The sequence below is a fragment of the Amblyomma maculatum genome, chromosome 3 (genome assembly GCF_055883805.1).
Source record: "Amblyomma maculatum isolate TAMU_Amacu chromosome 3, ASM5588380v1, whole genome shotgun sequence".
Classification (NCBI taxonomy): Eukaryota; Metazoa; Arthropoda; class Arachnida; order Ixodida; family Ixodidae; genus Amblyomma; species Amblyomma maculatum.
Genome location: NC_139346.1, coordinates 110058676 through 110347033, shown reverse-complemented (window position 1 = coordinate 110347033; position 288358 = coordinate 110058676). Strand labels below are relative to the sequence as shown.

The following is a 288358-nucleotide window of genomic DNA, read 5'->3' as shown; positions in this document are numbered from 1 at the left end:
GTGTCTTTAGACAATTGATTTTCCAATGATTTAACTCTGGCTTTCCTTCGACCCTTCTGTAACTCATGGTGCATGTGCTTGGGTATCGGGTTCACATAGATGTTGTTTCTTGTGGATGTCGGAATTTGTGATTTGATCTCAGAAGTTCGTAGTGCCTGCCATAGCCATAGTTTTGACAGGATTTCCCTACCCGCCTGCGTTGTTGTTAGGCGTTGTTTCTGACTCTCTAGAACCGCCTCCTTGAGCTCCTCGAAGTTGTTGTGCACTCCGAGTGCCCAAAGACGTTCCGTTGATGTTGTTGGCGGGAGGTTTAGGGCCGTTTTATAGGCTCCTCTTATGATAGTGTCAATGGCCCTTTTATCAGTGATTGTAAATTCGTGATATGGGAGCCCGTAGGTAATCCTGCTAACGACTAGGGCTTGTACAAGGCGGAGGGTGTCCTCCTCCCTTATCCCTTTCCGGTGCCAGGTTACCCTTCTAATCATTCTGGAAATTTGGTTGACTGTGGTTTTGAGTGTTTTGATTGTATAATCCACTCTCAAATTGCTTTGCAACCACAGCCCCAAAACTCTGATCTTGTCCTTCCCTTGAATTGTCTGGTCTCCTAGAGAGAGCTGAATTTCTCCTGGGGACTTGTAATTTCTTCTGTGTAGCCTGATAAGTTCGGATTTTTCTGGGGAGCATTGAAGACCGCTCTCCCCGCAAATTCCTCGACTAGGTCTATAGCGGCTTGCAGCGCTTCTTCTTTTTGCGCCAAGGATCCCTGAGTAGCCCAGATTGTGATGTCGTCCGCGTATAAAGTCAACAGTTTTTTTGCTAAATTTATCATTGCTATGTTAAATAGCATTGGAGAGATTATAGAACCCTGCGGTGTACCTGTGTTCGGCATGGGTACTTTTGGTGATCAAATCTCTCCAATTCCTATGGTGGCTGTGCGATCTGAGAGGAAAGCTTTCACGCATTTGAAGATTTTCTCCCCGCAGTTGATATTGTTTAATTCGTGCAATATGGTTCGGTGGCCAATGTTGTCGAATGCTCCTTTGAGATCTATTGCCAGAATGAAATTTTCGCCTTTTTCGGGGTATGGTGTTGATGACTTCCTCCCTAATCCGGAGGAAAGCATCTTGCGTGCAGAGTCCCTTGCGGAAGCCCAGCATGCAGGAAGGAAAGATGGTGTTTCAGTCGCTGTAATTTTGGAGCCTGAGGTTTACTACTTTTTCATAGAGTTTTCCCAGGCAAGAAGTGAGGGAGATAGGACGGAGACTCTCCACAGCCGGTGGCTTTCCAGCCTTTGGTATGGTGATGATATCCGCGTGTCTCCAAGCTTATGGGACCTGTCCCTTCTCCCACAGTTCTTCGTTGATGTACTTCGTTAGGTCTTGCAGATGTTCGGTGCTTAAGTTCCTGATCATGGCGTAGGTGACTGTCTCCTCCAGGGGCAGTGTTTCTTGTAAATGTAAGGACGGCTGAGTAGACCTCCGCCAGTGTTATGGGGGAGTCAAGGGAGGGGTTTGGTTGACCCGCTTATGAAGTTTGGCAAACCGGAGTAGGGTCTCCTATGTATTTCTTGTGCATGGCGGTGATCAACTCTGCATCTGTGCCCGGGTATTTATGGGCTATGGTGTGGAGGGTTCTTCTTGTGGCCGTTTTGGTTTTTGAGGGGTCTATCATGCTTCTTAATATTGACCATGCTTTAGCCGTGCTTAGGGTACCTTTCAGAGAATTGCAGAAATCTGCCCAGTTTTGCTTGGCGAGCTTTATAGCATACTCTTGTGCTTCAGCCGTAATCTGTGCTATCTTCATTTTAAGTTTTCTATTTAATTTTTGCATTTTCCACCGTTTCAGTAGACATTTTCGGGCTTCCCATAAATGTAGGAGATGTCTGTCTACTTCTGGGGTTATTGTCGTTGTGTTGATGGTCTGGGCCGTTTTTGCATGAGCATCCTTTAGGCTTTGAACCCAATCTTCAATTGTTGTGATGCCGTCATGTGGCGGTCTAATTTGTCTGAACTTATCCCAGTCCGTTATTTTAGTAGAGCCAATGTTCCTTTTCATACGGGTCGTCATTAGGGATAAGCTAAGGATTTTGTGATCGCTGCCGAGTGTTTCTTGTAGATTGGTCCAGGTGCAATGTCTTATGTTTTTGGTGAAAGCTAGGTCTGGGCAGGTGTCTCTACTTGCACTGTTTCCTATTCTAGTGGGGGACATGGTGTCCGTCATAAGACAGAGATCCAGCTGCTCAGCCGCTTCCGACAACTTGGTTCCCTTCGGGGTGTCCTTGTGGCAGCCCCATGCCGTATTTACAGCGTTTAGGTCCCCCATAATAAAAGGGGGTTCGTTCCCGCTACGCGTGTGCATTCCACAAAAGTGGCTTGAAATCTTCCTGCGTGTTGCTTGGAGGACTGTAAAGGTTTAGGACAAACACACTCTGTTTTCTTCTTTTTTGAGAGATGACCTCGCTGAGAACCTGATTAATTTCACTGAAGGGAAGGTCGTGCGGTATGACTGTTAGTGTGGGGGCCACTAGTGTAGCTATTTTAGGTGCCGTGTCATGGGTGTATGCGAGGTATCCTTTGAGGTATGTTGTGCATCCTGTTTCTTGGAGACCGATGACGTCCGGAGGTATCGGTTGATTTTGAATAAGCATCTGCAGGGAGCTGCGTTTTCTCTTGAAGGAGCGACAGTTCCACTGCCAGAGCTCTAGGTGGTTTGGTTGCCGGTTAGGGGAGGCAGCCATCAGCGTTGCTCGCCACTGACTCGCAGTCGCTGAGATCTGTCATGCCAGCGGACCTTCGGTGGGCTTTTAGTCGAGGGTCATCGGGGATTCCCGTGCGTTTTCGCACCCCCTGAGTTATTAGTTGGATTTTCGAATTGAATTCTTCTTGAACTGCCGCAAATTGAGTTTGCGTGGCAATTTGTTGATCTTGGAGTTGTTTGGTTAGTTGTGTCATGGTCTGCTGCATTTGATTAATCATTTGTTGCATTTGAGTAAGAATGCTTGGTGCGTTTTCTTGAGTGTGAAGTCCGAGAGTTTGTGTAAGCGGTTTCTGCCGTTGCGTTTGGAGTACACTCCCCTGTTGAGTTTGAGATGCGGAGGTGTTTACAGCATTTTGTACCGGTTGTGGCTGTACCGATACTATTGATGAGGGTTGGGGGCAGTTTGCTTCTGACCCATTTGTAGGAGTTGTTGTAGTTGTTCTACCTTATTAAGGCGTTTCTGTAGGTCTGATAGTTTTGATTTTCAGTTGTCTATTTTGCTCTTCGAGCCTAGTGCAATCCTGGCATAGACCATACCCGTTTAGAACAGTGGGAGAGGCAACCTGAGCCCAGCTTACCCCTTTTGGTGTCGGGCTCTAGCTTGTCTGGCGTCGCCCCTATCGCTTCTGGTGGTCCCTGCTGGTTGGGCCTAATCTGTTGTGTCTTCTGTTGGGAATAGTAGGCTGTCAAGTCCCGTCTCTTGGATCTCGATCGGGACTGGGGTCTCTGTCTCTCTGCCAGCTGCTGTTTCTCCTCCTTCGATGAAAACCAGCGGCGCTCCATCGGCTTGATCTGCTGATCTCTCCGGCTGACGTACTGCTTGGGGGGCTTCTGTTGCTGATTGGTATTGCTTTGTTTAGCTTTGTTGTTGTAACGTCCGATATGTGCCCTGAGGCGCTGCTTGCAGGCCTTGTCTCCCGTTAGGTGGTTTCCCTGGCAGGCCACGCACTTGGCTTCACAGGTGTGGTTTTCCTCTGGTTCATGAAGGCCGCAGTTCCGACATACTTTGGCGTTGGGTGCTGGGCAGACATCCGCTCTGTGGCCTGCCTTGAGACAGTCTTGGCAGATCTGTTGGGTTGGTCGATATGGGTAACATGCCGTCTCTCCCCCGTAATAGATGACGTAGCGGGGGAGAATGGGGCCTATGAATGTTAGCACTGCCGTGCGAGACTTTCCCAACATTCGTGCTTGAACGATCTCGATCCCTTGTGTGCGTAGTCGGATGTTTGATAGAAGCTCCTCTGATGGTGTGTTTGGATCCACTCTATGAATAACTCCTCTGATGACGTCCTCAGGCGCCGCCAGGTAGACGTTGACTTCGTAAGCCTTGTTTTCCAAGGTCAGACTCTTGATGTGCCGTATGGCGTCCGCAGTCTCGTCGTAAGGAGTGCTGACTATGATGATGTTCGATCCTGTGCGGGGTCTCACAATAAATTTGGAGAAGTCGCACAATGCTGGGTTGTTGCAGGCAGCCACGATGGCTCTTGAGAACTGGGTAGGAACGAATTTTCTGACTTCCATGCCTTTTTTGGGTCTTATTATCACCTTATATTTTTATTACCTTATATTATATTATCACCTTAGAGTATTTAGGGAAATTTATGACACAAAGCAAATGCCCCTGTCATATGATTTTAGTACCTAAATGTGAGGACGAGGCTAAATTGCGGTCGGTTGGGGCTTATCGTCCGATAAGTTTCATAAATGTTGGTTATAAAGTATTTATAAAAATTCTTGAAAAGAACAGTACAAAATGCTATAAAAGACCTTGTGGGCCACTTCAAACGAGCGGTATTAAAGGCCGCACCATTGGAATAAATGTGCACATTGGAAGTATTGTTCTTGAATGCTATTACGCCTTCTCAGAACTAGTTATTCTGATACAGCTTGATCTTGTGAAGTCTTTCGAAATTGTCGCACGAAATTCTTTTCGCAATACAAGAACATGTAAATGTTGGCTCGGCGATATAGCAAAGTGTGCAAATAGCGTATGAAAACTGTATTGCACATAATATTGTGAATAAGCAATTATCATAATTTGTGCCTGTCTGTCCTTTAGTCCGGAAAGATTCTCCGCACTCACCTTTGCTTTTTGCTATTCATCTTGCAAAAAAAAAGAAGACGATATCCCCGGTCTTCTTTTTTTTCGCAGATCAGGAAAGTGTTAAAAAAAGTCGTTCGAGTTTCGGGCTACTACTGTAAAAATACAGGGTGTGAAGTTAGTTGGGAGAAGAACATTGGTTGTTTGCACGGTGAATGGGATAATACAACGGCAATGTTTGCTAACATGCGGTGGACGACTGTTCCGGCGTAGTACTTGCCTGTACCATTAGAAAATTATAAAAGCAGCAGAGAGTTGTGGAACGACACAACGCAAAATACTAAACAAAAAGAGGATGGGCATAAAGGGAGCGACCTCTCAGTGTTCGCACGCGCAAGTGTGTCAATTTGTTTTAGATTTGTAAAATTTGGTATGTGCTGCAATTTTTATGCATCTTTCGCTCGAATGTGCAGAAACTGCACAGAGTATTTGCAGTTTTTATTTGGTGCTTAAATTGGGTGCGAACTAGAGGCACTAATTGGTTTCTTCCAATGAAAAGGGGTGGCCTTGGTCTTTCGAACTTGTTTCTGAGACAAGTTCTGGCACGATTTCTTTTTGCTTTTTTTTTGCGCTCAAACAGACCTTTTGTTGGGCACAATGCTGAAGATGCACTTAGGTAATGTAATACCGGACTTTGTTGTATTTCACTGTATCTTTAAGAGAAGTTGTTTCTGCCTTAGAAATTTTGCGTGCCCATTTTTTCGTGTAATATCTTAGTACTGTGCCCAGGAAAAAAATTGTATAAAGAGTGGCTCAACCTGTTTGTACCCGTACCCGTATACATATCCATATATTGTGGAGGCCCACGACAGGATGTCCTAAACAGAGTTAGGAAGATGCCGGTTTAGCCGACCGTCTAATCGTTTTTCTTCAAGGTTCACTCTGATACCCTTCCCATAAAAACGTGGCCTATTGATAAAGGTATATTTTTACCTTAGAATCTAAATTGCACGACCTGTAAAAAAAAAAAAAAAAGACCGTCGATCACTTTTCTATAGACTGCTGTGATCCTGTTATTTTATTGGGATATATTACAAATAACCTTAAAGAAAGAACTACCCATTAACCCTTACGGCATCCGGTTTCTACCCACACAAAATGACGAGATCCTGAGCGACATGATTATGGGGCTGGGCCTCCAAAACACTTGAAAAATGCGTATGGCATTTAGACACGCTGAAGAAAATGTATGATCGATCAGGGATAGCTTTATTGAAAGTATAACATTTCTCAGAAATGTTCTCCGTAGTCAGCCTGAGCAGCCTCAGTGGATGAATGTGGTCGACGGATCGATCAAAATTAAAAAGTTTTAATAGATTGCTTTAGCCAAAGGTAGGCTCCTGAATTTATGCCTATACGTACTTGGTTGACTGGCAATGAAGAAAAAAAGTTTCTGTGGCGCAATGAATTAACGCTTCTTGTCTCAGGACTGATGCCGCTGAAACATCTGTTCGAAACCTGTAGGGCGCGTGTTTTATAAATTTTGTTTGTAAATTCATAACGTTAAATTATGTTCCCATAACCTTTCCTGGAGTGTATTCCCCTTTAGATTCGATTATGTGATGTTTTTTAGTCTTAATAGCCGTAGAACAATCCGTGAAAAGAGCCAGGCGGTGACGCCATGGCAGCGGTTACACTATGCAGTTACCTTCAACGTAAACATTTTCTGCCTTCCGTGAGTGTAGTTACCTTTTGGTTGCGTTCAGAGACACCTATCAGCAACATTCGCCGTTTAAGTCGCTGAGAGACTACCAGTGAGGAGAAAAAAGTTGCAGGACCCTACCGTTGAGAGAACGGAATTACGCGTTATATATATGACAGAATTATGCCCCAATGTAGAATAACAAGTAAATGAATCAAATTGGCCTAAATATAACGACATCCTAAATTTTGCAACCACTAGTACGTATTAAACCATAAGCACGTATCCTTCACGACTAATACTCAATCTTTGGTGCTGCTCAATTGACCAGGAGCACAGGTTTAAATCACGAAACAACACGAATAACGAAACCAAGCCTAACGTGCGTTCTTGGTTTGAGAAAACGTCCGACATTGGCGACCACGTTAACTGGTGCTATTTGTGTGGTATGATATCTATGGAAGCATGGTGCCGGAAATCTCGACGGAGCATCAATGCAGCTTACCTAGGTCGCGCATTCATGTGTGGCGACGAAAACGACGTGTTGTCATTTGTGCTGCAGGCTGTTATCTGCTAAGAGCCCAACTTGGTCAGCTCGGGCTATATTTGGGCCCTGGTGTTTTAACAGAATCCAACTCTGGAACTTCTGCCGGCATTGTACAGTTTTATGATACCGACGCCCATCTTTCAAGTATAAGCGTAGATGCGTTTTGTGAAGCTCTACACTTCTTGACGGCTTTGCATCACTAGCAAACACTGTGTTTAGTTGAACACCGAGCGGCTTTAGCTGCGCCATGCCACTACACAGCATTACTCGTGAAAATACAGCTGTAGCAGACTCGGTTATGCGCAGCTGCTTATCGCTTTGGAGTGCATGCTTGAAGCGGACGGGCAGAGCGTAAGCTAGCTGCTGTCATGCTTTTTTCTCGGCTATAATGTGCAACATTTCAGAGTCGCACACAGGGAGTGCTGTAAATGTTATGGGGTGGTATCTAGCGTGGTCTACTTTGGACGTGATCGCAATACGCTGCTTTCAAAGCTGGCCAGAAGGTGCAGATAAGGTCGAACTCGGGGTGCGACCTGATGCTGGTGAACACCTCCGGCAACGCACTCCCTCACCAGAACAGCAGTTGGCCATCCTGGTGCAGTAATTGGCAATGACCTCTCATGATAAGCTCCATAAAACCCCGGCCCTCAGTCACCAGCAGCTGCGGAACAACTGACCACGGCGGCGGTCCGACCTGTGACGCAGCAGGGGGTGCTAAGAACTTCTGGCTCCGCTGGACAGGCCGCCATTGGAATCTAACCCTGGCAACGTTTAACGTTAGAACCATAGCTAGTGAAGCTAGCTTAGCAGTACTATTAGAGGAACTAGAAGGTATGAAATGGGATGTCATAGGGCTTAGTGAGGTTAGGCGGCCGAATGAGGCATATACTGTACTGAAGGATGGGCATGTACTGTGTTATCGAGGCTTACCAGAAAGGCGACAACTAGGAGTAGGTTTCCTTGTCAATAAGTATTTAGCGGTTAATATAGATGAATTCTATAGTATTAATAAGAGGGTGGCATTCATCGTAATTAGGCTTAATAAGCGGTATAAACTGAAGGTTGTACAGGCCTATGCACCTACATTTAGTTATGATGACCAGGCAGTTGAAAGCTTCTACGGAGATGTAGAATCGGCAATGAGAAAAGTAAAGACGCAGTATACTGCGTCTTTACTTTCGACTTCGGGCAACTTCAATGCCAAGGTAGGGAAAAAGCAGGCAGGAGACCAGGCAGTAGGTGACTATGGCATTGGTTCTAGGAATAGCAGGGGGCGTTACTAGTTGTGTTTGCAGAGCGTAATAACTTACATATCATGAATACCTTCTTCAGCAAACGCAAGAACCGGAAATGGAGATGGAAAAGTCCTAACGGGGAGACTAAAAATAAAATTGACTTCATAATGTGTTCAACCCCCGCTATTGTGCAAGATGTAGAGGTAATTGGGAAAGTGCGATACAGTGACCACAGGATGGTGAGGTCCCGAATCAGCCTAGATCTGAAGAAGGAACGCAGCAGATTAGTAAGAAAGGAACCCATCAACGAATTAGCGGTGAGGGGGAGGGCAGAATAATTCAGGATATCGCTACAGAATAGATATTCGGCTGTAACCGAGGATGGCGACATTACCCTAGAAGCAATGAACAATAATTTCAGAGATATCATTACGGAGTGTGCGGTAGAAGTAGGCGGTAGGATAGTTAGAGAGGATACCGGTAAGCTGTCTAAGGAGACGATCGATTTGATTAAGAAACGCCAGAATATAAAAACTTCCGATCCAACAGACCAGGTCGAATTGGCCGAGATATCAAAGCTAATCAATAAGCGCAAGGTGGCTGATATAAGGAAGTATAATTCGGAGAAAATCGAGCATGCTGTAAAGAACAGGTGGAGCCTTAAAGTGGTAAAGAAGAAATTGGGCATAGGCAAAAACCAGATGCGGTAAGGGACAAGGCGGGCAACGTCATCACCGATATAGACAAGATAGTCAAAGTAGCCGAGGAGTTCTATACTGATCTCTACAGTAGCCAAAGTAGTCAGGATCGTAACGAGATTGGTGGCAGGGAAAAACAGTCAGACGTTCCACCAGTGACGAAGCACGAGGTCAAGAAAGCATTAGAATCGATGAAAAGGCGGAAATCAGCAGGAAAGAATCAGATAACTACAGATTTGCTAAAGAACGGGGGAGGATATCGTGCTAGAAAAACTGGCCACCATGTATACGCAGTGCCTGGTGTCATCGACGGTACCAGAACCATGGAAGAATGCAAACATTATCCTCATTCATAAGAAAGGGGACTCTAAGGACCTTAAAAATTACAGACCAATCAGCTTACGGTCTGTGACGTATAAGGTACTTACTAAGGTAATCACTAATAGAATCAGGACAATCTTAGACTGCCACCAAGCAAAGGATCAAGCAGGTTTTCGGAAACAGTACTCTACTATCGATCATATCCATACCATCAATCAGGTGATAGAAAAATGCTCGGAATACAACCAGCCCTTATACATAGCATTCATTGATTACGAAAAAGCATTTGACTCAGTTCAAACATCGGGGGTGATGCAGGCATTGCGAAATCAATGGGTAGACGAGCCGTGCGTGAAAGTGCTGGAATATATATATAGTGGCTGCACAGCAACCATAGTTCTGCGTAAGAAAATCAACAAGATTTAAATAAAGAAAGATGTTAGGCAAGGAGACACGATCTCCCCAGTACTATTCACAGCTTGCTTAGAGGAAGTATTCAGAGACTTGGAATGGGAGCCGTTAGGGATAAGGGTAGATGGAGAATACCTCAGTAATCTGGGATTTGCTGATGACATTGCCTTGCTAAGCAACTCGGGGGATGAACTGCAAATAATGATTGATGGCCTAGACAGGAAAAGTAGAAAGGTAGGCTTGAAAATCAATATGCAGAAGACTAAGGTAATGTTCAACAGCCTCGGGAAGGAACAGCAGTTTACATTAGGTAGCGAAGTACTGGAAGTAGTAGGCGGTTATGTCTACTTAGAACAGGTAGTAACCGCAGATCCGGACCATGAAAAGGAAATAACAAGAAGAATAAGATTGGTATGGAGCGCATTTGGCAAGCACTCGCTGATTATGACTAGCAGCTTACCGTTATGCCTCAACAGGAAAGTATACTACAGTTACATCTTACCTGTACTCACCTATGGGGCTGAAACGTGGAGGCTAACCAAGAAAGTTCTACTTAAGTTGAGGACAACCCAGAGGGCTATGGAACGCAAAATGGTAGGGGTAACATTAAGAGATAGGAAGCGTGCAGAGTGGGTCAGAGAAATAACTCAAGTTACCGACATTCTAGTGGAAATTAAGAAGACGAAATGGGCATGGGCGGGACATGTAGTGCGAAGAGAGGATAACCGATGGTCGCTTAGGGTAACAAACTGGATTTCAAGGGAAGAAAAGCGTTGCAGGGGGCGGCAGAAAGTTAGGTGGGCGGATGAGGTTAAGAAGTTCGCAGGGGTCAAGTGGATGCAGCTAGCACAGAACCGGATTGAGTGGAGAAATATGGGAGAGGCCTTCGCCCTGCAGTGGGTATAGTCAGGCTGATGATGATGATGATGACCGCAGTGGAAGCATATTGGCCGTTTGTTCACAGTCCTCCAGGTGTCGCACTTCCTGCGGCTTAGGGGTCGTTGGTAGGCTTGGCGGGCGGGGGTCAAGGGGTGGCTTTCAGAAACAGGACGGTAGAGGCGACGGCTTGAAAAGTCGGGTTTGGGCGCAGGTCGATTTAATGCTGCAGCGTAATTCATCGCGGTCGTTTCTTGTGCAGGAGCTGTCGGAGCTGTCGCTTCAGGAACACCCAGCGCCTGCTGGACTTCTTCACGGACGACGTCCGTGAGCGTCGCCACCTGGGGTTGTTGGGATGATGGCAGCAATCGACGAAGTTCATCTCGGACGATCTCACGGATGAGGTCTCGAAGGCTTTCTCCGCTAGTATATGCGCTGCTGTAAGGGCTTGCGCTGGCAGGTTGTAATGGTCGATCATAGTGGCGCATCCGCGTGATGTCCATCGTCTTCTCGATGGCCGAAGCTTCACTTTCAAATTCGTCCACAGTTTTCGGCAGATTCCGGACAAGTCCTGCAAAAGCGACTCTTTATTGCCTCGCATTAAAAATTTCAGTCTCTCACCTTCAGTCATGTTAGGGTCGACGCGGCAAAGCAGGCGCTTCATCTCCTCGACGCAAACCAGGACTGGCTCATTGGGGAGTTGAAACCTTTATTGAAAAATGGCCTTGGATCTTTCCTTTCGAAAGACACTTGCAAAGCAGTCAAAACCTCTTTCTTGAAAATATCCCATTCCTTCAAAGCTACCTCATGATTTTGAACTATGTACGGGCAGATCCTTGAGGAGCAAAAAAGACTTGCCTTACCTTCGCTTCATCGTTCGAGCCGTTGAATTCTGCGACACGGTCGAAAAGGTCCATCCAGTCTTTCTCGTCTTCAGTCGGCAGTCCTTGGAAGATGGAGGCTCCCGGGGCTGCACAAAGAAAACTGGTACTGTTCACAGGACCAGTTCCAAAGTTAATGTCTTTCGGTGCCGAACGGAGTCAGGCAGCAGACTGTGTTCAGGTTAGAGCCCTTGAAGTCGGCGGCTGACTCGGTGACCTGTAGGCTGGTTCCCCAGGGAGACAGGATCAAGGCTGGGGTCTTCGCTTGAAGGATCAAAGGCAGCACCTCCACAAGATGTCATGTAGTGGTGACAAGGCCGTGCACACGAAAAGAAGACACAGGCCTGATGGTTCTGAAATTAACTCTTTATTGGGCTAAATTGCGCCTGCAAAAGAACTAAGCAACTCGGCAGCGGCGATAGCAACAAACGTGCTCGTCGATGGCCAATCTAAGAATGCCCGTCGCACTCGTCAACGCTCAATTTAAAGGCTGCTTAGAACAATCTAGATAACGTCGCAAACTCCTACTAGAACAACCTGGAACATTGTAGAAACATGCGCGAGTGATCGGAATCTTCGAAACAGATCTCGGCGCGTATTGCGCGACAACGAAACTGATAAAAGTGCGTCTTGCGACATCGAGCATTAACAAACAGAGAATACAGAACTGATACGCTATCCAGAATCAGAGTGATAAGACAGCATGCCGGCGGCTGTCAAAAAACAACTACAGTTTTGTAGGTTTCACGGTAATGTAATCAACACGTCAAGCTCTTTTACCGAAAACAAGCATGATATCACTTGAAGCACAGAGAGAAATAATGGCTGGATATCACTTGATGAAACTGGCTACTTAGATGAAGCACTGGTATAATTCAGTTGGAAGCCAAGCTGTTCTCGCTCCCTGGGTCTGGGGTTCAAACTGACTGGCTGCGAAATCTCTTTCACGTGGTTGCTCGAAAGAGTCTTCAGAGTTGCGGCACCAGTGAAATTCATAAACACGGGTATCAATTCTTGTGTGGTAAATCGCGCACTACACAAGAAAATTAAACTCTAAATGCGCACCATACAAGAAATATATTACCAACTAGGACAACGACTGGCATGTTAAGCATAGCGTCCCCCGTCGCGTCGCGGCGGCTCCACGCACGCTCGTTCAGCTACGAAGGATGGAGTACCCCTTCGTAGGTAACGACATTTTACTGGAACAGCTCTCAGAAGAGACCTGGGAACGAGTTCTGGAACACCATGAGAAATACAGCCACATTGGACGCCGGACGCCGGACGCAGAGACGCCGAGATGGACCCGTCGGAAGTCTACGCAGCCAAAAGCGAGTCCAAAATTTCCTCCGCTGGCAGCTAGCCACCTCATCGCCCTGGCAGGGCGGCTCTTCCGCGCCTTCCGGATGACTACCATAAAGCAGTCTTGAGGCCAAGAGGCTTCGAGCTTGAGGCTTACAGCCCCCGGGCAGTCCACCAGGCAATCACCGCATCAGTGAATCTCAACCCTATATTGGTGCTTAAGGAAGATTGTGTTCGAATGGACCCGTACAACAACACGATCACTGTCGGCATCAAGTATCCCAACCGCATGACAAGCTATCGTCGCTTGCAGTCCGTCAAACTGGAAGGCAAGGAATTCCCAACTATTACATATGTTCAGTCCCCCGACGGGTCGTCCACGAGCCTTATCTACGGAGCCTATCACCCGGGAGAGGCGCCCGATGAAGTACTGAACGCTGTAGTAAGTCACAACTCGGATATGCCAATAATTTCTGCACGAAGAATTGGCAAAGCTCGTTAGGTTTTAATCACATTCGCCGGCAAGCATGTTCCTTATGAACTTTACTACGGTTCAGCCTTGTTCCACGGCTATAAATTCCGAGAACAAGTCGAAACATGCCTGAACTACCCCACAATGGGGCACAGCGCTGACGTCTGCAGCAAGCAGCTGTGCCATAGCTGTGGTGACCAACACCCGCTCCCGAGCTCCGGCCAATCCCTTCAGTGCACTCGTATGTGCATTGTCTGTGGGGGCGCTCATGCAACCGCGAGCAAGAACTGCAAGTACCGCTACGTGGATCAAGTCAAGCCCTCAGCGCCGAAGAACCCCAATTCGAAGGCCGAACAACAACGAGAGTCAAGACCAAGGAAGTGTCACAACAAGAACAGCGGACAAGGACAGCTGTACAGCGCCCATGATCATTCCAGCTCATTTCCACCTCTCCACGCAAGGTTGCAGTCTACACCCCGAGGAAGAAGTAACAGCAAGAAACGCGAAGACACCACCAAGCCGGATAAACAGGTGGGCTGGCGTGCCGAGGTCTCCCGGGATAAATGCGGAAGCAGGAGAAAGGTAAAATTGACTCCCATTTGGATGAAATTCTTCAGGCTATTCGAAACATAAATAAGCGCCTAGATGCTATGGATCAGCGGATAACAGCCAATCAGGCCACGATTGCCTATTTATTCCCCAATCCGCCTATATTCTCAACCGGTAACCCGCGCCCTACGTCCATGGACGAACCAATCATGGACACTACGGGCAGCAGCAATGCGCTCAAACGCCCTGCTACCTCTGATAGGGAACCCCAAGCAAAAAAGATGAGGGATCCCCTTCAGACAAGGACCTCTCATATAATTCTTTAACATTGCAAAAAGTCGATGCCAATTCTAAACGCTACGTCAAAGAGCTTGAGGATAAAGTTGAAATCATGTTTCTAAACTTCCATTCGCAAGTCATGAAACGATTAGAATTCATTCTACTCCTCCACCCCACCCCCAGCACAGGTCATTCAACCCCCCCCCCCCACCCCGCCTAATAATTCCAACCATTAACCAAAATGGCTCCGCGAAGCCTAGAAATTTAGGTATGGCAGTGGAACTGCAGTAGGTATCGAAACAAAAAGGCCAACATGCAGTTCCATATTCAAACCCTTCAAAATTCTCCTGACGTTATTGCCCCACAAAAAAAAACTCAATCGTAAAATTACCAGGCTATAAGGTTTTTCAATCTCCGATTGATGAACGCTGAGGGCGGCTCCCAGTCACTGCAACTCTCATTCAGAGAAATATGGCGGCGATACAACACAACACAGACGGAACAACGGTACCGCACACACTCATCGCAATCATTCCGCCGGGTAATGAAAACATAAGCTGCTTTGTCCTCAATGTATACAGCTCGCCCAAAGACAAAGGCACCGAGATCCCAGGTCTCCTTCAGAAAGTCGTTAGAGCAGCAGGGAGATCTCAACTTTTAATCGTCGGTGACTTTAACGCCAAACATACCGCATGGGCCTACAAAAAATACTGTACCAGAGCAACCAAAATTTGGATTGCAGCACAAAATCTTGGCCTCTCTTTTCTCAATGACGCGCAAATTGCCACAAGACTAAGTAATGGCGTCAGTATCAATATATCTCCAGATCTCACGCTGTCTAAAAACATTGGGGATATTCGGTGGTGCAACATGTGTGTCCCACTTGGCAGTGATCATTATATTATCTCAACCGCTTTCCAAATCCAAGCCAACGAGCCCCCAAAAACGAAGGCCAAAATTACGAATTGGGACAAATTTTGCAAAATTCGGGAGCAAACCGCTCCAGCCGATATCTCTAACCTGGATGAATGGATCTCTGATCTTACATCAGATGTAGAACATGCCACTTCAATGGCACCTGCGTCTGCACAGCAACATACCACGCACAATAAATTACTCCGCATGTGGGAAGCGCATGCCGGCCTTCTTAGACGCTGGAAAACACAGCGCAACAACAAGACACTATGTGTAAAAATTACTCACTTAGAAAGCAAGATTGAGCAGTACTCTTTTGAATTGGAAAAGCAACAGTGGGGCCAAATTCGTGATAGCGTGAATGGACAGCTAGGCACCAAAAAGACGTGGCTCCTACTTAGGCATCTTCTAGACCGCAGTATCACTAAATCGGCTCGAAAATGTCAATTTATTCGCCTTGTACACCAGTATCTGGGTACACAGGACGCACTCATTAATGAACTCCAACAACGATATGTAAGCACTACAGGCAATGGACCACTGTCAGACTACATTGGGTTAGATAATGCGTACCTCGACAGGGACATCGAGTACGCAGAAGTCTGGCACACGCTGGGCCAACTGCGCACAGACACAGCGCCTGGAACGGATGGAATAACCAATAATGTTCTCCGAAATCTGGACCCTAAATCGATCATGGCCCTAACGGAATTCCTCAAGCAACATTGGCAATCAGGCACCCTCCAACAAAGCTGGAAACATGCAAAAATTACTTTCATACCTAAACATGGCAAAAAGCTAGCGCTAGAAAATTTGAGGCCCATCTCCTTGACCTCTTGCTGGGAAAACTATTTGAGCACATTATCCTTACTATGCTCCAGAGCTACGTTGAGGACAAGGGTCCTCTCCCGGACATAATGATTGGTTTCAGGGCAAACTTATCTACCCAGGATGTTATGATTCGTCTTAAAAGGGATATCATTGACAGGGACAGAAACAAACATACCAGAGCCATCCTGGGCCTTGACTTAAACAAGGCCTTTGACAACGTCTCACGCAGAATCATTCTTGAAAATCTAAGTAGTATTAATCCAGGCATCAGAACATACAAATATATCAGATCATTTTGTCTAAACGCGCAGCCGTCATAACACTACGAAACATAACATCTGCCCCAATAACGTTAGGAACACAAGGTACAACGCAAGGCTCGGCCCTCTCACCATTTCTCTTCAATTTGGCACTCATCCGCCTCCCGGGCATACTAGCCGAAATTCCAAATTTGCACCACACTTTCTATACTGATTATATCGCCCTCTGGAATAATAAAGGTAACGAGGGCGAAATTGAAGAAACTCTGCAATTGGCAGTTGACCAGGTAGACAATTACGCCGCACAGGCAGGACACACTTGCTCGCAGCCAAAATCTGAACTTCTCGTCATTCGAGGTAAGGGGAGAGGTAGGCGGGCACATCAAGATTCCATTTACATTACTGTTAAGGTTAACGGACAACCCATACCAGAAGTCCAGACACTGAGGGTGTTGGACCGCTTCATCCAGTGTAATGGCAAGAATGCGGAGACGATTAACAGGCTTTCTGCCACTACCCATTAGACAATCTGTCTGATTAAACGAATTGCCAACAGGAGAAGGAGCATGAGAGAGAAAGAAATGTGCAGATCAGTGCAGGCATTTGTTCTTAATCGCTTCACCTGCTCCGTGCCCTGCCTAACTGGATGCCGCAGAAAAGACCAAGCTGGAGTGCCTCATCAGACAAGCATTCAAAGCGGCACTAGGGCTTCCTCACTACACATCTACGGAAAAATTTCTTTAACTCGGCATTCACAACACACTCAAGGAACTTTGCGCGGCCCACATCACCACACAGATGGCGCGGCTGACAAAAACTAAAGCAGGCAGTAGCGTCCTCGGCGCACTGGACGCAAATTCAGATCAAGAAATAAATGAACTGAGAGAGCTACCCACACCAATCAGGAAGCGACTCACCATTAAGCCTCTTCCCAAAAACATGCATCCTATACACCACAAGGCTAGGGGGATGGCCAGGGCCCTGGTTCTTCATATGACTCATAGCACCAACCGGGTTTTATCTACATTGATGCGGTTAAGTATGCAGTTCCAAAAAGAGCATTTGCAGTGGCAGGGGTTACGGGAACACAGGCAAAAGCCTTCTCGGCCTCCCTCCATGTACGCACATCCGCAGTGGCTGAGGAGGCAGCCATCGCTTTAACCATTACAAATTCAGAGGCAGATATTATCACCACCGACTCCAAGACTGCCATACACAATTTCGCCCGAGGTAGAATTGCACAATCTACTCTAAATATTCTTATTAGGAATCCCTTCCCAGATAGGCACATTGAATAGATTTGGGTACCGGCACATTCTGTCAACCCTGGAAACCAGGCGGCTCACCAGACAGCCCGAGGTTTAGTCGGCCGGGCGGTGACCACCTCCGCTCTGGGGAGAGCCAAGGATAATTATATATCATTTCACAATTTAACCCAACACCTCCGCCTTCAACGAAGGATGTTTCCGCCACCGCGCAAGCGTCTTAGCAAAGAACATGAAATTACCTGGAGGAGACTCCAAACAAACTCCTTTCCAAACCCGGTAGTTCCCTGTCATATTTTCGCCAGCCAATTTTCTCCTGACTGCTCACTGTGCAATGAGAGAGCTACCCTCAACCATATACTCTGGGGATGCAAAGAGGACCCCCACCCCCCTCCAGAATTAGGAGAAATCCTGCATCCAGATGACTAGGAGACCCTACTGCGCAGCTCGAACCCGTGCATACAAGGCCGGATCATCAAGCGCGCCTACGAAATCGCTAACAGGCTTGACCTGCTGGCCATCTAGCAGGGCAATGTAACTCGGCCATATATAACTACCCGGCTTAATAATGGTTTCTTCTCTCTCTCTCTTTGGTACTTTGAAACTGCGCGCCAATCCCTTAATAATAATAATAATTGCTTCACAGGAAGGGTAAGGCGCAGTATCTGTCACACTTGTTCTGTGGGCACCTGAACCGCGCCCTAAGGGAAGGCAAGAAGGAGGCAGTGAAAGTAGCGCTCCAATCCCTTCTTATGCCTTTTTTTGGCTTACTTCCAATTGCGTGACGTCCCATCCTTGACATCATATCTACCACGGCACCAGTTTCTCTCTGTCTGCTTTCACTCCCACCTTCCCCCTTCCCTTACGGTGTGGTTCAGGTGTCCACAGAACAAGTGTGGCAGAAACGGCGCCTTTCCTTTCCTGTGAACCAGTTATGCTAATCAATTACCAAATTAACGTATTGGCCTAATTATTTTTTTCTGCAGCAGCATTACGTCAGCCTCTATCGATTGACACCACTCCTTAACCTCTATCACTTCTCAATTACCCGCAACTGCTGCGGACACGATTTTGCGGACGCGGTCTGCGGACAGACATCTGTGAGCATAGCGAAGGAATGCTTTCGCGTTACTAAAGTTTATCCTATCCTATCCTATCCTTGCCAATGGTTTAGTGTCCCCCAGCACCCATCGCCTTTTGCATGTTTGGCAACCCCGACAATCTATCACCCTTATTTGAACACTTGCACATGCGGGCCTGCCTTCCCGGTAATGAGGATGTCAGAGCACGTTAAAAATCCCCAGGTGGTCGAAATTACTCCGTAGCCTTCCACTACGGCTCATCTTTTTCTCGTTCCACTTTCACTCCCACCTTCCTCCCTTCCCTTACGGCGCGGTTGAGATGTCCACAGAAAACAAGTGAGGCAGTCAACGCGCCTTTTCCTTCCTATAAATCAATCAGTTTTTTTCCCTCTAATGAGGAGGCTCACCTCCCTTGCCCGAGGTGTCACTTTCCAGGCTGAGGAGGAACTGCCTTCCTTAGATGCTGGGGAGTGCCTGCTGTCCTTTCGAGACATCCTTACCTACTACCGAGAATATAGAACTTACGCACCCCATGCCCCTACTTTCACACTAACATATGAAATACCCCTCGTAGGGGTATTTAAGGGTCAATAAATGATAATGATAACACAAGCTGCCCATTGGCGCAAGCTGCACACGCGCCCAACCCCATACCTCATCTTCTCCACGCCAGCTTTCCTGACCAGTTTCCTTCTTCCTGCAAGCTCAGACTTCCTCAGAGGTGGTCTTTGATTACTCAGAGCGCCTATACTCACCAGTACCTCCGATCAAGAGCAGCGCAAGATTATTACTAGTGTTTTTGCTAGGATAGCCTCCAAGAGCTTTCCTTTGCTTTGTAAGAGGGCCCTCCGTAATGGAGGTGGCTCTCAAAAGCTATGTAGAGGACTGCACCCCCTTTCTGTATTATTGGCAATAAATCTTACCACCACCACTGCATTGATTCCGACTTCTTCAAGAGAGGAGGTGGTGAAGGGTGGCTGTTCCTGGCCCTACAAGGCCGGGACTTGTAGGTGAACGCTGCTTGCGGCGGCGGCTAGCCTGACAGCGAATTTTTTTGTTGTAGGGGCCGTCATTACACCCGCCACCGCTTAGGTGGTAGACGATGGCTGTTGCGGCGCGCGTCTTTTTCCCCCTCTTCTTCTTTTTCTTTTTTGCTTTCTCTATCAGGCCCGTGCATTTTCTTTTTCTTCTTCCTACAGTCACAACAACAAGTTCCTCGACAATCTCTACGCGGAAGACCAAAGAAGTTCAGTTTTCTGAGGACCACTAACCGCCGTATTCACGAACATGCCTTCACTCGAACTTCTACTCTTAGCGGTGCTCGAGGCTTGTTTGTATCTTCAGAAAGCAACCTATGCTTGAATAGCTTATAAAGCAGAGGACAAAACGAGTTTTCTCGAGAATCTCAAGTCGCCAACGACGCTACCTTGGCAGCTCCTCGATCGCCAGACAACTTGTAAACATTGCGGGCATCGCATCGTTCGCTCGCTGTGTAGGTTTCATTCTACCGGTATACCAAAATTTTCCCGAGAGGGGATAGATATGACGAGGATGCACCAAACATTTCTCTAAAGCATCAGCTGAGAATGACAGCGACCCGGCACTTTTGGCACGTTATCGTTTTACGGATGCGGCTTTGGATAGCCTCCTGCCATCCCTGCCGCTCACCCCGAGCTTGGATAAGCGTGATCAGTCGCCGACATCAATGCTGTAGTTGATCATAGCAGTAATCTTCTGGGCCCGGGCACAAATCCAATCATTACCAGGTATAAGTGAACAACTTTTAGGAGCCTACCGACTGCAGAGTTGAGGCGTGAATGTGACTAAATTTTGAGCTCGCCCGCGGCCGGACTCAGATTGTGGCGGCGGCGGCGGCGCACTCCTTAAGTGACTCCCCCTGCGCGGTGGCTTCCGCAGATGGCGGCGAAGATGTGAAGGAAGAGCATGTTGCATGTAGTAATCTGGGGGCACAGGAGAGTGAGGCTGTACGGACAACTGTGTTGTACCCCACGCGTGAGTGGCTTACCTGTCGCCAGAGAGTACGCAGTACGTTTTCATTCACGCGGCGCTGTTGACGGAGCGCATTGCTGTGCTCGTCATACGGAGGGATATTCGCAGTTGGCACAAGGCTTTTCAAGCACGTTTTCAATTAGGGTTCTCAACTTGTTTGATACTCGCAGGAGACATTTGCTTCTGCAGAGACGAATTCAATGTACATGCGCTGCAACTTGCTGCGAAGCAGCACGCATGTTTTCATCGCTGGCTCCTTACGTACATATACACTACGTACACGGTCACTGCTTTCAAAGCAGAACTGTGCCTTACGTAGGCATATATCGATACAAAGCGACACAAGAATTGAGGGATCTGGAGACGTTACTTCGCATGGCCTGCCATTTAGCTTTATTTCAAGGCCGGGTCGGACGCAATGGTACCTTTAAATCAATGACAGTGTTATAGTTAGAAGGGGATGACCCTTACTTTGCCCAGAATCTTACGTACATTAGAGCGCCAATAGACAGGGACCACAATAACAAACAAAACTACATGCCAGCCTTTTCCGGTGGCACAGCACCTTTAGATTACATATGCATAGCGTACTTTGTCTCATACGCTTGCTTTCCATCAGGTTCCCCATTTTTACACAAAAAAGCAATAATCGCACAAGATGGCCTGGTATCTCCACTACTTCTTTGTTTGCGTCTATATTCTTCCAGTGAAGAAATGGAGCTTGCTAGCCCATGTTCTGTTAGCACAATACACGGATTAGAGGAAAGTTCGTCCTAATCACGCGTGTGCTCCAATGCTGTCGCACAACATACCAAGTAGCGACATATGATAACGAATTAACAAACGTAGTTCATTCTGGCTACATCGACGTGTAGTGTGAAGATGTAATCAATACAAGGTACGTTTTAGTATTGGCTTGAAGTGGGGTATTTACAAAAGCCGTAGTTCAACACGTCTTAGCAGCATAGGTGCCAATTGATGCGTGGGATATTCCAAAGGAAAGAAGTTGCCCTTCAGGCACGAGACCCAATTATCTGAGTATACGACTACCTTTAGGACAAGCGAGGCCATCTGGTGTCATTAACGCAATTCGAACAAAACTGCGGAGCACATTAGCTGCGCCAGATAGCGTCATTGAAGCAATAAGAGGCCGAAAATGGTTAATATCGGCAATCCTTGTCGTCGGACTAGAAAATAAATTTGTGTACCTTTACAATGTCGTTATTGGAGGTAGGGTACGGTTTGGTGCCCTTCACTTGCCTCTTTTCATTTTAATTTACAGGGTCGGTGTCGTTTGTCCGGATGGCACTCATTGTTTGGCTAAAAGCTGATTTTCGTGTTCTTTTTTTTTTTTAACAAAAGTGAACAAGTTGACTCCCTTATCAGTTGACGGTCGCGTTTCCACCCGGTCATGCATTGTGGGAAGAAAGCATCCTCTGTGGCCGAGTGCGGATCGCCCACATGTCCGATGCGGTGAGAAGGGAAAGCCACATTCGCACTTCGCGGCTTTCTTTAAAGAATTAAGCTTGTGGAGCGCACTTGCAGGTAGCGAAGGCGTCCCTTCCTCGACACGGCCGGTGCCCCGCGGCGTGGCTCGGTGCAGACAATGCCCGATGTCTACACGCCCATTCGCCAGCCGCATCTGGGAACGTGTAGCGGCATGTTGCCTGCCTCGAGGGGGTGTCACGGTGCCTGTTGCGGGTGGGCTTTCGTCGCAGCGTTTACAAGCTGTGTATGGCGCCAAGGCCGAGGCGTTTAGAGAGAGCAAGACGACATGCTGCAAACCTGCCTTGTTTGACGAAACTCCTCCTCCTCGTGGCATGAGAATAATTCAACATTTTGGTTCTTTTTTCGCGTGGTGAGAAAGCGCGGGACGCGCGATGTTCTATCGCCATCGCGAGGAACTGACATTTTGGTCTCGACCGGAGCCAGGAACGCGGATCGTGCTCTCGAGTAGCCGTGGAGTGGGTTAACGGGGCCGCCGGTCAGACACCATGCTGTCATGTATATACGCATAGTAAATAGTCTTCTGGTAATATAAAACCTATATACCATGGCTCGACAAGAGTCCCATATCTTTCCTGGAACATTTCCTATTGATGCAGTACTTCGCTAAAAGAAGGAACGGAGGAACAACCATTCCATAATTACGAGGAAAAGAACCACTCCTTACTGGCGCAGTCGAAAGCCCGAAGAACTGCTTAGGAACAGACTCGGAAGATAACAAGGGGAAAATGACAGCACACTCCTTCACGTGTAGGACACCAAAAGCGTTGTACCTGCTGCGGGTAACTGCGAGAGTGAAGTCATCGGGATCGGCGAAGAGCATCAAACCACACACATGATCAGAAGGAGACAACGGGCAACCAGGGAGAATCCAACTGGAAGGTAGCCAACACCATCGGTACGGAAAAGCGACGACCTTGGCGGCGAGCGACTTCCGACCTACTGACACATTCACATCTGTGCTTCCAGGTGAGTCTTCATGTTTAGGTTTTGGATGAATTCAGGGTTACTCGAGTCGATGGTTTTATATGGAGACGAGATTTGCTCACTTGTACCAGTACAAAATGTCTTTAAACGCTGAAGACAGAATAGACCTCGACCAACATGGCACCGCGGAGGTCGATAGTGAAGGCAGTGAGGGCAACACTCATGAGTCCCACGCACGTCTCTGGAAATGAAATATAATCTGAAAATGAACAAGGTGCGGCGCAAACCTTGGAACTTAAATTAGAGCTCGCTCGTCTTCATGGTCCCAACCGCAAGACGCACACGGGGCGATGCGAGCGAGGGAGAACCACAAGGCTGCCTAATGGCACTGAGGAATTACGCGAAATTGTTACCAGGTGCCACTCCGAAATTCCCTATAGATGCGAAAGTACCTATTTGGTTAGAATCCATAGAGAGCTCGCTGGAGGCGTACGGAGTACCGAAAGGATTTCAGGGATAGATTGGTTTCCCGTTTGTTATGGAGAGGGTGTACCTATCAACGCAACTAGAGCCCGCTCAGGTCCGTGATTACGAGGTTCTGAAGAAAGGTGCACGGGAAGGGCTAAGGCTGTCTGCAGCCGATAGCAAAGTCGGTTCAAGTCAGCTACCTAACGCACAGGCTAGGCTTGGAAAGCGCTCACGACGCGTCTGCGCAGCTACGCGAACGTTTACGTAGACGCACGCGGCGTGGACTTTTGAGAACCTTATGGAGCTTCTCGTTGCTAACAAACTCAAGACGGGCTTAAATGAAGAAGCCAATAAGTACGTAAAGCTTTCGAAGGCGAAAAATGGTTTAATGCTGACGAGCTAACTCGCCTTCTGCAGACCTTCGAAGAGGCTGCGGGTGAGGGTACCGTACAAAGGAAGGTTTGGTTTGGTTTGGTTTGTGGGGTTTAACGTCCCAAAGCGACTCAGGCTATGAGAAACGCTGTAGTGAAGGACTCCGGAAATTTCGACAACCTGGGGTTCTTTAACGTGCACTGACATCGTACAGCACACGGGCGCCTTGCTTTTCGCCTCCATCGCAAAGCAGCCGCCGAGGCCGGGATTCTATCCCGCGTCCTTGGGAACAGTAGTCGAGCGCCGTAACCACTGCGCCACCCCGGCGTGGGTACGAAGGAAGGGTAGCGGTCTTAAACCAGTTGAACCAAAGGGCGCGGCTAAAGGTGAGTTGAAGGAACCGCTCAATGCACAAAGGAGAGCTAAGCCTTGAGAAGAAGAGCGGGGGCAAATGCTTTCAGGGCTGCGACTTAACCCATTACGCTGCGCACTGTTCACTTTTTCGCGAGGAGGCTAAAAACAGATCAGTAGGGCCCGCGAATGAAGAAAGGCTAACAGCGAGAGTAGCCATGGATGGCGCCTGCTCTCTGCGTACTAACTTAAGGAATGTAACATTATATTGAAGCGGTAAGGTAATTAACGCCATTGTCGTCACCGGCTCCGATATCACTGTGATTCGTGAAAGCAGTGTGACGGAGGTACTAGTAACACCACACGGCAGCATAAAGCTGGTGTCAACATTTGGCGAGAATGTGAGTTCTAAGCTAGCACTGCTGCCTCTAGGTTCAATTAGCGAACAATCACCAATAGAGGAGGTGGTGGAAGAGACACAAATTATGTGCTCCCTTATTGACGAGTTCAAGTGCACCGATTGATTATTATTCGGTGACACATGGGAGCAACTGCTTGACGAGTGCCAGGCCAACACCGAGGTCCGGGTGCTAGCTGTGAAGGAACAAAACAGGCTGAAGGAGTGTGAAAGTGGTAATGCGGTAGCACCCGAATGAGCAGAGCAGCAAAGCACTACTGGTAACGTAGCGACTCCGTCAGAAGAGGTGAAAGTACGGAGCGAGGCGCGTGAAGTTCAGCCGGTGTAAAGAAGCAAAGCGCAGGAGTTTCGTGATGAAGAGCGGAACGACGATTCCTTGCGTCAGGCCTGGCAATATGCAACAAGGGGCAAGGCGGGAATGTCTAGGGTTGGTGGCTTCTCTATCACAAAGACAACGTGCTTGGAGAGCAATTGCATCAATTAGTACTACCAGAATCGCGCCGCAAAGCTAATGCTTAGTCTGGCCCACGAATTACACTGGGGAGTCCACCTTGGTAGCCGCAAAGCTAAAGCACGAATTAAGTATTATTTCCACTGCCCAGGCATGGAGAAACACATTCGAGATCACAGCAGCAGTTATTACAGCAGTCCGGTCCGCTCCAACAGGAGCCAAACAGATCGAATGCCGATACAACCACTCACGGAGCCGAAAGTGCCATTTCAGAAGGTGAATGTTGACATGATTGAACCACTCGATCCACCTTTTTCAAGGGGCATCGCTATGCACTCTGCCTAATCGGCCTGTGCACACGCTGACCGGAAGTAGTTTGCCTGAGGTCTTAGTCCGCTAAAGGTGTCTGCGACGATTTATTGACAAATTTCAGCCGCACTGAAGTTTCTTAGGTGGTACGTTCCGACTGTGGGACCACGTTTACCGCCGAATTGACGAGAGTTTCTAGCGTGATTGGGTTGTTCTCCATGATTCTCTACTCCTGACTACCCAGAAAGTAACGGATAGGTGGAAAGGTAGAACAGTGTTCAAAAATATGCTAGTGAATGCTCGGTTTTTGCCTCGCTGTGAATAGCGTTCTTCGGTACCAACACCTTGCCGTCAGTGCCACACCGTAGTACACGGCACTGCTTTAGCTGATTCCTTTACCGACCATTTTACAAATCTTCCAGTGCCTTCTCTGAGACACAGCAGTGACTATTCAATTAGCACGATGTCATCTAGTAGTCTATTTCTCCCTCCTTCTAATGCTAAAGAAGTGTACGCGATATTTATGCACCTAAAAAATTCAAGTGCGTGTGATGCACAGGGAATTCAAATAAAACCGGTTAGTTTTGTTCTGGACATTATCTCTCCAGTTTTGGCTTACATATTTAACCCATGCATCAGCTCTGATACCTTTCCTAAAGATATGCAATTAGCAAAAAACCAATGTACAAAATGGTGATTTATCGCCCAGTTTCGATATAGCCGGCATTTTCTAAGGGACTTGAAAAGCTAATTGTTGTTGTTGTTGTGGTGTTTGTAGGAAGAAGGAAAATAAAATGCACGGGCCTGCTACTGGCTCTGTAGCGGAGCCACCTCCGCTGCCTCGTGCAGGCAGAAGAGACTGATTTATTTATAGGAAGGGAAAGGCGCGGTAACTGTCTCACTTGATTTCTGTGGACACCGCAACCGCCGTAAGGGAAGGGAGGAAGATGGGAGTGAAAGTGGAAAGGGAGAAAGAGGAGCCGTAGTGGAGGGCTATCGGAGTAATTTCGACCACCTGGGGATCTTTAACGTGCGGTGACATCGCACAGCACACGACGCCTCTTCGTTTCGCCGAGGTCGGGTTCGAACCCGGGTGCTCCGGCACAGTAGCCGGGCGTCTTACCACTGCACCACCCCGGCGGGGCCAGGCAGAAGAGATTTTACTGATTTATTTATAGGAAGGGAAAGGCGCGGTACCTGCCTCACGATTTCTGTGGACACCGCAACCGCGCCGTAAGGGAAGGGAGGAAGATGGGAGTGAAAGTGGAAAGGGAGAAAGAGGAGCCGTAGTGGAGGGCTACGGAGTAATTTCGACCACCTGGGGATCTTTAACGTGCGCTGACATCGCACAGCACACGACACCTCTTCGTTTCGCCTCCATCGAAACGCAGCCGCCGAGGTCGGGTTAGAACCCGGGTACCCCGGCACAGCAATCGGGCGTCTTACTACTGCACCACCCCGGCGGGGCCAGACACTCTCCATCTTTCTTTTCTTTCTACTCTATTTTCTCTTCCAGGCAGAAGAGAAAATAGAGTAGAAAGAAAAGAAAGATGGAGAGAAAGACGCGCGCTGCAACAACAGCGGTCGTCCACCACAGAAACGATGGCGGGTGCAATGACGGCCTACAACAGATGAAATTCGGGGGCAGGCTAGCCCCCGCCGCAAGCGGCGGTGACCTACCTGTCCCAGCCCCATCAGGGGAGTACCCCCGGTTCGAACGGCCTCGGGAAGGAACAAAAAAAAAAGCTACTTCTGGTACCTTTTTAATCCTACTTTGAAAAACACGCCTTCATTACTGATGCTCAGTATGGATTCCGAAATTTCGCTCTACACAACTCGCCCTCTTCGACCAGAAGGAATACCATACTAAGAAATATGAAAATCAAGAAATTTGTACTAGGTCTCTTTATAGATTTCACCAAGGCCTTTGACTGTTTGAACCGAAATATACTTTTTGGAAAATTAGCATTTTATGGTGTTCGTGGTAAATCACTTGATCTTATTAAATCATATCTTTCAGAAAGTTTTCAGTATGTTGATGTCAACGTTTTTTTTTTTTGTATAGAGCACAAGTACACCTTGGGGTTCCCCAAGGTAGCATTATGGGATCTTTCTTATTCAACATATAATTGAATGACATTGTTACCATCGATGATAGGGCTAAGTTTGTACGCCGACAATACAAGTATTTTTTGCACTGCTGATGCCTGCGAAGAACTGTTTTTTTAGGTAATTCTTCGTTATCGAAACTGGGTGAACGGGCTGATCACAACAATTTATTAATCACTCTAAAACAAAAGCTATTATTTTTCGTTCTAAAGGAAAGCATGTTAGACCAGATCTGGCACTTACCCTAAACTATACAACAACATAGAAATCGTCCCCGAATTTAAAACTGTGGGAGTTGTAGTTACAGAAAATATGTCTTGGGACAAAGACGTAGATTGTGTATCGTCAAAACTTGCGTCAGTGATAGGCGTTCTTTACAAACACAGAGATTTTCTCCCAAAACACATATTGCTCCTTCTGTACAATTCCCTTTTGTTATCCCACCTAAGCTATTGCGTTATGGTCTGGGGAACGACTACAAATAACAATATACAAAAGCTTGCCAGGCTACAACGTAAGAGTATTAGAGTCATATAAAATACTCGCCGTATGATTCCAACACAGGTGAAGTTTTTCTAAAGATGGCATTAATGCGAATAGAAGATATTGTCACAGACAACAGGGCTAGACTTGACTAAAACGACGGGACGAAGCTGCACCAGCAGGCAAAGTTCGGCGCACAGCACGCGAGAGTCAACTTCAGTGTCCTCTTCTTCCAGGCGCAGCAAGAACATGGGGACACCAGGTGGCATTACTCCCCCTCTTAAAAAAAGAAATAAGGGACGGAGCGCGAGCGATGGCCAATATAAGCGAAAAGAAAGATCAGCACATGGACAGCATAGATAACGGAGGCGGGGCAAGGTGTCCTACGCGACAACGAAACAAGCGCATAGCGCACTACCGCGTCAAATAGGGCTTCATGCGGACAACGTGCACGACCTCGGAGCGTGGTTGCCGACGCGAGGACTGCACAGTACCCACTGGAAGAACTTCGTAAGTCACTTCCGTGACTCGGCGCAGAACTTCGTAAGGTCCGAAGTAACGGGAAATCAGTTTATCACACAAGCCAGGCCGATGCACAGGGGTCCACACCCAAACTTTCTCTCCAGGATGGTATGCGACGTGTCGGTGACGGAGGTTGTAGCGTTGTGCATCCGTGCCCTACTGTTGTTGAATGTGAATGCGGGCAAGTTGACGTGCTTCCTCAGCGCGCTGAGCAAACTGCTCGGCGTCTGGCGTGAGTGGATGATCATCTGTGCAGCTCGGAAGCATGGCATCCAACATCGTCTGAACGTCACGTCCGTAGACTAGGCGAAATTGTGTAAAACGCGTCGTCTCTTGGGTGGCCGTGTTGTAGGCATATGTGATGTAGGGGAAAATTTCATCCCAGTTTTTGTGCTGCGAGTCATTGTACATTGCGATCATGTCGGCGATGGTTTTGTTGAGTCTCTCCGTGAGGCCATTCGTCTGCGGGTGATATGCAGTAGTTTTTCGGTGGCTGGTATGACTAAGCTCGAGCACGTCGTGCATGAGCTGTGCCGTAAATGGGGTGCCTCGATCGGTTACGACTAGGGACGGTGCACCATGACGCAAGACGATTTTCTGCATAAAGAATTGGGCGATCTCAATTGATGTGCCCGCTGCACTGCCTTGGTTTCCGCATAATGTGTGAGATAGTCGGTCGCGACTATAATGCATTTGTTACCCATCGATGACAGCGGAAATGGGCCCAGTAGGTCGATGCCGACTTGGTCAAACGGCGTGCGAGGTGGAATAATAGGTTGGAGCAAACCCGCGGGCTTGAGAGGAGGCACCTTTCGACGTTGACACTCGCGGCAGCCTCTGACGTAGCGATGGACGGCGTCAGAAAGTTTAGGCCAATAATAGGCTTGACGAACTCGAGCGAGTGTGCGTCCAAAGCCCAAGTGGCCGGAGGTGGGCTCATCGTGGCAAGCAAAAAGGATATCGTCGCGAAGGTCGGCCGGCACGACAAGAAGGTGCGCTCGATCAGCAGTGCTGGAGTTTTTCTTGAATAAAACGCCATTCCGAAGACAGAATGCAGATCGTGCTGCTGTGTTTCTGAGAGATCTGTACTAATATCTAGACGATCAAGGGATGGGCGCACATTTTCAACTTCTCCGAACGTAAAACATTCAGAAACGTCCGCTAAGGCGTCGGCGAATGCGATTGCGGTAGCGCGGAAAAGATGGCGGGGTTCGTTCGTGAAGTTAGTCACCAGGAGCTTAGATCGGCCGTTACGCAGATGGATGAGACTCCGCGCCGAGGTGATGCCGTGGGTGAGCAAAAGGGACTGGTTGCCATCAGCGACCGCCGTTCCGTCACGTAGTTCATCGCAGTTAACAGTCACAAAAACACTAGAACGTGGCGGAATAGAAACGCTCTCGGCAGAAATTCGAAGAGGGGCACGGCTTTGGCGGTCTGCGGTGTAAGTATCATCAGCTTTCTCGGTCGAAAAAGTCACGGTACGCTTCCGGAGATCGATAATGTTCCCATACTCCCGGAGAAAATCGACACCAAGGATACAGTCGCGGGAGCAGTCAGGTATCACAAGGCAGCTGACAACAAACGTGGAGTTGCGAATTTGGACTCTCGCCGTGCACTGACCGCTCGGAGTAACGACATGTCCGCCAGCGGTTCGAATCTGTGTGCCAGACCATGGCGTCATCACTTTTTTTAGAAGCGCCGCTAGCTTCCCACTTAAAATCGGAAAATCAGCTCCAGTGTCTACCAATGCGCTAACCTTATAGCCGTCGAGGAGCACGGGTATATCCAGCGAGAGTCTATCTTCACGTGTACGAACTGTCGTCGGGGCCGTAAAGTCGCGGTCGCTCACAGGTCGCGTTGTCGGGGGGTCTTCGTCGCGTCGATTTGAAGCGGCCTCGCCCCCTGAGGTCGCTGTCTTTAGTTTTCCCGGCTCGGACTAGGCGACCGTCGCTGCGCCATCCCGGAGGAGCTGGCTGCGAGGATACTCTGCGTGGAGACGGAGATCGTGACTGTCGTCTAAAAGTTGGCGCCATGTGCTGCTGGGCTACGTAGTCCTCAATATCTCGGGGTCGTTGGCCTAAAGGAGGGCTACGCATGTCGATGGGGAAACCCTTTAGTTCCAGTTGTCGATATGGGCACTGTCGATACAGGTGACCAGCTTATCCACAGTGGAAGCACAGGCGCTGCCGATTTGGGGCACGCCACAGGTCTGCCTTTCGCTGGGGTGGTCGGCGGTTGTCGATGTACGGCTCGGGGTGGGCTGAATACAGTGAGCCTTGGTCGGGTGGTAGTAATTGTGTGGAATCAGTTGGGGGACGTCGCAAGATGTCCGCATACGTTGGCCGACAGGACTCGGTGGAAAAGGATGGCGGGTTAGCAAATGGTACCGAATGCCGAAGTGCTTGCTTCTCAAGGATGCCTGCGATTCCATCATCCTATGCATGCACCATTCTGGTTCAGTCTCAAATCGATGGATATGTACAAAGTACACATGATGATGACAACATGTGGTGATGAGTCTCTGACAATGAAAGAGAGAAACACACTGTCATCGCAAGGGGATGCTGATAATGCGCACATCATCGTACGGCTTGTCAGTCTTGGGGCAAGAATTACTGTGATGAAAAACTGCGAGCCTCCGACACATACTATACGCCGATGACATCACGCTATAGACCGCCACGGGAAACGATGGGCAAATAGAAGACACTCTACAGCAGGCAGCCACCCACATACAACAATACGCTCGTACTATTGGGAAGTTGACTCTCGCGTGCTGTGCGCCACGATGTTAGGGCACCTTCGCTATTCTCGTACCAAGTACGAGCGCCATCTTCCAGGCTAAAGAAGACGTTCCTGAGCTTTGCGGCGTCGTCCCACTGATTAAATGCGGCGACCCGTTCAAACTGGGTGAGCCAGTCTTCGACGTCTTCCGTCTGACAGCCGTGGAAAGCCTTAGGCAGTCGTGGGCTCTGTTTGGAGTTTGCATGACAGGTCGAGGGGCGGCTGCAGTGGTGAATTCCAACGGCCCGTGCTCAGGTGGTAGGCCTAGGTTCCTCCGGCTAGCGCGGTGAACAGGAGTGTCGTTTGGCACAGGACCTGAATCCTGGGTATGTGGAGGAGTGCGGGACATATACTGGGATCGATACCCTGCGCCGACACCAAAATATGTCACGGACAACAGGGCTAGACTTGACTAAAACGACGGGACGAAGCTGCACCAGCAAGCAAAGTTCGGCGCACAGCACGCGAGAGTCAACTTCAGTGTCCTCTTCTTCCAGGCGCAGCAAGAACATGGGGACACCAGGTGGCAATATGTACAACTTTAATTTATGTGCAACACTGATAAAAGAACTTAAAGCCAACAGTAATATTCTAGCGAGCTTAGCAGAACTTTCCTTTAAAGAAACCTCCCGTCATGAAACGCGAAATCCGGAACACTGGAAGATCCATCCCTATCGCACAAATTTCGCTCTGCAAACTCTACGTTATAATACGCCTCACTTATTAAACATGTACCTAAACAATAACATTGACATCTTCGAGCTGAGCCTGAAACGACTTAAATATACCTTTTTGAAGAGTGCTTCGCTCTAACTTAAAATGATTCTAGCGACACAAATGACTGCTGTCAGCCATTTCAATTCAATTTCAAGCATACCTGACCACTTGTTTGTTAAGCTATTTTTGTGTTTTTCCGAAAAGCTACAGTGCTCATTAACGTTTAATTCTATGTCATGCTTGTAAGTGTCATTATCTTATTTTCTGTACCCTCTCTTTGAGAGTTTTCAAGTTATGTATAGATGAGAAAAATTTTCATTTTTTTTTAATTTCATTTGTACCTGTGCATCGTACTTGCGTTTTTTTTTTTACATCATTAGAAAGTGTCTTTGATATGTTATGTCCACACATTTTTGTGCTGTTTATTACGTTGTGGCTGGGTATTTTGTACAGCGTGACCCGCTGCTGTTTGTAGGGGACGAGGTCCAGTCAAGCTGCGAAAAGCGGCTTTTTACCTCGTCTCCACCATGTTCAATGGAAATAAATATTTTATCGTATCTAATCATGTGCCGAGCACAGGGGAAAAATCCGTAGAAGTGGAACGGGTTCCAACCCATAATTTCTCGTGGGCAGCGAGTACAGAATCTTGTAGTAGTTGTTCTCATTAAAATAGGGCATACCCACGAAAGCAATGTCCCCGCAGCCGATCCCCCAGAGTGCAAAATGACACCCATCATCGCTCTGTTCATTGCACGTCACCGTCACCGTCAACTTTGATCTTTTCAGAAAAGATTTCGCACGCCCTACTCGACTACTTTAACTACATTAAAAGCACACAATTTTCATTTTTCTTATTGTTCTGCACTCAGCCGTGGGATGTTGGGAGTATTATGGGTTGTCAAGTAATAGAGTTCTCGTGCTATGGATATGCTAAATATGCGGCAACCGCGGCATCGCGGCATATGCGGCCAGTTATTCGGCGCATGCAGCCCGATTCGGTTTCATCAATGGCACCGTCCCCCAGGTTCTGTTTGAGCTGACACACAGTTGTTTCATTTAGACTATATACTTGAGCCGAAATCCCAGGTTAAAATATTAACAGACGACCATGGAGAACAAATGGGTTTGTCGGTACAGCACCATTGAGAGATCGAAATTATGCTGCGTTGCCATACAATAGCAGACACGTGTTGCGGTTCTGGCTGTACTAGCCACGCGAAAGCACTCCTTAAGAGCAGCCAGGACTATAAGCCCACTTAATACAGGAGTTCAGAAGAGGAAGTGCGTATACGCGTTGAGGAGCCTGGCTTCTACTTCACACACATCATATAAGCGTCCTGGTTCAAAAAGCACGCCCTACATTTAAAATTGCCTAAAATAAAGGACGTGAAGATTAACACACCTAAGAAGCAAATCGCTGCCGAAAGATTCATTTACTCGCACGCTCTCTTATGCAATGCCTTCGGGCTCGCGCTATGCTACTGAGTCTGTTACGCCGGCTGCGCCGGATTGATCCCGCAGCACCTTCTCCTCTGCTCGCAGAGTGGCGCTGGCTTGCTAGGCGACTGCGGCGGCTCTTAGCGAATTCCCATTGCCCATTGGAAAGCAGAGAAATCCGGAATACCTTGCGACAGTATGACTGCTGCTGACATCAACGCGGAGTTGACAGTTTCCATCAATGTGGTGCCTACAGATGAAGTTTTTTTAGCACCTATGAGCCCGCATGACCGTTCGCGCTAGCGCTCATTTTAGCACCATGACATTACAGTGATACCTGTAGGTCCCATTCTCTGATGTAACGAAGTAGCATTCCTACCCCGTAGTTTTTGTTATTAGTGTTCAGTAGACTATATATCTATAAACTAAACAGGTGTCCACAAAAAAAAAATTGGGAGACACCTAATCCCCACAACCCTTATTTCGGATCCTCGTTTGTGTACGTGCAACTCGCTCACCATTTAATCACTAATTCCCTAATTTATGCGCAAGTCCGCCCCACTTAAATACCAAGCCCAGCTTAATCAAGCCGTATACGACGGAGCCTGCGTAGTCTATAGGCTGGCGTGTCCGAGTCGGAATGGAAGGGTCCTGAAAGGCTAATTTTGATCTCACCCTCCTAACTTCAAGGAGAGGCCCAAGTTGGCAGCTTCTGCCTTATCAGCCGTAATATGTGGTCACGTGACGTCTTGTAATTTCATGACCAATTACTGATTGGCCATGCTAGCCACCATCTGTTATCTGCCAGAGCCACGCCCGTGATATTTCGCTCACAACGCTGACACCGACAACGCCGACGCCGCACATTTGCTGTTCAACCCCGCCGTGGTGACGCAGTGGTTAGGGCTCACCAATACTGTGCCCAAGGATGCGGGATTGAATCCCAGCCTTGGCGGCCGCTTTTCCGGTGTCGTCGGCAAACTAGGCGCCCGTATGCTGTGAGGTGTCAGTTCAAGTTGAGAACCCCAGGTGGTTGAAATTTCCGGAGCACTCCACAACGGCATATCAAAGCTTCAGTCGCTTTGGGACGTTCAACCCGAAAACAAAACCAAAGATTTGCTGGTTCACATCGTTGCATGAGAGAAGCAACTCTCAGTTTTAAACTCGCCACATTTGTTTATTTTATGTTGCCAGAGATGGATGTACAAACTCCCCTCAGGTCACAAAATATTTATATGGTTCTGTCGTGGCTGACGAGGAAAAAGGCGTTTAGTGAATGCATGACGAGGCCCCGTTTCTGAATACAGTGAACTTCTGGATACTCAATCTGCTGATCGCGTGATTAACAATGCACATCGAGGCTCAGGTTGTCCGAAAAATATACGGCAAAAAAAACGATAGAGCATATCTAAAGCAGAAAAATGGCGTGTGTAAAAAACAGCATATATGCAGCAACAAAAAAAAAAAAGAAAAGAGGTCGCAGCTCGAGTTAGGCAACCGTTTTGTGCAAGCGGAATCATCCTCCGGTCTGTTTTGTATTTTCCAAACTAGAGTGTTCCAAGAACAAAAATAGAGTAACACATCATGCATTCCAATAAGATAGATATTACGTTTTATTCAGCAAGAATTGTTCATCTTGTCTTTTAAAGCCACCTGTAGGATTATAGTGGTACATGCTATTCCAATTCCTGAAACAAGTTCAATAGTACGGGAACCTGATAGCCAATTGACTCCATTCCATTGGACGTTCTAACTCGTCTTGGAGCAGATAATACTTTTCTCAGATCGTAGCACCAATCAGGATGGACATGCTCGTATGTAGCCAATAAACCAAGCACATCACATTTGATTTTTCGAAGTATATATAACGCTTAAGTAAATTTGAGAAGTTTGTTTTTTAAAGCAGTTTTTCGCTATGTTATGCACAGGTAAGTTTTCAATGACACGGATTGCCTTCTTTTGCATGATATTAAACTGTTGAACGTTACCCTTTGAATTATCCTTATACCAATATGGAATAGCGACATAGTTCCTTTGCTTTAGCTCGAGCTAGGCCCCAATACTGCAGCTAAACAAAGGTCATTTCTCTAGAATGAACAGGTGGCTTAGCCAAGCCCATCTGCGCGTTATCGCAGCATGTATGAAGCGCTTCGCTTCTAAGCATTGCGGTCTGCTGTGTGTAGCGGTGCTATTTATGTTCCCACTGCGCAGTACACGAGAAGCTTGTTTTCCCCATGAAGAACGTGCACACCGCTGCGCCAAAACAAGCTCTCCGTGAGGCTAGGACTACTTTTATTTCAGCAGAGGTGCTCACAACTACAGCATGCTGTAAGGACTTAAGGATGTATCAAACGGCAAGTATCAAGAGTACGTTGAGACATTACTTCCAGTGTGTACGTAAACTCGATCCCTGACCGCCCTTAAGCGGCAGCCGCACAGCAGCGAATGTACTACGTTCTCAATGTACAGCGAATGTACATACTTGATGAAACATAGCGAGAAAATTCTGGTGTTCGGCCTTCGGTTAGTCGTTTTTAGCCAGGAAAGAAGTTCTTCGTTCGTGCAGTTTCCATACGACAGGCTCACGGTAGTTAGTCCTTATAAGAGTTACACCGCTGCTCACAGGGACTAACAGCGGCTATTGGTCCCACGGCACTAATTTTGGCTAAGAGTGTACGCTATTAGCTGCACCACAACACTTGTGTAAGGCCGTCGTCATGTATACGCGGCTGGTCTGTTATGTACTATTTTGTTGCTACATTGTATTTCCGGCTAAATGAATGACCATCACAGAAATAATGCCAACTTGCTCTCATGTGTATGTTATCTTTATGCTTCTTCATCAGCACACTGCCTCCAGCTTTCACAGATGCCGCCGGGTATATATGTTAATCATCAGGAACAGTGCTCTGATATAAAAAAAAGCGGTCCGTTTCTTCATAAATTGTGCAGCCAGCTTTAGGACTCTACTTCAGTGTTTTCAGCTACCACCACCTCCTCACGATGGATTGTATCGTTCCATAAAGTAACAATAAAAGACGGTAAGACGCATGCAGTGCAATCAACAAACCATAGCGGAACACCGGGAGAGTTTCAAACAGTTGAAGCGGTGGTGTGAAGAAACTTAGTTTTTCGTATCTTTCTTTTCTGCTTTACTCCGAAAGAAAGTCTCGCAGTAAAACAGGCTACCTTCATTGTGTTTTCGTGTTGAATAGCGCTATGGATTCGAAATCTGGCCGTAACCCAGACACACTTCCCGCTTTAGGCCATACATATCGTCCACGTTTTTCAAGTGGCCTGGTTAGAGCAATGTGATTTCAGTGACGACCTAAACAATGAAGATTCTGTCTACTCCACTTTATCCCAATTCATGGCCATGAGCCTTCCCATTCAAAAAAGGACATTCAATCAATCAATCTGTGCAAACTTTCTTGAGAGCGTCGCGTTACTTTAAGAAAAGTCGTTATATGCCTGATGCACATTTAAAATTTCATTTGTAGGCAGTGACAGTGCAATTTTATTTCCAAAAATACGGTTCATTTTCTCAAAAAACAAATAAGCAGGCATAGACATTATCACGTCTAACGATACGTCCAGGAAGTGTCTACTGCTGTCGCTCATTTAGTCTGTCGCGAGGAGGAATCCTCTACAGAAGGACACTGCCGCTGACTGTACGCCGCGGAAACAGTTTCAGGCGAAAAGTAAAATAGTTAATTTTTCATACACCAACCTTTATTTATTATAGGCAAATTCCGAAAACGAGCACGTGCCAGCGTGCTCGAGTTGCTACAATTTTCATATACAACTCTTTTTTTGGTTGTTCTCGATGCCTGAGCATAATGCTGATTTGTAGGGATATATGAAGGAATATAAATGATGTGATGTTGCCTCCTGATGTTCAGAGACATAGAGTCATAATTGAGAAGTTTTGGAGCCAAGAGGCATATATATATATATATATATATATATATATATATATATATATATATATTGTACTGTGATAGTCAGCACTTCAGCCATCGACATGCACCAGTGCGTTGTGCAACGAAGACAAAGAAGAAGTACGCTGGGCTCGCCGTTGCAAGGTCCTCTCCTCACAGCTCTCCATCTGAGCGTCAATAAACGCCCTATTACAATTGGCGGAGGTGCCGGAAACGATCCCATCCAAACTGGAACTGCGAAGCCGTACACTACCCTCTACAACCGCCATGCAAAACGAGTCCACTTCTACGCTGCCGGCCGTTCCACCCACGATCATGTGTTCTGGAGTCGTGCGCCAGCGTGACCCTTGCCTCTTCGGTGGCACGGCCGACCAAGATGTCGACGACTGGCTGACATCGTATGAAAGAGTAAGCAGCTACAACAAGTGGGATGATTCGTACAAGCTCAGTAACGTCATATTCTATCTGACGGACGTGGCGAACCTCTGGTTTCGCAACCATGAGGCTGACCTGTCATCTTGGTCGACATTTAAAAAGAATTTCGCGGAAGTGTTCGGCCGCCCGGCAGTGCGTAAGCTTCGTGCCGAACAACGTTTGCACGATCGTGTTCAGCGCGCTGATGAGACATTTACCAGCTACATAGAAGACATCGTTGATCTCTGCAAACGAGTCGACCCGGCCATGCCGGAAGCGAACAAAATCCGCTACATCCTCGAGGGTATTTCTGAGGACGCCTTCCAGATGCTGGTAGCGAAAGATCCCACCAGCGTTAGTGAACTCGTGAAGCTTTGCCAGAGCTACGACGAGCTCCGCAAGCGGCGCGCTTTTAGGCGCCGCTCCAGTGTGTGCGACGAAGGCGTATCCGCATTAGCCCTGGGTGGTTCGCCAACTTCTGAAGGGAGCCCGCTGAATCAACAGATCAAAGATTTTATTCGTGAAGAGGTCGCACGTCAAATCTCACTCCTTCCCCATTTTCAAGACTCGGGCCGCCTCGTTCCTGAACTGGCTCCATCTTTGGCCCCTACTATACGCCGTGTCGTGCAAGAACACGTCGCTGATGTCTTGCCGTCCAACCCCGTGCTGCCGCCTGTGACGGCACCTCTCACGTATGCCCAAGTAACGGCTAGGCCACCACCTTCGCCCACGTCTGGCTCCTATGTGCAGGTCCCTGCCTACCGTTCACCGCCGCATGCTGAGCCTTCGTTCCAAGCCCCACCCTCAAGGTTCCGCCCACATCCTATGAAACCTTGGCGTACTACGGACAACCTTCCGATTTGCTATGCCTGCGGTCGGCCGGGCCATGTTGCACGCTTTTGTCGCCAGCGCCTCCAACCTTCACAGCCTAACATTCGACTTTACCCGTACGAGACCGACTCACGCTCGCAAATGATTCCGCCCGGTTCTCAATTTGTCTCACAAGATCGCCAAACCTATGCCACTCGTCGATCACATTCTCCTCGGCGCCGATCGCTTTCTCCAATGCTGCGACGTTCTACTAGCACCGTTGAGGGAAACTAACAGTCGCAGTTCCGGGGGCAACAACTGCGCTTGTTTCGAATTCCTCAAGTCCTCCGTGTCATCCCGCTAATGTTATCAAAGTTTCTGTAGAAGGCGCCACAGTTCTCGCTCTTGTCGATACCGGTGCAGCCGTCTCCGTCATCAGTGAAGCGCTCTGCCGTCGAATTCGCAAAGTGACCACTCCGATTTCCGACTTTTCGCTCCGCACCGCCTCATCACAGCACATTCACCCCTCCGCATCTTGCACAGCCCGTGTGCTCATTCAAGACGTCTTGTACCCCATCGAGTTTATTGTTCTGCCGAACTGCTCGCATGATATCATCCTCGGATACGATTTTCTATCGACTCATCAAGCCGTTATTGACTGTGCTCGTGCACAAATTGCCTTCGCCCCACACTGTGATGCCCCCTTCTGTGATACCCCTCCCCGCACTGCAAAACTTCTCGTCGCCCATGACACCGACATTCCTCCGTTCTCTGCTGCCCTCGTACCACTGTCTTGTGAGTGGGTAACTCCTTTGACTACGATTTTTACACCTTCCGAAGCCGCCACCCGTCATCCCTGCCTCCTTTTTCCGTTCGCAGTTCTCGAAATTCAAGACGGTAAGAGTGCACTTTACGCCTCGAACCCATTTTCTTGCCCAGCAGTCCTGCTCCGTGGCGAATGCATTGCGCGTCTTGAAGAGCTTGATCCCGGTCATATCACCACTCTTGCTGACTCAACCCCCTCCTTCGACGTTAGTCTGTGCTCTTACGATGTTGCGAACGCTTCGACGCCCTCCGATGTTTTCCAACATGCTATTGATGCTGATCTTCCACTTGCGCAACGTGATCAACTTGTCGCCCTCTTGCAGAACTTCGCTTCTTCATTCGACCTTCCTCAAACTGACTTGGGCCGCACGTCTGTCGTAGAGCACACCATCGACACCGGCAAAACCGCACCTTTGCGCCAGTGCCCCTATCGTGTGTCGGCTTCGGAGCGCCAAGTAATTGCTGATCATGTGGACGACATGCTCCGTCGTGGTGTCATTCGGCCATCCCACAGTCCCTGGGCGTCTCCAGTTGTGTTGGTACCTAAGAAAGATGGCTCCTTCCGGTTTTGTGTCGACTACCACCGGCTCAACAAGATCACGCGAAAGGACGTCTATCCTCTGCCACGCATCGATGACGCACTGGACTGCTTGCAGGGCGCCGAGTTTTTCTCCTCGTTGGATTTACGATCTGGCTACTGGCAGGTGCCAATGGATGACGCTGACCGCTCTAAAACTGCCTTCATCACACCAGATGGATTATATGAATTCAACGTCATGCCCTTTGGGCTTTGCAACGCCCCGGCCACATTTGAACGCCTCATGGACACTGTGCTTCGTGGATTCAAGTGGCGAACCTGTCTTTGCTATCTCGATGATATCGTAGTCTTTTCTACCGATTTTCAATCCCACCTGCTCCGACTGAAGGACGTTCTCACTTGTCTCGCTACCGCCGGCCTCCAACTGAATCTGAAGAAGTGCCGCTTCGCTGCTCGCCGACTAACTATTCTAGGTCATGTCGTTTCTAAGGATGGCATTCTTCCCGATCCCGCCAAACTTCGTGCAGTTGCCGAATTCCCACGCCCAAAATCACTGAAGCAGCTACGAAGTTTCATCGGCCTGTGCTCCTACTTTCGCCGCTTCATCTTAGATTTCGCCTCTATTATTGCTCCTCTCATCCAGCTCCTCTCCGGCAGCTCCGACCTCTCCGTATGGACACCTGCTTGTGATGACGCCTTCAACACTTTTCGCCGTCTTTCGGTCTCGCCTCCCATCCTCCGCCACTTCGACCCGAATGCGCCAACTGAGATTCACACTGACGCTAGCGGTATTGGGATAGGCGCCGTTCTCACCCAACGCAAACCTGGTATCCGAGACTATGTGGTGGCGTACGCAAGCCGCACCTTGACCAAGGCAGAGTCAAATTATTCTGTTACGGAAAGAGAATGTTTGGCCATTATTTGGGCCATCGGCAAATTCCGTCCGTATGTCTATGGCCGACCATTTTATGTGGTCACTGATCATCACGCTCTGTGCTGGCTGGCGTCCCTCAAGGACCGTCCGGCCGCCTTGCTCGCTGGGCTCTTCGCCTCCAAGAGTATGACATTCGTGTCATATATCGCTCAGGCCTCAAGCATACTGACGCGGACGCTCTTTCGCGCTCACCACTGCCTCCCTCTTCGTTGTCTGACGAGATCTGCACCTACGATTTGTCTTCGCTTGCCACTATCGACATGGCCACAGAACAGAGGCGCGACCCGTGGATATCTACACTTCTGGGCTTTCTTTCAAGTCACTCTCCAGGTCGTTTGTCTAGGGCGCTTGCCCGCCAAGCTCACCATTTTTCAATTCGTGACGGGCTGCTCTATCGCCGCAATTATCTTCACGACGGAAGGAAGTGGCTTTTAGTCATCCCCCGTCATCTCCGCACCGAAATTTGTGCTGCTTTCCATACTGATCCCCAGTGCGCCCACGGCGGAGTGTTGAAAACCTACACGCGATTGCGTCTACGCTTCTTCTGGCGTGGAATGTACCGCTTTGTCCGCCATTTTGTCCGCTCTTGCCAGTCTTGCCAACGCCGAAAAACTCTCAAGTCTCCTGCTCCATTGCAGCCGTTGCCCTGTCCTGCCCGTCCGTTTGATCGTGTCGGCATAGATCTATACGGTCCCCTTCCTACAACTTCAGCTGGCAACCGATGGATTATCGTGGCAGTGGATCATCTGACCCGCTACACTGAGACATCATCACTGCCCTCTGCTTCCGCACGCGACGTGGCTGCCTTTATTCTGAAAAACCTGGTTCTTCGCCATGGTGCCCCTCGCGAACTGCTCAGTGACCGCGGACGGGTTTTCTTATCAGATGCTCTTGAGGCTCTCCTGAAAGAATGCCGCATCATACACCGCACCGCTACCTCGTACCACCCTCAGACGAATGGACTGACAGAACGTTTCAACCGCACTCTCGGTGACATGCTGGCTATGTACGTGAACACCGACCATTCCAATTGGGACCAAGTTCTACCGTTTGTTACTTACGCATATAACACCGCGGCACAGACCACTACTGGATTCTCTCCATTCTTTCTCCTTTACGGGCGCGAGCCACCCTGTACCATGGACACACTTTTTCCCTACCGCCCTGACGTTTCCGAATCTTCCCCGCTATCCGATGCCGTCACATACGCACAAGAATGCCGTCAGCTCGCCCGCTCTCTCACAACAGAAAATCAGTGGCAACAAAAATACCTCCGTGATACCGGCGAAGCTTCGTCATATCTGCCGAACTCTCTGGTGTGGCTCTGGGTGCCCTCCACAATCCCTGGCCTTTCAAAGAAATTTCTTGCTCGCTACCACGGGCCATATAGGGTCCTCCAGCAAACATCTGCAGTCAACTACGTAGTTGAGCCCGTCACGCCCTCTGCGGACTCGCGTCGCCGTGGTCGTGAAACAGTTCACGTGAACCGATTGAAGCCATTCTATGACCCCGCTGTGCTTTCCGCGCCATAAGTCGCCAGGATGGCTCCTTTTTTTTACCCGGGGGGAAAATGTACTGTGATAGTCAGCACTTCAGCCATCGACATGCACCAGTGCGTTGTGCAACGAAGACAAAGAAGAAGTACGCTGGGCTCGCCGTTGCAAGGTCCTCTCCTCACAGCTCTCCATCTGAGCGTCAATAAACGCCCTATTACAACATATATATATATATATATATATATATATATATACACACTTTGTTCACAGGAAGGGAAAGGCGCAGCATCTGTCACACCTCCTTTGTGGACACCTGAACCGCGCCGTAAGGGAAGGGAGGATGGTGGGAGTGAAAGTGGGAAGAGAGAACGGGGAGCCGTAGTGGAGTAGTGGAGGGCTACGGAGTAATTTCGACCACCTGGAGATCTTTAACGTGCGCTGACATCGCACAGCACACGGACTCCACTTCGTTTCGCCTCCATCGAAACGCAGCCGCCGTGGTCGGGTTCGAACCCCGGGAACACCCGGACAGTAGTCGGACGTCTTACCACTGCGCCACCCCGGCGGGCATGCTGCTCGAGTTACATTCTTTCTTTTTTATTTGTCGCCAGCAGCGTGGATTCAAGACAGTTGCTGTTGAAAAACTTGCTATGCGCTTTTCAGCACTTGTCAACTTCACTTGGTGTTAACAAGCTTGGACAGTTTCCATTGATGAGACTTTGATAAGCTTGCTGTGGAGAGAGCGTGACCTCCTGCAGCTGCTGTGTAATATATGAGTTTGCTCTGGCAGTTTCAGAAGCTCATCTTCAATCTTCGCCGTTGTTTTGTCGGTGATTCACATCATTGTTCCCGAATTATTCTATTTTGCCTTGAAAAACAGGACTGCGCTTCAGTCTGCTTAGTAGCGGAAATGGTGAAAGCCACTTTACAGGACTCCTTTCACTAAATGGGTCGTCGTTGTAATTTCTACCATCATCATCATCATCATCATCATCATCACGATCGCTATCATCCTCGTATCGACTAAATGCACCGTCATTATCATAGCTACTGCCACCACTATAATTATCACTAACTGCGTTGTCGTTGTCATCGCATTTATTATTCTCACCCTAGAAAAGGAGAATTATGATTGATTTCTCACGAGCCCGCCGTATGAAATCTGCAATAAACTTGAAATAAACGATGTATTTTTTTTATTCTTGGGAAGGGGTTTATTTCATGGATGTATTGCAACGGGTAATAAATTAAGAACTTTCTGCTAGACACGCACGAGGTTAAATAGTAAGCATAGGTATTTAGGATGACGTTCTACTTCATGCAATTACACTTTTAGGATTCTAGTGTATATGGCACTCTGAAATGGCAGGCTATCCCTGCGAAAGGGATGTAATTTCTCTTCAAATATATTTTCGACAGAGTACGCATTGCTTTATCGCCAAATAAAAAGCGGCTTCTGAACCTCCCAAATGGCTCTCAAAAGTATAGAGCCTTTGTTGTCGTTGCGGGAGTTTTAATGTCACGAAGCTAAGCTAACACTGGCTGATCCTGACGTCCTTATATGTACATGGCTATTTTTTTATTCTTATCTATTTTATAGTGCGGACCATTGTATCTATCCATGCAGAACAAATACACAAGTAGATATTACAGATACAAAAACATAAACTAAAATAAAAATAAAACATGCAGCATGGCTATGCGTTGTCCTTGTGCCGGAAAATTCTACTCTGCTATGGTACGTGGATAAGGCAATTTTAATGTGTCAGTTCGAGGAACAGATGTTTGGTTTGGGCTAGTTAGTAGCAGTTTCTTGAAGACATAGCGCAAAAAAAGACGGAGACAACACAGTTCGAGGAAGTATGGAGTAAGGGCACTGGGATGATGGTGACGTGTAGGGTGGGTAGTTAAAAAGGATACGTAGGATGCAGGATCAAGCGCCAACTTGTTATTTATGAGCAGAGAAAGGAACTCTAAACGGATATTTGTTATTCGTGTCTCAAGGGGTCGGATATTGTTAACATTCATTAGTGCAGATGGAGAATCGAACAGCGAAAACTTTGAATAAACAAATCTTACGGCTTTTCCTTCAATTTTTTCAAGTTTTTTAACATCGTCTTCAGCATAAGGATCGCACACCACGCATGCATGCTTTCTTCACTTCTTCTTTGTGTTATGATTGGGAGTTTTTTTTTTGTGAAATAATATGTGTCAACGCCAGGTAGTAGAGAAAGAAATCCCCCCATGGCCGAGTGGTTTGCGCACTCGCCTTAGAATCAGAGGGGTTCGACTCCCGGTGTAGATTGACTTCTTTTTCTAATAGTCAAATGCAGCGAGCATTTCCTGCGCACATTTGCGTAGCCCTTACGCTTGGCTTTCGCCTTTAAAAGGTTCGTACAAACAAATTTTCACTTCAGCGCCAAGCCCGTTTGCTCGTTTGTAGTCCCCATCATCACTGCTGCCACATGATAGTATGGCTCCTCCTGAGAACCTAACTTTCTAATAAGAATTGCTAGCCACATTAAGTACACTAAAATATGCACTTCGTTTCAATACCGCATGCAGCCCCATGCACTAGTGTACAAAACGAGCCGTGAAAAAGCCCCAACTACAGTGTTCGCGTTACGCATGAGGAGGCAGATTCTCTTTTCCACAGCAGTTCACAGGCCTGGCGAGGTAAAGCCGAGGGGCTTCTAGTGGACCGTAGTCAGCATTAAAGGAAATGTACATTAGACGCCATGTAAGGGTGGTTACTTCCATGCTGAGCCTATTCGAATAAAACAGCTCTCAACTGGTCTATCGTCGAAAGAGGGTTGAATGGGACAGATTATCCAAGTTGCAGAAGAGAACTTCTATTATTCATCTTCATTTCATAACAGATCGATTGACCATCAGTGCACAAAAATATTACTGGCCATTTTTTTTTATTTCAGCCAAGAGCAGTAACTTTCAAATCTCTCTAAACTATATTTTTTACAGAAGCGGCAAACCATGTCTCCAAGCCGGGAGCCTGCGTTAAACTGTGGCGCCAGTTACGCCCCTGGCATTATGGACCAATGCTGGGCGCTCCCCTTTCTGGTGGCCTGCGTGACGCTTATGTTCACTTTGCCCTGCACTAGTGGCGGCCTCTTTTATGTCCTCTTCATGGACAAGTTTGGTGTAGACCGTAAAACGGCGACCTGGACAAAAACCATAACTTGGGCTACATCTTATATCATGGGCAAGAGCATTATTTTATTTCTATTCTTCATGAATTCGAGTGTGTCTGCCTTTCAGCGCTGAAGCCATTCCACGTTTTGCTATTTGCCACTGGTGAAAAAAATACTTAGCAAAACTATTTTACTTAGTTAAAAACTGTGCAGCTGGGGCTAAAATATTTCCGAGTATTTCAGTCCCTACACGGCAGCTGGAACCATATATAGTACCAGTGCGGTATATATATGGGCGATGGGTAAGTGAGAAGGATGACAGCCATTACTCCTAACAGCTGCGGTGCATCACTGAACACTATTTTATGAAAACATTTCACATTGACTGTGCGCATCCATGAATACCCTTGTTCAGCTCGAATACAGGCTGTCAGGCTGTACATTTATTTCGAAACGATACCCTATCCACTCCAATTGCGGGAACGCGCTTTCTTCTACGTGGTCACGGAGGAGAAACGTAGTATAATTAATGAATAAAATTTTGGTATCTCGGAATTTACCTGAGAAACACAACGACACTTGAGTTTTATGAATATCAGAGATGCTTCCTGTCTTAGGTGTAGCTGAGAACCACACTCAAGGTAAGAGTGCCTTAAAAGTGAGAAGCAGTGCTATCGATTTCAACCCTGTTATGGCAGAAAAGATTTGGCATTTATACATTTCAATTCAAGTAAACTAGGTTGCTGTTGTGAAATGCGTTAGTCTTACAATTCAAAGACGTACGTTTTGTTTTGTTGCACTTCCATAGCCCTGAAACAAGTAGAAATGGCTACAGGCTCTGAACTCGACAAGCATGGCCCTTCCTCCGCCAGGCTTGAAAATAAACTGTTTGTTCAGTTCCACACCTGTCCGAGCCCTTATCAAACTTAAATTTATGTGTGACATTTGTATAGACTTCTTATCGCATACACACATCGCGATCGTTGAGACGAAAGTGGCCAATGTAAAGAGAAGTCTGTACGCATCGTTTATACGCTCACTGGTGCAGATTTTCTTTTATTGACTTCGCGTTCTATGAAATCTCACAAATACTGTTTTTTTCACGGCCAGTTCGCTACTACTGAAGAAACTTCCATCCGTGATCATAGCAAAAACATACTCTCTCAATCTTAGCAACGAGCAAGTTCTGAGGAAGTTCTGAAAGGTACTGCGACTGACTCCCTTTTCTATGGAGAATTCTGCATGCACAGTACACCTCCATTATAGACTAAAGTCTGTCGGCGTACACAGTAGACCCTCGGTAAGCACAGTAGATCACCATCGTATAAGATAGTGGTGTATTGCAGTCTTTCAGTGTAAAGAGAAAGCAACCCCTGTGAACACTAGAGCACTACATCTCATTGTACTTGCAGGGCACGTGCTGAGACAGTTTGCGTTTAAATATATTTAATATGTCATGTTATAATGAAACAGCATACCACATCCATACCCGCTAGTCTGCCGTATAGGCCATCATCCTGCATGGAACACCACGAGCGGTGACTGCAGTCTGTCGCCATAAATAGTAAACCATCACAGCACATATCCGGCAGTTGTCTAATGCAGTTGGTAACGTTGGGGGCTAAACCACCGCCACTCACAAAATGTCATAGCCGTACACAGCATGTCATCGCCCAGCATACCATCGTTGTACACAATATCTGATCTCCATAAGCCCTATTCGTATCATGCGTCATAATACTCCATCGATCGCAGCGCAGAAAAAGGTTTCAGACTGCATTTCATGATGGTAACGTCATATACGAACATTTATTTATTTATTTACATTTCCTCAAACGCCGTGATGGCATAATTGCAGTTGATGTGGGGTGAGCATACATACACGAGTCGAACATAAAACATGCGCTAATCCGTTCTAAAAGATAAATGTAAAGAAAAACGAAAGGCGGAACAACAGAAAGTTGCAGCATAAACTGCATGTATATTCACATAAGCCAAATATTCTTATGATACCGATGCAAAGACAGAATAACAGGCGGTAAACAGCAAACCATCATTGACTCACGGCACTGGTACGACAAAAATGCTCGAACATTACTTTCAAACCGTCATTCGCCATCACTATGAAGTAGGCTTGGTTTGGTTTGTGGGGTTTAACGTCCCAAAGCAAATCGGGCTAGGAGAGACGCCGTTGTGGAGGACTCCGGAAATTTCGAACACCTGAGGTTCTTTAACGTGCACTGACATCGCACAGCACACGGGTGCCTTGCCTTTCACTTCCTTCGAAAAGCAGCCGCCGAGGCCGGGATTCGATCCCGCGTCCTTGGGAACAGTAGTCGAGCGCCGTAAGCACTGCGCCACCCTGGCGGGGTACTTGAAGTAGGTGGTACCAATTCTTGATAGCATGCGGAAAGAAAGCGCTTGAAAGCATCCGTACGACATTGCGTTTCGGGCACTTACCGTTCGCAGTCGCACCTTTTAAATCTAAACTGCGGTGGCAGCAAATTTGATTCAGGTTTTTTGGCAGTTTTATTGAAACCAATGCGGTAGTTAAATTTAAATTTAATATGTATTCGGTGTGACACTTCTCTAGAGAGTCCCACTCCAGGTGCTCCTTGATGCCGCTATTAAGAGCATTAAAACAATAATTGCTATTATCAAACCGCGCTGCACGGTTGCGAAAGTGTTCCAGCATATCTCGCTGGGCTCCAACTTTTCTGTTTTTTCACTGTCGCTGACTGTCACAACTAGTGACGCTATCGCGGATTCACTTTAGGTCTACTTTTGTCATCCTCGACCAAAGTCTTCGTGGCCTTTGGCTAGCGCGTCTTTCTAACCCAAAAGGAGGCAATCTGATTGCTACCTTATGCAAATTTATTTTCTTTTCGCCTCAAGTACTTTTCGTTGGTTACAGAAATGCTCCTGGAAAATGCGGCTTTTGTGGTTTTTAGCTGCAACGTCAAGTGGTCCAAGAGCACCTGTCGAATCGACGCTGTTTTTTGTTAGGTCTCCGTTGTAATGACGTCACGGTCCAGCTTTACCAACCTCAGATCTTCGAGATCGCCATTTCCTGCGAAAATACCGGGTTTTTTTACTGCAGATGAGCCACGTAACTATTTCGCTTTTAACAAATGTATTATATCGTCAAGGTGGTTTGCGCCTCAATGCGTCTTATGTAGGGGTGATGGCGGTCCGGGGGTCAAAAGGAGAGACAAAGGCTTCCTAATGAAATTTTTTTATTAAGCTGGCTTGCGCCCGCACAGACTGTGTGTGACACTGAGCGGTGACGAGAGCAACGCACGTGATCAGAGATTGTCGACACACAGAATGCGAACCGTGACAACCGTAAAAGCATACGTTTATGGCGAGAACGGAGGAATGGCACAACAAAAGAGCGAAAGTGAAATGCATTTAAAGAGAGGCTTATGAGGCTTTACAAGGTGTAAAGCAGTGACGAAAGAGAGAAAGGTGAAAGCATTACGTGGAAAGTGGAGGAGGAGAACAGAAGGGTCACGCTCAGTTCGTGCCATCTGTTGCGTAATGTGATGTGGTGAATTACCAGTGTGCAGAAAAGAAACCTGCCCGCGCCACCCGCGCGCTACCTTAGACGACGTCGAAGAGACTCCTCCCTTTGCCGTGACATCTCATATTAATCATGGATAGACATCGTATTTAGGAATGCAGGATTGATTCAATAACTGAAGTACATTCGCCCCCTTCTGAGGCCACAGATCCATTTGTCTAAATCAGGAACCAGGAAAGAAGCGCCAGCATAAAGTTTATCAGGAGGGAGGGAGGGAGGGAGGGAGGGAGGGAGGGAGGGAGGGAGGGAGGGAGGGAGGGAGGGAGGGAGGGAGGGATATAAATAGTAGGCTTAAGTGTACATATGTATGCTTGTCCCTTTCAAATTCGTCTTTACGTAAACATAAAGCGAAACCGAATTCAATGAATTTCTAATTTCGCATTACCCACTATCGTAATCATCCGGCATATTTTTAGAGCTCTGAATACTAATGTACCTCCTCCATCGAGCAGCTGTCCTTGAAGAAGCACTTGATTATGTCTCAAACGTTGCAGTTTTAAGAGGTAGCATTAACGGAGAGAAGCAAAGGAGAAAACATTCTTTCTCGCCTGCTAACACTGAATACACAAAAGTCCGAAAGCTGCGTAGTTTTCGCGAACCTATTATAGTAAAGCTCGATTTTGCATATTTAAAAAACAAATGTGAGTGCTCCTTGTTTCTAGTAAAAATTTGCCATTTTCTTGTGTCTTCCCTACGCTTCAAGGCTTTGCCATTGGAGCTATCCAAGATAAGGTATATATCTACAGCATGATCCTGGTCGGAGCGCTGCTATGTCCTCTTGCTATGATCGCTTCAGCCTTCGCCCCTGACATGGCATGGATGTGCGTCACCTTCGGATTTCTTTACGGCAAGTAGCTCTAAGGTATCGCACGTGACGAGCACCAAGTTCATTAAGGTTTCCACAGTGAATAGCGTAATTAGATACCAAAGCTGTCATCCTAGACTCTGTCGCCGAGCGTCCGCTAGCCTGCAAAATAGCGGGCAATATCATCAATAATTGCTACAGGTAAATGCTGGAGCCATAAGTAGATTCATTTCACACTTGTACATAAGGCTAATGGTGCCCTAAAACAATGCTTGCTTTAAAAAATATGGTTTTTTTTCTTGGAAATTTCAGATAGACAGCAGATAGACAGCATATGCACGCATCTTTCTTTTGAGAACGTTAGGATACAACCCGGTTGCAGCAATGGAAGCGGGCTGAGCACTGGTTAGGTTAAATTGTCTACGTCAAGCTCAAATGTTAAATCTAAGGTCAAGTCAATGCCAAAGGTCAAATTTCAAGTCACGGTCAAGATCAGGTAATGGACTGTCACTGGACGTTGACAGCCTAAGCTATACAAGCTTAAGTTTCAATTTTCCGCTTTAGACGGGAATAATCATCCTTTATTTTTTGTCGTCCTCCAAGTTAAGTTATACCGCCGGCCTCTTCAAGTGCTACGCAGTTCATCATTGTGTAGCGCTAGCAGAATTATTACGGTAAAGAGTCGAAGCTGTGAGGCTGAAACCGTACAAGGCATGATGGTGGGATCGAACTATCTTAATGCGTGCATCACGAGGTATACTCTCGTATTTTCAATTTGAACTAAAATTAGCACAGAGTGGTTCCAAGGCTTCTCGAGCCAATTTTGTTATCACAGTTTCTTCAGTGTGCTGAGCAATACACTCATAAAATCACCAAAGCAGAGCTTAAACTTTGTGTGTGTGCCATTGCTGTGATGTGCTTAACTGGTTCACAGCGAATGACGTCTTTAACCATTGTTACAAAGTAGCCTACTGCTGGTTGTTGCCATAGGAACCCATGAACCACATCACTGCTCGTTTGAACCTCACAGCTTTAAAAAAATCACAAGCATGCATCTTTCAGGTTGTAGTTGACAGGTGACCAGGCCGGGAACAGATTGATCGGCGTGTCATGTGACTTCACGAGACCAGATGGCATGATCTAGTTGGAATGACCTGTCAGCGCGGGAGACCTTTTACATATGGAACGGCGACGGGAGAATCTAACACCACCGAATACCATGTTCCATCGCTCTGAATGGCTGTTTTGTTTCTTGCCGTCAAAACTGATTGGTTGGTGTCTCAATGGTTCATCAAGTGTTAAATGGCAACCCCGGCAATTTTTTGCCCATACTGAGTTAATTAATTATTGATTTATATTACTGAAGGCTTGGACATCAAAGTACGCAGTTACATTTTTTTTTTACGATACTCAAGCAAATATTTTAAATAAGAAAAAAAAAACATGGATCAAAATTGAAACTCTAGTGTGGGTCCTGGAGAGCACTACCTTGCGTGACATCACATGATGACACAGGCGCGAAGCAGCGCAGCACGCACCCGCTGTCGTTCTGCCGAGGTGTGCGAACGTCAATCGCTGTTGCGCACGGCACCGTGTGAAACATACTATGTGACTTCGGTGAGTCGCACTCGATGTCATCGCACAGGGACAGCTAGGACCATAGTCATTCAAATGCAATTAAAAAAAAACATAAGCAATATTTGGCATATATGGCCAATGAGGTCACAACGAACGCGCGATCTCGAATGGGCCGAAATTGCCGCAGTATTAAGCATTAACTCCCTATTTATGTACTCACAAACCCTGATGCAAGTTGCCGGCGTATATGACAGATAGGTACTACAAATTTCGCTTTCTTTTCTCTATACCAACCCTAAATCTGCCTCACTCCGAGTGAAATCATTGTGCACACAGCATTCCCCTTCCACATGGAAAATTTAATGTCATTCCCACCGAATGGCATTTGTTTAATATCATTTTTCTACGCGCTGCTACATGGCCCAAACTAATGCATTTTGCAAATAATGGCAATTGCGATGGATAAAACTTGGAGCATACTCGTACGAAAATGATTGCGGTCTGAACGAAAGCAACTTTAAAATTGCCGTTGACGTCTTACATGCCATGCGTAACCAACCTGCTGATCACGACTATCCATTACAAAGCTCAGCGGCGGTGTCAACGTCTGTTTACGGGTACGTAAGATGCGCCGATCCCGAGTGCAAAATTTTAAAGCGTACGAGCTGGCCATGCTGTTTCAACTACGTGCACTTCGAGCACTAAAGCAAGTTTCAAAAGCAACCAGTCATATAGACATTGCCTATAGTGTGACGACCAACGGATGCAACATTCAAGCGTACGCGCCCGATGGCGCAGCATATAGCCCCGTTGCGTACTCTCGCGATCGTTTGCTCGACGTAAAAAATCTTATGTGGCACATCGAAATATGACCGACCCCAGCGGCACCGAGAAAGTAGACGACAAATTCGCAACACTTGCCATGCTAAACGCTGCGAGCTTACCGCAACGATGCAATCTGCGAGAGCGGCGGACAACGGCACTCCTGCCATGCGCTGCGCCCTACACGTCGTTAGGTCTAAACTGTTTCACATCGAAGCCGCAGCGGACGGCGCTTCGAAGTTGATCAGCGGTATAGTGAATGGTTTCGGTCGTGGAACAGCCTTGCTGTCAACCCAACTGCCTCAGAGTAATAGAAAATTAGAATCTCGGCGACGCCTTAGCAGCGGAGAGAGTAAGATATCGGTTGGGCTGAGCCACATATGGGAGCTGCGAGCAGAAATTCGCTTGTATGGCAGTTATCCCCATAATCTCGTTGCAGATCAGTGATCCTCAGTAAGGGCTTTTTTTATTCATTAATTTATCCAGTCGCGTATCATTTGGGAGGTCAACAGATTTTAGCGCGCTTTTTTTTCCTGACGGTGGCTCGCAAACAATCCGCCGTGCCGCCCCCAGCGGATTGCGGCAGGCGGTTTAGCCTATGTCGTGTGTGGAAAGATCATCGACACAGCATGCGATTTCAACTGTCACCTAGCCATCACAAGGCCAAACTCTTTTATCAGAACCGTCCTGTGTTGGTAGCAAATTCGCGTAAAATGTTCCGAGCATACGTGCGTTCCCAGATGCAAAGGGGGCGCCGGATCGCAGGATTCAATTTGTCCCGAAGCACTTTGCTCCAGGGAAATCGGCCGTAAATTATGGTGTTGTATTTCGTAGAATAATTCGTGCAGCCAACAACACAACACTAGCTACCACCCATCGCTGCAAAGAAATGCATGAAAGTTTGAGCTGAAACTACAAAACGGTGATTCCAAGATTTTTACTGTTTGAAAGCAAGCTGTCGGCCAAGCCTGTGTCGTGCTGCAAGCTGTTTCTGAGTAGCGCCCCCGTCGTCCTGCCCCTTGCCAGCTGCACCTCAAAGGATAGTACAGACGGCGCTACACCATACAATTAAGCGGCGACCAGTAAGGCCGTTGCACTGTCGCCATTATCTGCTCGAAAAACCCTGCATGACAGTGACGTCATCAAGCACAGTGTTGGCCGTAAAGTTTTCCTGTTGGTCAAATATTTAGGGCAATCCCCTAAGATGGAGTATATTTGGAATAAGGGCGTAATTACTCATTGACATCCACCCAAGCGCAACCATACGGCTACAAATGAAAGCTATCAGCTTACAGGTTCGATCCCCGGACCAGAACGAGTTTTTTTTTTAACTACAAATTTTCTAAAAAAGCTGTATGACTTTATTTCGCAGCCAATGGCTGCGATTTGGTGGACGTCAATGAGTAATTATTCCCTTGTTACAAATATACTCAACCTTGGGGGATTCCCCTAAATATTTGACCAACAACATTCGCGCTTCGAGTTATAGATCAATTCGCTCTCGCCCTACCATCTGATCTGCTCACCGTCCTGGTTAGCTCAGTCGGTAGAGCGACTGCCCCGGAAAGGCGGTGGTGCCAAATTCGATCCCCGGACCAGAACGAGTTTTTCCTTAACTAAGAAGTTTCTGAGAAAGCTGTATAGCTCTCCTTTGTAGCCGTATGGCTGCACTTGGGTGGATGTCAACGAGTAATTACTCCCTTATTAAAAAATTTCCTGTCTCACAGCGCACGTCGAGGGTTCCCGAGCGCTATCTTTAAAATTACTTCGCGGGAAAACTAAAGCGTCCTCAATGGTGCTCTTTAGAACACGTAATCTTGACGTTGAGATGATTTCTGATGCAAATTTCGTTGATATCTGTGAGCATCAAAAAACTCGCCGGAGTTAAACTTTACGTGCTTTAAGACCAGTGACCAACAATTGTCATGATATCTTGTGCATCTCATTCCCATCCTACCAGACAAAAGCCAGTGACACTGAAGGGGTCATGAATTGCTTTGACTTGTCCTTGCTAAATGTCACCAAAACGCACAAATCGATTACTGTTTTCCAGCGAAGCTCAGAGGCAGGAACACATTTGGCATGTTTAAATTCATCAAGGTTAAGCATTTGGCTAGGAAGATTCTTGCCTTGCCGTCTCGAAAAGACTGCAATTGCAATTGCACTTTTGTCTCATCAGCCTTTCTTGATTTGTTTTCTTGTTTTCCTGCTCTATCAGAATTGTCACGAGAATAATAATTTAGCCGCGATAAATATAGTCAACTTGCAATTGTTAACCCATATGCTTGTATAATACACGAACACAATTAGCAGCGAAATGTGAGCAGCAACCTTCAAATCCGTCCCCTTTCTTCTTTCAGGCGCCTCCTACGGAATCCTGGGAATCTCAACGTCCCTCTACGTCGTGTCGTACTTTGACAAGTATAGAAGCTTCGCTACTGGCATTCAGCACTCTGGAATGTCGCTCTCTGGAGCTTTTGGTCCTTATTTCTTGTCTATCTTGGCAGTAGCCTATGGACTGCAGGGGACATTCATCCTCACATGCGGAGTGAGCCTGCACTTAATTCCTTTAGCAATTCTGCTCCGAAGACCACGCCCTATAGGGTGGCCCCGGTGTGCACCTTGGAAGGCAAAGAGGATTTCGGACGTAATTAGCGCGGCCATAGGCAGAAGTGCGACGAAAACATCATTTGATCCGCCAGAACGCAATTGCGCTGAACATGCGATTCATTTAAGCGTACATGAGAACACAGGCAAGCAGCCAAAAGTTGGCGCCTCACAACACCCACATTTTTCCGAAGAAATAGTACCTTTAGATTCTTGTAGTCAGTCGGACGTGCGTGACAGGCATATAGAGCATGTCCAAGAAGAACCCCAGAAGTCATCGGGTGTGCTTTCTCTATCTCTGGACCTTTTGCGGGCACCAAGCTTCTACGTGATAGTAGTGCCCATCATTGTCGCCGACTTCACACTTCCTTTACTGGCCACCACCCTGATAGACTACACTGGTGACAAAGGAGTTCCACGAGACACCGCTGCGCTACTCCTGAGCTGCCTCTCGGTGGGTACCTTTGCTGGACGCCTCGTAATTCCATTCCTCTCAGACAAGGCTACAAGGAACCGATGTATCGCTGCTTCTGTCACCTTCGTCCTAGCGTCGCTGTGCTTCGCAGTCTTGCCGCATATTTATGGCTCCGGAGTCATTGCCGTGGTCACAATATTTGCTGGCGTTCTGCAAGGGTACCTGGCAACGATCAAGAGTGTCCTTGTTGCCGACTACTTGGGCGTTCGAAATTTGGCGGTGTCATGGGGTTTAATCGGATTGGTGTCGCTGCCACTGACACTGTGCGAACCCTTCATTGTTGGTGAGTAATATTTTTTCGAGGTCCTCGCTACGAAAAGTAACTCAGGTGTAATAGCTTCCGAAAATATTGATATGGGCAATTCGGAGCCCGTTTATTGTAGAGGTTATCTAAAGGTGTTTAGGGAGTGCTCTTACTGTGGATGACGAACAACCGACAGTGTATGGTGTACAATATCGTTAGGTATATGCAGCTCAACATTTCTCGGAAGGTCTAAAACGCGTGACGAAGAACTAATATAGTATTCCTACTAGGCTCATAGGTCACTCTTCTGATGTAGAAATAAAATATTTTGCCGCAACACTTTTAAATATGAGCTAAATCTAAATCTAACAGCTAATTCTACTCATCTGCACGAGCTACCGAGTATATTTTGCATAGGTTTGCAGAATGAGCGACAATTGATTTTTTTATACATTTAAGAAACCGTTTATCACCTGTGTGCGTTGGGGTAATTTGAGCATAACAGGGTCACCACAAAATTAAGAGATATAGAGAAAACTAGTGTTTCCAATTTTAGGCCAAAAGCCAGGACATCAGTATACCGTAAGAATATAGAGCACAGTGTACCGAGACATGTTCGTCAGTGTGTAATTCACTATGTATTGTTTAAGTGAGTGCCTACCATAGTTCAGGAAGGGCTTGTCAATACTGGTAAGCCTCCTAATATGCATGCATGTTGTTCCTTTAATTTTTTGCAATAACCCCGGAAAAAGCCTAATAAAAGAGAATAGTATTAAAAAAAACATCTGAACCAACTTCAGTGCCTGATTTTCAATAGGCAAAGACGTTACCTGTACAGTAAAAAAGACTCAGGACTTATTCTTCTTTCTTTTTTGCATACTGTGACAGTACGCATACTTTCAGGATTAGTGATGAGCATTTGGGACAAGGTGGAGGACTGCTCGTGGGCTTAACGAAGAAATATTCATAGTGAACCTACATAACTATCGCTTGATGTCCACTTTTGATAGTCATATGCAGGCATGCCTCCTTGAACTAGCGTATGCTCACAAAAGCCGTTGATGGGAGGCTGGGAGCATCCACAAATTCCGACTTAGTACACACAAGGTGCGGGCCTTTATGGAGCCGTCATCGATGCTTCGGCGCAAGCGACAGCCATGGAACGCGCCAGCCTGTCCGCTTCATTGACTCTCTCTATTGAGCCCTCTTTTATTCGCGCGAGTGCGCAATAGTAGCCCTGTAGTTAGCAGTCTGCAGGCTTGTGCACTTCCTTTTTCTTCCTATGTAAAACCGCCCACACGGGCGCACCTTAACACCTCATGTAGGGCCAGAAAATGACACCTTCAGTTGTTCAGTTATTTGTGGCGTCACTGCAGTGGCTTGCAATAAAAAAGAACAAGCGAACCACCCCTGTCCGTTGCCTGCGCTTGGGTACGGGCAGGAAAGTGGTTTTAATTTATTTTCCCGGGCACGCAATAAATAGGCTGCGAACACAGATGATATAGTACACATGGTAACCTTTAGACTGACGCAAGAAATAGAACGCCTGAAAATTGCTAAGGGGGCCATCTAAGATATCAAGGTGTGCAAAGGTGTGAAAATAAACTCATATGCATTTTATGGGTATACAGCTTGAGAAAGAATATACACAGTCGTGAGAAAAAGTGGTACACAACGCGTGCCGGCGGAAGAGGTGAGAGATAGCAGAGAGAAAAGAGCATCGAAACGCCATCTAGCGGCAGCAACAGGGACAGTGATAGCGACACACACATATAGACAAAAGGGGGAACCACGACGATTGTCTCGTTCCCAGATAGCTTTGCTAGACGGCGTTGAAATGCCGTTTTTCCGCCCTCCGCCGCCGGCTTTGTGTTGTATACCCCTTTTGCTCACGACTGTACGTAGATTTCACAATGTTACTATGTGTGGGGCGTATCATATGTTAGATAAACTTATAATATAAGCTGCAACAACTTAAATCTACCATGAACACAACCTCAGCCCATTATTGTTTTCGGCAGTCTACCAGAGAACAGAACGTAAATACTTCTCATTAGTTATTTCCAATTCGTGCCGTCTTTACTCGAGAGGGCGGCCTGCCACCGCTTTGAAGTGAACGATAGCCGAGATCGGCTAACGGAATCGGCTGTGTAAAAACCAATTTTTCGGCATTCGAGAAACTTGGGGACGACAGAGGTGACATCTATAACTTCTTTCTGGGCCTTTTCTAGCATACGTATGATTCGTTTTCAATGTGAGTGTCTCGTTGGGATTATAACACAGTATCTTATCGACAGATGACCATTGTGTGTGTCCTCAGGGTTCTCTTGGAATGCCCAAGGGCCTACACAATGTGAATGTGTAAGCTGTGTAAGACAGGTATGGGAAAAGCAGGGTTCAGCGGAAGAGAAACAGTGAAACTGTAAATTATCAAATTTGTAAATGCTAAGGCGTGTGAGCATTCCTCCGTATGCTATGTCTCAACGTGAGAGAGCAAAAGCAAATATGAGGATTATAATGGCTGCGTAGGCAGTGGCTGATCCCCTTAGATAGCAGTCAAGCTAGGGCTTTTTAACAAAGTATAAGTGAAGTTTTCTTGTCAAACAGCCGTCAAACTTCAATACGAAATTATTATTTGCCACGTACCTCAGGCACGTGAATGAGTTCAAGTCGTGGGATACAAAAAATGGGGTAATAATGTGTGCTAGTTGATGTTACATTATGTATTAATACTAGTGCAAAACGGCAAAAGACACGACTAAAACACGAGGCACTTGTCTGTCCTCGTGGCTTAGTAACTAGTGATATAGGCATCACTCTTTGTGTATAAAGCATGGTTCCTTGGGTCGACATAAACACATAATAAGTGCTCATTGAATTCGTTTATGAAAGTGTTCTTAGAACCGTACTGTCAGACAGCATGTTGCTTATTGGGTGCCGTTTGATGAAAATCCTCTTCGTAGCGACAGTCTTTCTTGGCCGGCAAAAAGTACCCTGTAAACATTTCCGTTGTGAAGCATCATTGCACCTATCCCTACAATGAATCGCTTACACACAGGTGCATTCCGAGACTTTGGAGGATCGTATGACAACCTGTATCGGTCGTGCGGAGCAGCGTCGATAGTCGCCGCACTACTTCTGCTCATGCAAGCCCACCTCGACGCGAAGAAGAGGATGGTGGTGCACACAAGACTACCTCGGCTTGCGTAAAAGCAGCCGCCTACGTCTTCGCCATGAATAGGACTCAGCGCGAAATCTTTCGCAGCACCGACTGGACATTCTACGACGTGTCACAAAGTGCGCAATACGCCGTTTACGAATCATCCTTGCTCATATCACCGGTGTGTGTAGGACGGAGTTCTAACGCCGCAACGATAGTACGCACATGTCGAAGAAAAAAAAAACTGGCGGGCACTTAATATCAGCTTTTAAGGACGCGATAGAGCTAATTGCTCCCGTCTGTCAGCTCCTGGTTCTCGTTTTGCTTACTAGCTCCTACCACTCGTTTATTCATTAACCGTTTAATGTATGTTTCTATGCCCCCTCAGATAGCATACATACTGCATGGTGAGGCCACCCAAAATAATAAAGAATAATGTGCCTCTACTCATGCCACTAATACACATAGCATACAGTCCAGATTATATGAAAGACCACCCCCCATAGATATGAAGTAACCGTTTTAGCGAGGTGTACGAACGTGGCAGCGTTGTCTATAGGGCCACCGTGCCTTACTCGCGATCGAAGGCTCTATTCCCATTTCACGCTGTCACCCCAAAGGTGAAAGCCGAGTTGGCAGCGCCGCTTGAACAGGGCACGTCTAGTGATCTCGTGACGTCACCCCACCCGACGCACATTCAGTGCACGACCGTCTCACTTGACAACTACCACCTGGCAGAGCCATGCCTGCAATTTCTATCTAGAAACGCCAACGCCTGATTTTCTCGAAAGCGGAGCATTTTACACTGTCTCGTCAAAAGCATCGATGGCATAGGGCTTTTGTGTCTTGCTCGCGGTGCATTTATCAATGATTCGGCTCTAAAACTGGTAGGTATACGTTCTTTTTTTTCTCTCTCTTTTAATCACTGTCACTACGTGTACCTTCATGGCAAGTCCTAGATCTGCATCGAGCGGGAGCAGTTGAGGCAGTTTGATGCGGGAATTATGGGCGAGAGTAATGTGTAACCCGTATGTGAAGCAAAATTGATTATATTCATTTAAAGAAGCGAGCTCTACGTATCAAGCCGTAGGGGTGCGTGCGGCGGGCTTAATGGAGCCAAGCGCGATGTTTGATGGGTGCAGTAATCTTCTATACCGTGTGTGAGCCTTAGCCACATCCACAGTGGGGCAGCTCGTCCAACGGTTTCGTGTGGCATAGGGGACATAGGCTCAAGGCTGTGAAAGTGTGAAGGCCGGTCGAGGAGCAGAAGGGAAGACCCTGGGCCGACGTGCACAGAGAGCTGCAGGCATGCGAGTCTTCACGGGCTATGTAGGCGGGTATTGGACGCAGGGTAGAGAAGTGTTTGATGGCCTCGAGAGAGATAAGGTCCGTTGGAAAAATGTATAGGCTATTTGTTTAAACGCTGGTCATAGAGGTGGAACGACCAGAAGAGTGGAGACAGCCAACAGACGGGAAGACTCCAACGATTTTCATGACGTAAGAGACTTTGTACGCTATGCCACTGTATCAATGCATGAGCTGTGCTTTCATTCATAGGCTTCTGATGCCTTTTGTGTGTGTGTAGGATGGCGGGAGGAGAGGGGCAGGATAGTAATGAGGCGGAGGTTAGCGGGTTGGATGGAAGACTTCCATGCGTCTGGGAAACAGATAGGCGCTTAATTACTGCGGCTTAGTATCGACCATTCGACCAGTATGTTGGACAGGCGTATGAATTATCTTTCCAGGTGTAAGTAAACAAGATCTCGAAGGAGATGGAATAAACTTGTTCTGTACTGATTGCTTGGTAATGCGCATGAAAATGGTCCTAATGTGCCTTTTTGTGGTGTGTTCACAGTGCGGTTAATTCAGTCTTTCCTTCTGCCTGTGAAGGGCCAATAACAGCCTTTCAAACATGTCCTTGATTTTAACAACAAATGCTACTGCTTTTGAGACCGATCTTGCTCACGGCTATCAGAACATCTTCAATGTTTGTACCAATTTAAACTCACATATTAATTATGTGTGGTTGTAATTTCAATCCCACGTCATGCATTAGATCAAAAGGTTCATCCAAAAAGTGGCGATCATGAAGAAGAAAAAAAATCCCGTGGATTACGCGAGAAATAATACACTTAAACCTCAAAGTAAAAAGACTTCGAAAGCAACTAAAATATGCAAGAGCTCTGGGTATCACCCCAGCAACGCTTCAGTGTATCGTCTCATATGGAAAGCAAAGGCTGATTATACGCCTTCAATAGCTATTATCAATCAATAATTACATGTCATGTGAACACTCCATAGCAGTCATTTATTCCTTTTATCGGCGAGAAAAAATTATTAGGTTTGCCTAGCCTCACATTGTCTATGGATATCGATGCAAAGAAGTGTGCCGGGCAAGACGAAATAACTAAAATTATCCTAAAAAGGTACGTCGAACCAATAAAAAATTACTTATACCTCATTTTCTTGAAAATGACACAAAACAGTCGCCTTCCAGATGAGTGGAAACTAGCCAAAGTTGCACCAGTTAGCAAATCTGGCGAAAAACATTTCCCTGCTAACATTCCGACCAATCAATATCATAAACCTGTAGCTGCTGTAAAATATTTGAACTTATATACACAAAGTTTGTAACAGGATTTGTGGAAGCAGACCATATACTTCACTACATTCAGCACCTAAATCAGAATGGCTCCGCCGCTCAATTTCCCCTGTCACACAGCTAGCGGAAAATATACGCGACCCAGCTCAGGCCATTAACAATAAATCGCGAATTGATATTATACGTCGTGCTCTATAAAAAGCATTCGATCGAGTCTCTCATGCAAAACTTTTCAGACTTACATTCTCGGAGATGGGGATGATCGTACACGTTGGATAAGCGAATATCTTGCTGATCGGAGGCCGTCTGTACAGCTTGGCAGCCATACTTCTGAAATAGCTAGAGTTTTTTTCCGGTGCGCGACAGGGCACCGTTTTAGCTCAGCTGCTTTTATTCTTAATGTTCATCAACAACCTAGCGATTCAATGCGTTCAAATTCAATTATCCTACCAAGAAGTAAAGATTATTAATGCCCAAATGAAGCTTATAAAGTTGTGTAGTGGTGCGACACGTGGAATATCTGTAATAACACAGAAAAAAAATTGCAATGATTGCAACAAATTAGAAGGAACTAGATTTTTCATACTGCCCTAACACGACCGCATTATCTTGTGTCCATACGCGTCAATGTGTAGGTCTTGTAATCTCCTTTACACCGCATATGCTAAAAGCAATTGCTACAGTCACGCAGAAATTGCTTTATATCAAGATATCTCTGCGTCAGCCGACTGCCGAGACCAAACGCCTTGCCTACATCACACTACATAGACCCACCTTAGAAAATGACACTATAAGCTCAAAAGAGAATATCTACACTCTGGAAATTATGGAAAGGAAACCACTGCGTTCTTTTTTGTATTTAACCGCTACAATCATGCTGACTCCGCCGCAAACATTTTACAGAGCGCAGGTCTTCGTACTTTGGCAAGTAGAGCAAAGCTGCAGCGCTTGAAATTTCTGTATTTACTTGTTCACAACTCATTCCAGAAAATTTTTTCTAACGTTCCAAATATAAGTCGCACGCACTAAACCAGGCACATACGCTCAAAGATGATAGAGGATTTTTGTTGCAATAAAACTCGTTCTGGCATTCTCATTTCTCGCAATTCATTTGCGAATGGAACGCTTTTCAAGCACTTATTACATCACAAATAGCATTGGAATATTTATTGTATTCGCTGAGAAGGCAGGTCTTTCTGTTACGCATTTTTGACAATTCTTGTTTATATACATTTCCTTGTGCTGTTGTCTTCAATTGTGTGTTTTTTTACTCCTTTAATGGCCGCTTTGTATTAGGCTGCATTCTAAATAAACTAAATAAATAAGGAATGAAATATAAGAATTTCTTTGTGGCCAGCCCTTGCGCAAGACGGCTGGCGTGTGCCTTGGGGCGAACAGAGTCTCCTCAGACTACGAGGAAAAGCGAGTGTTTGATCTAGAGATGTGTATTTGTGGCTGGACTGATGGCTGAGGTCAAAGTTAAATGTCAGAAGCTTCTCAAAGGCACGACAAAAATTGATTTGCGGGATGTTTTGTTCGGCCAGACAGAGGGAGGTAGAGTAGAGGGGTTCAGTCTCCGTTGATATGGACTGCGTCTTTGAAAAGTTAATAGATTTCGCCGCCGCAGCTGTTTGTAGAGCTCCATTAGCAAGATGTGTGGATATGATGTGAATGCGTACTGTAGTGGAGTTTGGACTCCACCCGATTAGCCAATGGGGATGGCATTGTGGGCACAGGGATAGTAAAAGTTGGAGATGTCGGCTAGGGCCAAACGAGTGGTACTATGAAAAGTTTTAAAATAGTCGGAAAGAAGTTGGCCTCTTCAGAACTGTCAGGGCTAGCAAAAATCAGTTCGCCGAGGAATCCAGTTCATGTGGACAGCAGTGGCTGAGGGAAGTTTTGATGCAGTTGTACATCTATGTATGTAAGCTAGTATGGTGAGGGTGCTATACTGTGGGAACGGGTGCGTCGGTGTAGGTATAGTGTACTCAAAGAAGCACAGCAACATTTCAATGAAAACTTAGATTTTACCATTATTTGTGAAAATTCCCATTTTGCCTTATACGACACTACAAAAGTAAAACCAGAATAATGGGCCTGCTGTGTAACCAGTAAGCTGGCTATAATAAGAAGTTATTTATTTTAGAGCGCAGCTCCTTGGCGCCCGTTACTGGGTTTCGCGTCGGCGTCGGCCGGCCTCGTAACCAGCTCCGCCCCCTTTCAGGCCCCCTCCCTCCAGTTCAACCCGGCACTTCGGCAACTGGAGGCTCGCAGGAAGAGGGGGGCAGGGGGGGGGCGGGGTCACTGTTTGCGCGGCGAAGAGATAGCAGCGACTGACTGATGCCGCTGACGCCGCTAGTGAGTCAAGACAACGTGACTGCGTAGAACACCGTCGCCGCCATGCAGAAAGAGTAGGAGGGGGTCCTCCCCTCTTCCTGCGTGGCGGCGAGGAACTCTCCGGTTGCCGCGCATCCCGTTCTCACTCGCTTCACTCGCTAGCGGCGTCAGCGGCATCAGTTAGTCGCTGCTTTTTGTTCGTCGCGCAAAGTTCCTATGGGCCCACGCGCTGCCTCCGCAACCTCCCGATAACTCAATTGCTCTCTGCATTTATTCGACCACAAAGCTTCTTTCATGACAGCCAAGGACTGTTAGTGGGGTGTTTCTTGAAGGAATGCGTGTGAAAAATTAAACAAAAAGTTGTCTGTAATTGTACATACGTGTCTTGTTCGAAACCTTTGCCTGAATCTATCGAAAAGGTGAAACAACTGATGAGCTGCGCTCAAATTTCGCATTAGGGAGTAACGTTATCAGGGACAATTTTTTTTTCTTCACTAGATATTTTCCCCAAAGCTCTATACTCCCAACAGAGCAAATACACTTCTATCAGCAAATGCGAAATCGCCCCAGGCTGTTTTCTGCATAGTGCGAATTCGCGTCGCGAAGGCGTGTACATCATTTATGCTCAAATATCTAGTTGGTGCCTTTACCTACGAAGTCAGAACATTACAGGCTTCATTCTTTAGGACTGCCTCAACTTCTGATATCCATGTATGTGTACACCAGTAGAGACTTGGCATATATTTTCCAACCATGAGATTTATGTCTGGCAAATACGGCGCACTGCCGACTAAACAAACAGCTGTGGTTCACAGCTGCCGCAACCATCGCGTTTTTCATCGCAGCTATATTTTTCACCTAGTAATAAAATAAAAGTGATGTTTTGGTACTTTTATTTAGAATGGCTCTGCCCACGGAGTGACTATCAACGAATATTCACCAAGGACAAGGCCTGATCACTTTTAAACATGCGGCAGAGTTTTACTCTTGTTCTTCATTCGACGTTCAGTAAAGAAACTAGCAGAGGTTTGCGCGATATTGCAGAAATGGAGCGTTCTCATTAGATTGCAAAATTTTCGGCATTTTTTTCTGTAAGAAATAGTAAGATATAGGAGGTACTTACTATTTGCGACCTCCTCCGTGTTCAAGGCCGTGGTAACTTCCTCCCTCCGCTTTTGTATTCAACCCCGTAGTCATATACAGAGCTAGTTAACGTAGAACGGCGGGCTAGTTGGTCTTGATAAGTAGAGTGCATATTTTGTCAGCGTAAAATTAAAGACAGGACTAAAGGAGAAAGACAAGGGACAAACGCTGAACTTCAACTGATAGTTTAATGGACGTAACATCAATATATATACAAAAATTGTACAACGCCATCACTTGAGCGCATGCTCCCAAATCTTCGCCTCTGCACAGATTAGAGCCTCATCACCTATGGCCACGTATCATTCTCCTCTTTAAAAATTCCAGCTCTTTGGGTGACTGCACAACAATATCCAGAACACGTGAGCTTTGTTTAAAACTAACTTCGATATCAAGAAAGAGTAATCATTTATCAATGTTTGTAAAGTAAAAATATTTTGTCTGCGTTCTCCTTTGTAGCGGCCATTGACGACCATGTTTAATACTTTGATATCAAACAGAGTTTCAAGAAGGATGTCAAGAGACATGCAACGACGAAGACAAAGTGCTGTGCTCGTGTGTGGAACGTGTGGAACATGTGGAACGCGAGGGCGACGAAGTGTGTGGTTCGCGCTGTGTGCCGCTGGCCTGAAGTTGTTCGTCTGTGCTGTGGTCAGCTACCCCATTGTAAATGTCTGTGGCTACATCTACTCTTTGTGTGCGTGTATCTACGTTACATTACTGGTGGACGGTCGCGGGCGATTTCATGGGCAATAGTTGCTTGGGCAATGGCGTCACGTGTGTACCCCTTGGTCGGGGCCAAAGATGGCGGCAGCAGTTTATCCAATACCAATGCAGCACGTCAACCAAAAAGAAGATAGAAATAGACGTTACAATATTGTGTGTAAGATCAGTAATGATTACAGAATTTTACATCGGTTATGACTAAACATGACTGGACGGTTCTGTCGTCCTCTCGAGCATCTTCCCCCGACCAGGCACTCGCAACCTCATTTCGTAATCTACAACTGTAACGAATCGACCGAAGCTGATCTCAGCACTTCCCTGACACTCCAATCTTTCGGCGTCATGCATGTCTTCAACATAATCTTAAAGCTATCGTTTATTGACCTTTAAACTGACGTCTATTGGGAATCCAAGGTATAAAAAGAGAAAGAAGATGGCTACACGGTATGAAAGAGAACTAAACAATGTAAAGAGGCAAGAAGAACTGAACAAGAATTGAGGGGAGCCTGATTTTGCAAGCCAAGCCAACGCTTCAGCAAAGCAACTTACCTTCGTCTAAACACAGCCTTTGTCGAAACATTGCCTTGGCTTGCAAACAGAGGCTCCTCCCAAACACGTGTTCAGTTCTTTTTCATAATTTCCATTTTGAGGCACGCTCAGAGTTTGCACCCCCGACCCTCCACGACATATCACTAGATCCAACTTCTCAATTCGAATATTAAAATCCTCCTCGCACAGGAAAGTATGGACGCCGATGCTGTGGCGCTTTACTGCAAGCTGTGCTTCGTGAAATGCAAAGTGATTTCGTATGCTTGTTTAAAAAGTCGTTTTCAGTAACAGCAGCTATGGGTCCCTAAAGTCCTGTGTAGTGGCAATATCGTTGTTGGCGCATAGGCCGAGAAATACTATTCCCCCACTGCTGTAAATATGGGTATACGCGTTCGAGATAACCTACCCGCACCCGTTGGTTTGGTGTGGTACGTACATAGTACCTGCTAGCGTGATGGCTGGCAGACTGCGTGGCGCTTCCTCGTTCAGATATGATGGGAAAGCCTGCGATAGCATCCTGCTACTCCGCAAGCTTCAAATGGGGACGCTGTCGCCGAACACGCCACATCACCCCACACTCTACTTTTAAAGCATACTGACAAGGGCAGTCTTCTCTAGAACAGTCGCACTCTGGCGGGCGGAAAGACGTGACATTTTAATGTCCATAGCCGTAGTCATAGGTAACGCATACGCTCGATTGCTGTCACAAAACTGCACAAATGATAAAAGCATGAACGCTGCAGTGCCCGTAACGAAGAACTCTAAAATATAACGTTATTTACTCTGCAACAAACTACCTTGACGCTTTATAAACCGTGTTCGCCTCTTGACAATGCATGACAAATGTGCGTCAGCGTATAAAGAGCGCACATTGGGCGCCGACGAACCCGCAGCAAAGCGAAAGTCATGCGATGACCCTCCAGTGCATGTGCCCGATGCGATGATGACGAAGACTCAGTTCCTGTCCCCACAGGCGAAGTAGCACATCCCGAACTAAGTAAGAACTGGAGGCGAGCGAAAACAGGAGCCTCACAGTATTCTCATTATGCACTTTTGCTACAAACTGTTGAACAACCGCTGCTCACTGTAGTATACTGTGTAGTTCAAGCAGCACATTTATGGCATTACAACCAACTTGCCGCCAATGAGCTTGAAAAGGTGTTTCTGGATTCCGGCCTCACCAGGCTCGAGTTTGTTATCAGCTGTCGCTGATCTTCGCTCCTGAAACTGTGACGTCAATGTTTCTGCTCTTTTTCACGTTGACGCACACGCTAACCAAGTAGAGTAGCGCCGCAATGAATTCTATGCCGCTGCAGAGTTGGTACACGCTGTCATAAGATCCTCCGGTGTCACGGAAGAGGCCTGCATCAGTATGATAAGCAGGCAGGAAAATGGTGTATGAACGAGGCACAAAAACAAGCCATGGGCAAGCAACGTTAATGAACTAGTCAAATTCCAAACGCAGGTTGTTTAGAGCCCCTCGTTTTAAACACAGTTCAAAGCTTTCTTTTGCTCTTGGAAATGAGCTTCGCCGAACAGCACTTCCAAAGATTTTGCTCAATATCGCCCACTTCAAGCGCACCTGTAGCTTTTAAACACACACTGCAATTTGAAGTACATGGATTCTTGATTTACGGCTTAAATCGCTTGCTCAGGAACCGTCCGAGCTAGCTGCTTTCGCGACTGCAGGCCTTCACCCCAAGCACACTAGGCTTAAATAAAAAATCCGATGGCACTTCAACGTCGAAGTTTCTAGCCCTGTTTTATCAATCATTCTAGTATGAAACATTACAGTTCCAGAGAATACAACAATATCTTACTAATTTTTATGCCATCGGCGCCATATACGACAAACAGCCAGAAAGGCCGGGCGATCACGTTATTAAGACTATTCTCGTCTGTCTGGATTATGCATTTACTAGTCAGTGGACTGCTTTAGATGAGTCACGACTACCCGACAGCCCTGTAGAGTGAGGTGTATGCAAGCGGAATTATGGGCCGCAGTGGCTACCGCCGACTACGCAAACACACGGCGAATGAGTTTTGGTTTGGTTTGAGATGTTTAACGTCGCAGAGCGTCTCAGGCTATGAGAGACGCCGTAGTGGAAGGCTCCGGAAAGTAACAACTTGAGATTGAGAGACGTTGACATAAAAAAAACACCTATAACTCGGCCGTATTATCCAGCTGATTATTCGGTTACAATGCCAGAACTGTCAACTGACATCTGCAGTCTTCTCCGCTGCTTTAAAAAACAAATTATTTCCAGTTTTCTTTACAATGAAACTGAGGGCGGCAAGAAAAAAAAGCAGTCATTACGACTGCTTGACAAGCCTTGACGGCTTGACCGCTTGACAAGTTGATGCGAGAGTTCGGTTAATAGGCATTGTGCCGATTATTCCCAACTAGGGATATCTCCAATACAGGAAAAACGTACTCAAGCAATAACTTTGACAAACTCGCATCGCGTTGAATACGAGGAAGGTTACATCCCTGGAAAGCTTAACGAAGCTACTAGATGTATTTAAAACTTTTTGCAATAATTTCGCCTATCCCCTTCATCATATGCCAGTCACTATGTTCTATTTCCTTTCAATGGCCATAGGATGGCTGCGCATGAAACAATATTTTTTTTTTTACTAGAACGAAACATTTCATAACGGCAACCACCGTGGCTACAACACGGTAACCAGAATAATAATTTTAGCACATGTACACACTTTCACCTACAAAAAAAAACGGATGAAGACTCACCCAAAATGAAAGGTTCGCAGAAGGTGAGAGGCAGCGACGCTAGACCAATGAGACCCCAGGTGATCGGTACGTTGCCTAGATAGTCAGCAGTAAGGACCACCCTCATGGTAGCAAGGTATCCCTGCTGTAAGCCTAAGGCCACAGTCACCACAGCGATAGCCGAAAACCTCTCCAGATACGGCATAAGCATAAAGCAGAGCGCTACCACCAGAGAACTGCAGGAGGCGGCGACAGGGCGACCATGGCGTATATTGTCTGCTAAGACGGGGATCAGGAGGAGTCCGCAGAACGAGGCGACGCACAGACACGTCACGAGCATTGCAGCAGTGTATACAGGCACGTTTTTGTCCCTAGCGTAATCCACAATGGTAACAGCGAACAACGGCAGCGTAAATTCGCTGGCAACAACAGGCAACAGTATAACGTAGAAGATGGGTGTCCTCAAGACTTTTGCAATCTGCAGAAAGACGCCAGTGGAGCCTTCGCCGCGACCGACGCCACTTGGTAACTGCGAATTGTTTTCTGGTAGTCGCGAAACAATCTCGATATTTTTTGTTCCGTCTCTGATTGTGGTTGTTGACTGCGTCGTCGAGTAATGCGAGCGCATTCCTTCGTTTGTGGACGTCGGCAGCACATTCGTTCCAGAATGTGGGCTTGAGCGCTCTGTAAAATTGCTCGTTGGTTTCCTTTGTTCTTCGTCATTTATCTCGGTTTTACTGCCGCAACAACAACGTGGCCGCTTTATAGGGCTCGGGTTTCGTAGGAGAAGAACCAGTGGTATTACATTTAGATTAAGCCCACCAAGCACAAGCAATGTTCCTGTGAGGTCGAATTGGCTATCTAAGAAGGACAGTAGCAAAGGACCGATGATCCCCGAAAGAGAAATTCCAAGGAAATTCATGCCCGTGGCAACGCTTCTATACTTGTCGAAATACGACACGACGTAAACGCTTAGAGTGATCAGAAGCGTGCCCTTTGATATCCCTGCAAAAGAAAAACAAGAGTTTATATTGGTGTGTAGCCGTTCACATATTGTTAATATCAGTGCTAATGCGTGTCCTCGAATATTTTACAAAGCACACTGAAGCGAAAAGCGCAAAGGGAGAGCAGCCCAATCACTCTACAACTGTGGCCACTCCCCGTTGTCCACTACCCTATCATGGGTGCTTGCAGCTAAATATGTGTTCCTGAAACGAAACCAAATGTAACTTCGGTAAGGAAAAGGATGAGAAAGCCTGATGTGGTAACTATGATTCGAATAGGAATAAAGATAACAAACTAGATGCACAAAGGAATTTTCACATCCTTTTAACCAAAAAAAAAAAAACAAGTGCAAACGATGACAGGAAAAAAGGTGTTCTACTGTACAGCGCACTAAGGAAGTGAGGATGGTGTTGGGATTGTCTTGTTCATCCTGTCAAGTGATGCTACAAATAAAACTCAGCATAGGGGAAACAAGCTGGCTGAAAGGCCGAAGAATAAATTTAGCAGCACGCTGGACAAAGAGCTCAGGCAATGCGAAGTATGTGACATGCTGATTGTCTGTGGCCCTCTGAATGAGTATGTTGAAAATATGAACCAACGTTCAGGGAGACAGCGCATGGGGTCATGTGGTTGAAGAAATGAACCCAAGCGCTAATACGTACAATTCACGTCACCATTTAACCTGGCCATTTTAACGCATTCTTCAAGAAACTGGAGTGCCTGGTGAATTTCTATAGAGGATGCAGGCAAACATTTACTAGGTTCTGACTAAAAGAAAGCCCTTTAAAAATGCAAGTAGCTGGAAATCAATACCAAAGGATCACGTAGGGGCGCAGTATAGCTAGCGATAAGCAGCTCAGGTATAAGCAGCCGAAACAACGTGATGTCAGAGATTTTGGCGCATCACGTGTTCGCGACGGAAGGAAGAAAACACCAGACAGTCTTGAATGAGATTGCATTGAAGCCTTGAAAACGGCAGAGAAAGTGGGCAAGAGAAAAATACTTTAAGACATAGCAATAACCGTCAAGAACATGCTCGACAATGGTCATGAAAGCCAACTTGTCTGATCCAGCTTGCCAAAGGGGAGGGGGAAGATTATGGTTAATGGCGATATTGAAAGCCAACACAGCAGGAGAATGGGGAATGTTCCAGATTAGCTTTGGGTTAGGAGCAATTATGGCATGCCTGGGAGGGCCGTAGACGGTGGAGAAAAAAAATGGACCATGGAAGCAGTGTATTCAAGTGATAGGCTGAAGAACCTGCAGTCTGGCTATGGCGAGAGATTTGTCAGAAACTGGACGGGTGCGAAGAGTGCATCTGATGTCATTGTGTACATTTAGTTCATGCCCCACTTTGGTCAATAAGGCCGAGGCATCCTGGCCCAATATTGAATTTCGCAGGCGACCTGATGCACCTCCACATTGCCTGGAATTCCAGCGTGACCGGGAACACGCTTTAATGGGAGTGTGTGAAGGACAAAGTTTGATGAGATTAATCTCTCATACATCATGTCTTGTTTGAACAGGAATGATACACGTGCAAATTGCCCCCGTATAGAATTCGTTAAATCTTGGTAAATAGTATGACCGCGGAGCTCAGGCGATGGGCCTGCTTTAGCGATTGTCGTGAAATCGGAAAATAATTCCGAGTAAGTGCACTTGACAGGTACTTTTTTTTGTAAATATACTGTCAGCTGTAGCGTTGTCCTTCTTTCAGAACTTTTTGTGCAACTTAGTACCTAATGTCAGCTATTCTAGGATACTCACCATAAAAGAATCCGAATGTCAGCGTCATCATCTGCATGCTTGGGACAAAAGCGGAAGCGATAATAGCAGCAGGACATAACACCGCCCCAGCCACAATCAGGTTGTAGATGGGGGCTTTCTGCTGCGCGGCGCCAATCACGAAGCCTGAAAAGATTTAATCGAGAAAAAAGCGGTTACTCTAAATAGCATCGCGCAATATTTGCTTGACAGTTTTGTGCAAACCTAATGGCAGCCGCTTTCTTCATATGCCAAACTTCGTAAGAACAATAATTCACTATGAAAAAAAAAGGAATTAAGGAGGTTGGTCAGCCAGTCTTTCACACTGCGCTTCGGTGGTAGCGGGGAACAACTTGTTAATGCTGAAAAGAAAGTTTCAGGGCCTGAAGACCCGTTGCATGGTCGTTATCCTCAATACGAGACACTTTAGGACGAGGCCCCGTCTCGCGCCCGCTTTACTAGAGCCCTTTGTACCTTCAATGTGGGGCAGTCAAGGAGGGTAGTCTACTATGTGTTTTGTACATAGGGTAGCGGAAGGGGAAACGTGGGGATTCTGAACGCATGCCCACATCACGTGATGCATGTCGCAGATCTCTCCACAGTGTGGGCAACGCCCATCGTTGTTGCGGTCAAATATTGCAGCACAGAGAAGAGTTCCTGTCTGCTCATCCGAATTCGCTCCTCCGCTTTATTAAGGCGAAAGCCTTTAATGGCTCAGGCTGTCGTAGACAAAGTGTGCCCCGCTTTTGGGACGTTCTGATTAACCGAACCAGGATGCGTCCCTGCCATCTGCAATGCCACATTTAACGCACGCCAAGGAACGCCACGAGCGATGGTGTACCGTCCAAACACGCCAGAAAAAGTGCGATAGATGCTGCGCCTTTCCTTTCCTGTAAACCAATTATAATTAAGGCGAAAGCCTTTAATTGCTCATACAGTCGTGGACAAAGTGTGTCCCGGTTTTTGCGGCGGCTGTCGCGTGTCGTTCCTTGGCGCGCGTTCAAGTGTGGGACCGCGGATGGCAGGAAAGCTAGACAAAATTAGACTTCTGGATGAAAGGTGCAGTATCTGCCACACTCTCCGACAAGTGTGCGTTTGGACGGTACACCGTCGCTCCTGTCGCACCGCCGGGGTGGTGCAGTGGTAAGACGCCCGACTACTGTGCCGGAGTACCCGGGTTCGAACCCGACCTCGGCGGCTGCATTTCGATGGAGGCGATACCAAGAGGCGTCCGTGTGCTGTGCGATGTCAGCGCACGTTAAAGATCCCCAGGTGGTCAAAATTACTCCGTAGCCCTCCACTACGGCTCCTCTTTCTCTCTTTCCACTTTCACTCCCATCTTCCTCCCCTCCCTTACGGCGTTGTTGCGGTGTCCACAGAAAACAAGTGAGACACTTACCGCGCCTTTCCTTTCCTATAAATCAATCAATCAATCGTCGCTCCTGTCGCGTGGTGTTCCTTGGCGCGCGTTCAAGTGTGGGATTGCAGATGACAGGAACGCTAGAAAAGATGAAAATTATCAGGCTTTTGCCTTTCACTACTTTAGTCACTAAAGTCCCTCGTAATTTTTTCACCCCCTTGGAGAGGCCAGGTAGAGGCGGTGGTTGTTGCAGTAATGGTTTAGGATTTCTCGGAACCGCAGAAGCGGTTAATGAGGCTCTGAGCCAGGAAGAGCTAAGGTGAGGATCCGGGTGTATAAATAAGCGCTCGGGCGGCCGTATCAGTGGCCTCATTGCCTCGTAGACCCTTGTGACCGGAAGCCCAGATGATGCGTGTCTTAGTTGGATCGGCTTCGGGTTATCTCCTCTCCTCTTACGAAGTGGTACTAAAGGCCATAATTAAGCCTCCTTTGTGTCTCCTTGATGTGGCCACGTGACGTTCAATAGTGATCTCCATTTGACTTTGCCCTCGCCCTTCACCGTGAGCATAATAAAGCTTTTTGTGATCGTGTACATTGCCGTAGGTACAACTACGATTGCGTGAGACGCGTAAACATCACGTGGTACTATTATATTTAAAGCCCGCTTCGATTCCCCGCCTATAGGCTAATACCTGCTTGAAGTTCTCGTCTATATATGCGGAGAATTAAAGTGTCCTTTAACTATAATCGTATCAGATGATATATTCGCGGGCAAATGCCACGAGCGAACGGGTGAATGCCCGTTTCGATTTCCCGCCTATATGCGGGGAATCGAAACAGGCATTAGCCATTCGCTGCGTCTTCACTGTACTGCTGATACTGCTTCCGCTACTGATGGTTGTGATCACGGTTAAAGAAATTTATTCCGCCGTGGTTGTCACGACGTCGGGGCTGTGAGAGAACCAGTAATTAAACGAAACAAATCTCGGCTAAACTTGGCTATAGGCGCAGTAAAGCGAAGCTAAATGACCCAAAAATTTCGCTAAACGAGTGTTAAGCGATTTTTCCGCATGCACCGTATATCTACGCTTAGCCAAGCAGAAGCATTGCTTCATTCTTCCGTTTTTTTCTGGCGTTGCTGCTCCTGTGGCAGCTGCAGATGCGGAGCGGCCTTGCGGAAAGTTACACTGAAAATATCCCCCAGATGCACTGGAACCCGCGCAGTAGCTAAGCGCACGTCGGCTTCATACCCTTTCTTTCACCGACCTGCAAAGCACGTGTGCACCATAATTTTTCGTTCTTTCAGCTACTTTATTATTCTTTTGTAGGGAGGCGAGGTCCACTACTGCTTCGAAATTGCCTCTAATGCAAGCCTTACACCTACCTTGTCTAATGTGTTCATATTTCGTCTCGACCTGGTGAAAACATTGGGCGAATCGTATACAGCTCACTCGATTGAGAGAGAGATAGAAAAAGAAAAAGATAAAAAAGAACTTTTTTAATTTAAAGTAAATACGCAGGTGGTTCACTCAGGTCCGGGAAACCTTTCCGGGAACTCAGGTCCGGGAACAGCTGGCGCTGAAGGGCAGCTCTATGTTAGCCATCATTTCCTCCCACGGCTCATGGCTGCGTTCTTGTAACCTGTACGCTTTTACGTTGCTCGAGGCAGTTTCAATCCACCTCTGAACCTTCGTCTCCACTAACATACCGCGAGATCATAAACAGCGACTTAGTCGGATCAAATGAGCAGGCCCTCATAAAGACCTTACTCTTTAGCATTTGAGGACGGCAGTCTCCCATGCCTCTCGGAAAGAGTCAGGGGAAGGGGGAGTTTAGGAATTTTGAGTACATTGCCACACCATGTAGAAGTTATCACAGGTCTCCCCAGAGTGCGGGCACCACCCATTCCTACATGTTTGAATCGTAGTGTTTTGACTGCAAGACATAGCCGAGGACCTATTTGAAAGCGCCTTAAAGTCCGCCCCTCCGTTTTACTCAGCCCCTTTGTAGGAGCAGGGAAAAGGCGATGGCGGCCGCTGTTGTGTTTTATGATTTCCTTGAACAGCAGAATTAAGGGGCCTTGTCTTGCGGTGTTGGGGACTAGGGACGCCGGCCATGTAGTGGGGCCACTTTGCTGCTCCCACACTTTAATTAATAAACGTTTTCAACTCTACCACCACCACTCCTCAGGAAGCCGCTGTATTGAGAAACATGCAGGCCCGCACACTACCAAATCCAGCTCGTTCGGCCGAAGAGCCATCGCTGTTGACATCGCCGTAACCCTATGTAGAAAAACGGTGTCAGCCGGAAAAAAGATGAGCGATTTTTGAACAAAATTGTGACGGAACTGACGGAACTGCACTACGCACAGCGTTCAGGATGATGCTTTATATCATTTCGCTTCGCGTTTACATCAGTCATTTAATTCTAGTGAAGATAGGGGCTACTTTGCAATGGGGACTCGAAACGACGACATATGCACCTCTCGCAAGTTAGGTGAGATAAAAGTGAGATAATGCATCTTCCTTTCCCCAAAACCCAACTGTAAGGCCACACCGCGGTGGTGCAGCTGTTAAGATGCCCGAGTACTGTGGCCGAGCACCCAGGTTTGATCCCGACTGCCGGCGGCTGCGTCTCAATGGAGGCGAAACGGAGATGCGTCCGTGCGCTGTGCGATGGCAGTGTACGTTGAAGATACCTAGGTGGTAAGAATTACTCCGGAGCCCTCCAACAGTTCGTAGCTGGTTGTGATAGACACCGATCATACAAGCAGAAAATTACCTTTGAGTGCCGGCGTCCCTCAAGGGTCTATTTTATCCCCCCTTCTCTTCGACATTTTTGTCAATGACTTATTTTCATTAATTCCAAAGGGTAAAGTGTTTCAATACGCAAAAGACGTTGCCCTTCTTAAAAAAACTTGTTTTTTTATAAGAAGGCAGTTCATATCTGCAGCAGTCCGTTCACAAAGCTATGACCTGGTTTTCTAATAATAAGCTTACCGTCAATCAAAGCAAGCCAAAACTTGTATGCTTCAAAAACTCTTTGTAGAATGAGGCTACGATAATTCCAATATTCCTTCATCAGGAAGACTGCACATCGTGTCAATGTACTCCTGTTGAATACACAAGCACTGTTAAATACCGCGGTGTGGACTTCGACAGTGACTTGTCATGGCAAAACCATGGGGCGCATGACTGCTCCAAACTTCGAGCTGTTACCTGTTTGCTTTTTAATATCGAGCGTTTGCCGCCGTTTCATATCATAAAGATGATAGTGCTCTCTCTTGCACAAAGCGTATTGAGATACGCTATAACGATTTACAGTTTCTGTTTCGGACGTTAGCAAAAACATATTCGTAGCCTGTTAAAAAATATATTAAAAAGTACAGCCTTCAATCGCGTCGCATCTTCGGGCAGAGATGTTTTTCATGAGCTTGGCTTGCCTTCCTTCCAAAATCTGTTTACTTTTACGGTTGTGCTGCGACATTTCTGGCCCGATGATTTCAAACACCCGCTCGTCAGCCCACGCCTGCTTCGCAATGAGCTGCGTTTTGTTGTTCCGCGTTTCACGACTAGATATGGAGCCGCAAGACACTGCGTGTGTGTCTCAAAAGTGTTTAACAGTTTGCCAGATGAATGTTTTCTAATTATTCGGGGTCGGAATTGAAGCGTTTATAAGACATGATATAACATTTTGTTAATTTCAAGTTATTTCACGTATCAATATACATGTCAAACCTTCTTGCTGCAACCACTCCTTGATTTTATTTTCATTTTATGTGCTACCTATTTTCGAATTATTATCTTTCTTTTCTTCGTTGGTATTGCAATTTATCCCGTGTGTATTGTATCCACATCGCCTAGCCGACGATCCCGGGCGACGTCACCGAGGTCATTATTGGCTTAGATGGGCCCGTTTTGTTGTACTGATTCCTGGGTGTTCAATAAAGATTATTGTTAGTAGTAGTAGTAGTAGTAGTAGTAGTAGTAGTAGTAGTAGTAGTAGTAGTAGTAGTAGTAGTAGTAGTAGCAGAGTAGTAGTATTCGCTTTTGTTTATTGTATTTTAAATACAATAAAAACGTGTGTATTGCCGCGTCAACTTGCCTGGCTAATTCCTACAAGCCGCTTGTGGCTTATACGGGTCTGTTGAATTTTGTAATGAAATATTATGGCAATAACTTATTATTATTATTATTATTATTATTATTATTATTATTATTATTATTATTATTATTATTATTATTATTATTATTATTATTATTATTATTATTATTATTAATGCGCAATCACTACCAGGCTATGTCGGCAACGTCGTGCGTACAAAACGTATGTACGAAAAGTGTGGACAGTCTTGTGTCGTACTCATAAGGGTTTGGATCAAACGAGTGGTAATCGAACGAGGATGGTGTGGATAGCTAAACAGAAATATGTCAGTAGTATGACTAGTTAATTAATTAGAGCCAGAAATGTAAAAGTCAAATCAATCACTCTTCCAAATAGCCGTACGACTAATTCCGATGTCCAAGGGATGTGACGGGACGCCAACGACAAGTGTGTTTCTGACTTAATGAACCCAATAAATGCGTGATAGTGATCAGAAGTGTGTAATGATGTCAATTAATCAAATGAAAATATAGTTAGGTCGCAAAAGAGCTAAAACAACCCCGAGAGCACTGCAGAATCTGCACAGGAGAAATGCGTAAGCTGTAGCCTTGCTGTGATGTGTCAGCGAGATTCCACGAGTGACAGATATACGACGCTTTTCCTTTCCTGCAACCCAATTATAGAACGCCAGTGAACTTTGATGGGTTGTGTTCGACAAGGGGCACGTACCGTGTGCAGCGGCAACGCTAAGGCTTTCGATTTCTGCACTGCAGATTCTACAGTGCTCTCGGAATTTTTATTTCGACCACCTGGCAATCTTTAAAGGGGCACTGACATTATGCAGCATACGGACGCATCTAAGTTTTTGATGGAAGTGGAACGGAGAGGCGACCGTGTGCTGTGACATGTCAGTGCACTGTAATGTCCCCAGGTGGTCGAAATTACTCTGCAGCCTTAAAGACATCATCAGCTGGACTATACCCACTAAAGGGCGAAGTCTCCGATTTTCATCCAATTAAACCGATACTGTGCTAGCTACATCCACTTGACCCCTGCGAACTTCTTAACCTCATCCATCCACCTATATTCCATGTTCTATCATAGCTGCATCCACTTGATCCTTGCGAACTTCTTAACCTCATCCACCCGCCTAATTTTCTGCTGCCCCTGCTACGCTTTCCTTCCCTTGGAATCCAATTGGTTACCCTAAGCGACCATCGGTTATCCCCTCTTTGCACTACATGTCCGGCCCATACCCATTTCTTCTTCTTGATTTCGACTGGAATGTCAATAACTTGAGTTATTTCTCTGACCAAATCTGCACGCTTCCTATCTCTCAACTTTACACCTACCTTTTTTTTTCGTCCCATGACCCTGTACGTTGTCCTCCACTTAAGTAGAACCCTCTTCGTTAACTTCAATCCTTCAGCCCCATTGGTGAGTACCGGTAAGATGCAACTCTTATACACTTTCCTCATGAGCGACAGTGATGAACGGCTAGTCATAATATGTGAATACTTGCCAGATGCGCTCGATCTCAATATTCTCCTAGTTATTACCCTTTCATGGTTTTGGTGGTGGTGGTGGTGGTAGTGGTGGTGGTGGTGAACTCTTTTATTGCGCGCAAAAACAGGGGACCAGTCAAAGGACCGTTCGCGCTGACTTAGAGGAGGTCGGCGAGGATCCCTTGGGATGTCGCGGCCTCTACCGCGCGCTGGATAAGCCAGTGTTGGTCTGCTGGCTCGGAAGTACGCAGGAGAGACTCCCACGCCTCTGTGATGTTTGAGTTGTCTGTGTTGTAGTGTGCACAAGTCCACGCCATGTGTATGAGAGTGGCCGGAGTTGAACAGTGTTTACACATGGGGGATATCTGTTCCGGAAAGATCCTGCTGTATAAGAGGGGGTGTGGGAAGCTGCCAGTTTGTAGTTTGCGCCATTGGACGGCCTCGCGTCTTGTTAGATCGTGGTGTGCGGTAGGATATGTGCATCTTTGGAGTCGGTAGTTACTACCTGTCCTAAGTAGACCTATTCGCCTACCACTTCCAGTGCTTCGCTGCCTATTTTAAACTGCTGTTCCTTTCCCAGGCTATTCAACATTAACTTTGTCTTCTGCATATTAATCTATAAGCCTACCTTGCTGCTTCTGTCTAGAAACGTAATCATTCGTTGCAATTGGTCCCCTGAGTTACTAAACAGTTACTAAGGCAATGTCTTCAGCAAATCGCAGATTACTGAGATATTCTCCATCGACCTTGATGCCTATCTGCTCCCCTTCCATGTCTCTGAATACCATCTAAGCAAGCTGTAAGTAGCAAGGGGGTATTGTGTCTCCTTGCCTAACACCTTTCTTAATTAGAATTTTATCACTTTTCTTATGCAGAGCTATGAAGCTACTATAGAGATTTTTCAGTACTCTCACATATCGCTCACCTACACCCTGATCTCGCAATTCCTGGCTTCTCTTTCGTTCTGCTTTCACTACTACCCTTCTCCCTTCAATCCTTCTCTTACGGCGCGGTTCAGGAGTCCACAGAAAAAAGTCTGACAGATACTGCGCTTCCTTTCCTTTCCTTTTCCTTTCCTAACAAGCAATTATTATTGAAGCGATAACTTCACTATGCCATGTTTTAAGGCGGAAACCTTTAATGGCTCATCGTTGTCAGCAAAAATATGTCGACGAAAATATCCCGCTTTTCCTGCTTTTCACTTTGTCAATCAAGGTGTGACATCACAGGCCGCGAATTCCAAACGAGGCCAACTGTACTTATAATCCCTTAACTAATTAGAGGGTTGATGTGGTAGTACCCAAAGTGAATCTGGGTTGACTTAATTAGTTATTTACCCAATCATGCTAATTTACTAACCAGTACTAATGACTTCAGTTCAGTTCAGTCGTTCAGTCGTGTCCGACTCTTCGTGTCCCTATTGACCATGTCACGCCACGCTTTCCGGTCTCTCGCTATCTTCCTAACATCACATAACTTCATCTGCAGTGCCTCGAAGATGCAATCTAACCATCGCGTTCGCTGCCTACCCCTTCTCCGGCAACCCTCAACCTTTCCCAACATCAAATCTTTCTCCAGCGACTCCTCTCTTCTCATCAGATGACCAAAGTAGCTGAGCTTTAACTTTAGAATTTGTCACTAACCAGTACTAAATAAGGATTAACTAGTCATTAACTACTTCTAATTGTCATTAGCCCTGACTAAATAGTCATGAGTAATGACAGGTGACTGACTATGACGTCATCACATAGTGACATTATCGGGAAGATTGCGAAGAGTGGAGTGATTCCATCTTCACCAGGAGCCAACCGAGTGGCATTAGCAATAAGTGCAGCTTCAAGCTCGAGAAGTGTAAAGGGGCATCGAGATCATTGCTTGCACAGCCTGTGTATTCAAGGTAACAGAGGGACAAAGGGGGTGCGAGATAAAGATCTTCAAGGGTTGCGAAAACCTCATGGGGAGACTTTGTGGCTAGGGCTTTAGCAAGAGTCGGGGCAGGGACAGGGGTGGTACAAAGAAGGGTTCGAAAAAGACTCCAGGTTGATTTCTTATGGAGCGCCGTGTCAAGATTGTTACATAGGATATTCCATCAAGAATCCTCAAGCGTAGCACAATATGTCTCGATATCGTCTGGCAACATTGAAAGGATGGTCTGCAATTGGATGTTACGGGGTAGCAGTCTGGCTGTTCGGAGAAGCCTTTTGCGACGCTTGCATAGCCTGATGATATGGGGGTCGGGGTCAGAAGTGGGATATGCAGCGGTCTCCGTGCGCTTGGAGAAGGGCATTATACCACTCCTGATAGGACCTGAAAGAGGCAGAGGCGAAAGACATTCCAATCAGTATGTCGAACGCGCTGCTTGCAGGTGGGTATCCGAAGAGAGACGGAGATGAAAATAAAGTGGTCACTAAGAAGGGTATCGGCAGTGGCTGACCACTGAGGTGATATAGGACCAGAGCAGTAAGTGAGGTCAGGGTTGTGTGGCTCTGGGAGTATGTGCCCGCCCTAGTGGGTACTCCGGGGTTGTTGATGAGAGTGAGGTGAGCTTGCTGGGCCATGGAGTTGAGTAGGCGGCCGGCACAAAAGGTCTGCAGATAACCCAACAGTATGTGCGGGGCATTAAAATCACCGCAGAGAAGTACAGCCGTATGAGAGGGCAATGTGTTAGGAAATTTACCTAGGACCGTGAAGTGTGTGCCATGAGTGGGGGTTTGTAGAAGAGGTGAGCCTGAGGAAGATAGTAGGGGGTGTCCACCAGGTAGGATTGGAACGATGAGGGAATGTCAAGGGCTGCTACCGAGAGGTCACGGTGTACGTAGATAGAATTGATAAGGGGTTAGTAGCTACAGAGTGAAATACCCCGTAGCCAGAAACGTTAGTGCAACAGCGAGTTTCCTGGAGAAGGAAGTGGGGCAGAGAGGGGAAAGTAAGGAGATACTTGTGTAATGTAGTGCGGTTAGAATTGAGATTGCGACAGTTCAACTGAATTATATTGAGGTCTTCCATGTTGACATCTAACTAATTTGATTGTGCTGTGTCATGCCATCGCGTTTCTTTGGGGGAGGGGGAAGAGAATCCGTGATGGTTTGCAGTGAAGTCTTAAAGGTGGAGATCAAATTAAGGATGCGTTCAAACTGAACGTTCACGTGAGTATTCAGACGATCGGATTTGGCATCAATTTGGGTGATAGCCTCCTCATGCTGTCAGAGGCGGTGCTCAAGGTCGTACTGGTGTTTGAGACAGTAATCTCATAACCATTTCTACCGATAAGCTTTATTCCACCGGGCTTTTTCATCCTCTTCGCAGTCTCCTTTTCCTTCACCCCGACCGACAGATAGCTCGCCTCACCGGCAAAGTTCATGGACGCTGGCTTCACAACCAGACTAACATTTCTCCCATACAGTCAGTCCCTCTTCCAACTCCTTCCCCGCCGGAGGCTACTAACCTCCGTATGCTTCCTGTTCCCGCCAATATGTCGCCGGTCCTGCATGCTGGCTGCCGACATGCTGCTGCCTCCCGGTCATGACGTCATGACTGGGGATGACGCCACCGGAAGATTCACGCATACGAAGCTGATCCCGCCGGGTGTTCGATCCAGGCGTCCGTGCGGCACCTTTCATTCGGAGCTTTCTTAACACCGCACCACAAAGCATATAGAAAACTACGCAGTACAGCCATTTGACTGACTCACAATGCAAATTCTGCGGGGAAGGCGGACCTGTACCATATCGTGTGGGCATGCCAGCGAACTCAGACTGTCATTAATAACCAGCCACCGCAGGAGGGGTGGGAGGCAGCTCTGACCAGCTCGGACGTAACGGATCAAAACAAACTCATCCAAAGAGCGCGGACAGCAACCTACGCCAATGGAGTTCCGGACTGAGGACTCCAACCGCCGCTACAATCTCCTAAACATTTTCATTAAAATATTTTTACCACCACCAGCAGGCATGAGCGGCATTTAAAATTGGTTGACAGCAAAGAAAAGGTGCCGTATCTGTCACAATTCTGCGCGGACACCTTTACCGAGCTGTAAAGAAAAGGAGAAAGGTGGCCCCCGATCAAAGTAGACCATCGTAAATATTCAAGGTCAACAGCCAAATAAAGCACCAGTCAACCACACACGGTCTCGCCGTCAATGCCTAAGCAGCGTGGTGGGGAAGGCTTTTGCTTTAAAGCACGTACTTTAGTGAGCAAAAGTACCCCCTGAATTTGTCAAGCCTTCAGCATCGAACAAATTTTACCTTTAAAAGTGAGCTTGACAGATACTGCGCCTTTTCTTTCTTATAAACTAATTTATAATTGAAGCTAAATGTTCACTATACGCTAGGAAGAGCCGGTCTTCGCGTTGCACTAGATTTGGCTTTCAAGTGACCTTGAACTAAATAAGTTTGGGCGTCCATGATTCCGTGGCGTCCACTCAAGTATACTGCTCATTCCTTTCCCAAAACCTAAACTAAGTGGTAAGCCGCCCGACAACTGTGCCGGAGTTCCCGGATTCGATCCCGACCGCCGGCGGCTGCATTTGCGAAACAAAGAGACGCCCGTGCGCTCTGCTGGCGATGGGCGTCCACAATACACTTTCAGAACTTGTGGAGGCCCATCGCCTTTCACAACTCGATCGCCTATCTCGTACCACCCCTGGCAGAGCCCTTTTTACTTCCCTTCGCTTGACCCCTGTCTCCCCTGTCTGTGTCACCCATCACTTACCCTCCTCTATCTTCTCCATGCTCAGTGTCAAGCCCCTCCCCATGAACATGCATCCTGAGCAGCATGCCGCTCGCCGATCTGCCTGCGTCTCCACCCTTTGGTGCCGGTACGGTACACGGCCCGACGCCGTGTATGTTGATGCGGTACCCTACCTCTCGCACCCCGTCTATGCTCTGGCCACTGTTTCTAATACTCGCCACTAATACTTGCCGTTGCCACTATCCTTGCCCTCACATCAACTGCCGCAGAGGAAGCAGCCACCGCCCTCGCCATTGCCAACACATCGGCCCTTTTCATATTTAGCGACTGAGTCCGCAACTTTGCAAATGGTAGACCCTCTTCCACTGCACTCAACATTCTTGAGCTCCTCCCTCTTTTCCGTCCTATCCAACTCCTCTGGGTTCCGGCTCACGCAGGGCACCCTGTAAATGAGGCGGAAAATTCCATCGCCCGCGAGATGACCGACCGAGCTGGCCCCCTCCACTCTGAAATCAGTTGGAGTAGTAGAGCGCTGTCCTAGTTGGGCGATTCTGTGGGCTTCCACCAGTTTGTGTTGTGAACTACCATGCCTAAGAGTCGATAGGTTGGGGTGCATTTAGGTACGCCGAGAGCTGCTTTATAAGCCTGTCTGATGAGAGCATCCACCTTGTCTGTCTCTGGTTTTGTTAGATATGGGTATGGAAGCCACATTCTTTCCTATCTCCAACTTAGGCCGTTAGGACCCCTTCCAGTAAAACCCTATGCAGTTCCAAAGACAGTCCGCGATCACCTCACTGTCTATTCACTTCCTAAAAACATGCATCCCCTCCATACCCAGGCCAGACGGAAAGCGAGAGCATGTGCCCTCCACAAAGCACATGCGAACGAACCCGACACGGTTTACGTGGACGCCGCAGAATATCCACACCGCTCAGCTTATGCGATATGCGCGGTATCCAGCCGTTTCGAACACATCACACCAGCCTCTATCATTGCCCGAACGTCCGTAGAAGCGGAAGAATCCGCTATAGTATTCGCGATAGTCTCTTCCACTGCCACCCTTATCCTCAGCGATTCTAACACTACCAGACAAAATTTCGTTCAAGGCCAGCTACATGCTCTCTCACAAAATCTCAACTACCAACATTCGAACACCCCAATCCATAAAACTTGCCTGGATACCACCCATTCGGGCAACCTCGGTAACGAAGCGGTCCATTCTGCTGCTCGAGCATACGTCGACCGAGTAACAGATACCGAGGACCTATAGGCAGCGCCAGAGATCGGCTGATCACCTACAACGTCATTACACTACACTACCAGTCTGAAAGACTTCACTACCCGCCTTATTCCCCTCCTTAACTAAACCACGGCAAATAACATGGAGACACCTTCAAGCCTGCACCTTTCCCTCCCCAGCATTGCTGACACTCTTCTCCCCCTCTACTCAAGGCCCCGAGAGCTACATTCGAACATATTTCAACTTTCCCTTCCATCTTCCTCCCTTCCCTTACGGCGCGGTTGCTGTGCCCACAGAAAAACAAGTGAGACTACAAATAAATCAATTTTTTTTAGTTTTTTTCGAACATAATATGTTCAGATGCCCGGAGTTTCAACCACCGGCCAAATGGGGCCTTACGGACAATGGGGCTTGGGAGATCGCGGTCTACAGCTCAGAACCTGTTTCACAAAGGAGACTGGTCGACTGGGCTGAAGCGGCCGCCGTCAGGCATGGCCTCCTGGCCACCACCCGTGACCAGGAGTAGGCAAAGCCCTTGTAACAAGTATTTCGCGGCTCCATCAAATAAAGTTTTTCACCACCACCACCACTCCGGGATGGACACGCGTGACTCCCTCCTCACTTTCCATAATATTACTCTTCATTACTACAACTCTCGCTTATCCCTCCCTCCCCCTCACAAGCCCCTGTCTAAAATGGAACAGAATACTTGGCGCCATTTACAGGCCCACACTTTCCTCTCCCCTGCAGGCCTTGCCCTTATTCACCCCGGTGCCTTCTCGCCCACATGCACGCTTTGTAGCTCTCCCCGAGCAGACTATTCTCACATACTATAATGCCCGGCTCCCTTTCTCCCCGTCTCCTGGCAATTAAACAGCACGCAGCTGTGGGAAGCTGCTTTGGCCAGCTCGGAGCCGCATATTCAACAGCGGCTTACGCCCCGCCGGGGTGGTGCAGTGGTAAGACGCCCGACTACTGTGCCGGAGCAACTGAGTTCGAACCCGACCTCGGCGGCTGCGTTTCGATGGAGGCGAAACCAAGAGGCATCCGTGTGCTGTGCGATGTCAGCGCAGGTAAAAGGTCCCCAGGTGGTCAAAATTACTCCGTAGCACTCCACTACGGCTCCTCTTTCTCCCCTTTCACTCCTCCCTTTCCTTAAGGTGCGGTGGAGGTGTCCACAGAAGACAAGTGAGACAGTTGTCATGCCTTTCACTTCCTATATATCAATCAGTTTTTAAAGATCCCTAGGTGGTCGAAACCACTCCGAAGCCCTCCACTTCGGCTCCTCTTTCCACTTTCACTCCCACCCTCCTCCCTTTTCCTACGGCGCGGTTCAGGTGTCCACAGAAACAAGTGTGACATATTGTGTCGCTTCCTTTCCGCCTTTTTCACAAGATGTGGCGCCCCCTGGGAGTGGTTGAAAATTCGTCTGCTACTGGTTGAAAACGTCGTTGGGAAACCCAGCTGCCTGCGAAACGGCGATCTGTACTTGGCAGGTACCGCCATCTGTTGCATACGCCTCACACCAATATAAAGGCAACTTTTTTAACCTTCAAGAGTGCAGAAAAAATCCATTGTAGGTATAGGAGATTTGCTACACTGGTGTAGCTGGCGTAGATTAAACAAATGGCTTTAGTAACTGCACATAGCCCCGGGATCAGCTCCCGCTGCGCCGGTCGCGGAGGCCATGCCGGAGTACCAGCCGGGGCTGGTGGTTTGTTTTCAACCAGGGGAGGGAGCGCATGCGCAGAACGGCCTTCTGAAAAAGTGAATTATTTACTACTCGAATGTCAGTGCACATTAATGATCCCCAGGAGGTCGAAAAATAGTACGCAGCCCTCCACTACAGCACCTCTTTCCCTTTCCACTTCCACTCCCACCTTCCTTCCTTCTTTTACGATGTGGTGCTTCCTATAAATCAATCAGTGTAGGTGCTCACAGAAACTAGTGTGACAGATACAGCGCCTTTCTCTCCCTGTGAACCAATTATTGCAGCGTTAGCTACACTCGCCGAGGTTGAGCAGTTTGTTGTTGTGGATGTAAGAAGGAAGGAAAAGAAAATGCACGGGCCTGCTACTGGCTCTGTATGTGAGCCTCATCCGCTGCCTGATTTATTTATTCATTTATTTATTTATACGAAGGGGAAGGCGCGGTAACTGTCTCACTTGTTTTCTGTGGACACCGCAACCGCGCCGTAGTGGCGAGCGACGGAGTAATTTCGACCACCTGGGGATCTTTAACGTGCGCTGACATCGCCCAGCACACGGACGCCTCTTCGGCCTGGAGGGCGCTGCGAGCGCGCGACGTGAGCAGGTGCGTGTGTTTCGGCTCCGTCAATTTGCGGCAGGGGCCGCGTCCCAAATTATCCTACCCCGGCAAAACTGGCATCGATCGATCCGAAAAACCAAGCGGAACAACTGGATACAAAAGTCGTCCAGGTAGGCCGATTTTCTTCAAATCTACGGCCATTGTTTGACCGACCACGTCGGCGCCGTCGTTAAGCCTAACTGCGTCGCCGACGCCTGGCCTGGCGGAATCGGCCCTCCGAGGACAAAATGGCGACTTCCGCGGATCAAATACGCGGTTACGACCCTGAGGCAATGTTGTGCACCTCGGTACCCGCCACCGGAGATACAAATTCGACTGTTATCCCGAAAATTCGGAGTCAAGCTTTACCTCAAGCGGCTCCACGCCTCTCCCATCGGTCGGAAACATGAACGCTCCCGCGACGCGCGCCACGGGAAGCAAGGACAAGACGTTCTCGAAGTGGAAGCCGCGTCCAATGCCCAAACCGACTCCCGAAGACTACGTTATAGTGATAAAGCCCAGAGAAAGTGTTTCTCTTCACGAGGCGTTCACGGAAACCGACTACGGCACTGCCATTTCGGCGTACCTCGGGCTGAAACGGGCCAGCGCCGTCTCCGTTACCCTCACGAGAACAAAACATCATCATTGTGCATACCCCGGACATCGAGGCGGCCGACCAGCTCATCGGGGACTTCGCAGTAAACACCGATAAGGGGTCGATCCCGCTTCGGGGTTACCTGAGACAAGACGGCGGCAACATATGCCAAGGCGTGATCGTGGTCCGTAACTCGGACACCACAGAAACTCTCCAAGACCGAGTGTGCTGGCGCGCCGGCACCATCCTGGAAATTCGGAACATCCAACAAGGCACGCATCACTTTCGCGGGTAAAGAGAAGCCCCGTTACGTGCACTATGACAACATGGTCATCTCTGTGCGAAACTATTACAAAACTATTCCTGCGTGCGGCCAGTGTGGGGCCGTCGGGCATCGCGCGGATGCATGTCCAAACTTGCAGTCGAACACCTGTGGACTCTGCGTATTCCAAGCTCCGCTAGTGGAGGGGGTGAGGGCTCCTCATAACTGTGTTCCGCGGTGTTCTGTGTGCGGTGGCTCTCATGCCACCAACTCTCGCGACTGTGCGGCAAAATTCCGCAAACCCAAGATAAAAAAGAAAAAATGGCGTCCAAGAAGAACCGCCGCCATGTTGGGCCTCCCGGCGATCAGCCTCGCCAGGAAATCTCCAACATCGAGAACCCACCTACAGGAGGTGCTGAAAAACGACCATCGAAGGTGTCGCCACCACACGGCGGACTGGCAAAAGAAGCGACGGAAACGCGCGGTGATACCAGGGCCTGGGTCAACGCAGTCAAAAACGGACACCAGGTGAGCGGTTCGGGTGAGGCTGCTTCTCTCTCCCCCTTTTCCACTCCCTTCCCAAGGGCACGTAGCGCCGAGCAAGATCAAATAGCAGCACTCAGGGCCCAAAACGAGATGCTGCTTAAGAAAATTACCGAATTGGAATCCAAAATTACCCAGTCTTCTCCGCCCTCGTCTCCCGCGGCTGAGGTAATGGAGAGTGAGCTCGTGGTGCTAAAGGCGGTAACAAGCTTGGAGGCAGCATTCGAGGCCCGCCCGATTCGGGGCCACGGAGGCACGATTCATTGCCATAGAAAATAAAATTTCAATGATGGTCAACGCCATCTCCAAATTGCAAGAGACAATACCCGCGATGATAGCCAAACAAATTGCGCATTCCTTACGCTCCTCACGCAGGCCCGGCGGTACCTTACCCGGCCGTCCTAACAAAACTTCTAGACGCACCCCTGAGGTAGACGATGACAACTGCTCGCTCTCGGGTATGGAGGATGCCCCCCTTCCCGCGAGTGTTGGCTCCGGAGCAGCGTCACTACAACCCCTGCTCAGCCTTAAATGACCATGGCGAGCAGCCCTAAGATCAGGCGCTCCCCAAGAACCAATTCGGCCACCCTCGTCCAAATTGTCCAATGGAACTGACGGGGCTTCCGTTCCCGCGCAAAGAAGGCGGATCTCCGACTTTACCTTTCAACTTTCTACTCTCTTCCCGTGGTGGTTGCCCTCCAGGAGCCAAGGAGTGGCGTCACCCTCACAAATTGCATCACCTTTCAGCAGGACCCCTCTTCCTGCGTCTGCGTGCATAAAAATTATACGGCTACTCTAGTTGACATAAAACTTCACACTGAATATTCCTACGTGATGGTGACACTTCTTCCGCTCAAGAAACAAGATGCATCACTCCACGTACTCAGCATCTACTGTTCCCTCAGACTCAAAAATGTAACGTTCGCAGCACTCTTCAGCCGCGCTCTAAAGGCTGCGGGCAGGGACTCCCTGGTGATTGTGGGTGATTTCAACGCCCACAGTACACTCTGGGGATACGTGCGTGAAGAGAAGCGGGGACACAAGCTAGCGGAACTCGCGTCCACGCTGGGCATGACTCCTCACACTGACACTGCATATCCAACGCGGATGGGTAATTCAGTGATCCGGGATACATGCCCGGATCTCACCTTTACCAAAAACATTGTACACGCAGAATGGATCAACACCGAGGAAACCCACGTTAGTGACCACTGCCTTATCAATACCACTGTAAGAACTAAACCATTGGCAAGACCCCACGCACAAGCTCGGCTACCCGACTGGAATAAGTTCCGCAAAGCTACATCAATTCGGCCTCTATCCACGAACAAGGATGCCACGCGTGGGCACAAGGATTGGTTACACATCTTCGTTCGGTGTAAACACAAATTCAGCTCTCGGAGGCCACTCCAGAGGTGAACAACCACCTTCTGCACCTTTGGGAAGCGCGGTACAGCCTCGTCCGCAGATTCCGCCGCCAAAAACATAACAGAACGCTCAAAATTCGGATCGCCAAGCTCACTCAGCGAGCGGCAGAGTACGCGGCACAACTCGCCGACTCGAACTGGGTAGACCGCTGCAACACGGCGGCCACACAAATGTCGAGCCGGAGCACTTGGCGCACTTTTCCGTGCCCTAATTGATCCGACTCAAACCCGCGCCGAGACACAAAAACATCTCCAACGAGCTATTCATAGCTTTGATGGAAATACATCAAAATTAGCATGCAAACTGCGCGACTAGTATCCTTGCTTAACTAAGCAGGACCCCGGAGGACCCGCGTACTCGTATGTAAGTTCAGAGAACGCGAATCTGGATCAACCTTTCCAGTTGCACGACCTGAAGCGGCCCTGGCTAAAATGAAACGAGGAACGGCACCGGACCGGGACAAGATAACTGTGAAACTGCTTGCCAATCTTCCCACCCCCGCCTACGAAACCCTCCTCGCTTTCATCAACTCGATCTGGCTTGGTGAGGCACCTCTACCAATTGAATGGAAGACCGCCCTGGTAACTTTCACTCCGAAAGCCGGCAAAACCATAAACACAGAAAACCTCTGCCCCATCTCCCTCACGTCTTGTGCGGGAAAGCTGATGGAAACCATGGTGCGGGACAGGCTGTCTGGGTTTCTGGAAAATAAACATACATTCGCAGACACCATGTTCGGTTTCCGCCCGCAAGGGTCCGCTCAGGATGTTCTGCTTCAAATCGACCGAGAAATTCTCAACCCTGTCGCATATCCCTTCAACGATAAGGCAGTACTCGCCCTTGACTTGAAGGGGGTTTTCGACAATGTCACACACGAAATCATACTGCAACATCTCTCCCAGACGAACTGTGGACATAACACATTTCAGTAAATCAAGCAATTTCTCTCAGATCGGCAATCTTTCATCCGAATACAAGACGAAGAACACGGCCCATATAAACTGGGAGCGAGAGGCACCCCACAGGGCGCGGTCCTCTCGCCATTACTTTTCAATCTGGCCATGATGAAACTCCCGGCTCAGTTGGCGACGGTCGAAGGCATCCAGCACGCGCTGTACGCCGACGACATAACCATCTGGGCCAAACACGGATCGGTTGGAGGCATTGAGGCCAACCTGCAGCAAGCGGCGCAGATCGTAGACGCTTAAGCCCGCCGCTGCGGCCTTCAAAGCTCACCGTCCAAATCCGAATTTGTGCACATTCGCCCGTCGCCTAAGTGCACCACAAAAATGGAACTATCCCTGGCCATACGTCCGATACCTGAACACGATGAGATTAGAGTACATGGTCTACTTATCCACAAACATCGACGGGCTGATACAACACTAGCAAAACTGCGCAAGGTGGGGGACCAGGTGGGCCGGTTGGTGCGCCGGGTTTCCAACAAACGCGGGGGATTACGGTGCAGAGACGTTTTGCGGCTGGCGCATGCATTCGTGACCAGCCGAGCACTCTACTCGACTCCTTACCTCCACCTGCGCAGGTTTGATAAGAACGCCCTCGAAGTGATTCTCAGAAAGATGTACAAGTGTGCCCTCGATCTCCCGACCAACACATCCAACCAGCGTCTTATGGGCCTGGGGATGATAAACACATTCGCGGAGCTCCGAGAGGTGCACTTGACTAATCAATACACAAGACTATCAAAAACGCCGTCGGGACGCCGCCTATTAGCCCGACTACGCATCCACCCCCCAACATTTACGGAAGAGCGCGCACGCATTCCTGAAATCTGGAGATACGCCCTGCACGTACGCCCTCTTCCGGCCAACATGATACGTGACGACCACAGTGGCAGGCGCCTTGCGCGGGCGGAGGCACTGGCCCGTCACTATGGGAACAAACACGGCATTTTCTATGGGGACGCCTCCGGCCCTCACCATGGGGGGTGGTACACAGCCGCAGTCGTCCATCAAAAAATCACGGTGAATGGCCTAACGTTCCGAGCTCAAGACATAACACATGCGGAAGAAGTTGCCATCGCGTTAGCCGCCGCAAACAAGGACTCACGAGTCATCAACACCGACTCGAGAGGGGCCTGCAGAAATATTAAACAGGGGTGCATTCCTCTCTTTGCGCACCGCATCCTTCAAAACAGTGACTACCTCGGGGCCCTCGCGTCTCGAACGATTGTATGGGCTCCAGCTCACATGGGCCACGAAGGCAATGAAACGGCCGACGCCGCCGCCCGCGCGCTCGCTCTCCGGGCAACGCCTTCAGACCCTTGTGATACGGATCTTGAACCCAATCCGGCTCTCACTTTTTGAGAAATTACTGAATTATTTCAATTCGGCCATGCAATTTATCCTAAGCCTTGTAAGGTCCTTACAAAGGTGGAGGAACGCACACTCCTCCGCCTTTACACCAAAACGCTGCTGTGCCCGGCAGTTTTAAAACACTTTGATCCTGCCCGTACAGGAAAGTGCCCGCACTGTGTGGAGAAGTCTTCGGACATCTTCCACATGGTGCGGGCCTGTCAGTCAACCCCGAATCTCACCCCCAAGCCCAACCCCACCCGAGAGGACTGGGAGGCAGCCCTGCTCGGATGCTCCGATCTGGCAAACCAGAAGGCCCTGGTCCACCGAGCCCGAGCCGCAGCGGTCGCCAATGGGCTTCTGTAATGAGGAGCCCACCTAGTGTTCGCGTGAGGTTGCTCCGGCTACCTCAAGCTTCCTCCGAATAACGTTTTTACACACACACACACACACACACACACGCCTCTTCGTTTCGCCTCCATCGAAACGCAGCCACCGAGGTCGGGTTCGAACCCGGGTACTCCGGCACAGTAGTCGGGCGTATTACCACTGCACCACCCCGGCGGGGCATCGTGCAGACAGAAGAGAAAATAAAGAAAAAGAAGAGGGAGAGAAAGGCGCGCCGCAACAACAGCCATCGTCCACCACCGAAGCAGTGGCGGGTGCATTGACAGCTTACAACACACAAAATTCGGTGGCAGGCTAGCCCCTGCCGCAAGCGGCAATGACCTAGCTGTCCTAGCACCATCAGGACCAGGATCAGCCACCCTTCCCCTTGAGCAGTTTCGCATGGCTCCTGGAGAGCTGTGCTGCACAAGCGCGAAGAGCAGTGACATCACACTGCACGCAGCTGGCCCGGCGTAATTTCGTCTCCTCACTGGTTGACTCTGAGCGGGTTAAACGGCGATAATTACCGAAAGGCGTCTCTGAACGCAACCTAAAGGTAACAGGCACCTACTGAAGGCCGAAAATGATTACAATGAAGGTAATTGATTAGTATTACCATTGTCATGCCATCACCTCGTGGCTCTGTTCACGGCTGGTTTTGTGGCTATTAATAAATAAAAACACTACATATTGCAACCTAAAGGGGAACACTCCCCAGGAATGACCTTGGTAGCGTAAATTATCGTTGCGGATAAAAAAATTGAAAAGAAAAACATTTCTCTTACAGGATTCGAACCGATGTTCTATAGGCTTAGTGCATAGATAAGTAGTGTCAAGAAATTGCGCCAGTGAGGCAACGAGTACGGCAAGCTTTAAGCCCGCTATTATTCATTTTTACAATATTTCCGCTATCTGTCGCCAGGTGACGCTGCTCCGAGGACTCTACCGTTGAGGGAACGGAATCACGCCGGTCTGCGCATTCCAGAGGAGTGACGTCTAGGTCAGTTTCACATGATGCGATGTTCGCACTACGACACTGCGATTCTCGTCGTCTAGCCACAGAGTGAGCGTCGCTCCAGCCGTGGAGGCGTTTCCAGCCGAGCGTCAGCGCGGTCGTTCTGAGCCTGACCAATGAGGAGCCGAGAGGTGTCACGACGTCATGTGACGTCTGGTGATGTAAACGAGCTGGCACTCCGAGTATCGAAGGAAAGCGCGCGCGCGAGCTCCCAACCATGGCAGGGCTGCGCTATTCGGTCTTTTCAGCGACGGTGGCGGCGCCGCGCGGCATGTTTTGAAGCAGCGAGCCTGTGGTCGGCGCGAGTGTCCGCATTGGAGCGTGGAAGTGCGGGCAGAAAATGAATATTTTTGCGATTCCTAGATGTGCAAATCAATACACTGCTTGACAAAGCAAATATGTTGTTCTTGCCACGGAGCAAATGTGAAAACAGCAGCGTTTCGGTTCGCTGGGCCTCTTCGTGAGACATGACGATCCATGTGGATTCTGAGCGACGTATTTTGTTGAAGCAAAAAGCCGCGTCGTCAGTGCATTCATGTTCGCGAATCGCATTAAATTGGGGCTTAATATCATCCCATCGCCGCTACACGAAAGCGCTACAGTGTTTAAACACCGAGCTGATGTGTTAAGGCGGACGTGCAAAAGAGGGATCCCTTTCATTAATAGCCGCCAATATTTCTCCGCGTGCAGCTCTTTGTTACGGCTGTCGTTAAGATAGTTTATTCTGATTCATCTCCACTTGGTTAATTGAAAAAAAAAACGAAGGATAATATATAAGCATGGCTTCCTGGCCATACTGCGTCGTTATAACATGAAATGTGCGCATTTTTCAGATGTATTTACATTTTTCGATGGTGTGAGCAACAGGAGCGATATATCGGAAACACGCTAACTTTTCAAATGTATTTTAAATTTTCGAACGAGGTGAGCAATGGGTATGAACAAAGGCAATCATTTCCTCACGGATGTCTTCTCCCTATACTTAATCGCGCGGTTTTATCCCGGTAGTGCAAAGTACACACTTCGAGTGTTAATTTCGGCTGTTTTATTAAGCTCAAATGGTCGTTTCGCTACTGTTTCGGACAGTACAATACATTTACCTCAGAGTCCTCATGATATATGCTGAAGACAAACAAGCTGCTATATACTCGGTATATGATTACGTGAACAATATATACACTCAATGGCCGCGTTGAAATATGCCATAAAATAAAATGTGAATATCAGAAAAACTGCAGCTTAAAGAGTTTGCCGCCCTTTAATGCGGCATGTTTAGTACCTGCGGCAATACTGACGGAGTTTCCACTTGAGAGCTAGCGAATCCATGCGCACAGGTATCAACGAATGTTTGTTTTGAAACTAGGGTAGCCAAACTCATAGCTTTATATTTATGACTGATGACTTCCTGCTGCTTATCTTAACACCAAATCTCACACGAACGATGCCACAGCATCAATAACCAGGCCCGTTTGTCAAAACGTACACTATATGGGAGCGGCGCTATCACCGATTCAGCCGCCATGTTGTTCTGCCGCCGACCGAATATTGACGCTATACGGAACTAGAATATTTTCTATGCTATGTTTTTCAATGCTGTGGCAATAGCACCTTCTCTTCCTATTCCTCAAACGGTCATTAGCAGAAACAAAGGTTCGTGTTTCTCGATTGCAGCGTCACCTACTTATTCTAGTTCAATATCGACGCCAAGCCAGCCGCCCCTATTTTCACGTCCTAACGGTTTCATTCAGCACAGCAACACTCTGTTTATATGCTAAAAGACTGAAATATTTGAATGCTGAAAGACTGAAAGATATTTCTACCAAGCGGTCGAAATTTCCGGAGTCCTCCACTGCGGCATCTCTCATAGCCTGAGTCGCTTTGGGACGTTAAAGCCACCAAAAACCAGTAATGAACACGCCATCACCGACTCGGCATTCTGCCTACCAAAAGACATCTGCAAAGCTCTATAAAACTGCACAGACTGCGGCATCTAAGTCAATGATGAATGCCGCTGCTGAAGTGCGTTGTGTTGCGCAAAGTACAGAGCGTGGTATGTCAGGTGATGGCACATGGCAAAGGCGTGGGCATCCTTCATTTTTTGTCAGTTTTGATACTGCAGTTTTCTTAGTAATGATCAGTCATGGGCAGTATCGAAGATACATGTATCTTCGATACTATTTTTGAATACATTCTGTGTATCGGTATTAAGTATCGTGTGCTGAAAATAAAGTATCGGAGCATCGGCATCGGACATACATTTTTAGAGTATCGTGTGTTTTAACGATACTCCATCCCCAAAAAACTGCACATATTGAAGCCTCTCTGAGTCAGAATTTGAGTACATGGCAGTCGCTCAGGCGGCAGTGTAAAGCGAGGGGCAGCTGGGCTTAAAATGCCGCCTGAGTTCCCTTCTGCTCGGAGTTTTCTCCAAATGTTCCGTCTCCTCAGCCTCACCGACCTATCTAGGTTCAATTTCTTTAGAGCTGAAACATTTTTGGTAAAAAAAAATGAGTTATGTGCGGCATTTTATAGTTTCTTGTCCGCTGAACAAGGCTATCATAATTGAAAAATGCAGAAAAGAGTGCGAACGGCAGTTTTTACAAGAAAAAGAGTACGAGCGGCGCCCTTCTTCAAGCAAACGCCGTTTTTGTCCGTAATTGGTTGGGCCCATCATGACGTCAAGTTCGATATATGCCAGGCCGGCGCCGGCGGTGTTGCTGCGTGCGCGTCGCTTCAGGAGACTTGAGAGCTCGATGTAAAATGGTATTGGTTATCCGAGCAATGTAAAACATCTCGGACATTTACCGTACGCCTTCGATCAACCAGCACTCAAAAAAACAATAAACGGCGCTACGAAAGACGCTGTTGAGTACGTCAACAGCAAAAGAAAAGTCAGCACGTTTGTGCGAATCAAATCGCGGAAGAGCTGGTCCGCTTTAACAACTAGTCATTACATGCTAAAGCTCGTTTAAGCAGCAAAAAAAAAAGGAATAGGCATTGTATCTTATGCAATCATAGTCGACAGAGCGTTTATACAACCTTCGAGTATCGCCCAATGGTGCAACAACAAACGCACGTGTACTGCAGCTGCTGCCCGTCCTACCTTTGCAGCTACTTTGCGCGATGCGCTCTTTAACGCAACGCCGAAAATTGTCTGGCTACAGCCGCATCATGAATTCAGACATGTTGGCAGCACATGCAGAGCCGGATGAAGCAAGCTTACCGGTACAGTGCCGGCAGCGAGCGCGGCAGACGGGCGCTCTGGACGGACGAGCGCACTCCCTGGTCGTCGCTAGGCCTATATTTTGTTTCACATTGGCGCCACTTAGACGATGCTTGTAAATTGAGCAGCGCTGTTGTAAACAGGCTACCGGTATAACTGCCTACTGTAAATCAATATGTCTCAAAATGAAATGCAGATATCATTCATCACAGCGCCGCCTTAGAAGATGAGCTAATGTATAGACCGTTTTACCGAAACGAACAGGAGAGGTGGAAAATACTCTCTAACCAGATTCCTTGCGCCGGCCCATTGTTGCCAGCACCGATTGAGCTGTGCATTCGCACACTTCATGCGTAGCAGAGTGGTCTTGCACCTCGTTATATTGTCGTTTGAGGTACTTAAATACCTTTTTAGCGCCTCTTTTACATCGGGACAGAAATGCGTGATCGTAGACTGCACAAACAATCAAAGAAATTGCGAAATTATTTGCCGAGAGCGTACGCGGGAAGCATGCAACGACAGTCCGAGTGCGGCTGTATAATATGCTTCCGCTTCACCGGTTTTCCAGTCTATCCTGATTTAATTCGCCTATGAACCTTTTCTGTATGTCAGATAGACGTAGTATCAATGACGGACTCACGAATATGATGCCCATTTTACTTCCTCCGCCGTAGTAAACACGCATTCCGGACAATCCGTGCCTCCCGCAAGCCCTCCGCGCCAACGATAAGCAGTGGATCTCCCGCCAGCGCCAGAGGAGAGGGCTAAAATCTGTTCTTCTCTTAAACAATAAGCCGACAGCAAAAAAGAAAAAAAAAACCTTTCTTGCAGATCTCTGACCCATACTGTGTTGTTGATAATTGCAATACAAACAAGTTTCGCAACACATTGCCGCTGGTGCGGCGCGCGGCTCATCGTCTGCACGCTGGCTCCGCTGCTAAGGCGTCTTTCTTTTACTGAAACAATGGGATCGGCAGTAGGGCAGCTCCATGAGAGACCATTTACTCTAGCGCTGAGCAATTACAAAGCACTGTTGGATGTGCCTTCGATGCGAAACAATTTATGCCTATCGACGACTAGGGAGTAGCGCTCGCCAAGGGTACCATCGTCCTTACCGTCGTCCTCCGCGCCAGCGGGCCGCGCCGCTTTCGTAAGCGCTGCTGTATAGGCTGCTAATTTGTCGTCTTCGTTCATGGCAAAGCTGAGAGCGCACGTTTTTCGACGTTTTGCTCAACAATACGTCCTGCAAACTATTCTGCTACGACGTACCGGACGGGGATACGATGTTGTTGCGCCGCAGGATGAACACCAAGGCTGCATAAAAACATCGACGGATGGTACCTTAGACATTACTTCTCATATGTGCTGTTCTTGAACCGTGGTTTAAGTTGAAAGTACACATTGTTGAAGCATGATAGCTCGGTCGTATATCGAAATGTGTCGCACTTCACGCTAAATCAATGCGGCGATGACTGGAAAGCATCTTTCGTAGTATCTGTATTCCGCGTTCGGTAACTGCCCGTACGGTTCATTCGTTGTGTATTTATGTGCACAGTTACCATTGCGATTATAAAACGTAATTAAAAATGCGTGTATCGTGAAAATTAGAACAGATATATCCTGAAAGTTAACTCTGATTCGGCCTGGGGAAGCGGAGCGCAGTCCTTCGCAGTCGCCCCGGCCGCTAGTGCTGCTGCCAACAGCTGCCGCCATGCCACACGGATGATATACGGTTTGCTTGCGCGCTCAAACAAAACACAAAATAGCACCAAGATGTCGGATAGCTTTCACGAGCACCGCGAAACAGCACTTTCACACTGCCGCATAGCAATATCAACACGCACAGCACAGCCCAAGATGGCGTCAAGAGGAGCCGGAGCGGACTTTCCCAGTTTGGCTCATAGGGGGGCCACCACCAAACTAAGATGGCTGCATCCAGGCATCGAAACTAAAATCGTATAATTTTTAGTAGCAACAGTAATAACATAAGCTGGACGTTTTTATAAGAAGTCATGGCCAAGTTCAGGGTAAAAAGGCGATTGAAACGGAAGTTTATTGGCAATCGCCAAACGATGAATGCTCCGACCGAAGACCATGCAGTCGTAAATGTATCGGCGAGTGCTGCAAAGCTCGGGAACTTGGAGAACAATTGTGAAGTGCTGCTACAAGAACCTCTACTGCAGGATTATAGATATGGAGATCATATCATCTGTTTTTGAAAAACTGCCCTGCCCGGAATGCAAGAAGATGTCGCCCAGATAACAATAATGCTCGCCGCTTTGAATATCATGTGAATATGCTGTTCTATGTGACGCGTGCGCATATGCACATTCATTTCAACTGTCAGAAGTCCTATTGAGAATACCCTGCGTTTTGTCTACGGAATGCATCAGCTGGGCAAGGGACATTCTAGAGCTGTAACGCTGACGAAAGTAATGAGCATGTACCCACCGGGGTGGCGCAGTGGTTCCAGCGCTCGACAATTGTTCCCAAAGATGCGGGATCGAATCCCGGCCTCAATGGCCGCTTTTCGATGGAGGCGAAAGGCAAGGCGCCCGTGTGCTGTGCGATGTCGGTGCACGTTAAAGAACACCAAGTGATCGAAATTTCCGGAGCCCTCCACTACGGCATCTCTCATAGCCTGAGTCGCTTTTAGGCGTTAAAGCCACCAAAAACCAGTAATGAACATTCCACCGCCGCCTTGGCATTCTGCCTACCAAAAGATATCTGCAAAGCTCTATAAAACGGAGAACCTCTAAGTCAGTGATGAATACCGCTGCTGAAGTGCGTTGTGTTGCGCAAAGTACAGAGTGTGGTGTGTCAGGTGATGGCATATGGCAAAGGCGTGGGCATCCTTCATTGAACGGCTGTGTGTCCTTGATATCCATTGATACTGGGAAAGTTATTGAAGTAAAAGGCATGTTAAGTAAATGTAGAGCATGCCATTCGAAAAGCAAGTTGAACCCCTCAAGCACCGAATTTCTGGAGTGGAAGGCAAATCATACCCATTGCCAAGCGAACTACACCGGTAGCGTTGGTGGTATGGAAGCTGCCGGGCTCTATCGTATGTTTGAGCGTGCAGGAAGAAGTCGTGGTTTAAAATTTGTAGACTTCTATGTAGATGGCGACTCCAAGAGCCACGCAGCTATAAAGCACATAGATGGCGCAAATAGCATGCGCAAACTGGAGTGCATTGGGCACGTACAGAAGCGTGGAGGATGCTGACTACGAAAGTTGAAAAACAGTGTTCGTAGGCTTGGAGGCAAAGGCAAATTAACAGATGTCCTCATCGACCGGCTGCATAACTATTATGATATTGTTATCAGAGAAAATGTGGGAGACCTGCAAGACCTTAAGCAAGCTGCATTAGCATGCCTGTTTCACAGCAGTTCAACAGGTGAAACACCAAGGCATGGTCTGTGCCCTCTTCGCACTGAGAGTTGATGCGGGTTTAACCGACGGAATGCACTTGGTGGTGGAAGCTACACGCACAAGGGTGGCCTTTTCAATGATGTATTCAACAAATTAAGTGAAGCCGGTGTATACTGACCTTTGTACGGATGAGCTTTTAAAAAAGTGTCTACATGGAAAAACCCAAAATGTCAACGAGAGTTTCAACGGTATGATTTGGCGAAGGGTTCCCAAAGACATCCAAGTGAGCCTGTCCATCTTATGTTTTGATTTATATGATGATGTGTGCCACTTCAATGATCACAACAGAAGTACAGCAGATACTTTGAGGGAAGCCGGCATCAACCCTGGTCACCACACTCTCGTGGAATGTTGCGCCAGTGACCAGTACCATGTGAAGAAGGTCCAGCGTCAATCAATGGGTGAGGTAAAACATACCCGCAAGAAAAGACGGGCAGCACTAAAAGTCAAAATAGAGCTCGTGGCTGATCAGGAAGGCCCCTAGCTATGAACATAGTGGATTTTAACTTTCTAGGGCATGACGATCTTGTTACTACGAGGACTGAAAAACTTTAGTCTTGTTTTTCTCAAAACATGATTTCTTGCGCTTTCTTGTTGCGCGAACAGTTACAACTTCGAAATGAATATATATCTTTCTATGCTCGTTTCTTTGTTACTAGCCTGTGCAATGAATTAGGAAGAATGAAATCGAATTGTAAGTTTTCACGTAATCATGTTTTATGTCAAGGAATGCTGGCAAAAATGACACATTTTTTTGTTTCCTTTAGTATTTTTGCTATAACTTGATTTCAAATTAACAGATAGCAAAGATCCTAGTTGGTTGCACAGTCTGGTTAGTTGGCTAACTCAGCGCCGAAAAGTTTACAATTCCTGCTCTCCATTCGTTAGCTATGAATGTTCATGCAACAGCCAAGTTTGGGCAATTTTTTGTCAGTAAATGCCAGCATGGGTATTTTTCGCTCTTTTTTGCTTTTGAATATCATAAAAAACGGTGCTTTATAAAGTCAATGTGAAATAAAAATTTAATGGTCACAATGTTTTTTTTTTTTTTAATGAAAAAGGTAGTGACATACCTTAAGCGACATCCGTGAATATTTTCCATTATATATCATATGCTCAGGAATGTCATTGTTTAAAGTGCCATAATGCATCACAAAAGAATTGGCTGCGGTTTAGCTTCGGTTAAAGCTAGTGTGAAGCAATAGATCCGGTCAAAGTGCGAGGCAAAGATTGCGAGATTGACGTCAGCGATCAAGTGTCTCGCCACGCAGCTGCACACGCATTCAGCTAGTTGCCACGTTAGTTGACCTTCACCTTGACCTTTGTAGGGAACACAGCTACCCCAAGTGGGACTGGCTTAAGCTCAAACTTCACCTCGAAGCTGTTTAAAGGTCCTCGGAAGAACATGGTGACCTTGACTTTACCTCGCGCAGTGAAGCTATCGCTTCATAAAGTATGAAGTCTACTACACACGCACGAAACAGCGGAGCACCCTGCCAAGCTGGGGCAATGGTGAAGGCGCTCGACTGCTGTGCCCAAAGATGCGGGACCGAATCCCGGCCACGGTGGCCGCTTTTTGATGGAGGAAAAAAGCAAGGCGTTTGTGTGCTGTGCGATGTCAGTGCACGGTAAAGAACCCCAGGTGGTCGAAATTTCCAGAGCCCTCCACTGCGGCGTCTCTCATAGAGTTGCTGTGGGACGTTAAACCTCATAAACTAAACTAAACAGCGAAGCTCACAGACATGCAAGCGAGCGGCAACGCCTGCCTTTTCACTAACGATGACATAAACTAAACTAAACAGCGGAGCTCACTGACATGCAGGCGAGCGGCAACACCTGTCTTTTCACTAACGACGACATGACGAGTACTTCACTTTCTGGTATAATACAAACAAATGATCTACGATACGAAAGGCTAACACCTAGTTAACCAGTCGGCCTGAGCCTGCGGCTGGGCTGCGGCAGTATGATTTTCGGTGACGCTTCCTACGCTCTCGCTCCAGCATAGCCCTTCTAGCACGGACTTTTTCACAGACGGCAGTTTATAATTCAGAAGCTCCGGCGCCTATGTATGCCGTATCGCTGTCGCAGCACTCGCACCTGCTTGTTGCGCCTGGATGTTGCTATGCGTTGGGACGGAAAGAGCTTGGGTTTTGTCAACGCCAATGACAAGCCTCACGAGCGAGCACGACGCCCAGGCGTCCTCCGCACCAGAGCATTGAACGGACCTCAACTTTAATCCCGGGCCCGACCCGGCCTGAACGCGGCCCACGCCCGTCTTCAAGCCCGGTCCCAGTAGGGTCCACTAACTTATAGTTGATTCGAACCAGGCCCGGACAGCAAAGCTCACAGTGCAGCTCTGTACGAGCCCGACCCGGGCCCTTTCTCACAGCAACCCACGAAGTAAATTTCTCACTGCTGGCGAATGAACTCCTACTCCATAAATAAATATGGCCGACAAAGAAGCGCAAATAGCAAAAAAAAACATTTTTGAACCAAGAAAATGTGATAACGAGGTACGCGTTCGCCCGGTCGGCTTTCTGAAAAGAGATCTCGATCGTAGGTGCACAAATGGGAACGCGGGAGTTCCAAGGGCTTACGAAAAGGGCCTTAAGAACTCATAACAACTGCTTTGCATTCTCTCGCCACGTCTAAATATAATTGCTTCCTCGCAGCCAATCGAATGAAATTATTCTTAATAAGCAAAGTTCACAGCCGCACCGCTCCCGTTTCAATAGAAGCGAAAAGGACTTGCACACATTCCAAAGCGACACAGCTTGTGAAGGGCGCCGTGTGGTTTCGCTTCATTTCTACAACCTGGACACAGCACGATACACGGAAGTCATGTTCTCCGCCTCTATCGAAATGCAGCCGCCGCTCTCAGGGTCGGTAGTTGAGCGTCTACCGACCGTGTAATAAGTAAATATTTTGTTCTACGGGGTTTAAAGTCCCAAAGCGAATCAGTCTATAAGGGACGCCATAGTGAAGGGCGTCGCAAATGCGCACAACACATGGGCGCTTTGCCTTTCACCTCCATCGATAAGGGTAAGGTGAAATCCCGCATCCTTGAATGCAGCAGTCGAGCGCCCTAACCACTGCGCCATCGCTGCGGAACGTATAAAAAAAAATAGCTAGGCCAATAAAACAACTTTTTCACAATGCGCAACGTGGCTTAATTTATTGTGCCGTTGCTGCAACGCCCGAAATGTACTTCACTTTAAAATAGTGAATCAAAAGCTGGGGATCGGTGCTCTTATATGTACGGGCCCAAGCCTGACCCAGGCCTGCAAATGCAAGCCCGCGCCAGACCGCAGCCCAAGCCCATGCTGTGCTCTGCTCTGCTCCGCACCACCAGTAACACTGCTGTATAACCGATGCAGCGAAATACACGTGCGCTGGTTATTGGTGCGTTGTTTTCTTTCTCCGGCCGCCTGAAGACGCCATCATAGCGTAGCGCACTTACGCCAGACAATTGCGCTTCCAGTTCACAGTCACGCGCCCGTCACACCTGTCATGGCCACGCACAGTCACACAAAGCTAGGAAGGAGTTCAATAGAAAGGCTCAAGGGCAATAAACAGCTCACGGCCGCCACTCTGGGTCAGCGATACTGAGCCCGACGCAGCACTTGTAACATGCGCGAGAGCGATAGAAAAAGTAGCTGCGCTCATACATTTTAGTCTGCTCTTCTCGGCCTACTTCTCTCTCGGTGACTGCGACCCTCCATACAATCTCCACCTATACATAACTTGTATTAATGCCCATCGCTGGCCTTGGACGAACTTCAGCCACGTGTCAGCTCGGGGTGGGCTTCGCATAACATCTCACGTCGTAAAACACGCCGTATTATGTAGAACTGTACACCAAGGTATGTGCTACCGATTTTGTTACCGGACTGGCGGGATGCAAGAATTACCGCCTTTCAAAAGGGCATGTCGTGATGTTTGAGAATTTACCTACACAGCAGTTGTACATGTCTTGGGGTTTTTTTTTATCACAACAAATATATAACGGACATTGCGTCGTGACAAAATCCAGGGGGAGAGACGAAAAGAAAACGGAAATATTCCAAGGTGAGCCGATGGGCGTCTTCACAGAGTAATGGCCTACGAGAGCGATCGTTGTTCCCAGTGTTTGTGCGATAATGAACATTACATCAGATGGATTCCAAGTGCCTTACCCATGAAATTGCCCGCTACCGTGCACACGGTCTTGGGCCAGGCGGCCGCTTCCCTGCTCACTTCAAACTTGTCCATGAAGAGCACGTAAAAGAGCCCTCCATTGGTGTCGGCCATTGAGAACAGCAAGTTAGCGCATGCCGCGAGTAGAGGCACCGACCAGCAGCGGTCCATGCCGAGCGCGTCAGTTAACGACAAAGTCGCGATTGCAGGCATTGTGCGTTGCCGCGGAGCAATGCGCTCACAGCTGGTCGTGGGGAGGAGGTAGGGGGAGGAGGGTGACGATGTTGAGCAGGTTTTCACATAGCGTGCGGCTATGTGCTGACAAACTGCGGAGACTGCAATTGGCAATACGGGAAGCTCGCACCTGGTCGCAGAGGTCTGCTCTATTAAGGCGATAGCCTTTAATGACTCATCGTTGTCGGCAGAAGCTTGTCAGCAGAGGTGTCAAGCTTTCGACTGCGAGAGTTAAAAATAAATTAAAAATTAAAGAGCAATGCAAAATCTGCATTGCAGTAATGCGAAAGCACGGCTGCTGTTGGTTGCTTCTGGTTGCTTCTAGTTGCTTAATTCACTTCTTGTTTGCCCATTTAGTCTTTTGTACTTTCAAATTGGGCACCAATCCCTTCCTACGTCCTTTTTACGGCTCTACTTCCGGTTGCGTGACATCACATTCTTGACGTCATATCCACTACGGCACTGCTTTCTCTCTTTCCGCTTTCACTCCCACCTTCCTTCCCTTACGGCGCGACTCAGGTGTCCGCAGATCGTGTGTGGCAGATACTGCGACTTTCCTGTGAACCAGTTATTGTAATTAATTACTTAATTAACTTATGGGCTAATTTTTTTTTTCCTGCAGCAACATTACGTCACTCTCTTGATTGACACCACTCATTATTCCCTACCACTTCTCAATTACTCACAACTACTGCGGACACGGTCTGCGGACACGGCCTGCGGACACGGTCTACGGACAGAAATCTGTGAACATAGCGAAGTAATGCATTAATCAACCTTCTCTCGAACAAGAATCAAACTTGCATCCCTTGGATCCCCAGCCCAGCGCTTTATCAACTGCGCCACAATCTGAGGGTGCTGCGAGGAGTCGGGAAGGACGGCCGTGTGTAACATCGGCTCCGCCGAATTTATGCTCCTTTCCCGAATCAGGATTTCCAAAGCGCTCCAAAAGCATCAGGACTTGTTCCAGGTCACTTCAGAACAGCGAGGAAACCACCGTTTCTCAGGTGGGACCATTTTCTCAAATCCAACGAGGATTTCAAGTTCAAGCGGTTCGAGCGAGTAGCTAAGCCTAGCAGATAAGCATCGACTCAGCTGCCCGCCGCGGCTCCGCGGGCAAAGTCTTCCGCAAATCATGACGACCTTGACGGGGTACGATCCGGATGGAATGCGTATCGTCTCCATTCAACAGGCGAAAACGCCAGTTCGATATGGTTACGGAAGCCAATATTCAGCGCAAGCTAGAAGAGTGGGAACGCGCATCAGCCCGTAACCGCTCGGCATAGCAGAAAGGACGAACGCCAGATGACCACTTCACCGCCGCAGCTGATACGCCGCTGCAGCAGACGCCACGCACGCAAGTCAAGCGTTGGAAGCCCTCTCCGCAGCCGCATCTCGACAAGCAAGATGCAGTCATCATAATCAGGCCTGGAGGAACGCTGGATCTCAGCACATTCAGGGGAAGCAACACTCTCGGAAGTTCCTTGCCTAAGGCAGCAGGCATTCACAACACACCAACAGCGCTCAGCGTTTGGCCCATTTGGGAACAAAACATCATCGTCGTCGGCGTGCGAGACGCCGAAATAATCAGAAAGATCCTCGCAATTCAAGAACTCAAACTAGGAGACACAGCACACGCAGTGTACTCCTACCTCCGGCCCTCTGACGACACTTGTAAATGAGTAATACAGGTGGACCCTAGGGTTTCCTACGAAGACAGCACAGAAGCGCTTCGCTCCCTGTACGCACCAGCTGTGAGCGTGAGAAAACTAGGTTCCTCCAACAAAGCGGCCGTCACTTTCGAAGGAAGAAAGGTCCCTTTTCACGTCTTTTACTACGGTGAGGCGCTTCCCGTGCGCCTGTACAAGAAAACAACACCAGCCTGTTTACTGTGCGGGAAATTTGGACACCGTGCGGATGTCTGCCCTTGCCCTGCGCAGTCACGATGTCCGCAGTGAGGTCAGGACGAAATTCAAGAAGCCCATGACTGCCAACCCAAGTGCACGGTGTGCGAATGCCCACATCACATGCAGTCAAATCACTGCAAGTACAAGTACCGAACATCACAACCAGCCAAATCCAAGGCTGGCCAAGACAGTCACCAGTCCAGGGTCAAGTTTCGAGACCGGTCCAGCCGCAGAGGCACATCGAGCAGAGGGGACCGACTGATCAAACAGGCCCTGTCCAGCAGCAGCACCTCAGCACCACACGGCTCACGGTCATCAAGCAAAGGACCTGGCACTACCGACAAGGCATCGCACACCACAGGCACTCGTCCAGCTGAGAAGACAACAGGACCCCATAACAAGGAGCAGCGCAATGACAGCAAGGTGAGCTGGGCGGATGTAGCTGCCTCCTTCCCCGAAGCGTTGGCTTACAAACAACGTAAAGCAGATATCGAGAAAGTAAAGTCATAAAATAGGAAACTAAAAGAGCAATTAGGCATCGCAGCCAACCCGAACAACACATTACCTCCATTGACGCGACATGCATGTCCGATGGAGGAGGACAAGAAAGAGGTACACCCTCCACGCCCACAGCAGCTCAATACTAGCACCATCGACAGGCAAACTGCACTAGAGACGCCACAGCAGGTGCCAATGCCGCAGGTACCACAACAGCAGGCCGCAGCACCGCGCGCACCCATGCCGCAATTTACCGAGAAAACCGAAACACATGACCGCATTACCTGCTTGGAAAACACAGTCAAAGATCTCATAGAGAATAAATTACAAATTATGATCGAGACGACAATCAAAAGCATGTTAGAATCAGTTATTAAGCCCATGATGGAAAAACTTGAACAAGTTCTAATCAGGATGCAAGCGCAGAAGATTAGAATTGACCGAAAAATTCAGGAATTTTCGGGTGTTTCTCACAACAAGGGCACAAAACTACAGGACAAAATGGGAAATCGTCGCCTAGTCATCCCTGAACTTGATAAAGAATCTGAAGATTCACCACAGGATCAGACACACATTTCTAATCCTCAACACGGCGCCACAACCAATACCTAAACCCACCATCGTACAATGGAACTGCAGGGGACTAAAGCGTAAGAGGGAATCATTACAACAATATATAGACTCTTATTCTCCTGCGCCGCAAATAATAGCCCTGCAAGAAGTGAATATGGGGGCTAAGATCAGAGGATACTCAACACATCAAGCAAACCCTTCGACATGCATTTTGGTCCACAAATCATGCACAGCAACCACTGTCAGCCTTGATCTACAAAGCGACATTGAATATACCTTCATAAAGTTGCTACCACAACACTGTAACAGCAAGGGCACCTATATACTCAATATATATAGTCGTCCAAAACAGCGCCGCGTAGCCTTTCACGCTAACGTTATGAAAGCATGAAGAGAAGCTCATACAGCTCCCCTAGTTATAGTCGGCGACTTTAACGCTTCTAGCCCATTATGGGGATATCCAAAGGAAGACACTAAAGACAGGAAGCTAGCTTCCGCCATCGCTGACGTGGCACTTACCTTGCTTACTGACCCGCAGCATCCGACTTGAGTCGGTACCAGCATAACTCTGGATACCACCCCCGACCTCGCGCTCCTCAGCAACGCCCGCAACTATGAATGTCTTAATACGGGAGAGACCTTAGGCAGCGATGACTACGTCCTCCAGACCATCTTTGAAAGTAACAAGCACAGCAAACCACGTGGGCAAGACAGAGTGACAGACAGAGAAATTCAAGAAGGACACTAAACTAGCTACATCGGAACAAATAACTAGTTACGAAGAGTGGGCGGCATCCATTCTCGACCTTGAAGAAAACCTCACCAAAACCCTTGCCACCACGGAGGACCACTCAGCTGTTAACAACCATCTCCTACACCTTTGAGAAGCTAGACGTAGTCTCATAAAACGGTGGAAGAAACAAAGGCACCATCGAAAAGTCAGAATTCGAATAGCGAAGCTAACTATTCAAGCCGATCAATACGCATAGGACCTCGCTCGCACCAATTGGCTTAAAAGGTGCGAATCCCTCAAAGGTCGCCTAGACAGCAAGACTACGTGGAACCTTCTCCGATGCCTAATTGATCCACCGAAATCGAAGAGTGAAACACGTAGAAATGTGCATCGAGCCTTACACAACTTTCAAGGCACGGATGACGAACTCGTGGATCAACTCACGCGTCGCTATATCTGCACTTCGAGAGACGCGGAAGCTTCAAATCCAGAATACCGGGGGGAACCGAACGAAGACCCAGATAAAGACTTCACTTGAGAAGAAATCATAGCAGCACTAGCAGATATGCGCCGAGGTAGAGCCCCGATACAAGACAAAATTACGGTTCGACTTCTACCCAACCTCGGCACGGAGGCACTTCAGCAAATTACGGATTACGTTAACGAATGCTGGCATATCGGCACCTATCCACAGGCATGGAAAACAGCCAATGTACGCTTTATCTCCAAACCCGTTTACAAAATCAGCATTGGAAGCCTACGCCCCATATCCCGCACGTCGTGCGCAGGCAAACTCATGGAAAAGGCAGTCCACGCGCGTCTCTCCAACTACCTATAGAACAGCGAGCTACTGCCACACACGATGTTTGGATTCAGAGCACATCTGTCCACCCATGATGTGCTTCTGCAACTCAAACGCGAAGTCATTGATCCAACACGAAGAAACAGTGATCGAGCACTTCTATCCCTGGACCTCAAAGATACGTTTGACAATGTCCAACACTCCACAATTCTCCAGAACCTCCAGACCACGAACTATGGCCAGAGAGTCTACTCATACGTCTCTGATTTCCTTAAATGAAGAACGGTCAACATCGGCATCGGCACTAAACAAACAACGCAAATGAAGACGGGCACGAGAGGCACTCCGCAAGGGACAGTATTATCCCCACTTCTGTTCAATATTGCACTCCGAAATCTTCCACCTCTTCTAAATCAGATACAGGGCATACGGCACGCCCTGTACGCTGACGATATAACCATCTAGACAACCACGGGTAGTATGGGAATCATTGAAGAAAAACTACAAACAGCGGCAACAGTTCACTATTATGCACGAGCGTGTGGACTAACCTGCTCTCCCGAAAAATGTGAACTCCTAGTCTTCCGCCAGCACACAAATCAGGCCACGATCGACATCCACGTTGACAACTCACCCATCAAGGAAGTTCGGACCGTCAAGACACTGGGTCTGTACATCAATAACAAGGGCAACAACCACCTCGCCATCCAGAAACTCCGCCTCGTGAGCGAGCAAGTCGCCAGGATGATGGCCAGAATAACGACACGGAAATCAGGGATACGCGAAGAATATACTCTCCGACTGGTGCAGGCTTTCGTCGTGAGCCGCATCGTCTATGCAGCACCCTACCTTCGTCTCAAGAAGTTTGACATCAAGAACATCGACGTCATAATCAGAACAGCCTACAAGAAGGCCCTGGGCCTCCCTCTTATGACATCGACGGAACGGCTTTTACGACTGGGCGTCCACAACAAGGTAGACGAGCTGATAGAGGCACACGTCACGGCGCAGGTGGTATGACTCTCCACGACTCTCACTGGCCGGCAAGTCTTGAACGACTTGAACATCAATTGCCCCCGACAGCTAGGCGCTAAAAGCGACATCCATGCCTCGTGGAAAGGACAATTCAAGGGAACTCCATTGCCGAGGAATATGCACCTCGATTTTAATCAGCCAAGACGACAAGCACGAGCGGAAGCTATAAAAAGGCACTACGACGGGCGCGAGGGCGTGATTTTTGTCGATGCTGCGGGTCCTGAACGGGGAATGGCAGCCGTTGCAGTAGTGCACCAAAATCACACAGTGGATGGACTATTATTGCTCAGCCAAGACACACTGGCTGCGGAAGAAGTGGCGATTGCCCTAGCTGCAACACACACTACCTCAGAATACATTCTTACAGATTCACAGACAGCATATGGAAATTACCTCAGGGGCAGAATTGCACAGCTAGCAGCTAAAATTCAGCAAGGAGTTACACCCGTGGCTACCACCCCACGCATAAACACTTACTATGGGTACCAGGTCACCAGGGCATCCCAGGGAACGAGAGCACACATGCCTCAACCCGAGCATTGCTCCCCCGGGCATCCAATACAGATCTCGTGGAAAATCTTACCCCATTGCTAACCTACACTGATATACTTCAGCACTTAAGATTATCTAGCCGGGTCTACCCTCCACCGGCAAAGACACTAGACAAAGGGGAGGAGGCACATCTCCGCAAGCTACAGACCAACACCTTCAACAACCCACGAAGACTACAAGCAATACATTCAGAGTCATTTGACTCACAATGCAAATTCTTCGGGGAGAAGGCGGACCTGTACCATATGGTGTGGGCATGCCAGCGAAATCAGACTGTCACTATAATAACCAGCCAACGCAGGAAGAGTGAGAGGCAGCTCTGACCAGCTCGGACGCAAGGGGTCAAAAAGAACTCATCGAAAGAGCGAGGACAGCAGCCTACGCCAATGGTGTTCCGGACTGAGGACTCCAACCACCTCTACAACCTCCGAAACATTTTCAATAAAATATATTTACCACCACCACCATAATTCCCTTTGTCTGCCTTGAGGATGATAGCGGTATTCCGCGAATGACAGATACTGCGCTTTTCATTTCCTGTAAACGAATCGTAGAACAACGGTTTGTGGTTGTTGTTGCGACTACAAAGAAACGAAAATGCGCAGGCCTGCTACTGGCTCTGTAGCTGGGCCACCTCCGCTACCTCGTCCGGACAGAAGAGAAAATAGAGAAAAAAAATACAAGAGTTAAACCTGCTGAACCAAATATTGAGCGAAAGCACTAGCTGCGGATGGCCGAGCGTTCTTCTTCTCCTAAAATAAACATACGCATCTCGTGTTTGGCGCATGATAGCCTTTAGTTGCTTATGCTCCATTAACCCCAACATAACCAACACAACACATTCTTTCTTCTTCCTCAGACCACATATAAGGCCCCGCTTTAACCAAGCCGTATGAACGCGCCTTAGTGGCCTATAGGAGTAACGTGAATGCCAGGGTCCTGGCAAGCTGACTCTGACATAACCGTCCTATGTAAAACGAGCGACCCAAGTTGGCAGCTCCTGCAAACTGAGCCGCAGCTCCGACAGCGCCACGCCGACTGCTTGGGTTGGAAGCCCATCTCTCGCTTTTGTGTCACGTGGGGTGTGACGTCACAGTGTCCCGTTGGTAAAACGTGGGCTACCACCGCGCTACGCCGACCAACGTTACTGATTGATTGATTGATTAAAACTTTAATTTCCACCGATTTAGGAGGCCCCCTACTCCCCGCTCCTGGCACGCAGGCCTGAGGAACGGGGGCTGGAACCTCCGCGACTAAGGACTGGCGAATATACATTGGTTATTCGCGGCCTCAGCCGCCAGGCGGACGGCTTTCTGCTGGTCAGCGGGGACGTCGCTTCGCAGCAGGGTTAACCAGGCTTCTCTACTTTTAATGTTGTCCCTAGCGCCCGGAGACTTAGGGCATTCCCAAATTATATGGTCGAGGGTCCCCCTCGCTTCGCAGGCTTTACATTTATCGTTTTTTCTCTCCTCTATCTGGGTGTGAAACAACCAGACAGGGTTCGGGAAATTTCCGGCTTGTAATCGCCGCCAGGCTATGGCCTCTTTATTATTTAAGCTAGGATCCGGTGGCGGCATCAGACGTCTTCCTAATCTATAATTTTCGATTATTTCTTTATAGCTTTGCAAACGTTCGTCCATCGCCTGGCAGTCGGGCGGCTCCGCGTTTGCCCGGAAGTAGAGATCTCGGGCTAAATCATGGGCCGCCTCGTTGCCGGGGACGGACGTGTGTGCTGGGACCCAAATTAGGGTGATTTTGCGATCAATTGAGACCCTGCCTTTTCCGATATTCCAGAGAGCAGTTTTACTGTCGCTAAAGATCAATCTAGCCTTCGTTCCGACGCAAGCGAGCGCTATTGCGACCTCTTCAGCCGTGTCTATGTTTCTACTTCGGATGGTGGCGGAGACGACTGGTGCGCCGCTACCATCGACTACCGCGGCGACTGCCGCCCCTGATAGGCCGCTTGCAGCGTCTACGTAGGGAACTTCTTTTACTCCGAGTTCTTTTGCACTTTTAACCAGTGCTTCTGCTCTCTTCTCCCGTCTCTCCTTGTGGTATTCTGGGTGCATGTTGCGGGGGAGAGGACGGACAATGATGTTCTCGCGACATTGTGGTGGTAGGGCAACCTTGTCGGCTGTGCCCCTATCTATTTTTCGACCCACCCATTCTAAGATGGTTCGACCCGTGCTCGACCTACTTAATCTTTCATGTTGGGCGATTCTCACCGCTTCAGCAAGTTCCGTCCAGCTATTATGCACTCCCATTTCTATCAGGCGTTCCGTAGAAGAGGAGATGGGCAGACCCAGCGCCCTCTTGACGCAACGCCTGATGAGTGCGTCTATCTTATCTTTTTCATTGGTACTGATGTTGAGGAACGGTGTGGCATAGCATATTCGACTTATTATGTACGTCTGCATCAGTCTCAAGAGGCTTCTCTCTTTGAGGCCTCTGCCTTTGAATGCAATCCTCCTAAATATTCCTGTTACTTGCGTCGCGTAGGTAGTGAGTTTTTTTATCGTTCCGTCATTATACCCGTCGTCTTGAATAAAAAGTCCGAGGATTCTGATTTGCTGGACTCTTGGTACGGTTTTTCCGTCGACCTTTATTTCTACGTTAAAGTCGCCCTTGCACCTCATTGATTTTGGATTATATATGTAAAGTTCGGATTTTTGCTGAGAGCACGAAAGACCCCTTTCGGCCGCGTAGGACACAATGGTGTCCGCCGCCGCTTGTAGGCGTTCCTCTATGCTGCCATCGCTGCCGTTGTTCATCCAGAGATTAACGTCGTCCGCGTAAATGCTGAACTTCAGGTCTTTTATGACTTTAATTAGGAGTTCGCGAAGTGCGCCATACTCAAGTTTAATTTTTGAGAGTTCAGTCCAGCGGTCGAAATAATGACTCAGTCGCGCAACATACTGTGTTGCCGTTTCACCGTCCATAGGTTTTTCAGTCCTGAACTTCTCACGAAACCCATCCGTCGTAAATCTAAACCTTTTAAGTAATGCAGCTTTTACTTTGTTATAGCTGCCTGCATCCTCAGGAGGAAGTCTTCCAAACACACTTAATGCTTCGCCGCTAAGGCAAGTACTCAAGACGAGCAAGATGGTAGCACATTCACTGTCTGTCCAATTTGCATTTATGGCGATCCTTTCAAAACGCATGAGGAACCCGTCGAGATCGTCTCTTCTCTCGTCGTATTTCGGGATCAATTTACTTGCGTCTATCCGCCAGCTGCTATGTCCTTCACTGGCGCTATGCACTTCAGCTAAACCGCTGTTGTTCCCCGAGTTTTGGAGCTGAAGTGTCATAGTAAGTAATTCCTTTTCTCGCTGAAATTCCTCTTCACGCTCCTTTCGAGCCTTCTCTCTTTCTTCCTCGGCTTCCTTTCGAGCCCTCTCTCGTTCTTTTTCTTCTCTCTCTTTTTCTTCTTTTTCTCTCTGGCTAACCCATTTGCGCAGTTCGGCACCGGACAACCCCAGCTGGGTGCCAGCCTCAACCAACTCTTTCAGATTCATATCTGAAGCGCGAACCGTCTGGGTGTAGCCTAAACACTGCTTAGCGAACTTCGCCTAAACGCTTCCGCGCGGCACAACCTCTCGCTATCGCTCTGCTGCTACACAGTTTACGAGCTCTTCGTAAGCTCTTCTAACTCGTTCTCCATCCTCTGAGCTTGAGAGCACCAAACGTCCTGTCGCGGACGCCAGAATAATTGTCACCCGTTAATAATTAGGGGTATTATTATTAACGATGCGCCCTTAATGGTGCGCACACTCCCAGACACCCTTTGAGTGAGTGGGGGTAGCTGTTCCGGTCGCAAAGGAGATGCCCTCGACCTGCGTGGCAAGCTCAGCCGGAATTCAACTACCTTGTAGTGACAGAAGGGGGTAGTCGTTTGGTGCCCAGCGGTCGCCGGTTCAAACCAGAGAAAGGATCGGAGTCAGAAGTAACGAACAAAACACAATTTATGCACAGCAAGAGACGATACAAAGGAACACACAAGATCACTTGAAATGCAAAGACGAGAGGTTCACAGAATACAAACGCTAAGCATGCAACTACAGAATGATTCAATAACACAGGCTTTACAACAGATCAAACACGAGAGAGTTACATAAACAAACACCAAATTGTTCACCGGGCACTGTTGCAGTCCGAGGCCTCAAGAGTCACGATGTGGCCGCCATACGAGACCAGCGCCGCTCCCTTGAAAGTCCGTGGGCTTGCCAGCAGCGGGTGATCCCCGGGAGTCCAGCCGAAGCACAGGCGAACACGTCGCAAAACACTGACGAACTGACTGACTGACTCATCAAGCGGCGCGGTCTCTTTAAATAGGGCGCGCCGCGTCTGTTTGTTAGCACGCGTCAAAGCTAGCGCGCACACACACTTAGCTTCGCTGGTTATAGAGCTCTCTCTTCCTCCCGTCGAGCCGCGCGTCGCCATTGGCCAGGTCCCATAGAAGATGCTGGAATTTTCTGGTTGATTCCAGTCCGATGAACCACCGTCCTCCCCGGGCAATGGGAAAGAGGGTCACGGCAACGCGTACAAAGCTACGCGCTCTCCCGCGCGGGGAAGGGGGCTTTTCTCTCCACGCCTTCCACGCGACGCCGTGCGGGCCTCGCGCCGTACCGGCTTGATGAAAATGGGCGCCGATTTCGTGACACCAGGGTTGGGTAAATCCTGCACTAACTTCACGGGGAAGAGGGCACTGCTTGCCTAGAAGAGCTGCCATTATATCTGCGGCGAATGCGCAGGCTGTATGAAAGTGCGCGCCGCTGCCACTTGAGTCCAGCCGTTGGTGTATGAATAGCACAGTGCACAGAACACGCTGAAGCATGCATAGACAAGGGAAAGAAACTAAAAGCCTTCTTTCTTGTGTGAGTGTATGCATGAGTGAAAACGAAATGCAAGACAAAAAAGTGCGTGACATCAGCAGACCAAGTGACACCCCTCGCCCATCAGTCAGAGAGAAACCAATGGATGCAGTATCTGTTAGTACCTCATCGACAAAGTTCGATGGTCAGCGCAAAGGATGAGGAGGTTTGGCTGTTTTAAAAGGACCATGAGAGCTTTGGTTTGCATTTTGTTGCTTTCCAGTGTGTGCATCGCTGCAGTATTTCGCAGAGACCATGTCCAACGCCTCATCGGGCTTGGTTAAAATGTCAGCCTGGTCAGTAGCCCTTGAATATGTTAGCTCTCTTAAATGAACACTGAAATAAGCAAGGACATAAGTTGTGCTGGCCATATTTTGGACTGCTTTCAAGACAATGTGTGTAATGCCAAATAATCTGAGAAGTTGAATAAACTGTTTGGGGTGCCCTGTTTTGTTTTCTAAATATGCATTGTAATACCATTTAACACAGCTTGGCCACCCAACTTGTGCACACCAGCTAACACAAAGCTTTAGCTGCACTACACTAATCCCTCTGTCACACAAACACTTCCGATCCTCATTGAACTCAATCTGCATTCAGGCTTTCAAGAAGGATTGAAACATCCGGTGCTACACGGGCGTTTTCAGTCACATTGAGAAATTTCCTACGTGGTCCGTCGTCTGCTGTCAGTCGCAATGAGTCTCAAAAGGAAATTTAAGATTGGGTTAATGATTGCACGATTTCAGTGTACACAGCAGCATTCCGCTTTTGGCGCCTCAGGTCATCTAACCTATCTTCCCAGCGGTCAACTGCTACAGTGCAGTTTCTCTTCCGCTCTACAGTTTCCACGCTGACGCAGTCGAAGAGAACGCCACCTTAGCTTCCACTGGCAGTAGACTACGGTGTCAATATTATAAAATTAGCCGTTCTACGAATGTTCTATCATGCCTTTTAATACATTTATGTGTTATTATGTGCAGTTCTATTGCATTTATTCGTTTTCAAGTTTTAGAGCTCGGTGATGACGAGGGTGTCAATGACCGCTTTTGAGTGTGCTTGAAATCTCGAGAGCGATTGAGGAAGCAACCTTAAGTCAAGCAGGCTCGAGCTCAACTGCACTTGACAGTTGCCGTGTGACAACCTCGATCTACAATGAGTTGAATGTAGATCCAGTTCAATGAGGATCGAAACTGTTCGTATGAGAGCAGTTTAACTCGCATCTTGCAGGAACAAGCAATCTATATACACCTTTCCAATAAGTTACTCGGTGCCACCATATTGTTCGCTCCTCCTCTCTGGACTGCTGCAAACCGGCTCTGCTTCCACTGTGCTAGCACCAAATGCACAAAGCAGTCCAGCAGGTAATATGGTGACACCCCGTGACCACTTATTGGAAAGGTGCACACTACTATGACTATGCTACAGTATGCTAAGGAAGTGAACACACAAAAAAGCCAGGCAATCATGTTACTCTGGTAACGAATGTTTAATTGTGGCTGGCCTTGCATATGGAGGGCAGTAATGCATGTACCCCTGTCTTCGGACAGGACAGCAGGGTTGTAAGCATCTCCAGCAAACACTGTGCGGATGTTCGTTTTGTTATAAAAATTTAGGAGACACTTGAGATCCGTCTTTAAGAGTATAGCATGGTAGCGTCAACAGCTCCCGTCTGCAGCTTCCCTTGTGGATCCTTGATCGCATACATGCACCTTGCTATTTTATAAATGACGTGTTTAAAGAACTTTGCTGCAACCTACAAAAAAAAAAAAATGTAGGAAGTGCTTAAGAGCTCTAAGATCGCTAAGGCGCACACAACCCGGCACCAGAATTAGAATATGTGACTAATAGGTACGGTGCAGGGAATGCAGCCTTCTAGTTACACACGTCAAATGACAGATCGAATACCACACGCCCATCCTCCGAGGTCCTGTGTATAAGCGCATAAGTGGCCCGAGTATGCATGGGGTTGCCATTAGCCTCTTTGTCACCTCTCCGCGGCGGTTTGCACAGCCAGGATGCCTCCTTTCCTCCTCTCTGCAACGCGGCAACAGAGCACGCACCTGCCAGAGCTCTTCACACGCAAGTTCCAGTATGAAGGACGTTTTTTGATGACAATTTCTGATCACACCTTCTGTACATGACGCACATAAGCCAATTAAAATACAGCTATTTAAATGCCCTCTAAACACGTGAATATTGTGAATATAAGCATAATACATAAGATAAATTCTCAGCACTGGGTAAAATATTCACAAAGTATTGTCAAACATGAATATAAAAACAAGAAATTGTAATAAAATCTTGAGGATATACAAAAGGCAGAAAAATGCTCATTTCTTAAACTACAGCTTGAAAATGAAGAAGTCTTTTTTTTTTTTTGCCTCAACTCCTTCAGCACCATGTAATTTGTTTATTAAATAAAATATTTACACAATCTTGCTATTAGATAATACTAAAATGCAGGTATTTTGATCCTCAATTAAATAAATGCCCATGTTTTTGTTTTGGCTTTATACATAACATAAAAACCTTTTTCTCCGAAATTTGCAGAAAAAATCCAAAAAGTGAAAGAAAAGGGGGCATTAATATCAAAATAAGCCAGCAAAAAAAATAATTCAGAATACTAAAAATATGCTACACTGCCTCTTTTATTACTAGTAAAGATATGGTGCACCTATCGGCAGATTTCTTTTTTTCGTAGTGCTGTTCGGAAGCAGTGGTCATTCTTGATTTCCTGCAGCAGTTGTTGAGAGTCTCATTTACCTATTCTCCACATCACACTAACAAAATGCAGCGAAGCCCAACTGCCAAGGAAGTAATAATTTACGTTCTGAAGTTCATTTTGAAGGTGTGCTGTTCTCTCAGAAATATAGCTAAGTTGCTGAAAACAGCCATTTTTAAGCTCGGCCTTCCTCTACTAATTTTACAGTTTATAGCATTGGCATTTCCAAACCTTTCAGGATTTATGACTGGATTATTTGGTGATATGTTTTCCACTAGGTGGGAGAGTTTGCCATCAAATTTGAAAATCTGCAATAGGAGCTCGGTGTTCAAACTCCACTCGATTTGCTTGAAGAAGTTCCACACTTGAAGTTCTGGAGAAGCCATATCAAGTAGTACCAAGCTTTCATTGCTGCTGAAACCCAGCGAATGGAAACAGAACAGTAGGAACACAAAATGAGCACGTGTAACTGACCAAGAGTGATTAGAGATTGAAACTAAGCTTTTCTTGGCCACTAGCTAAAGTTCGAGGCTGGCATTTGACTGATTCATCATCTGAGCTGAACCGAGAGCTAGTAAAATTGTCTTCAAGAGACTTCGCTACTGCTCTCATAAAAAGAAAACTATAGTAGAAGCAGCAGAATCGTGTGAATGGCGCCAAAGACCTCATTTCGAATAATTTTTTAAATGTCACACTGTGCCAGAAAGAACAAAAAATAAAATAAAAAATAAACAAGCTGCACACAAACAGAAACTATGGTTGTCACAATAGCCCCACTGCGGTAGTGCAGCGGTTAAGATGCTAGATTACTGTGCCGGAGTACCCATGTCCGAACCCGACCGCTGGCGGCTGCTTTCGATGCAAACGAAGTGGCACCCGTGTGCTATGTGATGTCAGCGCGCGTTAAATATCCCTAGGTGGTCAAAATTACTCCACAGACCTCCACTACAGCACCCATTTCTGTCTTTACACTTCGACTCCCTCCTCCCTTCCCTTACGACACAGTTCAGGTGCCCACAGAAACAAGTGACAGATTCTGTGCCTTTCCATCCCTGTGAACTAGTTACTATAATTACTTTTGTCATACTATCTGCCTAAATGGGGCTACATGTTCCAAACACGAAAATTTACGTCTGCCAGTGTGTGAAAACCATCATTCATATATGAACGATTGGCTTAAAGCGGTCCTGAAAGGTATAAGCCCTAATCCCTTAATTTGTGCCGGTATTATCTCACACATAATCGTCAGCATACAACCATAATCAACCACATTGTGCCTAAGACCACCCAACATGGGTATAAAGCTCTGTTTTAACCAAGCTGTATGAATGTGGAGTAGCACGTCTGATACTGGATCCAAGGGTCTCGGAGGGTTCTATTCCACCTCACCCTCTCACCTCAAAGGAGCTGCCTGCGTCGTCCTCTCTTTTCTCGATTCTTTGTCTCTTTTGCGCTTTTCCACAATACGAGCTCCAGCCAGCTCGGCCATATCATGTGGCCTCGTGACATCGCAGAACCAGACAACCAATCAGTGCATGGCCATGTCACCTGCCAAAGGCATGGTTGTGATTTTTCTCAAGGGTGACGCCTTTTACGCTACCGCAATAAAGCAACCATTCTACAATAAGTCACTCCTTATGAAGCACTTTTCATTACTGCTGCTGCATTGTATGATATGGGCAGTTCAAATTATGTTCCTTCTGTAAAGAGCAGTTTGTTTGCACAGCCTCCTATCCGATGTGGATGTAGGCTACAATCCAGCACACAACAGCGGCAGGGCAGACACATTAAAAAACATGGCAGCCCTTACGAAAGCCAGCTGCTCTTTCAGCTGATAGAAAGTCCAAGATTTTCCCAATTCTATTATCTTGTAGGCAATGGACAGTAACCCGGTCAGTTTAAGTTTGCAAGTGCTTGACAGCCCCTTATAGATTATGGTACTGTTAGGATCCTTCCAAGATTTTAATACGCTTGAGGTCGTGAGGCACTACACACACAAAGCAAGCAGTTTTTCTAGCACAATCTCCCTACCACTCTTCAAAGATCTGCAGTTGCCTATCCATACCAGCCGATTTCCGGAACCCTTTACATTGCTTCTAAGGCTTTTTTACTTCCTCCATGACCAGCATGACGTACAACCTGCTCACATTACTGCCGTCATCCTGACTGCTTCAGGGCAATGTCATCAGCAAATTGCAGATTACTGAGGTATTCTCCATCTACTCTTATCCCTGAAGGCATATCACCTAGCACATAGTACAATAGATGCTGTCAAGAGAGTACAAGAAGTGGCCGATTCCATGCCAAGTTACCTAAGACAATGCCATGTTTTAGACACCATCACACACGGATAACATTTTCTCGGAGAACCACAGCTGTGTTACCTCCACACCGGATCAAGTTTTCTTCTATATGACAAACTCTCCAATAAATGTCAGGCCTGTTCAGGTATTAATCTGTTACTTTAATTCGCAAGGCTAGAAGCTAGACTGACAAAAAATTGCAGTCACACATTTGTGCTTCCCACCTCCCCCCATTGCAAATCATGTGTTCCAAACCACCCAGAATGATTTTCAAATAATAGCATATCAGCAAGGGTGACAATATTACACAACAAGATTAAATACATTGCAAGCAAGGTGTTTTAAACTTAACTGGGAGAACGCTCTAAACCTGTGGAAGCAGTGAGAGTATCCATTTGGTCACACCAGTCGCAGCTCACTGCACTACTGAGGTGGCGGTGTAATCGAACTGGCGGAGGGAACTCGTTCGTCGCCACCAAGAATTCGTTGCCTCTGCAGATGTAAATAAATGAGAGTAATACTGCAATTACATTTAGTTTGCATAAATTCAGCAAACTCACTCACAATAGAATTTGGTTCGAGTAAAACAAGTGAGAGTGCCTGCTGCAGAAGGAAAAAGGTAGCAACGAGACTGGCTGTCAATGCTAGCACAAATACAAATATTTAGCACACTTACAAAGCACCGAAATAGCAACAAAGAGAATCTAAGTTAAATCACTTGTGCAGTAAGTGCCCAATATACTGCAGCTTGCATGGAACTGCAATGGAGAGTGCTTATAGCAGCAACTGCCAAGCTCTTTGACAGGATTACGAGGTACTCGCAATGGTGCCTCACTCTCCCACAAAACATGCCAGCTCAGGTTAATTATTGTTCTCTTTTCAAATAAGTTGTCAATGGCCTTGGCAGCAGCTTGAAGCCAAGCACTGCCAACTATTTATGTTGGAGCAGGCAAAAGATATATATATTAGGGAACTCTGCAGTAGCAACATGCATCCAAAGTGTTAAATCTATATAAACAAGCTCAGTGAGTTCCACCAATGCAGTTATTTCCGCAGTAAAAGGACAGATATTGTCACAGGCATGAACCTATGCTAGCTGAGGAGTAATGAAGTCACTTTCATTGCTGCATACACCGAAATAAGTGTGAGTACTTGACAGTGGAAGGTCTGAGCAAATAAGCACATGGATTCGGTCATGTATATAACCATACTTTTGTAGCCATTTCATGCTGTGCAGTAGGCTTGTTGCACTTCGAGGCTCAGTCCGCACAGGGCCTACTTACGTTTAAACTATCTCTCAGCTGGCCAGCAACCCCCCTTTTAGCAGTCCGCAGATATTACTCATGTATTGCAGCACTACCACGTATGGTCTGTACAGATGAGTGCCGCTTACCTTCCAACAGTTTTCCGAAAGAAGCCCGACATTTTCTATGGGCCGAGCCGCTCCATCGGTTGAAGCTGCGAGGAAGGCAATAAAACCCCGATTATAAACCAGCGCGTTCACGCTGGCGCACGCAAAAATGCCTTATACTGCCCAAACAAATATATATGCCCAAAGAAATAGTTTTACGTTATCTTTTAGTCGCCTCATATGTCCCAATACTCCAGTGCATCCGGAAGACAACAGCAACCGGCGACCGATCGGTGCACAGCAGCAGAAATGGAAGTTGTTCCAAGCGCAATGAAACGAGATCGTGGACGCCATTAAGCAGTCTCGTCGTCTCCTCACGCCTTCGCCCGGAGACTGTCGCGCGATAGCGCGATTACGCCACGTGAATAATTGAGGATAACGCATGCTTGCGCTGCCGTGCAAAAACTCGTTAAAGAAGCTGCAAGGAAGGCGATGGCAGAAAGACGACAAATACTTTACTTAGAGTTCGCGCGCATGTATGTACGACTCACCGCAGTCAGTAGGACTGCACCGAGGGCTGCGCCCTTGAATTTAAGGCTATAATCCACGAACTGAATCCGCATTTCACCGAGTTTGCATCTACCGGGATGATGGCCCGCAAACTGCAGCAGTCCGACGCATGAAAGACAACCTAGGGTGCCTAGGGCTCGAAAAGCGCAAATGCTCGTTGTCTGAAAAGCGCGCCAGCCTTCCTTGTTTGGGCAATACTTTGGGCGGCTCAGTGAACATCTGGGTTTGAGGCTTACTCTAGAAAAAAAACAAGCACTAAAAGCTATTTGACGTCACATCCGTCCAGAAGAGCAACTTATCCTCCTTTCCACTTTGGTCCTGGGCGCGCATGCGCAGTTCACGGAGCCGGCTCTCTGCAAGTTCAGGTCTTTTATTTTTTATAACTAGGCTTCACGGATATTGCCGCGCGCTCTCCCTCCTAGTTTTTCCTTCCTCCATGGTCAGACACGGCCGGTCTCGAGGGAGAGAGCGCGCGCTCTTTCTTACGGCCTTCTCAATCGCCGCGTGAACAATGGGAACTTTTCTCCTTGAGTCACGCTCTCCGCCGCCGCAAGGGGCGCGACCTGCTCACTGTTCGCTCCGCATCTGCTTCAGTGGCGGCGGGTGGCTTTTGCCTGGTTTCGCGCTGTCGCCCGCGGGTTTCGTGGTGAGTGCAGCCCCTAAATGAAAAATTGCAGAAGGTAGATGCTGCAGCGGCATCTTTTCAGCGTGCTACGCACGTGAATGGAGTCTTTATATTAAAAAACACTGTCGCTCAGCAAACGCTCGACAAGCATATGACATGTATTGCGGCATGGTATCTACTTTTGCTCATTTTAATCTTAATTTTTTCCCAAGCTTGTACAAGAAGATGAATAAAAAAAGTGAATGAGCAGTGATCACATCGAAGCTTCTTCAAGGCAAACATAACAGCAACAATGGCAAAACCGTCTTTCAGCGCTAGATGAGAAACCATCGAGGTAACACCGAAGATGAAAATAATTTTATAAAAATGTAATGTAAGTTGCACAATGCTTACATGACATAAAGTATTAGTATAACGTCAGAGTAAACGCTTTTAAGTTTTGTTTTCAATTTTGCTATAATTTATAGACCAGCAAATGTTTTATGTTGTATTATAAACATTATTTTAATTTTGCAAATAAACGTTGGTTTAATGAAATGTTTACATGATATCATGATTATTTCATGAAAACAACAGGAAATCTATTTCAAGCACTAATTCCTAGCAATATTTTCATTCTTTTTCTAGTATGTTTTTGAACTAATAGTTCCTTGTAACTATCTGTGCAGTAATGCCTGCCTTAGAGAGCAATCGCTGCCCCATTATTTTGGTAGAATGATTTGCTTATTACACATGCGCCACTGTTACTCAAGGGACACTCCTCAATAATGGATATAAAAGCTTTTCTCTGTGCTATTTATTCAGATGTGACTATAGGAGTTGTATGTCGCGCTGTATTGCGCGCCTAGGCACCTAGTGTCGACACCGACGAAATCATTTCAGCTCTGCCGCAATCAGTAACCGAGGAACTGAAAGAAGTGATGGTATCTCCTGTCATCCCATTACCCACTGTCACGTATTCTGGTTTAGCTTACGTCGCTGGATACATTGTGAAGTTAATCAGTGACTTCGGGTGTGACGCTTGTGCTATCCTTCTTGAAACCAGCGAAAGAAGCAGCCCCATGTACACTATTCTGCGAGGACAAGATTCTAGCGGACCGCATTATCAAAAACAAGAGTTTGTAGCCCTCTTGGACAAGGTTGTGTCTCTTTTTGAAAAAGCTGTCGTGCACCTACCATACACAAATGTCCTTGAAGTCCTACAAATCTTAATCCAGCCAGCACTTGAGGACTCACCTTGGCTGAGTTGTCCGAAAGGCATTGACAATAGCCATGCTATAAGGTCCGCTTCTTTAATATGTGAGAAATTTCTCAGAATACTTCTTGTCAATTATGCTAAGAAGGTGACAGACAAGAACGAAAGGCCAGCTCCTTATGTGCACAAATCGTCCAGAAAGATTTTGAGACTTTAATTTTCTAGCCGCATGTACCGTTTTGATGAATGAGTGCAATGAGTTAACTTTGAAGGACATTTTTTTATTGCTTGCTGCAATTTTCAATTATGCATATCTGCTTACGCCCATTTCCTTGAATAAATGTCGTTTTTTTTATCACTGTATTAAACTATGACTGTCTACGTGTGCGTCATTCGCGAGACTACGTATACATCTGCTGTCTTTCAACCTACTGATTTGTTTTAAACGAAGCTAGAACAGCCCACTTCACTAGACAACTGAAATTTTAACTGTATGCGTAAATGTTTGATCCTTACTCTGAATCTGAGACGTGCTATGAATTTTCGTCAGTGCCTCTTTTGCTCTAAACGAAAACGGCAGCGGTTGACAGAATATCCACCGAACAGTTTGCCATGCATGCACTAGCGTCAGGTCGCGTTATACCAGCTTACAGCTTTCAAAGGCACACTGCATAAAATGGTACATATAGTTTTGTGAAAAATTTAGGGGCAAAAAGTGTTGATGTAAGTGCACCCGAAACTTCATTCGACCGTGCGACAGCACTGACGAAGGCGCGCGCGCTCTCGCGCGCACGCGCATTATTGACTAATTTATTGCTCATACACGATAAATCAGACGCTGATTACGGCTTCTTCCTATAAGCCATAAGGGGTGAAATATCAGAACCTGCCGGTTGCAACCGATGCGGGCGGAGCGAAGAGCGAGCGCGCGTTTCCCTTGCGCGTGAACGGCTGTAGCGGAGGAGCAGCAGTGGGGCGGTGGCGACCCCACCGAGGCGCGGCGGGCGGTGGAAACAGACCCCATTGGAGAGGCCGTAAGAGAAGAGAAAAACGCGCTCTCCCTCGAGACCGGCCATGGGCCAGGAAGCCCCTTTCTTGTGAGGATATTCAAGCGAAACCTACCATCCCCCCCTTCCCACCCACCCACCCACCCACACACACACACACACACACACACACACACACACACACACACACACACACACACACACACACACACACACACACACACACACACACACACACACACACACACACACACACACACACACACACACACACACACACTGCGATGGAATACGCAACTTTCAACCAAACAGTACGGCCGCCGGTCGGCGGGGACTGGCGGGGATTTCAAACAGCAAAAAAACTATTTTTGTAAAGACCCACAGTGCAAGGTAATCCGGCGTTTCGTTCGCCAAGACGTGGTCGTGGACCATCGTGGATGGTGAAGCCGCGCAGGTGGTACATGTAGTACATACGTTAAGGCTCAACTAGAGTAACAATTGAAGATCATGACTGCCGCTACCAACGGATACAACGAATTGCGGCATGAAAGCTGAGAAATTAATGACAATCGCCCCATACTGTGTATGTGCCAGTTTTTTAGGCCAACCAGCTAATCATGTGGTATATAATACAATTCGCTATCTCAGGGGCCGAATGGAAGTTGCAAACCTAATTGGATTTCCTATTGGAATTTTGAGTACCATTTGGAAAATCCGAATGGAATTTTACACGCAATTGGAACTATTTGGAATGCCCAATTGGTATTTGCAGAACCATTTGGTTAATCCAACTGGACTAATCCATTGGAGAGGTGGCGTCCAATATTGGGTCCAGATGTAACCATTTGCAGGTCCCAATTGGCCCCAATGTTTTTCCTTCTTTTTTTTTTGACCAGACAGGACACATCTCGAGCATTGAAGACAAGTGTGAATGTTGAAACATAATTTTGTCAGCGAGGAAATATGTCCTGGAAACATACTCGTCCGTACGTACATCGGACGTACACCTCGTCTCTCATGCGGATATACAAAAACGGATGTAGTATGTACCTCCGACGGACGTACGAATACAGATGTCCGAAACCGGAGGTTGTACGTATGTCCGACGGACGTACAATTTCGGAAAAGGACGTTTGGCTCTAGCTCGGACGTACAACGGACGTCGGTGGTTGCTCGAGGAAGGCAAGAAAGTCAGAGTGATTACGCTACCACGAAAATCACAACAGAATAGCAAGGGTGTCGGAATAATCGATAATCTCTTGGCAGGACTGGAATGATCCACCACCGCTCAGCCTTCCATACAAGCTTAACGTTCAAATTTTGCAAATTCTACTGTTTCTAAAGTGGCTACGGTGCTCTTCAAGGCAGGCAAAAATATCCATGTTGCTTTCAAAATGTCCTTAGCATTTGACTTGAATATAGCCGCACCAGAGGCGCGCCTCGAGCATTTGGAAGCTTCATGGCCGCGCCGGTCGTGGTTATCAGCACGCGATAGGACCTTTGCGGTACTCTGAAAATTATTGACTCTAGTTTCGTGATCCAAAGTGCCCCCTAGAATTTTTTCCCGCGTGATGACTTGGTTTATTAAAAAAAAAACCATAGAGCCCATCCGATGTCATCGCCTTTCATGGGAGTTGGCTGGGACCGCGCCGACAGAAATACTTATCTGTATTTCTGAATTAAGGGGGTCGAATTAACGAGCAGTTAGTTGCAAGCTTCAGAGGTTGCGCGGAAGAGCAGGCAGCCGCCTCTGCCAACCCCTACAATTCGGCGCTGTCGGCCACCGCGACGTTCATGACGCCATTTAGCCTTTATCTACTTGTTCATGGTTTTACCTGGTTTTGGACGTGCACAGCCGCTATGCCTCCCTAGCACGGAGGCGTTTCTTCGGCCAAGTGCTGGGCTACAGGCTGTCCAGATGCGGCGGCGCGTAGTTAGAATTGTCCGTTGCGGAACCGACTTGTGTTCGAATTAACGGTTTTTATACACAAACCTCTATGGAGCTTGGCCGGACCAATTAGGGCAGTTCGAATTACCCGGAAATTAGAATTATTGAGGTTCGAAATAACAAGCTTTCACTGCATTACAAGTAGACAGACACCTTGTGTCTACTAGGATCTAATGAGCAACTTATGCCGATTTTCCAGTTGCACAGGATCATGATTTTTCAACCTCTGATAAAGGATTCAACTGATTTCATAGAAATTTAATAGGTCGAACTCGACATGGCTCAGATGTGCGAGTCTGAACTCACATTCATTACTCAGGTCATGGTCTGAATGCGAGTCTGGACGAATGACTCAGATCACGATTTGAATGTGAGCCTGGACTTAAGGCGGGGACACGTCCGAAAAGCGAGTGCGATCCGCTCCGGCGCGCCGCTTCCGGACGAGTCCGATCCGGCAAACCGGCGCTCGCCGCCCGCGTCCAACCGGGCAGATGTCTCCGGCAGTCAGCATGTGCGAAGCGACGCTCCGGCGTGTGGCTGCAGCCAATGCGAGTGCAAACAGCGGCGACGTCACGGTGACGTAGAGGGGCTGTACGCTGGAGCGCCTCTCGGCTCCACCGTCGATGTGCTGCCGAGCAGACGACGCATACGCGCCAGCCGCTGAAAAACCCTTCAGTATTGTTTCTTCGTGTACATAAAAAGTCGCTAAATGCAGGTCTGTCAACTACTAGTAAATTGTGAAGATCGCCGGCCAATACTGAAGGGCTGCTACGAGTGATAACTGCTACACAAGCGAGTTTATTCGCACAGCCAGTGCTGCTGCCCGGTCGATCGCCAAACGTCTGCTCGCTCCGCTGCCGAATGCGCCGCTCAAATCGACCTTATGTTCATTCTATTATAAGATGGCTTTCTCAGTACGCTGGTGATGAAATTCGAACATTTATTGCAGTGTTGGCCCGTTCCGAAGCGCGGTCCGCAGCCTCTTCGGTATGACACCGGCTAGGCCTAGCGACGACTAGGGCAAGCGCGAATCGGTGGAGTTCGTCGCCCAGCGTGTCCGCGGGTGGCATCGTTGCCGAAAGCTTCGTACATGTGCAGGCATGCTGTTGTTGCACGAGTACAGTAGACAATCCTTCTGATAACATCGCTGTTTTGTCATTTCTTGTACGAGCGTGAATGCATGTGAATTGTTTATCAAGCCAAGCAGTCCTCGGTCTCCGCTGCGCTGTGACACCGGCTGTGGGCGGAGCTTGACGGAGCTCGGCCGCCGGACGCACGGTGCTCCATGTGTCCCGGCTGGCATTGCGGCGGCAGTTCGCATGCGGCGCTCGCTGCGGCATGCCGGTCAAGCTTTCGCACATGTGTCTCCTGCTTTACTCATGACTACGATCATGATCTGTGAGCCTGAGTGAGCCCAAGTGAGTCAACTCATGAGTGAGTCCGCCGGCCTACGGTATTGGGCTCAACTGCATGCAACAAAATAAAATCCCCCATGTCGAGAACAGCAGGTCGAAGAAAGCAGAGACTGCCAAGTTTATTTACAGCTGTACAGCATAAAAAATTTGAATGCGACCAAGACAAACAAACTACATTACACAGATATTGGGCCGACTGATATGTTTGTCTTAACAACTTTCAATGCGGCATCTAATGACCTATCATGTGTCCAGATTAGGCTACATTATAAATCATTCCATGCATATATGTGCAGCCTGTGAAAGTGATGGCAAGTTGTGCATAACATCATGCCCTATGTACAGCCACGTTTGCACTAAAAAGCAGCATCATATAAATACCTGCAGCTACAAGAAGTCTAGCACAAGTTGCTGCAAAGTTAGTTTTGCGGCCACGTGCCATATGTTACACAGATACCGCAAAACGCATGCTAGACATTTGCAAGCATAATGTTTCTGCAAGACAAAATGGCTGGAAAACAAAAAGGAACATTCAGGGAAAACCATTTCGTAAAGCATCGTGCGGTGCATGTAGTACCAGAAAATATGCTGCATATTCAAAATGCATCGGTACAACTTGTGCATACAGTAGTGCTAGAGACAAAAACAGCGCCACAGTTAAAACACAGGTCGCCCATTTTTTTGGTATGAACATGCCGAAGTCCAGTAATGTGTCCCTGCGACTTGACTCAGACATAAAAAAAAAAAAGGCATCAAGAAAAAGTCTGCGATCTCACACAGCTAAAAGCGTGTCAACAGTGAAACATCGCATGCTCTCCAACACATCACTGCTGAAATGTTGATCTGATGAAGCCGATTCTTTCAAGCCGAGTAAAAAGAGAACCCTTTGAAGCAGCAACGACAAAAGCAGTGCTGACTGAGCTGCAACAACGTGCTCTGTGACAAGAAGACTCGCTTCAGTACCGGCGAGACACCACGCACATGTACAAACTGCACTCAAACCAACCAGAGCCACCTAGGAACTGAAGTGACTTATAAACTAATCTAACAAAACTTGTAAAAGAAGTCGTCAGCTGCTGCATTCAAGCCAGCACCAATTACGCAACAACACATACGCATACACGCATATACATGAGAAGCACAAGCATGATCGGTTGCATCAATAATGAATTAAGCTAGAACGTCTCGCTTATTTGGCCTATCTACACGATAGTCGATGAAGTTGCAGTAAAGATGCGTGCTGTGCTTACATCGTTGAAAAGCAGTGCATATTGCTACGAAGCAGCACACATTAGTCTACTGCTGACTGGACAAGCACGACACTTGCCACAGAAAAGGTGGCTCACGGCCTGAACTCTACATAACATTTACTACATCAATGTCTGCCATACTGCAAGCAAAACGTGCGAGTAATGCAACGAAAATTCACCAAGAAAGCACAATTGGCTGTATACATATACGTACTGCATCTATACTGATAACAAAATGAAACATTTTACGCTTCAGCACGGACAATTGTGTAAGCATGCAAAACAAAGCTCTGCACTGAGGAACCGTTCAGGCTAGCTCTCAGAAAGCTGGCCCAAAAAGCTTCGCGCAACAGTCATGCTAGACAGCACAGCTTGCCAGCCTACTACATCATCCATGTGATGCTCTTGATAGAATCAGGTACTATGCATCAAATTCAAACAAACGATGCACTATAAAATTCCATAGTGAAACAGAAAGGTGTCGTGTGGTGAGCTCGGCTGGTGAAAGGTTAAAACGGGAGCTCACAGTTACATAAACAGACACTCTGTTCTCTACCAGAAGGCACAACGGCCACTAGACGAATCCAGCGGAAGCACTTCCTAAATCAGGTGTGCTTCAGCCATGTTTTTGATAACCCCGACCCGGTATTGCTACACCTTTGACAAGGAGAGTGGGAAGCAAATCACTATTTTGACCATTAAAAAGGACCTGCTAAAAAAAAAACACTTCTTTTGTTTCCTTCAAGGAGACTTATCGATATACAGCCATGGTCACCCTCGCTATACGTGCAGTGCTCTGCTTTTCACACATGCAAGCAATTAAAGAAAAAGCAAAAATAAGAGAGCAACACACGCACTTTAAGTTTTAGCCACTAGCTCTATCTCTCCTACAAAAAATGCAAACGCTTGTCTATCTCTCCTACAAAAAATGCAAGCGCTTGTAAATCAGTACCAGTCTGGTTTCTTTTGAGTTAGTGCGCATGCATAGAAAGCTCGCTCTGCGTGGCCAATCACAGCCTGCCTTCGAAATTTCAATGCTGCCAACAAGTCCACACGCAGCAACAGCCTACACATTCAGGAACCAGTTCTGGAACAACAAACATCGCAGATCCTCTTCAGCTGCTATATGCCTTAGGTTAGACTTCAGGAACGCAGATAACCAGCAGGCAGCCTTCACATAACAGTGACAGAATAAGCAAGACAGCAATGAAAGAGCGATGTAATGTACGAGGACATAGCTTCTGTAGAACATAGATTTGTAGCAAAAAGGATATTGATGGGAGAGGGGAGAGAAGGCGAGGTTTTTGGTGAGGTTCTTTATACCAGCAACAGAGTGAAGATGAAGTGTACCACCCTAATGGTGCAATAACAACTTGCCAACAGACGACATAAACGCAGAGGCTCTTAAATTGTCCAACGGTTCTCTCTCTCAAACGCTTCAGCTGACAGGCGGTAAGAAAAATTATGGTTTCCTCCCTGGCGAAACGGCTTTCAGACCACAACATCAGAGCAATCCTCCACACTAGAAGAGAATTTCACAGTGAAGAACCGTGTCACAAAATTATTTACGAAAAGAGCGAAGATGATGAAAAAAACGTGAAGCAAAATTGAAAGCAAAACATTTAGAAATTATGTCACTGACATGGTTGCTTCCTGCATCTTGCACAAACTGAATACAAAGCCTGAATGAAAAGACGTACTAGACACCACAGACGCCAAGAACTGCAGTAAATGCTATCAGACACCGGAGTTTTTTTTAATGAAAACGCGATCCTATTTGGGTAAAATGCAAAAAACTGGCATATTGCCATATATAACTCAACATCATTTTTTCTAAACGTGGCAAACTGAAATTGAAGGGTTGACTTAGTCAAATCTCGTTACTACGAATACCAGGTTAACAAATTTTTCAAATTAACAAATATTTTTATTTTCAATGTAAAAATATTTCAGTACTACAAATTTCAATATAACGCATATTTCAGAATAACAAACATAATTTATTTTTTCCTCTATTATCAAGGACCATCAGTATAACGAATTCGGCTAAAATTAACAGCGCCGCAACTCTCGCGTGAAATAGAAACTGCCGTTTCTATGTGTATGTCTCGTGGGCATAGCTATCATCGTCATATCTAGCACCAACTCCTAGACCCACCGCAAAGCTGTGGTTTAATATCCAGTGGCTTAGCAGGCCTAGTCTCCTGGCTTTTTCTCTTTGTGTTGTGCGACGTTCGTCGGTCGGTAGTTCGTGTTATTCACATACGTGCAAACAGGTATTTTTATTTACAGGTGGCCTTACTGCAAAAAATCTGACGATAAATGTAGCCAGCGACGGCGCCAAAAAGAAATGAAAGAAGTTTTCGCTGCAGGAAGAAGTGGACATTTTGCGAGAAATCGACGGAGCAAAAAAAAAACAAATCGACCTCTGTCCCATCTACCGTAAAGACCATTTTGAAGGACTGTGACAAGGTTGCAAAACTCCACCGAGAGTCTCAACTTGCTCTTACGAGGAAATGGCTACGACTAGGAAACTTTCACGATGTGGACCAGGCTGTCCTCACGTGGTTTAAAGACGCCAGACTGCAAAACGTTCTCGTGTCTGGCCCAATGCTGCAAGAAAAAGCACGCAAGTTTACCAATGCACTTGAAATAACTGGGTTCGAAACAAGTGCGTTCTGGCTTTTCCGTTTCCGTCAAAGGAACGGAATAACTTAGCATGTAGTCCCAGGCCTGGAAAAGGCTGCTGACAGAGAAACCGCGGATTCCTGGAGAAATGATCATTTCCGTGAGGTGGCTAACTCGTACTGTGAAGGCGATATTTTCAACGTGGAAAAAAATGTACATCTCCAGTCAAAACTTCATAAAATGCAACTGAGGGAAAGAAGCCTAATTTCTTGCATACAAGACGGACAGCTAGAGATTAAACGAAACACCGTGTAATTTGCATACTACTGATGAGGCTGCTTATACCTACTCCAAGCTCTAAGCAAATACTGACAGAATTATTTTCACTACAATTACATTCTGCAAACTTTTGCTTGCAGGGAAAGCCCATTTCAAGTCGATGCCACATCAACACTAAGGCAAGGGAGAAATTTCCACTCATCCCCTTCTATAGCCATAGAAGTGTGGTTAAAACAAATTGGCAAAATAGCACAGGAGCAACCCAGAGCGTAACGAAGTGTTTGAGGTGGATGACAGTGGATAAGGAAAGGAACGCGTGGTGAACTCGAAGGTAATTCTGGTACAATCAAGTCCAGTGTTGAGTTCTTGAAGACCAAGAAGGGGGCTCTCAATACCTCGCAACTTTTGCTAATGAAACCGGGAAAAGTGTGCACAAGCTTATGAAAGGTCACAAAAGAAATGAGCTAATTATGAGAAAACATGTGCAAGAACGAATATCACTAAATAAGAAAAATATCCATTGTTTTTCTTTGTTTCCCATGATGCCTAGTCTGCATGATGCGACCGCAGTGACAACAACAGACAAAAATAAGAAATGGAATAAGAAAGGGTCCAACAGTCCACTGTTCCCTGTGTGGAAACGTTCCCAATATGGAAACGAGCTGTGCCAGTTTTCGCAAGCAGAGAAGCTTTTCACAGCTCTCGGCACATGGTTACCAGCTGCATCACAGTTTGAAACGATAAAAAGACTCGTTAAAAGCACAACAAAACACTAACGGCGCTCCCGTCGAATCACCGGCAGTAGATCACGCAATCTCGGCGGAGGTAACAAAAACAAAACATAACCGGGTTGGAAGAGAAAAAATAAGTCGAATGTGGAGGGGTGGTTTCAGGAGAGTTCGAATCCTGTGTTGCTCGTGATGGCGTAGCGGAGCTTGTCGCGGAGGGTGCTCTTACGCTGGTAGTTAGGCAGCTTGAGCAGGTTGAAGCAGGTGGAGGAGGTGGGAAGGCGGTTAACAGGATCCCGCTTTCGGATTGTGAAGAAGCCCCGAATGACGCTCCCGATTGTGTCTCCCGTGTCCTGCACAATAAGTCAGAGTGCTCGCTAAGCAAAGAAGCGAGAAAGGCCTACCAGAGAATGCACAGAACAATTTTGATGGCTTACAGTGATCTTTTGTTGTTCTTTTTTTTCACAGTGAAAGATCATGTGATATACATTCACGTCTATCCCACATTTTACCCCAGTGGGTGTAGGTAAAAATTCTAGATTTGTCTACACAAGGACACATGTATTTTGCAAGGACCACTAAGCCTTTCATTTCTTGGGCGGCTACAACCTGAACGGAAGTACATTCACTGCTGGCCGTATTTATTAAAGCGGGAACATAGTTTTCTGAGTAAAATTAATTGTTCTTGTTGCTCGTTTCGTGTGCCCAAGCCTTTTTGAGCTTGATTATGACTACTCGTAAAAAAATTTAAGATTCTATCTCGAGAACATATATTATAAAGATAAATAGTGAAGGCAAGTCAATTCAAACTTGAATAATTCAAACTACCAGATAATTCGAACCGCTCCAAATGACCCAGCAAAACTACAAAGAAGTCTGTATAAAGAAAGCTTGTTAATTCGAACTTGAGTAGGTTCCACCATAGATCGTATAAACTAAGCGTCTCCACGCCAAAGTGCCTGATGCATAAGACAGTAAAAAATATGACTCCCCAACTCAACAGGCAGCCTAGTCACGAGTCTGTGTCGCCTCCAAATCAGAGAAATCAAGCAAAACCAAACCGGCACCATGACTGTTGCAGCGGCCGTAGTGTACGGCGTGGCAGCCTGCTCTCTGTTCTGCGTGACCTCCAAGACTTGCAACAAGAAGCTCATTAATTCTACACGATAAAAAAATTTCAGGGCACCTTATGTGTAGCAAAAGCGTTTTGACCGCCCTGCTGCAATCCTCGGAGCGCCCAATTCCTCTACAGAGAGAATGAGAGAGAGAGGAAGAGCGTCTCTCTCTCTCTCAGTAGAAAAAGACATACTCTCTCTCCCCTCCCTTCACTACCCATCCCTCTCTCCTACTATCTTCTCCTCCCTCTCTCTCTAGAGAGAAAGTAAAGAGAAGGAGACAGACTTTATCTCTTTCTGGAGAGAGAGAGAGAGAGAGAGTAGAGAAAATCTTCCTCTCTCTCACCTTCTACTCTTGAAAGAGTGAGAGAAAGTCTCTTTCTCTCTCTCTCTAGAAGGAGAGCCTCTCTTCCTCTTTCTACTGTCTAGAAAGAAAGAAAGGAAGGGCTAGAAGGAAAAGAGGTAGAGAGGGGAGGGAACGAGAAAGAAAAAAGTGGGAGAGTCTATTGAGACCACCCTCTTCCTCTCTCTCCTTGTGAGAGAGAGAACAGAGACCTCTCTTTCTCCTCAGTGACTATCATTATCTCAGTATCTATCACTAACTATAGATATTGGTCAATATATGCCAGAACCCCAGTGATATTCTGTGGAATCTTGCAAACACATGTCGTGTAGGCTTTATGCGAACGCTGCTCATGAGCTGTTAAAATCTTTTGCCTCAGTACGGATAAGTTTTACCAGTGACGGCCCCAACCAACGCCAACACAAGGCTACGGCATTGGATGCTATGGGTCTCACACCAATTAGGCCACGTCCAGGTATGATTGGGACGGTAAGCGATCCTTAAAGGAGTATAGACACCATTTTTTGAAGCGTCGGAAGGAATACGATTGCTTTCCTTGTTATACAGAGATGCTCCCCAAGCAATCCCAACCTCGCACGTTTCCGCGAAGATATTTTAATTTGATTTTAAAAACAAGCCAGGCAAGTACTCCGTTTTTCAAAACCCATTGGCATCGACATCTCTGTGACGAAAACGTGTACATAGGTAAACAACATGACGTCATAAAACAACTCTGACGCGAAGTCGGCAAAGCAAAGAGCAGTGACGACACATGGCCGGACTCGAACAGCGCCGCCGCCGCTTCCGGCCGTGCCCTGAGAAAGAACTCCGCTTCTGCTCGCTTTACTCGATGGCTCCTTAGTTGGTGCATGTTACAATTACCTCACCGGTGTACGTATGGAGACTGCCTGCTAAACTCAGGCCCCAACAGCATGCTTGCACAAGTGTAGGGCTTACGGCAACGGTGCCTGTCGATGGCGTGCCGGGAACATACTGCGCCGCTCCACGCCTACCCTAGACGTCGCTAGCCCTAGCTGGTTTCACATCGAAGCGCCAGCGAAAGGCGCTTCGGAACGAGCTAACGCTGTAAAAAACGTCGGAGTTTGGCACCGCTTTGCTGGCAAGCCCATCTCAAAATAATTTCTTGCTTTGCGCGACGCCTTCAGCAGTGGAGCTAGCTGACATCATGTGCGTCGCACCGGGCAGCAGCTGTCGGGAAAAAAAAGTTCGCTTGTATCACTGTACTTATTTCTACAGGACCTCCGTATTGGCCGAATAATCCTCGCAATTTAATCGTGACTGATAGCCCTTTGTACAAATAGCTATGTAAGCGAATGAGCAGCGATCTGCGATAGCTAGATTACCGATAGCAGATGCTGAGGTAGCTATGACTGGGGAGCCGATCGCAGCAGCCACGGCTTTACGCACCCAGATTGCCTTGATTGCGCCAGATGGCGCCACATGCTTGGAGGGCGGCACGCAGGCCTGCCGCGTCGGGACCAATCAGCGCGTGAACAGGCGTGAGCATGGGAGCCATCGGGAGAGCTTACGGGTTACGGTGGCCGATCGCATCATTACTAAAACATTTTTTTAGAAAAGCTTGGCTCACAGCATTGGCCAACCGGACTAATAAAGCAGCATCTTTACGGTTCCTTTGTTCAACATTCCTACCAGTTGACATTTCCTGCGCGTCAGCCCACCAAGCTTTCGTGGCTGCTGCTGATTCCTGCTTCGTCGCTTGAGTCGCAGGCGAGCGGGTCGGGATTAAAGTGCCCGGCAATGTTAGCAACATCCACGCTATTGGGCGAAACAACGTCGCAGTACTAATTATGCTACGCTGAAGCGCTGTTCGACGACGATATTTTCGTACACGTGCGACAGCAAGCAGACGAAAAACGCGACCCGAATGCGTCATCAGATTTTGTGTTTACGCGATCACCAACCTTGCCAGTAGGGGGCGCTCGTGTGGCGTTCTCGTATCTTTGACGTCATCGCGCGCTCGTGTCTGGAAAGATCAAAACCGAAACTGGCCCTGATAAATGCACTGATAACAAATTAATTGATCTGTGCTGGGGTTTTTTGGGTCGCAGTCCCTCTATTTTGGACCACTGTGGATCGATTAAAGCAAAAATACCGGAACAGAAAATGTATGTGTCTATACTCCTTTAAAATAGCACTCCTCAAATTTGAACAGTACGCTGTTGACCGCGCTCTTCTGAAGAGCGCACAACTTTCTGGAGTAACAAAAAAAAAATGGACAGCCTCGTTCTTAAACAATAAGCCAACTACTTAGTTTTGATTTTGCTTCTATAAGCTATGCGCCAGCCCGCGGCGATGGCAACTACTAGCCGCGAGACAGCCAGCCAAGCAATCACAGCCATCAAAGCTGAGCAACGTTCCGGATGCTTCGTTCACACGCGCGGTTCTTCCACTGCTCTGGAGATGTAGGCTTGTAAAGTGCCATTTAGTGCACTCTGCAGAGCAGCCACTCACACGTGAAACAGGCTGCTTGCGAGGGGCACCGCCACTATCGCGTCACACCGTGCGGGATGCCACCCTTACCTCTTTGAAGCCATTCTGCTTTGATGCTACCAATAGTGTGCACGCAATAAAGGATTCATGAAAATATAAAAAATAGTCCCTGTCCCGCTGTTCTGAGCTAGGAAGCTGGCAACCATCACCCGGCCTTTCGCCAAATAAATTTACCATAATACAAGTGGTTCTTGTCAGTTTTTATGAAGCCATTCGATAATGTGAACTTTCTTCAGATCCTGCGACGTTTCAAATAACCAGCTTTATGCTATTTGCTGCATCTCGTGAAATGTGTGGCAGAAGGCTCGTTCAATATTTTCTGCGTTTCTACCGGAATGCTGGAAAGAACTGCTTAGATATTTGTTTTCGCAAAATACAATTTTTTGCGAAGCAGTTGCCACAGACATGTCCAGACTAGGAAGAAACTTTCACGCAAGAAATTTAATATACAGTGAAAGCTCGTTAATTCGAACTACACTACTTTGTCCGGCTAAGCTCCATAAAAATCTGTGTATAAAAAAAGTCCATTAATTCGAGCACGAGTCGGTTCCGCTACCGATAATTCGAACTATGCGCCACCGCTTCTGGGCGGCTTGGCGCACATCACGCGGCAAAAAAAAAAGTAATGAAACACCTCCGCGATCAGAAGGCATAATTAGAGGCTCCGCACGGCCAAAATGGGGACAGAATATGGAACCAGGTAAAACCATGGAAGAGTGGGTAAAACTTTAATGGAGCCATGACCGGCGTAGCGGCCGGCGGCGTTGCAGGGAGGGGACGGCGACCACGGCAAGGTCTCTCTTCTGCACAACCTCCATAGCTCGCAACTAAATACTCGTTAATTTCAGCCCTGTTAATTTGGAAATAGGGATAAGTACTATCAGCACGGTCCCAGCCAATGCCCATGAAAGGCTATGATCTCGGATGAGCACTATGGGTTAAACTTTTTTTTTTTTTTGCGATAGCCATCCCTCCTTCCACCCATCAGTCGCCAACGGAAGCACGCGAGTCAGCCGCGAACATGATGCGGGCTTTTAGCACCGTTCACTTCATTCCAATGATTGGAGTGGCAGTACATAGCGCCTGCCCCAGTCGCTCATAGCATGATAAAGTGAATGTACTGAAAAGGAGGCTTGTACAACCGGACAAGCGCTGGCACTTTGTCAAGTTTGCTTCCGACCCCTCCCCTCGACCCCCTGTTGGAGCTAAAGTCGAAAGATAAACACGCAATTATTGCTGCGCAGCATCTTGGCACACTGCCAAGAAATGTGTTGTGGACAGTGATGCCAAGAAATGTGTTGTGGACAGTGAGGGCGCGAAACAATAGAGGGACGCGCTAACGACCGCCGCCTTTTTTTTTTTTTTTTCAGATTTGTAGGCACAAATTGGGGCTGGGTGGGTTCATTATGCGAGTGAGTTCGTTAAGCGACTAAATACGGTACATTTACTGTAATAGAAATGGTTCTTGTCAGTTTTTTCGGTGCCATTCGATATTCGAACATCGGCTAATTCGAACTTTTTCCCCGGTCCCGTGAAGTTTGAATTAACGAGCTTTTACTATACTACCAAATTGAAAAAACAAAATGCCTTTATCTGCACTATGGTTGTACGAGTGCAAGGGAACAAACAGGGTTAAAATATATAACATGACCATAAATTAATCTGCTTAACAAGGTGATCATCTAGTCAGGAATCCATAATGATGAAAAACGACAACTCTTTTATCGTTTCCCCAATGTGCAGAGTATTCTACTAGAAGTAGAAAGTACAAATTGTAACAGTAGAAGTTCTCTAACGATTGTTTTTTAGTACTTCCCGATGGATTTTAGCAATAAAACTTTAGGACAGTATAGAAAATGGCATTCAAGCAGATACAAATATTTTCTGAAACCAATTTTTTTCCCCGATTTCAAAGCTGACTCACTTGAAGACATCAATCTGCCATCAATACAAAGCAGTAAAGTCAATGTCTGATATGAAGACAAATCTTAACTTTACACAGAGCCCCGTTGCAGTGGTGCAGTGGTAAGACACCCGAACACTATGCCAGAGTACCCGGGTTTGATCCCAACCGCCAGCGGCTGCGTTTCGATAGAGGCGAAACAAAGTGGTATCCATGTGCTGTGTGATGTCAGCGCACATTAAAGGTCTCCCGGGTGGTCAGAATTACTCCCCAGCACCTCCACTCGGCTCCTCTTTCTCTCTTTCCCCTTTCACTCCAACCCTCCTCCCTTCTCTTACAGCGCAGTTCAGGTGTCCACAGAAACAAGTGTGACAGATACACCTTTCTCTTCCTGTGAGTTAATTATTATTATTATTAGTCAACGACCGATTTTTCGGACCCTCTAGGTAACGCAAAAACGTCCGAAAAATCAGGCAGTCCGAAAAAAACGAATGCATGAAAAAGACGTACCATTTTATGAATATTTCTGGGATCAAAACAGTCAAGGACGAGGTATTAGGCTTCCGAAACACAAAAGCATAAAAAAGAGCCGTTCAAAACAACTGCTGAGTGACCCAAGCCTTTTTGTTGGCTTCGTACAACACTGGCAGCGATGCCCCTTTAAAGCACCGCGGGTTCTTCGACTTCCCGATTTCAAGCAAGGGAAGCTTCTCGCTGCCAGACATGTTGCTGCCGACGAGAACGGTCAGCCGCTCGTTACTGTGCTTGCCACCGCGGCATGGGTCACCAGCAAAAGCAAGCGTTCTTTCCAGCACCATCTTATAAAATAAGACAGTTTCACCGCAGTTGAAAACATTGTCAGCAGAGAACTGCTGCAACAAAGACTGCAGTTTTTCGTTGCAGTACTGCTCAATAACTGCATTGTCGACGGCGCCGCTCTCACCGCACACCTTGAACTTGAAGTCATTCCGATGTTTTAAAGTTTCTCAACCACCCATTACTGAACTTAAAATCGCCAATGCCCATTTGAAGCGCGAGAGTTTCCGCTTTTTCTTTCAAGACGCTGCCCGAAACCGGCAACCGCTCTGCAGTCATCGAATTAAGGGGAGATGCTCCTCGAAAACACTTTTTCTTTAATATTGAACCTAAGGTTATGAAACATTGGCCATTTATAGAGTTTTTAATGCTGATTCCAAATATGTTTTTACTTTCCACATTAGTTTTTGTGTAGAAGTGTCTGCAAAAGCACAATATAGGGCCTTTTGTGCACTTTTTTGATAATGAAATGCATGTTTAGACCAGCTTGCAATAGCTCATTATGTTGCTTTGGTAATATAGTATGTCGAAAGCTACTTCAAATTTATTCATTTTATCCTATAATTGTAAAAAAAATTCAGGAACACCAATGTGTATATTTTGGGCACCATGTGTCAACATTCTGAATTTTTTTCAAAAAAAGTTCAAGAGATTTTTTATAACCAGGTAGATAACAACATTCTACACACTTTAAAGAGGCTGTGCGCAAAATTTCATCCAAATCTGACTACTTAAAGTACTCAAAATTTGTTGCACAAAATGTAAAAAATGCTGAAAACTACGAATGGAGAAAATTGCATTTGAAAGTTTCAAACATCTGTATTTTTTCATAAACACAACAAAAGCACATGAAACTTCTTGCCACTGCTTTAATGGCCGCACCATGAACTTTCTTGCCGATCGCACCAAAGTTCTTGTGGTGTAATGGGTTCGGCAGGTCAAGAATTGCACAAAATCGCGACAGCTGTTCATGTCCGATGCCAATCGCGCGCGCAGCCACCACCACCTTCACGTTGACGGCGAAGCTGTCGCGAGAGCTTCCACTCCGATAGTCCCGATTTCCACTGGCGCTATCTGCAAGTCCACCGGGCACAACGCGGCTCGAGGTGTGCACAGCAGAAAGCACTGATGCTAGGCACTCGCTACTTTCACAGTGCAGCTCAAGAAAAGCCGAAAGCCCCTCTCGCTTTTCCACCGGTTCGCGTACCGCAAGGGTACAGGTGCGGCACGTAGGGCAAGCAGCACCGCTTACCAGCACCGTAAGCGTGCTAATCTCGCATATCGCAACACTCGTAGAATATCGATGACCGCATGCTGCCCTATCTTCCTTGAAGAGTCCAATCTTCACCTCCGAGGCGCTCACAAAGTTCACCGCGGCATCGATCTCGTCCGAGCGCACGTTGGCTTGGTTAGGACTAGCTTGCATCTCCCGCTGCAGTTTTCCGGCGAGGTCCGCGACGGCGTCCTCGGTACGGGTTCCTCGACCGAGACTTTCGAGCTTGGAAGTTGCGCTTTTGCGTGTCGTTCATCGCGAACTCAACAAATGCTAAAAGGCCACTGAAAAGAACTAGCAGAGCACGATGTAGCGCGATCCAGACGCTGCACAAAACGAAAGCAGGAGGAAGGCTTCGCCACAGCATCGTATCAGTCCAGGCCAATGGCGGTCTCTCTAGAGCACCACGTGATTTAAAAGGTCCAGTAGGGACCATAGAGTTTCTTACTCTTACCTAGAGGGAAAGCTGTGCTGCCGTCTATGGGAGTTTACATGGAGTTTCCAGACGGCCAGTTCAGCCACCATGGGTGCTCAAAGCATCATGGGCCGGAGAGCTACCGAGTGCAGAACTACAACTTTTGGCCAAAACTAATGCAAAGATAAGCATTGTTCTACCGTAAATAATGTCCTAAGATTGAATATTGTGACTATAAATTGCAAAAAGAGAGAGAAACAGCGTGTCAGTGTGATATTTATCCAATATAAGCGAGGGCTCTTTCTCCTATTGGCTAAGTTTTGAGCAGCACAAACACCAATAGTTCGCACTTAATAGGCAAAATTTGAAACAGAAAAACGTTATAAAAATATTTATGGTTGTGCAATCACTTAAGGAAGTTTTTAGTGGCATTTCGGGAAACAAAAACCATTTATTGGCGACGTCTGCTTTTACGCCTTCGCTACTATGGCTTTCGTGGTCTATGGTCTATGTACGCACCTTCAGATGATGATGATGACGAAAAAGAAACATTGCAGTAACGCCACTCCACGTACCCGAGAAAAACCGACTGTCCCGCAACAAGTAGCACACCGGCCCATGATTCTTAGCGCGCCCATGGTGGCTGAAGGGCAGCGCCCTCAGCTTTCCCTCTAGTTAGTGTAAGGAACTCTATGGTAGGGACGCTCGAAGCGTGTGCGGAAAACGTTTTTTTTTATTATTTGCAGCCGAGATATGAAACTGCGAGAGATGCTATCTACAAGAGAAAGGCTTGCTCAACCTCTCCCAGCAAACGGCAATGGCGGGCAACGCGGCGTTCTCAAGGTATAGGCGCACGAAAATTGACGATTTGCGCGGAAAATAGCACTTTCTCAAGCCACCGCGGTTGAATAAAATGGACTTTTTACTAACTTCACGATCGAATTTTGCCTTGATCTTTTAGAAAGTTGTAGCTAAATGTTCAAAGATAATTTTACAGGCAAAAACTCAAAACTGAAAAATTACTCGGAAAACTCGCTTTTTCGACGCGCATCTCCCCTTAAGCCACACAATGAGGGCTTCCTCAAGCTTTGGGTGAACACCTTGGCTTGCATTTCTTTTTTTTTGGCACCAGATGGCTTTTCGGCCGCTTCCAGGATCTTGCCCTTGTTCTTGAGAAAATCCGAGACTGTTTGCTTTGAAATTCCGAGCTCCTTACCCACGTCAGCCTGCGATCGGCCGCTCATTACTTGTTTAATAATTGTTGTTTAATAATGGCGGCTTTCTCCTCCATCGTTAACTGACGGTACTGTTTTCCACGCTTCTATGCCATCGGCGAGGATGGAGTGGGGGCCATCGCGGGCAAGCAAAATCCTCTTGTTACGAAGTGTCGAAGCACCTATGCCTAGCATTGCTGAGCACTTGACACAATACGTAGCATGTAGCAAAACCATGCACCAGCGTAGCGAAAAAACACCATGTGGTCTGCGATGAGTCTGCGCAATGAAAAGGCGAAATGGTCGCGGCGTCGACGGCGCTTCCGGAAACTCCGGAAGAGGTGCTGGTAAACATAGCCAGCATGGCCAGACCAAATCAGTGTGTAACGGCTAGTTTTTCAAAGCTGTGACATGGTACGCAGACTGGGAGATAGCCAAAATGGCGGCATTGTAAGACGCAGTTGCGGTTTCGAACCTTCCATCGCATCGAAAAGTCCTAAAAATTGGATGGCGAGGGGTTCGAGTGTCCAAAATTTCAGATGCCTTAAACATTGATTCTATGGGGCTTGTGGCGGTGCCGCGAAGTCGTCCGAAATATTGTACATGTCCGAAAATTCGGCCATTGACTGTGTTGTTGTTGTTGTTATTTTATAAATAACTTTACGCAGAGATCTTTATTTCACCCCCTTGCATAGCATTTTTGTATCTAAGAACAATAATGAAGCATGAAATTAATAAAATTTCTACTCAGCAGATTCAGGAAGTGAAGCAAACATCCTCGAGATAATGTCTCTTTGGCAACAAAAATTTTTAAGAGGCCAAGGATAATGTTTACAATACTCTCTGTTTTATTGAAGTGGTTGCATACCTGATCATCGCTGACCTCCACGCAGCGGATGGAAAATGGTGGTTCTAAGTGCGCAAATCCCAGCAGGGGAGGCTTGGAGCAGCTGGTCACAAACTGCATGGTTGAGGTAAGGAGGGAAACGTGGATGACACACACAAGCCCATGTAATGCCTGAGCCCGGGCGCTTAAAGGAACTAGGCTTTTTACTCTCCCAAGGAGGAACAAGAGACAGCTACTACAGCATCCTTACCCCCCCCCTTGTACACACACAGAAGCACACAAGTGACATGAGCTGCTAAATATCTATGTTGTTGCTTTGAAAACGACAGCTACACACCAAAATTTAATACCATTACCTGCTATGATGATGATGACTATGATTGAAGGCTAGTAAAAGAGCTCCTTTTTTGGTAAATACTGTCTATGAGCATCAAGTACTGTTAACCATACCGCTTAAGAATAACATCCAATTATGCTGAAGGAAATACTTTTTTCCTTGAGCAGTAAAGGAATAAGTCCTAAACCCAAGTGCTAAAGCCAAAGCAGTGCAGCACGCCAAAGTACCAGTCTGAATAGTAAACATTGTTAAGGTGCCTCACGTGAGTGAACACTATGAATAAATCAACTACCATGCAAGAGGACATTATTTCTATTAGGGGTGTGGGTAGGGAGGTGGGAGGACAAGGAGGTGAGCTTGAACGGTCTATGGAAAGGTGGTTTTCGGCCATGTCATTAAACTTGCATGCTGTTCAGAATAGTATTTGCCAGAGAATAAGTTGTGGCAAACTCATCAGACTACCAGTGACATCAAGCCAAACGCCATTAGGTTCCGCGTTGTGGCACTGCACTAATTGTGTCAGAACATAAGGCGACAGAGATACAGTTGAACCTGGATATGACAAAGTTGACAAAAGTTCGCAATTTTTCGTTACATGCAGGTCTTGTATGAAGGCTCGCACGAATGATGCAGAACCGAAACCAAAAGGCTTCAGATATCAGTGAAGGTGAACTCACCCTTCAGGCATTTATTTTACAGTAAAAAACTGCGTAATCTCTGATTGTTTCCGCGCGAGCGAAGGCACAACACGGCACTCCTATGAAGCTAAGTCATGTAATGCTCCTTCATCATCGCGCGAGCCGACGAAAAAGCGCAATACGTCGATTGCGTTAACTTCCTTTGTGGTGAGCACATCACACAGATCTGGCTCACAGGAACCATCACCACAGACATCGGGATTTTGCACGCTTTCGGCAAGTGCCTCATCATTCATTTCTTCCGTAGCTACAGCGGCGTTGTCAGCAAACAAAAAGTCGCTCAAGTCAATGTTGTCGGGGACACCACCTTTGCTTGCGTAGCTGATCCCACGCTTCGGCCTCATTGGATGAAGCTGAAGTCTCTTCTTCTTCGTCGGCACCAGCCTGTGCATTTTTTGTAATCCCTGCCTTCATAAAGCACTTCTTAATAACTTCTGCCCTGACTTCTTGCCAGGAGGCAGCAAGCATTTCAACTGACTGATAAATATCGATTTACACCTCCCGTTCCAGACGGAGGTTCAGAAGAAGCTTCTGTATCAGTTGGCGCCGGTAACAGCATTAAAAACTGTTGATTATTCCTTTGTCCAGTGGTTGTATTAGTGATGTGAAATTAGCCGGGAAGTAGTGCAGTTCGATGTGAGACAGCTGCAGGCCTTCAACATGGTGCGTAGCGCAATTGTCCAGAAGTAGACAAACTTGACGGCCTTGCTACTTGACATCCCGGTTGAAGTCTTTCAGCCATTCAGAAAATATTGCCAGAGTCATCCACGCTTTAGTGTTAATCGTGTATTTCACAGGCATACGCTTCGTCCCCTTAAAGCACCTGGGACAAGCACTTTTCCCACAACTAGCGGGACTCACTTGTCAGTGCCGTCGAGGTTGGTGCACAGTAGAACAATTACGCGGAGTTTGCTCTGCTTTCCGCTGTGGTAGTCATTTCCTTTAAGTGCTAGCGTGAAGCCCGGAAGCATCTGATAAAAGAGAGCCGTCTCGTCGGCATTATAGATTTCAGCTGCTTCGAAGCAACTTAGTATTCCAGGAAGCGTGTCAGCCACCCATGAAGCAGCAGCATCGCTGTCTGCAGAGGCAGATTCGCTGGAGATGACTTTCCTGATGACATTGTGTTGGCTATTGAAACCTTGTAGCCACCCGTTGCTTGCTTTGAAGTCATCATGGCCCAAGATGCATGCAAAATCCTTCGCCTTCTGTTGTAATATCGCTCCGCTTATGGGCACATTGCTGGCTCGCGTATCCAAAACCCATGTGAGCACTGCCTTGTCTATATCATCATATGTTGACAGTTTCAATCTTTTCTTAGCCTTTGTTCCAGACTCCACAGCACTTCTAATCTTCTCTTCCGCACTCAAAATTGTTGACAGGGTGCTCACTGGGATGTTGAAATGAGCTGCAACGTCTTTCTTCTTCTCGCCCATGGAGACCGCATTTAAAATGGCAAGTTTGTTTTGAAATGACGGAACTTTTCGTTTTCTGGCCGTTGAACTCATCGCGATGAACTGACGCAGCAGATACAAGCGGAGCCCCATGAATACAGGCGAAAGGCTGGCCTAGCACTTCCAAAACACGCCCTGCAAAACACTGCAAATCCGCAGACACACGAGACTTGCATGAGACGCAGAAAAGACAAGATGACGAATGCACAACGTACGCAAAAATTGCATGTGCTACACGCACGTACAGTACCTGCAAAGAAATCAACTGCAGCCCCTAATGCCACCTGGTGTTGCACTATACTATCAACGCCTGAGGAGGCTGTTGCGTTAGCCACGGAGCGGCGCTAGAAGGTAATACTTTCATCGTCATCGCCAATTTTGCTTGATTTCTGCGATTACAGGCGTTCACGAAGCTGCTGGCTTCTTAGAGTTCTAATATTCACTAAATTAATGCATTTCTTCGGACAAATTTTCAGTAAAAGCTAAAAAAGTAATGACTGATCAGCTTCGCAAGTTTGTTACATCAAGGTTGACCGCCGCAATGCCTTCGTTATACAGAGGTCGAAAATACACTGGCTTCAATGGGTGTGGCATTGGGGAATTTAAAAACTTCGTCAAATTCAGGAATTTCGTTAAATTCAGGAATTCATAGTATAGAGGTTCATTACATCATCCAGGTTCAACTGTATTTTCACTTTGTGCACACTTGTGGTATGGTAACAACAACAGCGCTCTACCATCACAAATGAAGCGAGAGCACACAACCAAGGGCTCCGCCAATAAGACCGCAATGCAACTCATCAGTCCCATCACTCTCACTGGCAGCACATTGTCAGAAAGTGGAAAGACCAACCACCACTACCTGAACATTATCCAACATAAGCCAAATCTGACTCATTCCGAGCATGTCAAAATACAGCAGTGTGCACATCAGTAACCCCTTCAACTTTTCTCTTTCCCACGTCATCATTCAAGCACTTGTTTATTGACACCAAAGCAGAACTATGAGGGCTCAACAAGCATGCCCTAACTGTGTGTGGCTCGGCTGACCTTGAGGAAGAGGTGATGCTCCTCGGAGGTGAAGTCCCGCTCCAGGATGTCCCACAGCCAGTTGACCAGCCGGTGATTATTGTGGAAGCCCCCAAAATATTTGGTGTGCCTCCTGGCATTAGAGAGTGAAACAAAAGAAGCCCTTATGCAGGAGTGCAGAAAAGAGCATGCTCTCTTTGCTCATGCATTCTGCTGAAAAAATTATGGGGAACACTTATAGGCTCTGCCTTTAAGGGTATGATGCGATAGCGTAGGCTACCGGCCCACATATAAAGCCCCACTCTAACCAAACCATATGAACGTGCCTGCATGGCATAGGGGTAACGTGAATGCAAGGGCCCCAGCAGGCTGATCCTGATATGACCCTCCCATATGAAAGGAGAAGCCAGAGTTGACAGCTCCTGCCAAATTTAACGTTAGGCAATCCTTTGTCCAGTTAGTGCTCAGCCATGTCAGCTGCCAGCTACCACCTGAAAGCGCCCCTCGTGATTTTTCGCTCAAAACACCAACACTGGCTGATGACGCAGAATTGTTGATGAACGGGGCCTTTACCGCTAATGTGTTAAAATAAAGGCACAAAGTTCTCAAGCATTCCTGAACTTACCATCTCCCCTTGTATTCAAAACAAGGATGTCTGAAGCCCATGTGGTTTAAAACCCTACGTGAAAAGCCCGTGTGGTCGGAAACTGTGCACCCACATCATTAACCACAGAACAAACCATCAGGAGTGGAGGTGCCAGCTTGAGCTCCGTGCTTCTGGCTACCCTGGGTTCCTACTCTGTATATTGCCTCTGGCCTGGTGTTCAACATCGTCGTGACAAAATGCTTGAAAAATGGGTCTCTGACCCCATCTTATGTAGACCACCATAAAGTGAAACCCATTCCCACATCATAAGCACCCAGAAAGACTAGACAGTGCAAAAGCAGCACTGTGCCCCAACCGAAGAGAGCTGAAGTACTATATCTGCTCACATGAGAAAATGTTGGTATGTTATACACACCATGAAGGAAGGCAGCACATTTTTAAGCCTCAAAACTACTAGTTCAGCCTTAAAGAAATGCCCAGACTGCTCTGATAACTGCACAATGACACATTTGTCAAATGACACATTTCTTTACCATCAGTTCACAGATATATGCTTTGCTGTCTCCACTAGACACAAATGCGAATCAAACTGATAGAATACCACAGCTGGATGCAGAAATGAAAACACATACACACACAAACAAACAAACAAACATTTCGTTCTGTCCATAGGTGAAGTCTGCATTCCACTTTGGTCTCATAGTACATTTTTAGATGTGACAGTAACATGATAGCATTTGAGGTGGCGGTGTGCCCCCCCTGTAGCTCTGTCTTCATTACCAACCAAAGAAAACCACGTCCTGACAGGGTGCCGTCATGTTGCAACTCAAGAACGCAGTGCTCTGCCAGTAGCATAAAACTGCACATCTGCTCACCGGAGGTCCTGCAGGTCAACGGGGGTATTGTCGCCAGCGATGAGTCTCTGCAGCTCTGGCGTGGAGAACATTGTGAGCCACTCGGGGCTGACCAGGGCCCGGAATCCGCGCAGAAAGGCCCCAGTCTGCTCCTGAATCTGGGAGTGCATCCGGAAGTGGGCCATCAGGTGCATGTAGCTGATCCTGCACAGGGGCCATTCACCACCATCACTACGGGCTCACGGCCAGACATCTACCTTCACAGGCATTCAATGGTGAGCAAGGATGATGTGTTGAACATTCAACAAAGGAGAGTTATAGTAGACCCCAATTTTAAACTTTAATGCTCCAGTTTGCATAATAAAGTATGGCTGAAGATTCGAGATACATTCACTGCTTGCTTCCTGCAGTATTAACAGCACAAGAGGTTTCTAGAACTCAGCCACCTCATACCTTCACCAGCAAATCTTAGTTCTGAGAAATTTCTACCATAATGAAATTTTCATGCTGCCACTCAACAGATCAAGGGCTGATGAATAAGGACCCTACCAAAATAAGCTTTCCACAAAGAATGAATTAAACTTCACATTTTTGTTAAGGACTCAAAATTTCACAAGTCATTTTTGTTCAGGATGTTCCCCAACTCGGCAAAAGTGAATGTCAGTAATATTACATTACTATAGTTAATGAAAATTCACAAATTAAACTGAGCCATAAGGGGTGTGGCATGACAGCATTAACCCCCGAGAGGACTTGGACGAGCCAGGCTCGTCACAAGCCGGCTGTTACTTCTGGCTCTTGATGAGCCCACCTCGCCGTGTATTCTGTGGCACTCTGTGTCTGGCTTGCAACCAGTAGCGCCTGTCCAATATACAAGGTGCCATGGGCACTGAAAGACCGCTTTGGTTTAAAATTTGCTTTTAAAGAAAATGTCTGTTGTGGGTTAACGGATCCCTTCAGTGGCCCTGAGTCGTCTCTGCATATTACTTTTCAGGCACGGACTTTTTTTTTTACTCTCTCTTTACCTTCACTTTTCTGCTTACTACTACAGTCGAACCCAAATATATCGAACTCGAAGGGGATCGCGAAATAGTTCGATATATTGATAATTCGATATACAGAAATCGGCTCGAGACGCCACCTGCGATCATGAAAAATGATACTGTATCAATCGCGTAGTCAACCCACTCGCACAATGAACCCACTCCCCAGTTTTGCCCCCGAGAATTTGAAAACAAAAAAGCGTTCGATGCCACGTCCCTCCGTTTTGATCGTCGCATCTACAGCTCATTTATTAGCAGCGCGCCAAGATGCAGCGCAGCGATAACGTCACGGCTTGCTTATCTTTTAACTATACTTTTCATAGATCCTGGCAGAGTGCCCGCGTGATGGCTTGATTGCAAAGCCTGGTTCGATTTATTGCGCCGCGCTTGGGGCGGGCGTAGTCGACTGCTACAAAATCATTGGCAAGCGTGATAGCTGCAAATGCAGTTTGAAGCGAACAATGCTAAAAGCCGGTGTCATGATCGCAACTGACTATGTGCTTTCAGTAATTATAGATACAAGAATAAAGGAGCCTCGCAAAAAAAAAAAATCTGGCGCTTCTTAACGTCTGCAGCCGCCACAGATTACGCTGCTCCGCACGTTTGGCATGACAAGTAATGGCTCACAAGTAAGGACAACTCTCGTAAAAGAAAAAAAAATTGCTGCTTCTAAACGTCCGCAGCCGCCACAGCATATGCTACGTCGCATGCTCAGCCCGATGGCAAAACTGAACAACTCTCGCAAAAAGAAAAAACTGCCACTTCTTAGCGCCCGCAGCCGCCGTAGCTTACGTGCGTTCAAAAGCATGATAACCCGATCCGCGCATCGCACGCCTGCTGCCGCGCACAGAGCGTTCACAACACACACTGAAGAAGCATTTGCCACGGGTTGAGCTGACTTGTTCGCGCATGCACAGTGAGTGCTGCTGCGAATGAAGACCAGGAAAGAGAGAGGAAGGGAAGAGATAAAGCTCAGCAGGAGAGTAGGTGCACCTTTGCGCTTCGCTCTATCACGTTGTTCCCCTCTACCGAACACCACGGCTGCATTGGTTCCCTCTCATTCCTTCATGCACATGGCTTGCAAACGTCATGTGCTGGCGCGTGGCAAACATGGCGGCAAACGATCACTGCGGATACCGCAGATATGTGCGCCTTTGGGGAAAGGGCGCGGCATTGCCCTAGACCAGTCATCGCCAAACTATGCCCTGACATTCCTTCCGCACGTGGCTTGAAAACGTCAAGCGGCAAGCGGCCGAGGGTGATGCGATCGTCTTTGGGGAAGGCACACGTCCAATGCATGGTGCGGAGTTCAATATATCGAACGACCAGTGAAATTGAGTTCGATATACGACGCAACTTCAAGGGGATATTCTGCGAGTTCGATATAACCAAAATTCTAATTATCTGAGTTCGATATATCTGGGTTTGACTGTATAATACAAAAAGCTTCCCTGTAACCCAGTCAAACGAATGTGCCTCGATGACCCGGAGTTAGTGTGTTGAACTTGCAACCAATCCAAAGTTCAATTCCCACCCAATCACCTCAATTTTCTTTTCAGAGTTAATTTATAGTCTTACGTGTCATACTGATGCTTGAATCATGCTGGAGCCCCTTAATTGCAAATTATGCGATGCTTTATTAAATTTCAATTCTGTGAGATGTCACGACACTCTCAACCAATCTGGATTTTCTTCACGTGCTACTAGTGGCACTGAGTTCTCCAGTGGGCGAGACCCTTAACTCTGCCACATTAACAGTGCTAAGTAATAAAAATGGAATAAAAATGAAGAGCCCCACTGGGGTACTGACCAATCAACTTGACTACTATCACAGAGATGAATGGGCTTCATAACGAGCTCTTAAAACCCTACACCTCAGGATAAGTATGATGCACAACTTTGCAGTGTGTATTTAGTACTATGTCGATCACGATAAGGCACCTCGTTGGCAGCTCCACTCAAGGGAGGTGCATGATGATGATTTCCACAACACCCCACGACCTAAGTAGTGTTCTCAGTGGAACAGAGGTAAGGCACACCCACAGCAAGTCCGAACAAAGCAAGTTTGCGCGCAGAGACTGCATCCACACCTGGTGAGCCGACTAGTTTGTTCTTCCGCCTCTGTAAATTCAAACTGAGAGAGAATATCCTCAGCTCACATCTGTCCATTAATTTGGGTCGCTTTCTTTAAGTTCTTCAGTGCTATGCATACGGCTGTGCCACTACTTGTACTCGCAAGGCAAAGAGGTGGGCCTGGTTAGCATGCGCTGCAAAAGAATGTTGTAGGCTACTGAGCTGAGGGTATGTAGCTTCTCCAACAGCTTCCGCAGGCTTCCGAAAACATGGCTGCTACCACAAAGGTGTCTAGTTGAGTGAATTTGCCCCCCGATAATTAAAAAAAGTTCTACTGCAGAAAAATTTAGCTCCAGTCCCAACTTCAGCCACAAAGAGTGTAGGCTACATCATGATGTCTCACTGGGCTTTGACAGGCAGCGAGTTCTGCAAAGCCAACGTCACAGCAACTTGCCTGCGCAAATAGCACGTGGCAGAATTTTACCTGACTAGAGCCCGTACCCACACCAACATAATACAGTTAAACCTCGGTACAAGAGACACCCGAAAAAGATATCTCTTGTAACCAAGGTCTCTTATAACCAAGAATTCTTACCAACTCGTATGCACAGCAGTTTAGATTCCCTTCACTAAAGTATGTTCCACATCAGTGTCCTTTTTTGTTTCAGTATATCATGAACCAAGAAGGAGTGCCTCCTCCTGACTGGGAAGTCAAAATGTCTTCATTGTTTCAGCCACTGTCATCACATTCCTGTGTGATTGAAAGAACAGGGTCATTTTGACTTCTCAGCCAAGAGGAGGCACTCCTCGGTTTCTGACATATTGCAACAAAAAAGCAAACTGATATAGAACAGAATTTAGATAAGGAAATTAAAATTGCCGCACATACGAGTTGGTACGAGTCAGCTGCATTGCATGAGCATACCTGGGTTGTGTCTCTCATATACGGTGAAGAAGTTACTTTAGGGACCTGCAAAAGTTGTCCTTAGTAACAGAGTGTCTCTTGTAACCATGTCTCTTGTATGCAATGTTGTTAACATGGCGAACATGGGGAAACCAACCAAACCATTTTCAAGTGTGCCTTATAACTGAGTGTCTCTTGTAACCATGTCTCTTGTAACGAGAGTTTACTAGTTAACAGAAATTGGCCATTTCTTTCAAACTCCAATAATTCAGACTAGCAACATTTCAAACTTCGTCCACAAACCACCACACACCACACTAGAACATACACAATTTTGTGACAGACAATTTTGACTCCGTGGAGTCCAAAAGTTTGCCTTTCTGGACTAAAATAAACACTAGCAGTATCTGCAGAAATCCCTCTTCGACTGAAAGGTGATTTTTCTTTTTCTGAGTGACGTAGACACAAGTAGCATTAGCTGTCACAATCAAACGGTTCTTTGTGCCATGAAAGGCACCATCTTAAATTCAAATGGAATTCAAGTGGAGATGAACTGGCTTGAATAGGCTGGATTATTAATTCATCTTTGCCGCTTGAGATAATAAACGCACGTTCTTCACTGTCATCAAGAAGGCAAACAATGAGTGCGCAGTCGAGTTGAACATGGCACAGGTACCCGGCATTTAGTCATAAGGAGGCGGTGATCCTAAGGCAAATGCAAACCAGGTCAGTCCTAGCCCCGGCAGTGCTACACGTCCTTTACCCAGACATCTACATGAGTGATATGTGCAGTGTATGTCAAGTGGGTCCAGCGGACCAATGACACATCATGTGAGACTGTGCCAGGTTCCCGACCAAAGCTGCATCCAGGACATGCCCACCGGAACTTCAAAGTGCTGTGCAAAGTACAGACAAGGACATTCAACTATGGGCCGTCCAGCAGGACTGGGGTGCGCTCGAAAAGCACAAGCCTCACAACAAACCACGAACGGGCCAAATGAGGTAGTGCAGAGTAGAGCATAACCTCGTGTCAACGCTTGGTCAGCGTCACAACGCTTTAACTTGTCATTTGCCGGCTCCTTAATAAAGTTATACATACAGTCGAGCCCACTTATAATGATACCGGTTATTACAATATATCGGCTATAACAATGAACAGCCATGTCACCGTCAAATTTACTATGTATCCAACAGTAAAAAAATCCATTTACTACAATGATGGGTTGCCGCACTAACGGTTATAACGATTAAAACTGGCTACTGTGACCCAGCTTCAAAATAAAATACGCGTGATTCCGACGAAAATGCGAGCGTCCGCAATCGCGCAAAGCGAGCGCATTTCGCTCCGCATGTCACCCCTCCACCCCTCGAGACGAGTGGACTGTGCCCACGATACGAAGAGAGGAGAGCACTCCGTTTCTCTACCCTTACCCCCCCCACCTCCGCGCAGAAGGTTACATTGGTAATGGATAATTGCAGTGCGCATCATTCCATGCCAGAGCTTTCCAGCGTGGAAATCTTCTTCCTTCCGCCGAACACCACTTCAGGTTTGCAGCCTATGGATGCCGGCATTATCGCTAATTTTAAGGCCCTGTACCGCTTCCGCGTCCTGAACAGGTTAGTGCTTGCCATGGACATGGCTGCGTGGAGAAGTGATGAGCAGCCTGATTTTAAGATTAGCCTACTGATGGCAGTTCAGTTCATCTTCGGCGCATGGTCAGAACTCAATGCTTCGACGGTGCAGAATTGTTTCAGAGAAGCAGGCTTCGTTCGGGATCGCAAGACTGCCGCGGCTGATGCTTGCGTAGCTCCGACCAATGAAGGGATGCCAGAACTGTAGTCTGCGCTCAGCAATGATGCATCGGGACTGGATGAGTTTCTGCATGCAGATGATGATGTGGAAACGTCCGAAATCCTCACTGATGAGGCAATCGTGGAAAATGTGCGAGCGGCGGGCAACGACAGCGATGACGACGACACTGCAGATCAGCCTCTCCAAGTAGTGTCCTCACAGGAGGCCCTGCATATGATTTATTCCCTCCGGGACTTCGTTTTCTCAAGGGGCCTTCCACTTGAGCACGTCGAACAATTAGATGCTCTTGAGACCAATGTTAATAAGCTTTCTGTGAAGCAAGCGAAGCTCACGGACTATGGTTTTTTTGTTAAGTAGTGGACAACTTTTTTTCTGCTTGATTAAAATTTTTGAACCTTATGTTGACTGCATTTTTTGGCAAACCCGGTTATAACAATTATTGGTTATAACAATGACATTTTCTTGGCACTTGAGTATTGTTATAAGTGGGCTCGACTGTACATACATACATACAGGTACCAGAGGGGTGGGAGGAAGGAGTGCTCTCGGAGACACTCGTTCTGCTCGCTCTCTACTTGTAGGTTCCATCTCGGTCTTCACAACTGCCATTGCCCATTGGTTTGCAGTATGGCCTGCAGCAACACTCCATGGTTTCGTGACGCGAGGTGGTGTGGACACGACAAAAGCATGGCTCTGGTCACTCTGGCTCATATAATCATCATCATCATCAGCCTGACTATACCAGCTGCAGGGCAAAGGCTTCTCCCCCATTCCTCCAATTACATGGTCCTGTGCCTATACTATTAGACAGCTGTAGTATAGCATGATCTGCTTCCGCAGGGCACTCCTGCGGAGGCGCACATCACCGTCATGTGCTGACCAGTGGCCTGCACACCTGCGGCATTGGAACCGATCAGTGCATGCGCATGACAGCATATGGAAGAAGGAAATGGTAGTGAATTGTGGACCGCCCATTTAAGCAGAACAATGGGAGAGGTGAAGTTCATGATATTTAAAGCTCACTAATCGCAAAAGAATGATTTCCTTCTCGGTAATGAATCTTTCAGACTTTTCCGTTATTCGGACCATTTTCCGAGGACCACGAGGCATGATAAAATAGTGGGTGGCTACTATTCCAGTAGCAAGAGATGACTTGCTTGTTCTCGTTGGTGACTGGTATGGCCTTTCCCCCTGGCACCAGCTCGTGGGTGACCAGTTTGCCCATGCAGTCCTCGTTAAGGGAGAAGGTCAGGTCCAGGTCTTGCACGTCCCCTTCGTAGTGCTGCACACAGACACACACCCTGTGAGACACAGTGTTGTGCAGTGCACGCGGCTCTCAATACTGCAAGGCAAGGCACTCCGAAACCTTTAGTTTTAATCAAAGATAGTACAACCGAGACCATGAGAATAATGATTACGCACTTATGTAGTTGTAAAAATTCATTGAAGGCACTTAAGTACCTCTTAAGTGCGGTAAGGCGAAAGCACTATCATTCCCAGTCTTTTCGCAGGATGTGGTGTCACCATCCAAGTTCCTTTGTTTTTGACCAAAATTGACGTCAATTGTAGGTCCTTCGGTTACTTTAGGTATTAATTATGCTTTATTCGACGTTTTTTACCTAGTTCAGCATGAATCTCCCCTTTTTTACTCATTTTGTGAGATCTCACACAGCCTCGACGCCTTTCCGCCGGATGTGACTTCATCCAAGTTTCTTTGCTTTCTTGACGCAAATTATAGGTGCTTTGGTGATCTTAGGTAGCTAATTCAGCATGAATCTAGTGTTTCTAAACTAATTTTGGTGTTTTTTGTACTATTTGAACGACGTCTCAGCTGTTTTCACATCCCCGACTATATCGACGTTCAGCACTATTTCAATGTAAATGTGACACTTGTGGCTGTGCTTAATTACTCTACAGTAACCAAATTTAGCTTCTAGGTTCACCTTTCCCTCCTCTATTTAATACAATCATTATTTTCCTCATATCTGTATTCGTTCAAGTGCTATCAGGGGTGGACACCTCATTCAAACGAGCATTTTGTGCACACACCCATGAGCCCAGAAAGGCTTTTGCCTTATAAGAACTATTAATTATTTATTTATTCCTTCTTCCAGGACAGCTAAAAGAGCCCCTCAGATACCACTGGACTGCTGAGAGCTCAGTGAAAAACACGTACCAGCTCTGAGATGCATGATACCATTCAGACATCATAATACGTTTTCCCCACAAGGAACATGTTTAACACAACAGTGGAAATGCCCTTGTGGTTTTCGACTGAACTGCCTTATGTGATTGGCCTGTGTACCTGAGGCAACAATGCCAGCAAACGACACCAGTCCACATGCCATTAACATACTGTCACTCCTAAAGTTAACTTTAAAGTTAGAGTTAAAAGCAGAGTGTAGATGGCAGCATTACCGTATTTACTCTAAAGCACCTCAATAAACTAAAAGTAAGGATTAAAACCAGCGGAAAGACGCAGACAAAGAGAGACACACACAACACAACACTGGTACCAACCAATATGTACCAACTGGCCCAGCTCTGCAAACTAAAAGTAGCGTCAACTTGTGAAAATTGCCGCCTGCCTCCTCTCCGGCGCTCTCCTTCGGCGCTCGATCCTCCCATTGGGAGAGCACCGTCACGTGTTTGCGCACGCCTTTTTCTCCTTTCCACCGGAGGAAAACGAAGCGGCGCGCGTGCGCGTCGATCAAGGCGGCCGTGACTGGCGCCTGCTCCGGAGAGCGCGCACTAGCCCTGCACCGCGTAGATGAAGCCACAGTCGAAATGCAAGAGGAGGAGCAGCGGCGCCGGAGGAGGAGAGAGGAGATGGCACTACTTTAGTTTATTGAGGGGCTTTAATTTACTCTCATAATGCTCGCAATCGCGTAATGCTCGCACCTCCAACATTGGGCGTCAAAAATTGAATTTTTTTTTTTTCCTCATGTAATCATCGCACCACCAATTTCGCCACCGCAAGAGTCGTCTACTAGTAGTAACAAGCACCATCTTTGGAGCACTACTGATCCTAGCTGGCCTCGTGTGCACGCGCTACCAGGCGGCGATAGCGTGCACAGGTATATCGTCATCATCGGTTATGCTAATAATTTTTTTTTTTACCTCTATGATGCTTGTAGTCGTCGCCATTTTGCGAGGTGTCTCCGCTTCTCGTCATTCTTCCTTCGTTCCATCCGTGTTGCTTGCTTTGCTCCACCGTCTACTGTGTTCTTGGTGCCGCATCGTGGTGGGGCAGTACGCAAGTTATACAGGTACTTTTAAGCTGAAAGCTTCCGAGTACGGACTACAGCATGGCAACCGCGCTGCCAGCAGGCACTTTGGCATCAACGAGTTGTGCGTAGCATGGAGACAGCGATTGCAGTGTCGACACGGATTTGGATTCAGTCTCTGATCAAGAGTAGAACTGTATGGTCCGCTGTGAGCATTACACCACGAAACGCAAGGAGTGATGATGAGGCTGCTTGCGGTAAATAAAGTGCTTTTGGCAACCCTGTACCAAATCGGGTAAGGTCTGCTTGAAAGTAATGTTTTGGCTATATTTACAATAGCTGACCTACGAATCCCAATCAGCACTTGTTTAAATTTGCTTTTAGCGCTCCCAAACATTTGCTCGAAAATTTTCCCCACATAATTATCGCACCCCCCAACTTAGCATCAATTTTCCGCGAAACAAAGTGCAAGCATTATGTGAGTAAATATGATAATGCAGCTTGGTGCCCTCAGGGAGTTAGCTCCATTTTTCTGGCACCAACTTGAATGACTGATTTCTGTGCAAATATGGTGGGAAGGCGACAGCCTCGACCATCAGTCTAGCAATTTTTGTGCAAGGTCACAAAATATTAATTTTTCTTAATTTTTTTAATATACCTGCGAAAAAGCTATGAGATGAGATGGGAGTGCAAACAACACCAGCAGAACAACATCACCACTGCTATTTCATTGCATGTCTTTTGCAAAAAAAATTCTTTACAAGTATGCAGCCATCAAAATTTGATTTGGTAGCGACTCAGGCTATGAGAGACGCCGTTCTCAAGGGCTCCAGAAATTTCGACCTCCTGGGTCTTTTAACGTGCACTGACATCGCACAGCACACAGACGCCTTGCTTTTCACCTCCATCGAAAAGCGGCCGCTGAAGGCCGGGATTCGATCCCGCTTCCTTGGGCACAGTAGTTTGTGCGTCCTAACCACTGCACCACCTCGGCGGGGCACAGCACCCATTAGAAATATGGATGAAATTATTAACATTGCCTGTTAAGTAAGCCATTAACTACTAGCAAGAACGAATTGGATTCCAAGCAAAGGCAACAGCAGCAGAGAATAGCAGAGAGAGTCTGGTGGGTTTGGGAAGCCTGCAGGGATACAAGAGCCACAAATGACAAAGAAGCGGGTTAATTCGATACGAACTGCAAAGGCCTTTGTTGTGCAGTGGATGTATAGTTAGGCAGATGCTACTGTTGAGGCTGATGAGCTCTCACTAGTTTAAGCTGCATGCCAATAAGCATCCAAGGGAAGCTACAACGGTGCAACGACCAGTGCTCACCTTGACACAGGTGAGACTCCGGTACAGGTCGGCGTCCAGCGAAGGGAGCTCATCGATGGAGCTGTACAGGGCGCTGTGCTGGTGACCCAGCAGCTGGCTCAGGAAGAAGGAAGCAAACGGCACATCCACCACTATGCCCTGCACACGCAGGAAAGGTGAAGGGGGAGAGAGAGACGGGTGCCTTGTTTTCCAACTCCTTGCACAATGCTTGCCAAATAGCTTTTTCTTCTCAGGCTACCAGTTTCTCCACAAATATAAGCACGTTCCTTGCAAGACGACCTGTCAATTGTCTTTAGTCATACATTGAAGACAACAGCAGTAGTATGTCATAAGCAGCAGTGTCGGCCACCAATATGCAAGGCTCTGCATTAATCTGCTGATAAATGTTACTCATAGTCGTCATTTTCTTTTTAAATCAACAAAATACAAATATTGAGCTTTATTGTTAAAGCCAATTCAACTGTTTGGATGTGGGTGCACTCAAGTTGTTCATCCCGTTTACACCCCCCCAGTCAGCAATGAATTACATCCACTTTAAAGCTTAAACAGCAACTCTAGAGCAACAGAAGGAATGTACATTTAACACTCATATCACCACTCTACTTTAATTAAGTCCACATTGTTTGTGTTAAAAAGAAATATGTCAAGCAGCCTCCATAAAAACTGCAAAAGGCCAGTTTAATAGATTACCGTCAGAGTCACCAGACTTGCAGCACAACTCCCATCATGTTTCTGTCAAAGTACTAGCAAGTCAAAAAGGCTTTCACCTTTGCTTTAAAAGCCCACTAGAGTACCAGGGCTGCCATAGCAGTTCAATGACATACTTGGTGACTGCAATAGCCATTACAGATGAGCCCATGTGTTTTTCGACAACACTGCTTTGTATAGAAAGCCATGCTATGCAAAGCGCAAGCATTTCTGTGGTAGCTGCTCACCTCATAGACTGCTTTTCCCAGCATCTTCCCAACAAATTCAAACAGGGAGAGGTGGTTTTCGTGAATGTACGACGTCGGTGATGGGTATAGCCGCTGCTCAGAGGTGGCCTGCACGACACCAAGCGAAGAGAAAATGATTCACTGTTGAAACGAAAAATTAAATGGCCTGAGCTAACAGTCCTATCACAGCAAACTCGTAGACCGCCACAGAGGCATTTTTACACAGACCTGTGACAGTCAGCGAAAATTTTGCAGGATAAGAGCCAAGTAATCGCTGCATTGCCTAGTGTCTAATTATTTACCTGCTTAGCCACTAACAAGTGCTGGCATGTTAGCAATTACTGACAGATTAAGAATAATGGGTCACAGGTAGTATGAACAAACAGAAAAAAGTGTACTCTATGCTAATTTCTGAAAGCAAACAAGCAGAAAGCTGCCTTTGTCTCTCACTACCTTCTTTACGTTAGTCCCGCTGATCATGAGCAAAGCAGCTACCAATACTCACCCTTTGTTTTTCCACGTCGTACTAGAGGCTACAGAAACTATTACCACCAGGCCAGCACGTTACCGCTTTCAGTTTATGGCAAAATGCTTAACGTGCAAGGAAGCTACATTCATTCCTGTCCTCCGTGAGAAGTCAATTATTAAAAATACCAGCATCACTAACTGACCATTCAGCAGCCATACAGTAAAATTTGGTGATACAAATTCGCAAAATTTCCTGGCCTGACTGCATTGTGTACAATGTGTAAAATTTCGGATGCTCTGAACACTTTCCCGCGCCACTAAGGGTGATACGAATGTGCGAACTTTGACCGCAACGTTGAGCGCTATGCACTACCTGCACATATTTGACTCCGTAATCGCCAGCCACGCTGTAAGTACGCGTCCGAACAGTTTGCGGTGACACGTGGTTTGCACTACGCCGACGTCGCGGTTGTCTATCAGGCTCACGTCATGAAAGCTTTCAGTGGCACGTAGTCCACGAACCGCAGACGTCACAACAGCAGCAGCTGGCGGCGGAGGGCGCGCACGGATCGCAGATCGCTGGCTTTGCAATCGCAATCCACGAGCAGTTTTTGGTGCTGCGCGGCTCGCATGTCACTATCTCCAGTTGTGCTGTTCGCGTCGCGAGAAGTATGCGGAGGTGGGCAGACCGCACATCTCTGGCATCGCAATCATTTTCCAAGCTGCGAAAAGTTTGCACCAGTGCACAATCCTGAGTAGCAGTCTGCGGCATACGGGCCGCACATCACAGACTTCCTGACTACTAGCCATGCTGTACGCATTGCGAGCAGTCTGCGGTGCCGCGCGGACAGCATGTCGCGATCTCTTGCCGTGCTGTATGCACCGCGAGAAGTCCTGCGGAGGCATGCGGCCTGCATGCTGCTGACGTCGCGATCGCCTGTTGCACTCTGTGCCGCGATGGGGAGCTATGACCATGCAACCGTAATGAACTTTCTCACACGTAAACAGATCTGCGTGACTGCCTTTCCCATGCTTCTGCATACTTATATTCTTTCGTTTTGATGATAGGAATGTTCGGATAATATGAAATTTTTTGCAACCCTATTAGATTCTTATCACCGAGGTTCTATTGTATTTCATTAGCTACTACACTATACTAACCAGCACTACCCATGAAGATCATAACAGGAAAATCAGAAGGATCAAAATGAGATATAATTACCCTACACTCACCCTGAACAGATTGAGAGAAGGGTCGAAGACCCTCTTGATCGTCTCTTCAAGGAACTCTTTAAAAACACCATCTTGGTCAATGCCTGCCTCATCCAACCCCTGCGGTAGCATAACAAAGTGTTAAGGAGAGCAAATTTGGTTCCCGTAACAAGAAATCTATTACAACTAGCAGATATTTAATATAACTGACAAAAAGAGAAGGTTCACATAATTCGTACACTTTGTTTGTACCTGTGAGGATGCAAAAGTGCACCGTTCCTCAATAGACTCAATCATGCGATCTCGGCTAACGAGACAAATGTTTCACAAAATGCAGGCGCACTAAAAAAAAATATATCAGAAACTGTGTCTGCTGTACACAGCAGTACATAGGCCAAAAAAAAAGAATGCACGACACAAAGGTTACAGAATGAAATATCCCCGTGCATTGAAGTTTCATGAAAGTCTTATGGGACTTCTGTTGACAATCATGTATGATCACCACCCTGGAAAGCTCACTCGACAGTGTCTTAGAGAGAGGTGAACTTCACATAAATGCCTGAAAATTTTAGCGCCATCAAAGTAAGTGCTAACTAAACTATTAACTGGTCTAAACAGCACAAGTCTGTCCGTATAGCGAAGCTACTTTTCACACAGACTGGAATGCATTAAAGTTCCTGTGGCAAGAGGTGCTGAGAAGTACTTGTACTAATGCTGTTGGTGAATATTCAGGAATACACAGAAGTGCAAAAATGGTACACAGAAGTAGAAAGGCAACAGAACGATCGCTCGTCCTGTTCCCTTTCTTTGTCCATGTACCTTTTTGCGCTCCTGTTTGAGTTGTGTTGTATGTTGGGTTTTTTGGCGCATAAGCAACTCAGGCTGTCATGCGCCAAGAGCAAGGTGTTTTTATTTTGTAGATGAGAACTATTAAAGTTTGCTTAGAGCTTTGCCTCATTTAGGAATTCAAAAGCATGAGAAGTTTCTACCAGTGCATCTTCTTCCAAAAGCAGGCTAGGATGGAATGGGATTTGTTCATTGTAAAAATGTTTAAAATATTTTCTCCTTAATTTCTCAAGCTTAGTGCATGAAAGTAAGGTGCAATTTATTGTTAGTTCCTCTCCGCCTCCCTCACATAGAGGTTTGTCTTCTTTCTTGAGAATGAAGTTATGTGTTAAGTGTGTGTATCCGATGCGAAGGTGACATAAATAACTTCAATGATGCGTGTTTGATGACAACTTGATTTCCGCTCCTCGATGAGTGGTTTGACAAGATGTAGTTTGTTGTTGATTTCATTATTCCATGAAGCCAGCCATCTGACTCCTAGTTTTCTCTTAATGAATTTTGATATATCTCTATGTGGTATGTTAACTTGCTTTATTTTAGCATTACAGGCTACTGAGGCACATGCATCAGCTCTCTCATTGCTGATGATCCCAACATGGCTTGGTACTCAACATAATTTAATTGATTGTCCATGTGATTGTGCAGCTATCACGTCATGTATGATGTTTCCAATTAAAGGTTGTGTAGCATTTCTGTAATGTAGTGCATTAATTACACTGAGAGAATCAGTATAAACTATGCTGTTTTCAATTCTTTTCTGTAAAATTTTTTCTACTGCCAATGAAACTGCATGGCATTCAGCTGTGAATATTGAAGAGTGTTCGGGCAGCCGGACTATTTTTTTTTCATTTCTCTTGTATTACTGCACTTCCTACGTAAAGAGCTGTTTTAGACCCATCTGTATAGAATGCTGCGTAATTCTTGTACCTTTCACTTAGTGCAAAGAACTCTTGCAGTATGTGTTCGTGTGGAGTTCGTTTCTTGCTAAAGTGTGTTAATGTGAAGTCGCACACACTGGAGAAATGGTACCAAGGTGCCAGTGGGTTGGGTCTTTGGGCAATGTTTGGAAGTGAATTGAATGTGTTCAATTCCTGACATATCTGTTCGAAACGAAGACTTATTGGTCTGATTGGCTTCTGTTTGAGGGAAATTAAAACCAACATGCAAAGCCCTGCTTCAAGAGTGTTTCAGAACAACTAGCAACAATTTAACTATGATGCATGCATGTATTTTTTGTTTTACCAATAGGTTGGGAATGTTTAAAGCCTTTAGTAGCTTGAATATCCAGTACCTACCATTAAATTTGATTTGCACTGTAGATTGCAGTGTGAGGCACTTAAAATGGTACCATAAAAACAAACACATTCCCTTGTGAACATTTCGTACTCAAACATACACCTCTATCTTACACAAAAAACAGGCTTTCTGGCACTAACCTGGAAGCCAGATATAGGCCTTAAACCGTGCCCCGGTACACATTGAATGAAACGACTCCAAGAGCCCAAATGAGTGCATTACCAGCTAGAAGCGAGGATAAATAATATTTAAGACAATGCAGCCAATTGGTCCACAAAACACTGCCCCACCCCGATGGCAAGGGTCTAACTGACCTGTTCATTGATGAAGCGCACTCGGATGACACCCTTGAGAGCCTGCGGGGGTAGCATGGCCAGCTGCTGGTAGCCATCCTGAGGACGGAATACCACACAGGAAAAAAAAAAAAATAAAGAAGAAATAAAACATCTTCACGAGATCTCATGCAATGCATGACTGCAGCGTGCCTTCCATATATGTAGCATTTTTCACTTCCCTCCTTACAATGCTTCTATTTTGCGTTTTACAATCTGGGCCCACAAGTTTACCAAACAGCAGCACGTTGGTCAACCTTATTGTAGCGCCAACCTGGACGCATCCTCCATGCAGCAAAACGACAAGATGCAGTGAGTTAAAATAAATTTACAACTGAACGACCTGGAGAAAGAGTAAGACCTCTAAAAGACTTTTAGCAGTGAAAAAAAAAAAATAATAATAACTGCAAACTACACCAGCTCACATTCCTAATTCGAAACATCCATGAATGCATGTAAGCTAAAGCTTTCGCAGCTTAAGTTCCTTCCTTTCTGTTTTTTCTTTTTGCACACCTTACACTGCACTTTGCAACAGTAATTTCAAGTAGTGTAGAGCAAAGAATTGGCTGGCCAATTAGAGCTCACATGCTTTCAGCCCAACAAAAGCCAGTCTGACCAAGAGTGGCCTGCAGTTTGTTCATTTTCCTTGCTGCTTGTGGAAGAGCTGCACATAAGTTGCTAACCGGGCCCGAATCAGGCTTTATCAGTTCCTCGTATCGCACTGAGCTCGAGTACAGAATGCAGCAACTTGGCAGCATTGTCGTGAAAATGTCCTAGCACCCTTATCAAAACGAGAAGCGGTGAACCAGTAAACTACACCACACTGCCATGAAGATATTTCCCACAACAACACTCATGCTGCCAATGCACTGCTTGGCTTGCCTTTTAATAAAACAGGTGGGGGATGAAGAGCTCATGCGCTTTCAGAAAGCACAAGCCAAGCGCTTAGTCTACAGCACAATGTCTCGCTAGACGCCACAAGTTTCGAGTTCTATACCGAATGTAAGCAAGCTGCCTCAGCCTAACAAAACGTAATGCCTTGAAAGATTAAGCTCAGCCCTTTAGTGCAAGGTAGTGCGAGCGCACTGTGGTATTTAAGCTGCCCCCTCGTCTAACTTGAGGCTTTATCCTCCTCAATGAGATGGAACGAAATGGAATAAACCAAGTCTGTGAAGTCACAAGCAGAGCCGTTTCATATCTTAAAAGGCTCCAGAGTGCTGGTAGTACCAAGTTATTCAGTCTCCTACGCTCTTAATCTGCTTCCACATACGTTTCACTTATAAGTGGAACTTTTAAAACGTTCCACTTATACTTATAAATGAAACATTTCATAAGTTCCACTTATAACTGGAACCTATGTGGAACCAGCTTAAGAGTTTACCACGAATCTACACTGCGCATTCCTTGTCCTGCTTTTAATAAGGTGGCAATAAGTAACAATACAACTAGGCACTTAGCTCCGCATAATGCGGACAATCCTTGGCTGGAGACACTGCTCAAGTTCACTCACCTCAACAATGCGTGTCCTGTGGACGGTGATCAGTGTGGACTGGGAGAGGGCGCAGGCGGACTCAGTCAGGCCAAGAACTGCCTTCTCGTTCGACACATACTTGCGAAACAGGACCACCCTCTGCACATCCGCCATCATCCAAAGGTTGAGGAAAGCACTCTAAGCGCAATGGCAACTGGCGACGGTGTTTCCACCTTAGCTATTTGGTTCTACAAGGTCGGAGGCCAAATTATCCCAGCATTTCGTACAAGGGGCAGAAAGAAACAGCCCTCTAATTTACTTACTGGCAAGAGAAGCTGCAACACGAAATCCTCCCTCGGTGTAATCTGGTGCCACAATGGATCATTCGGGACCCCATTAGCACTTGCCTTGTGCCCCTGCCAGAGCTCTCACACCGGCATGCGAAATCCTGTATAAACTCTATACTGGATTTTTCAAGAGGTATTGAACTTTTCTGAAATTCTAGCATAATACTCTTTGCAAATCCCATGTCGATTCTGAAAACAAGAATGCAATGTTTACTTTTTTTTTTTATTTTTCATCTGTTTTGAGCAATCAAATAACTGATATTCGAAGGCATTTTTTTCCTTCATTTCTATTCGATTCATACCCGAAAATTTCAGCATTCACACACCCCTACGCAAGATATAACACCTGCCCCAGCCAATGTCTCCTTTCTTTCCCTTGTCCCAAAGGGATCCAGATATGGGCATGTAACATCACAAGCCTGCATTAAATTGAAAGTAAAAACTAAATTACAACGCTTATTCGTAGCAAGAAATACAAGTTTCTCAATAAAGTTCATGGTTTTAAAGAAATAGCTTAAAGGGACAAAACACTGCAACTTCTGCATGCAATTTTTTTCGGCACAAGGAAAAGATTGCTGTCTAAAGCGTTCAATTCCATAGCGGTTTTGGTAGAAACGTTGTAGAAAATGTTCACCGAGAATTTTTCAATCATTGCGTTTGGCCATATTTATGTAGTCCGATGCTGGAAACCATGAGCAGCGATCGCGACGACAACTGGTGGTCGACAAAAAAAGATATGCCAAAAACAAATATAAATTTCACTCACCAGGCAGTAATTAAGACATTTTTGGCATAGACCACAGTGTCCTTTTCAGTTTCCACACTCAAGGCTGTTACGGCACAGCAACATACACCCCGTCAACAAAAGCTTTAATGGCACTAGTATCACCGCTTCATTAAAGTATACTAGAAGAGCCTTTTCTATAGTACACTTTAGCTTCATCCACAGAATTAAAAACACTGCAGCGCCATCTAGTGACAAAACCTGAAAGCATGCCAGTCGCGATGCGAAAGGAAGTGTGGTTTTTATTTAAGGACACACTGGAGAGAGCGCGAAATCTAATAAAACATGACAATGTTGTCTTGTGTTGAGTTTTATGGCACATAGGCAACTCAGGCCCTCATGCGCCAAGAGCAAGGGTTTGAAATTAAACAGAGATTTTACAGTTGGTTTAAAAGCTTTGCTCCTTTAAGGAATGAAAAAATGTGGGAAATATCAATGAGTGACTTTTCTCTTACAGTCGAACCCGGATATATCGAACTCGAAGGGGATCGCGAAATAGTTCGATATATCGATAATTCGATATACAGAAATCGGCTTGTGAAGGCACTTACGATGCGAAAAAACGATAACGTATTTGTCGCGTAATCAACCCACTCGCATAATGAACCCACCCTCCTCTTTTGTACCCGGGAATTTGAAAAGAAAAAAAATGCGTTAAGGCCAGCTCGCTCACATGCAAGCGACTGAGCGATCTCAGCGACGAGCGGCAGCGACAGAGCGAAAATTTTCAAACTTGTTGGAACTGCGTCCCTCTCGCCGCTCGAGCACCGCGGCAGCTCAAACAAGGTCTCTGTGTCCCTGCGGCGGCAGAAATCGCGAGCATTGTCGCTTGCATGTCGATGGCGCGTCAGTCCGTTTCGGTCGTCTCATCCACAGCTCATTGGCAGCGTGCCAAGATGCTGCGCGGTGATAACGTCAGGGCGCGCGTTTATCTTTTGATAACTCCTGCGGTGGCGGTGAGCGAACTTGGCAGAGTGCCCGTGATGGCTTGATTGCACAAGCCTGGTTCGATTTATCACGCCGCGCTTGGGGCGGGCGTTATGATCGCAGCAGCTGACCGCGTGCTTTCGCCGATTCATACATGCAAGGATAAACGATAAAAAAAAAAAAAGCTGCCGCTCCTAAACGTTCGCAGCCGCCATATCTTACGCTACGCCGCGCGTACAGAACAATAAGAAATAATGACTCTCGCAAAAAAAGAAAAAAGAAAAGAAAAGAGAGAGAGCTGCCGCTTCTTAACATCCGCAGGCGCCGTAGCCACGTCAGCCGCCGCGCCGCCGCACAAAAAAAAAAGCGTCCGATGTCTGTCTGAAAACGGGCTGAGCTGGCTTGGCGCATGCGTTGCGCGTGCTGAAGGATAGAGATAGCTCAGCAAAAGAATGGGTACACCCACGCACATGGCTTGCAAAGTCATGTGCTGGCGCGCAGGAAACGACAACTGCAGATGTGCGCGCCTTTGGGGAATGGGCGCGGCGCTGCCCAAAGCAGCCGTCGCCTAACTGTCCCCTCTTATTCCTTCCGCGCGTGGCTTGAAAACGTCACGCGGCAAACGGCCAAGGGTGATGAGATCGTCTTTGGGGAAGGCACACTTTCCAGTGCGTGGCGCGAAGTTCGATATATCGGACGACCGGTAAAATTGAGTTCGGTATATGACGCGGCTTTCCTATACTTTTACATGGAATTTTCAAGGGGATATTCCGTGAGTTCGATATAACCAAAATTCGATATATCCGGGTTCGATATAACCGGGTTTGACTGTATTAGTAAGCTTGGGTGCAGTGGGATGTGTTTTTTCATAAATTTGTGGGAAGTGTTTCTGCCTTAGTTGTTCATGTTTATACATGTAATTAAAATGTGTTAGTGGTGACAACACTAACACATTTCCTTTGATATCAAAGATATCAAAGGAAGCTTCTGTGCTAAGCTGGGCGTGATAAAGGACAAACAAGGCAAGGACCTCACTGAAGCCTCAGAGTTAAAGAAGAGGTGGCAGGAATACACAGAAGAACTGTACAAGAAGGACCCGAATGTGCAAACCCAACATAAGACGGTTGTGATTACTGATCTCGAGCCGGGCATCCTGAAGAGTGAAGTTGAATGGGCCTTAGCCAGCCTTGCTAAGAACAAAGCTAGCGGAATTGATGGCATTCCAGCTGAGTTGCTTCAAAACCTCAACCATGACGCTGTTAACATTCTGCATACATTATGTCAGAAGATTTGGACAACCCTGCAGTGGCCACAGGATTGGAGGAGGTCAGTTTATATCCCCATTCCAAAGAAAGGCAGTGCCAAAGATTGTTCCAACTACCGCACGATCGCGCTTATTTCGCATGCTAGCAAGGTGATGTTGAAAATCCTCCAAGGTAGGCTGCAGCAGTATGTGGATCGGGAGCTTCCGGACGTGCAAGCTGGGTTTCGCAAGGGCAGAGGAACTAGAGACCAAGTTGCCAACCTTCGCTGGATCATGGAAAAAGCAAGAGTTCCAGAAACCCATCTACTTCTGCTTTATTGATTATGCGAAAGCGTTTGACTGCGTAGATCACAGCAGATTGTGGCAAGCTCTCCAAAAGATGGGAGTTCCAATTCACCTCATCTGTCTCCTCAGGAACATGTATGAAGGGCAAGAGGCCACAATCAGAACTGGGCATGGTCTTACTGATTGGTTTCCGATCGAGAAAGGAGTGAGGCAAGGCTGCATACTGTCGCCCTGCCTATTTAACCTATATGCAGAGTGCATCATGAGGAAGGCCGGTCTGGACGAGTCTTCAGCTGGAGTGAAGATTGCTGGAAAACGTATCAACAACCTTAGATATGCGGATGATACCACTTTAATGGCGGATAGTGAAGTGGATCTCAAGAGACTTCTGATCCGCGTACAAGAAGAGAGTGAGAAGTTTGGGCTTAAACTGAACATTAAAAAGACAAAGATCATGGCGTCTCGCCCTATCAGGTCCTGGAGCATCAAGGGACAAGAAGTAGAAGCTGTGACAGATTTTCTGTTCTTGGGCTCCAAGATTACCTCGGAAGGAGACTGCAGCCATGAAATTAGGAGACGCCTGCTTCTGGGAAAGAGAGCAATGGTTAGCCTTGACCGCCTAGTAAAGAGCAGAGACCTTAGTCTGCCAACCAAGATCCGTATAACTCGTGCTATGGTCTTTCCAGTTGTGATGTATGGATGCGAGAGTTGGACTGTGAAAAAGGCTGACCGCCGAAGAATTGACGCGTTTGAATTGTCGTGCTGGCGAAGACTCCTGAGAGTTCCTTGGACTGCCAGAAGATCAAATCAGTCGATATTGTCGACCATAAACCCTGACTGCTCATTGGAGGGTCAAATTTGAGAGTTAAAGCTCAGCTACTTTGGTCATCTGATGAGAAGAGAGGAATCGCTGGAGAAAGATTTGATGTTGGGAAAGGTTGAGGGTCGCCGGAGAAGGGGTAGGCAGCGAAAGCGTTGGTTAGATGGCATCCTCGAGGCACTGCAGATGAAGTTATGTGATGTTAGGAAGATAGTGAGAGACCGGAAAGCGTGGCGTGACATGGTCCATAGGGTCACGAAGAGTCGGACACGACTGAACGACTAAACTGAACTGAAGTGGTGACAACTTATCCGCAGTGTTCGCATGTAGGTACATATCGTTATGTGAGTATGAAGTTGTGTGTTAAATGAGTGTGACCGATTTCGAAATGGTATAAAACTACTTCGATGAAACGCTCTTGGTGAGTACATGATTTCCATTCCTCTATCACTTGCTTCACTAAGTGTAATTTTTTGCTTACTTCCTTGTCCCATTAATCCTGCCATTTCTCTTTCAGTTTTCGTTGTATGAATTTTAGAACATCTAGAAGAAAAAATTAAAATAAACTGTGCACTTAACACTTTTCTGTCCGCACCTATTCCCATTGGTAGCCCACTAACGATGGTTTCACGATTCAAATCTTCCCACTTTCGAAGCGCTCCTTGACAAGTGGCGTCGTCAATCAGTGGGAAATAGAGACCCTTCGTTCATTTTTGCTCTTGGTTTTATTTTTTCCGCTGTGCATGCCCCTCCAGATGGTCTCCGGAGTCAGGCGATCGGCGCTCTTTGTTAACATCATGGCGTCAATGTCACACAACTGTGCGGGAACAGTGCATTTGTGCGGAAGTTGATGCATCGGAGGGCTTGTTTTTGGATACGAACAACAGCAGTGATGGCTTGGAAGACGAATTCAGCTCTTCAGACTTAAGCACTGACAGCGAAACTATGTCACGTAGGCTACTACAGAGATAGTACTAGGGTTTCTCAGCAAGATGGCGCCTCAGTACTTCTTATGCGATTTTCAATGTCAGTGATAAATTAATATTGTAAAGCCTCTTTTATTTGATACTGTAGTGTTTCATCTGTACTATATGAGGCAAGGTCTTTTCATTTCTACCATAGTCTCATGACATATTTTGGCCAGTGTTCTGTCCCTTTAACATGAAAAATTTAGAGATCACTGCAAAAACTACATTGGGAGAATGTGAAAGCATTAGCACTGCCACGTTATTGTAATTTTTACTTTTTGTACTTTTTAATGTGTTTATTTTGTTCTATTTTCTTTTCTTTTTTCCTATTTCCCTCTGTCATTATTTATCATCATTAGTCATAAAAATGATTGTTATTTTTGCACTAGTATTATTTTAACTATCGTCACCCCTAATAACCATTATTTTTTCACACTGCTTACTAATGCTTTGTGCTTTCACATTAGTAATTGGTTTACAGGAAAGGAAAGATGCAGTACCTGTCCCCATTTCTCTGTGGGCACCTGAACCATCCTGGTTTCACTTTTTGTGTCCACAACTTGGGCTTGCCAAAATAAGCCTGTTAATGCTTTCCCATTAAAAAGCAGAAAAAAGAGAAGGGCCCAGGATAAGCGCCCATCCTTTGTCTCTCTCTCGTCCCTACTTTTCTCATGCTAAGGCCCCTTTCCTATGTCCTGATACCAAGGCTTGCCTGTATAATCACTTTTGAATATGATAGACCGCTGACCCAACAATTACCTGACACCTCTCGGTGCTTCTCTGACACTGCTGAGTTCCCCACTCCCTGAAGGCTCTGCAAGCACCTCCTCCTCAAAGGAACACTGACACAAAATTTCCGATTCTCTTTGTTTGTTTTTTGTTTTTAGTTTTTGTTTTCATGGTGGGGGGGGGGGGGGGGGGGGGCATCACAAGGAGTCACTAATAATGGACCCCCCTGTGGAATTTGGATATGCTGCCTAAATAAAGGGATATGAAATTTTTTCCTCAAGAAGCCTCCCTCACCTTCTATCCATCACAATAAGGAAATGTTGCTTGTGCAGGGAGCCACCCTGGTTTTTCTTTTTTCTCAGTCCAGTGGGAGCTTACACAACCCACGAAAGCAGCGCATGAAACCCTTGGGTTCCAGAGAATCCAGTTTGAGAAACCCTGGCCAAAAAACTCATTATTTCTTCGTCCATTCAGTTTCAGTTTCAAGAGCCATATACTAAAGGCTGCAACACTGCAGATATATCAAGGTGATGTTGAGCTCAAGCTAACCATACAAAAACTGCAACACTTCTTGCCAGTCTGTCGTTCTCATTCACCGCACCTCGCACTCCAGCCAGTAGCAAGAGGACAGCATGACAACAGCAAACAGTAATTATTATTTCAATTTGCTCGCATCAACCTAACACCATCTCAACCCGTCAGTGATGTTACAGCCCCTTTTTGAGCTTTTAAACCAAATATGGGGAAAAAAAGTTACGTTATCAACTATTTATTTAGCTGGAACACACAAATTCCATGTGCTGACCCATGCGTAGTACAAAGGATTGCTCACAATCACAGGCAGAAACAAAACTGAAAACCTGATGCCCCTGCTCCTTTAAGATCTACACAGAGCATATTCTGCTATGTGCTTGCCCCAATGCACAGTGTGTTACAAGAAAGCGAGGCAGTGGCCAACTAGGCCCAGTGTTCAGTTCTCTCTCTCTCTCTCCTTCTCTTTCAGTGACTCACCTCCTTGTGTGGGATGATATGGGGCACTTTCTGCAGAAGCACCTGTGCCGCCTTCTTGCCTTTCTCAAGGTCACCCATGAACGTGCTCACCTTGACATCCCTGCAGATTCAGACAGGCATCGGGCACAAATACAAGCTGGCCTGCACCAGCAGATTGCGTTTCTTAGCTGCAAAGGTGCTACTCTCACTCAAAGCAGACTTTGGAGGCTAGAAAATGCAAAAACTTTAAGCACAGTACAGTCGATCACGAATATATAAAAAATGATCGTGGTCACAAAACAGTTCAATATAGTGTTGAATTGATATACGGAAATGCCAGTGGATGAGTTTCTCTGTAACCCATAGGTGTGTTCTTGTAATGAATTGAAAGGTTATGTGCAAAAATGACGACACAAAGAATAAGACAGAAGACAGGACATATGGCAGGTCTGGTCGTGTCTTCTGTTTTCATGTTGTCCATTTTGCGCATAATCTTGCATGGCATTACAAGAGTCAAGCCAACTAGGCTGACAACAACTCTTGCTGAAGTCCCCAGCATGAATACCAGTGCTAGTGGCATGCTTGGTACATTGACATGCTGCCCGTCTGCATACAGACAGCTAACCGCTCGTCACAGCGTCGTTAAGTGGAGACACCACAGAGAATGATGTGGTGCACACATGCATCACTAAAGCCTCTCAATGAACTTCGCCTTCACTGTCACTCTATGAGCTCGAACATCTATGGAGAGACACATGAAGGAGGTACATCCAGATGGAAGTGTTGCAGCTCGCATCTTGCGCTGCGCGTGCGCAGAATAACCCTGGCATAGACGCGTATGCCCCGGCGTGTGGCGCAAGTACCGCTGGAGCTGGGTTCACATGAAGGCCACAGCACAGTAGTGCTTTGTGAACACCACTGTTGACCACATGCAATCAATCCTACTAATGGTATACTAGTACATACAATATCTCAATTAGAATTAGTGTACAGTTGACTTTTGCGTCGCCTTCAGCAGTAAAGCACCACTGTTGACCACATGCAATCAATCCTACTAATGGTATACTAGTACATACAATATCTCAATAAGAATTAGTGTACAGTTGACTTTTGCGTCGCCTTCAGCAGTGAAGCACGCCATGCGGTAAGAACCACCGCCATGCTTCGGTCAGCAAGGTGGGCTTCTTCGCATGGCAGCACTGTCGTGCTGAAAATAAGCACGTCAAATCTAAGACCACTTGAAAACATGCTTCTCCGCTGCTTCACTGTGTTTGCACTGTCAGCTGGCAGCCAAGGCTGTGCTGCCTACTCGGCTCCATGTGCACAAAGTGATCTTGGGGGCGCCATTGTATCAAATGTTCCACTGCACAGGAGTGTAATAAACGAGAACACCGCTACTACGCTTTTGCATGGTTATTCAAAGGAGTGATCTGACTCTTCGCTGTAAGCAAGAATTAGATGTCTCGGGAGGGGGGGATGTATCCGTGATCAACTGCATTGGCCGCAGTGTTTCTCACAAACGAAGTGTGACAATATAAGAACGGTTTTCTGCAGGCAGATCTTTCAAGCCGGTCTTCACTAGTATTCACATCCAAACAGTGACAATTATGGAGTCCTTTTTTTGCCCTTAACACCACCACAAATTTAGACCGAACGGCATAAAAAAAACATTCCATTTTTTTTTTAACCCATTTTCTAAGCAATACGCAAAAATAAAAATGAAGCAGTAGACAGACAAAGAGAGAGAAAAAAAACAGCTTCTAATAAGGATGTAAATTCGATAGTGTTTTCCCAAGTGCATTTTAATTAACACCATCTGTGAAACCGGCACTGGAAAAACCGAGCCAAGGAGGGCTCACTTGATGAGCCAATGGTCAGGTGGCGTGTAACTCCGGCGGCAGTCGCGCTTGTACAGCAGCATCAGAAGTGCGTGGCATGAGCCCAGCAGCTGGTTTGAGTTCGCAGTTTTCAAGTCTACGCAGAAAGAAGGAGAACATAAAACAGATATGACAAATAAAGAAAACTGAGTCGAACCTACAGCAGAGTAGTCTCAACAAACTCGGCTGATAAAAATTTCAGGATGATACGGACTCATGTAATTCGCGGTCGTAGGGCATCATACACGACGTGCTGCAGTCCAAACACCTTCCTACGCCATTATGGGTGATACGCACGCATCAGCAATGAGCGTAACTTCAAGCACCATGAGTTTCTCACACATTGCTGACTTTCTGACAGCTAGTCATCACGCTGGACAAAAGCTTACCGATGAGGCCATTCCAGATGAGGCGGAAGACAAAGGTGTTGAGGAATGCCGAGATGGCCACCAGGTCATCCAGCGTGAAGGGTCGCTGCTGCTCGTACAGCTCCAGGTCGTCCAGAATACTGCACAGAACATTCAATGGGCCAACTCTTAGCCCACTTCCAAAAGTGCAGCCTTTGGGATGTTGTTGAGAGCAATCGAAGGCTGATCGAAGGCTGTTTCAGTCCACCAAGCTGTTACAGCAGATCAATAGGCTGAGAACACAACATGAGCTACACACAACATATGCTCCAAAAACTGAACGAAACTCTGCATCATGATTTTGATATTGAAAATGTTCGAGCACTCACACAACCTTACAAATAATGACTGATGATGGCAATGTGAGAGCATCAAATGGTCTAAAAATGTTTGTGGCAATAAACTTTATTCCAGCACACAATCGCAGATCTAAACGGACCTGCCATACGCTCCTCACACTTCGCTTGTCGTTTCAAAGACACCCATTACAGCATTCCTTTCTTATCTTTTCAGCATTACGTTCTACGCCACCAAAAGTGCACATATTTGACACTGTATTCCTCCTCATGAAAAGCAAAGAAAGGCCTGACACTGGAAGAGAGAGAGTGTCCTCACGTGACCAGGTGAGTGGTGCAGTCGCAGAAGAGCACCAGCAGCCGGAACTCGGGCCCACTGGGCTTGGTGGTGAGGGCGAGCAGGTCGAGGAAGGCCCGCACCCCACTGGAGGGGCCCAGGCTGCGGATGAGCCGCCACAGCTGGCACAAAACCCACTCGTGGTGGCACAGCCCTGGAAACAGCACAACACAGTGTCCTTTACATGGCCACCTTTGGCCGCTGACGCAGCCAGTTACAGTTTGATTCCTACATGCCGAGAAGACTGGGCAAGTTGGTACAGATAAACTTATTTTGGGGAGCCCACATTGCTAAAGGTAAAGATGTAGAAAGTAAACAGGGAAAAATTGAAATAAAGATGAAAGATGCAAAAAAGAAAATGAGGACAAGTCAATGATGCATGTCCTGATATGTCTGCTTCTATCTATGTCTTCATGTTTTGTACTGCGCATTTTGCAAGATGTTAAGAATCTCAGGCTCTGCTTGGAGCACTGGGCAGTTACCAGAGGTACGCAATAAAGACGAACCAAGATTCAAAGACAGCCACTGAAGGGGTGCTAACCGCAGAAACTATGTATACAGCTATTTCTGCCAAACCGCAGGGGTTGCTCTAAGTATGAAAAATGCCAAACTTCAAGAAAATGGCTTACATTCTCTCCTGCGGCCTGGCACCTAAATTTAAAAAAATGAACTTCGGATATTAGAGCAAACTGTGACTATCTCTGCAAGCCGCGTAGCTGATGAATGTTGCGACATAGCCAGCCACTTCCCAAGTCTGTAGTACCATCAGTAATGTCCAACAGAAGTGGAAACCACAATCAGATGACGAACAAGGAACCTACAGAAACTCAAAGAATGAGTTCATCTTTAGCTATGCCACCGACTCATACAGCATGTGACTAAACACGCTTTTGTCAAACCCTGGGTGTCATTTAAACAAATAACCTCATGAGCCACACACCATCAGATGCAATGGAGGTTGACACATGTGTACTAAGAAACTGTTCCCGCCCTGGAGCCATTTGCTCGCCTTTACCCAGGCAACAGGTATGCAGAATTATTTACATATAAGACTTTTTTCCCTTCAAAGTCGACACATCGAGGTCAAACCAATAACCACACTGTACACACCAGCCCCAGCGCCCCGCCCCTTCTTTCGGGTTCGCCAACTATGCCAGTACCGGCACTTACCGGTCAGGATGTCCAGGCGGAGCTGGGCTAGTCCGGCAAGCGCAGTCTCAAACAGGGCGCACGTCAGGGCCACTGCGGTGATCTCGGGGCTACCCAGCCGCCGGTACTGCACGCTGCTCGTCCTGCCCGACGACGCTCGCTCCAGGGCCTTCTTCAACAGGCCTGCAAAGGCGGACAGGGACAACCTTGTGGCTCAGCAGTCCAATATGGCAGGTTTCTGATCTGTAAGCCAGCAGTCAAACAGCAATACTCAAACCATTTTTTGCTGCCGTAACAATGAACAATTGTCCGCAGACCTCAGGCTGGTTTTGCAAAACTTCATGAACCTGTGATACACAGCCTGCCGAGTAAACTTTTATACTTTCAATTATTCACGAATCACTTATTCACCAGGACAAGAGTGCAGGGTATAGAGCTCTTCAAAAAGTGATTGTAGGAGCTTCCATTTTAGATACTGGGCTGTACTTGTAACACAGGGATAGCTGACGATCTCCAAGCCTGGCCCACAGCCCAGTCAAACTGGTTTCGCCGTGGCTCGTGAAAAGGTCTATATCAAGGGTGTCATAAATAAGGTTCCAGATTATTTTCATTCACCAGGGGCTTCTCAATATGTAGCCTTAATCTCTCAATACACAAGCAAATCTCGCCATGACTGAAATGTAGCCACTAGGAGTGGAGTCAAAACCGTGTAACGAGCTCACTCGAGGCACTCGCACTGGCCGGGGAGCTGGGAACATTGGCGGCCGTGTCCGGCTGTGCACCCTGTGCAGCGGGTGACGCCACCACTGCGGCACCCTCGCTCTGCTCTAGCATCTCGGCCAGTGGGCTGAAGAGGACTTTGACCAGGGGTCCACTCCAAAGCAGCTGCAGCTGCAGCTTCACATACGACAGGGACTCGTGCAGGCTGCCAAAGAAAAGGACGCAAAGAATGTTTGACAGATGCCGGATCACCTTATTCAGCCATCGGAAATTGTAATGCCCATAAATAGAGAGCCAATGAAGAGCTCAATAAAGCCATCTATAGTAAAAAAAAAAAAGAACAGCAAGTGACACATCAGCAGGCAGGTCACCTTGAAGAGCTTAATCCCATTGCCCCAAAATAGGAAGCACGAAAACTGCAAGCAATAGCAATGCACCCACTGCAAGAGTACAGATGGTGTACAACCCCAATGCTACGTCGCCTGGTGCTGTATTGTGAACTATTTGCGTTCAAGCTTGCATAGAAACCCATGCAACAGAGACTGGCCTCTTAAGTTGCAATAGTGGCAGTTTTGCGGCATGTTACGCTGTCAATGCACTGTCGCGAGAATGTCACTTCACGATAGTGGTTCGCCTTGTGCCAGCATTTCGGCCTACACTTAGCATAGGCAAAATGACAACACCACCAAAGCATGACTCTGCAGATTCTGTCGGCACTTGTCCATTGCCATGTTTGGCCTCTTCTGGCTCGCTGCAGCCACACTGGTGGCCTGTGCTTTGAAAAGGGAAGCTTTAAGCTCCTACATAAGGTGACTGTGTAGGCATAAAGCAGCTTCCACAAAAGCAGTGCAAAATAGCGCAGACGAATGACAAACTTTTGGTTTGGTTCAGGCTTGGTTTATGAGGTTTAACATCCCAAAGCAACTCGGGCTATGAAAGACGCCGTAGTGGAGGGCTACGGAAATTTTGATCCCTTGGGGTACTTCAATGTGCACTGAAATTGCACAGCACACGGGCGGCTTGCTTTTTGCCATTATTGAAAAGTGGCCACCACAGCTGGGATTCGATCCCGCATCCTTGGGTACAGCAGTTGAGAGCTGCCTTAACCACTGCGCCACCTCAGCTGGTGCATGCCAAACTTAGCTCACTCCATGTGCTCATCCTCTTCACCCCTTCCATCAATAGCTGCTTAGGCAGGTGGACGCAGTTTAGGACTTTCTGTGCGTGAAAAAGACCGTGAAGCAATGAAGGCTTGCAAATTCGAGAGAAGCAAGTTACCCTGATACCCGAATAACAACAAAAATGAAAAAGCAGCAGGTGATGGTTTACTTCATTTCTTAAGCGGGCTTTCCAGCTACCACATTTTCCTGCTGGTGCGTTTGTTTCCCCGCAGTCCCAAGAAAAATGTAACAGTAGGGTTCTACTGTATAATGTACTATTTACCAATAATCCAATGGTTGTTTTGAAGCGGGATGCCAAAAATATTTACAAGCAAGTGGAATTTATAAACTGGAATTGCCAGAATTTACGTAGAGCCACCCAACAATACCAATCAACCAAAGAAAGGCAAGCACGCTACTACAGGGAACCCTGCGGAAGTTGTTGTACATAACTGGTTTCAGAGCTTGACAAAATGTGGTACCCATCCACCACAGCAGCATTTTCAGAACTGCTGCTGCATTTTGCCAAGCCTTGTGACCCCCACCCCCCCCAAAAAAATCCATTATCAAAACCAAGAGTTTGTGTACTTCGTTCGTCCTCGTCTTTTTTGCGCTGTTTACCCTCAATGGATTACCAACTTGCCCAAGCGTCTGTTTTAGCCAAAACCAAGACCCTTACACAATGCATGCCTGCGTGCATACACATAAATTTCTGTACAAAAGAGGTGTGCTACACTGTCAACACAATCTTCACGCTCTTTGTGAGCTGGCTCAGGAATGATTCTTTTATTTACCACTGCACCAAATGCTGCAGGAGCTGGTCACAGTAGGAAGCACAATGACTACAGTCAAACCCGTTAATAACGAACACGGCTAGAGCGAATTATCCTTTATATCGAACATTCAAATCTGTCTTAGCATTATTTATGACAAATGTAATTTCTATAACGAGCTGTACATTGGTTATAGCGAACTTGAGTGCAAGTGATTCATGAACATCCACGTGCGCGAGCACGCTGGAAGCCAAGCTGGCCGGCTGGCTGGGCGGCGTCACCGCGATGAATTGCTTTGGAGAGAGAAGTGATTCTTGTTGGAAATGGGAGGAAAGAGGAATTCGGCCCATTCAAATGTCTCCTCAGGGGCGAGGGATTGCTTTGGAGAGCACACACTGAGAAAGGGCAAGCGCCGTACCAGTCGAGCTACTCCGAGCAGCTCCTCAGCCCTTCTCTGCTGCCTCACCACATCCACTCCCAATCTCTTTCCCCTCGACGGCGAGTTTATTGAGGGTGCGCTCCTGCTCGGCAACTGCTTGCCACTTGATTAAGCTACGTGCTTGCTGCTCCAGGCCTATCATGAATGAGGAGAAACCGGACAGAGCTGGTTTCAGGAGGCGGGAGAGGAGAGTCTATCAACTGCACTACTCCTTTTTTTATCCTCCATACTTTCTTTGTCGTCGCGTCGTGTGTTGCCGTGGTGTGCAAGTGCACTCAAGGATCCGAACAAGCGTAGTACCTGCAGTGTTCGTGCATTCAGTGCTTCAGAATGACGATGAAGAAGTGGCAAGGCCTGCTGCTTTGCAACAAAGTGGAGCTTTTTTTCCCTGTGTCGAGCGTGGAGAAAAAAAATCGGATGTCGCTGCGAACTACGGGATCGCGAGGAGCACGCCGAGCACGATCCTCAAAAACAAAGCTGCCATTCAGGCAAATTCTCGCGTACGACCGAAAGCTGACGGCCGACGCATCCGGAAGCCAGCCTACGACAAAAATCCTCGTATGCATGGTACAAAAGGCAAGAGATTTCGCCTGTGTTTTGAATATTGAAGGATTTGTTGGGGGCAGTGGATGGCTGCAAAGATTTAAGGACCGTTATGCCATAACAGGAAAGGTGGTTGCTGGAGAGAGGCAGGCAGCGGACACGGACAGTGCCAACAAATGGACAGATGACGTCTGGAATGAGGTAAAAAAGAAGTACAAACCGTGCGACATATTTAACACGAATGAGACCACCCAGATGCTGCTGAATAGAGCCCTGGCACTTAAATATGAGAAGTGCCATGGCGGCAAACTTAACAGAGCACGTGTGACAGTACTTCTTACGATGAACATGGACGGCTCATCTAAGTTGCGCTCACCTGTCATTGAGAAATTCAAGTCACCATGTGCCTTCAGGGATGTGCTTCGCTGCCGGTCACGTACCACTCCAACGGCAAAGCCTGGATGACCAGGGCATTGTTCGAGTCATGGCTGCATGACTGGGATGATGAGCTTGCGCTGAGCGGACACAAGATTTGCTTGCTGTTGGACAACTGTTCGGCCCACCATTGTGGCATCTCACTCAGGAGCACTGAACTCTGTTTTCTGTCGCCAAACGCGACGGCAGTGTTGCAGCCTCTAGATCAGGGGATTATCCGTGCGTTCAAGTAGGGATACTGAAAGCACATAGTTGAGCGGCTCCTGGTGAACCTGTGGATGAATGAAGATCTCAAGATAAACCTGTTAGGCGCAATCCAGATGATGAACCGCACCTGGCAAGATGTAGCACGCGACACAATCGGGAACTGTTTTCGGCATGCCGGACTCTGCCAGGTGGGTGCCAAAGCCACCAGCGCCATGAGTGCAGCTGAAGACAATGAAGAGTTGGCCACTCTTTGGGAAGTATGCCCACGTTCGTGACACCATGCCAAAAGAAGTCTGCTTTGAAGATTTTATGGCGGTTGATAACGAGATAGCCGTGACGGCAAGCCCGCTGGATTCGGAAATTGTTGCTGATGTGCTGGCGCCCGGAGACATGGAAGACGAGGAGCCACCGCCAGAAGATGATCGCCCTCGATCTACTTTTGCTGAAGCACTTTCCGCAACAGATGTGCTGCGCCGCTACTGTGCCGACATCAAAGGAAGCGGGTTTGAGTTGGTCGACATTTTATCATGTGTTGAAAATGCAATTCAAGCTGATGTTGCTAGGCGCTCTGTGCAATCTAAAATAACCGCCTTCTGCAAGTGAATGCAGATTGCTAAACAATAAATTGCTTTTGGAGCAGGGTATGCATCGTGAGTGCCGTGGCATTACTTTTATTAGCACGCTTTTGCCGACTTCGCAATATCCTGTATAACGAACTAGGTGCTGAAATTCACTAAAATTTGCTAAAAGCAGGTTCGGCTATAAAGAAATATTTGATATCGAACAAATCTCGGAAAATCACGGTGTTCGTTATAACCGGGTTTGGCTGTATACTGAGTGACTCCATTTCAGCTATGTAGAGCAACCACGAAGGGTTGCATCATGACGTCCCCTAAATCATCGCAATGCCAGCAAATTTGGCTTGGCTGATTGGGAAGTGACAGCATGCTGTTCTTAAAGCCTAATGACACTAGCCTCCGCTTGGCCAACCAAAAAAAAGCACTTCTCGCAGAGCATGCTGCTCCAAAATGACCAGTCAATCATGCCAAACCAATCCAGACTGACATGAAAAACAAAAAATCTTCGGATGCCGAGCAATACAAAGCCCCTCTAGATCCCCTGAGAACTGCCTCAAAGTTCCTGCAATGTGAAGGATACTGCACACAGTCTGTATGATTGTGGAAGAAAGGAAAGTGCTCAGTAAAAAAAGGGCCCCAGTTGCCATTATGGGAATGATGGTGAAGAGCAAGAATGAAAAAAGAGAAGAGGAAGGGCTCACCCGTGGTCGATGCTCTGGGCGAACCATCCCAGGATGGGGTGCCAGTGGGTCAGGTTGGAGCGCTTGTTCACCACATACTTCTGGCAGCTCTCCAGCAGCTTGGTGGCCACGTGCTGGGAACAACACGGACGAGGAGGAGAAGGCACCATGCATGCAACGCCAAGAAAGGAAGAATGAGCACAAGAAAAAGAACCACACCAAGGGCTGGACATATGCAGCCAAGACTGGATTTGTCCTAAATCACTCATGACTGCCAACATGTATGACTTACTTTTTTTTTTTTATGATTTGGTTTGTGGGGTTTAACGTCCTAAAGCAACTAAGGCTATGAGAGAAGATGCAGTGGAGGGGTACGGAAATTTCGACCTGGGGATCTTTAACGTGCATCGCACAGCATGCAGACGCCACTCCGTTTCACTTCCATTGAAATGCAGCCACCAGCAGTCACTCTTTTTTTGAGTAGAGAAAAAACACAGCACAAACAACTAAAATTAACTAGCTCTTCAAGTTAAGTGAGGAGAATGATCCTGCCAAGGTTCTATACCGCAGAAAAAAAGAAACAAGTGAACTTTCTAGTTTGCCTTTCCCAAAGACATCTAAGTGATTAAGCCTTATCGATCGACCGGGAGTTGCGCCTAGAAAGTAAACTGTTAGATAAGAATTAATGAATGCAAGGACATTTAACAGTTGTTCAACCTCGCTCTCAAGCAAGAATCCCAAAAGAGAGCAGGACATGGAATGCTACAACAGGAAGCAATGGCATGCATGCATTCTTTCAGTTCCTTCCTGTTTCAGCAGTAGCGACCGTAGGATCATACAAAATATTGGAAGGTTTTCAGCACAGAAGCAATCGAGTAACATTTTATTTGGGGGTCTTAAAGCCGACAGCATTATTCCATCTGAGATTCAAAGCAAATTTAGCAATATCCTGAAGCCTCTAATACTCTTAAAGTAGGTTAGAGTTTGAAACTGCATAAAAGTAGACAGTTAATTCAGGCAATGGGAGAAAATCAGTTCCCAAATGTGATACACACTTAACCTTAGCCAAAAAAATCCCTTTCAGCTCTCCCTAGATTCGAGAGCTAACAAATCGCATTTGTTGTAACCCGATGTAACTGTTGGCACAGTTCAAAGTTTAGGAATAAATCTTGAGACGTGTTTGGCTGCCATTCCTTTATAAAATATCAATCATCCAAGCATCACTCACTTATCTTCCCTGGTTTGCTCCATGATATCATAAGCTGTATGCACGCATGAAAAGAAGACAGCATGAGCTGAAACGTACCACAAAGTCGAGCAGTCTTGAATTCAGGTTCTAAAAGACGGAGGAAGAGAAAGAGTAAGAAAGATTTATTTTAGGTTTAAGTTTTCATAGTTCCTTGCGAAGCAAGGGGTGTTTTCTTAACGAAGTCCAAGAAACAAAAGTACTAGAATTACAACCGAACAAAGTGGCATTTCATTAGCCCTTGAAGATAACATATGACAACGTAGACACGCAATCTTCCACCAGGCTTTTTACAATCAATTTCATCTTAATCAGCAAAAGCAGCCACCTTGCAACAATACAATATGATCTGTATATAGTAGTGACTCGCCTCATGAAGCGAAAAGTGAATGAGAGAAGAAAAAACAAAAAATGAGAAAGTAATCAGAAGTTTCCATTAAGTAATTGTATTCAAGTAGTAATACCATAACTATTGCTAATACATAGCACTAAGGTTTAGCAAGGGCTTCAGCTCAGAGCTGGTGCATCACTAATGCTCATTATGATAAAGCCCTAATTCAAGTCTATTAATTTTTATGCTTGCCTTAATTCTCCATGAGACAGCCATAGGGGAGAATCTGTTCCTAGCTTTATGAAATGTTGAAATCAATGAAGCAAGTAGTGCAACCCAAGTTAATATGCAAATCTTACAGAGGTCCCTGTGACAAAATCGCAAAGGCCTCCGCTGCCCTTTTTCAAGTGTGAGACCGCAGCAGTGGTGCCTCTTAACAAAACAGTACAAAACATGTTTCGACGTTGCTTCACCGCACAATCCACGTGGTCAAACCTTGTAGCGAAATGCGCAGCGCAGTGAGGCTGCACATGAGAAGCGTGCAATTTCAGCTTACTCGAAGCAGCGTGTGTACGCACGTGTGGGATATATTCGTAGATGTTAGAAAAGGGTGACGCCATCCCAGAATAAAAATAGCAGAGCCTGAGCTGGCTCGACTAAACGATATATGTACTTGATAGCAGCCATGCAATTGCATGAAGTTAAGAGAGCGAAACTATGAGACTGAGCTATGTATCGAAGATGGAAAACTTCGATCATCCCTGTACCTGCCATAGCACGCAAGGGGCCAGAACCTGTTCCAGTAAATTCAGATTCAGGGGAACTATGTGTTTCAATGATCACTGGCTGCACGGCTCATACCTCGACGTGATCCGCCGCCTTAGTTAACCAGAGCGAGTCCACTCATGTCTGAATTAATGAGTGTCTGACACTAGAAACTTATATGGGCACCGCTTTAAAAATGCACAGAGAGCTGATCATTAATAAGTAGCTTAGACTGAAGCCGAGTGAGGTGTTACCCTGCGAATGAGCTCTCTCCCAGAGAGAAAAAAAAAAAAAGAGAGGACAAGGACCTGGCCGATTCAAATAGGCCTGACTGGTGAGCAAATGGGGTGTGAAACCCACGTTCTCCGAGGGAACCACATTAAAGCAGCCCACAAGAGATGACCGATTCCTTGCTTTCTGTCTATCAGCAGGACGGGTGACAGATTGCACTATTTGATGCAGGCACTCTGTCAATTTGGGGAATGCTACAATCAACATGAACAAAGAAGACATGGTTGAAACATACGTCCTTGTCCTTTCTTTATCTGTGAACATGTTGACAAACAGACATTACATCCTCAACACCTCATGCAACCACTAACAGAGATAGAGAGAGAGCGGGGAGGAGGGACATGCCTCGATGTTGAGGTAAGCCAGATGCACCAGGTTCGCCAGCAGGCAAAGGGCGTAGTTCCCCTCGAGGGCGTTGAAGAGGATGCGCATGTTCTGCTCCACCACCAGGATGTCCAGGCTCCGGCGGAACAGGCCGTGGGAGTTTAGCAGCGTCAATGCCTGCACAACACGTTTTGCGCAGAAACCCCGCAAAATACAGTGATCTGTGTCCACACCCCAATACTTAACGTCCACATCTGTACTGCCTATGCTTTATAATATAGTCGACACTTTGTTCCCACCCACATTGTGAATACTGCATTGGGACTATGTCACGACTATGTTCAGAGTGCCTTGCCCGTATTTCCACATTCAGCACTGCTTATGATGAGTATCAATGAAACAACAAAACAACGGTGAACTTAGCATTGAAGGCCACCCCTGACCCTTAGAAAAAAAAAAATGCGTGCCTCTCCCCCACCTACCTCAGGGGCAATGTTGAGTAGGTGGTGCACGAGTGCGGGCACCGAGAGGATGTGCAGCAGGAACAGGTTCATCAGGTCCTCCGAGAACTGCCCCGTCACCAGAGGCCTGAAAGCAGACAGACAGACATCACTCCCTACTATTTGGCTACATCCCTGAGGTAATGAGACACTGCAGTGACAAACAAGCTTACATACACTCGTGAATTGTTACCTCTTTTTAATTTTTTTTCATAGAAACATAACAACACCTAGTCACTAGGGTGCACTCGTATTAACACTGTGCTACCAAGAAAGCATCATTTGGCCCAGATGCTACTTTCTGCAATGAAGAAGAAAAGTAAATGCATACATCCAAGCATAACACATGCATGCTGTGGTAAAAAATCTCTAATAGCTACGGAACTGAACCAGTTACATGCTTGCCGAATGCCGGCAGCACTTGCAGTACATATGCCAGCAGGTCTCCCACCATGAAGTCAGAGAGTTTCCCCGTGCATAACAAGTCACAGCTCAGGCCTACATTTTCAGCTGATGAGTAAAGACTTTGTAAGTTGTTAGGTAGTTAGGAGGTTAGCACAGGACCGGGTTAACTGGAGGAGTATGGGAGCGGCTTTCACCTTGCAGTGGGTATAGTAAGGCTGATGATGATGATGATGTGCTAAACTCAAGGGGATTTAGCTGCACGATGCTGCATGCCTCGACAGAGTTGCCAAGATCACCGGATTTTCCCTTTTCCTCATACCTCGCTGCTCAAGACCTGCTGCGAGAGTGTGCCTCGATGCTCATGTGTGAACTGTGCACAGTTTTAAGTCAGACTCGCATCTTGGCCAGATGGAAAGGGAACAAGCTGGAAGTATCTGCTAGAAAACAGGCAAAAGTTGACATCAACTAGGAGTCCTGCATAACCCAAGCCCACACGTTCTTTGCCTGCACAAGCACATGACAACCAACGAAGCAGTGAATTCACTCACAGCAAGTGAATTCACAAATGAGGGCATGCTTCCGGAGATCTCCGCAAGCATTCAAGGGCCAACATGTGCACAGCGCTCTACATGTGCCATCAACGAACACAGCGAAAAGTCAGTGTGGACAGATGGAGAACCAATTGTGCGATATACCGGGTGTCCCAACTAACTTGTACCAAGGGTTACAAAATAATATATTTGAGGTAGGTCAGTGAAACCAGTTGCATACAACCACCAGCCTGCTTGCGCACTACAGGCAATTTTTTGTTTTGCAATTAGTTAATTGGCTAATTATGTTAATTTTTCTAATTTAATAAATATTCACCTTAGACCAAAAATGTGAATTGGAAAGTTGTAGAGCACCTTCAGAAACCCCCATTCCATTTATTGCGATAAAGAAATTCTCACATGTATCTTTTTTTCTGTGCTCAAAAGAAAGCCCGCGAAATACAAATATTACCACGTGACTAGTGCATTTGTGCGCCGCGATTGTGGTGCTCTCAGTCGTGGCTTGAGCGAACGAAATTAGCTGCGGCCGTGTCTCCTTTGCCCCGTTAAAGCGGCAGGCCGATATGCCTGCGATGGCTTCGCCCTCGTCCGACAGCCGGCCCACGTGATGATGCAAGTAGCACCGAGAGCGGCGAGCCGACACCACCGGGATTCTAACAAACCCTCCTTCTCTCCCATCAGCGAACTTTACGGCAAACGGATGAGCGATAAGGTATCAACCACTGAATCTGCGCATACAGGCTTGGGTAAAGGGGCGAGATGACAGGTGACTCGACTAAAATTAGCGCTGCACCTTCATTTGCCAGTCTTTATCGTCATCCGCCTGTAGTGATGTAGGCTGCTGCGGTGCGCAGGCCTGGCCAAGATCGCAGTGACGACGGGCGAGCTCGAGCTCGCTCCAACCATCGCCAACATTTCTGCCTGCCGCTGCAACGGGACCATCGGGTCACGGCCGCAGCTGATTTCGTTCGCTCAAACCACGACTGAGAGCACCACGATCGCTGCGCTCAAATGCGCTAGTCACGTGGTATTATTTGTATTTCGCAGGCTTTCTTTTGAGCCCGGAAAAAAAGATGCACATGAGACTTTCTTTATCGCAATTAATGGAATGGGGGTTTCTGAAGGTGCTCTACAACTTTCCAATTCACATTTTTGGTCTAAGGTGAATATTTATTAAATTAGAAAAATTAACATAATTAGCTAATTAAGTAATTGCAAAACAAAAAATCGCCTGTAGTGCGCAAGGATGCTGGCAGTTGAATGCAATTGGTTTCACTGACCGACCGCAAAGGGATTATTTTGTATCCCTTGGTTCAAGTTAGTTGGGACACCCGGTATATAGAGGTTGTGGGTTTGGATCCTGCTGACGGCAGCTGGTTGTTTTTCTTCTATTTTCTAATTAATTATTACTGCATAAGGTTAATTCAGGGGTGGCCCACCCTAGAGGGCTTTGGGCAGAGCCTATATAGTAACTCTAGCCCACACCAGCGTGCAAATAGTTTATTACAAGAACCTCAGTCCCAGTACTAAGGTTAAGGCTTGGAACACACGAAGGAAAAAATCATCGAGGCAACTGAGAATTCATAACCACATTGTGTCCCATGACCCCGCAGTTCTCAAGTGTGCATGGCAGAGCATCCTGCTCTGCCCAGCAGGTGTTATGTAAGGGTTTGTGACTGTCACACCTGCGCATAAGGTGGCCAGCCCCTTGCCTTACCAGTACACGTGGGCATGACGAACCTGAGTGCCAGGTTAATGGTGGCCATGAGGGGGGCCCTCTTGAGGGTGGGCTTGGCCCTGGCCAGGCCCCTGAGCAACAGGGCCTGCAGGCCACCGTACAGGCCACCCTTGCCCACCAGGTGGGCCCCGACGCTGGCACACAGCTGACTCAGCACGGGCCGCAGGGGTTCGCCTGCACGTGCCACACGACGGCAGACCATTGAGACTCTGCAAGTCACTTGGAACAGGAGTTCTCAGTTCTTCCGTGAAGTTGTACTATGTGCTGCAGGAGGCCAGCCCTTACGGACAACACCATGCGATACTACTATTGTGATAAAACAATCTTGCCAGGGTGTGAGCATTACCTAAGAAAACGTTGCAAACTCAAGTATCACATGTGTCCGGAATCTTGTTTATTCAGTCAAGACAATCTACAGCACGTAAGTTCAGTTCACTTGAGTCGTGTCCAACTCTTTATGACTCTATAAACCATATCATGCTAAGCTTTCCGGTCTCCCATTATCTTCCGAATACCACATAGATTCATCTGCAATGCCTTAAGGATGCCATCTAACCATCGCATTCGCTGCCTACCCCTTCTTCTGGCCCCGCCATGGTGGTGCAGTGATTAAGGTGCTTGACTTCTGTGCCCAAGGATGCAGGATCAAATCCCGACCGTGGTGGTCGCTTTTCAATGGAGACAGCAAGCAAGGTGCCCATGTTCTGTGCGATGTCAGTGCATGTTAAAGAACCCCAGGTGGTCGAAATTTTCGGAGTCCTCCACTACGACGCCTCTCATAGCCCGAGTCGCTTTGGGATGTTAAACCCCACAAACAAAACAACCCCTTCTCCTGCATCCCTCAATGCTTCCCAGCATCAAAGCTTACTTCAGAGACTCCTCTCTTCACATCAGATGACCTAAGGAGCTGAGCTTTAACTTTAGAATTTGACCTTGCAATGAGCAGTCAGGTTTTATGGTTGCTAATATTGACCGATTTGATCTTCTGGCAGTCCAAGATGTAAATAGTGCTGACAATTCTAGAAGCGAACTATAGTAAATCAAGGAAGAGAGAACTTGAGGATGCTTCAGATATACAGCAATCACATTCCAACCATCTTGCATTGCACCTTGAACCTGCAGAACAATGCTGACACAAAAGGCACAAAAACTAGCACGCAACATTCTTTCGATAATGAAAAGATTTGTTTCCGCTCACTGAGAGATGCGGTCACAACCAGCCTTGGCTAAAATCTACGGAGGTCAGTGTACCACAAAGTTCCTTGAAAACAATGTCCTCCTTCACGAAGTTACCCTAAAACACAACTCTCATCTCCATCAAGCATTCATTCTTTGCAGAAATAAAAAGGACCAAGAATGAGGAATACTGCCCACATCCGAGCTAGACTTGCCTCTGAGCATTCAAAAGTTCAGCCAAGAAACCACAAGGATGAAGACACTGCATGTCTATCAAGGTTCCCACAAACAGGCATACAACGTAAGAACATGTGGACACAGAATCTTGAAACGTGTCAGCAGACAAGAGAGCAAGAGATTGTGGCTCCCTCTACCCCTCTCAAACACGGGCAGGCAAACACTCACATGTCTTGTCCTTGAGCACCTTCCAGGAGGAGGTGCTGGTGAAGGTGACCAGCACGTGCAGGTGCAACATCAGGGACTTGGCATCCTGGGGGCACTCCGGCTGAAGGCACAAATTTGAGCACAACACTAAAGCAAAGGCCATAAAGTAATGTGAAAAAGAACCCCAATGGATCCCGCAAGGCTAAAAGATGCTAACACAAGACCAAAGTTAGGTCAAAGCCCCCTGCAGTCTGCCTCTAGTCTCGTGAAAACCAAACATAGTATACAAGTACTGCATACAAATGGCCAAAAATAAGTCAACGGCAGAGTCCATCAACCTTACTGCAGCTGAAATTGCCATATGCTACAATTACACTAATCCTAAGTCTTGAATGACTCTATGTTGCGAAGAAATAAAAAGAAATCATAATTTCTTGTTTGTAGCTTCATAAGGCAAGCACCTCCACGCTGGCTTAACTTTAATCTAGGGGTGTGTGAATATTAAAATTTTCAAGTACAAACGAATATGATTATGGGAAAAAAATGCCTTCGAATATTGAATACCTGACTAGAAAAAAAAATAAAAAAATAGCAAGCACTGTTTGTCTTCTTCATTTCAAAACTTGTTAATTTGCACATAAAATTAAACTTGAACTGAGCAGATGTATGAATCCCACTGAAAAATCCAGAATGAATTTTACAGAGGGTTCTGTATACCGGTTTTTTGTGAAGAAATGCATGCACCCTGGTGGAGCTGTCATATCGCTGCTGAATAGAGCAAACTCTCATTAATTCAGCCTTCAAGGTACCAGAAAAAATGTCCAATTTAACTGAAAGCTCGAATTACCGAATGGGCCTGCAAAACTGCCGAAAACTATTTGCATCACAGTAACTTTAGCTGATGAACACCTGTAAAATAGTTGTCTGCATTCGGAGGTGGAATCAAACTAGAATGACATTTTTTTCTTTCACTTAGCACACTCACAGTCAAGAAGGCCCTCTTCACAAAACAGACCCGTCGAGTTTTAAGGATACTTCACTACACAGTCCACACGACCAATGCAGTGAATTTTTAAAATTTTTTTGGTGTACTGTAAATTTTCGAATATTCTATAAAGTCTGAACATCAGTTTTTGATTACGAATACGAATTGAATAACAAGCTTATTCAATTCGTATTGAAAATTTTGAATATTCACATAACCCTACTTACACTATGAAGCAAACTTTTGCCGATATTTGCATAAACAATAGCAGCTCCCAAAAGAACAAAACTTGCAGGAACACTACTAGAATTTTTCATTACTGTGGCTATGAAACCACACACATCAGTTAGCCAAGCAAATGTCCTAGTTTTTTGCACATCAATGAAGAACGTATATATAACACAGAGAAACAAAAAAAAAAGAAAATAATAGATTGCGAACCCAGTTCAGCTTCATTTTTCCACAGCAAATACATCAACAATCAACACGGCTGCTTCAAAGCCCTTCTACTGCCATCAAATGAATTAAAATGAAGATAATGAAATGAAGTGAGGATATGCGCAATGCACAGGCGCACGTGCGGCAAAGGCAAATACATATGTGCACTAGCTATAGCAGTGTAGCACGCTATGCATGACATGGGCAATATATGTGGTTCAGTCATTAACTTGCATCACTGCCATTTGTCATGTCATCCTATGTTTTTAGCCTGCCCCCATGTAAACAATGCTATTGAATGTTTCAGTACTCTGTCACCTGTTCAGCACCAAAAAGCGTTACCGTCGCATTAAAACTGCGGTTGCGCTACATTAAAGTAAATATGGCAATCATTACAACTTACCTTAGTTTCAGTGCAGAACAGTCACTTTGCTGCACAGCCACTTCAAAAGTACCACTGCTATGCAAACGCAAGTTGCTGCACTCACCCGCACATCCTTGAGGCAACTGCAGCAATTTCCTAGAATGCCCTTGAGTTGCTGAATCCAAAGAACCGTGTGCTCTTTGCTCAGGGCCACCGAAACATAGCTCTCCTAAAAAGGCAAGGAAAATCAGCAGAAAAAATAAAAAGGAAAGGTTAATCCCTGTCTTAGAAGAATCACGCGTGATGCAAACATGAAACGTGCACTGAACGATGAAGTGACCCAATGCCTGCTCATATGCAAGTAAGGCTCAACACAAGTGCGCAAAATTTTAATCACAAATAGTTCTCTGATTACTGATGAAATATGGCCTCTGGTATTGCAGATTTAAGTCAACATGTGATCGTCAGTTCATCATAAAAACAGCATCAGAGCGCAGAAACCCTTAAAATGTGCATGGAATTGGGTTGGTTGCAACATGCCTTCAGAAATATGTGCGCCGATTGAATTTACAAATTAAGAGACGGTTAAAAAGGGTGTTAAATACTGCGCTTAAACATTTTTGTCGTTTTTAACCCTGTCTTTGTAAACTCAAGCAGCGCATGGATTTCTCAAGAAGCCCTTTCTGCACCGCACCCTTTTGGCACCGACATGCAAGTCTATGATAAGTCTAACTTGTGACACTGCTGCATGAAAACTTCCATGAGAACAGTTTGTCACGCCCACGTCAAATCTGTTATGGCATGACAACATATGGCAAAATGTTGATATTTCCTGCAAATATCTCTGTCCCTGGCTGAACATAGCTAGTCCTCTAAACTTCCCCGTTCAAGGCTGTTGCCTACTGGGGGTGCTTGATACACTGCCACTCTTTGGAGATTATCTTGCGTTCACCATTTGCTCAGCTGAATGTCACGACATGTTTACAGCTCAGTGTTTGGCTGAACTCTCTCTTAGAAGGGCGATGTATATTTCCCTTTAATAAGATGCTGAGCATTTAATGTAACACTTAGTTTTGTCTTCTAAGGATGCATCTGGCCACAAGGCCACACTGTGCAGTTGGCTCTCACTTATTCTCTGGTGAGGCTTCGTAAAAGTCCACTTTATATGAGTAGCTCAAGGAAAGGCATTGGCTGAGAGAAAACATCCGCTATGCCAATGGACATGTCTACTGGTTTGCACTCACCTGTAACGTGTCTGCATCCATGCTGAAGACTATGTACCTGCACAGTCTCTCAAACCTCTGTGACAGAGAAGAGAGAAAAACCAGTATGTTATGACGGCAGCTGTGCACAATACATGAAAGAAGGCTTAATGCTGTGCCCTCAAACAAGATTGTTTTTGATGGGAAACAACGCTCACAAAATAAAGATTATGAGGCAGACTCCTGCGCTTGTTTGCTACAGCGCAGGTTTGGGCCTACCTCTGGCAACACTACAAGCTTCCTTTAAATAGACAACGCAGGTTCCCTGAGTGGACTTGATATGTCTAACAAATGCATGAATGCAAGGCACTTTTCTGTGCTCTGTTACTGGAAACTGGAAACAAATGGCTAAAGCAAGAGAAGCACTGCAGCCCTGTTGAATTTAGTGCATAATTAAGATAAAAATATAGCTGAAAAACAATTCAAGGCATTTTAGAACTGCTCATGAGCTACATCATCATGCCCCAGTTTAATGAGAGCTGTAATAACACAAGTTAGTCTCTTGCTTGGATAAGTAGATTTTACTGCTGTCATACTTATTGCCAAATTTCCTGAAGCTACTCATTGTCACCTGGCCACATAAACATAGTGAAAATGTTGAACAGGTTCCTAGGCTAAGACGTATGGTCCACTAAAAGCGGGCGATATCATGTTTTCTACACAACACTCCGGTTCTAAGTCTCAGAAGTCTAATTACCGGGCAGATCAAGCTAGCACTAAATGAGTGTCTCAAAGCCCGTACATACCTCTCTATCGACCTTGTGTTGGAATGTGAACAGGAACTTTCGGGTGGCAAAGAAGACATCCAGAGCTATGATGAGAGAGAGAGAGAAAGAGAAAAGAAAAGGAAATGAAAAGTATTTGAGCAGCCCTGACTCAAGAAAAGAGGACAGAAGCAACTCATTCCAAATTTGCGCAGCCATAGAGCACTCTCCCGGTCATCAGCATAACCATCAGCCAGACCCTACCCAGTGGAGGGCAAAGGCCTCACCCCTGTTTCTCCAATTAATCTGGTCTTGTGCCAGCTGCATCCACTTTACCCCTGCAAACTTTCCACCTAATGTTGTGCCACACCCTGCTACGCTTTTCTACCCTTGGAATCCAACTTGTCACCCTTAGCGACATCCGGTTATCCTCTCTTCACACTACATGTCGTGCCCATGCCCATTTCTTCTTCCTAATTTCCACTAGATGGTCATCCACTTGAGTTATTTCACTAACCCACACAGTGCACTCCCAATCTCTCAACAATAACAACACAGTAAAAAAAGTCTGGTATGAGGGATGACAAGCTCCTTTGCCTCTGTTCATGACTGTTTAAGCTTAGGCAAAAGCTGGCAGCTATGTGGGATGCGCCAGTCTAACTGGTGCCTACTTCTGGCCTCGTACGGTACCAGACAGTGCCCCTAGAAGAGAGTTCTCCTATCACACAAGCAGTGAGACTTTTAATGGAGCCCAAGTAGGAAAATTTGCACTCATTGATTTGGAATCTGGAGGTAATTTGTTTTTGTTTTCTTGTTCATTAATTCTATAATCTCTTTGTTCATTTACTGGAATGCCAAGTGACAAACCTAAACTAACCCATACTACAGAGCCTGTCAGGCGCTACACAAGGGAGGAATGGAAATAATAGCAGCATTAAACCAACCAGCAGGTTGAGAGGTCTCGCTGTTGTTAAGATAAACCACAATATTATGGGAAATGGGAAAATATAAGGCACACAAAGACCCGACTGGGTATCAAAACAACTAACTGAAACGATATCATTAAAAACGAGCACAAAAATGTGAAAGTACACAAAGTAGCATGAATGTGCAAATCCAACCAGTGGCAAAACAAAATGTAAAATCAAAGCATTATGAAATTATAGTTACAAACTAAAAAAAAAGAACACAAAACACTAAGGCAAGGTTAAAAAAAGAAACGATGTATGCAGTACATGGCAGCCTGTTCACCTTGTAATATGACAGAGAGCCCTTTATCTGTATGTAAGCTATACTTGGTCTCAAGTATGACCAAAAATCTTTTTTTTTCTTCTGAAAAGAAACAAATGATCATTACATCTTTTCAGGTTTGATACAGAATAAATTTGGCTATAGAGTTGACATTGAATGTTTCCTTTCTCACCGCTTGCACACAAACGACAATATGTTGACGGTGAATAATAAATATTATGTGAAGTGTACGCAGCTCGTTCTGCCGAGAAGTCATTGCCATCACTGTAACCCAAATTGAGAGAAGTAGTGTTGGAGAAAATACACACGTGACATTGTATCAAAATTGTCACACAACCACCATTCTTTATGAGGCGTCCAGGATGGTGTCATACCATTTCACTTCCCACATAGCATCCACCTGTTAGTCAAGTTTGAGGCTAGTTTGCAACAGGGATTCAAACCGACGACTTATGGACCTCAGCTAAGTGTGGAGGTCCTCTGAGATGTGGAACAGATATTGCCCCTTTCTTGCCCCAAAGACCCACTTACAGAAAAAATGTAAAAGTATTTGCACAATGAAAAGGCGGTGTTCAAGGTACTATCATGTCCACTCCTATAGTGAAACTTGAGCGTCCCTCAAATTGTTTCAGTTTCACTGACATCAGGTTGCCAAATGAATACGCAGGTAGTTCCAAACACAGCTCGGAGTGTAAACAAGATATGCCGAACATCAGATGGCTGGCTAAATGCAAGCTCTATCTACAAAGGCCAAACTATTGTCATAAATAAAAAAAAAAAATGCCGAGGAAAAACTGCACACTGCCTTGATGTTAGTACGGCAGCAAGACATATGTTTACTAATGGGAAGATTGGACTTTGAAGTAGGACATTCTTTTCGTAACCACTCGTTCAAACTCACGATGCCAAGAACAACAGGGAATGTGATTACCATTTAACAGTGAATGGCAGCATATCATGGCTTCAGGAATCAACGCAAGAAGCTGCCTTAACACCATTCCAATCATATTCATAAGCGTCCATCAACGTCAGTATTTTTACGTATTTATTTATTGGTCTTTTATAACTTGTCCCTCGCACATTTGAAAATGTGACTGAATGCTATAAAGTCTTGTCTATAATGAGGGGCAATATTAATGAATGCAGACGAGAGCAATGAACTGACATCTGAACAACTTTCTCCAGAAATGAACACAGGAACCTGCTTTATACCGTGGACAGCTCCACATCTTCTGGCAGTTCTGGTATGGCTCCTGCGAGTGTGAATTCTCACCCATGCAGTGTCTAAAATGTGTTGATTTGTTCACATGACTTAATTTGACAGGAATGAGTCAAAGGAAGTATAAATCAGACCTTGAACATAGCATGAAGTCATGGCACAAATATATGAAGACCCAACAGAGTCGGCGAAATTTGTACTCAGCGAGGACAGTTGAATATTTTTTTACGCAACCCTGGTATGCTCCTGAAGGGATTCACGTCTGAAGAGGTTATAAAAAGTTTCACTTTGCAAAAGGCTGTTTTTTTTTTTCTTTTTCTTTTTGTTATTAAGGTGTATAATCTATTACTTATTAGTCCCAAGTGTCCCATAAAAACCTATCCTGCACATTGAACCCTGGCAAGCCTCTCATACCCGACATGGCCACAGGTGTGTTGGGCTCCTCCCCATTGCCCGGTTTGAGGGCAGCATCGAATTCGTGCCGAAATTCCGCCCGAAGACGCTGCCTGAACAGGAAGCCCCGAACAACCGCCTGCAGAAGGGGAAACAGGCAAGGCAATAAGCACCAACTGGTTAAGTTACCATCACGCAGCACAAGGCACCCAAGGCAGCAAAACAAGGCACGACAAAAGGAGTAGTGGCATCGGCTGGCCATCATTAACCACGGAAGAAAGACAAAGTGGAGGACACATCGATTTTTCATGCTCGAGAATGTCCCATGTGTCCTACATTTTGTCCTTCGTCAATTTTTTGTGCCGACTTCTACAAATTACACACGCATAACATACCACACTCTTTTAATGCACGTGCTCACAGCTATGATGAAGCAGCAGCCTCACTCTCATCTCTGATTCGGCAATAAAATTCCACAGGTCATCTGACAGCTTTTATAAAGCTAAAGAAGACAGCGAGGATTATGTGACAATGCTCGATGTTCTGCCAATCGCTATAGCATTTGGAGTTGCCCCAAAGAGGATGACATCAACAAGTATACAAAACCAAAACTCGCAATGCTTAAGCTAGAACTCACAAAACTCAATAAGCACAGCTAGTATACAGATCAACTACGTTTATCCCACAAGTAAAATACCCCCTAACTGCAACATGCGCAAAAACTAAAAAAATCTAATCAGTAAAAATAAAAACCTCCCTAATGGTGAATTTTATAAATGCACACATATTGACTGCTCAGAAAATGAAACGGATTAGAGTTAAAGATTCTGAGGAACTATAACATAATGTACCAATTATTTTTTCAAAACCGCAAACAAATAGAAGCTAGCATGTAGGAGCCATGATTGGAACATCTTGCACATCTATTTGACGATATATATTCTCCCCGGTGTTTAAGCAACCAACCCTCAGAAAAGGAAACATCCATTTGGAAAATGGCAACAAAAGATTTTTCTCTTCTTTGTGAGCACACAGCTTATGCATACACAGGTCTACCTTTCCCTCAGAATACAAATGTGGATATGCATAAAGAAGATACGTAATAAGGAGTAATTACTCATTATTCTCTTATTACCCTGCTCCCTTATCCCCGCTCTTACTTCGAGTTATTGATCATTTCGCTCTCGCCCTACCATCTGTTCTGCTGACCGTCCTGGTTAGCTCAGTTGGTGGAGCGACTGCCACAGAAAGGCGGTGGTCCCAGGTTTGATCTTCGGACCAAGACGAATTTTCTTTAACTACAAGATTTTTGAGAAAGCTGTATAACTTTCCTTTGTAGTTGTACGGCTGCACTTGGTTAGATGTCAATGAGTAATTACTCACTTATTACAAATCTCCTCCACTTTGGGGGACTCCCCCAAATAGAAGATATGATGAGCAAGACACAAATGCTTTGGACAACTAAGCAACAACCCTAAACAGTCATAAAACGAAAAAGGAAGGACACAAGAGAAGAATAACAGTGCAAGTGGCACACTTACAAAAATAACTTACAACTAGCCCGGGCATCCATTCCACTGAAGGATAAAGAAAAATATCTACACAGCTTATCGAGGTCTCCAAACAATTCAATGCGCAAGCCCTCTGAGTATCACTAAATGCAAGCCCAGAAAAATAAGGCTGAGTTAGCACTATCAAAGGCCCGTACCTGTATGGTGGCGGCCGCCTGATCGCGCCTGCGCTCGTGCGCCCGCTCGATGCGTGCTGCCTTGGCCTGCTCCAGGAAATGCTCCTTGGATGCGGACTTGGGCTGGCTGCCGCCAAACATGGTGGCACCCCGCCCGCTCCGATGCACTGCACGGCCTATGGAGGGGTAAGTTGCGAAAGAAACTCAGCTGTTACACAAAGCACACCATACTCACCTGAATATAATGCACTGGGTCTCTACTTTGTTAGCTAGGAGTTCAATTACACTCCGCATGCATTTTTTTGTGTGACATGTACCACAACAATCAAAGTAAATCTTGTTATTGTCAGAAAAATAAATAAATAAAAGGAAAGTAGGAAAGAAAAAAGAAGGATGTAGCCTTTGGACCCAAGATTGGGCATCTCCTTATAATCCCACGTTAAGAGGGGATACGGGGCTAAAATCATAATTCTCACAAAAAAAAAAAAAATGTGTTTTCAAATTTTTGTTTTTTAGATTGTGCATGTAATAAAGAAACTTTCAACAAGTTTGGTTGCCATTTGAACTATTTGAACAGCAGAAAATTTAAAATTAATTTTTTTTTTGTAAAAAGGGGTACACTCACAAAAGAAAGCGCCTATGAAAGCCGATTTCAAGACAAAGCCGCAGAGTAAGCAAGAAGCTGAACGCTGTGGAGTGTATCCCTAAGTTATAGTGCTTGATTTTTGTGCTCTCTAGCCAAAAAAGACCTGCTATCGAAAGTACAGCACTCAACTAAAAATAGAAACAGAAAGAAAAGGTAAATTTTATACTGTGGCAACAACGAATTGGCTCAAAAATTGAAAAAGGTCTTGGATTAACTAAGACACAGCCAGTAACCTTCCTACGCTGTTTTTGCACCACTGCGAGCCTGGCTAACCAAAGTGCTTGACAAGCTGGAGTAGAATATGGATCCTAGATGAAGAGGAATGCCCACAAGCAACCGAGGAAAATGCAAACAAGGGCAAAAGAACGAACTTAAAACAATTGCCACAGAGCAGAGAGGAGTGCAAAGGGCAGCCTAATGTATGCACTAGGCTAGTTATATTTATTAATTTGGGATCTAAACTTAAATAGCATGATCTGAAATCTTTGAACTCATTTTTCTCAGTTCGCACTTTTTGCAAGGGCCCAACCGTTAGTAAACCATCATCCTCAAACTCTTTCGCCAAAGGCTGCTTTCAAGGCGGTTCCTGGACTAAAATTTTGTTGCAAACAAAATGAGGTACTTTTTGAATCACTAATTATTCTCTAAGAAAAAAGAAAAGCAAATATGTGGCATACAACGACGACAGAAAAAAAAGTTCGTTTCTGAAGTGCTCAGAGTTTTACAAAAGTGACACAAAAACCTGTAACTGGACTTCTTGAACAATGAACTACCTAGAAGCTCTCTTTAGCTTTCCTAACCTGACATGCTTATTACTCATTATGACAGCTACAACTTTTTTCTATTTGTGCAAAGGTGGTGAAACTTAGAATATACTCTAATATGAGGAAGGTACGCCATCCCTGAAAATTTTGTCGAAATAGGTGCAACAGTTCTAAATTTTATCCTTTACCCCGTATCCCCCCTTAAAGAATACATGATGCTTTCTTGAAAATAGGCAACAAGAGATAGAAACACGTTGACTCTTTGGGCCTACAGGCATTTGGGATACGGCATACTGAGGCCACCTGCTGCTTACTGTCAGACACCTGATCTCTCAACCAGAGTCTCAGGAAAAGACAAATTAAAGGTCTAGTGGCACAGATTTTGCACTTATCACTAGATGTGGTCCTCAAAGCTTGAAAAAACACTGCTGTGAGGCAAATGATGCCCTAAACACTAAAACCTTTCATCTTCTTCCCAAAGTAAAGAAGTGGCAGTGATAGCTGGCCAAAATCATTTGGACTCATACTTTTTTTCATGCTAAGACAGCCTTCTGTACCTCTTCTTTGCTGTCATTTGTGAGATTTGCCACCTTTTGCCTCAAACTGCACTCTTTGTATAACACCAAAACAATATAGGTATACTTAATATACAAAGACCACAGTTGTCATAAAACTGAAAATTCACCCATAAGCCATACATGAAGAGCATTATTAGCTGTCCTTGGTGGTAAGAGTTTTGGGACAGGAAAAAGAGAGAGATTTACTCTCAGATATTACAGAGAAAACAATAAACAGTACAAGCAAAAGCAAACAAAGTTAGCTATAATAACTCCACAATAACTGCCACTTTTACCGGGAGCAAGTACATGGTGTCATGCTTCATTCTTTGATCATAAGAGAAAGCTGCAGTTGGGAAAAAAGTAAGAACAGGATGCATATTAAACGACCTCAACTGCAGCTGCATACTACATTCTCTGGTTCCGCAGCAATATCAGATTTCAATCTTTCTGCGTACTGCAGCCCACGCAACAGAAAACTGCATGTCCTCTCTTTCTGTACTTTTCTGAACTAGCCTGAAACATCTGTAGTGCATTTCAGGCCATGCAGCAATGCACTGACACACAGACAAAAAAGAATGGCTCAGCTGCAACGCTGCTTGCAAGCGTTCCTTTGTTCCTTAAACCAATGGCATGATATGGTATGTGGGATTCAATGTCCTCAAGCTGCATGTGAGTCATGATAGATGCCACAGCGCTTGGCTCAATATCAACAAGGTCCATTTAGAGTGTGTTGACATCATATAGCAAAAGCATTTGCTGGGCGAGTTGGTGTTTTTGATGATCCATACCTACAGCGAAAATGACAGGACAGAGATGCGCAGCACTGTGTGGTGTCCCTCCTTCATCTCTGTCCTGTCGTTTGCGCTGTAGTTATGGATCATATTGCAACCAGGCATTTTGTATGAAATTTGCCCAGATTGAAATGCGGTTGCTGCGGCTGAAAAATGACCATGCAACCTCATGCACAGCATGTAAGACACCTTAGCCGCCTCAGCAGGCTTTCCTGGAAGTGAGCAGTGGCCAATCATACCGACACCAAAACTACAAGATGCCAGGTCTACCATTATGCATGCTAGCTCGAGGAATCCGTGAAGAAAGAAAAGCTAATCTCAAAAATTCAGCCCGCGCAGTTTCAGCCAGACAGCTTTAGCCTCGTTAGCGTGCCTTTCATAAAAACGGGCAAGAAAAAAGGAAGATGGCATAGAAGGCAAAAAGACCCCATCAAGCAAAACGCCGTTTAAAGCAGCAAAATAGGAGCACCAGCTGTGGGCACAACTGAGGAGGAATTCATTTGACACAAGCCCTCATTCTGAGCCTCCGTTTTTATTGCAGGCTGTGATGGGAGATTGTTGTGCCTGCACGATATCGTGCTGTGCCCCAATTGATTGAACATTGAGAAAGAAAGCTGCTCACGCCTGCAGGCACACACAAGCACACTGACAACTACAGAGTGGCGTGGACCCCTGCCATTCAGAAGATGGCTTTGGGCCGTCAGGGATACCCAGGCCAGAGGATGGGCAAAAGTGCAAATGCAACACCAATGATCATACGGTGGACCAGGCAATGGGAGAGAATGCCCTTCATGGGGTAGATCCAAATATAACTACTACTACTACATACTGTCACTCCCTCCCCCAAGAGAGCAAAATCCAGCAGCGCTATTTTATTTTTTCCCTCAGGCTCTTGTAGCCATTGCTACCACAAGATTTAAAATCCTTTGATTTCTGCTTCATTGCGAAGGTTAGCATGCGCACATCGCAAAATTCATGATGAATTAGTTGAGATTCAGAGCCCATATGCACTTAAGAACAAGGCCAGAGTATCTCACAGAGAGAGAGGGAGACAACGTGCAAGGATTCTTATATGTAACAAAATGACCTCATGGAATATGGAAAAGCTGCCAGAAATACAAGTGTCACACAATAGGAATCATCAGAACTAACAAAACAGTTGCACAGAAGTCTGACACAAAAGTGGAATGTTAATGCTAGTTATTAGTATTTGCAAGAAAAGACAAGCAGTCGGTAGAACAAGTGGTTTAATTTGTGGCAAAAGAAATTCAGGAAAGAAGAGCTTTATCGCTACAATGCTTCTGAAATATTACACCGCTCAATTTTTAGTGTGACAGCCATAATATTACATGAGTAGGGGTCAGAGCTCCTCTTTTTATATTTTCTGAGCATTAGACGGACTGTTGCCAGTGTTTATTTTTAAACACAGTTTCCGATTATTTTTTTTATTTTTCATTGAATATCATTTCTGACGGGTCATTTATTTATTTATTTTTTCTTATGACAAAGTTAGGTAGCTGCGTGTGGAGAAAATTCCCTCAAAGTGAATCTAGCCATATTGCCAGGGCAATCAGTATATTTGGAAGCAATTATCACAAAAATGGTCCTAAAAGGGGCTCTTATAGAATGGAGTGCTGTCGCCAATGAGAAAAAAATGATGAAGGCAAAATGAAGAGCCATCAAACAAGAACTCAAGTGTAAGTGTACCTCTAAAAACTGAGTTGTTGGGTTATCAAGTTAGCATTAAGTTGTTGCAGTGAACAAGATGATGGGGCAACACCTGGTCTCTATTTCATAACAGCAAGAGCAATGGAACTGACACTGAACTGTTGTCGTTGTACCGCTGGGCCAAAACATGACCCCGTTCCCAAAACGTACACAGGTCTACATCAGTGTTCTTATGTACAGTGCTGAAACCTACTAAAGAAAGGGAAAAAATTCTGCTTGGCTAGGATGCAGTGAGGGTAGGGAGCCTCCCAGCCTGCAGAGACTTGTAAGGTAGTTGACAATGCGTCAAAGCGTGCAACTATGCTAATCCAACTGTAACAATGCCTTGCAACACCCCTGGCTTCCACACGTTGCTAATTTTCTACTCTGAGCGAGTTCAACTGATGGTCAATAATAGTGAATCAGTTGCTACACGCACGTCTAGGATGCTGACCTTGTTTGGATTAAACCAAATTTCAAAAATTTACTTGGCCATACGTTTTCGTGTTAAACAAAAAAGTTCAGTTCCCACATAAGCAAAATATTTTACTGTGGCACTGTCTCGTCAAAAAAACACCATATGGCCAAAGATCACTTGAATGGAAAATAAATGCTTGTAAATATAAACTGCCAAGGCTCTTATTTCAGTTTTGCTTATGCGTATAGAATGAGAGGTACATTTAGCGAGTGTTAACTTGTCACAAGCAGTTCACTTGTCCAAAAAATAGCATGCAGATATATCTTACCAAAAAAGTACTATGTTAATTCACCACATACATTTTGGACGCTTTGGACTGCTACAAGTCAGCCTGCAACTAAGAATTCAAATTCACCTAAAAAAAAACCTGACATTGCTACATGTGTTCAGATCTAGCTACTGCATGCTGCCAAGAAAAACAGTAAACAGGCAAATCCAAGGAAGTAACTGATATAATGCACTGGTAAGAAGCAACGAAGTGTCGCTTAATATCAAACAGTTCATCGTCAATTATTTACTTAAACTCCAAATGGAATAGGAAAAAAGGGGGCAACCGTACAGCATATTATCAATTATGGGCCACCTGCAGCTCACGGTTGATACTAATGGTACTAATTTTTTTTTACCACATGGCAACAACACGTGCTCAAGACCATATAAAGGGGCCATCTGTTCTAACTTGACTTGTTACACACCACTGCGATCATCATTATGTTTCTACAAGCCGCACATTTTTTGACACACTAAGGTACCCTCTTTTTCAACTCACAGCTTGCTTACAAGGAATAGGAATTAAGTATTCAAGGCACACATGATAAATGCGTTGTAGGAGGTTGCAATTGGCTTTAAAAAATGCCAGGGATGTATTCAATAGATAAAAATATAGAAATAGTGCATAAAATTGTTAAACGACAAGGAAACACACTTAACCAGAGAGGTTTATTTTCCCTGCAGTTAGGTACATTTACCTTTGTAGGTGACTGATTGTTATCAGGGATGCATAGCATGTGGGGTCAGAATTTGATGACTGGGAAAAGGACCCACTAACCACTGTAACTAGAATGTGTGCACCAAATTTTGACTACTGTGCAATATTAGCCAGCCACAGCGATGTAAAAAAAATTAATTCAAACTGAGAAAACAGTGATGTAAGCGGTATACTAAATGCATATACACTCATGCTACTGATTTTGTTACTGAATAATGAATTACAATTCCTAAAAATGCTACAATATATATGCAATTTTCAGAAAGAATTGTATTTTTAGTGCTTTGCTATGTTTTCATATCCTCAGTGCTTGCATACTGTTTGCTGCCCTGAGAAAGAAATAAACCACCTGAAGTCAGTGCTCCCTCGCCTTTTTCCTTGTTGTCCAACACACTGAAGCAGTAATTTTGGGCAACCAAAGATGCAATATATCAAACTGTCACGCTAGGTGGCACTTTTGGCATGTGGTAGGCACGAAGAGGAATAGCCTGCTGCCAAGCAGCGTATCACCATCAATTACTTTTAAAGCTTCAACTTTGAAACAAAAACCCCATGTAGATATGCTATGTGGAGGAGGTAGCTGTAGCACTGCACAAAATATATTCATGTTCGAGACGCGTTGCTTTAGGCAAGTTTTGTTTCTTTACACCATCCATAAAATATAAATGTCAAAATATTGAACAGCATACAAATTCCATACAGATAAGGCAGAACTGCACCAGGTCTAGTTCACAGAATGATGAAGAAGAAAGCCAGGGAGAAATCAAATGGAGAAAATATGTAGCGTCGGAAAGCGGCCCAGTCGTCTGCAAGAAAGATAACACAAAGCGCGCGACGCTTCACCGAAACCGCGCATTATATCGCGCGCGCCTGATATCCCCCTCTACATCGGAAAAACATCAGTGCGAATAAGTTAATTCAGACGCGTCAGTGCCTTCCTGCTTAGTAACACCGCAGTTATGACGGGCCAGATGGATGCTACGACTGCCTCGGGAAGCGCAAATTGGTGCGCGCAGATGGTTTTCATTCATCTCCGCGCGACACTGACGGTCGCGCGCCTTCAGGACGGCGCGCCAAGCTGCGCTCACCATGCAACGGAGCCCAGTCGTCATAATCTCCTCGGGTTACGCACGAACACAACTCTACTGCGGCTTCAATCCCGGGAACTGCGATAGCGCACCCCGACCGCGAACGCGTGTCGCAACGTCAAACGGCATCGCACTCACTCGTACAGCTTCTCCGTTTTCACCTATCGTTTCGCTTGACTTCGGTGCTACTCCTGCAATAGCTCTAATGAGTTTTGGTTCCCTAAAAAGGGAAAGCAAGGGCAAACATCAGTACCGTCGTATCGGGTCAATATTTACATGGTAACAGCCGCGAGAGCGAACGTGATCACCGTGCACATACACATACCTGCTCAGCTGAGATCACGTCGGAATGCTAGCTCCTGCTGCAGACTTCTCGTCAGCAGGGTCATCATAGGAGTGTGGCAGTGTAGTGCGTAGGTTTGTTGTTCACTTCTCCGAAATGACAGCGCTCACCACTTCCGAAACCTGAAGTCCGAAAGCCGCGTTGCTCACGTTAAGCGCTACACACACATGTACACACACATAACCCGAGGTGCAGACGGAGGCAGGCCGTCGCTTGCCAGTCTAATAACGCAGTGAAGGTCCGACGTTTAAATAGTAATTGTAATTATTAAAACTTAAAAACTTAAATTTAATATTTTTTTATTTTTATTTCAAGCTTTAAAAGTTTTAAGTTGACAAACAGTTGCAACAATAATTTTTCTGCGGACTGACAATATGTCAGCCTACAGCGTTTCAGTATGTTTCAGCGTGGCTGCATCATGCGGTCTTGTTTTGATTGAGTAACGCTGTCGTACTGTAACCGCTATGTCTCGGATTGTTGTAAAAAACCTCCCAAAGAAGGTGGGCCATTGTCTCTAGTCAAGGATGTGTTCCCTTTCCTTCCTGTCCTCTTTGATCGCGGTTGCAAAAATTCCTCCTATCTTGCAGATCAAAGAGGAACGACTTCGGGAGTACTTCTCATCCAAGGGGACTGTCACCGATCTGCAGCTCAAGTACACGAAAGAAGGAGTCTTCCGGCGTTTCGCATTCGTCGGATTCAAAGATGAGGCTCAAGCGGCCGCTGCCAAGGAGTACTTCAATAATTCCTACCTCGACACCTCTAAGCTTCAGGTACGTTGTATGTTGACATCTCATCTGTCATCCTGCTAGATGACTCTCAGCTTGGCGTATCTAAGCTCCCTATTCAAATAGTGGCGAAAAACATTGTCTACGGAAAGCATTATGAAGTGTCATGAGGAAAGCTGCTTGCCAAATGAAACTTGTCGGTTAGTTTCGTTTCGTCTCCAAACTTCGTCAGAACTCCGAGATACTTTTGTACTGAACCGACCACTGATCACCCATCGGCAAAAGCATGGGCAGATGTCTTTGTGCCTTCTGCGCGGAATAGTCTGGCAACATATTGGCTGGGTTTTTCACACACACTTGGCGCGGCAGAAATGGCTCGATTGATCGCAATTGATTTCTGTCTGCAGCTACCCGTGTTCTTAGGTCAAAACCAGGGCCACACAACACGATAAAAAAAAAAAAAAAGGTACTTCATTGGACAAAGCGCGCGTAAGAGTGCCGTATCGACCGGTGACCTACATATACAATACCGCTGCTGAGTCCTAACCACCAGCAAGATGTTAATTACCAGCATGCAGCCCAACTACCCTGTATACACAACCATCCATGGATCCGTTAGCAACGAACCGCCCAAGTTCTGAAGGAGACGGACTTTACAAAGTTGTGCAGAACGTGCGCAGCATCATCTGCTCATGGCCGAGCAGCACGTACGCCATGCTGGACTTTCTTCTGCACCTCCTCTGGAGTGAGTGCACGATGGGTAAGAACTCATGCAGAACTAGTCCTACACCTTGACGAAACGAGGAGAGAAGTGTGGGTGACGCGCGCGGCACCGGCAAAACGAAGACGGCGCTGCTCCACTACTTGAAATAGTGCAGCTGGTGCAGCCAAATCGAAGAGATTTTCCGTGACTTCCAGACATAGAAAATTAGTCAACCCAGCTGTCGGAAACCTCAGAGCTTTAAATGTGCCTCAGAAGACCAGTCACACTTATCAATAACTGCTAAGGTCAAACGCAAAATCGGTGTGACTAGCATATCTTTACCACGACTGCAATCATCTCATTTCTCTATTCTGTGATATGTAATAACAGTTGCATTCAGCTGCTTGGTGTGGCATTTCGAGCCAAAACCCCTGGGGCGATTACAAACCAAGGGGTAAAAAATGGAGCAGAATGGAACAGGAATATTTCAGTGAAATAACAGCTGTAATTTCACTTTTATGCAGCAGATAATGTAGATGTCAGCAAACGACTTTTCAAAGAAACCATGTTATGTTTTCCATTATGGTGGATGCCATCCGGCATTCATCATGTTCTGCAGCTACACAAGGACTTGTGTGTGTGTTGTCGCCTGTTTACTATAAGTGTTTTTGGCTCATGTGCATAAACATATTGCCCATAACTCCCTCTTTTGTATTTGGCGTGTATGCCTTTCTCCTTCTATTTGCTGCTAGGTGGAGATATGTGCAGCACTCGGGGGTGCTGAGAAGCCGCGATCATGGAGCAAGTACTCTGCTGACAGCTCCGCCTACCTTCGGCTCCATCCAGAGCAGAAGAAGCCAAAGGTCAGTTAAGAGAGCCCTTGGCACATTGAGTACAAGGTCCACATCATTGATTAATTAATTACTCATCGGGAATGCCACTGCTTTTGGATTCCAGTCCACCTTTTTCACACTGCCCCTTTGTGTATGACGGTCTTTCCTTTTCTGCTCTCCCTATGTTTGGCTGATAAAAGCAAACTGCCAGACTGATTGAACGTTGTTGTTCAAATATACGACATGCTGTGAGCTCTCTTGTGGTGACCGCAGGTCAGCCTCTTTGAGAGAGAGTGGGCAACTAATGCAAGGTACACCTGTCGGATATTGCTGGATCCTAATCGTCAGGCTCGAACTGCGCTCTAAGGTATGACACTGAGTGGGCATGCTCGAGTATCTGCACGGATAAAGGCCGCCAGACAAAGGCAGTAGCGTACGCACCTTGTGATGTCTCAGAGGGGTCTCTTTCCCTCTCCAACCATCGCGCGAGCTCGGCAGTTGAAGCAGGTTTCGTCGTCCTGCCAGCGCCAATGAGAAAGGCCATGGGGAGGTTGGAGCGAACTGTGGCCGAACAACATGGATTCAAGCAGTCAAGTCACCAGGCGGACGCGTAAATGCAACAATGGAGAGCCCAAATCTCGCAGGGTGCAAAGTTCCTAAGGGTGACAAGTGCAAGCAGCAGCTGCATGCGTACACCTGCCTCTTTGCAGGTACTGCTAGCACTTTGATTAAGCAAACTGTGTGTGCAGCATCCAAGCTCATATGTGTTGAACTTGCTATTTTTTTATGTACAAAAAACATCATTGCGCCTGCCTCAGAAGGCACCGCATCTTGTAGAAGGGTGAATTGGCTGAAGGAGGTGAACCAGACACAGCGAGAGAGATATGTTATGGCTCTCCTTTTCCGTGTCAACTTATCACCATATAGCTGATAATTCAACTCGATTTGAGATCAGATCAGGTTTCCGATAGCTTTCTCCCAAGTTGTTCAAACAGCTGCATTCAAATATTTTTTTAATGCATCTGCACTGGTTGTATCGATCATGACTGCTTTCAATGCTGCTGCAAGCTGTTCAGCAGGCTAGAAAAGATGCTTTGAAGCTGTATGCCAAATTTCTAGGAATTTTTTGGACTGGCCTCAGAAACTTGCTGTTTGCTGATCTGGACAGAGATTTTTTTGTTTATTATTCTTGCAGAAATGCTTTGGCGCTTCTGCGCCAGGTAGGGTGTTTAAGCATAATAAATTTTACGCATAAAAGCTTCAAGCTTTCTCCAAGGGCTTGCTATGGCTTTGATACAAACACGCCAGAGAGCATATTTCACTTCACCATGTCACCCCTCTCGTTCATTTTAGGAGAATGAATGATTGAGATCTTCTAAGTTACACAATTTCAGAACCCCCAAGCAGAACTTGTAGTAAGGAACGACAAATAAAAGAAGACAAGGGAGATCATCCAAAGCATAAAACCACATTCATTGCTGAGAAAAGCAAGGAAGGAAGTGACTTGGCTGGTCCTTTGCACGATCATGTTGAAGAGCACTGAAGAGTGGCTTGAAAAATGTTACAATTTGGGACATTCTGAGTTTGAGAAGGTTTTGATTAATTCCATGCAGTATTGGGGAAGTAGTGGCCACCTTGGGGATCTGGGCATTGTAAATAATTATTTTTTTTAATTATTAATAATTACCAGTTGTTATTGCTTGCCCACTACTAAAAAAATGTGGGCTCAGCATTTATCTTTCTATGTCCCTCTGTTAATTTTTTGATCTACCTGTCTGGGTCATATTCACTGAATAAACAGAGTAACCTTTTCTTTATGAATTTCATCTGATGCTATACAAATAGCCTCTTGTGCAAAGGCCTCTGTAGCTTCCCTCTAAAATAAGTGCAGAACTATGTTTAACGATTTTCTTGTTTGTATTTGATGACGAATTCTAACTTAGTGTCTTACCCATTTTGTATACAGCGAAGGCTTTAAGCTCTTACTTATTTTGACGTACAGACAAACAAGGCAGTTGTTGTGCTGTGACTAGGTCGCTTGAATTTGTAGGACTCCTTTGTCATATTTCTGACAGTTGCCTTCCTTGCACAGCTGTATTGTGAAACTGAGCAGGTTTTTCTTTCTTCTTCATCTTTTATTATTTCTTTTTGCCGTCATGCAAGCTTGTGTAGAGGCAGCCATTATAAATGCTTGAGAAATGTTAGTGGGGGGTAAGGCTGAACTCTGTCTGGGAACACAAGCACTAGCAAGTGAAATGTGTAGACTTCACTACTGTGTAACATCTTCTAAATGCTAATGCTGCTTATATACAGGCTGTGTGAGTCGTTTTTTTTTTTTTTTTTTTTTTTTTTTTTTTCCTGCTCTCTCGGGAAACCAAAAGACACTTTTTTATTTCAGGCATTTCATCAGAGTTAATGGTACAGTATAATGTAATGGTACAGATAATGTAGTGGTACAGTGTAATGTTGCTGTATATATATTTTTATGTCTTGCAGCCTGTCAAGGAGAAGCCACCAAAAGAGAACTTTGCTGATGCATTTCTAAAAGATGTGAGTGAATTTTCTTAGTTATACCCATGCTAATCAGCAGTTTCATGGTCTGAATCTTTGGCCTCCCTTTTTTTTTTTGTGGTACTTTCTGTGTACAGGTAGCTTATTCTTGGTTGTAACATTATGAGCAGTTGCAAGTGCATGTTTGCACTAATTTAGTATTACTGCAAAAAGAAATCCATAGTTAATGACTTCATTTCTCATTTGCTGAGTTGTTTTTAAATTATTTAGTCTTCAGTGTTGCTGGTTGCCTTTCGATGTCTACACTTTCTACACTGTCTACGATGTCTACACTGAGTTGTTTTTAAATTATTTAGTCTTCAGTGTTGCTGGTTGCCTTTCGATGTCTACACTTTCGTTGTAAGCAGATTATAGCATAGTACCGGAAGCTGGTGCCAGGTGATGCCTCACAGGGCTAAATTGTACTCTATGGCTATCTCCCAGGGAGAGAGTGTGTTTGCAGTCAAAGAAAATGGAATAGTCGTCCGTGGTCGTCACAGCAACGTGCATGTCGTTATGCTTCGACCTGAATAGTTGAAGCTAGTGCTGTTTTGAGCGTGGCAGTTCTTCCAACCTGGTGTTTTTCTTTTAATGGGTGCACCATCGCCTTGGTCTTTCAGCTGGAAGGCAACGAGGAGTTTGAGGAGTTCCTCCAGGTGCATGGGACCCACAACAAGGCTGTCTGGACCAACGACACACGTGCCCCTTCGGACGGCGATGTCAAGAAGGCCAAGCCTGGCAAGGCTGCAGAGAAGGTCAAAAAGGAGGAGGAAAAAGAAGAAAATGATGAGGAGGAAGGTCAGTGGTCTTCCCTCTTTTCGGGGTAGGAAGCTGTGTAACACTCTCTGTTGCAACATTCTTCAGGGTGCATTCCAGTATTTTATCAGGAAAGTCATCATGAGGTCTTGAAGAGAAATCCTACAAGCATCCTTTGCCAACAAGGCAGTAAACAGGCATGCCATCATGCCTTCAAAATTTCTGACAAAAATGAAAACACATCCTTTGCACTATGGGCTGGGGGGGTGGCTTCGTGTTTCCTGCCATTTATTGGTAACTATCAGCTGTTGACTTGACACTTTCCTCCATCGTTGTGTCTGCAGTTGCGAGTGAGTGCACCTCTGTTAAGGCCCTTTTCTGTTGTTTCAGCACAATCATTTATGATTTCATGGATATCCGGGACACTGCAGGCCTTTAGTGACAGCTGTGTCGAATGGGTGGAGTACAAAATGATGTGATGATAGAAAAAAAGCAACTTTACTGCAGTGTTTCTATAGCGTGTTTTTTTCTTCTTATGAATGCATTTGCAAGCATCGTGCACCGATTCGTGTTTCTAAGCAGTGTCTTTATAGACCCTCTTCATTTTCATATTTGGCAGACGGTAGGATTCATGTACTACACTGTTGGCTACCATACCGTTGCGAGGTTTGACACTAGAAGCTCAAACCGAAGGCTGCTCACAGCCAAAAAGATGCTGCGCAGCGAGGGGTAGAGGGGGAGGCAGCGCATCCTCCTTCTCTAATAGGTGTGTCAGCTTCTCTAATCGGTGTGTCACGTTGCAATTTGGTGCATGCTATAGTTGCCCTTATATGCACACTGTGAAATTGACTTGACATGAATAATGTCTATACTACGCCATGCATGCATGTTGTATGTCAGATCTGTCGTCCAGTACGATGCTTAGTTCATTTGGACCGTTTTCAGCAGTAACGCATAATACTGCATTGCTTCTTGATTTTGTCCCCAGGTGATTCTGATGAGTGTGCTGACAAAACTGAGGTAAGCCGGCGTTTTTTTAACTGCTTACAAGCTGAATATATTTTGCTGTGCGTTTTTAACTTTTTTTTATAGAGTGCATTTTTTATTTTGCAATGAAGAAGTGTATGTCGCAGACATATAGCGTCTCAGTTATCCTTTTGTTCTGCAGACTATGCAAAAGAAAGTGAAGCAAGAGGTCCCACATCAGAGTCCTCAGCAAAAGCCAAAGGTGGGAACGTGGTTCTCATGTGCAAGCTTATTAGTCATATGTTGCTCTTGAATGAAGTGGCCAATGCCCTTCAAAGGTCCCCCACTGCAGCCAGCGCCATCAACCGATTCTTGCAACATTGCGTCTAGCCCCTTGTACCTGCTAGTTTGACATCGCAGGGTGTGCCAGATAAAAGGAGTTCATCACGGCTCAGTCGGATTAACCGTGGCATTATAAAAATTTGTTGACGTCATTGGCTAAAGGGCCTGCTTTGACGGTCATCTGTCCCTTTGTTCTTGAAGCGGAGTTGTTTTCAACTATATTTGTGCATGCATTATGTGCTCACGCTTCTGCTTATGAGAGTGTTGCTTTCACTCTAATAATTTAAGTTTTTGCTTTTTCTTAGGGTTTTCAGTGCAGAAACTGAACGGTTTTTGCTAATAGTTTTACAGACTTTTGGGCGTAACTATGGCTTGCTTGTTCTTACATTTGGCTTGGAAACCGGATTTTGCACGCAATTGTGCCCGGTGGCCTATTTTGCAGCTTTACTCACCCAAGTTTAAAAATCAAATGTTAAAATCGTAGGGCTAGAACCTGACTCAGATGGGCATTCCTGTTCACTGTGTTGAGAGCCATTGTCATCTACAGCGAAAAAGAAGTAAGCATTCTTCGCTTCTGCCAGATGCAGGGCTATTACTTTTTCTTTTTTTCCAAAAGATGGCAACATTCGTCTACTCATCTGCGTGTCAAGATTTTCTCAGTGGATGAAATTTTGTTGACAGTTTTTGCCAAGCTGCAGGAATAAAGAGTGGCCCAAAGGAGGTCCTCGATACCGCATTGAAAGCCTCGTATTCCCTTTGCATAGTAGCTTTGTGCCACACTCTCCAAACAGGTGCCTTTCACCGACACCTGGGCAGGGCTTTTATGACATTGGCCTCCTAATCATGATACTGACACTGCCCCAGCCACCTCATAATTCAGGTTGTAATTCAAGTCAGGAATAGGTATGGGAAGAAATGTTGTACTAATATGTGCATATGTGCAAATATTTTTTTTTATTTCTCCTTAGCTATGTTTGGATCAGGTGGTTTTGAGCCATTTGTGAGTGACATGAGAAATTTCTACGTCAGAATCGCTCGCCGTAGTGGTGCCATAACATACCGTCTCCTTTGCTCGGTGTTAATGCTTGCAGCCCAAGCTTCCGGTGCAGGAGTTTTCCTTCACGCTGAAGGTTAAGGGCCTCCCTTACAACTGTAAAAAGGTGGGTGTTCCTCAAGCAGTACACCATGTGATTGTAGCCTTACCTAAGCTCTTGCTACACGGCTCATTGTTTGGTCTAATGCAGTGTTGGAACCTTTCGTCTCTTACTTTTTGTTTTTCTATTTCCATCACTTAGCATTGTAAGTTGTGGTTTGCTTGTGAACATTCAGACCGAGTTGATGCAGTGCAGCGTTGCATTACTTTGCTTTATATTTAATATTTAAATTAAAGAGAGAGAGAGGAGATATTTTAACGGTAACTCCTGTTTAAGGTAAAGGTCAATGACTCCAACCGAGTATTTTAACACAAAATCACTTTTCGGAGCCGACTGGGCTCCTTCATCATGGTGTGTCTTCGAGCGAGGTGCAGCTTGTCTTTTTAAGGCCTTGTGTCGACTATGGGTCGATGGCCGCAGTCTATGAATGTATGAAGAGGGAAGGGTGCGATTAACATTCCCCGGTGTTTGCTGACGTAATGTAATGCGGATGTTGGCTGATGCCAGCGTAATCACTCTTTGGGCACCCTTCCCTCTTCATACATTCATGGATTGCGGCCATTGACCAGGAGGTCTTCAGCACAAGGCCTTAAAAAGACAAGCTGTGCCTCGCTCGGAGTCACACATGATGACGGAGCCGAGTCGTAATTTTCTGTTAAAGTACTTTGCTGGAGTCATTGATCTTTACCTTAAAAATTAAAAATTAAATTCCCCAGCCAGAAAAATCTCTGTCATATGTTTTCTTTTGAGTGCTTTGGTTTATGTTTTTGCTTTTACGTTCCTGTTTCTGTTTCTTCTTGGTGCCATTTGTAGTTTTTTTGAGCCAAGAGCCTAGGCAAGAAAAATATTATTAGAAAAATGAGTGCTTTTATTTAAATTATGCACTGCTTGCATTATGTGTGAGTAAAACTTGACCAGCACTTTATATTCAGTTCTTTCGTTACTTATGGGTTTTGATGCTTTTTTTTTCTCAGAAACAAATCAAGGATTTCTTCAAGCCTGCTAAAGTGGCTAGCCTGAGGCTTCCACCAAAGGTTAGAGGTAAATGATGTTTATTACACTACGCATCTAATTACTTAAGTACCTGATACATGAAGAGTTGTTCTTGTACCCATTCCTTGCAAGATATTTTTTGGTTGTTCGAAAAAAATGTCTACATAAGTTATTACAGAGTGCATTACGCCGTCGAACCCGGATACTAATTTGAATTTTATTTATATTGAACTGGCAGAACATTCCCTTGAAAAACCCATGTAAAAGTATTATAGGAAAGCAGTGTCGTATATTGAACTTCAATTTCACCAATCATTCAATATATCAAACTCCGCACCATGCACTGGAAGGCATGCCTTCCTTAAACACTATCACATCACCCTCTGCCCTTTGCCGCGTGGTGTTTTCAATCCACGGGCGGAAGGAACGAGAAAGAACCGGTTCAGTGACGGCTGGCCTAGAGCAGCGCTGCTCCCTTTCCCCAAAGACGCATGCATCTGCGGTGATTGTTTGCTGCGCAGTAGCACGTGGCATTTGCAAGCCGTATGCGTCAAGAGACGAGAGGGAACCGGTTTGGCAATGGCCGGTACAGAGCGGACGCATGCGCCGACAAGCCAGCTCAGCACGCTTTCGCCAGTTTGTGTTGTGAGCCCTTTGTGTACGGCAGGTGACTTGCGTCGTGTGTTGTTGTCGACAGCACACGGTCAGCTGTGATCATGACGTTGCCTTTTAGCATTGTTCGCTTCAAGTGGCGTTTGCTTCTATCACATGTTCCAATGATTTTGTTGTAGTCAACGCTGCCTGCCCTAAGCGCGGCGTGGTAAACCGAACCAGGCTTGTGCAATCAAGCCATAGTTCACTCTACACCACCGCGGGAGCTAAAGTCTAACATAGTATAGTCAAAAGATAAACACGCCGCAATGTTATCTCTGTGCAGCATCTCGGTGTGCTGGCAATAATTGAGCTGTAGTCTGCGACGGTCCGAAACGGAGGAATACTCCACTGACTAAAACTTTTTTTTTTTTTTTTCCATATTTCAGCGGAGAAAGTGGAGGGTAGGTTTATTATTCGAGTAGGTAGATTATGCGAGAAATACAGTATCATTTTTCACAATCGCAAATGATGTCGCCGCTTTCTGTATATCAAACTATTTCGTGATTCTCTTTGAGTTTGATTATATCCAGGTTCGATTATATATTGTCCTATGTGGCAAGCCATCATGCAGTCTCAAAATAGGAAGGCAGCATAAAAATGAGCATATATTGCCAGTTTTGTCCATACTGAAGAAGACCTGAATGTTGGAGACAAATGCGTCTAGTTGAAAGCAATTTATGCACCATAGGTGCCACATCTTTTGGCCGTCATTTCATTTTACTGCCACGGGAGCCTGACTGCAACCTCTGCAAGTGTTGTCTCATGTCACCGGATAGTTGCTGAGTTACTAACCTTAGTTAACCGCTTATGCGTCATTCATTGAAGACTTTTATCTCTGTTAGTACTGACAGCTCCAGTGTTAAAGGGAAACAGTCAGTTTGCGTGCAAGAACAAATTATTTTCTTACTTCTGCGCAGAAATTCAAAACGTATTTTGGATATTACAGTAGTAGCATCTCAGTGTTTACACTTTGCAACGAGACCTCGAAAAATATTACATTACCGCTCAAAATGCCAGAAAGCAAAATCTTTATTACACAGAAGCGCTTGAAATGCATCCGTGTTGACCCAGTTTCCAGCTGATGGGATTTGTTATTCAGGAGGTACCAGTTTCGATCCTGGTGCCGGTGGGTACAAGATTTCTCCCAGCCTAGAGACATTAGGCTTAGCGCATCTTGCCATCACCCCCCACATACTATTGTATGTGCAGCTTGGTCCTGAGATTTGCCGGAACTGAACAACCACTTCTTTCTTTCTGCTTTCCAGAGTGGGCAAGTTGCCTCTTTATCACGAGTGTGCATGAAGTGCACGTGTTTGTGGTGACGAGACATTTCCTCTTTTCTCCTTGATTTCTCCACCAGGCATTGCCTACCTTGGCTTCAAAAAGGAGCAGGACATGAAGCAGGCCCTTAACAAGCACCACAGCTTCATGGGTAAGAGAGCACTCGGAAAAATTTAGAAGTAAAGAAAGACAAAACCTTATCGCTTTTACCACTTTATCACTATGTGAGCAATGTGTTAATACAGTTGAACCAGGTTATATCAAACCCAGATATATCGAATTTTGGTTATATCGAACTCACGGAATATCCTCTTGAAAATCCCATGTAAAAGTATAGGAAAGCCGCGTCATATATCGAACTTAATTTCACCGGTCGTTCGATATATCGAACTCCGCACCACGCACTGGAAAATGTGCCTTTCCCAAAGACGATCGTATCACCCTTGGCCGTTTGCCACGTGATGTTTTCAAGCCACACGCAGAAGGAATGAGAGAGGGCAGTTCGGTGACGGCTGGTCTGGGCAGCGCCGCGCCCATTCTCCAAAGGCGCGCATCTGCAATTATCGTTTCCCGCGCGCCAACACATGACGTTTGCAAGCCATGTGCGTGGGTGTGTCCATCCTTTTGCCGAGCTATCTCTCACCTTCAGCAAGCCAGCTCAGCCCGTTTTCAGACAGGCATCGGATGTTTTCTGCAGCGTTTGTTGCGAACCCTCTGCGCATGGCTGATGTGGCTATGGCACCTGCGGATGTTAAAAAGCGGCAGCTCTCTCTTTTTTTGTTTTGTTTTTTGTTTTTGTTTTTTGCCAGTCATCCTTTCTTATCGTTGTGCTGTTCGGACGTTAAGAAACGGCAGGTTCTTTTTTTTTTCTTTTTTTTTTTGTTATTTTGCGGGAGTCATTTATCCTTGCATGTATGCATCAACGAAAGCACGGGGTCAGCTGCTACGATCATGAGGAGTGATAAATCGAACCAGGCTTGTGCAATCAAGTCTTCACGGGCACTCTGCCAAGTTCGCTCCCCGCCACCGCAGGAGCTATCAAAAGATAAACGCGCCCCGAAGTTATCGCTGCACAGCATCTTGGCACGGTGCCAAAAAATGGGCTATGGATGAGACGACCGAAACGGAGTGACGTGCGCCATCGACATGCAAGCGAAAACACTCGCGATTTCTGCCCCGGCGACACAGAAACCTTGTTTTGAGCTACTGCGGTGGCTCAAGCAGCGAGGGCCGCAGTTCCAACAAGTTTGAAATTTTTCGCTCTGTTGCTGCCGCTTGTCGCTGAGATCGCTCACTCGCTTGCATGTGAGCAAGCTGGCCTTAATGCATATTTTTTTTCTTTCGAATTTTTGGTGCAAAAGTGGAGGGTGGGTTCATTATGCGAGTGGGTTGATTATGTGACAAATACGGTATCGTTTTTTCGCATCGTAAGTGCCGTCACAAGCCAATTTCTGTATATCGAATTATCGATATATCCAACTATTTCGCGATCCCCTTCGAGTTCGATATATCCGGATTCGACTGTACTATAATGGGTCAAAAATCGAGTGACTTGTATTAGGAGCCCTTTTTTTTTTTTTTTTTTTTTTACGACTCTTTCAGCATGAATTGTGGCTTGTTTCTATGCCAGCTTGTTTATGTCATGCAGTAATTGCTTTTTAAAGGGCTGTTCTGGTCAACGCTTCTCACTTCAGTCAGAAGTAATGTTTAATTACATTTAACTCCTTCTTCACTCATGGTCAGAGAGACGAGTTTCAGGTGTAGAAGTGTTAGGGAGGGATTTCAGCGATACATAAGGTTGGTTTCAGTGCACCTAGAATGTTGAAAAGGGTGGCATGTTAACATGCCTCTCGACACATGGTTTGCAGACAAGTTTTTGCATTCTTGTAGGGAGTGTGTATTGTTAGTGGCCTCTGGCAGAGTTAATGCTACAGTGAGTCATATCCAGCAAGAATATCTTCTCTTCTACATATTGCCATTGCTTTTCAACACATTTAGCCATTTAGTCTTGCACACTGTTGTGTCTTTCAACTTTCGTGCAGAAACTTAGAGAGCTCAAGAACCAGTTATACTCTGTGCTTGTCTGCCACTCGGCCCAGCAATGTCTAGAGGCCTAAGAGTAGGCAATAAAATTGCCCATCATTTTTTCGCAGTACATGAGCATACATGATCTATTTGAACCCCAGGTGATCAAAACTAATCTAGTGCCCTCCACTACAGTGTCCTTCGTGTTTCATATCACTTTGATTTGTTAGACCTCGCATCTGTCATTAAGTTAGATGTATCCAACTTGGTTTTTTACACCTGTCGCTTATATCAAATGCGCATTATCTTCTTGAGAATCCTGTTAAAAATATTAGAAAGTTGCGCACTGTATCCAACTTTAATTTCACTGGCGTGATATAGTGAACAACAACACGCCATGCTGCTACAAGTGTGGCCTCTTCTTAACAGCATTCGGGCACTTGCTGAAATCACTGGCATTGTGAAACTGTGTGTTAAGGGGATATGCCATATTTACTCGCGTATAACCTGCCCCTGCATATAACCCGCACCTGTAACTTTAAATTCTGCAAGAAAAAAAAAATGTCCTCACGTATAACTCGCATGTTTATCTGAAAAAAATAAATAAATAAAAATATAGCACTAGAAAGATACAACTGCACACTCGGCGATCATTTCATTTTCAGAACATTTATTCAAACAACTGTCACTACATCACTGGTTATCCAATTCTCGATCATCGCCTCTCTCACTGCTACCATTCGAGGCTTCATCGCCCCTCGCAAAGACTTAGTTGTCCTCGGAACCATCCAAGCTGTTGCTGATGGCACATTTTTTGAAGCTGTTGTGCACCAAGTCGGCCTGTATTGTTTTTCACGCACCCATGACTCACTGGCAGAGCAGTGGAATATCGGGCCTTCGCACACGTCCTGTGGTGTGAGGGCGTAAAGGCCGTCGGCCGAGTCGCACTATGTCTGGGTGTTTAAACAGCACCTGGAAAAAGGCCCAACAACTGCTGGTTGAACAAAGTATGACCAATGGTATGGAGAATAAACAGACTATGCTGTGGATGGGGATTTGGCTATGCCTTTTGTTGGCTCCTTATTGGTTTGACAAGCATTGATGAAGACGGTAATGACGAACTACACGGGGAGCCTGTGCATTGCAGTTGCACTGTACTCTTGTGAGTGTGTTTTATCTGAGTGGTCCTTATTTTCTCCATTGCTTGTCTTCTTTCTGTCTCAGCTGGCCATAGGCTGGATGTCACAAAGTACACCAAGCAGATGGCTCCTGAGAAGAAATGGCGGCAGGTAAGCTCAGACCCCTGTGGTAGCCTCTGAAATATGTAGAGCTAGCCCAAAATGCTTACCAAAGGAGCCCCAAGTCTTGTGCAGTGGCTGCCACTTATAGCCATACCTATGAACTAGCCTATCCGTGTTGTTTTCCTCTTTCTCTATTTTTTTTTAATATTAGCTCAAGTTTAAGAAAGTAATTGGCTGTATATTATATTTAGCCTGAATATTACAACGAAGAGGAAAAAAGAGTTAGTTCATTATTAGCTCGAGCTGCATGCTCCAAGTCAAAAGTGCCGTGGTAAGATTGTGTGTTTGCAAAACTGGGCTGCATTGAACTGTAGCTGCAGTAGATTGTTTTTTCTGTTAATCTTCAATACATTTGTTTGCACAAAGGCAATATCGTAGTTCTTTTAGCCTTTCTAATTTTGTGATCAGTTACTCTCCGGTGTTATTGTGTTTGTTTTTTTTGCAAGAGAACAAACAAACAGGGCAATAAAAGCGCTACATGTACTTGTGTGCTGCTTGCTTCGAAGGCTTCACTGTATCACACTTTATTTCTTTTTTTTTTTGCCTTGCAGTTTGAAGACCTTGGAAACCCACAGGAGTCACTGGCAGATGTAAGTTAACGCCTCTGACTGAATTTCCTCTTGCTTTCAATAAACGTTGCTTTCATAAAATGTTTGACCATTAGGGTCTATACAGTCGAACCCGGATGTATCGAACTCGAAGGGGATCGCGAAATAGTTCGATATATTGACAATTCGATATGCAGAAATCGGCTTGAGACGCCACTTGCGATCATGAAAATTGATACTGTATTTGTTGCGCAATCAACCTATTTGTGCAATGAACCCACTCCCCATTTTTGCCCCCGAGAATTTGAAAAAAAAAAAAGCGTTCGGTGGCGCGTCCCTCCGTTTCGATCATCGCATTGACAGACACATCGCATGTCAGTCGCCGCGTGTAGAGCATTCACAACACATACTGGAGAACCCATCTTCCACGGGCTGAGCTGGTTTGTCCACATGTACGAACGAAGACCGGGAAAGAGTGAGGAAATGGAGAGGTAAAGCTTGGCAGAAGAGTGAGCACACCCTTGCGCTTCGTTCTATCACATTTTTCCCCTCTCCCGAACACTACAGCTGCATTGGTTCCCTCTCGTTCGTTCACGCACATGGCTTGCAAAAGTCATGTGCTGGCGCGCGGCAAACGATCACCGTAGATACACGCTCCTTTGGGCAAAGGGCGCGGAGCTGCCCTAGACCATCCATTGCAGAACTGTGCCCTCTCATTCCTTCCACGCGCGGCTTGAAAACGTCACATGGCAAACAGCTGAGAGTGATGCAATTTTCTTTGGGGAAGGTGCACCGTCCAATGCGTGTTGCTGAGTTTGATATATTGAACGACCGGTGAAATTGAGTCCGATATTCGACGCAGCTTTCCTATACTTTTACATCGTATCCTCAAGGGGATATTTAGTGAGTTTGATATAACTAAAATTCGAATTATCAGGGTTCAATATATCCGGGTTTGACTAAGTTTTAGTCCTTGTTAGTGCATTATTCTGGTATGCTGTGCTTCTTTTTTAAACATGAGAGTTTTGTCTTGGAGTAGTTGGTTCTTGGTCAAAGGAAGGAAAGAGTGTTGAACCTTTTAGACAACGAGAAAGCTTGGTGATTTTCACGTTGTAATTTCATTTGCAGACTGGGCGGATTTTCATTTTTCATGTTGTAATTTCATTTGCAGACTGGGCGGATTTTCGTTAGGAACCTGTCCTACGCCATCACTGAAGATGAACTGGAGGCACTCTTCAAAAAATATGGTACGACCCAATTTTAATTTTTTTTCTGCCTATTCATATTCTTCCCCTCTGTCTCCCTTTATTTTCTTTTTCTTGCATCTCTTCTTTAAAAGCAACTAAGCTTCTCGCTAAAAGAACTCACCTACGTTTTGGTCATACATTAGGGCATTGGGGCGGACTTTCTCTCCTGCAGAAAGTGAGCTTCTGTAATAACTACCACATTTTCCCCTCATGCCTCCTGTATCACATCCCAAGGGCCGAAAAGAAAGAGAGAGGCTCGCTCACAAGGAAAAGCGGGGTGGGCACCAGTCCTATAGTTGTGGAAAGGGGTAAAGAGGGCAGTTTTAGGAGTGCAAGAGAAACGTGAGCGCATGCAAGCCAACCACCAAACTGAAAGATGAACTAAAGTAGTCCCATGTGAGAACACAGTTGGGGTGTCCACTGAACAGGCTCATAATGTATGCCAACACAACAAACAAAACACACAACAAAAACAAGCAGACACACAAGTGCTTTTGCATCAACTTGTCTTTATTGTGCCTTTTGCCTGTTGCGCTGGCTTACACCATGGAACAACAACTAGCTCGCACTCTTACCCTACTGAACGGAGTGTAGGTACACCTGTGCTGTCCTTCTCTCTCAGGTCCCCTGGAGGAAGTGCACCTGTCCATCGACCGAGTGACACGCAAGCCCAAGGGCTTTGCCTTCATCAGCTTCCTCTTTCCCGAGCATGCCATCCGGGCCTTCACTGAGCTCGATGGCCAGATGCTTCAGGTGGGTGCATAGCATGACTGTACAGAAAAACAAGGTAAACTTGGATTAGTGGGGGGGGGGGGGGGGGGGGGGGGGGGCAGATGATGGCTTTAGTGCACGTTTTGGGAAACCATAATCGTCGTAAAAGCTGTGGGCGACACCTCCAAACAAGCATTATAGCCGGTTTTTGTCAAAAATTTTGTAAACATTTTAATCTCTCAAAAGATGTCGTTTGTGTCTATATAGATAACACTGGAGACCTCTCTGACCTTATGCCTGTTGGAAAATGGGGCAAACATTTCTGAATGGCAGCTTTTGCTGTTTGAGTCCTCGTGCAATGGCTCAATTTACAATAAATGCTCGCTTACTACAAATGACAACAGTGTGGCCGTAGTAGTGTGCGTTACGACTAAAACAATTGAGTTTTGGATAAAGCAAATGTTCAGTAATACCCAGTCCACACAGGCTCCACAGACTCGCTTTTCGGGATGCATTCTACTCTGGGCACTCTTGAGCGTCAAAACCTTGGTGGCTTTCACTTTTCGCACGAGAGGTCATAAAGGAAGCAGGTTATGGAAAAGAGAGTCTGGCATGTGTGCAGACTTTTATTTGATGACTTGTCGATAAACTACTTACCTGTGTGTACGTGTGTGCAGACTTTTATTTGATGACTTGTCGATCAACTACTTACCTGTGTGTATGAGCTTAATTGCTACTTTTTTGCCGATTTTATGCACAGTTGCTTATGGCAAGTATATTGACTTGCTTAGTAGGCAGTTCCAAGGTTTAGTGTCACAACTGGACTGTGTCTGAACAGGGGAGACTACTTCACCTCTTGCCAGCCAAGGCCAAGAAGTCTGACGAAAAGGATGGGGAAGGCCCAGGTGAGCTGCTGTATTTGTTTGTGTGTGTGCACATGTATGGTTTGTTTACACAGCTGGGATAATAAGTCATTGAAACTTCAGACAAGCAAAGCAGGATAAATTAGAACACTCTTTTGTGATTTGCCACAGGAAAGGGTTGATGTCCATTACTGGTACCGAGTACAAAGGTAAAACCTCATTGGTTCGACCCCTGTTCAGTCAGACATTCTGGCAATTCGGATTGTCGCTCAACTCCCACGAAACACCCAAATCAATGATTTCGGAAACTCATTTTATTTGAATGTCCTGGGGCTGTCGTCAGTACAGTTGGCCAGGCTTCCAAAGCGATGCTATGTCGAGGTATAACCAGCTCCAAAAAGACTGTTCAGATATTCATCTTAGGCTCGAACCATGTATATTATGTGCATTGTTTCCTATGTCTCTCTGATGGGTGCTATGGAGGCATGTTGACCTTTTCCTGTTTTTGTTTCACTGTTATTTATAGAGCCGAAGTCTTTCAAAGACAAGAAAGAAGCTGAGCTGAAGAAAGCCAGTGGGAGGTAAGTTGCCTTTTCGTTTAGAACTATGGGCCTCGGGCCACTCATGACTCCCTGAGTACAAAATGCTAAACTATGTATATAGTGGGTTTCATCTCACTGTTGATTCTTGATCAGACTAGAACTATAATTTAGTTAACACATGGTCAGGACTGTACTGCTAGTAACTCTATACCAGCTGTCCTTAACCATACAACCTCTATTTCACTACTGAACCCTTATGTCAAGCCTTATAAAGAGGTCCTTGTAGGTAAGTATACATAAATAGATAAATATGTAGTAACTTCAGGCTTGTGGCTGGTGTTTTTGTATCCATGAAGGAAGGTTTTGTTCTATGCGCTTGCTTTTATAAAGGTGTGAGCAGCAGAATGGCTCCAGTCAGCCAGCAATCCTTTACATACTGCCATTTGGGAGCAAGATTGTACAAACTGTTGTGAAAACTAGCTGCAGACAGGCTTAGTAGAGTGTGAGCACTACAGTTTATAGGAGCGGGCTGGCAGTAAAACACTGTTTCCTTTGCAAGGACATTTCGAGCATTGCTGAAGAGCACAAACCCTGCAAACTTTATTTTGTGTGCAGGGGCCACAACTGGAATACCCTATTTCTAGGAGCCAATGCCTTGGCTGATGTCATGGCCGAACGTTATGCCACCTCCAAGCAAGAACTGCTTGGCACGGTAAGATCTATTGGAATGCTTGAGCTTTCCAGCGTGGCTCAGTCTATGAAATTTCTGTGTGGGTGCTGGCAAGCTCTTGTTGAGGTTTTTTTGTTTGTTTTTGATTTTTAGTGCCAACAATTTGTGTGTGGTTAGACGTTTCAAGCACTTGAACTTGTGGCTTGGCATTGTCTGAGCAGGTTGGATGGTTCAGTCGGCAATTTTTGTTTTTTCCTTCCCTTCATTTTCACAATATTTTTGCTTAGAAACTGTGTTTGGCAGGTATGTAGTATTAGTAAACAGGTCTCCTACTGTGCACCACATTGCGAAAGATTCACATCTTCATTCGGGTAATGCTTTCCTAGTGACATTATTGCTCTCAGAGTCTAGTCTCATTGCAGAGTGCTGCGAGTTTTTCCACTTCAGAGTTTTCTGGAAAACGGCTCGAGAAATTCATTGTGTTCAAGAGACATTCTGGCAAAGAGAATAGTTTGTGCAATTTACACTCTTTGTAAACAGAATCATTAAAAGGCATAAAATTTTCAAAATAAATAAAGTGTTAAAATTAGAGGTTTGTAAGGTCTGAACCACTGACTCCTCGATGCTCCGTGAATGGTGGGAAGTGAGCAATTTGAAGAGAAAAGAACAAAACGAGTGCTATCTAGAATGCGCCCTGCACCTTGCGTCTTGTCAGTTTTGCAGTAAAAGTAGCGGTCTTTTATTTTGCCGCTCGTTTCATCTCCACAGGAAACGGGTGAGAGCGTGGCAGTGCGCATGGCCCTGGGAGAGACTCAGGTGGTGGCCGAGACGCGGGACTTCCTCGAGACCAACGGGGTTGTGCTGGATGCCTTCAGCCGGCCGGCCACTGAGCGCAGCAAGACGGTCATCCTGGTCAAGAACCTGCCAGCCAAGACACCTCCCAGTGACCTCCGTGCAGTCTTTGGAAAGTAAGCTGCTTTTTTGCTACAACAGTTAAGCGCATGTTTCCTGGTTTTATGGCATCACTGATGGCGCTTAAGTGTTTGAGGGAGGAAGAGGGAAAAGAAGAGCTTTAGGAGAGGGCTGACAGGACGAGCAAATACAGAAATGGCCAAACATCATGTGGCATCACTGATTAAGAAATGGATACTCTTGTGGGGCCAGAGCCAATAATGGTTAGCTGATGCATGTGTTACCATAGTTGAGTATGTTATATGCTTGGGAAATCAGCCGTGAGTTGTAATACTTATAGGCGATAACTGTGGTCTTATTCAGAAATGCCTCACAATCCTTGCACTCAGTCAGCCATTTATACAACAGCCTGTACACGTCAATCTCAAACCGTTGACGTTTGCATAAAACCCAACTAGCTTTGATAAACAAGTCATTGCTCACTAAATGCCAGAAGAATCTGTGCACCAAGGCTGACCAATCTGAAAAGAAGAATGCATGTATTTTCAATATACACAAGGTGTCTCACAGTCGGAAAAAGACCTGAGAGCAGTGTTGGTATGAAGTTGGTTTTCTTTGTTAGGAAGAAACTGGGAGGGCTGTGCAAGTGAGGCGACGAAGAACAAAGCGAGAAACTCTGCAAAAAGAGGCACTGAAACAAATTTGTCAGCTGCTGCAATAATGTTGTGTAGAGAATTCCCGAGTCGGGTGGCATGCACAACTACGGTGACACCTGCGTCAGCTAGCCGTTGTCTGCTGTGGTCCCACAAGAGATTGCATCTCTTAATCGGCGATACCGCCTGATGATTGACCGTTCGTATATCTGCTCACTGTGTCTACTTCACATGGCTGCTTTCCCTGTAGTGACAACTCGTTCAGTTGCGAGCCAGCACATGTGTGTGTGTCTACTCTTCTGTCCCATCTCTAAGTACAGCTACATTCTCATCTCTTCAAAGGGAGAGGCGCCATATTGTGCCCACGATATGGCACCTTGCCTACGCACAGCAATGCATGGGACATTCAGAGCAGTCACATCTACCTTTACCGCAACTGACGCCACCAGATCATTTTTAGCCAGAACTTTAAAAACTGTAAATTGGATTTCAAAATTATGAATTGTAGCTATTAAGAACAAGCCTGTTAGACATAAAGACAAGTGATGACGGTCTATTAAACCATAAAATAATGGTTAGCAGGTTTAGTTTGCAATGGAAGTCTGGAACTCTATTGGAACTCTGAATATTCTTTAATGCTTCGGGCTCAATAAGTTGGCGAGGTCGTTTTAGAATACCTGATTTACTAAGCTAGGAGCTAATACATGATGCGGTCAATAGTATCCTTTCATCCTGGCCTTATAATTGCACTACAGCCTTGGTCTGTTAGGGTGGATCAAAACTATTTTTTACCTTTTGAGGTGACCAACTCTACCCGCTAACATTTGGGCCATTCTCTTGTTTAGATGATTTAGAAGGTGCCAATGAACTCGCATTCTATTGCCATGTGACATTTGTTGGGCCCCTTTTTGTAATTGTCCAGCCACATTCACTACAACAATGTGCGTCCACCCAACAACCGAACAGCCGTTGCACCAAACGAAAAATCAGTTTAACTCAGTAATGTAGAGGATGCCTGTGTGGTTCTCGTGATGGCACTCAGTACACCTCACGATGTGGTACATGAAGGTATGTGTTAGAACAAACAGGGATAGTCACCTTACATTACATGAGAGAGGACACATCAGAATAAGAGCTTATGTCTGTCAACACGCCTGGGCTACTGCAGAATAACTGGTTGGGGTCTTGGCTCACAGGGGGCATTCCTTGTGCAGGTTTGGGATGCTGACGAGGGTGGTCCTTCCGCCGTGGGGTGTAACTGCCCTGATTGAGTTCCAAGATCCCACCGAGGCAAGGGCCGCCTTTCGACGTCTTGCCTATTCTAGGGTGAGTTTCACTCATTCAATTGGAAACTGCCCTTTGGTGGTAGTCACCACAGTGGGGCAGCACTACACTGGTGATCTCTTGTGTAGAGAAATGAACAGCGTAGCAAATGAGCGCAGGCTTGGCAGTCACCTTCACTTTTAATGCTCCGTTGACCCTTTCCAAAATCATCCAAGAAAGTTGTTCTTGCGAAAGTATTCTTTTTGAAAGCTGTCATTAATAGGGAAGTTGAAGACATAGCACTTGAGTGATTTCATCATGCCTCTCAAATGATTAGAAGCCTTCTTGGCGATATTTTCTTATCATCATCATCAGCAGCAGCAGCCTGATTATACCCACTGCAGGGCGAAGGCCTCTCCCATATTTCTCCACTTAACCCGGTTCTGTGCTAGCTGCATCCACTTGATCCACTTGATCCACTTGACCCTGTTTTCTTATATCCATCATATAAATGGTTTGTCCAGCCACTTTCTTCTAGATTCATTTTCCCCTAAGAGGGTAGTTGTCACTTCAGTTTATTGCCATCCTGTTTCAGTTCAAGCATGTTCCCCTGTACCTGGAATGGGCACCCACGGGTGTGTTTGCTGCTGGAAAGAAGGAGCCAGTCAAGACAGAAGAGAAGCCAAAGGTTGGTGTTCGTGGCCTACAAGTATATAGAGAGTGCAGATCTTTGTAGTGAATACTGCAGTGTTTCTGCGCTGTTTCTGAGGAGTTGCTACGAAATTCACTAATTTCTTCTGCCATTGTCCAACTGTGTTTTTGAAATTTGCCTGAGCATGCTAGCACTCCTGCCTCTCATTCTCCTGCTGCATTGTCATACACATGTGTACTCCTTTGAATAATTATCAAAGCAATTCAATGCTTTACTTATCTGTTTCATTAGCTCTCTTACTAACAAAATTAAAATTCATTTTATGTAATCACAGCTCAACAAGTCAACTCTGAGGTGGTGGTAGAGTTTTGTGCTCGCATGCATGCAAGCACATACTCAACATGTATAATGAAGTTTGTCATGCAACAAACTTTTTTCGTTTCAGTTTCTTGCTTCCATTGAAATGCACATATTTTTTCTCTCAATTCAGCGAAGCAAGTTCGCGCCACAGTTTCCATACAACAATGTTTCTGCAAGAATAGAAAGCAAACTGATGGTATGCTTCGTCAAACTCTATCACCTAGATTCCTAGAAACAAAAAAAAATATTTACTTATATTGCAAAAATGTGAAGGATGTTTGTAGGGGCAACACGGGTAAAATAAAAAAAGTAAAATTTCCTCTCCACAAAGCCCCGTATGTACGAATGCTAAAATAGCACATGTGATGTTTCAACGTCCGGAACAACGTTCTGACTTCCAGAGCAGAGTTGTCTGAGGCGTCTATTTTATTTGCTGACAGAGAAAGACACGTTGAGACAGTCAGTCATTTCATCTCTCTTAATCTTGGTGCTCATACCTATGAGCATACCTATAGTCACACCCATTTCGGCCTGCCACGGTAGCTCAGTGGTTAGGGCACGCGACTGGTGACCCTGAGGACGCAGATTTGATCTTGGCCATGGCGGCTGCTTTTCGTTGGAAGCAGACGCAAGTGCTCATGTGCTTTGCAATGTTGGCGCACATTCAAAACGCCATGGGTCGAACTTTCCAAAACCCTTCTCCTGCAGCATCCTTCATAGGTCACTTTTGCACATTGGCTATGAAGCTGCATAAGCAAAACTAACTTTCGCGCCTCCCTCGTCTCGATCACTGCTGACAAATCACGTTTCTAAAAACATTGTCCACCATTCCCCATTGTCCGCAGTCCATGAAGCAAACAAAATCAGCGGTGCAATATTGCGGCAACCTGTTGCTGCTTATACGTCTCATTCCCATCAGCCCGCGAGAACATGGGATGGGTCGTAGGGTTTCATGCCACCATTTAGATACTTCCGCAGCTCTGCTTGGTTTTGTATCCGTGTGCTGTGCGATGTCAGTGCACGTTAAAGAACCCCAGGTGGTCGAAATTCCCAGAGTCCTCCACTACGGTGTCTCTCATAGCCTGAGTCGCTTTGGGACGTTAAAACCCACAAACCAAACCAAACCATCAGGGAAAGCACCCACTCTATGACAGTCACTGCATCATTGTGCAAAGCTCGGGATAATTTCGGTAATGGCGCTCATGCCTTCAGCCATTGATCAGAATTTTGAGATAGCTTCAATTCGGTCGCAAAATACTTGCAGTTCGAGGGTGAGATATTAATGCACAGAAAATGTGGACTGCAGCAGATTTTTAGGATATTTGATTTGGAGTTAATGAAGCTTTATGATACTGTTCTCACCACTTGTTTTGCTAGGTGTTTTCTCTGAAACTTTCTGTATTATTCTCACGAGTTCTCAGAGTTTTAGGTCTAGATTACGGCGATTAACGTCCCAAAGTGACTCAGGTAATTAGAGACGCCTTAGTGGAGGGCTGCAGAGTAATTTTGACCACCCGGCGTTCTTCAACGTCCACTGACATCGCACAGCACATGGATGTTTTAAATTTTGCCTCCATCGAAAAGTGGCAGCTGCAGCCAGGATTCTATCCAGCCTCCGTGGGTTCAGCAGTCGAGTGCCAGAGGTACTGAGCCTCCGCGGCAGGTCTCACAAGCGCATAGATGCAGAAAAAGCAATACAGGAAGGTTTCAGGTATGCAGCATCATGTGTACCACCAAAAGACAAACACCTCAGTGCAACGAAGTCTGCGATATAGTAATGAAATTATTTTTCTAAGAAGTATTACTTCTCTATACATTCACTTGTATTCACCTGTTACCTCCTGTGGCTTCTTTTTGCTCACTCAATTTTCTCAGTGCAAAAAGCATACGCTGGTTCAGCATAATGCAGATACACAACTGCCACCATGAGCTGAAGTTACCCTTACTTCAGAGCCAGCCTAATAAATTTTCTGAAATCTTTTTTTTCAGTGAGTTCAACATTTTAGTAGATATTGGCAAACAGTACTGTGGCCTAGATGTGTGGAGCAGTTATTGCTTTAGCATTCGGCACGTGCACTCAACATAGGAGTGCATAACCAACCACTTTGTCTCTCGTCAATTGTCTTGGGCTACTTTCTGCTGAAAGAGTTGGTACAGCATGTTGATCAATGACTAAGCAGAGAAGTGAGAAAGAAGGAAAAGCAGCACTCATTGTGCCTTGTCCTTCTTTCCTTTGTTTCATCATCTGCTTGCATCCATGTTTGTGTGACATATTTTCTACAAACAGCTTGCCTAGCTGTGTAAGAGTAGCATGTGCTCGGTCTTGAAAGTGGTATGAACCAGCTATGTGCTGTGGATGTCCAGGTGGATGTAAAGGAAGAACCTGCAGAGGAAACGGCAGAGCAGAAGGGACCGGATGCTGAAGAGGAAGAGGAAGTTCCACCGGAGCCAGACACGACCCTGTTCGTCAAGAACCTTAACTTCTCCACCACTGAGCAAGCTGTTCGGGAGGCAAGTGTCCCTTTCATTACCGAGTGCTCATTCTGGTACCTTCGCCATTTGCTTAAATAGGAGTGTGCAAATGTATTGTAATGCATTAACGATGAGTAGTTCGTTCAGTAATATTGATTACTTATAACTGGAAGCAATTTTTTTCCTTGTAATGTCAGTAAAAGGAAGTTATGTTATTAAAATAAATACAGTATACAGTCGAGTCCACTTATAACAATATTCAAGTGCCACGAAATTTTCATTGTTATAATCAATAATTGTTATAAACGATTTGCACGAAAAAAAGCGTAACAACTGCAGAGAGGGGTCAAGGACGGCAAGTGACATGCGAGTTCTGCGGAAACATCATTTTGGTGGCCCCGAAAGGGGTCTTGTAAAAAATACAACAAGGTTGCCGCGGCTGCCCCTCAGCTTGAGAAATCCCGAAGTAACGCTGGGGTGAAGAAAGAGAGAGAGAGACGAAACTTTTATTTAAAAGCAGAGGAGATTGCGGCACGTAGGCCCCTTGGGTGAAATCGCCACAAGCATCTCACCACGTACATCTCACTGGCTTGCACGAGAAAACCCCATGTTCGTTAACCTTGCTTGCCTCATGCGAAGCGTGTCGACATCCTTCTCCATGGCATCTAGATACACCACGTAGTGCAGTGGAAGGTCCCTCGCGAAAACAAAGCCCCAGAGAGACTGAATCAACTGCAGGGCCTCTTGCAAGAACAACGTTGAGGCATTCTGCCCTACCGTGTCATCGTCGCTGTCGTCGCCGTTACTGTCGTCATCAGGCGCCTTGTCGAACGTGTTTGGGCCCACTGTCAAGCGAGGACTTTTCTTTGTCAAACTTCTCAGCGGAACGGATGATCGTCGACACCGTCGGTTGCGATAGTGCGTACTCCTTCGCGATACTGCACTTCGACTCCAAATCGATAGCCGTGTGTTTCTTTTTCACCGGTAACGTCATCTGATAATCAGCGAATGGATCAGCCATCTTCCATTTCAGCGGCAATTCAAACGAGACGAAGAAACCATGTCGCCAGGAACGACTTTGACTCAGTGAACTTTCACAAACAACCAAATCTGTTTGCAGAACTGTGCAAAATGAGGGCCAAGCGGGTGAGTGAGCAGATCAGCGGATAAGCGCTGTTGGCGCGTTGGCGAAGTCCATCTGTGTTTCGGAGGGTGGTGCAGCGCAAAGCTATGGGCACAGTCTATTTGTGTTTCGACGGCCGGAAGGGCAGCGGGAGAAAGGCTTACAGTGTGGAGAAGGCCGTACAACTGGTTATTGTATGAGCGCGCGGCGGGGAGGGTGCAGCAGCTGGAGTTTCTTTTTTTTTTCTCTTCAAGGATTTCGCATTCCACTACCTTTTGGCATGAGAACTCAGGAGCCAGACTTCATTGTTATAACCGATAATGTGGCAAGGGGGCATTGTAGTAAGTGAGTTATTTTACGATAGAAACCACACAAAATTGGACGGTACAGCAGGTTTTCATTGTTCTAACCGATATAGGGTTAAAATCGGTATCGTTATAAGTGGACTCAACTGCGTTATTCTGTTTCTCTTGCATGATGGTTTTACTGTTCAAGCGGCTTAAATTCATTGAATACTTATTCGAATTTTTCAAATTTTTCTAATCACCTAGAGTTGCTGTGAAGCATTGTATTTTCTAACTGTAGTCGAGGGTTCGACGGCATACCGTCTGGTCAGGAATCATGGTTTGTTGATCGATTCACTGGTCACTGACCATGGTCAATTTTAAAACAAATGACGTTTCGGGAGCGCTACGGCTCCCTTGTTCACAATGAACAACCGGCCGGACGTCCCGGGCTTTTTGTAGCAGTTAGTACTGTTCTTAGAGATTTCGCGTAGGATGCAGTGTGCCATCATTCTTGTTTATTGTGTTAGATGTTGTCTGGATGATTAGTGACTCGAGATTTCGGCGGGCTGATACGTTCTTTTCCGTTGTCATTATTTCTGCTTCATCTCAGTTAATTTCATGGCCAGTCTCTTGCGCATGCTCTGCGATTGCGTTCGTTGTCACTTTTCCTTTACGTACATCGTACTGATGATCTTTCAGGCGTCGCGTGAAATCTTTCGTTTTGCCTACGTAAACTGCTGAATAGTCTGCGCAGGAAATTTTGTAAACCACGCCGGGAAACTTCGCACGTGGGAGCTGATCTTTCACATTTACAAGCTCATTTCGTGTCTTGCTTGTCGGGACATGTGCCACATAGACGCCATGCTTGCGGAACATCCGTGCCAGTGCCTCACTGATTCCTGATACGTACGGGATAGGGGCTCGTTTCGGTTTCGGTGCGTTGGCACTTTCGTCATCCCTGGCAGCAGGCTTCCTCGATGGAGCCAATCTTCTTTGCGTGTTTCGAATGAACGACAGCGGGTAGCCGTTTCTTTTCAAGTCATTTTCGATGGTCTTCATTTCGTGGTTTAGGGCTTCGTCTTCACTGCATACTTCCCTGGCACGGTTGATTAGAGACGCAATCATGGACCGCTTATGACTGACTTGGTGCGCTGAATTAAAATCAAGGTACCTTCCGGAATGCGTCGGTTTCCGGTAGACGCGAAAACTGAGACCAGTCGGGGTATGGGATACCACAGTGTCGAGGAACGGAAGGCAGCCGTCAGTCTCTTCCTCAACAGTAAAGTTGATTGAGGGCTTCAAGGCGTTGAGGTGATCGAGGAAAGTGCTCATGTGCTTTCGGTCTATGACACAGAAGCAGTCGTCCACATACCTTAGAAACACTTTTGGTCGTGGAGCATTCTTCTGTGAGCATTTCTGTGAGCATTTTTTGAAGAGACGTCTGCACTTTTGGAGTAGGGTCTTGCAGACGTCTCTTCAAAAAATGCTCACAGAAATTTTCAAGGGCCTCCCTCCGTCTATGAAACGGCTTTATTATCAGTTGCTATGTACAAACGGTTCAGCGCCCGCCATTTACGGATTGCCAAAGGTGCATAAACCAGGGATTCCCCTGCGCCCAATAGTGGATTTTAGAAAGTCGCCATTGCACTCGTTGTCACAGTACCTTCATGGCGTTCTGGCTCCGCTAGTGGGCAAGACAGGCACGAACATCAAGAATTCATCCGATTTCATCGACAAAGTCAAAGCGGTCGCCCTGGAAGACACAGAGGAGATCGTTTCTTTTGATGTCTGCTCGCTATTTACCATTGTACCTGTTGATCTTGCAGTTGAAACATGCAAACAGCGTCTCAAGAATGATACCTCATGGCAAGAACGGACGCCTTTTGAAGCAGCGGAACTTTGCCAACTTTTACATTTCTGTCTCGCCAACAAGTATTTTACGTACAGCGGCAACTTCTATGAACAGACTTTTGGCACAGCAATGGGGGCAGCCATTTCGGTCACAGCGGCTAACATCGCTATGGAAGCCATCGAAAGCAAAGCTTTGGCCACTTTCCAACCACGACCAAAAGTGTTTCTAAGGTATGTGGACGACTGCTTCTGTGTCATAGACCGAAAGCACATGAGCACTTTCCTCGATCACCTCAACGCCTTGGAGCCCTCAATCAACTTTACTGTTGAGGAAGAGACCGACGGCTGCCTTCCGTTCCTCGACACTGTGGTATCCCATACTCCGACTGGTCTCAGTTTTCGCGTCTACCGAAAACCGACGCATTCCGGAAGGTACCTTGATTTTAATTCAGCGCACCCAGTCAGTCATAAGCGGTCCGTGATTGCGTCTCTAATCAACCGTGCCAGGGAAGTATGCAGTGAAGACGAAGCCCTAAACCACGAAATGAAGACCATCGAAAATGACTTGAAAAGAAACGGCTACCCGCTGTCGTTCATTCGAAACACGCAAAGAAGATTGGCTCCATCGAAGAAGCCTGCTGCCAGGGATGACGAAAGTGCCAACGCACCGAAACCGAAACGAGCCCCTATCCCGTACGTATCAGGAATCAGTGAGGCACTGGCACGGATGTTCCGCAAGCATGGCGTCAATGTGGCACATGTCCCGACAAGCAAGACACGAAATGAGCTTGTAAATGTGAAAGATCAGCTCCCACGTGCGAAGTTTCCCGGCGTGGTTTACAAAATTTCCTGCACAGACTGTTCAGCAGTTTACGTAGGCGAAACGAAAGATTTCACGCGACGCCTGAAAGATCATCAGTACGATGTACGTAAAGAAAAAAGTGACAACGAACGCAATCGCAGAGCATGCGCAAGAGACTGGCCATGAAATTAACTGGGATGAAGCAGAAATAATGACAACGGAAAAGAACGTATCAGCCCGCCGAAATCTCGAGTCACTAATCATCCAGACAACATCTAACACAATAAACAAAAATGATGGCGCACTGCATCCTATCTACGCGAAATCTCTAAGAACAGTACTAACTGCTACAAAAAGCCTTGGACGTCCGGCCGGTTGTTCATTGTGAACAAGGGAGCCGTAGCGCTCCCGAAACGTCATTTATTTTCTAACTAGTTTCATTTTTGCAATGTACAACATCTAGCACTTGTCATGGTAAGGAACCTAATACAGCTATTCATTCACAGCTTTTGAGAATGTGCATAACGGCCTGGAGTGGTTGTTACTAGGTCTGCCGCAGCATTAAAGTATATTTTCGTTCTGAGCAGAGAAATTCATTATTAGTGTGACTTGTTATTGCCCTTATTGTGATATGACCTGCCGTCTGTAGTGGGTTTATTTCTTGTCTTTTTTCATTGCAGCACTTTGAGCAGTGTGGGATCGTCCACGAAGTCACCATAGCGAAAAAGAAGGACGTCAAGAACCCAGGTGGAGTACTAGTGCATGGCTCCCACTGAGCTCGTGTTTCTTGACTTCGTAACATTTGCATAGGTGGTAGAGTTCGACTTCCAGTCAGCAGCAACACACTAGAGGAACTTTGTGCAGTGTGTGAGAACACTATAGGAACTGTGTGCAGCAAGATCTAGCTTCTGTGTCATCAGTTCCAGTGAGCAGCGGTGACATATCTCTGGATGATAGTTGCTGACCCTAAAGCCAGCATTGCAGTTATCTCCCCAATATGTGGAAGATATCAAAATGCTAACCCGTAACATTGGCCATAACTTGGTCAGCATTGATGGCTACCCTGGAGCATTTGGTTCGTTTCCAACAGATCGTGGTGCCTTGATTAGTGTAAAAGAGATTGAAATGGTTCTAAAAGGCCACTGCTACCAGGATTCATCAATTACAATATGCAACCAGTTTTTTGGATTCTGATAATGTTAATTTGTGTGTTATTTTGGATTTTGTTGCACTAGCATCAAGGAATCCCTAAGGAATGGGCGCATGTTTTCACTCTCAGTCTGCTTGGCCATCAGTATGCTCAAAACTAAGTTTATCTTCAACCCGCGTGGCATGTGGCTGCTGAAATCTCACTTCGGGCACATTTATATATCGTGGTGGCTAGGTCACGTATTGCATTACAGTATCATATAATCGCTCGATATGGTTGGTGACATAACCTGCACACCACACTGGGTAACAGTTTCAGTACAGTGTGGTACAAGCACTTTCTGCTCTCCAGGCATGACAAAAGCATGACTCCCACTGAGCCACAAGACACAACTCAGACACAAGCTAATTTTATCGCTTGTTGGTGAAACATACGGAGGAAAAGAATTTGCTGCTTTTCAAGCTGATTTTCATAGTATTATTATTTTTCGGCATTCGCAAATTTTTTTGAACGGTTGAATTGTTCAGCTCTTTTATTTCGTCCCGCCGAGTTCAGAAACTGATTATGGAACTGTAATGGCAATGCTGAAGCGTGCAACTTCGTTTTAGCTGTTTTCTGTATTAACTTGACTGACACCTAAGAATACAGCTTTGGCATTTCCCTCGTTGCCACTTGGCAGCTCTTGCGCACTATCGCAGAGCGAATCTTTAGTCCATAATGTGGTAACTGGGGCTATGCTAAAATGATAAAACCTGTCTTATTTTTTTTCCAGAAAGTTGAGTTTTTACTAATGAAAGAACCTGTTGCTGGCTTAAAAAGCAGATTCAGTGGAATCTCAGTGATGTGAGCATGGTCAATACGAACTTTGTTATATGAATTCGTAAAATTTCCTGGCTAAAGCGCATTGTGGACAATGAGCAGAATTTGGAGTGTTCCAAACACTTTCCCGAAACACTGTGGGTGGTGCAAAGGCGTGAGCTTCAATCGCTGGGGTGCAGTACACAATGCAAGCAGTGAGCAGTGGCTGCAAGGCTGTAAATGAATCGTCAGCTCTAAATAGATATCTGTGTGCATGTATTTCTCAGTCGGAGTTTGTTCATTTTAGATGATGCAATTATCAAACACCGCTCTGACACTACTAAGCATATCGGAATGTTTGCTTTGTCATTCAAAGCTAGGTATAGCTCTGAACTTTTGGTCTTCTCGTCATTGAGACACTGGCCTGCTAAAAAAAATTGTAGGCTTGGTACCAGGATCCAAACAGGTTCTAAAATTAAACATTACGCTATTGTTTTTGTATTCGTGCTTTTGCTTCCTTCCCCACTTGCTGTTTGGCTTCTTTCTTCTAGATGCTTACTGGTTCCTCAAACACCGCTCTGACACTACTAAGCATATCGGAATGTTTGCTTTGTCATTCAAAGCTAGGTATAGCTCTTAACTTTTGGTCTTCTCGTCATTGAGACACTGGCCTGCTAAAAAAAATTGTAGGCTTGGTACCAGGATCCAAACAGGTTCTAAAATTAAACATTACACTATTGTTTTTGTATTCGTGCTTTTTGCTTCCTTCCCCACTTGCTGTTTGGCTTCTTTCGGGGGCCTGTCTTTCCTCTAACCTCCTCTCCCACAGCTGAGTAAAACACTGGTAATTGTGAACACGTCGGCTTAAAATTTTTTCTTCAGTGAAGAAGCATTTCTTTTTATCTCATCAGTGTAGATGCACTGGTCATTATTTGGCTGAATATTTAAGAAGAAATGGCGCTACTGCCATTCTAACATTGACCACAATTAAGCCATCAGTCGCTCCTCACCAACATAACATCAGCAAGGTTGTCTTTAACATGCACTATTCATGACTCCTCGCTTCAAAGAATCAAGGATGCTTATTGCTCACAGGCTGGCTGCCAAAGGAATATATGTTCCAATTGTCTCTGTGTCATAACTGCATTCATGTATTAAATTGTACTAATATATAAACTTTATCTTCATGGGGCTTCGTCTTCATGATGCCCATGTCTTCTCTCTCGCTGTGTGGTGCAGGCCAGCTACTGTCCATGGGCTATGGCTTTGTGCAGTTCAAGCAGCGGCAGTCGGCCAAGCAAGCCCTCAAGCAGCTGCAGCACTCTGAGCTGGACGGCCACGCCCTCGAGCTCAAGCTGTCCAAGCGAGCCACCACGGCAGAGTGAGTGCGCCACCTCACGTGGCAGTGGGAAAGTTTGGGCTCTTGTTCTCACATCTATGCTGCACTAGCCCTAAAAGGATTGCCTTTCAAAGCGATCATTACTTTTGTGCGTAAGGTGTGCAAGGATGGGGTTTCTTAGCCACAGAGAAAAAAGAAAGACAGTTTGAAGTTTTATAATGGACTAGAACTCAAAAGAAGCCCTTGAATGCAAAGCATTTTCAAATTTTTATTTATGGCTGGGGGCATTTGTTTCTCTTTCATTTTTGTTTTGATTTTATGCTTATTGCCTTTGCAGTCAAGGCTAGTGACAGTTCCTGAATTGCTCAGGTGGCTTTGAGCACAGGAAACCTTTTTAATGATCCTGCAGTAGTTCATTGTTTGTGAAGGCACCTGCAGTTCCCTGAGGTTCCTTCCACTGGAGATATAGTTACGTGGGAGATTTTTATTGAGGATGTACACATTTGTGCCAAGTGCCATTTTGAAGGCAAAGACTTTTCTTCGAGGAGCTTTCTTACCTCACCGCTGAAGAGGAAAGGGTATTTACTGAGAAGGAATATTGAATAATCTTATAATCTTAAGCACCTTGGAATACATGAAATTTCGTGGGGTAGAGTTATCAACACGACTGTGCAGTCCTCATGGAGCCACGCCATTATAGCTTCTTGGGGGGACCGTGTGACTGGTACAGGGAAGTGACAGCACTACGACGCAAGAAGGCGACCGACCTTGGCAAGGAAGGCACCAAGATCCTGGTGCGCAACATCCCCTTCCAGGCCACCCAGAAGGAAGTGCAGGAGCTCTTCAGGTGAGCAGCAATTGCACCACCGACCTGGCGAGATGTGCACTGACTTCACATAACTGCACCCAGAATTTTTTCACATTGTCCTACATTGTGCTTCACATAATGCCCCTACCAGGTTAGAGTATTGCAGCTGTACAGTTGTACAAAGTTTGTCTTGGTTGGCTCGTGTCAGTTTGAAAATGTTTAGGGGATGGAAATGTGCTCCCTCACACAATTCCTTTGAAGCTGGCAAGGAGGTAAGGGGTGGACATTTATCTCTAATGGGGTGGACATTTGTGGACTCAAGCACTGAAGGATTCAGTTCTTTTAACAGTTTGTTGTAGGGCACTCTAAAGTTTCAAGCAAGCACCTGGATTTGATAATCATGCAATTCGTAGTCACACTAAGAGTTGATGAGCACAAACGCTCAAGTATCCTAATCTTGTCATGCCTAAAATGGAATAGACATGTTTTGTATTTAATATCTAAGGCACTTTCCACACTCTCTTCGATGAAGCATCCCATAAAATCTGTTTCCCCTGACACCAAATTATTAGTGAACTTGAATATATCATCGTTTGTTGATTTCTGTCTACTAAACATTATAAACTAGGAAGGACTCAGGAGAAAGTGATAAGATTTACAAAGCTTTCCTTCCAACAATCCTAAATTATGCCAGATTCGTGCAGCTTAAATTTCTTTTTCTGCTTTTAAATGACTTATTCAGGATTTATAAACGTGTCTGACATTTTCAAGCTCCGCAAATTCAAGGACAAAACACAGCAGGCACTTACACGAAGACAGGTATCATAGTGACATGCTCATATTATTTTCATTCTTTCCCTAGACCATACCAGACTGGAACCTGCTACGGAACAAAGTTGTGAACTACGCACCTTTAGATTCTTTTCTGGGCAGTTGGTCAAATCTAGATTGATAGTAGGTGCTTTGATTTCAATTTGTTTGCTTTTTTCACTTTTACTAATTTTTTTCACTGTCTTACGTCATTGCCTTTCGTCTTAACACTGAATGTTTGGCAAGCAATAGTTTCTTTGTTTCATTTTATGGTGAGAAATCAGACTGTACGCATGTGCAACAGACTCCTGCCTGAAGCTAGCAGTATGTTGTAAATACTAAATATAATAAACTTGCTTGAGGTATATTATTTCAACCATGGGAAACTCATTTTGACAGCGTTAGCTACGCCACCGTTTGTTGATGACTGGTTGCTTATGCAGGGTAATTTACGTTGGTAACGATTGCACTAGCTAATGCTGTGCTTTAAAGACAGAGGTAAAAGAATTTGAAAGAAAAAAAAAATTCTTTGTCCAGTGTTTTTGGCACCCTACGGGATGTCCGGTTACCAAGGAAGCTTGCTGGGAGTGGTCGTCATCGTGGCTTTGGATTCGTCGACTTTCTCACCAAAAATGATGCCAAGGTGAGAATGGCTTGCATTACTAGTATTGCACTTTCATTTTTCTGAAGGATTGTGGATTTTTACATGTAACTGAGGTAGCTGTACTCAATACCTGATAAGTTTCAGTAACCCACGGTGCTTGCTTATGTGTGTGCTGCCTGCAGCGTGCGTTCGAGGCCCTGTGCCAGAGCACGCATCTCTACGGTCGCCGCCTAGTGCTCGAGTGGGCCTCCACAGATGACCAGGAGGTGGACACGCTGCGCAAGAAGACCGCTGACCACTTTCTGCGGGGTGGTGAGCTCTCTCAATTGTAATTCTATATACTTGTGAGGGGCCAGGAAAGGACGCCTGTTTGGGTGTATAGGACTACAGGGTGATAACTTTTTCTTTCCAGCCTCTATTATGCAACTAAAAGGGAATGAAGTGCAGTCGAACCTCGATATAACAAACCTCAACGTAACGAAATTCGCGATATAACAAATATTTTTTTTATTTCTCAATCTCTGCCCCATTGAAAACCGTGTACTTTTTTGGGGGGGGATTTAACAAAGTAATTTTAACAACAAAGCACTTTCGATTTAACGAAGTCCTCACTCATCATATGCATGTAGCAGCCATCTTGACAATCTGATGGGAACTAAAACTTCAGCCCAGACACACCGCATTCTACATTTGCCCTCTTACGCGCCAATTTTGCCAGCAGTCTGGAATCTGTGAGTGAAACAAAATGATGATGACAGGGCCGTACCGCAGCGCCAATATCTGTCATGTGCATACAAAACCCGCAGTATGGAAGTTTTAGGATGCGTCATGCCATGACATCACTGGCCAGTCAGAACGACGAAGCGCTAACTGGAAATACTGTATTTACTCGCGTAATGAACCTACTCTTCTTTTTTCAAGAAAAATCGATGTGACTTTGAGGGTAGGGCTCAATATGCGGGAAAAGTTGAGATTCTTTTTTTCTTTTGCGAGAGTGGTCCATCCCAGCCATCAATCATCAAAGAAAGCATGCGGACAGCCACGATCATGATGCTGGCTTTTAGCATCCTTCGCTTAAAAAGGCGCTTGCTACTATCACACGTTCCAATGATTTCGTGCCATAGTAGAGGGACACCCTCCCCAATCACTGCAAACATACTGAAACCCAGGCTTGCTCAACGGGACAAGTCGAGCAAGCCACCACAGGCACTCCTCTCAAGGCCGCTGGCATTCTGCTAAGTTTGCCCCCTTCCCCCTCACCCCCGCCACTAGAGCTAGCGCCAAGAGACACACCAAGATGTTCTCGCCGTGCAGCACCTTGGTGCACTGCAAAGAAATGCATTGTGATCTGCGACGGCGCGAAACGGAGGGACGCCCATTGACTAGCGTCTTCTTTTTTTTTTTTCTTTTTTTTTTTTTCTTCAAGTTCTTAGTGCAGAAGTGGGAGTTGGGCTCTTGTGCAAGTAAATATGGTAGTACAACCTCGATAATTCGAACTCGGTTAATTCGAAATCCTGGATAATTCGAAGGTTTTCTGCGGTCCCGTATTTTCCAATGTAAATTTGGCCGGATAATTCGAACAGGCGGCCTGCGCCAGCCCGGTTAATTCGAAAATTTGGACTGCTATGCGGCAATGCCTGATCCATGTTTCGCCGCAAACCCGGCGAAACGACGGCCCTACGGAGCTGCGAGGCAAAGCCACATAGTAATGGTGATGATTTATAGGCGAAGCGCCCCACCCAGCCGGAGCACTCTCTACACAAAAATTGGTCCACAGTGCGCCTCGCGCACCGCCGAAACACGCGCCTGCAGAGGAGAAGACGTGCTTCACTGCAACACGACGGGCATACCGGTTTTATCACGTGACCTCGCCCCCACTCCATCCCTTGGTGTGCTTCGCCCACTCTTCCCCCGTGCCTCCGCCGCTGCAAGTACGCCACCACCACCGCCGCGCCGGTCTCGCCTGCGCCATTTCTTTGTGTTGTGCGCTGTGGTTAGGGGTTGGCTACTGTGACGTTTTTTTGGGCGGGACTGTGCAGAAGTGCTAGCTTTGTGACCGTAGCAGTGCAGAAATGCCAAAGTACAAGACTTTAACGCTGCAGCAGAAGTTCTGCTTGATCCAGAAAGCAGGCAAGAGCGCTTGTTCGAAGACCAAGTTGGCCAAAAGGCATGGCGTGCCCCTCTCGATGTTGTCCACAATATTGAGCAACAAGTCAAAAATACTAGAGGCTTACGGCAAGACCTATTCTTCGAAGCGGTCACGAGTGCGGGGTCCCACATATCAAGATGTGGAAGCTGCTCTGCTTCGCTGGCTGCAGAAAGCAAACGCTGCCCACCTTCCCGTCAATGGAACGCTACTGCGGGAGAAGGCCAACGACCTAGCTCTACAACTTGGGCACGAGGAATTTAAGTGCAGCAATGGATGGTTTTGCCGTTTTAAAGAACGCAATAATTTAACCTTTCTCACCGTCTGTGGTGAGAGCGGCAGCACTAACGAGAGCGTTGTCGAGGATTGGAGAAACCACACATTGGCACCGCTGCTTAGCGAGTACGGTGCAGACGACGTTTACAACCTTGACGAGGCTGCACTTTTTTATAAGATGCTGCCAACAAAAACATTCGCAGTGAAGAACACCGCCATCAAGGGTAGGAAACAGGCCAAGGACAGGATTACTGTGCTGTTCGGCGCAAACATGTGCGGTAAACACAAGCTGCCGCTACTGGTCGTCGGGAAGACGGGGAAGCCTCGCTGCTTCAAAAATGCGCGGCTGCCGCCAAAGGATGAACTCGTCTACAGGCACAATAAGAAAGCCTGGATGACAGGTGCAATATTTGAAGAGTACGTGCGGCAACTTGACCGCAAGTTCGCGGCTACGGGCAGGAATGTCCTATTTGTCGTCGACAACTGCCCGGCACATGGCGACATCCCACATCTCCAGGCCATCAGGATCGTATTTTTACCTCCGAACACCACTTCGATCTCACAGCCGATGGACCAAGGCGTCATTCACCACACTAGGAAGATTTATCGGTACCACCTGCTCAAGCGCGTGCTCCTTTGCTACGACAATGGCAAGGAGTACTCCATCGGCCTCCTCGGAGCCATATGCCTCATGGTGTACGCTTGGAAACAAGTGGAGCCCACATTGATCAGGCGGTGTTTTGAACACGCTGGTTTTTCCAGTGAAAGCACTGTTGATGCCGATGCAGACCACCCATGTACTACTACCTTGACGAAGAAGGAGCAGAGTATTGCGACCGCATCAATGCGCTCTGTGCAGAGGATGAGTCCAACGCAGTCAGCTTCGCCGAGTATATCAACATTGAGAGCGAAGAGCAGACTGGCTACTCTGACTTGGAGAGTGAGATCACTGCTGGTACGAACATGCGCGATGACAGCGACGATAGCGACGACGACACCGACGAGCCTCCCCGAGCACCTGCTCTTGGTGAAGTTATCGGATCGCTGAACGTTATCCGCAGTTTTGTTGAGTGCCGCGGTGGAAGTTCAGAGATGTTTCGTCTATTTGACCAACTCGAGAGCATGACCTTAGGAGCCGCAAACTACCGGACGCGGCAAACCAGCATCTCTGATTACTTTCAGTAGTAATTCAAAATATGCCGAATAAAGGTAACACGTTCCTGCAACAAATTTTTTTGCCTAAGTCTTATTTCTTGGTGTGTTCGGTTAATTCGAAAACCCGCTTAATTCGAAGATTTCTCGTGGTTTCGATGACTTCGAATTAACGAGGTTGTACTGTACATGTATGTGAAGCCTTAGCAAAAGATTGCCGCACCCAAGGTAGCCGTGCCGACGTAGGCGATGCGGACATATGACTAATCTAGTTCACTATAACGTGTCAGCATCCCCGTTAAAGTCCCTAGATCAGCTGATCTAGAGACCCGTATTAACTGTATTGGCTCTTGACTCCGTTTGCAAATGTTAGGTGATGATGATGGTATTAGTGGCGACATCTGGCGACAGCTTCAAGTACTAGGCGGTGTGCTCATTCTTTGCGCACGTGGAGAAACATTATGAGTTCGCGTCCGTTTGTTATCACTCATTATGTGCTCCTGGTATATAAAACTTCCGGTGCTCTTGTTAGCGCTATCATTGCTAGAATTTCATGCTTATTTCCTGAATTCATAATTTCCAAGTTCCCAGCAATGTTTCATAAACCTGTTACTTCATAGCAACCTTGGCATAACGAAATTTGCGATTTAATGAAAATTTGGCTGCAAGCAGGACTTCGTTGAGGTTCAACTGTAATGGGGGGGCGGTCAAAACAAGGACACGTTGAATGAAGTCTAAAAGTGATGTAGTATTTGCTTTTCCATGTTTTTGGCCCCAGAAAAGTAACAATAGCCATGCGTGCATTATCATAACAAGCCTTCAGTTTGTTGTCAGACACCGGGCTTTGCTCAAAGCAGCGCAGGTCGGGCCAGAAAATTATGAAGCACACTTTTACATTTCAACTTTTCTCGCTCATTACCTGCTCAAAAGCACTACAGTTCTTTGAGTCAACACAAAAGTGTGCAAGCAACATTTACCAGCTTACACATGAATTACAGGTGAATTACAGTAGAGCCCCTTTATAATGAAGTCACTGGGACCAGCAAAAATTATTACTAGTAGTATATCAGAGTCTTTGCTATATTTTTGTTGCTGGAGATGACAAGGTTGTACGCTGTCTGATAATTAAATTCCTACCTACTGGACATGCCTTGTTTCTTTATAAAAAAAAAAACACACTCTAAATACCTTCCATCTCTCTCTTATCATCTTTACATGCGTTTTTTCAGTTGTAAGATTTTTTGTTTACATCTTGTGAATGTAGCTCCTAAACAGGAGGGCAACATGGCTACCAATATAACCGAATGTGATTTCATGTGAAAACCATAGCCTTTGCATGAACACGGCATGATCTTCCACTGTTTCTGTCTTTTAAGACGCAATAGGTGAGAAATGCGCACAGTAGTCGAGAGCTGCAAAACTGCACATGCCGCACCTCCACTTCTTGCCACCGCTGCCTCGTGCTTCGTGCTGCACAGTGCTGCAAATGTTCGGCTGTTTCTTCCCTTCACTACTTCTCGCCGCACTTTTAATATCTTGTACTTTCTGATCGGACCGCGCCGCCTTCTTTCCATGTTTGTAGACAGGCTTGCATTTTTTTTCCCTACACGCTGCATACTTTCCCTCACGGCTCCAAGGCCTACGTAAAGGTGGCTTCTCCTGAGTGGTGCCAAGCTTGGTGGTAAAGCCATTTAAAAAAAAAAAACAGTCGATATTTTTTTTTTGTTTTTTTTTTTTCCGAAAACAAAAATTGTCTCGCGATCTTAGATGGCTGCATGCGGTGATGTTATTTCGTGGGAAGTCGTCACCGTGGCCAGACGCACTTCACTATAACCTACTTTTACCAAAAATTCCTTTGCTATCAAAGGGAAAATTAACAGTCATCTATGGAAGATGAATAGGAACTTCAGTTTCACTTTACTATATCCGAGTTTTCTCTAAAGGGGTTCAACTTACTTCCTTATTTTAACTGGGCAGCGCATGACAAGACTTTTATCGCTGAAGTGGGCTCCGTAATGTTTTGGCCGAATTTGTACATCCTGCCCCTCCCCATCTTGTGCAGTTGACATTCAGAACAGAAAAACTTTCTATGCATAGCCATAAAAAAGTTTATGGTTTAGAACAGTGGAGCAGTGCTTACACCTGTTTGAGGTACAGGTATGTATAGTAAAATCTGTGCAGACTATCAGGTATTCCAAGCATTCTCCCTTGCCACTAGGGATAATGATCATTATCATCAGCCAGACTATACCCACTTCAGGGAGAAGGCCTCTCCCATTTTCCTCTAATTAACCCAGTCCTCCTGCAAGCTGCATCCCTGCAAATTCCTTAATCTCATCCACCAACCTAATTTTCTGTCGCCCCTGCTATGCTTACCTTTCCGTGGAATCCAAATGGTTACTCCTAGAGACCATCAGTTGTCCTCTCTTTGAACTACATGTCCTGCCCATGCCCATTTCTCCCTCTTAATTTCGGCTAGAATATCAGTAACTTGAGTCATTTCTCTTACCCACTATGCACGCTTCCTATCTCTGACGTTACCCCTACCATTTTCCGTTCCATGGCCCTCTGCGTCGGCCTCAACTTAAGTAGAACCCTTCGTTAACCTCCATGTTTCAGCCCCATAGATTCATACCGATAGGATGCAACTGTTATACACTTTCCTCTTTTGTGATACCAGTAAGCGGCTAGACATGATAATCCAAGCATGCAATTCGGAACCACACCCTTGGGCACTTCGCGCACATCGTTCATGCTGCAGCCTCCGGATGTGCGGTATGTAGTGTAGAGCTGTCAAAGGCAGCATGTGACCTGCACAAATCAGCGATGGCATACGACTGCAAAAAGGGCATTTTCAATTAATTTATTCTTGAATGCTCCCTTTGACAGCCCCACACTGGGCTGTGGGTCTTTGGAATGGCACTGTGGTATGCCAGCCCTCACGCCCGTGGACAACAGAGGAGTCCTCTTGAACGTGCTCCGCAAACTGCAAGCATGGCATAGGCATTCGATTGGTGTGAGCACAGCGGTGGAACAGCTGCATTAAACTGCTTCAAATGAAAAACCTTGCTTCATGCGGCTACGAAATTTGGTATTGAGATCATAAAATTGAGGTCACACTGATAACGTGTGATCTCAGAAAACTATAATTTTGCTACAGTCCTTTGTTTACGTATTTTGAAGGCAATATTTTTCTGCTTCGAACACAATTTTTGTACTGCAGAAGCAAGGGAGTCCTGTACAAAACACAAATTGCATCTTCAGCTACAAAAGCTGCTACAAGAATCTTGTTGTCAAGTTCAGCTCTGCGTGAGTAGCCCAGCCCTCATTATATCCGAACAGTGGCCGTCTGTAAACAGTGCACGCATACCCATACTGATGCGTTTTACGTATTTTCTTGATACATTACTTTAAGGATGCTTTACATTTCGCTTCTTGAAAACAGACGGATGGCTGTATTTTGTTCACCTGAAATTTTATACTACAGTGAAGACTGTGACGTTTTTTAGCAATGTTTGGAGTTTAAAGATAAAAGGCCGGTAGTCATGTTAAACACAGAATTCATCAAGATTTCCACCAGTTGCTCATATAAGTTCCTGTATTTTTTTGCCGGTATCTTTAAATTTATATTCTTCTTTCCCCAAGCTTCTGACGGAACACTCGGCGGAGCTATTAATATATGGCGTGCAAATGTTGTATAAAGTAATTTGTAATGAAAAACAAAGCACCTTTTAGTAAGAATTGCTTACATATGGCAGGATCACATGATTCTGAAGGATAACTGAGATTAGCAATATTTTCCGTGTAACTACAGTTGACTGCCGTTCAGTTTAACGTCAGTTGCAAAGCTGAATTGTCATTTAACTGAACGGCAGTTGAAACTGCCCGTGTAATGCAGGTATAACACAGTTATAAGTCTGTTACCTTTGATGGCAGTTGGTTATCTTGCTTTCACACTTCTTCTTCGACCAGAATATCATTTAGTGGAGTTTGTTCCCTAACCCATTCTGCTTTCTTACTCTCTCTGAACATTAGCTACACCTACCATTTTCCATTATATCCCTTACATTACCTACCAGAGCCAGTATTACCCATGAGAAAATTGAGTCTTCGTTACAGTCAGGCATTTCAGTGTTCACAATATCACAAGATCTAGCTGGCTTACCATGGTTCCTATGTTGCCAAACTGTCAGGTACTGCTAACTCTGGCTTTGTTATCAAGAGGGAGGGTGAGATAATCCAGCTTTTTAGCACCATTGAATCTCGAGTCGGACAAAACTGCCTCTGGACCATGCAGGCACATTCGTATGGCGTTGTTAAATCCGGGGTTTTGGGCAACGTGCATCACGGTCCTCGTCGCGAGCATGCATCTGGCAGGTGATGACGAAAAGACAGCGACAGTGTCGAATATATCTACTATCTACCAAGGTAAACTATGCTAAAATAGTGCTTTTGCACGTTAAACTAGGTTTAGCTATGTTAAACTTTTTTTTTTTTTTCCACAGTCTTCACATAGTAAAGCGGATCGGTGGAGATGTTTAAGATTGCTGGATGACTGTCCGAGGTGCAACAGCCGAAGTTTTCTAGACATATTCGTGCAAGAAAAAAAGTCATTTCGGTACGCTTTCACGCAATCCACTCTGCTCAAAATCCCTGAAAATCGGGTATCCCCCGCATAGTCGGAGTTTATTGACTCCTTTATCTAGTGCCACTGCTACCGCGCGCCGTCAGCGCGTACGAGCCGAAGGAGCGCCGGCATCGGCGGGTGCGTGGAGCCATCTGGCGCCCTCAAGGCGATCTTCGCATGCGTACTCACGTCGCGCAGTAGCGGTAAGCAGCAGCGCGGCTATCTTTGCTAAAAGAGTATAATGCCGGACAACTAGTTCTCGGGCATTGCTGGAATAAAGTTGTTTCCGAGCACACATATCCTGTGAAACATTCTCGGCCCACGCCGCGTTTGTGTCGGGTTGTGGGCTATCGCTTTATGGTGAGCGGAGTGGGCAGTGGCCGGCTTCTTGCACCAGACAATGTCTTCCGAATTTGAGGTTGGCCGGGCTATGTGGGATCTTCTCTTCGCTGCCAGTTGCATTCCCGATCGCGCCGGTGCCCGCGCTGGCTCACGTTTTGCGTGCGCGTATAGTGGTTTTTGTTTTGTAGGGTCTTATGTCCCAAAGTGACTGAAGCTATGAGAGACGCCGTAGTGGAGGGCTCTGCGAATTTCGGCTTTCTGGGGTTCTTTAACGTGCTCTTACATCGCATAGCACACAGGCGCCTAGGTTTTCGCCTCCATCGAAAAGAGACCGTTGCGGCCGGGATTCAATCCCGCATTCTTGGGCACAGTAGCTGAGCGCCCTAAATATTGTTGGGCGAACCATCCGAGCGCTATATGGAGCGATGGCGCGGCGACCTCTGGGAAAGAAAATGAAGGAGCCTTTTGCCATTGTCTCGTAGTATTTGCGGCATCGCAAACTCCCATGTCGAGGTGTCTTCGCCCAAAGGCGCTTAACGGTGTGCCTCCTAGCTCCGAATCTCCACGGTGTCATCGCTCGCGTTCTTGCCAGTGTTCGCGAAGTATCGAGTCCTGCTTTGGGGACCCGTTCTCTCTGCCGTACTAGCGAACCGCTATTTAATTTGTGGGGTTTAACGAAGAAGCGCTTATGTGCCCATGACAACTCTGGCCGTAATATGCGAGTTTTGTCGTGGGCTCAAAAATAGCGATGCGGGACCTACGGACCAATTTCTGCATTTTAAATGTTCCGCAATATTATTCAGAGCTCGAATCAAGTTTCCGAGTACCGCTGCTCTTGAGCAGTCTAAAGTGATCGCGAAATATTTACTTATTAATGCTTAAGCATGTATGGCTATGTAGGCGGGTTTCGCATGGACGTGACCTTGATGGAGCTGTGAAAGAGAACTAGTTGGTATGTCGGAAAACGAATGGCACCATCGGATAGAGCGTCATGGAAAGGTGTGCAAAATGGTTGATGTTGGTAATTAGGTAATTAGAGCCAATTAAGCGCGTGTTTGGTAGCCAAGATGGCCGCTAGCCAAATTCTGGTTCCGGTGCTCAGCTTCCGGTCGCGTGTCTCAGCTGCCCCCGGTACATCGCGCGCTCCTTGTTGAACACATCCAGCGTTCCGTTGACCGCATCAAAGTTCACTGACGTTCTATGACTTGTTAAGAGGAAAGAAGGATAGGGGCGGATGGTAGGGTGGCTGATCCTGGCCCTGATGGGGCTGGGACAGGTAGGTCACCACCGCTTGCGGCGGAGGCTAGCCTGCCACCGAATTTTTGTCTGTTGTAGGCCGTCATTGCACCCGCCACCGCTTCGGTGGTGGACGACGGCTGTTGCGGTGCGCCTCTTTATCTCCCTTTTCTTTTTCTTTCTTTACTTTCTCTCTTCTGTCCGCACGAGGCAGAGGAGGTGGCTCAGCTACAGAGCCAGTAGCAGGCCCGTGCATTTTCTTTTCCTTCTTCCTACAGCCACAGCAACAACAACAAGAGGAAAGAAAGGCGCCGTATCGGTCATTCGCGGAATCCCATCTCGCGAACAGCATAGCAACGCTTAGGCTTCTGCATTTCTCCAGTGCAGATTCTTCAGTGATCTCGGAATTTTTTTTTAACACTGTTCAGTCCAGACGCAGTATCGCTGTTAACTTTATTCTAAAAGGCAGCAGGAGCCCGTTGTGCTCGCATTTTATTCCTCGTGGACCTGCCGTTGCGCTTTCTCGCCCTTGCGTGCAGTTTGCAAAGTGCGGCTGTGATATCGGTAGCTTTTTGGTTTTGGTCCGCGAAGCCAGCCGCTGGGCCTGAGTGTCTAGGGCACTCGACTATACTGAGCTGGGTTGGGACCCAAGTTCGATTCCGGCCGCGGCGGCCGCGTTTAGATGGAGCTGAAACGTAAGGCGCCCGCGTACTGTAAGATGTCAGTGCATGTTAAAAAACCCCAAATCGTACAAATTATTTGGAGCCCCCAACTACGGCATGCCTGGAAGCCTGAGTCGCTTAAACCCCATAAAACAAACCAACCCGATGACCTGTGGTTCGTCTTACTCTATCTAGACCTTTGCAGCTATGGAAGTCTCCAACGAGGGCTCCCTCCATGGCACCACATCGCTCATTGGGAACAGCTGTTGTGAGCATTTGGTGCTTGCGCTCTGGAAGCGGGAGCAGAAGCCGCAGAACCGGTTTGCAACAGCCCAGAGAGCAGACGTTTCGGCATCCTCTTATAATCAGCATCGTCATTGATGGTGGCAGTTTCTCGTCATAGTTGAAAGCGACCTCGTTCTCCCTGCGAGCCTAATTAGTGCACATTTTTCTCTTTAAGGCATCGTCCATGTCGGCCTGGAATATGGCGTACTTTAGAAGGGGAAGGGGTAATCAACTTGTGAACCGGTGGCTGTTACCTCCTTGAAGGTTAGTTTCTCCTCATGGAGGTTGTGCTTGCGGTGGTGCACGCTTTACAGGGCGGAACAATGGTAGAGAACGGAATGTCTCCGGCGGCATGTCATTTTCGTTACTTTTTGCGAGTTATGTGCAAGGGACGCGCTTATATTGGCCTCGACGGGTCATAGCGTGTGCGTGCGTTCGTGCGTGACTAGAGAGGTGACGCGGCAAACACGGTGTTCGACGGCTGAGCGCGATGCGGCGGAGATGAAATGCCAAAGCACCTGTGACCTGGGGGTACAGACGCGCTTTAATGAACGCAGCGGTCCGGCATTGATTCGGACCGCTGCAGTAGGGCGCATAGTCCACATTTCTTTGTGTTCATTAAGGTTTAGCAATAGAATGTTTAATTTTTCTGCCTTACGACTCGGCGGCATAACGTTTCTAGTCTAGATACCTCGTTTTGGCTTCAAGTAGGGATAGAGCGAGCGCGCAGTGGACCTTGATGGAGGCGGATACCTGCCTTTCGCGTACGTCCAACTGTGCGCTAGAGAAGGAAGCTGCTAGGCGACTGGCAGCGACTCCAGCGAGAAACGCACGTGGCGGTTGGCCACGCTCTATAAGCGTCAGTTGTAACTGTCCAGGTAACAAGGATATACAGTAGAGATCATTATCGATTAGATCTGCCCAGCTAACAAGGGGAGAATCTTTCAGTATTTTGTAGTCATCGATCTTGAGTAATTTCTTCCTTTTCCGCGCGTTTTAGAACACGCGCGCGCGCGCGCGCGCGCGTGCGTGCGTGCGTGCGTGCGTGCGTGCGTGCGTGCGTGCGTGCGTGCGTGCGTGCGTGCGTGCGTGCGTGCGTGCGTGTGTGCGTGCGTGCGTGTGTGTGTGTGTGTGTGTGTGTGTGTGTGTGTGTGTGTGTGTGTGTGTGTGTGTGTGTGTGTGTGTGTGTGTGTGTGTGTGTGTGTGTGTGTGTGTGTGTGTGTGTGTGTGTGTGTGTGTGTGTGTGTGTGTGTGTGTGTTTCTTTTTCGCCTCCTTTGTTGGTGCTGTCATTTTATTCAAGCATTTCTTGTTTGTCGCTCAACAGCTATGAACGCCTTTCTAAAGTATCGTTTACTCATTGAGCGGCTTTTGCCCCGCCGGGGTGGCGCAGTGATTACGGCGCTCGACTACTGTTCCCAAGGATGCGGGATCGAATCCTGGCCTGGGCGGCCACTTTTCAATGGAGGCGAAAAGCAAGGCGCCCATGTGCTGTGCGATGTCGGCGCACGTTAAAGAACCCCAGGTAGTCGAAATTTCCGGAGTCCTCCACTACTGCGCCTTTAATAGCCTGAGTCGCTTTGGGACATTAAACCCCACGAACCAATCATCTAGCGGCTTTATTATCTTCTTTTTTTTTTTTTTTTTTTTTTTTTGCAGCGCCCTCTGCTTAGCGGAAAGTTTAGCCGATTTTGGCGACGCGCGCGAGAATTGCGACACTGGGGGTCTCCGGTAACGCGACCACTGACCTGCCTGATAAGGAACGATGGGAGGAAGTAGTAGTCGTCTAAATCTAAAGCTCTTGGAGGCGTCATTCTTACAACATCCGGGACTGGTTCTACCGCCTCCGGTCAGTTGTATGCATAATTTCATGCATACAGGGTGCCAGATGAAGGTGTATGCATGGACAGTGCATGTGATGCGAAGAGAAGATGTCCGATATCCCTACTCGATAACGCTGTTTATTCTAAGAGAAGGTGTCTGATGTCCCCTTAGGATGGCGCAGTTTATTCTGCTTATGAAAGTCAGGTGGGCGAATGAAGTTCAGACCTTTGCTGAGATACAGTGATCGCAGCTGGCCCAGGGCTGTGTGAAATAGGAGGGCTTTGGGAGAGGCGTTGCCTATTAGTGGGCATAGCTAGGTTGGTATTGAAAAGTGGCTGCGATCGCAGCTCTTTTCACGTACCAAGTTGCGAAAATGGGGCCTCTTCGCGGAGTTAGCAGATGGTCGCGCCGCCTATTAGTGGAACTGTCGTCCTATCGAGGACGCCTTGCAGCTTTTATCTCTCTAGTATGTTTGTTCCTGGACCAGGGATGGACACTTCGTCTGTTCGCCGCGGGGGCGTTAGAATTTGTTAACTACTGAGTTTGGTCCAGTCATATCGACGTACTTCAGTAAGCGGGCTCTACGTTTGCGAGACGAAAATAAATGACAATGGTTTGCTATTATCCAGGCCCAAGTTTTACGTGACACAAATATGAAACATTTTAGGCTTGGAATTGTCTTTCGTTTGGCTGTGTTCGCTTCCATGTCTATATATATTTCATATGCCTTCTCCCACATCATCACCCATCATGACCTTCTTTCTTCTCTCCTTCCCCTTCCCCAGTGCAGAGTAGCAGGCCAGATTTGAATTACTCGGGCCAACCTCTCTGCCTTTTCCTTTCAATAAATCCATCTATCTATCCTTGTCTGCGTCTGGCATGCGCGCTACTGTAAGTTTTAGCTTAGCTAGGCCTACAAGGCTTAACTATGTCAGATACAGCTCAAGTCTGGTGTACCACTAACTGTCACACACAATTCTTTCGTGGCAGAAAGCAGCCGTGGAAACCCTTATCCTTGTCCAAATAAAAAGCTAACCACCAGACCAAGCTATAAGGGCAAGAATTTTGATGCCTCCTGTTTGTTTGGTGCAGTGGGGCGTAGGCAGACACGTTTTTCGAGTGGGGGCCGATGTTGCTGCGCGTGGTCTCCTTCGTACCGAGCTATACCGATGTCAGCAACCTGTCACCTCTCAACTGCGCCACAAATGTTACGTTGCAAGGACTGCAGGGGAGAATAATACCGCCCGCGGCTTTCTTTCCACCGAGTATTCTGCGCATGTATTATTTCAGAGGAAAATTGTTAGTTTAATTTATCAAAAACAGAAATGAAAATGCATCACAGCCGGTTTCCTGCATGCAATTAACGTGAGTCTGAATGCGTAAGTCTTCCTGACGCACCCGTAGATGAAAAGGTTACCTGCAGTTCTTTCCAGTACGCCTATAGCACTGATATAATGCAGCATTTGAGCACTAAAGAACTGAGGTATTCAGAACAGACGCGGACTTTCAGCAGACCGCTTCTACAGGCTTTCTGCCGGAGCATGCGTAGTCACTAAAAACACCGAGATTCAGTGAAAACAAGAGTGCCGATAGAGAGAGAGAGAGAGAAGGCAAGCGTCTGAGGAGCTTGGATTGCGCAGCCTGCGCATGTGACGTCACGCTCCCTCCTAGGATTTTTTTTTTTTTCTCTTCCTCCGTGCTTGGGACCTCGCTGTGTGCTTTGTCAGCTTGTCTGATAGCGCGGCTTGTCTCGTTAGTATGGTTCGATGTACGACTTTAGAACTCAATGCACCCATCGCGTTTTTATTCGTGCCGAAATGTCTTTTTGAGTGCGAAAACCACAAGTCGAGTTTGACTTCTGGCGCCGTTGGTAGTTTTGGTAGGTGGTGCATGGCAGTACTAAAAAATTAGCTGCGGTTGAGCTTGTAGTTAAACCTGGAGTTAGCGAGAGCAATCTGCATGGCTACGCTTGGGTTCGGCTTGAAAGTAAAGGTATGGCTTTTGCACATAGTAGTTTTCTCTTTGGTCTCAGCTTTATTTATGCCATAAGAGGCTTATGAACACTAAAGTGCGATGAGGCTAAAGCCTCTATCGCGCAGTGGTCCGGAGCCCTCCACTACGGCACCTCTTTCTCTCTGTTTTCACTCCCACCTTCGCGATGACGCGATAGCGTAAGCTACCAGCCAAAATATAAATCGCCGCTTTAACCGAGACGTACGAACGTGCCTGCGTGGCCTAGGGATAACGCGAATCCAAGGCTCTTGGCAGGCTGATTGCGATATCACCCTTCCCATATGAAAGGAGAGACCCGAGTTGACAGCTCCTGCCGAACGTAATGTCAGGAGGACCTACGTCCATTTGGAGCTCGGCCATGTCAGCTGTCAGCTACCGCTCCCACTTCTTCCTCTTTATTCGCTCTTCGGACATGCACCGGACAGGCACGACAAAATGGCGAAACTGTGGCCAATGTAGCTCTCCCTAGAAAACTTCGTAGGTGGTTGAAGCCTCATAAGCCCTCCCCCTGTGTCTATATATGCCCCTAATTTGCTGTTCTCTAGTGTCAGAAACTGTTTTCGTTTACTGTTCAGCGGAGTGATACGCCCGCCGCATACCACTGCCCATATTTAGCAACTGCTGTTTGGTTAAGTGGCATCCTACTAAAAGTCTAACGCGCTCAGTTAGGCTTACAAAGGCATCATGTGTTCAGAGGCTTTCAGATATCACCTCCTAACCTCTGCTTCACGCAGGTTTATTTAGCGTTATCAGGCCTAATTAGCTTCGTGGTTGCCTTCGGTCGTGGCCATAGTCATGGTAGTCATGATTCCTCATAGAAAGTTATAATATAACCATGTTTAAGAAAGCCAGGCCTGGATGTTGCCATAGCAACACTCGGTTAGGCGGGTGGAAACTAGAAATTCGCGACAACCATCGTACCGAGCCATAACTGACTTCGCACTCAAAGGTAAAATGACCTGCGGTAGCTTTTAAAGCCTACCTACTTTAAATTCGACGTGCTGCGACGATGTTTACCTCGGTGGAGGTTCTATCAACAGCTGCCACTCCTATATTGATATTACCGGGCCAAGCTGAATTCGAATAGTTCGCCCGACGTAAAGATTTTTGAAGCGTAGCGCACAAACTTTCGCCACCCCTCGGCAGGACTCGTGCTGCTTGTGAGTATATAGCCAGCGGGGAAGAAACATTGATCTATTGTCGACACCCGCGTTCATCAGCACGTTTCGTGAAAGACAGGAAAAAACATCGCGAATCACTGTGATCTAGGGAAATAACGGAAATTTTTCATAATTATGAATGTTAAGACATAGCGTTTTTCTGCATTCTTCCCGCACCAAGCCGCGGAAAACTGGCTCGCAGGCGCGCTTTCTCGCGTCAAGTTGGCGACCGTTGATACATAGGCACGCATGCTCTTTGCGACCCAGGCGCCTTCATGAATCTCGTTGTCCTAAGTGCCAGTAAGGTAGTAAGTAATCGATCAGATGAAGATTGATTGATTGATTGATTGATTGATTGATTGATTGATTGATTGATTGATTGATTGATTGATTGATTGATTGATTGATTTAGCAAGTCGCTTCGGTGAAGCTTTCACCTTCAATTAGCAGTGCGACGTATTTTTCCACCTTCTGGGGATGCAGAAGTCCGTGCTTCCTTCAGACTGGCGTCTCTTCTCAGCACAAACCTTCTCCGAAAAATCAGATGTCGAAATCCCACCGCTACGGCAACGAAACGAACCCGCACTTGAAGAGTGAGGGCCACGTGGAGCACTTTAGTCCGGTTTTGTTTCTCTCGGGAGAAGAGAAAATGGAAGCGAGCTTTCCCTGTGGGGGTGGCATTCATTGCTCCTATCGCCACGAACGACGTGCTTGTTGTAAGCATCCTTCGTGTTCACTTTCGGTTTCTCTCTCTCTCTCTCTCTCTCTCTTGGCGTGCAGGATTTCTATCTGCATTCTCCGTGTTGAGCAAAATTTCTTCATTTTGTGGTGCATCGTGTCAAGTTTGTTTTTTTGTTTCTCAAAAAAAAAAAAAAATGCCGCGACTGTAGGACAGCGACTGCGGGTGATGGGCGGACAGCGCGTGGCGACGCCTCGGCATTGGCGAAACTCAATGATGTAAGCCGGGAACCCGCCGAAAGCTGCGCTGCACCGACGCGCGCACGCTTACGCATTTCTTTGGCGTTTTGAAAGTGGAAGGAAAAAAAAAGAAAGAAAAGGCTGATTTCAAATCGGAATGTGTAACGGTTTCGGGTAGACGGCGAACGCCGTGGCTGATTTTTCGCTTGAACGAGACGGGCTGCCCGCCTGATATTTTTTTTTTTCTTTCTTCTTCATCTTTAAACCCGCGTGCTTAAATATACGCAAAAGAGGTGAATGCCAGAGGTCGAGAGTAGAACTCGGGGACCGCATATGGAAAGCGGACGGCGGCGGATTTGCGAAGCGCACGTTTTCATAAAGGAGGGAGACTTTCATAACCCGAGCGGCGCCGGACAAGGTGCGGGGTGGTCGATGCTGTAGAGCGGACCGATGCTCTCCTTGCAGATCAACTCGCTTATCGTCCCTCTGCCACCGGAGCAGCAGACGACGGTTGCCAAAGCGCAGACGGCGGGTGCTCCGGGGAGCGGAAACTTGGCCTCCCTCTATCCACCCTTGCTGTTACCATGCTGCTGCTGCTGCTGTTTCCGCAGTGTCACATTGTCTGCGCTATAACCTCCTGTCCTGTGCCGGCCTCGTCGTCGTTGTTTTTTTTTATCTCACCTTCTTGTCCTTTTTGTTTGCTTCTCTCCATCCGATGGCAGGGGAGTGGGCGGCGGCGGTCTTTTCTTTAAAGTTTAAAATGTTAATCCTAATCTGGCTGGCGGCGCGTGTGCGAGACAGCGCCTATAGGGAGAGACGGGAGTCCCGGTCGAGGTGTTCGGTTCGCGACAGGCAGCAGCGAAAGCTGCTTGCTGCTGCTTCCCTGCAAGTCCCGCGGTTCGCTGCTGCTTCTATCTGTATGCGTGTACGGCGACTGATGCACAAAAGCGCTGGAGGCCGCTGCGAACGTGTGGGCCGCTTCGAATGGGGGAAACAAGGCGGGGGGTATATAGTTTCTTGCGCTTCTGTCTCTACATTCCCGCTTTCCATTGCTGCTGTCGTTGTCGTCGCTCGCGTTTCCGCTGCCGGATCAGCGACGACATGGACGCGCGATTGGGGCTGCGTGGGAGAGGCCTTTTGCTCTTTTAAATGTCGCTGCTGCGCTCCTTTCTCTGAGCCTGCCGGCATTTAGTTTCGCCTCTGTTGCAGCGCAATTCGCGTCGGCGCCCACTTGATCTGGGCGCGCGGACGGAGGGCGCCATTTTGACGGGTGCACCCCTGCTCGAGGCGAAGCTTTGACGCGCGCTGGCGAAAACCGAACACGAGTCTCATCCAGCCTCCTTGTTCCTCCCGTCTCCATTTCCCTTTGCCTCGCTTGGTACGCCTCTTTTGTTTGTTCGTTTTTTTTATGTTATTATGTGTAGAGGTTTTTCTCCCGGCCCTCGATTTCCTGACACGCGTCGCCTGTGGATCAGCGCTGGTTTGTCTTCTGCAGTACACAGCTCCGCTATCGTATTCGCGTTCCCTCGTCCGTCACCTGTGGACTGCAGTGGCTTAAAGGTCAGCTTGCACCAAATCTCGGCTTGCGTCGAAAGACTGCGATTGAGCGCTCGAAATGTGGAGGGTGCTGTCACATGTTAAAATAAAAATTAGAAATTACATTTTTGATGCAGAAAATGCGGCAACCTTCAGCGGCCGCGCAAAAGTGACGCGATACCCAGAATCGCTCGTTTCTGGTATTGTTTCGTCTATTCGTCTCGCGTATGTGCCGCTTTGTTTGTTTTAACCGCCTGTGCCCGACTTGATCGCCCTTGGAGCACACTGCATTGCGTGCCAACCCCTGCTAGCGGCGGGATCTGAGACGATGAGGAAGAGGCGGGGAACAGGAGGGAACGTGTTTTCCCCAGAAACCGATCGCAAGGTTACAAGAGCAAAAGTCAAATGGGTAAGCAGTGACGTTACTGTGGTTACTGTGACCTTCAGCCAACCTCAAGGTTACACCTTGAGGTTGGCTGAAGTTCAAGAACTGGGCGCCACAAGAAACTCAGGTTTTGCATTGAGTAGAGACCTATCGTTCTAAGGAACAAAAAGGCGCTATTACCAGGCCATATAGTCTCGTGACGAGAACGCTTTCTGGCACCCAGAGCTCGTTATCTTCTCGCCTCATCCCTCGCCATTACACGTGGCTTGCTCTTGAGCAAGCCACGTGTAATGGCGAGGGATGTCGGTCTCCGCTCTGGCAGCTGGGTAGCGTGTTAGGTCAGGACGGTATACGCTAACATCACAGGATCGCGTGCTCGCTTTGCGTAAAGAGGCTGCCGAGTCTGCCCCGCCAGTCATAAATCAGGAGCCGAGGACGTCGGATCGTGAAACTCGCCATGGTGCTAAACGTCAGCGTCGCCAACTAATGGCTCTGTCAGCTCATCCAGCGATATAGCTCATCGCGAAGGCGAATTGGCGAAGCAGCGACAGCGAAACTCCAGGGCAACCAGAAGCACGACTCGCAGCTAACCGCGAACGGACCGTGAACGAATGCGCGCTCCAGAAGCCATCGCCCAAACGTCTCATGTCGTCAACGAACGTAAAACCTATATCACAGCCACAAACGCAAAACGCAAAACAGCTGTCGCTCGGCCGTCGGTTTAACCAAGTTGAACCACTGCTATTTTTTTTTTTTTCATCGCTAGCTTCAGCTATCCTTTTTATTTACTGTGCGCAAATATATGCAGTTTCGTCGGAATTATGCAGTTAAGCCTGCATTGTATGAGTACTAAATTAAGTTAACAATCTCTAAAATTTCCTCACTAATTGTCCCTTCGCTGTAAAGGTGTGAGACCGATAGATTTTCAAACTAACAGGCCGAGCGGGCGTTAATGTAATTTTGGTCATTTTTGTAATTTATAAATGCCCAAGAACGATATAACTGCAGAGAAGCGGGCTGTAGCGATAACTGCCAGCATAAAAGAAAGGCTGCTTTGCCTGATGTCTTATAACATTTTCGAAAATTGTATCTTTCTGTAAGCCTTCTCGATGCCTCGTAGCTGATGCTATTGACCTGATGGGTATGTTGCAAAAAAATTGTTTATTCGCGTAATTCAGCAGCGCATGTATAGTTCTGCTCGCAGGAGTGAAAATAATCTCGCTTGCTCTGTTTGCTGCATACGATGTACCGTACGCGGGTCATTAGAGGGTTAAGCTAGCCTATAGGCCTTTGATTCGAAGTCCTTAATCGTGATTTAACCCACAAACGGACCAGATATCTTCTAACTTATCGTCCGCAAAAGGCGGGGTGATGGGAAGGCGCCGCGACTCCGGAATAACGGCTGGAAAAGCTGCCACCGTCTCTGCTTCCCTTAACCCCCTCCCCTCTCCCCGCCTTTCCTATAAAAAAAAAATTGAAAAGGGAAGGGAATTAAAAATTGCAGGACCCTCACCGTCATGGGATGTGGTCGCTCAGTGGCAGTCACCGTATGCCCTTTGGCGCCATCATGACCCAGATCCGCCGAGTGATGGCCACAGAAGACTGCTTGTGCGCACTTGTAAATCTGTTATAACCAATGATTGGGTCGTTTAACGTCCAGAATGTACTTGAAGGACGGTGTACTGGAAGGCCGCGGATTAGTTTCCAACACCTGGCGTTATTTCAAAACACCAATCGACGTCTCCGAACACACAGGCGCGACTGCTGCCTTGGCGAAAGCCCATAGTTTCGTTTTCTGTTGGTGGGATTTGTAATGTCCGTCTCCCTTTGAGAGCGGGTAACACGGAGCCAGGTGAAACTTCCGAGTAACACTTTCGCGCATGGCTCGCGTCCCAAAGAAATGGGAAGGCGTGTTAGCGTAAGGAAACTACTTGAAAGAGAGCTAGGCAAGAAAACATATGGCTGTGGGTCGGCAGCTTCATAGCCCGGGGGTCCTCCTCCGGCTTGACTTTAGCTCCGACTACGGCTGCAGTACTGGTGACTACGACCGCAGCAGCAGCAGCAGCAGCAATGGCTTCGGGTTTCCTCATTTCCTGCGGCAGTCGGGGAGCGAGTCTGCTCTCCTTTTGTCGGGAGACGCAGGCGCTCGGGAGCGTTCCTGGACCGCCGTTGAGTGACAGGTCGATTAGGAAAAGCATGGCGCTCCTATTGCCGCCCCCTCCCTCCCCTCACGGGCCAAATGCCTGTGCCCTCGTGCGCTGGACCTGGAAAGCGTTCTTCGGCGGTTGTCGTGACTTTGAAATTCAGGGTTACCTTTATTTCCTTCTTCGTTTCCTTTTCATTTCTTTTCGTCATCATTTTCTTTTTGTCTGTTCCTTACTTTTTCTTTTGTTTTTTTTTTTTTTTTCCCCTTCACGTTTGTCATTTACCCGGCGCCGGCTTTGGTTTGTTACGAGTTCAACGCAGCAGCAATACCCCTTTAGCGAAGAGCCTATATAGCGTAGTGGTCGCCGTCGAGAAACCCCAAATGGTCGAGAGGACCGTGGCGAAACATGAAATTGAAATTCATAAAAATGTCGCATAAATTGCGCCGCAGAAGGACGCTTGTTATCGCGACATGTAAGAATTTAAATTGCACTAAAAAAAAAAATGAAGCAGTTAGGTGGGAATCGAACTGCGGACCCTTAGGGTAGCGAGTAAGATCGGCTATACCCGCAGTCCATGGAGGCGCGTACATTTGATTCCGTTAACGTGTGCCTTCTCGAAAATAAGTAAAAAAAAAATAATAATAATTAGGAGGACGCTCAATCTTATTCCGCGTTTTTTTTTTTTTCGTTTTTTTGCTTAAGTTTGTTTCGAGGAGAAGAAAGGCACAGCATTACAAACTAGCCTCCAACTGGATTAGCAGGTGGATGCTAAATGGGGGCTAATTAGCTGTCCTTTTATTTATTTATTTATTTATATGTTTATTTATTTATTTATTTATTTGCTTGACAAACAAAGTGTCTGTGCAAACATTGTAGATTGTCTCGAAAAACAGATAGCTACGTTGTTTCCGCCAAGTTAGCGTTTACGTAAAGCATTATTTAGTGGCTGTTAATCATAATTCGTACAGTAAATAAAAAAAAAAACGCTTCCACGGGTCAGCGGCGCCGCTTCGAAGTCCCAAGAGGCGTCTGAGATAACAAAGTCAGGTTTTCTATGTATGCTGTACTCTCTCTCCTATGAAGTCTTCCTGTGCGCACTGGGCGTATCTATAACTGCTGGTCACGTGACAGCTTTTTTTGAAGGCTCGTGTATAAAGCTACGTAAATCGTGGCTTGGTGGAAACAGCATAGAGCCTTCTTTTCGGGACTGCCTGCAACTGTGACATTCACATTTTGGGCCTTGAGCCACTGAAAAAAAGGGATAATTGTTCTGTAGTAATTATGTTTTGGCAAGGAGAAAAAAAAATAGTGCACACTAGGTTAGGCGACTCTCCACAGCTCTGAATTGATATCACAGGACACGCCGTTTTTCTGTTCGGTTACATTCAGTTGGGACGTCTGGTACATGGATCGTACCGGTGTTTGCTGATATAGATCTCATTCCTCGATTTTTATGCGCAAGATCTAGGCCGCTGAACCTCAGCCTCCTTTACGCCTAATATCTCCACAATCTCAAACTTAATGGCTTTCTAGTTGTGGTCTGGAAGAATGGTATAATCGGCAAGCACCAGTCCCGATAAGCGCTTTGTTTCAATTCGAACCATTCGTCGCCACAAAATGAACTTCGTTGTGTCGATCGCCGCGCCGTAACACATCCTAGTGAGAAGAGCAAATACTTTTGAGTCGCCTTCGCAAGGCGTTTTCTCGCCACCTGCCTGAGCTTACAGGGATCAAATTGCACGCTCTGTCGAAGCTTTGCATGGCGTGTGTCAGATAACTCTGCTACATCGAGAGCGCCTAGGCAAGGGCGTTATCTTTCACACGCATATCTATATAGTGGTGCTGAGTATGCTCGTTCGTTTATCGCGAACCAAGCGGCTAAGAGCAGCGTTTTTGAGGCGCGCTGGACGGACGAACACGGACACGGATACGGACGGACACGGACGGACGGACGGACGGACGGACGGACGGACGGGTGGGTAGGTGGGTGGGTGGGTGGGAGCGTCCCCTTTGAAACGGGGTGGCAGCAGTACCTATCATGCTCATTTTTCGCCCAATATGTTAATTATTGATTTAGATTGGTTAACTAAACCATCATTCTATTTATTAAATTTTTAGTTTCTACATTACTAACATTATGTCACTTCCCTGCTTTTAAGCCACCAATCTTCCAGACGTTTTTTGCTAGCTTTCACCGCCGGTTTATTCACCCGGCCACTGGTATCTCTAAACCTCAGAGCTTCAGGAAGAGTGACTGCGCCTGCATCGACTTCCGGATGGATACCATTGCATTCGAGTATAATATGGTCAATTGTTTCACTGGAGTTACCACATACAGCACAGGCGTCATCTTCATTGTTAAATTTCTTTTTGTAGCTGCGTGTTCTAAGGCACCCTGATCTAGCTTCAAAGAGTGGGGCATTGCCTCTTGAGTTATCAAAGAAAGCTTCCTTCCTGATCTGCATTTTACACTTTCGGTATAATTCCACACTCGTTTTTTTTTTTTTTTTAATCGAATTTATCCAATTTTTACCTTCTGCGTTTTTCACCTGTTGCTTAACGCTCTTTATTTCTCCGTCCTTGTGACTAGCATACTTACTAGTTAGGTTCCTAGTTGTTTTCCTCCATTGTGAGTCAACGCTTTTTAAGCATAGGTATATTTAAATCCTTTAGCTGCCCATCTGTTGCTGTCCAATTTCCTCAGGCGTTCCTCATATGATATTTTACGCTGAGCTTCCTCTACTTCGAAAGATGCCCAGCCCATATCTCCCTGTACCGCTTCAGTTGCGGTTTTGCCGTGGGCACCCAGTGCAGAACAATTGCAGCGCCACCTGGACAATATTCTATTCATCTCTAATTTCCGTTCCATCCCCAGCTTTGACGATGTAGTACCAGTAATATGTGTAAGCATGAAAATAAGCGGCGGTGAAGAACGCACATCTCTTCTCCGCAGCCCCTTGTGGTGCCCTTCCATTCCGTTTAGAATTTGTTGCAGTTTCCAGCAGATGCAAGCAGTCGGCATGTGCGCCGCCTTCTGGCGGGTATCGTTAACCGAGTGCTGACAGCCGCGCCGCGAAGTATCGCCTTCGACCTGTGCGGGGCCGTGGTGAGGTTGGCATGCAGGGAAGCGAAAACAAGGAGCAGGGCTTGACTGCCAGGCGCCTGTTTTGTTGTAAAGAAATAAAAGAGAATAAAAGAAGGCAGAGAGACAGCTGGAACAAAAGGATGCAAAGCAGAGAGGTGACGCGTTCTCGCTTCCACGCAACACCGCTCGCGCGCGCCTCAGCCATCCGAAGATGGAAAACTGACGAAATTCCTGCGCCCGCGGGGGGTGCGGCGCCTGGTCCACTGTATGGGTCGCATCTCGGGCAGAAGGCGCACGCTCGTGTTCGGTTGTGGTGTGCTAGTGTGTATGCCTTGTCTGGCGTCGGAGGGATGACGTGTGCCCGCGGCGTCACCGATCGCCACTCGATCGTTGCTGTCGTCGTCACCTGGAGCGCAGCAGGGGTGAAAAGTCGTCACTCTCTCTCTCTCTCTTTCGTTTGTTCCACCTCACTGTCTTTCTTTATATAATTGGATCATTTAGCTCGCTAGAGAGCCCCGGAGACACGCCAGTGAAGCTCGGGGCACGTCGACGGCGAACAGCCAGTCGTGCCTTGCAGATGCTTGTGGTTATCCAGTTGCTGTCGGCGTTGAATATCGAGTCGCGTGCACGCAATCTCGGGGACGTCCGTCAGACATCTCTTAGATGCAGAATGTGCACAGGGCGTCACGTCCCTTTTAAAAAGCGATATCGTCGAAGGCCCCATGTGCGAAAAATTACAAGCATGGCGCTGTCAGGCGATAGCTAGCAGCTGACATGGTCGTGCACTGACTGGACGTATAGGGGTGCCTGATGCTGCGTTCGGCAGGAGTTGAAAACTCGGGTCTCTCCTCACACATGAAAAGGTGATATCAGAATCAGCCTGCCAGGACCCTTGCAATTCATGTTACCCTTATATAGGCCACGCAGGCACGTTCGTAACGCTTGGTTAAAACGGTGATTTCTGTGTGGGCTGCCCGGTCGCGGCATCCGCATTGGCTTATCTCGTGTGAGCCGTGAATTAACTTGGGCGCTCGGTAATAGTCGAATGCGACTCCAGAAAAAAAAAAAAGAAAGAAAAAGAGGCTTTTGCCGCTCAAAAGGCCTCTCTGCAGAAAGTGACGTCGACCCGTGGATAGTCCTGTACTCCCCTTACACTTGCTACAGCGTGGCATAACAGGGTAAAATATATGGAAGCGAGTTCACCACGGCTCTGTTGTAGTTAATTTGCTATAATCCCGATTTAATCGATTCACTGCGGCGTCGTGAAAATCGGTTGACATCATCGACTGAAGGGCTTCTTTCGAGGCCATATGATTGGGTGGGGGGGAGGAGGATAGATGTTAGTTTTACCGCTACTGTTTCTTCGCCCCGTATGAGGGTTAGGAGTTTCACGGCGAAGCTGTTAGTTTCTCGCTTGTGACGTGAGCGCCGTCACCTGCCTAACTCGTCACGTGGCCATAGCTCGGTCCTGTGAATCGTGAAGTTACCACAAGCGAGGAGCTAGCCGTCCGGGCTCGCTTTAAGCAGGTGTTTATTGGCACGTGGTACCTCTTGACTGCACCGGAAATGTAAGAGGCGCGAATAGCTCTAGCGGTCAAATGCATTGGAGAAAAGGCACGAATCGCAAAGGCATTTTTTTTTTCTCCGACCTTCCTTTCCTCGGTTACCAGATGGTGCAACATCTTTAAGGTGGGAAATTATAGCGCGAACAAAGGCAAACACTGAAAGAAACGAGGCGGGACAGGCGCTGCGCAGTTCTTTTTTTTTTTTTTTCTGCGTCGTTTCGTTCAGTGTTTTTCTTTGTTCGCGCTATAATTTGCTACCTTAAACATCTCTCCGCTTCGATCTTGTTCGGTACCTTGCTGACCAAGTTCTTCACCGAGATCACCTTGCGAAGCAGGCATCCATCCTCAAACATGGCTCGTTTATCCATCACCGATGGAGAGTGATAAACTGCGCAAAAACAAACTATAAAACTTTTTTTTTTTTTTTTTGCGCGGAACATTTTTGATTATAGGCCTTATTGCATGAAGAAGCTGCCATGCTTGAAACTTTCACGCAACGTATTTTCTTAAAAAAAAAAAAAAAGGAAAGAAAGAACGGACAGGAAGCTTTGTAGCCGTTTAACACGTTAATACTCATGTAGTCTCGAATTTAGGGCTGCCGCGCTGACGTGTTGCAAATGATTCTTTTTTCTTTCCCTGTGGGCATTTCTCTCCTCGCGTAAGTTCTGAAAATTTTTGTTTAATTATTACCACCTTTTGTCTTTCCTAGGCCAGTGTGATTTCCGGTGTTGTATATATAGAGATAGATAAAGTGAGGGCCAAGATTGGTACCGTACGCAGTACTTCGGGGCAGAGCGTGCGAGTGTTTTGCAGCTAGCACCGATTAATTCAGTGGGTTTTTGGTGCATATGTCGTCACTTTAAGAAACTCAGCGTTCACAGGCACGCCGTGAGAGCATCATCCAATCGCGCTTTTCTGGTACAGACTGGGATCCTTTGGTAATGTGTTGCCTTCCGTGTTCGCCTGACACGGACAGGCCTATTGCATTGGAAGGGATATGTTGCGAAGAACCTGTCGATGGAGGAAATGCCGAGTACCGCTGCCGTCTGTGAAATTTGGTTGTGTCACTTATTAGCTGCGTGCCTTCGTCCCGCAATCCCTTTGACGTCGCAGTGCCGTTTGGTTTTTGTTTTTTTTGTTTGTTTGTTTTTTTGGAGCGCGAAAAGTTGTTTACGAAGCAGTTTCGTCGATTGGACAACGTTATAGTCCATTGTCCCTCGAAGCACGACGGATAAATATGAAAAGCCCCCCCCCCCCCCCCCCCCCCCCCTCTGGCGCTTGGCAGCAGCTTTGTTTCCCGGTGGGTCATCGCCGCAGCCTCACTACAGGGGTCCGCGCTCTTGCACTGACAATTTAGCAGGTGCGTAAAGTGCCCGAAAGAATAAAAGCAAACTTGAAAATCTTTGCGCCCACGTGCGTGCATTGCGGGGGGGGGGGGGGGGGGGGGGGGAATTCGAATGTTTCGTACGCAGAAATTCGTTTTATACCGGAAGCTCTGCTTTCCGGGCAGCAACTTTCAAGCTCGCCGGGTGTCGGCGAATGACCTTCAATGCCTCACAAGGTCGGACTACGATTTGGTCGTTTTTGGCGGTGATTTAGCTAGTCCGCATGTACTGCTTGCAAACCAATAAAAGAAGAGAAAAAAAAAATCTGAGCGAATTCGAACTGGTCGGGACTGTTCGAACTCGAGTGCTCGGGTTCAAAGCCGAATGTTTTCACCACTCAGCGACGGCGGCGGTTGCTTTCGCTTGTTATAACCAGGTTTAATTAAACTCCGTCATGTTTTAAATAGTATTCGCAAGCGAAGCTGGAGTTTTCCTGCCTCCGCCTGGGAGCGAAGAGTCAGCGGCGGCAAGACCTTGTTTGTCGGGGGCGAGCGTGAAGGCTGAATTGTTGCCACAATTTCCAATTCCTTTGGACCACATCCGGTAAAATTTTTGGCCACGACAGCCCGTGTCATGGCGTATACGACGCGTACGACGTCTTCACTATACCACCAGCTCTTTAGCCAGTTTGTCCCGAAGTTCAGTTGTCTGGGCGTCCCTTGTGGCGTGCATTCCAAAGCGGGCACCGTTGGGGCGCCCCGCCTTTCTCGGAAAGCGGAGGCTCGCGCGCGGCTCTCAGTAGACTTTCGAGGAACGCTGCGTACCCGCGGCCGACGATGTTGTTTCGGTACTCGTCGTCATCGCGGCGTTTGATTTATCGGTTCCACCGGCCGCGATAATGGGCGGTATCGTTGAGCCACGTAAGAGAGAAATGCTTGTATACAACGCCTCACACACGCACACGCGAGCCCTCTGCGTCGTTCGTCAAACTCATTCGCGCCTGCACATAGATCTTCCCTCTCGTTCTCTATATCAGATTTGCCTTTTTTCTTCACGCGTATACTCTTCCTTTGCTATGGTGGGCCGGTGCGTAGGATGCGCACGCAGGCTCAGTTGCTTGTTACATACAAGTCAGGCGCTGGCCACTGCAGGGCCAAGCGGATTCACGGGAGAAGGGATCCCCCCCACTCTTATCTCGTTGATCCGGGGCGTTACTGGAGCCCCCTCCTCCTCTTCGTAGCCGCCCCGGCTGGTGGGATGGGTCGGCCCGTACCTCCCCTCTTCAGTCGCCCAAGATCCGTATTGTTTCTGCCCGAGCAGCGCGCACACGTGTATACTTGCTTCGCAGCGCGCTCTTTGCGGGCGTCTCTTGGCGCTACCTTGCGTGTAGACCGTGCACACGTACGCTCTCGCTCGCTCTCGTGTGTGCGCAACAAGCGTCCCGAGTTGTGCTTGTGTTACGCCCGCGCGTGTTAACGAACATGCTTGCGCATATGGCGATACAGAGAGAAAGCGGCATGTTTATAGTACACATATACGCACGCTATGTGGCCGCGGAGATTGTTTTCGTCGCCGCGTTCCGACTCTTGAACCGGGCGCCCCTCCCCCCTTTGCCCGTGTTTCTATTGCGAAAGTTCCGTTTGACCCATGTTGACCCCCCGGCCCGTCTATGCACAGGTGCGGGCCTCTCTGTCGGGTGGGAGCAGCGGCACCGGTGGGCGTTGCGTGCAGTACGCGGGCGTCACTGTCGTCGTCCATGTTGCCAGGCTGGCGCGCGCATTCCTCTGCTCTTGTCTTGCGTGGCATACGCCCCCGCTCCTAAGGGCATTCATATAGCGCCTGCCCCTGTAATACGTGGCGATCTTTTTTCTAAGGTAGCCGGCCGATCGTCTTGAGTTAGCGCGATTCGTCGCCCCATCCTTGACGAATTGTTCTCCGTCAGTTCGCTTTAAAACAGAATCGCCGTTTATTCTTAATTTAGTGCTATACGAATGGTTGTATCGTCGCTGTGAGTAAAATCATTTTAGATGGCCACTGTCATCACCAACCCGACTATCACTGCAAGGCCACACTCCCACATATCGGTTGTTACCACCCTACAGTTAACCCTTTCATGTGCCAACTGCGGCAGATCTCATCCCCTATGGCTATTCTAGCGACAGCCATAAGTATGTCAGAGCAGCCTGCGGAGTGATCTTGCTAGCCTAAACGAACACCTACACACCGATGGATGAGATGGCCAGCTCGTGTCTTTCCTCTTTTTAACCAATCAAGTCTATATTGGTTGGTTAGGTTTTGGGGTTTAACTTCCCAAAAGCGACTCGGGCTATAAGAGACGCCATAGAGGAGTCCGGAAATTTCGAGGCCTGGGCTTCCTAACGTGCGCTCACATCGCACAGCACACGGGCGCTTTTCTTTTCGCGTTTTTATCCAAAAGCGGCCGGGATTCGATCCCGCGGCCTTGGGTTCAGCAGCCCTAACCACTGCTGAGGCACCACGGCGGGGCCCAAGTATACATGCTGCTTCTTGGCAACCCACGCGTGGGCGTTTCATGTGGAAATGTCGATCATCTCCCTCTTGACTTTTGCTCCAAACCTGAACTCGATCGTCCGCCCTCTGGTCACGCTGTAGAGGCGTCCTTAACAGCTGCTGCTCTATACGAGCAGTCGTGAAGGAAGGATCTTTCGCAGCTGCATCGCTTTCACTTATTGTCATCAGAACAGGGCGAGAAATGTGGAAGCATTTGCCGCCTGTACAGTGTCCACCCGCCTCGGCCCGTTGCTACCTCATCATTAGGCACGATAACACTGAATATTTCAGTCTGCGCTGTCCCGCAAGCGGTGCTATAGTCACGCTTTTATTTCTTTTTCTATTCGTATGCAGCCTCTTCACCGCCTTCTCACGTTTCAGCGATGGCGGGATGTTCGTCGCGGCTTGCCTAAAAGTTCGTGTGAGAGCACGGCAGAAAAATCGGAGTGGTCAAATCGGTAGCGCGAGCGGACAGTTTTTCTGTAAAGACCATGTGACGATTAGCTGTAACTAGGGCCTTTGGCGCGCTTAATAAGGCTTTAGGCGCACAATGCGGACTATTTCTGGTCACGCTCGGCGCCGCGATTAAGTTCGTGCAAGGAAGCTCCCCTAGCCCCCGTAGGGGAAACTTAAGGCAGCAACCTTTGGAGGTGAGGTTGCTCAACGGCGAAAACCCGAAGATCCTCCGGCGACTACGACCATTAACGATGACGCCACTTTTACGACCACGCACCCTATGAAGACCATCTCGAGGATCACGCGCTAAGGCTCTAAATTGACACCGCCGCCCAGCGAAGTGACAACGACGTGCCCCGGCCGTGACCTCAATGAACTACGGAGCCGAGATCGGACACAAGGCCCACGTGCAATGGACGCGAACAAGCAACCTTCAAGTTGCTGTCGACGGTCGCACAGTCACCGCCGTAGACACCGGAGCTGACTGTTCTGTCATCAGTAGAGCGCTCGCCGCCCAGCTCAAGAAAGTGACAGCCACTTGGGATGGCCCGCTATTCCGCACCGTTGGTGGTAACTTCATTACGCCGTCCGGTTGATGCACCGCAAGAGGGACAGTAAATGGGCGTACTTATCGTACGAGCTTCGTGGTCCTACAGAACTGCTCGCGAGACGTTATTCTATAGGCATGGATTTTCTCAGTGAACGTCGATCATTGACCTTCGCTCAGAACTCATCAAGCTCTCAACGGACACCGTCATACGCTCCACAGCGCTCTAAACATCCTCGGCGGAGTCTTGACCGTGCCGCCCCGATCGAATATCGTCGTCTGAGTGAGCCATGCAGACATCGAAACCGCGGAGGGAAAGTACCCAGCACCTCCACAAGATGGCACGTGGCTATGACAACGCTGTGTTCATTTGTGAACAGGCGTTGAAGCACTGAAATTAACTCTTTATTGGGCTGACTTGAGCTCTCAAAATAACCGAACAACTCGGCGGTGGCGATAGCAACAAGCGTGCTCGCTGGTCGTCGAATTACGAACGCCCGTTTCACTTCATCATCATCAGCCGGACTATACCCCCTGCAGGACGAAGGCCTCTCCCATATTTCTCCAATTAACCCGGTTCTGTGCTCCAGTTAACCCGTTTCACTAGTCAGCGCTCAATTTAAAAGCAGCGTAGAAAGATCTCGATAAAACCGCGAACAGTGACTAGTATAACCGGGAACATTGTAGAAATACAAGCGCGCGGCTGGAATCCTTCAAGATATATCACGGATCATCCTACCGCAACGAAGGAAATGATAAGGCCGCGTCTCGCGACAACGAGCATGAACAAAGAATACAGAAGGGATTCGCGCGCTAGATTCACAATGATAAGACCGCATACCTGCGGCTATCGAAAAAAAAAAGAAAAGAAAATATTTGAATGGTTCGTCGCAATATAGAACGCCTGCACTGTTTTGGCGACCAAGCTGTAAACGTCGCATCGTTGTAATATTTTGTCACGCGTTATCTTTTCAGCACCAGCGCGTATTGTGGAGGTGCAGCATAATACTGGAAGTCAATGTTTTCGACTTTTCGAGAACCGAGAGCGTCCAATGCTGTCGGCACATACAGAAGCTTTATATATTTGAGGTACAAAATTAGCGTGTTTTCGAACAGGTATCTGGCTGCATGGCACGTCACCACTCGCCGATAAACTCTGGGCTAGTCCTAGCGTTTTATACGTAATGTTAAATCTCAAACCGGTTTTAGTGGGTGAAATGTCTTCAGCGTTACACACTGTGTTAAGAAAAAATTCTTAGGATCCTTGAAAATGTTCCGCTAACTTACCACACTACACCTCTTTTCTTAAAATACAGTATACTTCCAATAACTAGGTTTTATGACTATACCGCTTAAGCAAGATTAAAAAAGATGAGGTCTCAAACAACACATCTTTCCTTTCCAATTAGCTGAGCCAGAAAAACGAGTCATCATACAATACAAGAAATATTGTGTGATATTATATTGTATATTGTATAAGAAATATTGTAAAACCTTGCATAACTTTGTGTGGTGAGCAGACAGACTACCCCGCCTTTTTAACAACTTAGCAGCACAAAGCGATATTTTCTTCACAGTGTTGCACGTCGGAATTTGAGTACGTTTTCATTTAATTTAACGGTTTCGTTCGTGACTGATTTAACCTGCTTTCTTTTTTTTAATTCGCCGTAATTGTGGGCTTCTCATCTGCTTGTTTTTATTGTATATTTGTTCTTACGTGTGTAACTGTAAACAGACAATAGCTTTATTATCTCAATGTTTCCAAGTTGCGTTTCAATGCACACGACATGAACTTTTTTTTATTATCCATATGCCTGACTACTGTAGTGCTGCCAAAGTAGGGGCCCATGGCTTTGTCAAGCTTTCAAACGGCAGCTTTTACCCTGGACTCCAGCCATCATTTGTACCAGGATGGCAAATGAATTGAATTGAACAGTTTCCCCGCACTACGCGGCGGTGGCACGCGTGCTTATGTGTGCATCCGGTGACCCGCCGTGTTTTGCCCGGCATATAGGCCGAGACCAAACGAATAGCCTCAATGTTCAGCTATCGGATGCCCACGAATAAAAATAAACAACAGCGGCGAGTCTTGCTGCGTATACAGATACGTGCACGGGCGCGCATGCGCTTTTCCCACGTGGACTGGGCCAGATAAATGAGGCGGCCGTTGGTCTCCGGCGGAACGACCCCTTGTCGGTCGGAAGACGCGTACTTCTCACATGCGTCGACGACGTCGAAGGATGGAGGCGTGCCGCCGCCGCAGCGGAGCTTCCCAGGCTAGTGGGGACCGGCCCGAATTAATTGCCGCCTTTTTCTCTCGACCCTGGCGTTGCCTGCCAGTGCCCATTTCAGGGGGCCCCTGTGGTGCCTGCATGGAGGAGGCGGCGGCGGCGTCCCGTGAGCGCCTTGCCCAACGTCTTCTCTTTCTGCGCACGAGGCCGTGTTTGGTGCAGTGAGACACATGCGCTTCCCCCTTTTAACTATAGTCTGGCAGTGGAAATGAGGAGGGGGACCAAATGGAAGGGTGTCACCTTGTTCTTATTGCAAGCGTTTTCTGAATAAAAATAAAGCGTTAGAGGCGAAGTTCAACGTGCGACACGACGATATGCACGCATACCTATTAGTTTCGTGACACTCCCGTCCCGATGCTGCACATCCTCTGCGTCTTCGGAAACGAGAATAGTCGCCCTTTCAACCCCTTCCCTGCCCACATGCGTGGGTCTCAGGTTCAGAGTGATTGACATTATGCAATGTGCCAATTTCTTTTTTTTTTCCGCTTCGCATCGAACGGTAACTTCGTACCTGTGTATCCAGGGCCCATATTCAGAGTTTGCATCGTTATCGAAGTGTCGCTATCTCACGTGACCTCGAGTCATCTGATTCGTGAAAACGCCGTGACATGATGTTGCCACCTCTTCCGGTTTCGTAGTGGCAACACCCGGTTCCGACGTTTCAGCCAATCAGATGACTCGAGGTCAAGTGAGATAGCGACACTTCGATAACGACGCAAACTCTGAATACAGGCCCTGCTCCATTCAGGTTGCGGGCCTCCCTATATATGCAGTCGCTGGATTCGAAACATCGTTTATGCCTGCGCATCAGCAGAGCCTATCGTCCGCCTGCCGCTATTCCTCTGCACGGAATCGCCTTCCGCCGCTTCGCCTGGGCGCGGCGGAAAGCGAGCCCGCGGCTGGCGGGTCCCATTAATCCGGCGGGCCAGCGCCGTGTTAGGGCGCCTCGATGCCTTGTATGGATGAGCTGCCGTGTCCTGCCGGGGTGGCTGCAACGAGTGCGCAGGTTACCTCGACGCCTCGAATGCCGGCCTGACCCCTATACCGAGTGTAGTATATACGAGCGCTTAGTTGTATATAAATGTACACCGGGACGCGCCTTGCACTGCGCTTATCGACCGCAGTGTCGACACAGTCTGTTAGTTGCGTGCAGCGCTAATCTAAGTCCCTTATCGAAAAAGCAGCCCCGGATCTCGGCTTCGTCTCGCGAGAGGAAGTGATTTGTCCATTGTTCGGGTAAGCCGCGTAATCCCGGTCGCGTTGAATTGGCCGGAAGCTTGTATACGCGAAATGTTGTTTTTCATCAGTTGCGGGCGAGACGTGACGATCTCGGGACGCTGCTTGGGAAGGTTTCAAAACGCAGGCTTGTTTTAGGAGCGCCTAATTCGCCGCAAGATCGTATTCACTGTATCGTACACTATATCGTACACCGTCCACGCAACGCGAGCGACCATGCTTCAAGAGACTCCAACGGCACGGCGCAGGCTTGAAGGCCGACTCCATGGGAACTCTGTGGCTGCTTACTCCCGGAGTCCCGATTACCCCCAAGTACGTGCTTCTCAGTTGCCGGCTTCCCACCGCCTGCGCGCAACTTGGCGACCGTTGCCGCGTCCGTGTATGCGCGCTTTCGCCAATGGCCCGCTGGCCGCCACCATTCGTCGTCGCCGAAGCTTCGTGGGCACCCGTGTGAGCAGCGGGGCGAGGGTTCGACCCCCACCCGCTGAGCACTGACTGGCTCCTGGGAGTGGCCGCCGATATTGCTCGGCCAGCGCACTTCGTTGCGGGACGGGTATAGATAGATAGGGAGGGACGGCAACGTGATATATGTTGCACACATCGACGTAGCTACGGCATCGCATACATATATGCTCTCCCGTACGCTGGCGCTTGGCTGGCGCGGCCGGCAGCAGCAGTCAGTAGGCGTGTATCGCTCGGCGGCCATGGCCTTTCCGCGTTCGTCCCGCGGATGGCGGCAGCTTTACGCGCATACGTTATGCACCCGGCCTATGTATGTGCGCTGGGAGTGGCGCTGCAGCAGTTCGCTCGGTCCTGCTGTGCGCGGCGTCGCTGCCGATGTGAAAAAGCGGGAAAGTAGTGCGCTTCGCCGCCACCCAATTGTCGAGGGCAAGAAGAGGCAGGGAGGGGCGGCCGCGAAAGTGCCGCCGTGACTGACCGGGAAACTGCTCGCCGCAAAAAGCCTCTGTGCAGTATAGTGTCTTTTTGCTGTGTGCGTGGCACTGGTGCACGATGTCAGTACCTGGATGTCAGCGCTCTGTTTGATGGAAGACAACGGTTGGTCGTGTGGGCGTATTTATGCATATGATACAGGGACGGAATTGTATACCCGCTCTAGATTGAATGTATACAGTGTGCGTCTCGTTCTTAGTGCGTGTTATAGCGCTGCTGTCCGCATTCTGAGCAAAACCCGCTATTTGTGTGGAGCCAATTTCACCTTGACCGTTCAGTAGGCAAATAAACTTCGCCGGAACCCAGGCCAGAGCAAAAGATAGCTTCTCTGCAGACTACTACGTTATACCACTGCGCCATCTGGATAGCCGACTTTGTTACGTGCTAAGAAGCTCCCATTTTTTTATTCCGTGATTCGGATGTCGCCGTCTTCACCTCCTCAAGTTGCACTGAAGGCCAGAATTACTTTATTAGGGATGTATTTTGGGATGCATTTGGGATGCATTTGGGATGCATTTTGACATCTGGCTTCCAAGTGGCGCATGAAGGAGATCACGTATATCGATGCGGATATAGTCACTCTAGCCGAGGCCCTGGGATTTATAGAAGGCTTGAACGAATCGGGGTAAACAAGAGACGTTTGGAAGATTGTTGAATAAATAACAGGGAGGGGATGCATGGAAGCTAAATCGAAATTAAGCGCGGGTATTTAAGGACATCTAACAGAGTATACTGTGAGGCCAGTTGGTCAGACATAGTTCAGCGAAAAACGTAGCGTTAAGACAGGACTAGAGAGACGAGGACAAAACAGCTACAACTTGCAACTGAATGGAATCGTCCGACGAAAAAACGTCCTATCATTAGGCAACAATACGCCTGCGCATACCTACAAAAGTTGATAACACTCTTCATCGCAATTTTTCGTGTTTTAGATTGCCAATGAAGAGTGTTATCAATTACCGGTTCTCCTGCCCAAGTAATAACTGGCTTTAAAAACTCCCTCGCCGCAGCGCTACGTATACATAGGTCTTCTCTTTTTATTATCATTCGAAGACTTGCCATGTGGCATAAGAGGAGGCTGTCTTTAACTTAAAGTGGGCTGTAGCCTGAGCCGTAGTCTGAGCCGTACCCTATTGCCGTCCGAAAAGCGAAGCAAGCTCCGGCTCCTAACGTTGCTCATTAGCCACAGGATGCAGATCTTCCTCCCTTGTAGCCGACAGTCCAACATTTTAAAGCGGTCTCGTTCTTGGAAATGGGCCTACATTGCCGGGTTGGCGATTGTCTGGCGCGCAGCAGCGGGTTAAACGAGGTGACAGTGGAGGTCAACAGTTATCAAGGTCGTGGCTCAGCAGACCAGAGCAATACTGAACCGAGGCAATTGCTATGTAACTACACGATATTCCGCCTTTAGCTGTGCTGAGTTACCTGTCAGATTTCTTTTTTCCTTTTCTTTGCAAGGTCATTTCGATTGCTTCCAAATTTATTAGCATGTATTTCAAATGTCGACTTTTCTCCGCTACATTCTGTACGGTTTAGCTGAGTCGCACCGCACCTCGCCAGAAAATAAGGCGTTCTTATCTGCGAACCTGTAAATATTGCATCAGATAGGTTCTTTGTTATATCTGTATGAGTATCTCCAATATGGAAGGAAACATTCGGTCTGCATGAAAAGATGTTTTTATTTCTGTGCAAAAGCTGAAAATGATTTTGAAAATTGTAAGCCAAGAGTATAGTCAGAAAGCAGGAAAAAAGTCTTCTCGTCAACTATAATTTTGATGGGGTCACTAGTTGAACACTCGGACTGAATGGTCCCTTTCATATTGGACGTACCTGTGCATCGCGCGTCTTTTATCACTTCTATTCTCGTGCCGCACTGCGCCATCGTTATCTTCTCCCTATTACTGAATATCAAGATGGAAAGATAGAAAATGCTCTTTCTCCTGTCTCGGCTCTGACATGGCATCGTCCTTCTCCATCGTCGTATTTCCTGGTCACTACAGTAATTTGCAAAGTTAAGAGCATTTTGTGAGAGTAAACGAACAGATCACGGCGTTTCCTTTTCACGAAACTTTCACCAAGTCTCGTGGGTAGCACTCCCGTGATCGCTATTCGACGCTCTAGCGGCTGCGCGTCCCTAGTGAAACTTTCTGTATGCTGACTCCCATGGCTCTTAATGTTTTCCATATGGTATATATTGACATCGTATGGAACGTATGGATTGGATGGAAAATGGCGACAGCGCATATCGAAATGTGCTTTCTATCACCATGTCAGAGGTGGAAGCGCTGCCCCATTTGCTCCGTTCTGCCCCAAACTGCTTTACCTGCTTCAAAGCACAACACTGCTCAAAAACTGCTCCAAATCAGCTGCCTAAGTGTATTGACCTTAAATTTAGCGGAAAGCTGATTTTTGCTGCACAGTGAGCCATTGTACTGCCTGCAAAGAATGTGATCCAATCCAATTAACCCGCCGCAGTATTCTAGTACAATGTAATGGTGTGAAGCACTGAAGGCTGATGGCATGTATGGAGTTGTGCATCCTTGATTTGGGAGCTTCCACAGTTGAAACGATGACAGCGCCCCGGTGGCAGAGGTATAACGCACCTTTGCCAATAACAAATAAAACCTTGATAATGTAGAGAAGCATATTTGGAGCAATAATAAATATTTGTTTGCTAGTAAATTTAAAATGAGGCGCGAGCAATTGGAGGGAATCAGTTTGCGGAAAAATATGCTGTTCATGTGACATAGCATCTCCTCCAAACCTTTCCAAACGCCTGTAGAGAGAAGTTATGCAATTACCGCAAATTACTACGAGCTGTTAGGAAACTTGTGAAGCTGCATAAAACTATATGGTGCTTCTGCTGTGAAAGCAGGAAGGTGCTCCACCATTGAGCCTGTTTATCAATAACAATTTTGCAAAGCCTACGCCAGACACAAGCATACTTGAATCATTTTTGGGGGTGATGTACCGAAGGTGCCAATCACTAGAAACCTTCTCAAGGGGGTTGGAAAGCCGTACAGGGCTTATCGTGAACATTCTGAAATTGAGGAAATGCCAGTGTCTTTCAAGGCAAATACATCAGGAGCCACCAACTGACGGAGAAAAAGACTATACCTTGAGTGCCGTCTGTCATCCTTGGAGACACTACTGACCAGTGTTCAGGAATGTATCGCCTCAGGCATGGAATAGGAAGTGGTAAAAACGAGGTAGAGAGCGGAAACGGGCTGCCCATTGATGTGTATTCCAGATTAGCACATCAAAGTGGAAGACTCCGCATTTCTCTATCAAGCCTAGTAAACAAAAGTCATTTTTTTTTTTTTTTTTCAGTCAAATTTTGTGTTCAGTTAAGAAGTGCACAAGCAAGCATTGCGTTTGCTGCTAGTCTCTGTGGAATCGTTGCTCAGGTCAGCTGTAATTTTAAATGTTAATACAAGTTTTGGCGATTTGCGTTGTCAGAGATTTGTGAATAGTCAGCAAAGCACTGAATTTTGGATAAAGAGGACACAAATTGTTTTTCTTTGTGTCAGGAATATAAAATTGCAAATAATATAGGCGTTTGATCTTAGAAACATGCTGCAAAACATAACTCGAGTGTTCCAAAGCTGCTCCAAAATAGCATTATTACAGCTACCTGAGCTGCTCCGAAATTCTAGAGCGTGCTTCCACCCCTGCCATATGGAAATTATATGAAAACCATATGGAGGAGATATGGGGAATGCATGAAAAACATAGGTTTTCATATATAATGTTTTCCATACCGTACGTATACTGCACATTCCCATAATTCCGTATGATCGGTTCATGCGGGAATTTTTCAGCAACGTTGGGCAAGATGCACGTCGCTTGTCCTGCTGGTGCATTCATAACACTCGTGGATGGAGGACGCACCAGCTGAGGTCGCGGGGAGATGGGGGGAGGGGGAGAGGGGGGGGGGGGGGGGTGACATTTGCAACCGCCTCGCGTCGCCATCATCATCTGCTGGTGATTCCGGTGTCCGGTTTCACGGAGGAGGCCGAGCGGCGAACGCGCCAAAACCGATGACCCGTGCTCTCCCTTTGACTCGAAAAGCCGCCTACGCGAGCGTGGGAAAAACGAAGCTGTCGGCGCAAAGAAGAGAGCTCTTGGTCGCTCCTGCAGGGTCACCTTATCCGGCATAGAGTAGCAGCTTTCCTTTTGTTTTATACGTTTTTTTCTTTCTTTACTTCATCTGGTGAAGTTTCGTTTCTACAGATGACCACCTTTTCTTTTGCGCTGTTCGCGTAGTGTATCTGTGCAGATCCAGTCTCGATAGGCCACCGTAGTAATCGTTGTGGCCCGCGTGGCGCTGCCGGTATATGTCCCAGTGCTTTGATTGCCTCCAGGCGAAATACGCCTCCTCGGAAGTTAGGACTGCCGAGTGTGTCTTACAAGAGACCTCTATTACTGTCAGATATTGCAATGCTAGTATATTTATTGCATTCATGATATCTGCTTCATACTTCTGTGAAAAGGGACTGTGATTGCGTTGTTTCTACGATTTTTCCCGTGAAATTAACCTGCAAGTGAAATATATAAGGCTGTCCCCTTCTTTAAAAATTTTAGAAGTTTAGAACTGAGCTGCGGCGAATGTTGACGCATGCAATGCGAACCGCTGATTGAATGGTAGGGAGGCTACGCCGCTATAAGAGCATTCTGTGTTCTATAAACTGAAGCGCAGCTGTTGAAGTTGTTCATAGTAGTCGCATGGCGCTTCTGACTGTTGTCCTTGAAATTCCATATTCCGAATCATTATTGCTTGTGCATTTGTAGTTATAAGAACGCAAGTGATTCGAGACTGTGAATCATGGACTTAGGTGGCGGTATGTTTCTTAGCGATTTATCTAACATAATGTTTGCAGGTATTCACATGGTTATTCGGTGAAGATTTTTTGGTCGGGCATATCCCAGGCGAAAGGTGTATCGACCATTGCTTATACTCGCGATCCTAAGTGCAGCACGAAGGGCGTATACTTCCTTGTGTTGCGGCGTAGCGAGAGCCAACGAGCATTTCTATGCACCGACCTGTTTAGTCTGTTGACCCTGAAATGAGTTTTCTAGCCTTTTATTGTGCGATTTTAGTGTGGCGATCTCACTGTTAACTCGGGGCAGTGGCCGTCGAACGTTAGGGATGCGCGTTCTGGAAGGCCAGCTGTGAGTTGTGAAACGTCTGTCTGGTTTGTTTGACGTTATGATTACGACTGATCCCAGCAGGCACACGTCGCTCGACCGCGTCATATTAATCCTTCCTGCGCAAAATAATAATAATAATAATAATAATAATAATAATAATAATAATAATAATAATAATAATAATAATAATAATAATAATAATAATAATAATAATGACCTAAATTTACTTCGCTAAACTGGCTGCCACGCCGGCGCGGTGTAGGACAGCCGCTTCGGAGATTTTCGTTGATCTTGATTATTGTGGTGCGGGGAATAAATGGGCGTTAAATTTCGATTGATCAGTTTTATTGACGCGGAGGAAACGCTAAACAGCGCGCCATTTCGACCCAGCTTGAGTAGTGAAGGAGGAGCACGTTAAAAGCTATCGTTGTAGTCAGGTATTTCGTTATATATACTACATCCGAGTGCTTCCTTGCTTCCACCTCCCCTCCACCGGACGAAAGGGAAAATTTCTCCCAATGTCACCACCTGTCAACAATGGCAGGTGGCATGAATTAACTCCCTCTCGCGACAACACCTATTTTACTCCGAGGTTTCATTCCCGGAGAAGACGGTTTTTTTTTTCTCTCTCTCTTTCTCTAGCGAGATGCATATCTTCGTCCAAACGCGAAATCGGGGCTCAGGTGCTTTAACTTCCTCTTCGGCTCCAGTTTTCGAGTGGAAAACTTTCGTGCATGCAAGTTGACGAACATCGACGATTACATGCAGAGCACGGTGCCGCAGCTTATTATTATTATTATTATTATTATTATTATTATTATTATTATTATTATTATTATTATTATTATTATTATTATTATTACTTTTTAGTTGTTTGGGGCTCCGAGGCGTCATACCTGCGGGCGTCAGTTTCTTTTTCGCTAGCGAGGCACTAGCAAAACAAATTTTTTGTCTAACTCGAATGCCCCCGTCAGCGTTGAGGAATGCGCAATTGGTATCGCTTGCGGGGCTGAGAATTGTCCAAGCTGCATGTGCCTGTGCTCGCGCGTCACCTCGACATTGAGGTGTCGGGCCGTACGTTCTAAACTTTTTTTTACGCCCTTAAAGGTGTAAAGCTTTCCCCGGCCTAACACCCTGTGAGTAGAGCAGTACTGCTTCACCGTAGTACATCCTTCATTGTGCAGATGTCATTTGACGTCGAAAAGCGAATGCTGTGTTTTGTTGAGGCCGCAGCGCGCGGCAGCCCTCACAGTGCTTAGGACACTGCTGCAGCGGTTCTTTTTTTATTTTTAGACCGCATCTCTCTCTCTCTCTCACGTTTTCTTGTGTGCCCCCCTTCCATTTTACACAACGCAGTTCAGCCAACCGGAAATCTCTGAATATTAACCGCCATATGCCTTACCCCTGCCTTGCCGTTTTGCACGTACGGTATCTAGCCCAGGGACACTCGAGCACCCGTTTTTACACCCAAAAAGGTGTAAAGTATTTAGTGTGATAGCTGGAAAGCAGGCCTTGGAATGCGGCTCCCGAGTTGCTGGCAACCAGCTGCGTAAAACGTGCGCCACGCTGCCACGTTTTATTAGCTTTCCCAGAAACGGTTTCATCATCTTTTGACTTTTCGGTTCTTTTCTGTTATTTAACGGCACCGCTGAGGTGTCGGTAGCGAGGGCCTGGTTTGTAACCGCGGCGATCGCATCCCCTCAGCGAAGCCCCCCTTGCCCTCTATTTGCGGCGGCTTCGTACCACGTGCCGGCCGTATTGAGCTAACGAATATTTGAATCGAAAGAGAAGGGCCTGGCGGGGAGACTCCCGGGACCGCGGGGCTCGCTTTGCCCTTCGACCTCACTCGAAAGTCGGAAACTCGACCCCGCGGGGAACGAACGCGACACGGGGGAGAGGCGGAACATCTTGTTAGCACTTGGTTAAACACTCCATGCCGCGTGTCGCGACGTCCCCTGTTGCACGGTTGTAGCGGTGTCTCGTTCTATGTAGAGTGCGTCGTGCTAACCGTGTGTGCCTGCCGACGCAGGCGGGCTGGGGCACGAAGATCTTTGAGGCCGTGGCGGAAGAAGGCGTGGCCCCTTCCTCGCGCCTCTGTCTGCGGCGCTGTGTTTACGTGTACTGGCGTCGTAGACACTGTCGTTTCTTGGAAGTGCTCGAAGAGGTGACACGCTTCCGTGTGGCGGGTGCTTTTCGTTGTTTGGGCGGGCGTCTTTCCTTCTGTGCTTATTGTGGAGGCCGCGCGCGGCGCTGCCTGTTCCCGTGCGCTTGCTTGCGGTCCATGCTTTTTACAGCGGCATCGCTTTGCACATGTACTATGTGCCCGGACACGGGTCATTTGCTGCGCTCTGTACCAGCTCTCCCCAGGGGCGCGCATGATCGCATTCCGGGGAATCTCCAGTTGGAAAGGGGAAGGAAGCTGTAGCGCTATCTGTTTTGAGATGGTGTGCAGGAGGTCTTGCGCGTGTCTGCGGCGTGGCGCTGAACCACAAAAGTGCCTGGTTAGCATTGTTCTCGGTGTTTCGCCTTTCCTTCCGGTTGTTTCCGGCATCTCCGCAGTTCTGCGGCCGTGGCTGTGCTAGGAAACTGTTGACATCAAGCTTCACGCTGCGGGCTCCTTGCTGCTTTTTTTTTTTCTTGTTTTGTTGCGTGGTTGTCACAAAAGGTGCATTAGCGAGTGTCGCTGTGTACAGACAATCTTAGGTCCATAGTTAGCCAGGAAAACGTTGAAGGAACAAAGCTGTTGGTGTTTGTTAGCTAAATACCCCCACAACCGTTACAACGATTACTCCTCAGGGGTTTGAATTCACGGGAACGTTTGTCGGCAGTACAAAGTGTGGCAGCATGGAAGTGAATGGGATTTAGTAGACGATTGTAGGGCTTAATCAGTTTGTTCTTCTTCGGGTACCTTCATGAATTACTATGTAATAACCTCCTTACCGATGTCGCTGCGAAGATGTATACCTGTGCTCACTCGTTCTTCCTTTCTATAATCGAACGGAAATATCTCACGTGTTGTACTACAAGGTCTGTACGGTCGTCCACTTTGTTCGTACGTGCAGTGCTGCACCTGTCTGGAGAGAGTGACGTGCACCACAAAAGAAAATGTGATAAATGCCTGAATTTCTTCATACCCGTCGTACTCTCTCTCTGGGCTCATATCTGAAACCTTCTTTCTTTTTTTTTTTTTCTGCCTCGCAGGTCCGTCTAGCAAGCGCCTCAAGAAGTCCGACCTGATGGCTTCGCTGGATGGCTCCTCGGAGCAGCCGGATGCGGGCGCCGACTGGAGCCTCTAGCATCTCTTCCCTGTGTGTATACACAGCTGTAAATATATGCGCACCAACAGGTGGGTGGGCCTTTGTGCCGGGTGGTGTTGTAATGCTCTTGGTTACGACCACTGCCCGGATTACCGGCCGTACCGGGGCTGTCTGTCAAAGGTCTGCTTGCGTGCATGCGCTCAACAGAATGGCGGAATCGTTATGTTTATTTATGGGCTACTCCCAGAGAGGGCGATTGAAGTGTGTGTGTGTGTGTGTGTGTGTGTGTGTGTGTGTGTGTGTGTGTGTGTGTGTGTGTGGGGGGGGGGGGGGGGGGGGGGGGAGGGAGGGAGGGAGGGAGGGGTTCAGCATGGTTCGCTCAGGGAGTTTTTCTTTTTTTTTTTTTGCCTTCCTTGGAACAGTGTGGGCTTTCAATCCATACCCGATTCATCTGAGTAATCATTTGAAAGAACACCTGCCGCGCTTGATCGCCGGCCGCATTTTCCTCGTCGGACACGTGCAGTTTACGTCGCTTTAATTTCCAAGTGACCTTGGCTTGACGAACGCCGTTTTTGCAGTGAAAGTCCGAGTTACCGAAACTGCTTTAGACCTACAGAACTTTCGAAAACGTTTGCATCTGTATTTGTATGCGTGGTGGTTGAAAACTGCGTTTTTATCACCACTATGGCGTCCGGTGAGAGTTTTGGCCTTTTTCTTATCTATGAAAGGGGGGGGGGGGGGGGGGGGGTTCCAAGTTCGACATTTTACATGGGAAAACAAGCAGAACCTTCCCCCTCCCCCCATTCTTTCTCGCCGAGAAAATTTTAAGAAATAAAGATTTAGCGTGGGACCGCCCCCTCTATATTGAACAACCTGTAAAAGCTCGTCCATGTTTTAATCGCATTTGTTCTTTTTTTTTTAATTCATGCATTTCTCGACTGCATGCAGTGGCAGGGATATTGGGGCCCACAGCTGAGCCGCCGGCAAGCTATTGGCCGAGAACTGTTGCACGAGCATGGCCTTTGGTCCAAGGTGATTCATCTCCTCACATGTTGTCTTCGCTGCAGGCTTCTTCGGTCCACTGGGGAAAGTTTCCAGGCTACATCTTCCAACTCCACTGCGCTCTACGAACGAACGCGTGTCGTGTCACGCCTTGACCGGTGGCTGCAAAAGACTCAAGCAGGTGCTCAAGTGGCGAACGCCGAAGAAGCGCACCCAAGCTCGCGTATATTTTGATCTGTGACAACTCGTAGAGTACACCTCATCGCCTGGAGAGGTGTTCGGCCACGCCAACAAGTCGTGCGAAGAATGGATGACCTGCCGGTTCATTCTTCTAGGGATACATGACCAGGGTAGCTTTGTGCGTTCTGAGGACGCTAATAAAGCTTTATTTTGTATTTTTTTTTGTTTATTTGACTACTCAGTTCCTACTTGTGTGTGTGATAAAGTGTTGTCTTCGTTGCTTTCCAGCAAATTGCCACTTTTCTTTTTCTTGACTACAGTGCTTTACGAGTGGGAAGCTATACACCTGACCCTTCGCGAACCAATCGCACTTTAGGTCGTAAAAGAATTGATTCACGCAGATGGGTCTTTCATGCTGTTTAGAAACCTCAGTTTTAAAGCCTTTGACATGCGGCGCAGTTAGGGGGTGGCATGATCTCTACGTACTTCCGATAGAGTCTCGCGAAGTTCGTGCACCTGAGGGGCATGTCTGGCATAAGCCGCGTGCTTGGCAGATGATGCCAAACGGCATGGGTCGCGAAGCAAGAAAACCCTCAATGGGAACTTTTCTTAAGCTGGAGCGCCAGCGAACGATAAAATAGGGCGTACTATCGGGGATGGCGGGAAGAACAACCTTGACATGCGGCACTTCGCAACAGGAGCGATTATTATTACTACCACATGCGTTGATATGTTTTGAAGAGTGCAAGCGTGCATGGAAACTTAAGCGCATTATGATCAAATTTAGCTCGGCGAAAAATGGCGAAGGTCATACCTGAACCTAGTTATAATGACTCAGTGGTTAATATATTCAGCTCGATCCCGGCCGCCTATTACCAAACCATATCCCGTAGGAGCACTCGAGCAAGACGACGCTCTGGCGCGTGATTGGGCTTTACGTGATTCCTCTGAGCAACGCTACCTGGCGACAAATTGTGGATATATGGCCTAACGAATAATAACGCATTTAAAGGCCGCTGTTCCCGTGGCTTTTGTGGCTCACAGCTCCAAGAATGTTTTTCCAGAAATCTACCATTGTTCGCCGCTTGGGAAATGTTCAAGCAGGAAGTACGTGCGATAGCAATTGAACTTGGCTCAATTAAATCTTTCTACAGGAAACATCAGGAGGAGACACTTAACAAAAACTTGTGTAACCTGTATGAGCTAGAATGTGAATCCCCTGGATCATATACGGACGAAATTGCTAGTGTCAAAAGTGAGTTACAAAGGCATGATGCGGAACGGTACAGGGGTGCCTTAATTCGATCTCGTGTCAAGCGTGCTTTGCACTGCGAACGGCCGACGCGGCAAGCTTTGCTTGATGAACGTCATCATGAGACTGCAAAGCTGATTCCCGGATTAATGCGTAATGGCACATTGATTACGAGTACGAATGAGGTTACGTCCGCGTTCGTGGATTATTACTCGATGTTGTTTAGTGCCACTCCTGTAAGAAATTCGAACATCTCGCGTTTCACATCCCTGGTGACCCTTTATCAGTAGATGATTGTTCTGTAATTAGTAGCTCTTTCACGCAGCAAGAGGTAGAAGTGTCAATTGATCAATTACCTCTCTCAAAAACGCCTGGACCTGATGGCATTTCCTCTGAATTTTACAAAGCTTTTAAAACTTCTTGCTTCTATCCTGCTAGATGTCTTGGCGATAAGTTTTGATCTAGAAGCCCTTCCCGAGACTTTTACCAAATTCCACACAGTCCTAATTCCAAAGAGTACTGATGAAAAATTACGCTCAGTGGAAGGCTATAGACAAATCACACTGACAAATGTGGATTACAAGATTTTCGCCAAAATTTTATCAAATCGCCTACAGTTCGCAATGTCGGTTCTCATTGGCCCTCACCAGACGTGCGGCTTGAGGGGCCGAGCCATACAGTGTAATGTACATATTGCGCGCACAATCCTCGAATCGTGCTCCTGCTCTCATGATCAGGTTGCTTTACTTCAGGTCGACCTCGCAAAAGCATTTGATCCGAGTTCGTCATTCTTTCTTGTTTTCTCTTCTGGAACGAGCGAACGTTGGTTCTAGTACTGAAGGGGGTGCAACTTCGCTATAGAAATTGTTCGACTCGCCTAATTGTAAATGGCCACCTATCAAGCGCCATACCAATCAACTCTTCTGTGAAGCAAGGCTGTCTCCACTGCTTTTTGCTCTTTACTTGGAACCACTTTGTCAGAGTGTTTTACATAACAGTAGTATCCATGGCTTCCCTCAACGGCAGCAACGGTTCTTCTCTCCCGCGAGCATCCCATAGCTACATATATTGCTGTTGAAACCATGAGGACACATATACGACACCTCACCCGGGTTTCCCGTCACCACCTGGCAACTATCCCAACAATTAGACCACATACTGCATTTGCCAAAACCATAGCAGCTCATCGCACCTACCTTCCTTCACAGTTCACTCCAGCTTCAAGACCGAGTTTACCCATATGGAGCCTACATGAACCGAAAGTTTACCTATCTATTCCGGGAGTAAAAAAGAAAACGGGTGTACCATTGCCTGTCTTGAAGCAAATGACGTTGGGTCACCTGTATTCTATGCACAATAATCGTGAACACGTCTACACCGATGGCTCAGTTGCTTCAACAAGCTCCGCGGGGTCCGTAGTGATACCGTCGAGGTCCATCGTGCTGAGGATCAAGACGACGTACCCCACCTCTTCAACTGGTGCGGAACTGGCTGCCTTACGTGCAGCTATTGAATACATCGGCCAGGAACTTCCAGGTGTCTGGTCCATTTTTACGGACTCGAAAGCAGCGCTTCAAGGCGTTCAAGCTGCGCTACGTCGTGGATCACATGAACAACTAACTGCAGAGATCCGCGTGCTATACCACGACGCTACATCAAAAGGTCATGATATAATTTTCCAGTGGCTACCTGGACATTGCGGTATAGAGGGAAACCACCAGGCAGACCAAGTTGCCCGTTCTGCACACAACGACGGAACCACAGTGAACATTCCTATATCTAGAGTTGACGCAGCTTGTCGACTTCGTTCCTTAGCGGCGGAGCTAACGCTTTCAGCCTGGAACAAAAGAGAATTTTCCAATCGACGCCTCAGGGAACTAGACCCTGGGCTGCGCCTTCGTGTTCCCCCTAACAAAGGGCGGCGCGAAACAACAATGATGTGCCGTATGTGGCTCGGTGTTGCATTCACTAAAAAATACGCTTATGTGATGAGAATGGCGGATAGCCCTAACTGTGAAAGATGCGGCTGCGAAGAGACCACACAGCGTCTCCTTTGCGAGTGCCCTGCTTTTTCAAGCGAAAGATATGCGCTGCGTTCGGCTCTGGACCATCTTGATAGCCGTCCTTTCACAGAGGAGAAAATCCTCGGCCCATGGCCACAGAAGGCGTCTAACGGCAAAGCCTTCAAAGCACTTATGTGTTTTATGAGAGACACAAACTTGATTGAGAAACTGTGACTGTGCTCCTCGCCGCCTTACCT

The 288358-nt window shown here is 46.6% G+C and overlaps 4 protein-coding genes, 1 long non-coding RNA gene and 1 pseudogene across 8 annotated transcripts; 3 read left to right on the top strand and 3 right to left on the bottom strand.

Annotated features, from left to right (window-relative positions):
- The first annotated feature begins 45237 nt into the window (after positions 1 to 45237).
- Positions 45238 to 58719, top strand: LOC146195684 (monocarboxylate transporter 13-like). Its single transcript, XM_084596832.1, has 5 exons — positions 45238 to 45466; positions 49682 to 49825; positions 54544 to 54796; positions 55031 to 55548; positions 58568 to 58719. The coding sequence occupies exons 1-5, from the start codon at positions 45238 to 45240 to the stop codon at positions 58717 to 58719; spliced, it is 1296 nt and encodes a 431-aa protein (XP_084452958.1).
- Positions 58720 to 67224: 8505 nt separating this feature from the next.
- Positions 67225 to 104281, bottom strand: LOC146195682 (monocarboxylate transporter 12-like). Its single transcript, XM_084596831.1, has 4 exons — positions 104110 to 104281; positions 71530 to 71673; positions 68779 to 69762; positions 67225 to 67388 (listed from the first exon to the last, which is right to left on the bottom strand). The coding sequence occupies exons 1-4, from the start codon at positions 104279 to 104281 to the stop codon at positions 67225 to 67227; spliced, it is 1464 nt and encodes a 487-aa protein (XP_084452957.1).
- Positions 88599 to 92240, top strand: LOC146195683 (uncharacterized; annotated as a pseudogene).
- A 14409-nt stretch (positions 104282 to 118690) lies between the features above and the next one.
- Positions 118691 to 122731, bottom strand: LOC146195681 (uncharacterized). 2 transcript variants are annotated; one of them, XR_014706036.1, is made up of 3 exons: positions 122243 to 122731; positions 121734 to 121798; positions 118691 to 120832 (listed from the first exon to the last, which is right to left on the bottom strand). It is a non-coding gene; the product is annotated as an uncharacterized LOC146195681 (long non-coding RNA). The 2 variants fall into 2 exon arrangements; XR_014706037.1 differs by lacking the exon at positions 122243 to 122731 and adding an exon at positions 121911 to 122210.
- A 5800-nt stretch (positions 122732 to 128531) lies between these two features.
- LOC146195680 (ubiquitin-protein ligase E3B) lies at positions 128532 to 206033 on the bottom strand. The gene is made up of 28 exons (XM_084597877.1): positions 205799 to 206033; positions 198473 to 198627; positions 196786 to 196903; positions 193944 to 194008; positions 193180 to 193236; positions 192060 to 192164; positions 190170 to 190269; positions 188591 to 188762; positions 185877 to 185982; positions 185416 to 185571; positions 183744 to 183773; positions 182459 to 182571; positions 177625 to 177827; positions 176924 to 177085; positions 175736 to 175907; positions 175103 to 175221; positions 174696 to 174810; positions 172858 to 172957; positions 165762 to 165881; positions 164234 to 164311; positions 161799 to 161897; positions 160098 to 160205; positions 159163 to 159300; positions 155761 to 155885; positions 148792 to 148974; positions 147331 to 147442; positions 143816 to 143908; positions 128532 to 133689 (listed from the first exon to the last, which is right to left on the bottom strand). Exons 2-28 carry the CDS (start codon positions 198590 to 198592, stop codon positions 133498 to 133500), a joined length of 3261 nt encoding a protein of 1086 aa, XP_084454003.1. The 5' UTR covers positions 198593 to 198627; positions 205799 to 206033; the 3' UTR covers positions 128532 to 133497.
- Positions 206034 to 206189: 156 nt separating this feature from the next.
- Positions 206190 to 285069, top strand: LOC146195679 (putative RNA-binding protein 19). 3 transcript variants are annotated; one of them, XR_014706034.1, is made up of 28 exons: positions 206190 to 206316; positions 206404 to 206586; positions 207997 to 208107; positions 210574 to 210627; positions 211248 to 211425; positions 212372 to 212403; positions 212552 to 212611; positions 213783 to 213851; positions 214820 to 214886; positions 216853 to 216924; positions 220023 to 220087; positions 220651 to 220689; positions 221819 to 221894; positions 222517 to 222647; positions 223444 to 223510; positions 223995 to 224049; positions 224626 to 224722; positions 225449 to 225648; positions 227460 to 227571; positions 228104 to 228196; positions 230885 to 231031; positions 235736 to 235802; positions 238243 to 238384; positions 239073 to 239189; positions 240498 to 240603; positions 240747 to 240876; positions 283609 to 283753; positions 284732 to 285069. XR_014706034.1 is itself a non-coding variant. In XM_084597876.1 (28 exons), exons 1-27 carry the CDS (start codon positions 206281 to 206283, stop codon positions 283701 to 283703), a joined length of 2601 nt encoding a protein of 866 aa, XP_084454002.1. In that variant the 5' UTR covers positions 206190 to 206280; the 3' UTR covers positions 283704 to 283715; positions 284732 to 285069. The 3 variants fall into 3 exon arrangements, 1 of the variants encoding a protein (XP_084454002.1); XR_014706035.1 differs by having other exon boundaries at positions 284613 to 284733; XM_084597876.1 differs by having other exon boundaries at positions 283609 to 283715.
- The last annotated feature ends 3289 nt before the right edge of the window (positions 285070 to 288358 follow it).

Coding starts and splice junctions, on each gene's coding strand:
- LOC146195682 (XM_084596831.1), bottom strand. CDS start 104,281: ATGGACCGCTGCTGGTCGGTGCCTCTACTCGCGGCATGCGCTAACTTG. Junction 71,674..104,109: donor GGTAGCGGGCAATTTCATGG/GTAAGGCACTTG, acceptor AAATCTTTTCAG/GCTTCGTGATTGGCGCCGCG. Junction 67,389..68,778: donor CTGCGAACCTTTCATTTTGG/GTGAGTCTTCAT, acceptor ATACTGATGCAG/GCCTCTTCCGTGACACCGGA.
- LOC146195684 (XM_084596832.1), top strand. CDS start 45,238: ATGTCTCCAAGCCGGGAGCCTGCGTTAAACTGTGGCGCCAGTTACGCC. Junction 45,467..49,681: donor GGCTACATCTTATATCATGG/GCAAGAGCATTA, acceptor CTACGCTTCAAG/GCTTTGCCATTGGAGCTATC. Junction 54,797..55,030: donor CGCCCTATAGGGTGGCCCCG/GTGTGCACCTTG, acceptor CGTGCGTGACAG/GCATATAGAGCATGTCCAAG.
- LOC146195679 (XM_084597876.1), top strand. CDS start 206,281: ATGTCTCGGATTGTTGTAAAAAACCTCCCAAAGAAG. Junction 228,197..230,884: donor AGACAGAAGAGAAGCCAAAG/GTTGGTGTTCGT, acceptor GTGGATGTCCAG/GTGGATGTAAAGGAAGAACC. Junction 238,385..239,072: donor AAGCGAGCCACCACGGCAGA/GTGAGTGCGCCA, acceptor TGACTGGTACAG/GGAAGTGACAGCACTACGAC.
- LOC146195680 (XM_084597877.1), bottom strand. CDS start 198,592: ATGTTTGGCGGCAGCCAGCCCAAGTCCGCATCCAAGGAGCATTTCCTG. Junction 182,572..183,743: donor CAAGACTGCTCGACTTTGTG/GTACGTTTCAGC, acceptor TGTTGTTCCCAG/CACGTGGCCACCAAGCTGCT. Junction 161,898..164,233: donor TGCGCTTCATCAATGAACAG/GTCAGTTAGACC, acceptor ATGCTACCGCAG/GGGTTGGATGAGGCAGGCAT.